The sequence below is a fragment of the Rhinolophus hipposideros genome (assembly GCF_964194185.1).
Source record: "Rhinolophus hipposideros genome assembly, chromosome: 4".
In the NCBI taxonomy this organism is placed as follows: Eukaryota; Metazoa; Chordata; class Mammalia; order Chiroptera; family Rhinolophidae; genus Rhinolophus; species Rhinolophus hipposideros.
The window spans coordinates 40,404,527-40,692,884 of record NC_138050.1 but is presented as its reverse complement, the minus strand read 5'-3'; the positions used below and the strand labels follow the sequence as shown (position 1 = coordinate 40,692,884).

The window sequence follows — 288,358 nt, the reverse complement described above, 5'->3', positions numbered from 1 at the left end:
AATGATTTCTCTCTCTCTCTCGTTCTCTCTCTCTCTCTCTCTCTCTCTCTCGTTCTCTCTCTCTCCCTCACTCCCTCTCTCCCCTTTCCCCCTTCTTTCCTTCCTTCCTTCCTTTGATCTCATCATATCTTTGTTCAAAATCTTCCAATGCCTTCCCATTGTACTAAGAGTAGAAATGTAAATCTTTAAAAAGTCATGCTAGGCCCTGCAAATACCACCTGGCTTACTTTACATACTCTGAGTTTTCCTCTCTATGCTCACCCGCTCCTATGTGCACTCTTGTTCAACTGCTTCAGTCACATGGGTCTCCTTTGTTGCTCACCAGGTGAAAGGTAGCAAAATATGCCACCCCAAAATAGGATTTTAAGAGTTCAGGACATACTTTGGTATATTGATTATTTTGAACTGTAGGCACATACTTTGGTATATTGATTATTTTGAACTGAAAAACAGAAAATGCAGGGAGAAGCTTTCTCTGAATTCCCCTATCTGCCTAAAGTAAGATTTGGCAAATGGAACTCAATTCCCTTCTTTGGAGTTTCATTACAGGACAGAAGACTAGAAATCAAAACCACACCCAAACTCACAAACTTTGTCACAAACTGTCATACCTCCCATCTATTCTTCCAATAGCGAATTTGTCTTTCCTAAAAATCATTTAGACTCTCCTAAGAGGTCTATGTTCCCTCCTTCCCTTTCCTTATTAAGATGATATTTAAGTCTGAATTCTCAAGTCACTTCTTTGGGTTACTCATTTTTCCTGGGTTCTGTTTGTTTTTCTTTTATTAAGCTATGTTTTATTACAAAGGTCTCAGCCAAGAATTCAGAAGGGTAGAGGGAAAAATTATTTTTCCTGCCCACATAGGCATGTTCCTGCCTTGGGACCTTGTACTTGCTATTCCTCTGCCTGGAATGCTTCCCCTAGATACCCTCAAGGCTCCCTCAATCCCTTCAGTCACCTTCTTAGTGAGGTCTACTTTGCCCAACCTATTTAAAATTGGGATGCATTCCCACCCCATACCTCCTAGTCCCCACCATACTTTTCTCCTTAACACTCTCTATCATCAAGCACACTGTAAACTCAAATATTTATCTTCCTAACATTCTATCTTTCTCCCTTTAAGGTCATAGGATTTTGTGACTTTTATTCACTGCTCAATTCTGTGCAACTTAGAGCAGTACCTGGAATGTAATAGGTGCTCAATAAATATATTCTGAATGAACAAGTCATTTTCAACCTATAGAAATTCACTTTCTGCTCCTATTTTCCTCTTCCTCTATGCTTTTCTTGGTGTTTCTTCTCTTTAACAACTTCTGCCCACTCAAACTGAGCATCTAGTTTTAAACTTGTCTAGATCAAAATATTTTACATTGCTTAATTTTATAAATATTTCTTGATTCCTATTATTAAGGGGATGACTCTAGGCTCCATTCTAGGTGCAAGGCTGTAGCTGCCACTATTAATGCCTCAGCCTATCTCCTTCGACCCAGCTGAGTTCATATGCAGGTATGGGTAGACAATTGCTGACCTGCAGACAGCTTCCTGCCTCTGTTTAGCTCCGGGGTCTCTCTTTTCAGCCAGAGGGCTTTCTCTGACACCAAAAGAACTAGCCCTGCTGCACTCAGTTATAACCAGAACTGTGGTGTTTACACCACTGGAGGCAACCTTCACCAAATGGGAGGCAGAAGTCAGTGGATCAATATCTCAGCCTCCCCTTCATGGCACACACAATTTCTTGAGGTCCCACAATGGTAACCACTTACTGATACCCCCTTGTTGGGTTTTCTCCCTTCTCTGTCTCACATTGTCGTTTCCTCACTTGTGTTTCCTGGGTTCATTTCCCAACTCAACTACCTGCACCCAAGTCCTGGTCTTGGGTTCTCAGAGTCGAGAAGGAGGAAAGTAAAACTTGGTACTGTGCTGCCCTCAGTAGGATTGGAAGATCCATCCATCCTAAGAGGTACCCGGACCCCTGTCGCCAATCAGAGAACTCACATTTCCTGCACTGGAAAGCAGCTTGTGACCTAAGAAGTTGAACATCAATACTGGGGAGGTTTCCTGGATAACCCTGCAGCAAATTTGCCAGATATTTGACTCAGCTGTACTCTTAGCTGGAAGGAAAATTCTGGGCCAGAGAGAAGAATGTTAAATGCATATTTGTAGTCATTCTTCTTGAGTACTATGACACCAGAGATGACTGATATTCTACCATAGATTTCTACCCTCTTCTCCTTCGCTTCATCAGCATCTCCTTTCCTCCTTTCTCTTGTCACTATCCCTCCTCCTCTCACTTCCACTCTTCCTCCAGAAAACTGGGGTCAAGAGGGATGAAGAGACTGAGAATATCTCTTAATCTTCCTATGGCTGTGGAGGATGCAGATTCCTAAATGGGTCAGTAACTTGATCATAATGTGTGCCTGAGGTGGAGTACACATCAGCTTAGCAAAGAACAACCAAATCATTCAAAGCACATCTGCGTGGAGTTTGCCAGAAATGACATAATCACTGGTGATGTCAAGCCCAGCACCCATACCTGCAGTTGCTACTATCTACAAAATGCAGTTAAGATTGATTGATCATCGTATCACAGGTCATCAATGGAAACTGCAATTAACATGCAAGAGAAAAGATGCTATCTTATTTGCAACCTCAACGGACAGTTGCTTTTACTAAGGGTTTGTTCTTTTCTCTTTTGTGATCCATTGCCTTTCTGAATAAATGAGAACACAGGTTTGAGTTTTGCTTTTTTGTGCTTGTTTGGGGGTTTTTGACTTTTGCTTTTGCCTCTTTATTTTTCAGTTTCATCCAGTGCAAGTGGAGGGGGGTGGATAAGAAAGGGGAGAGTTAAAAGATTCAATACATCAGAAATCCAAGATTTGATTCAAACCACCATCCTGATTAGTAGTTTTCAAACCATGGTCCAGGAGTCCTGGGGCCCTGTTGAGGCCTGTCCTGGTCACTAGGATTTGGGAAGGGATGATATTAAACAGCAAAATTCTGGACCCCCACACCCGCTTTATCAGAACAATTCTATTTGATGTATATGAGATCTGTAAAGGACTTCGAGAAAAAAATTTCACTTAATCTTAAATTTGAAAAACATTTATCTTATATTGTACCCTTATATTCTCATTGAATGATACTTATCTAAGGCAGAATTTCTCCTCCATTTGCTATGCTAGGAAATCTGTGAATTTCATGTGTATTGTTTGCTAATCGGTGTAAGCATTTGTTGGCAGTTTTTGTTTGCTGGTTAGTTAACATTGCTGTGAAGGCATTTCCTCCTCCCATTTTTAGGAAAGTCTCACACTCCACTATGCACAGAATTGATAAAACACAGTGCCCTGCTTCCCTCCATGAAAGAATTATGCTGCTCATAATCAAGAACCCAGAGTGATGCACTGTGGGTATAAAAATCACGCACGTTTAGTTTTCCCTATCATAAAAACTTGATCTAGACTACAACGTTATATAGCATTTATAATGCATAAGATAACCAACCGATATCTCTATGACTTATGTTTGTTAAATTTAAGTGAACGATAAGTACTAAACCTGTAAGTCATGCTTCATGATCCGTAAACTTTGTTTCTAAAATGTAAGAAGGAGACAAGATTTCCTTATGTAGATTTACTCTTATGTAGACCTTACAGGAAGAAACTAGATGGAGGTTGGACAGCTGCTTAAGTTTTTCAGTGTAACCACCACCATTTGGAATTTAGAATTTGTGCAATTCTTTCAAAGCTTCTAAGTTACTTACACCAAATGTCTCAAAACACTCCTATCTTGATAAAAGTACAATGAATGACAACTGTTTTTTACTAAAGTGACTTGGCCATGGGGTCTTCAATACTTAGCTTATGAGAAAAAATGAATAGCAGAAATAGGAGTGACATATAAGTGATATATGGTGGTCAGAATAGTTTATGCTACACTAATTAACAAACAAAGCCCAAAACCTCAGTGGCCTAACACAACAAAGATTTATTTCTCTCTCATCCTGTTCTGATGTAACCTTCCAACAAAGCTGTGCGTGTCTTTCTGTCTGCCCTTCAAGAAACACCCTGCTCATTACTACTTGTCAGTCCTTGTGGCCAAGTGGCACCATGCAACCCAAAATTCTTGCAAGTCTCCTCAGAATTATTTTTTAAATTCTTTAAATAAGAGTCTGAGCAGCATGAATATCAGCTTCTACAGTGCTATTGTTTTATATTATTCATGATTGCTATTATTAATAACAGAATGTATAGCAATCATTGGCCAACAGCCACACTGATACTCTCAGCCAACAATCTGTCACTCTTCTCCTTGGTTGAAGGGAATGGAAAGGATATGAGCAGTTAACAGAGTACCCAAAGCCCCCGGTAGTCTTGTAGTAAGAATGATGCAATCCTCCTTCCAGAGCTGGTGAGATCTAGAAAGAGAAAGAGAAAGAGAGAGAGAGAAAGAGAGAGAGAGAGAGAGAGAGAGAGAGAGAGAGAGAGAGAGAGACAGAGAGAGAGAGAGAGAGAGACAGACAGACAGACAGACAGACAGATAGACAGACAGACAGAATAGCAAGAAGTAATGAAGGAGATTCGGCATCCTTTCGGATTTCTAGAAGCGAAAGCATCAGAGATTAAAGGGAGATGGTCACAGCAGAGCCAGGGCCCAAGTATTTGAGAGGTTGGTTGCACCCACCTCTATCCATAAAGGGTGCCTCAATTCACAATAAATAGCACAAATAGATATTCCCAAAAGGGTTTTTGTTTTTTAAGGCCAGAAGCAACTAAAGCTCCTTAATCCTGATTTAGTATTCACAGTACAACAGTCATGCTTGCCCTGTGACTCATAAACTAATAAAAGGAAGCCCTCATTTGGTCAAGAACATAACTGCATAAAGTCAAAAGCCATCCATGTCAGACACCGTAATTAACTTCACAGGTTAATTTTAATAATTGTCAATTTATGGGAAACATTCTTTAGGAATACAAATGCTCTGATCTTACCTGAATCACAAACTCTTCACCGAAATGCCAATAATAAAAGACACAGTAAGTTAATTGCCATCCTGAGGTTGTGACAACTGTGATATCAATATTAGTACAGTGTAACATTTGAAAAGCGATTTTTTAAAATCTTTTCCAAAGCACTTCCAAACCATTGTCTCATTTGATTTTTACGAAAACTCTACAATGGAGCATTGTGTTTCATTTCCAGGACCATGAGGAGAAGAAGGTCTTATACAGGCTACAAATCTCCAGCCTTAGTACAGTAGCTGGCAACAAAGGAAGCACTCAAAATTATTTACAGGAAGAATTAACAAATAAATAATTGAAGGTGTGAAAGTTGTTCTTATTTGAATAAGAGAACACTGAAGACCATATAAGGTGTTATTTGCTTAGGATCATGAGGCTATTTGATGGCAGAATTCAGGTATGGTGTCTCCCAGCATTGTGTTCTTTTCACGTATTTAAATATCAGCGTAGAAATACTGCTTTTTATATATAACTTCAAATAAGAAAACATGATCCAAAGTGCACAGAGCAGAGACAAACTAATCTCCTAATGCAATCCACCATTCTGTCTATTTTTTGTCCTGCTTCCCATCAGCTGATGTGGTAGGAGGACTAACTGCAGACCAGCTCTACTTCTCATAGTTGAACCTCATGCTTCAATATCCCCATAGGACAGTGAGAAACAAACTGCCACAGGCAGACTCACAGAAGTATCCTGAGCCTTCTGAAGAAACTGGCTTGGTTAAAAGCATACAGAGGAGTCTGCTTTAAAGAGAGAGAGAGAGGAGAGATGGTGGAGATACGGGGATTAAAGGGGAAAGAAGGAAGGAAGGAGGGAGGGAGGGAGGGGAGAAGAAGGGAAGGAAGGAAGTCAGATTTATCAGATTTCAAAGTGTCTTGGGATCACTGAATACTTTGATATTTAAAAAAAGACTCAAGCTCCTACTGCGTGTGACTATAGGAAGCCCAGACCCATATCAAGTACTTCTGATAATTCCTTAGTGGCAAGGGCTTCCATTACCTGTGTTGCTACCTGTAGTCAATTCTTTGAGTGTCCACTCTAAACTTCCTTTCGACCAGTTCCCTCCTTCCTCACTTCCTGTAATTAGTGTCTTTTCCCTCTAGCTTTCACCTTTCATCCAAACATGGAATCACCCCCTTTTCTTTCACTGTCACCAAACACTGCTAATACTGTTGTGTCTTAATAAACTTTCATTCAAGTCTTAAGTTTTCAAGTATTAGGTTGTTGTATTTATGAATATATTCTCATATGCAAACACCATTACTGCCAATCTCATAATCATTATCTGAAAAATACTCCTTAATGTAACTGACCTTGATACAGCATTTTCACCCAGAGGCTCAACTATAATAGGCTGATTAATTCTCAATGCCTGCTCTGTGGTGTTAGATTGGTACCATTACGTTTTTCCCTTCTATATAGAGGAACAGAGAAATCATAGGACCAAGTAATAAAAGTTCACACTGTAGCAAAAATAATAACCCAATCTATGGGTCCCATCATTAGATGGATTTCAATATAACTGCACTATTATTCATGCAACAAATATTTATTGAGGACCTACTAAGCATTGAGTACTGTGCTAGGTTTTAGGAATAGTGGTAAACAAAGTAGTCCTGATTCCTGTCCCCATAGAGAAGGACGTCCACTGAATATAGACATAGAAAAGTAAAGCTGGAAAGGACCTTGGAAATCACATAACAAATGCCCCCTCATTTTACCAATGAAGCCCACAGAAATGAAATTACTTTCTAAAGGCCACACAAGTTGGTGGCTTACCCCAGATTTCATTACGAAGAATTTAATCTCAGCTTTGATGCTATGTAATTGTGTTTATATGACCTCCAAGTTGCATGAAGTCATCTCTCTAAAACTCTTTCATGCACTACATGGGACATGAGCCAAAAAAGTCTACAGTAGTAGCAATAGTAATTGAAACAACAGATACTGAAGTGTATTGAGAATTTGCTAGGTTCTGAGCACTTTTAATGCATTAACTCATTAAATCACCATGACTCCTCAAGCTAGATATTGTTTTCCCCACATATAGACAAGAAAACTGAGGTTCAGAGAGATAATGTAACTTGCCAGGGTACCTCAAATACAGTAGTTCTCAGAGCTTGCATTCAAACATACTCAGGTCTTTCTTATAACAAAATCAACATTCCAACATTTCAGTAACTTTAAAGTGAATAATCATAATTCGCTATAGGAACCATGACTTAGAAATTTTGGTGGTTAATTGGATTTATTTACAAGTCTGACTCTTCTTAACTGTCATCAAACTTAGATAGAGCCTTTTATACTAAGATAACAAAATACACTTAATTTAATCTTAAGAGATGTTTGCCCTACCTCGCTCTTTATTTACAGTGCCTCTGTGAGCAACAGATTGCAAATCGTTTTTAACATTTCATTCCTTTTTAACTGAGAAAGGTAATTACCCCTTCAGGATTTTGGATTTCACAAAATTCTTACACAATGCATTCTTATATTTCCATAAGTATGGACAGACCAAGAAATCACGACATAAATTCTTCTTTCTACATCTTGAACCTACCCTTTGTCTCCCATATTCACACATTTCCCTGATCCTATTAAATGTCTTCTGTGATGCATGTGTCACTCTTTCACCTCCCCAGTGCAAAACCCATTTTGATGATCTGCAAACAGATCTTCTTTCTCCATTTTATTGTCTCTCCAAATGACGTTACATTCAGTTACTATAGTTCTAACCACATGACTATGTTGTTGATATTTGAAAGTCCTCACATTAACTAATGCCTAGATATCACATTCTTACATAGTTTCAAATCTAGGATCCTCAAATCTCCTGCCTATCTTCTCAATCTTACCTAAATATATGTTGAGCCCAAGAGGACGCGTTCTCGCTTCATGCCTTTAACCATGACTTGCTACTCACCTACAATGTCCTGTGCCACCACTGTTTCTATCTATCAAAGTCCCACTTGTCCTTTGGAGCCCAAGTCAAAAGCTCTGCCTGACATGCGTCTTCCATAAATGTTCTAGCTGGAAGTTATTTCAACTTCTGAAATCCTACAAGATATTCTATCTCATTTCTGGCAGTTCTTAATGTTTTACTTTGTGTTTTAGCTCTCTGTGTCATTTCTGCTTTTGCACACCTGATTTGAATCTCATTACAGCTGACACACCCCAACACCATGCGTGTAGGAAGTGTTCAACAACTGCATGGATAACATGTATTTTTTGGTTACACAGGTGTAGGGGTTCAAAACATGCCAACCCAAGACATGCCAGTTTGGCCTGTGGATTATTTTGAGCTGAGGGCAAGAAGACCATGCCAGCTCAAGAGAAACACTCACCTCTCTCTTAAAGAATTTAAATTAGGGGACTTGCCGATAATAATTTATCACCAGAAATAACTTTTTATGACCTACCTATAGGGCACAGCAAACTACTAATTACTGAACATCTGTTCTTCTTATCATCCTGCAATGACCTTCTTCCCCTCTGAAGCCCCAAGACAGCTTACCTCATCCTTAGCTCAGAATGTCAACTATATCACACTGTAACTTTCTGCCTTTGAACCTCTCGTGTATGTGGGGTATCTGACTCTCTTGTGTATGTGGGGTTCCCATGCATACATATGTAATTAAATTTGTTTATTTTCTCTTGGTAATCTGTCTCATGTAGATTCAATTATTAAACCAGCCAAAAGAATCTTGAGGGTAAAGGAAAGCTTCTTTCTCCCCCACATGGGAAAAAAAATCACCAACAAAAAAAATCACCTCTAATTAGCACTATGGTTTGCTCCAATCAGACTACCAACTCTGCCTAAGAATTTGATCCAGAACATATTTTTATAAAATTCAAGTTTCATAGCTTCTGGCAGTTTTTTAAATCACTAAAGGTATCTCAAGGTTAATAATCAATTTAGTTAAATTTAGCATAGCATATTAGTAGGTTTTTAGATATGCAGATGATAGCTATTACTGAAAGGATTTTTACCTAAGGCTGATTTTTAATGGGTCTCAGGTACTCAAAACATTTCTCTCTTATCTTTTACTATTTTGAAGTCAAGCAGAGCAAAAGTTTTCCAACCCTTTAAAGTCTTTGATTATTGGACTTTCTTCATTCCCTTCAATTCCTCCTTCCAAACCAGCCAATTCTTCCTTGAGCTCCTCTCTTTCTTGCGATATCTTGTTAAAGACAACCAATACACATGCCTAAGATACTGTTTCAATCTCATATCCTGGAGCTAGAGGCTCCTAGGCACAAGATCTGACTTCAAATTTTCTCAGGTTGATGCTTTTACCAAAAACATCACTGCCTAAGATGGAACTCCAGTGTTTCTGACTGTGATATCAGTTTTCCTACTACTTAAGTGCTAAGCCAATGTCACACATTTTAGGTTTTTATTAAAATAGCACACCACTTAAATGATATAGGAATTAGTAACTTGAAATCAATACTAGCTACTCTAACTTATAAGTTCCAAAATCTCACAAGAAAAGCTTATTTCTCACTCACATAAAATGCAATTTTTCCAGGAGAGAACTCCATTTTATGTAGTCACGCAGAGACTCAGACAGTTTCTGCCGTCTCCTACATGGCTTGCATGGTTCCCAAGGTTACTCTGGATGTTGCCATCTCCTGGATGTTGCCATCCCCTGGAATATGGGGGAAGAAAATGTGGAGAACCATACAGAATATTTTATGGACCAGGTTTGGAAATAAATAAATACACACATACAAACACACACACATACAGTGCCAAAAAAAAATGTATGCACATTTTAAGAGACATTATCTATGCTCAAGCAGTACTTTGCCATAATTAGAAATGTCTGGATGCTGATGGTAACCATTTTGAGCACCTCTTGTAATTATAGAAGTCAAACATGACTTGTATTCATCTTTTGTTATTGGTATTTATCAAGTATTACAATTTTAATACAGTTCTTTCCTTTCTTAAAATGTGTATACATTTTTTGGCACCCTCTGTACATATATATATACGTATATATGTATATATTCTCCCTGTATAGTCAATCAGAATTCTATTATCTGGTCATAACTAACTACCTGGCATACTTCAGGTGTCTTCATGTATCATAAAAAAGGATTCATGGCACAAAACTTGCCTGTGACCACATTCGGCCCAGGAATGTCACTGCCTCTTCACACTAAAGAAATAAGCCATCATTTTTTTCCTTCTCATTTTGCTACATTGAATCCAAATTTCTAATTTTGTTAAAAATGTCTCTGAAAAAAATCCAAACTCTGCAAAAGTAGAAAAGATGCTGAAAAGTTCCAAGCAACCAAGTAGCATGTGATATGTATGAGGGGTGTGTGTAAGGAGGGGTAAGGAAAGGACAGTGAGTGAGTTTCCTGGAAAACAAATCCAAATTATTGATTTAAAAGTGAACGAGGAGGCAGCCAGTGGCTCAGTAGTTAGAGCGCGGCGCTCATAACGCCAAGGTCACAGGTTCAATTCCCACATAGGCCAGTGAGCTGCGCCCTCCCCAACTAGATTGAAAAACAATAACTTGACATGGAGTTGATGGATCCTGGAAAACACACACTGTTCCCCAATATTCCTCAAAAAAATTTTTTTAAAAAAATAAACTAGTCTGGTCCCTATGTTTTCTTCTATACAATTTATTGTTTAAGGTCTTGATGAGACCGAAAAAGGTTAATAAAAGTGAACCTGAAGGACGACTGCCCAGGCCTGCATCCTTTCCCCAGGAACCACCCAGGCTCATCCCCTAGAAATAAATCTAAGATGTCTAAAACCTCATAAAAAAAGGAGATAGACCCAACTGATTTTAACTGGTTCTTCACACATGTGCAAACTGCCAAAACCTGCCTGTTAGTTGAAATCTAGCCTAATTATAATGCAATTAGAACGTAATGAACATCAAGGCTTGCCTCCCCCGCCGTGGGTTTTTCTGTGTGCATTCTGGGTTAGTGAATGCGCAGAAAGAAACTAGTTATAAACCAATATATGTCAATCAAATGACCTCAGTCTATACATCACATCTCCTGCCATAACGAAATTTACCTACACTTTCCTATATAAGAAAAAGCTAACCTAAAGTTAGGTACAGCCTTCTGCCCCAGCAACATCTAGGCCAGCTTCTTTCTTCTTGAATAAACTTACTTCCTTGCTCTCCTCATTTCAGGCTGAGTCTATGAATTCTTTTCTCCTTTTGCGAACGACCAGGGGTTAATTCCAATGACACAAAAGGTCTTATATGTAGGTCTTGAATCTATTTTGCCGTGTATAATGCAGACTTTTTTGCCCAAATTTGTGAGGGAAATATACATGAGTAGTACTAATTGTGTATGTATATAAATGTTTTTAATTTGTTTACTTATGCTTATGAGTTAAACGTGTAACTCTAGAAATCAACAATGATATCCATACACAAAATAATACCCTGGAATATGATAATTGGTTTTGTTGAACTTATGACAAACTTGTAATGATGAAGAGTTCTTGGCCTTCTATGATGAGTAAACATCTTAAATTTATTACCGGTACATATAATTTTTTGTACCTTGTATCTGTTCTTGTGTTTTGTAATTATTTGTTACATAAAATTTCTTGTACCATAATATGTTAAAAATAAATGCTAAAATACAAAAAAACAAATACCTAAATGTAAACAACAAAAAATTTGAATTAAAAAATTAAAATGAAAGATTTTTTTCCCTGAAAGTTTAGGCCAAAAACATGGGTGCACATTACACATGGAAGCACACTATACACAGCAAAATATGGTAACTTGGGTGCATGATGACAGATGACAGTCTAGTTTTATTCTTTTGCATGTGGCTTTCCAATTTCCTGGGCACCATTTATTGAAGAGGCTTTCTTTTCTCCATTATATGTGTTGGACACTTTTGTTGAAAATTATTTGCCCACATATTTTGACTTTATTTCTGCATTCTCAGTTCTGTTCTATAGGTCTGTGTGTCTGTTTTCCTGCCAACATCATGTTGTTTTGGTTATTGTTGCTTTGTAATATAATTTGAAGTCAGGGGGTATGATACCTCCAGCCTCATTCTTTTTTTTTTCAGGATTGCTTTGGCTATTTGGGATTTTATGTGATACCACAGAAATCTGATGATTTTTTTGTTCTATTTCTTTAAAAATTGTCACTGGGATTTTAATGGGGATTGTATTAAATCTGTATATTGATTTGGTTAATATGGCCATTTTAACTGTATTGATTCTTCCAATCCATGAACATGGAATATCTTTCCATTTCTTTGTGTCTTCTTCAATTTCTTTTAATAATGTCTTGTAGGGATATTCACGGGAGAGATCCAAGAAAGCAAAGTAGATAAATACTGTGCTTGCCTCTTTCCATAGACACATTAAAATTACAATTAAATTATAGAACAATCTGAAGTCTAGCTAAACAGAATTTTTATAACTAAGGAAATTAAAAAGAAACCATGTCGAGACTGGTAGGAGGGGCAGAGCTGTGGAACAGGCAGCCCCACACCCATGTTCAGTAAGTAGTTGAGAATCAAGAGGGATATCCAGCCACGGAGGTCCCCTCACCCCAGAGGAGCCAGGACCCCAGCTCCACATCAGGCTCCCAAGCTCAGAGTACTGGCACCAGGAAGAGGAGCACCCACAACATCTGGCTGTGAAAAATAGTGAAGATTCCAACCACTAGGGTGGGACAGAAGGCTGCAGGGAAACCCAGATGTCCTCTTAAAGGATCCATACAGTATCACTCACTTGCAGACAATTACACTGGGCTCTGGAAGAGGGTCAGATTTGGGGGAGTCAGAGACATACGGAGAGAGACTGAGTTGTGTGGCTTCAAGGCAAATACTTTGGGAGATAAGCTGATAGAGTGGGTAGGTACAATTAAAACAAAGTTCCTAAGAGAATTTGGTTTCTATTTCAACTTACATTTCTTGTCTCTGTATCTACAATTTGAGGAAGATGCCTACCCATCTCACATTTGATTTAATGTATAAACAAATTGGTAAAGAATCTTCAGGTCCTCAGAGATCAAGATTATAGCTGTCTTGAAAAATTTACCAAGTGGGTCCTTTTTATTGATAAATCATTTCATTATTTATTGATGCCACAAACACTAACCTAATAGAACTCCATCTGCCATATAGAGAATAATTACCTTCCAACAATCAGACACTTTATAAATATTCATCTAATATCAGAAATTTGTTGTAGAAACTAGAAAAATTGTGGAATATCATTTTCCATTCTGCAAAACTCAATGAAACAAAAGTTTGTTTTTATCCTGGAGCAATATTGGAAGAGTTTGCTTCCTTGTTTTTATTGGACCTGCTGCTGAAACAGGCCCTGATTTCACCCTCATGGTTGACCTGCTCCATTCTGGTATTTGGTCAGATATTGCTGAGTAAATTTCATTTTTTTTCCCACGGGCTAGGAGTCTACAATGTATGCAGAGTTGTTATACCACCACCACCCCACTAGCCTAAACAGAGAATATCCAAAATTGTAAATCTTTCATTCTGTTTTAACAAAGAAGAGAAACAGACTCATAGGAATGTGTTACACAGACCTGTAAGTCAGATTTGAAAATTCAGTAATTGTTAACTTTTCCTGTAAAAGAAAGTTAGCTAGTGGAAGATGAGTTGAGAGAAAATTTGGGCTAAAAAAGCTACATGCTCCATGACCAGATTTGAAAAATTTTAGGTACTTACATCCATTTTTTATTGCAAATTTCATGGAAAAATAGGCCATTAAAGTACTTTCCCCATCAAAAATATAAAATCATCTCTGTTAGCGCTCATCTAGCTTTCAGACTAAAGAAAAAAATAGTTGACAAAAATATGAGTTCTGTCTGTTTTGCTATTTTGTCTGTTTTGCTGACCAGTCATCAAAGCCAGAAGCCAGCTGTCTGATGTGAACTGAACGACACTCTGGTTTCATAAGATGTATTCTGGAATCCCTGTGGCCTGATTTTATCAGGGAATGTTGTAGAAGCAGAACTACACTCAGGAAAAGCACTGATAATTTCCTATCAGGTTCTTGACGTGCATTAAGAAAAGGAGTTAATAGGAGATGGAGGGAACCATGTGGAAAAACATAGAATAGTTTTTTAAATTACCACAATTTTGGACTCAGCGGAAACATGAACTTCAAGAACGCAAAGGAGAACCTTTCAAAGGATTGTCTGTTTCTAAATTACTTTTCTCTCCCTTTAAGCTTTAGGAGAATGGCATTCCTATTTCTGGCAAGGTACAAGTAAATTCTATATGGGGTCAGTTTGCAACACTTAGATGACTTCAGGGCTTGCTATGATTGCAATTCTGTTCCCTCAGTAGCACTGCAATAAAATACCTATCCCCTTAAAGTAGTAATTATCAGAGAACCAGGACCTTGCCATCTAGCCTGCACTATGAGAGGATTGTAGCAGTATCTCAGCCCTCTTACACCATTCTCATTAAGACAACATAATCTGGGGTCTTTTGACTCCTAGAAAAGGAAGACATCATTGGGTAGTCGCTTTATCTCATATGCTGAGGCATCCAAGTGGGCTTTGGAGAGGACTTAATCAGGAACTGTGGCCCTCAGCTCCATACGTATCCTGATGACATTCAGATTTATCTTTTCCCTCCCTTAAGACATTAGGGAAGAAGATGAAAAATGAACAGTCCTTGCGAAATGCACAGTCCTTAAGAGTTTTCAGAAAATAACTGTTGTGTTTTCAAAATAAGAATTACCTCTGATAAAAGAAGATAAACTGTTGTTTCCTTCTACTTCCCGTCATCTCACTCTACACACTCTCTCTTTGCTGTTTCAATCATTTAATGTTTTGATATTTGTATGTTGTTTAAATGGGAGACAGTAAAAGGACTGATTTGATATCACCAAAGAGCAGTAAACTTCATACCAAAAAGAGAAGTTGAATCCCAGGTCTAGCACACCAGCAGAATAATCTAAAGTAAAGAAAGAAATAACCCATTGTGTATATTAGGAAAGATTTTAGCTGCAAGTAACAGAAAACTCAATTAAAAGAAACTAAAACAAATAGAGTTGCACTTTGTTTGGGGATTAGCTCACTGCTGGTATAGGATCAGCAGCTCAATACTATCAGGGTTTGGGTCTCTGAGACTTCCTAGGCCTTTCACTCAGTTTCAAGGTGACTGTAGGTACCACATCCATATTTAAAACAGGAAGAAAAGAAGTCAATACTAATAGATTTGTAAACTTTGCCAAAAAGTTCTTATTCACAAAACTGTACATGACTGATCCTAGCTGCAAGTAGGCTGAAAAGTGAGTATGTCACTTTCCTTGACTCTGTAATGGGAGATGATAAAAGAGAAAATGGTTGGGAATGATCATTTTGCCAGCGAGTCAACAGTCTTCCACATCCACTACATTTTCCTCAACAGTTCAGCCATAAGAAGAATGCCATATAATTTATCTTTCAGGATACTTTTGAGAGTAGGAGAAGAGATTATTAATAATTACGCCAGGAAAACTAGAATTAACTGGAACTATGCTGAGAAAATTGGAATATATGATCACTCTAGCCATAGAAAAAATATCCTGAGAAATTAGCCCCTCTACCTTCAACAGTTTGACCAGGAAACTGAAAATCTACTTCTCTAGTGAGTAGAGTCTCTCAGACTGGTCCCAGAGTCTCCCAATGTCATTTTCTGTTTATGCTTCCACCTGCCTTCAATTTTGGAGAAGGCCAGACCACTTTTTTGTGGGAGGCTTTGTTAAGATCAGTTGGCAAATAATGCTTGGAAGCCCTTTCTTTTCTTCTGTGAAGTTGAAGCCTTTTAGAGCACGTACTGTCTCTGCCTCTCTCTTACCTGCCATCCTGCCTGTAGGAATGAAGATGGCATTGCTCCATGAGACAAAATAATTCTCAGAAATTAGATGTTTTTTTCTATTTAGAGAGGGTGGGTGATGTCCCCCACCTGACTGATTTCATAGTGGGTTTTCCTATTGAGATTTTTTTTTAAGTGTACGAATAGTATAAATTGAAATCTCAGAGCTTTTGATTCTTCTATCCTGACTTTACACCTTTATTCATTCATAAGGACAACAAAATAATCTGGGAGTGAAACTTGTGCCTAGCACCATGATTATAAAGTGGTATAAGTTTATTTCTAATCTTATAGCTAGAAATACTTCATAATGCCAAAGCACGTCGCTGGAATACTAATAAATGTATGACTCTTTTATCCTGAATTCTAGTTATTTTTACATGTCTTTTCTTTCTAACTTGATTAATATTTTTACTTTCTTCTAACTTCTACCTTTCCAAATTTTCTACTATAAATGAAATGCAATATTTTATTATTAATTTATAAGTGTCTATTCCTGATTTTGATTTTGCCAACTCTCAGAGAAAACTAGTGTTAATATTTTGTGTGTATGTATTTCTTATTGTACGCATTACTAACATATATATGCATATATCACTAGTGGGCATACATACAACTTAACTTTTCTCCTAAGAATCTATTAATATATTCTCTACCATTCTCTTTAATGACTATATTGTGTGCCATTACCTTTAATAGGGTGAGAAACACATCAGATGTGAAAGTCATTGTGGATTATGGCAGTTCTTTTGGATGGAAAAAATAGGAAAATTTTGTATAGTTATATTGGAAAAAGTATGAGAAAACTACATTTGACTATGGAGCTAAGTATACAAATAGACTTCAGTATTCTTACATAAAATATTATTATGAAATAAGATTTCTCCAAAAATATCTTCTATTTTTCAGAGTGAGGTTAGAGATAACTTTGAATGAATGTCATACTCCATGGATTGGGGAAATTCTAAAAATAAATTTAATTGACTATTTTAATAAGGTAAATGTCATTTCAAGGACCTTATATTTTTAAAAACAAAAAAAATGACCTTTTCTGTAGTCTAGACACAATCACATACATTAAAATAAGTCATTCTTTTAAATAGAATGTTAACATTCTCTGCATATTTGATATTTTTCTCTAATGAATACACTGTTGTACTGGCATTTTCTCATAATGTATTATTTAAAAGACTTTTTTCTTGCCAACATTGTGAATTTAACCAGCATGAGCTAATTAATGACCCTCAGTTAATCTTCCTTTTCCTCCAAATCTTAACTACCCATCCAGATTTTTATAGTTCATTCTTAAGCTTGAAGGCCTCTTAGAATTTAGAGAAATTTTTCCTTCACTGCACTGTGATTATTTACCTATGCAGTCTAATCATTTACTTTTTCTATTAGTACTTCTATAGCACAAAAATCACATTTTCTGTAATTTTCTACCTCTTTTCATCTAATCCCCAAAGCAAAAACTGTATGCATCTGAAATTTATGTATTTATTTCAGGCTAATTCTGTTTCTCTCATTGGGAAATGATCTTCCTCCTAAGTTTATGATGCCATATCCCCTAGTCATGGAATACTTGACATGATGTTGACTTAAAATTACACAGGAGAGTTTAGGAAAGATTGAAACAAAATTCTCCAGGAAGTCTATTTAGCCACTTAGTATCTCTTTTAACTTTTCAATAATGTGCTTCCAAAAAAAGAAAAAAGAAACAGTGTTTGCTTTTAAATTTTTTGCTTTTGCCATACAATCTCCAATAATTGAAAGTGTGATGAAAACACAAAAGCTTAAGGACCAGTGTGCTAAAACCTATACTTACTCCGAGGGCAGCAATTGTCAAAGTGTGGTCCACAGAGCCCTAGAGTTACCGGGAAACTTTCAGAGACTCTGCGGACCCTTGGAATTAATTCATGTTTTTATATCTTTTTCAGCATTTGATGCATAAGGGGTCATCTGCCTCTTACTACACACCACACCATGCACCAGTCTTGCCTCCTGTTGACCCTAAACCAGTCACCTTCATCTACTTTGAATTATACCACTCTTTATCTCTATGTAGAAATAAGCCCATCATTTGCAGTCCTCTTTCCACGATAACTAGGAGAAGGAGAATAAAAAAATACAGGGAATCTCAACTCTCCAAAGCCAGAAGATGCTGAGTTGTACAGAATAAAGCCCAGTAGGTCATTGCAGTTCCTTTCTGTCAGAGGCCTCCCAATCTTCACTTTTCTTCTCCCTCCTTCTCGCTTATCTTCTTTTAAATAATACGGACTCTTCCTCTGGGAGGCTGAACAGCAAACATATGGATCCACTAATAAATCAATATTAGCCACACACACAAAAAAAGAGAGATTAGTTAAGAAGATTGGTAGTTTCCCATTTTTAGGGGAAAAGTAGAACAAATCTTATTGTATCCAAATTATTTCCCAAGAGCTTCAGAGGCACCACTGACTGACAGTGCAGAGAAAGCTAGAGTCAAGGCAAAACTTTTCAAATGTTCTGTGACAGCCCATGCTATTGTGGTTGAGAGGGGCCATTGGAGTCATTGGCTTTTAAGATTCTCCTTCCTTTTCATTCACTCCTTTCTTGAAACATAAAATTGCTTCAGTTTGATGCTAAGGCTTACCAAGGCAAAAGCAGAAACAAAAATAAAATAAAGGTCTTCTGAGGACTTAGAAATGATACCAAAGCTTTCCAATTGCACTTCAGAGTAACACATTAGCCCTGTTGTGATGACAAGTATCTCTCCAGATTCTCACACTTTGTTCTCTCTCTCTGCAACAGAAACCGCTCATGTCAAGTATAAATTCATTCTCAGTCTTTGCAGACTGTACAGGAAAAAGGCATCTCTTCTGCTGACCCGGACCTAGCCCAGTACTTAGCATGTAGTAGATACAACACATATGTGGGGAATGTAAGAATTCAATGTGTCACTCATTCTGATTCACCCTTGATCTTATTTTTGGAAAAGAAACATTGAAGCCGCAATTAAGATGTAATTATAAATAAGAGAAGGTAAAGGAGTATTAAAGATGTTTTTTGTGTGTTTGTATAAAGTAGGTCTCAAAACTGATACAAAACTATCGATTTTTAATTTAAAAATAAATTAATCGGCTAGAGCTCAGCATTCTCCTTGGGTAGGCTACATTTTTGTGTGTATCTTATTTCTTCAGCTAGAACATCAACTTCTCTAAAGCAAGAAATGTTTCAATGCACATAAAAAACCAGGTTTTCTAGTCTGTCCAAATTTCATATTACATTCTTTTCTATTAAGTCAATATACTTAATGCATAACCAAGTGTTATTTAATTTTTATCTTTCTTGGAATTTTATTTCAACTGAAAAATCAAAAAAGCTATCTTTCAGACTGTGCTTTATCCCTTTTCTCTTTATCACTTTATCCCTTTTCTCTTCCAGAGTAACTAGCACAGAGACTTGCGTAAAACAGAAGCTTACCATGTTTATTGATTATTAATCAATTAACCAATTAGTGGATGGATCTGTTATAAAGTGACTTCCCTAACAACTCATTCCTGTCATGGAAAAATAGAAATTCAAATTTTCTTTGCTTTTAAAATATCCTTAAGGAAGATAATGCTGTAAAATGGCTAAGAAGATAAGCTCTGAACTGAGAAATTGAAAGTATTTCTTCTTTATGTTCCATCCTACCTAACTGCCATAAAAAAGCTCAACATTTATTTTTTTATATATAATAAAATTTGGTTCCCTAAGGGCCCAACTTGGAAGGAAGAGGAATAAAAGGTGATTTAAAAATTTTGGCCTAAGTATTCTTATCATTATTCACAAACTTATACTAGGGAGGGGAAAAAGGAGGGAGGGAGGGAGAGGAGAGGGAGAAAGGAAGAAAGGAATGGAAGGAGGAAAAAAGAGAGACAGCTATGGTAGACTTATAAATGGTATTTAACATTCTCCCATTCAGTAATTCCCAAATTTCCACCAAATTCCCAATGAAGACACAGAAAATGATAAAACTTCACAATATCAAATGATGAGACTCACAATCAATATATCACCAACTATAGGAGGGATGTTCACTGTCCAGGAAGCTAACGGTGTTTGAGTTGACCCTGCACCCTCCAAGGCTCCCTTCCTAGTCAGAGGAAGAGTTGCATTGTCCAAAATTGTAGCCACTAGTTACACGTGTTGCTTAAACCTAAGTTACTAAAATTAAATATCATTTAAAATCAAGTTAGTTCCTTAACTTAGTAGTTACAGTGACTGGTGCCTACCATATTGAACAGCAATGGCATCAGCACTTTGGGTTCTATTGGCCAGATATACGTTTAATCCAGGATGATGATGGGCCCTGCCTTTTTAAGATGATCACTCCCTTTTGGCAACTATCTACGCAAAACTTTTTCTTGGCTCTCATTCTTGGTCTCCACTGATTGCCTTGAACTGGACACTTCAGATCTTGCCCTGCTCCTTGATCTGTCCCTGTCAAAAAATCTAGCTCTGATTTTCCTGTGTTCATGCCCTGCTCATTTCCACGCAGAGCTCAAGTTGTCTCTGCCACCACTGTCTGCCCATGCCTTTTGAGTGGAGGAAGAAGGTTAGACAATAATTCATAGAGGACTCAGGGTTTGAGACTTCCACTGGATGTTGCCTTAGTTCCCTGCCCTGCCCAAGTGCGTACCCTGTTATATTGAAAAACATGTGCTTACAAGTTCTAAAGTGGAGTTTCCTGGCCAAATAAGAAGTTGGAACTATTATAGATACCTACAATCCTGGAGTAGAAGATCCCAGAAAGTTGTTGTTAAAAGTGAGAATTATTTTAAATGCATTCAAATTACTCTTGTTCATGCCTTATTACCAGATAAATTTTGAGATATTTTCAGAATTCTATATCATACTAAAATTCAAATGTGACTGGAAGGAAGAATCCTAGTAGGAGCCAAAATGTAAACTAAAAGAAAGACTTATGGACATTTTTACAGTCAACACAGCATGTATAAAAGTCAGTGGCAAAAAAATAAATAAATAAAACAAAAACTTTAAATTATTTTTTTAAAAAGTGAGAATTAAAGATATCAGATGGGCCTCCATAGTCCATGAGCCTATAATGGGTATAAAAAGCTCTGAAGGAAACATCTGAAAGAAAAATACAAGCTGTATAGATGCAAAAAAGTCCATCGCATATTAAGAAAAATTAGTGAGAAAAAGACCCACATCCAGATATTTCATGATTATTGGTTAATAGGAAAAAAAATATTTCAAGCATCTAGATTTTTAGAAAAAGATAATCTGAAAAGAAATAAAAATCAAATTGGCCTCAGATTTCTTTGAAATAAATACTGGATTTCAACAGAGCAATGTCAACATGATTTTGGCAAGAAAATGTTTTAATCTAAGAAATTTTTCCTTAGCCAAGTTATTATTCATGGGTAAAGAAAATGAAAAGAAAGAAAGAAAACTGTCCATGCTCTTGTTTTAAAATAAGTTTAAATAACTAATAGTTATAAAGCTTTTCTGTAAATGAACATTGTAAATAATGTATATTTGTATGTGTGTATATATTGTATATATACAATATGTGTATATATTGTATATATATGTGTATATATATAGTATAAATATATGCAGTACATATTATAGAGGCATGGATATATAAATGTGTACTTTATATAGCCTCTCCTCTGCCTGAAGATTATTTTGTTTCTAAGGAGGGTGCAGCTCACAGTCATCCATGTGGGGATCTAATCGGCAAATCTTGGTGTTATTAGCTCCACGCTCTAACCAACTGAGTTAACCAGTCACCCTATAAATGTATATTTTATATATCATATCTAAAATGTAAGGAAAATAATGATAAAAATAAAATTGACAAAATCCTATTATAAAAATGAATTCCACATTTGGTTTGAAAAAAACAAAAGCAATATAATTTTGTATTGAGTAGAGAGGTCAAAAGGGTAACATTTTATAGTTCATTGACAAAGAATGTAGAGCAAAGTATGCTTCTGAAAAGTTAAAATTACAGTAATCACTAAACTTAATAACTAATGAAAATATAAACTGGGTATATAACATCAAAAACACTGGAAAAAATACAAGCAACAAAATAGGATCCAAATAAAAAGAAAGAAAAAAAGAGAGAGAGAAAAAGAAAGAGAGAGAGAGAAGGCACTAAGAAAAATATATAAGTAAAGTAATAAATAGCTAGATTGCCTAAATATTGTATTGACAAATCCTTCTTTCCTGATGAAATGTCAACTTTATAATAGACCAAATTCCTATACATCGTATGATATACATGTGTGTTCTCACAACAATGCCAAATTATTTGTTATTGTCTTTTTAATATGTATCGAAAAGTCTTTTCTCAACAAAAAATAAGTTTTTAAAAATTTGTATTAAAGAAAATGATCTTGAGACAGAGAAAAAAATTACACATATATGGATGAGAAAATATCACAAAGGAAAAACAGTTTTGACTATGTGAAAATAAAAAACCTACATACAGCAAAAAATACTAACATCAAATTAAAAGACTACTACAAACTGGAAAAAAACAATTGTAATATATCAGTCAATGGAATATTACTGTAAATATAATTTAAAAATAAAATCAGTACTATCTTAATATTTAAAAGGCCAAAGACCATTAAGAGAAAAATTATTCAACCTCATTCTGAACCAAGTAAATATACATTTTTAAATACTACTTTTCACGTGCCAAGTTACCAAATTAAAATTAATAATTATACTTCTGTGCAAGGGGTGGTAGATGGGCTTGCTTATAAATTGTACCTGATAGACATGCACTGATACAACTTTTCTGGAAAGCAATTTGGAAATTCATATTAAGAACCTTAAAATGTTTATACACTTTGACCTGATAATTCAATTCCACTTCTAGGACTCTGTTCTCAGGAAATGATCTCAAATACTGGCAAACATTGAATCTCAGAGATGTTAATTGCAAATAAAAAAGAGAGAAAAGAAAAGAAACATTTCCAAGAGAACAAGAGAATAATTAATACAATGTAGTATATCCATAATGAAATAACTGTAGTTATTAAAATGTATTAAAATAGTTTTAATATAGTAAATATATAGTTTTCCAAGAATTTAAAAAGAAATGAGAAATTTTTCACCATACAATATAAGTTAAAAACAAACAGGATATTAAAAAGCAGGATAATTACAGAATATGTATACATTTTTTAAAAAATAATTGTTATCTCTAGAAATGAGTTTTATAGTTGACTTTGTTTTAAACGTTTCTGTACTGCTCATATTTTCTACAATGTGTCTATATTGCTTTTAAAATCAGAAAAAAATGTAAATACTTTTTATCTGATGTAAAACTAAAATTATGGATTCAGCATCCAAATGGCCGCATCCTGTGACTGACTCCATGTGAAATTCATTACCCCAATGTGACAGCTAATTTTTCATCAGACCCACTTGTGAATAAGCCTTCATGACTTCCTCCATTGTGTTCCACACAATTTAGCACTTGATTATATGCTGTTTTGAGTGCTCTTTGGGGTTCTTTACTATTAATGCGTATGTTTTACCATTACTGAATTCAGTAAACATTTATGAAACATCAGTTCTGTTCCAGACTCTGTGTTATGCTACTATGTTACTTTGTTTCTTTATTTAATTGTAACAACAATTTTAAAATATTCTTAGTAGTAGCCAATTTTTAAAGATGTTAAAAGGAAAAATGACTTATTCAAAGTCAGAGTGGCAGAACTGAAATTTAATCATAGGTCTCCTATTTCCTGTACCACACAGTAGTTCCACTAAATAGCTTTGCCCTCCAAGAGATTAAGCATTATATCTTTTACTTTTTCTTCTCACCTAAGGTGATCAGAACACTTAGCACATACTCTGCAGCTTATTTAATTTCCTAATGGAGGTTACCATGTGAAGTAGTGCCACAGTCCTCTACTTTTCCGTCTGTGTATAGCAATAAACAGTGTTTACCAAATTCTGGATTTGTGCTAGTTTGTTTCTACACCCATCCAGATGTTGGTCCTGCACATTTGTCTGTGTGTTGAGTATACAGCAGATGCACGTGGAAGAGTGACGGGATAGATGGAAGCAAACAGCACAATATTACACAGGGCAGGCGCGAAGCTGACTTTATTAGGGACACTTGCAAGCGGGAGGCGTGGAAGACGAGAGGAGGCACACAGTCCTCCAGGCCGTCAGCATCCCCTGGGGAGTACCTAGAGGCCAGGACAAGCCAGGGCAAGGTTGTGCTCCAGGAGGGCTTCCCTGCCAACCCAAAACTTCGTCATCGTTTATAGGATTAGCAAGAAAGCAGCCTTGCAAATGGACAAATAATCTGAGCTCGCATGTCAGCCATTCATGAGAGTTACTCGTCTGTGCTCATATCACCTGGAGGCCAAGAAAGATGAGGTCGTGTGCAGCCCTGCCCAGGGAGAGGGAGGAGGTGGGGCCACTGGTTCCACCTAGAACTTTGCCAGGCTTTACCTCACCAAGTACCTAGGATTACCTAGAGGATAATGTCTGTACTGAAGAAGACGTAAGCCTTGATGTTTTAGGTAACATAAAAATATTTACTTAATCTTTCTGCTCTTCCACTGTAAAACGAGAAGGTTATACTCACTGAAAGCCCTTCACGCACTCACCCAGCCTAGATTAATTGGGTGCCCTTCCAGTGTGCTCCTATACCCTCCCTGATACTCCCAGCACAACTCCTCAAGTACTTGTGTATTTGTCTGACTCCTTTCTCAAGAATATAAGTCTTCCTTCAACGTGGTCTAATTTTTTCACCAATGTTTCCCTAGCACCCAACACAGGCAAGGAAAGTCAATAAATATTTATTTTAAATGAACATGTAAATGAATGGATCCTTTCCCACTCTTATATTCAGACTTCAATTGATCTCTCTGGTGAAGCAAAGTTCCGGGTAGCTATAGGCAGCCTCTAAAGCAATTTAATAAAACAGCACTTGGGCAACTATGTCCCTAATCCTATTTACCAGCCTGAACCTTCCCTGCTCCTCCAACTTCTCCCACACTGGAAGCTCATCCAGTCCCGGGGTCCAGACAAATGTGAACATGGTGGTCTAATATTCTGTTAGGCTGTAGTACGAATCTACTCACTTTGCACCCTAAGTCTTTATAGCCTCTGATCACATCCAGTGTCAGCAGCACCACTGAAGGTCACCAGACTCTCAAGTGGTCTCTCAGGTTGTCACTTTTCTGCTTCCTTAGGCCCATTTATTTCATGATCAAACTTCTGTTGAGGTACCTGATTCCTTTCTGCTCCTGCTGGTCTTCTTCTGTCTCAAACCCTGCTCTCTTACCCTATGACCAGCCCTCTGGATGTTTAATCGCTGTCCACCTGGCTCAGTCAGTCTTCTCCCAGTATCCATTTCCCCTCCCCCGGCCTCATCCACAGCTACGTGTTGGAACGCAGCTATGGTCTCTTAGAAACTTCGAATCACTGTTGCCTGAATCATTACTAGTCTTGGGATGTGCCTTTGAGAAACCGACAGGCCTGAGACTCTGGTCCATGTGTTCTGCCTCTCAGACCCTCCAGGACACTGATAGTCTGCTCGTCTCGGGCTGCCTGCCCTATGTCAACATGAAGAGTTCTCATGGCCAATCCAGAGACTCTGCTTGGCTTCCTCTGATCACCCAAAATCAAGCATGGGTTTAGTAATCTACTGATAGTTTTCATGTTTATACTCATTTTTAATTCAATTTCAAATATTATTATGATATAAAGTGAAAGTGAATGAATATTGCTTTAACACAATGAAAATATCCATTTATATGTCTATGTTTAAGATTTAGTTCAGAACGCAGTTTTAAAGTTATTTTGCAGTAAAATATCCTCTTAAATGACTCAAGTTGCTCATAGTTTTGAATTTGATTAGCTTTCTGGAGCAAAAGCTTCCACAATGAGAAGAAAAGTTTTCACATATGTGGCAGCCACTTTACTTTCAACAAATCAGCTTCTGGCCAGATTTTAATTCGGCAGTGACTTCAGCTCCTTTTCAACAAATTAGTTGCTAGGTGTACTAGAAACAAACTTTCTGCCATTATTTCTATAGTGAAGAAAAATGTTTTGTAGTTCTGTACTTCCACATGTGGTTTCTTTCTGTGTAATCAAATTTTCCTTCCTCTACAGCTCTTTGGCCACAGAAGTTTGGCCATGAAGTTAATTTATCATAGGTAGAGTGACCAACCTTCCCAATTTTCCCAGAACCAAGGGGTTTCCCAGGACACAGGACTTTCATTTCTAAAACCAGGTCAGCCCCAGGCAAACCAGGGTGGTTACTCACCCAAGTCTACAGGGCATGGGAGGATAGGTACAAGAACAGTCTGCTGGGATGAGCAGAAGGAGGACATAGGACAGCCCCTAACAGGCAAACAGGAAAAGTAGAAATCCCATTTGGAGGAAGAAGAGAGATTTCAGACTGAGGATGAGGATGAGGATGAGGGCTATGACAGTGTCCCTCAAGGATGTGACATCCTCAACCCTTGAGCCTCTGCCCTAAGACCTAAATCAAGGAGACAGTTCAGAATACAGAAGCTCCAAAGAGATTGGAGGCGGTAAAGTAGAGGAACCTGTGCCTCACTTCCCATTTGGTTTCTCGGGAGGAGATCATCTTTTAGGGTGACTCTGGGCCAATGTGGGACAGCTGCATCAGAACAGAAAAGGCAACCTGGCACGGATAGGCAAGGCCTGAAGATGCTGAGTCATTGGTCAAGAGCCTAATTCAGGCGCGGGAGAGAGGACTTGGTTAGGACTCAGAGGCTCTATGCTAACAGGAACCAAGGTGGGCTCCTATCAACAGTTGGGTGCAACAGAGAAGGTTCTCTCTAATCATATGAATAGTACAGACCTCAAGTAACAATAGCCACAGTCATTTCAAAAGGGGATGAAATAAAGACAGAGGCTAAAACCCAGAGACCAGTGGTAATTAGGTATCAGCACGATTCCAGAGAGAAAGACAGCACTTGTACCAAGGAGGCCTACAGGCCGTGAGACTTCTCTACGCACCTGATGCCAAATTGCAAAGAAAAGATCGGGGGGAGATGTTTCTGGAAAAGAGAAACAAATAGCCCCGGAAAGAAATTTGACTACTAAATTGACTTAAAATGGACTGAAGAAGACCTTTCGGGATATGTTTATTATTTTTTTCTACCAGCAGCAAAAATAACAGTTCTGGTCACCTTTGCCCACCATCCCCAATTGTAGACAATAAAAGGCATTACCTTTTATGCATATCTGAGTTGCAATGTAAAAAACTGAACTCTTCCATGTTTCCATGTATTCAATTCTCTCTACCTCTTTTACTATTTACTGTTCTGCATTTTAGTACCAAACATATCCTTCACTTCAAATCAGGAGTGATTTCTATTTCACAACTCTGAATTACGAGACTGGAAAGATGATGCCATAAAAACAGTAACACTGAAGACCTTGAGTATCAGATTCATCATGAAATTGGAAGTCTTCCCCCTTTCAAAAAGAATCTTGGCATCATTCTTATAACTGACATGGCTAATTCATAGCCATGTCATATTTTTATTCCCATTCTTTCTGTGCTAAAACTGGAAATATTTTTCCTATAGCCTTTTTTTCATGCCTTTCTTTTTACTCTATGCCTTTATTTTGTATATTTGACATACAGGGCTTTAAAGATTGATTATCATTTTGGAAATCTCAAGCGTTTTAGTATATTATAGAGAAAGAAATTTTTCAATAGGTGAGCCTACATTGCTCAAATCTTATAACATAGAAGCTTATCTGCTTGGCTTACACTTAGGCCAAAATGTACAACTGTCTTGGCAGGAAACTAGAATTTCCTTCTGACTAGGAATGGATTAAACTTTCCTTGCTAGAAAGTATGCTCACAATGGTACGCTGTTCAGAGTCAGGCCTGTGCAGGTGTGACTTGGCAGGATTTGGGAAGCATAATAATAGGAAATATTGTTATAATTGGAGTCATTTCATTCAGATTGTACAGGATGAGTTTCTAATCTACTCAAGCAATAAAGATGAAATATAAACTACATAAAATATCATTCTCAAGAGGCACTGATTCCTATGAAAAATATTGTACTTTTGAAGCTCAAAAGTTATCACACTGTTAATTTTTTTCATCCTGTTGTTTTCGTTTAAGTCATAGCTTGGGACTTGCATTCCATCTCAAATAGACTTAATTTTATGTTCAATTACCCCAGAAATTTGTTTCCAATGTAACCAGGGTTGGACACATGCATTTCAAGTTGTGCTACCTACATACTTCCCTTGACAAAGCATCAGCTTTTACTCTGATACAGGTTTCTCCCTTTTGCAGCATTTAGTCTTGGGAAAGTACATTGTCCAACAATCTTGGTGAAAGCATGATGGAGTCTATAGTGAGTGAAGCACCTACACAAAGAGTATCTGGAGAAAATATGATGGCATTAGCAGAGAGCTAGGAACTCTGACCAGGTAGGTCTTGGTTAACAATCTATAGAACAGAGGTTAATAACCTACTGCCCATGGGCTAAATCTGGCCTGCTGCCTGTTTTTGTAAATAAAGTTTTATTGGAACAGAGTCACTCTTGACAACACTAATAAATCAAGATGTTTCTTTGCAATGAAATTGATTATGACCTCAGAATTCTTCCCAATATAGGCAGCACCAATATTCACTCCAAGCTGCCATCCTTGGCTTAGAATAAAAAACTCTTAGGGTCATATAGGGCAAAAGAAAGGAAATCCCATTCCTCACAAACTGTATAGCCTGATGATTAAATCCAGTTGTTCTCTGACTATCAATTTTTCTAGATTTCTATAAAGTTAGGTGTACTATCTGGTTTTCTAAACTAAATCACCGGGCTGGTAGAAAGCACAAAGGATCATTTAGTTCTCCGCTTCTGCCTTCGAGATTCTTTAGAACTTGGTAACCATACCATCATAACTAAACTGAACCATCTCTAAAAATTGCTAATTTTTTTTTATCATAAGGGGAAAAAAAATCAGCTTCCATAGCAACCTGAGACTATCTAATGAATCTCTCTATTTATTTATTTTTTTTTTACCTCAAACCAACTTCATTTTTCTCTGTCATTGTAGAAAGGTCATCATCCTCAGTACTTTCCCTCTTAATTAATTGCCTTGCCACAAAGCTTTTTTTGTTTGTTTGTTTTTTAAGAATCAGACATACAAGAAACTTGTCTCACTGGTACTTCCTAGCCAAGGATACAGAATATAATTCCATTTTTTCTTAACACCCCCTTTTTCCCTAAGCATATGCTCAGAAAAGCTACAGGGGAGCAATAATTTATAGCCAGGTCTTAAATGAGGATTCTTCAGCAGCTACTTTAGTCTTCTCTAACTAAATGAGAAAGCACTTAACAAAAGCACTTAACAGTGCCGTGGAATACCCATGATACAGAAAGAATTATTTATCCTCCACTTAAGTACCACATAATGAGATACTATTAATAAATGAAAATTGATCTTCCTTGGAAACTGCAAACCTCAAATCTCTTTTCTACCAATGTTGAGATCTCTTTCTTAATGCCAGCCCACAAAGGAAAAGCAATTTCACTTCAGATAGCCCCAAGATGTAAATCAAAGGTTTTATGGCTTTGCTGCTGGGTTCTCTAGTGATGCACTTTGCTGATATCAAATTATAAGCATCTGAATCAGTAAGCATTGAAGGTTATTAAAAATCCTTGTGGTTCCCAGCATATCTCAACAATAAAGTGATTACTGGGGAATAGATGACACTTCATTAAACTTATTTTCACAAAATAATGTTAATGATAGGTATTAACACAAGTTTTTCTTATTTCTCTATGTCTTTATTCTTTGATCAGGCCTTTCAAACTTCAAGCTGAAGAATGTAAGATGTACTGCTAATATGTAGTAAATGGCACCACAAAATGGCTAATGCTCAAAGACTCTGAGACCTTGAGATATTTAAACTGAAAACACTATGGAAATTAGGCTTTCTTTTTTTGAGAGTTCTAAAGAACCTCTTTCTAAGGTCTCCTATACACATATTCACTGAATAGCCACTCTTCCATAATTGAGATCTCAACTTGAAGATATTTTTCATTTTCCTTAAGAGGAGAGGAACAGAAAAGACAACAGATCCTCCACAGGCATACAAAGATGCTCTTGAAAGCTCTAAGCCTTTTTACCTTATTTGTATCAAATAACCCAAACACAAAACATCCCACACCTAAAATCCTGCCAGGGTTACAAGACAATGGTGTCCTAAGGAGGACAATAAGTACAGCATCACTAATATGAGGAATCAAACAGGAATGTGAAAGCTTGGATGACTCAAGTCTAAGTGTGAACTCGAATAGTTTAGCATGAAGGTTAAATGACTTGTTAAAGATCACAGAAGGGGCTACGGAACAGGAACTGTATTAGAACATTTTCGGCATTTGTTTCCACTCTCATGCATTCTATAGAGTTTCAGTTCTATCTCTGGCTTCTGGTAACTGATAACGGCAGAAATCACCAGCATTGAAGGTGAATTCTACACTACAGCAAATTATTGTTCCACACTTACCCAAAGAAAGTAAACTCTTCCAGGCCCTTCCAAACCTTCCTAGAACATTAAACAAGAAGACAGCCTTCTTATTTCCACGCTTTCTTTCTAAACTTGTGTTGTTAACGGCAAATTCTTTAAAAAGTAGGTGTTCCTGTTTAATCAAACTTTGACTGTTAAAATCTGAACTGCTTCATCCATTATGTGCTGTCAGTTTTCCACAGATTCTTCTTTTTTACATTCTGAATCATTTTTTGCTCTATTATGAACAGAGGTTCTGATTGGTGAAGTTCCAAAGTCTGTGTCAGCCAGATATGCCAAGGAACAAATGCATTCTAAGGAGAAATGGCCTGAGGAAATGAGAGAGTAAAATTCATGGTAGAAAAGGAAATTGAAACAGGCATTGAACACTCTTTCTTTTGCATCATCAATTTTTTTTCTCTATTTGATTATTCTCCTTTGACTGCTCTTATTTTTCTCTTCTTAATAATAATCAAACAAACAAAAACGGGCCCAAAAAACCTTCCACTGCTAGCTACAAGCGTATTTCTTTGCAAAATTCTTCAAGAATTGTCTATCCTGGCTATTTCACTGTCTCCAATTCCTCTCTTCCCACAACTCTTCAACCCACTTCTTTCGAGCTTTCATCATCCATCACACCAATGAAACTGCCATTGTTTATAAAGGTCACCAGAGACCCAAATCCAAAAGCCAATTCTCAGTCGGCTTTGTCCTTGACTTCTCAGCAGCTTTTAATACAATTGAATTCACCCTTCACCTTCGTATACTTCCTTCACTTGGCTAACAGATCCCGCACCTTCTCTGGCCTGCCTCTTTGCCTCTCAGGCTCCATCTCTTTTGCTAGTTGCCCTGATCTTCTAACCCTGGAGTAGTTACTCTGTCACCTTTTTTCTATCCTTAATCACTCCCTTGGCCATCTCAACCAGACTCCCAACTTGGAATCAATATGTGTCTTGTCTCCCATTTATATCTCCAGCCCATACCTATCTCTTCAACTCCATATAAATTTCTAACAGATAGCACAAGTTTGCAATACCCAAAACCAAACTCTTAGTCTTCCCCCACCCCCCAAACTCGCTCTGCATGCAGTCATCACCATTTCTGTCCACGGCAACATTTTCATGCTGCTCAGACTCAAAACTTTGAAGTCATATTTGACTTCTTCCTCTTAAATCCTACATCTAGTCTGTCAGGAAATGCCGTCCATTTTCATCCCTTTCACTGTTAGCCCTTGGCATCTATCAGTATCATGTCTCCTTGGTGACACAATGTCCTAACTGCTCTCTCTTCTTGCTCACTCACTCTCTAGAAGCCTTTTCTCACCATAGCCATCCCTAAGTGGGTTAAATGGGCTTTATTCTAAGTTAAATCTTAAAATAAAAGCTCGTGTTCTGATGATGGCCTACAAAACTCTAATTGCCTGCCCTCCTCCACTCTTGGCTCTTCCTCCATTCCCTGCAGTTCACTCTCAGAATTCATCTCTTATCCTTTCCCCTGTGCCCACTCCTCTCCAGCTACTCTGGCCTCTTTACTGTCCCTCAAGTGTACCAAGCATGCTCCTGCCCTAGGGCCTGTGCACGACTACGGCCTCTGTTTAGAATGTTCCATACAGATATCAGCTTTGCATACTCCCTTGCCTCCTTTAATTTTTGCTCAGATTATCCCTTCCTATGGAAAACTATTCTGAAATCTTTTTCAAGATCATACCGCTCCCTGTCATCAATCCTGTGTCCTGTATCCTGCTCTATTCCTTTTCTCTATAATACATATCAATTTCCAACATTTCATTTAACTTACTTATTCATTATGTTTATTGTTTACTGCTAGTCTTCCCCCATTGGAAAGCAGGATTCTGAAGACAAAGATTTTTATTAGTTTTGTTCACTTGTATAACATAAATACCCAGAGAAGACTTGGCATATAATTGGTGCTCAATAAATGTGTAGTGAATGAATGGTGAATCAGAAAAAGAGCCAGAATACAGAATTTGTGAATGACAGAAATCACATGATATAAAACAAAAAGAAAAATTAGCCTATGTCCAATATTGACTATAAATCATGCATTACGTTTTCCTTTCTTGAACTTCTCCATGACCTCATCGCACTTTCCCCTTGAAAATAATTGACCATTAGTAGTATTGCTCCCAAGCATGTAGGTGACAACATACACCTTTACTCTTGGAACTAATGAATCTCTCTGGGAAGCAGGGGATTTCCTCTGTTTCAAGGCTTCAACCAAAAAAGACCAAGCACTCCAGTGAACTTGAACTCTCTAAGTGAGCAAATATAGACATGTTATTTCTTCTCATAGCTAAGTCAGAATTTTTTTGCCCTTGACAATAAAACTTAAGTGGCTGCCATGGTGTCAGGTTTGTGTCAAAATTTCAAGTGTTTGGGGAAAAGTGAACCGATTATTCACATATAGAAAATGACAAATGGTAGCACAGGAAATTAGTTTCCTGGAATAATAATATAAATGGATGTATTAAAGGCCAGAAGCATGAATCTGTAGACTAAGCCAAATAATTCTCATAACCTAAATCTCTCTTTCTATTGTTAAAAATTCAGATAGCTCAAGATGTGCAGTTATAAATTTGATTTTTAAATAAGGGCAACTGATAGGTTTTCTTTTTTTTCCTCCACTGAACTGACAGGCATGATTCATTCAATTGAGATAAAGGCAAAAATTAGGAAATTGACCCAAAAAGTGTCTTGAAACAGCACTATATCCTAAGAAAGGAAGCAAACCCACCTAAGACTTTCAAAATTACATTTTGCTTACCAGCCTGTCATACTAAGCAGTGGATGATAAAGATGAAGATGGATACTGAAGAATGAAAGGAGGATGATAATGTGGAAGAGGAAAAAAAATAAACTTATATGTAAAAAGAAAGCTAAAGTCTCACATTTTTGCTTTCTCCTGAATTCTAACTATTGGTATAAATATCTCATGAGATTTAAATATTTTCATATGTCTATATTTACTCTTCTGTTAAATGCCTGGAAAGGTATTTTGTACATTTTTCTATCAGACCTTTGTCTTTTCTTACTGAATCATAGATAATATCTCTATATTATGGATTTTAACAAATGTTAAATATTATATGTTTAGCAAATAACTTATTACAATTTATTACTGGTACTTTATTACAAGATACCTTGTATTTAGGTATCTTTCAGTGAACATTCTTTGTTTTAACATTTGTTAATTTTCTACAACAGTCTTAATGTTTGGCATTTTTGCTTATTGCTTTTAAAAAATCCTTTTTTCACTCTGAGATCATAGAGATATTCTCCTATATTTTCTTCTAAACATTTTAAATATTTGTCTTTCAGTTATGTCATTGATTTAGCAAGGATGGATCTGGGTGTATATGGCAGTCTATAGGGATCATGATGGGCAACTCTCCCAGCACTACTTACTGAATAGTTCATCTTTGCTAAAAGATAGTATCAGCTCTGCCATAAATTGGGTTTCCAAATACACAGATTTATTCCTGTACCTTTTATTATACCCTATCAATCTGTTTTATACCCTGTGCCAATAACACACTCTTTTAATCAATAGAGCTTTACATTAATTCTTACTCTCTTTTAGGCCAATCCCCCCCTCCTCCACCACTTTCTTCATCTTCATAAGGAGCATTTTGACTATTCTTCACTCTCTGCTCCTTCACACAAATTTTGGGGGATTTTGATTTAATTTCTTTGAGTCTATAGATCAATTTAGGAAGCACTGAGCTTCATTATGATAGTGACTCTTTCTATCCATGAACATAATACATCTTTCCATTTATTCAGATCTTCTGTAAAACTTCCAACAAATTGTTCCTGAGACTACACATTGTTGTTGCTATTGTAAATGGTACCAGGATTTTAATTGAATTTTCTAACTAGTTTTTAAGATTTCCACCATATTCATTCTGTACTCTATCTCTAAGGGCTAACATATTTCAGTAGCTTCAATATACAAGGTGCCATCAAACAATATGGTGAATGTTTAAATTTTTTTAGAAATGTATTAAAAAAATGTATTAATGGCAAGACACCTTGCCATTAATCCTCAAAATACACCCCCTTGCTTCAAACAGATTTATTCCATTGTTCTTGCCACGTTCTGATGCAGTTCTATAAGTCCTCTTTTTTAAGTGTCTAGTTGTGCTGTCATGGCTGCCTCAATGTCCTGAATCAATTCAAAACATTCACCTTTTATGGGCATTTTGACTTTGGGGAAGAGCCAGAAGTTGCACGGTGCCAGATCCGGTGAACAAGGTGGATGATGACACAGCATAATGTTTTTGTTTGACAGAAATGGCTGTACCAGACGTGATGTGTGACATGGAGCTTTTCTGTTGTGATCACAAAATATGGTGAATACTGCTGCCGAGTGCCATCCAACAAAAAGGCAGGGGAAGTGGTGCTTGGAACCTTAGTAAGAGCATGTGACAAGTTTAAATTTGTTGGGTGCAATCAGTCAGGTGTGAGCCATGGTAGAGAGAAGGTGTGTTTTAAAGAGTGCGGTAAATCATCTTCCATCATGACAATGCTCTGTGTCACACATCACTTCTGGTATACAGCAATTTCTATCAAATAAAACCAATACTGTGTGTTGTCATCCTCCTTATTCACTGGATCTGGCACCGTGCAACTTCTGGCTCTTCCCCAAAGTCAAAATGATTCAGAACATGGAAGCAGTGACGATGGTGCAACTAAAGACACTCACAGAAGACTTCCAGCACTGCTTTAGAAAGAGGCAAGAACAATGGGATAAGTGTGTTTGAAGCAAGGGGGCGTGTTTTGAGGGGATTAATGGCAATGTCTTTTACTATAACACATTTTTTTAAATTTAAACATTCATCGTATGTTTTGATCACACCTCATATATAACTAAACAGCTGGGAGTTTCAAGATTAATAAGTCAAACAAAAGGAGGGCTATAACATTTATAGTTTATAAGCAAATAACAAAGGTATAATTATGTTAAGCAATTATTAAATTTAATTAATTATCTAGTGAATAAATTAGAAAAAATAATTTAAACTATTTTTATTCAACTTAATCAGTTGAAGGTGTCATATATAAAAATCATAGCTCTGCAATATTTAATTACTTGTTCTCTCATACACTCTCCTGATGGCCTCCAAATAAAATGATGACAATTCCAGAGAATCAAATGTACTCTGACATTCTGAATTTTTTTTCAGTTTAGGTAAGGTAAAAATAGCCTACTATATTGGTCAGGATTGGCTAGTTTACAGTATTGTAACAAGTAACTCCAAAATCGCATGGTTCAAAACGATAGAGGTTTATTTCAAAACACCCTCATCATACTCTCTGAAGGACACAGGCTTATAGGGACTCCACCATCTGAAACATTGTCAGTCAGTGGAGTATGGATAAAGGCAGTTGGAAAATCCCAACTTGGTTCTAACAGGCTTCTGCCTAGAAAAGACCCTCATCAGTTCTGCTCTCTATTGGGCAATTAAAATCATACATCTATGTCTAACTTCTGTGCCTGGAAGGTGCCTGGGAAGGTGGTAGAACTACTGGTGAATGTCCTTAAGGACTAGGGCATAATACTCATTTTCCAGTTAAAATTAGCTTTCACATAGTTACGTGTACTGTCTCTGATCTTGCTTTTTTTTCACTTTCAAATAGCTAGTCTTCAGAATCTTAAATTAAGCTGCTCCTCTCTAACACATAAAGAATTTACTTCCTAAACTGCTAACCTCTAGAATGCTTCTGTGCCTATTTAGACACCATAATTTATGTACACAGCATAATGTCGTATACATAAATGCAGACTTCCTATTCAAATAAAATTCAAACAGTGTTGCCATTTGGTTATAAAGCTCCTATCATATTTAGAGAAAGCATTCACTGACAGTTTGACAGATTATCATATTTCACTCCCTAATAGTATCAGCTAAAAATTCCGAGGACTTATAGAGCAAGGGCACAGCCCTGTCGGAAACCAGAATTCAAACTGAGCCAAAATGGACTTTCTGGTATCACAGGGTGAGTCCGCAACACATCCTCCCAATCACTGAGCATTAAAATGAGTTTTACATTTTCTCTTCTAAAGAGAAGGTCAAAGCATTATCCACAGGATGAATATTATAGTTCATCTTGGAAAAGTTACTTCTTAAAATTATACAGAAATAATTAACTTGGGGATGATAGTAGCATAACTGGATTTATTAAACTATGGGATCTACCGTAGTTCCCTGAAAATAAGACCTAGCCGGACCATCAGCTCTAATGTGTCTTTTGGAGCAAAAATTAATATAAGACCTGGTCTTATAGTAAAATAAGGTCGAGTCTAGATAATGTAATATAATATAATATAACATAATATAATTAATATAATACCCAGTCCAATATTAATTTTTGTTCCAAAAGATGCATTAGAGCTGATTGTCTGGCTAGGTCTTATTTTTGGAGAAACAGGGTAGGATCATACAAAAAAAAATGATCACCCTTAGGAAATTTAATGAAAGAATTGGAGAATGACCAAGAATATCGTATGGAATCTTTAAGGAGTTTAAACTCCGTTCTGGACTCTACCTTGCTAGTGATGCTCTTCTGTTATCATCTCTTACAGATTCTGTTTACTTTGCTATTAATGAGAGTTTGTGAGGGCTCTACTCAGGTATATACTGTCATAATTGTGCTATAAAAAACCCAAGCTATAAGGGAAGGTCAATGGCACTAATGGAGCACCACACTTACAACTGATAAAATACTTATTACTTTGCTTCTAATAGTTTTATGTGGAGAGAGGGCGTATACTTTCTTGGAAACTTAAATGAGCCTCACGGAAACATCAGGAACTTCCAACACTGCAGACAAAACAACAAATACACACTCTAAAACTCAAAGCAAATAGGTAATGGGGATAGAGAAACCTGCCAGGAAGTTAGGCATAGATAGGAGTGGAGAAGAATGCTCCAGTCAGAAAGCAGCACATACAAAGCAGCAAAGATCAAAGAATGAGTGAGCATTACATGAGCAAGGATCTGAAAGAAGTTCAAGAAGGTCAAATTGTAGAGGAAGGAGAGAGTGGCATGTGTTGAGATCAGACCTTGCATAGCTTTTTAAGCTCTAGGCAGAATTGAAATTTAATCCAAATGGCAAAAACTTATGAAGGATGTTAAGCAGGACATGACATGATTAATTTTATTATGTTGTTGCTTAATATAAAAACATAAATCTAATATATTCGTACCCTACCAATTATATCCATTTTTGTTAAGAAAAACTAACTACATCTGGAGTTTCATACAAAATCCTACCTCAAACTAAGGGGCATTTTCCCTCCACCTACTAGGAGTTTGAGCTCATGCCATCTCAAGAGAGGAGAGCCATGAAGCAGTTAACTTTTCAATTATACAACTTGTGTTATTTTCAATCCTCCTTTTGAAGTGCTTATGTTTAGTTAATTTTAGCAACACAGTTTAGAACAGTTAAAATTGTATTTATTGTTCCCTCCATTATGTCAATTTGTTTAGTTAATGTGATACTGTTTGCATTATTTTCATTTCTTTGGTATTTACGGTTTTGCTGTAATTTTTAAATAAGTTTAATTACTAAACACCAAATATTACATATGCAGGTAGTGAGCATATTCTTAAATGTAAAAAACATAATAGTTATAAAAGAAATTAATAAGAACAAGTATACAGCTGCATCATAGAGAAATTAATGCAGAGACAATTGCACACTACAGTATTGGTTAGGATAACCAATGTTTTTCTAATGTGAACTATTGAAACAATCATTAATTTTTTGGAATAATTGCGTTTATTTAATGGGATTTGTCATTTTAGTATAAAATGGACTTTCATTTTGGGTTTCAGCAATGCATAGAAATGTCTCTCACTTAAATAATGATAATTATATGTTTACTTTTAGCTTACACAAACTGCTTTGGAGAAATTCTATCATAGGGAAAGGCAGATGATAAGTCGATGTCCCTTTGCCAAGGTTTCTCAACAGCAGTGCTATTGAAAATTTGAACCAGATAATTCTTTGTTGTGTTTGGGGATTGTCCTATGCATTGTAGCATGTTTAGCAGCATCCCAGGTCTCTACCTACTAAATGCCAGTAGCATCCCTGTCCTCCATTGTGACAATCACAACTGTCTCCAGACATTGCAAAATGTCTCCTGGTTTCTGAGAACATTGACCTGAACCAGTACGGTGATGAGTGCGGTAGCTGCAGTAAGTGGCTCGGTCTGATTGAGTGACAGAAGGATGGAGAAGAGTAGAGTAGGCTGAGGAGAAGTATATAGGAGGTAAAATCACCTAGATTCCTTCCTAATAGATAGGATGTGGGAGACACAAAGGAAAAAACGAAATAAGGTTGACAACCCGATTTGTAACATGGTCAACTGCATGGCGCCATCTGTCGGGTTAAAGAGAAAGAGGAGGGTGTCCATGAGAAAATCACGAATTTAATTTTTTCATGTTGATTGTAAATCTGAGGTGCCTAAAACACATCAAAATAAAGAATTTTATTCAGAATAAAAAGTTTGGGATTACAATTTTACTTTTCTTCGTTATTTTTTATACTGTTCATTATTCTAGGCATTTTGAGGGAAAGAAACACAGTAAAGTGTAAATGTATTAAATACTTAGATTATTTTACTCAATTTTTATTTTTTTAATTAAAGTATAATTGACACATAACACAATAATTTGACATTTGTATATATCGTGAAATAATCACCATAATAAGTCTAGTTAACATTGGGATTATGATTTTAATGTCATTTCTTACTAGTATGATTTCTAGAATATTTGCTCTTACTCAGACCCTATCTCTAGTTCTCCCCTATCAACCTTGGAACTGTGGACATCACTGAGAATTTTATTTTCAGACCTTTTCTCTATATACAACATCCAGCCGTAGACTGCAAATATAATTTATGATATTTAACATTATCATCTCTGCAATTTTTTGTGAATCCCTTCAGGTAAATAAATATTTTTCTCAAAAATTATAAAAAATTTAGTTACACTAATATATTAAAATATCACATATAATATGTACTACATTTAGATGCCCAACCTGCAAAACCTAATTACCTAATTTATAACAATTTTTTATTCCCCCCTGCTTGGGGGCCCTTGGTTCAACTTCCAAGCATTTTCTTGGACATAAGCTCATGCATTTAATCTCATAACTGGCCAGAAATTTCTTTTCAACTCTACTTCAGTCAAGCTGGCATCTCTCTTTTCCATCAGTGAGAGAATCTCTTTTCTCTCTACTTGCTGTGATTTCCCATTCACTGTCCTTCAGAACACCACCAACCAGGCAGTACTACGATTTCTCTAGCCTGTCATCTGCATACAGCACTCATATTGTAGGAGCAGGAGCTAGTGCAGAGAAGAGAAATAATCTTTTTGTATTTTTTCTTCTTTCCACCATTGCTTTTGTCTTTTTGTCTGCTTTTGTCTGAACAGTCCCATCTTCAATGATCAATCTTCCAGTTCTTTTTTAGAAGACAATCCTTACTAAATGTTTGTCTCATCACATGGGAGATTACTCTGAAATCCATTTCTGTAGGCTTCACCTCTCTCATGCATTCTAGTCCTAAATTTTCAAATCCCTGCCACATGCCTGAGCCTGGACCACACCATCCCACTGCTAATTTCCATCCTTTAAACAAATGCCACCATCTTTACTCACCCACCACCACCACCATCACGCCACTCCATTAGCAAGTCCAATTGGCTCAACCTTCAAAATGTGTCTAGATTTGTACCCTTCTTACCACCTGTTAACCAGATCCACCACCATCATTTACAAGAGCTTCCTCACTAGCCTCACCACTTCCACTCTTTCATTGAGTCCTTTCTCCTCTCAACAATCCGCGTGGTCATTTTAAAACGTAAATCACACAGTGTGAGGGATGTGAATGATGAACGTCTAAGTTATTACCTTGTCTTGTACACCTGAAACTAATTAAAATAAATAAATAAATAAAAAATAAAACGTAAATCAAAGAAAGTGTTTTCTTTGCTGACCACTCTTCCTGTGTGCTCCTACTGAAACCAAATTTCTTGTGTTACAATACCCACACCACTGGCATCCTGGCTGCTCCATGTGAATTCATCATTTACCTCTGTCTCTGGGTGATTCCTATTTGCTCATCCTTGAACATGCATTGCTGCTTCCTGCCTTGTAGTCTTTCCACTTTGTTCCTTCTGCCTACAGTTCTCTTACTCTAGGAGCTCTTATGACTGGTTTCTCATCACTGGGGTCTCTGTTAGGAAGGATTCTTTCCTGAAGAGAACTTTCCTGACCATTCTAACAGTTCCCCCATCCCAGTCGCTCTTTTTCTAATACCTTCTTTTATTTTCCATTTGGTGCTTACTAGAACAAAATTATTTTTTTCTGCCTGGTTTTTGTTAGTGTGCCCCTACTAGAAAGCATGCTCCATTAGAGCTGGAGGCTTATCTTGTTGTGTTTTTTTTTTTTAACTCTCTATTCCCAGCACCTAGGGTAGGGTATGAGGATAGGGTACGTCATTCATTCATTTGTTAAATAAATTAATATGACACAGACAGTTCAGACCCAACAGTTTCAAATTCATCTCATATTTTGCCTTCACCAAAAGTGTTCTGCAACTTCAATTCCCTATTCTAGTGAAGTGGCATTATCATCTACTTCCTAGCTAAAAACATGACAGTCATCTTTAACTACTCCCTTCTCTCAATTCATTTGCATTTGTTTCTCAAGCCCTTTCCATTCAAACTCTAAACTGTCTGTTGAGTCCATACCTTCCTCTCTTTTCAGAGTCCCAAACATTTAAAGTGGCCTCCCAATGGGTCATTCTTTGCCTGCTGTTATTGATTCTCTACGCTACCCACAAAATTACCCTTCATAAAATATAAATTTTGTAATGTTTTTCTTCTTGAAAGGGTTCCAATGAATCACAGGAAAAAATTTAAAACTCCTTAACACGGCTTTTAAAACTGTTCTCAATCTGGTCCTCTATCTTCTTTTTCAGGTGTGTCTATTTAGTTTTTAAGCTTCTTTTCCATGTACTGATATGCACTGTGTGCTTCTTTAGAATCAACCTCCTACTATTCCTTGAAAACATCATACACTTTTAAATATTTCTTTATCTTGTTCAAGCTATTTCTCTGGACTGGAATTCCCTTTCTTCTTCCTTCCACAGAGTAAAATCCATTTATCTTCTTCAAATCCAATTCAAATGCCATATCCTCCATGGAATTCCCTTATCCTATCTGTCAGAAATTAATAATTCCTTCCACTGTGCTCCCGTAGCCCTGACATAGGCACTTCTATTACAGCACTAAACACCATCTGACCTAGATTAAAGCAACTTCGTGTGTGTCATCCTGGTAAATTATGAGCATCTTGAGGGGTAGACATTAACTTGCTCATCTTCCTAAGTGCCCCATGAAACCTAGCAAATTTTGTGAATATATAGTCCTTTGGTAGATGTTTGCAGAATTAAAATCGACACCTGAAGAAGCAGATAAGCCTTTGGGAGCATCTCAACCAGAGACTTACCGGCATGCTCATTTGCTGAAGAACACATGTAGCTTTCTTGTCATAGGTTGACTCCTCAGCCTTAGTCTCTTGTTCAATATTCACGCCCCACTGTGATGTCCTATCATCTTCCCCCCTCCTCCATCCTCATTACAGTATTTTGACATTCTAATTATATCTTTGGTACTTTTTCATATAAGGTGCATCAAATCCTCTTTCAAAGTAACTTTCTAAAAGTATTTGGCAAGAGAGGTTTATTTCATCTGTAATCTCTGATTAACACTGTTCACACCTCACTTTAGCTGGCAAATGGAAAACAAATGGTGAGGTCCAAAGTTTTCCTAGCTACTTATGGACTCAGACTGGATTTTTAAAGTTTCAAATAGGAAAAGCCAGATATCATGTGCCTACTAATGTGATGCAATCAGAAGCACACATATCCACCTATGTAGTATTCTTGCCCCCAAAATTGAGCTTGAATCTAATCAATCTTCTAAGACTAGCTCCTAATTACAGAAAATATAGGGAACAATAGGTCAAGTTAAATAACATCACAAAGAAAACAAAGGAAAAAACAAAATGGGGTAAATTCTATAGGACAACTGATCTAATTTTTGCAACATCAATGGGAAAATGTGGGGGGGGGGAATTACAGTATAAGAAGTTAGAGAGCAATGTCAAAAAAGGAGAAAAAATTAGAGCCTCTAGAACAGGGGTGTCAAAACTTTTTTCAACGTTTTTTACCAAGGGCCATATGCAATAAAATACACAAATAGCCGGGCCACTCATTCGAGGTGAAGTACGGATTGCCTCAACTGGTTTATTTAAGTAAACTAAATATATTTTTGGAATTTGCTTGTGGGCCAATTAACAATGGATTGCAGACCACAGTTGGCCCATGGGCTGCAGTTTTGAAACCCCTGCTCTAGAAGGACCCACCTATAGTGAAATGGGTCTAACGAGCTCTGAAAACCAAAGAATAGTTGTATAACTCCTTGACTCAGAGACCTTGTTTTCCTGAGCTGTGGCCACTATCAGAGAAAAGCAATGTGATCACAAATTTTCTGACTCTGCCACTATCCTTTGATATTTCGGCCAGACTTGCTATACTTTGGTTTAATTTTCTTCAAAATTGAGGCTGTATCAGTAGCTAATGGAATAAGGGGGAAATGGGCTTTTCAGTGTACCCAACTGATTGAATGAGTTTCCTCAAAACAGGTGGCAACTCTAGAATCAGATTCTTAGAGTAAATAAATAAGTGGCCTAATCCACTGTTTAGAAGCCAAGAACTGTTCTCCTGACTTGCCTCACTGAGTTATAATGTGTGACTAAGAAGTTGAAAAAAGAAACAAAAATAATGACTGCAGAGCACTCCCCAAAAAAGGTTCCCCATTAACTGACCATCCTATTCAAAAATGCAATGTCTCCCTTATTGTTGCTATCTTTCTGGGTCTACCATCATCACAGTTTACCAGCTGTTTGATTTTCTCATGATCTACCTGGAAGCCAATGCATATAGCTACAGGAAAGTAATTACGTTCTTTAAAAAGGTGTCGGGGGGCTTCATTGTTCTTTATTCCTCTGGCTTCATCCATCCTCAAATAATACCGTGGAAAAGGAAAGGTAAAGCATCTCCTCTGTGCTTTCAAGTGGAAAGTAAGCAAAGAAAAAAAATACACTTAGCTAAAATCACTAGATGACATGAGACTATTAAAAGCTGTTTCTTATTTTTAAGTATTGCTGTGATGCGACCAAACGTATAAGCATAGTGGCTTACAAGAAACTGTGATGTGGTAGAAAGAGTGGTCATCTTAGGGTCTTGCCAACAGAGGAACCTGGGGTGAGCAACTTCTCTGAATCACGTGTAAAATGGAAATCATACAACCTGTCTCACATGGAAATGGGTTCATGGGTATGATGGCACTTTGTAGACTCTCAAGCTCTATCTAAACGTGAAGAATGGCGACTACAAGTTTTATTGCCTCCCTGAACATTAAATGGCAATGATAAAGTTGCATTAGTAAAAGAGATTATTTTATATTGACCATGTATTAGATAGAAAGTCAAATCTCTACAAGTCTGTCAAAATTCTTAAAATGAAAAACATTTCTGATATTATGGATTTAATAAATTTGGCAACTATAATTACACTTGACAATTGAATAAAATAACCTATCGTATTGGTGAGTATAATACATTTGCTCCCCTTTTGGGGTCCCTGTGGATTGTTAATTCTCTGATAGATAATAGGTACATACCATTTTCTTAATCAAACGAAGAAAATCAAACCCTATTAAGAATGCCAGCATTTGCATTCTTAACAATAAATTAGGACCCTCAATCTTTTTTATTCTAACAGCATTTGTTGTTAAGTGTTATCAAAGATCAAGTCAAAATGCAAGTCATGTTATCCAGTAAATAGGAAAAAACCCTTTTTCTTATTATTCACAATTGCATTCTCCTCTGAAATAATAATAATGATAATAATAATACCTGGCATATATTAAGCACATATTATGTGTCAGACACTATTTTAGTCTTCCACAAATAAAATCATTTGTATTGTACTTATTAACTGTATACAGTTTTCATATCTATTTCAATTAATTTGGAATAATTTTTCCTTTATCACTTTATATTTTGTTTTATTTATATCACAATTCTGAGACTGAATGAGAGATGTTCTCATCTATCAAAAGGGAGTTCCACCCCAGTACATGAAATGACATATATTTAAATGAACTCCAAAGGACTAAAAGTTTATCTCAAGTTTTCTATAAAAACAAAAAGAATAGTTTATCCCCATCATAGTATGTAAGTTAGTTAATTGAGCTAGAAATATTACATAATTACTGAATCCAAATTTCTGAATCCAAAGTTTAAAAATGGGTATCTTTCTTTATATAGACAAAAATATGTTCTACTTCTATAATGGTTCATATTATAGTTCTTCTTCTAGAAAGCTAAAAATCTATTAAGAAATTCTCTATAGCTTAAGTTCCAAAAAGATAAATATTCTCCATCACATTTTCTAATACACACCTCTACTGAGATTTGTCAGAGATTCAGAGAAATTGAAAAGAGGTGGGCAAATATAGATGGTTTGAATTACCCAACAAAGCCAAGAAGTGGATTCTACATCTAATGAAAAGCAAACAAAAAGCATCTCATTTCAAGATACAAGTTTGAAGAGTTTTGATCAGTGTGTTTAAAGGACTTGTCACACCTGCATGCTTATGACAATCACCTGCCCACTGGTCACCTGGCTCTGACAGACAACCAAGTGGGCAGAAACATACCGCAGCCCCCTACCCTCCCAGCAAGAAGGCTGCTATAAACAGGGAGTTGTATATGTTTCTCCAAAAGCTATGCATTAAGAAAGTCACAAAGCACTTGGTAAATACTGTACTTAGCAGGTTACATGTAATTATCACAATTCTTTCAATCCCACCTATAAAATAGCCACGATTACTTTCTATATTTCACAATGAAGAAACTGAGGCTTAGATGACTCAAGTACTTCACTGAAGTTCACACAGTAAAATGCAAAGAACTAAATCAAATGCAAGTGTGTCTGACCTGGAGCCCACTCTCTTAACCACAATACCATGTTGCCTAAATGTGATGGGCTTCACTATAGAAAATTACAATTTGAGTATTGATTGCCTAATTCAGTTTACTTATGCATCTCACGTGATAGAGAATTACCCAGCTTTTGGGATAATTATTCAAAAAATATAAATCTCTGAAAACTTCTGTTGATTTTGAAATGTACACATCAAGGATAATGTTTACTCCAAGTATCAACTTTGATTACTGTTATAAGCAGTAGTAGCATTAGTTATGTGTTAGGTTATTCACTTATTTAAATTCATGAACAATTTCAGCTCTAATTAACAATTCTAAACAACTTTATAAGAGTCTTGCTAAATATTTCTGCTGTTCTCCCCCATGCTATTTTTAAAAAGATTATCTTAATTTAATGATTTGAGTATTATACTGGAATTTGGGATACTATTAGGTTGGTGCAAATATAATTGCAGTTTAAAATGTTAAAAATAATTGCAAAGACCGCAATTACTTATGCATCAACTTGAGAGCTAGCCCTCTTCACCTTTATTACTAAATGCCCCCTAACATATAAAATAGTTCAGTTTAAATTCCCTGAACACTGAGCAATGTAACTGGCAAAAGAAATGCACTCTGTATGTGTACATGTGTTCAAAGTGAATTCTACATCATTTTCATTGTTAAGAACCTATGGGACTAATAGTTTCTAAGACAAATAAAAGACACTTTTCACATACTTTACTAGTTGCATAGCTTACTCATTATATAACTTATGTTTTCCTCAAATTCTAAAATCCCTGTGATAGCATGATGAAATTCCAGGGGTAGTCTCTGTTGGCCATCAAATTCAATAGCAAGGACATTTTGCAGGTGCAGGAAACCCCAGTCTTGGTGACAGCTGCAATCCCGAGTTTGTCTTTAACTCTAGTTACCAATCCCCACATGAAAATTATGATGGGGGTCAGCCCCTGCCTACCTATTTCCTTGACACTAGCTGTTCACCTCAGCGATGAGTTTCTCTACAAAACCTTTATGTTTAGAATTTCAGAACTGGAAAAATTATAGGGATCATCTCTATATACAAACCTGCTCATTTTATAAAAGAAAAACTGAGATAAGGGGATATAATTTGCCAAAGGTCATTTTGTTTATAAATCTGACTTTCATGCTAAGATTAGTAGAATAACATGAGAACTAAGCTGAGCTAAAAAGGATCAGTGTACCCTTCTGGAGAAGCTCAAATCTGGGAAATTCTATATTAACAAGAGGAACATCAGTGGGTGGGTTTCAAATCTAGTTCCATCAACCTCTAACCTTGGACAATTCATTTAAATTCGTGGATTTCAAGTTTTCTATTCTATTAGATAAGTAATCAAATGATCTTGAAATTTCCAGTAACCTTGAACAAATGAGGAAGGTAAAAATGTGTGTGATTGTTGAATACAGAAGAAAACTTAAAACACCAGATTGGAGGCATGAATTAGACTATAATAATAACAACAACCATTAATTGATCCTTTACTATGTTCCATATACTCAGATAAATGTTCTACACGTGTTTACTTAATCCTCACAACTTTGAAATAGATTCTACTATTACTTTGATGTTGCAGGTGAGGAATCGAGATTTAAAGAAGTAACTCAGCCAAGGTTTCTACCTATTAGGTGGAGCAATAAGGGGTTAAACACAGGTTGTCTAACTCTAAAGCAATGCTTTTAAATACTTCACTGTCCTTTGGATAAATCATTTTGCTATCATTTTTCTTAACTAGTCACTTTTCTAGATTTTTTTTTTTTTTTTTTTTTTAGAACAAATGTGCTTCTCCATGACTCCTGATAAAACCCAATTCCTAGCTCTGTGGGCAGCCATTCACTCCATTTCTGTTCCCGCTGGCATCTGTAAATTAGCCTCTGGTAATTATCAGTGTAAGAAGCAGCAGGCAGTGTACAGAACAATGTAACTGTTGGTCAGATTCCAACATGGGAATGTAGCATTCTTGAGGCATAAATCAACCAACCATGGCCCAACCTGAGGATGGATTTGCTCAAGCTTTAAAAATAGGCTTAACTGCCATAGCTGGAGGCAAAATACAAATCCATATACCTTAAACAGTAAATCTTCAGTCTGCAAGAAAGAACAGGTGTTCACACCTTGTCCTCAGAGACAATTGGTTCCCACTATGTTTGACTAGACGGTGAGTACAATTTTAGGGCATCTGTCCTCCCTTGACGGTGTCTTGCCTTCAGTAACAGAAGTCATATGCAGGGGCTAGAAATGTAGCCCTAAGAATAACTTTAACTCAAAAGTTAAGATTTAGACTCAGTAGCAAGAGAATAACTTCCTAAGATGCCTAAAATCTCATAGAGTTTTGTTTTCTTACATGCCTTGGCTGTGGAACACTCATATATTATAGTGTTTTTCTTTGGGGGAACTGGAGCACATGGGAGAGATGAAACTAAAATGACCCAAGAGAATAGGTTATCTTGGGCTTAAAGCAGGGGTTGGGAAACTACAGCCTGTTGGCCAATCTTCCTGCCACCTGCTTTTGTAATTGAAGTTTTATTGGAACTCTGCCACTCCCACCTGTTTCCATATTGTTTATGACTACTTTCATGCTACCACAGCAGAGTTGAGTAGTTCACGCTACCACAGCAGAGAGCACATGACACCTAAAGCCTAAAATATTTATTACCTGGCCCTTGATAGAAAAAAATTGCTGACCACTGGCTTAAGGCATGGTGAATTTGAAATCTTAATGTACTTAGTTCTATGTAAGTTTCTTATAAGAATATATCTATAAATGAAAAAGTAGAAGTGCTTATCAGTTTACCTATTTTATCTCACTTAAGAAAATGCAACCTAACAATCTAATATCAGCAACACTAACATCAGTTCCATTAGCAGGTGGTAACTGTGCTGGTCCCATAACTTCCTACTCTACAATCAAAATGGTTCAGTACTCCCAGTAGAGATATCTCATGGTAATAAATTGTACTTAATGAGATAAGAAGAGAAAGGGGAAGAAAGGAAGCGTGCCAGGCACAATGGACAATATCCTATTTGTCTTCAGGGCACTGAAGACCTACTTCGTTTATTTCACAGCTATTCCTAGTCCTGGCCTTCTTACTGTCTTACAAAGTGTATCAAAAAATAGAAGACCATGTAAATGAAGTCTCCTGTGGGCCTGAGATCAGGCTCTAAAGGTGCAGAACAGAAAACATGACTGCTGATCCGTTGATCTAAGTAGAGATGGAAGACAGATTCAAAGAAATAGCACTGAACAAAAGTGAATCGAAGTAACAGTCAACATAAGTGAACCAGATCCTCAGACAAACGATGGTTATAATGTTCTACCGAGGATCTGTTTCTTTTGATCTTCTGTATTTCAAAATACCTGTCTCTTCTCTTCCTGAATGATCTTGGGAGTCCACTGAGAAAGTACCAAGATAAATTAGAGTGATAGATAAGGAAAAATCTAATTAATATTTTAATTTCAAGACAGTAGACTGTTGAAATTCTAAACTTTAAAAGTTTACTGAAGCACAAATTGGTATTGCATACTTTGTAAATTTGGTAACCTGAAAGGAGTCATTTACGTAATGAGAGAGCACAGCTGACAGCCCAGCTCTCACGTCTCAAAATAGCTTTATAGTTCTCTGTTCACCTTCCAGGTGAAACAATAGTCATGAAGTGATTACCAAAATGGTACACCAAGGAAAACTACCTGCTAGTGCTCATGATAGAAGAGGAAAAAGGTAAAGAAGGCTAAGAATATTATAGTTCTAAAGCCACAAAAATGGAAGGCTTATGGATACATGCTATATAGTGATATCATAAATGTGAGCTTTTCAAAGTTTTAATAGCTATACCCCCTGTTCATGTCAAAGGAGGGAGCAGGGCAGGATGGGTATAAAAGATAAGAAGAAATCTAGCTGTGGTACTGTGCATTCTGGGATTTGCTGTGTATCATGTACCTATATGTATATTGGTTAAACGTACTGAAGAACTGAGCAGTTGATTATAGGTGCCTTCATGGTAGAGGAGAATATATACATAGATATCTGTTACAAGAGAATTTAACCATAAATCAAGTGTAGAGACTGGAGGCAAGTACAATCTCCGGACACTGTATGTTAACATACAGTGAATTTGAAAGGATTCAGCACATTTGACAGTCAACAAAAAGAAAAAAAATGCATGGAGGTGATACAGGGGAATATGGCAAGGCAGTGAAAGAAATTGTCCTGAAGGATCAAGTGAAGAACAAGTATTTGCAAGTTACTCACTAGAGGATCCAGCAGGAAATTTCAGATAACTATTTGGCATTCCAATAAAATATTTACATTTCCACTATAAAACAAGAAAGTCCTGCTATGTGGAGAGAACTGGTCAGAATTAGAAATAAAAAATGTGATGAAATGTAATGGAATGAGATGGAGGAGATGGATCAGGATTCCACTCTAAGAATTCACTGGGACATGTTATCGGCTCACCAGTTTTCATAATTTTTGTTACTGTTATTTTCATTTTTTTTGATGAAAACATGCATGCATTTTGAGTGTATCTACCAACTTCTGGGTCATCAGGTATGTGCATATTCAATGTTAGTAGGTACTATCAAACAATTTCCAAAGTGGTCATACCAACTTATACTTCCATCAGCAGTGTATGAGAATTCCAATTGCCCTCCACCTGTACCATCCTTGACAACACTTAACCTTTACAGTCTTTTTCAATTTAGCAATTCTACCTGTGTGTATATGTGTATCACATCATGATTGTAATTTGCATTTCCCTGATGGCTGAATTTGACCACCATTTTATGTTTCTTACCATTTGGGTATGCTCTTTTGGGTTCACATCTTTTAGCTATTTTTATTGGTCATTCTGCATTTTTCCTATTCATTTGTAGGCATTCTTACATGTTATATATACAAGTCCCAACTGTGGCTTGCCCTTTCAGTTTCTTAATCATTCATTTGATAAACACATTAATTTTAATATGGTCCAATTTATCAAATTTTCCTTTATGTCCCTTTCTCTGTACTGTGTTGTATGCCAGTAAGAATCTGTCATAGACTCTCTCCTCCCAGATTATGAAAATAGTCTTTTTTCTAAGATATTTATTGTTTTACTTTTCACAGCAAGATCTATGTTTCATCTGGAATTTATAGTTGTGCATCATGTTAGGTAAGGGTCAAGATCCATTTTTCTATACTGATATCCAATTAAACCAACACTATTTATTGGCAATGCAATGGAGAACCTTTGACCATCACAGTGTTCTTACATATGGATCCTAAGTGACAACTTTATAATGGTGAGTCTCCCTATCCACTGGTTCTGACTTAAGGCTAATCCTTGTGGACCCAGAACACACTTCATGCAATCTTCAAATCAGGGTGGGAGTTTATGGAAACCATGTGGCAAATGGAGTTATAACATAAGTCCCCACATGACTGACCAAGTGAAATACTTAACCTATTCCAGAGATATTTTTTTTAAGTTTCTATACATTGGAAGATATATTCAGCAAATGACAGAACATCCTCATTGGCTTCTTAACCCACTGAGTGAGAATTGGTATGCTAAGAAGGGCCAGGTGAAAGCCCTTGGGTCTCCTTTTCCCTACCAAAATAGTAAATCAAAAGTAATCCTTTATCTTTATGGAAAATTCTGAGTTTAATGCTACCAAGAAGAATTTGAAAGATACAGGATTGGTGACTCCTATCATACAGCCATTTGACTCACCATTTAGTCTATGCCAGAAGACAACTGAGTCTTGGAGGATAGCACTGAATTATTGCTAACTAAATTAGGTGATGACGTTCATTGGATCTGCTCTTCCAAATGTGGTCTCTTCGTTGTGATCAATCAACAATCTAGTAGCAGATAGTCTTCTGAGAAATACTTTTTACCTGTCCCTCAAAGTGAAAAATATCAGAAGCATTTTGATTTATTTGGCAGGATCATAAGGATAACTTTTGAAAATTCTGACACAGTGCTGTCCCATCTCTTGAAAACTGATTGCTTTACCATCCCACATGACATTGCATTGGTTTACTACATTGATGATATGAGGCTGATTGGACCTAGTGAGCAGTAAGCAGCAGGTACCAGATATATACATGCCAACGAATGAGAAATAAATCCAACTGAGGGATGATTTCAGTAAAATTTCTGGGAGTTCAGTGATCTGAGCCATACTAGGTTATCTCTTCCAATATGAAAGAGCAATTGCTACAAGTTCATCTCACCAAAACAGCATTAGTCAATTTCTTGTGGCCCACTTGGATTTTATGGAAAACATACCATATTTGGGTGGGTTCCACTGGTCTACTTATTGAGTGATCCAAAAGGCTACCAAACATGAGTGAGCTAGGAACAAAAGAAGGCTCTCCAGTTGTCCAGTTGCAGAGCAAGCAACTCTGCCATTTGAGCTTTGACCCAGCAAGTTCCATAGTTCTCAAATGTGCATAGTCAACCATGATACTAAGTGAAGATTATAGCAAGCCCTAGTGGAACAATGACAGCAAAATCCTATATAGAGTTTTAGCATGTAATTATTCTTATTCAGGCTACTACACCTGGTACAGAATTCATGCTTGACCATGACACATCGAATGAACATGCAACTGGAGTGACCCATCCTGGTTTGGGTATTAGCTGACCTCCAAGCCATAAAGACTAGAGCGCCCAGCAGGACTCTATAATCAAGTGGAAGAGGTATAAATAGGATTGAATTCAAATAGACATTAAGGCACAAAATGCATGAGTTTGCTTTATTTTCCCTGTGTACTTATTCATACTGATCTGCCATATTGCCATCAGCACATTATTTATGACCATATAAGGAGGTCCCTCCATTAAGTTGATAGAGAAGGAAAATATTTTTCCCAGTTTACAGATAGCTTTGGACTATATGAGTAAATAAAAATATTCAATAACATTTTATTGCCCACTTTGTTGAGGGGGAAAGATGGCCTAAACCTTTCCCAACTCCTGGGAAATAGCTGATGGTTTGGTAAGATGGTAAGGGACTTGTGAGCAACTAGATGGGAAAATTGACATAAAAAGGAGGTTTGGAGAGAAGTTTGTAGGCACAAAGTATAAATGATTTGTATCCCATGAAAATGTTAATCAAAAGACCCCTTCTGTGAATGAGTCTCTCAAAGAGGACCCTAAGATAAAATAGTTCCTATGAAAAACTCAATTAAAAAAACAACGTATAGAAAGGGTAAAAGCAAACTGTACATAATTTTTTAAAAAACATTCAGAGACTACATGAAAAATGTATGACAGATAAAAGATTACACACACACACACACACACACACACACACACACACACACACACGAGATCTGACAATTACATTCACAAATCCATCCAAGAAAAAGTTCTACATTCCTCATTGCTGAATATCACTACAGTCACCTTCGAAGTACTCCCCTTGGGAAGCTATGCACCGATGCCACTACTTATTCCACCCTTCAAAGCAAATTTGGAAGTCTTTTTCTGGAATGGCCATCAGAGCTGTTGTCGTATTACCCTTGATGTCCTGAATATTGTCAAAATGTCTTCCTTTCAATATTTCCTTTATCTTCAGGTAAACAAAGAAGTCATTGGTGGCCAGATCAGGTGAGTAGGGAGGGTGTTCCAATACAGTTATTTATTTATTGCTTAAAAACTCCCTCACACACAGACCCATGTGAGCTGGTGCATTGTCATGCTGCAAGAGCCATGAATTGTTGGAGAAAAGTTCGGGTCATTTTAGTCTTTTTCATGCAGCCTTTTCAGCACTTCCAAATAGTAAACTTGGTTAATTTTCCAGTTGGTACAAATTCATAATGAATAATCCCTCTGATATCAAAAAAGTTTAGCAACATCATTGCAACAAGTTCATGAACTTAATTATCATTAGACTTTGGAGAGAGAGAGAGACAGAGAGACAGACAGAGAGAGAGACAGAGAGAGAGAGAAGATAAAAGAAATATAGAAATAGTTTATGTCCCTTAAATCTGCCCTCTCCTTTAAAATCTCTAGAGTTTACGTCTGGCTTCTCAGGTGGGGTAAGAGATGTGGTCAGACTGTATAACATAGAAACTTTCAGGTGACTCTCCCACCTGTTTTTAACCCTATGACTCAATTTCATCCCTATGGTACCTGTTGCTGTCAAGACTGAACAGGTCTAAATTCTCATCAGCAGCACTTGGTTTCCATCTTCCTCTGTTCTGCTTTCGGTCTTCTAAACATATGTGACATCTGTCCATTGTTGCCTCTTCTCTAAAATGTTATGGTTTTATTTATTTTACTATCAATTTATAGAAAATGGGAATGGCAGAAAAATTAATGCCTTTAACCCATCATTTAACAGCACTTCTATCCTTACCTTTTAACCACCTCCTTCAAGCAAAGATACTTTTTCTTCCATACAGTCTTTTCCGAGCTACCCATATTACTACTTGTTCCCTTTCTAGTCCCTGTGGTCAACTCCCACCTCCATTCTTCTGTCATCCTGCCAATCTTGATCTCCTATTACACTTTCTCTGTGGAAGATGGCCTGGACATCAGATTCAGATAAAGAACAGACTAGACAAAGCAAAGTTGAGTATATTTTGAATTTGGTGTCTGTTCTCTGAAAAGCCATATGGCTCCTTCCCTTAGGGAGAGAGAGGCTGCTTCTCAAAGTCGTAGGGAGAAAGTCTGCTTTGGTTGCCAGCCCATCTTTTATACAAGGCTTTCAGGTCACAATGAGGTCCAGTCAGCTTACCATTCCTGGAATGTTGAAGTCTCCATGGTAACTATTTCCAAGGTTTCTCACTTTTCCCATTTCAGCCATTTAGTAGAGTGTTGAAGCCTACAAACATTTCTGTGATTCTCTATGAAATTTCTTTCTGCTTTGGGACATTATATTAATCCCATCATATATCAAACTTGAGTTTCTAAAACATTCTTTGGACATGCGTACTACACCATACGTACATATACATATATATTCTCTACCTACACTCACTCCCCAGGTGCTCTCATCTAGTTTGTGGCTTTATATACCATCTCAATGCTGCTGGATCACACATTTATTTTAAAATTCTGGCTTCAAGATGTGTATATACAACTGTCTAATCTACATCTCTACTTAGTTGCTTAATGGGTATCTTTTAACATGACCAAAACCAAGCCTCCAATTTCAGCACACTTCCTTCAACCTGTTCCTCTCATAAACTTTCCATGTGAGTAAACTGTAACTTCATCTTTCCAGTTGTCCAAGCCAAATATCTTGGAGTCGAATGGATAAAGAAAATGTGAGAGATATAGATAGGGACACGGATAGGGATAAGGATAGAGATGGGATAGGGAGGGAGATAAATAAATAAATATAGATAATGGAATACTATTTGGCCATAAAAAAGGAACTTCTGCCATTTGTGACAACATGAATGAATGCTGAAGGCATTGTGGTATGTGAAATAAGTCAGAGAAAGACAAATATGATATGATCTCACTTATATGTGGAGTCTAAAAACAAAACAAACAAACAAAAAAACATCCCACAGAAACCAAGATCAGATTGGTGGTTGCCAGAGGTGGGGTGGTTGGAGGGTAAGGGGAATGGGTGGGTAAAGGTTGTCAAAAGGTACAAACTTCCATTTACAAAATAAATATGTTCTGGGGATATAATGTATAACATGATGACTACAGTTAAGAATACTGTGTTGTATATTTGAAAGTTGGGGGGTGGAAGATGAAGGTAAGGGGGATCAAATATATGGTGATGGAAGGAGAACTGATTCTGGGTGGTGAACACACAATGGGATTTATAAATGATGTAATACAGAATTGTACACCTGAAATCTATGTAATTTTACTAACAATTGTCACCCCGATAAATTTAAATAAAAAAAAAGATATCCATTCAACAAAATTTTAAAAAATTATTTAAAAAGTTCTCATTACAAGGGAAAAAAATGAAACTATGTGAGGCAATGGATGTTAACTAAACTTGTGGTAATCATTTCACAATATATACACATATAAAATCATTATATTGTACACCTTAAACTTATACAATGTTATATGTCAATTATATGTTAAAACTGGAAAAAAACACTTAAAAATAAAACAAATGTCTTGGAGTCAATCTGTACTCCTGTCTCTCACACACCATAATAAATGTATTAACAAATTCTGTTGGTTCTATACTCAAAATATATCCACTTCTGCCCTCCACCACCACTACCATTTTATTCCAATTCACCATCATCTCTCACTGGAGATAAGTTGAAAGCCCTTTAACTGATCTCCTTGCCTTCTATCCTTGCCTTCATATAGCCTATTGTCAACAGAGTGTCCAGAACAATCCTTCCAAGATTTAAGTCAGATCATGTCACTCCCCTACTCAAAACCTTCCATTGGCTCGCCATCTTACTGAGACTAAAATCCTGCAAGCCAGTTAGCCCTGGCTACCACCTCTTTCCACTCTCCCTCCTTACGTACTCTCCTCCAGCCTGGCCTTCTTGTTTTTCCTTACGCACACCAAGTATAATGCTTCTTCAGAGTGTTTGCACTGCTATTCCCTCTATCTGTAATGCTTTTCCCCAGGATGTAGAACAATTTCTGAGGCTTCCAGTTGGCCTTCCCCATAAAAGCTCTTAACACATAGAACAAGAAACAAGTAGTGTTATCAACTTCCAAGTATGTTCATTCCAACAAAACCTTTCTTGTTTTCTAATAAAAAAATTTCAAGCTGGAAATTTTCCTCTCAGCATTGCTTTACTTGCATCTTATAATTTTGATGTGTTGTGTTTTCATTATTGTTCAATTTGAAATATTTCTGTATCTTCATTGTGATTTTATTTTTGACCCATAGATTAATTAGAAGCGTTTCCATTCTAATCAAATATTTGAGAAATGGAGAAATGACCACTAAGTGGGTTCAGGACCCTCTGTGAGCTGGACTCATCCAGGACTTCATTCAAACCAGGTAAAGCCATTTCCATAGAGTTAATAAAAATAAACTCAGGATATTAGGAACATAGATTCAAAGTCATCATTTAATAGCTTCCAAGGCAAGACACCTTCTCTGGATATATTCTTTAGCTTTATGAAGAACTAGAGTTTTTGGATTGCACATTGGTGGCCTAAATGTCCAAAGTCTGACCACAGATGTATTTTGATTCACACACAAAGTGTTTTCTAAAAATTGAATTAGTTGCAAACAGTTAAAAATCAATAAATCTCACAATAAAATTAGACTGTTGACTTCTCTTGAAAAGGGGTATATGTAGGAACACTTGGGAGTAGGCTGCCCTCTCCCCATTGTAATATTCAATGGTTGGGACCCCAGCTAAACTGGCCACTCTCCTCTGGGAAAAGCATTTCCTATTGCCTGTGGCATAACAGATATAAATTGCCAGAGGTTCAGACTGCAATAAGTTTGCACCACTGAGAAACCAGGAGCCTGGAGTATATTTTTTATTTGTGGAATTTCAGAACATCACTAATAGAATTTGCAAACACTTTGGCCCACCTAATTCTTTAAGACACCCTAATCTCTAAAGGCCAACAAACAGAGTCTGGGACAACTATGCCAAGAGTTAAAAGCAGAACTGATAACTTCTTAGCCAGTCCAGAATATCCACTTTTAAATGTAGTAATGAATAGAATGAACTATAATATATCCCTTAATCCTGGCTTCCAGATTAGATATTTTTTTAAAGTTTCTCCCAAAGTATCTCCCACCCTACCATTCAATATTCAAAGCTGTTTTGTACAAATTGCTCCATTTTAAATGTTCACATCTTTATGTAAAGAATAGCCCATGGCAGAGTAATTTTCCTGTTCACTATCCCCGAAACATACATGGCATCCAGAAAATCATAACTTTCTTGCGTAATTTGTATAATGGTCCAATGAACTTTGTGGGACCGTGTGCCCAAATAGACAGCAAACACTTGACAAAAGGAAACTTAAATGTTAAGAGCAATCACACCTAGATAGCTGGGGAACCAAATAAGGGAAGTAGAGACTCCTGTTTTTCAAGCCAGGGACCGAGAAGCAGCCTCTTTACGTTGACAAGGGGAGATGGTAGTAACTGATTTCTACCAAAGTGTGTAGGATCATTTCCCCCAACATCCAAGAAAGAAACGAAGTCCAAAACTCTGACCGTGGTCTCAACACAAATCTCTTGATATTGACAGTACTCAAAAAACAAACCATCAGGCTCTCTCTATATAAACTCCAAGTGTTCAATAGAAGGCTCTTAATCACTGGGGATCATGTAGGTGTTTTCCAATAACCATTCTTCTTTGGTAATAATGGGGAGAGCTGGAGTAAGCAGAACAAAAGGAAAGATAAGGTGGTGGCAGCCTGGGAAAAACAGGCAAAGGGCTGAGGTAAGAATACAAGGTTGCTAACATTGGATCCCTTCCAGTGAAGATAAGATAAACCCATCTCACTGGAGTCTTGTGGGAATGAGGTAATCAGAATTATGCTAGTGCTCATTATGCATAGAATGATGAACAGATGTTTCCAATATCTGAGGAGCCAACAAGTAGGAAAGGGCACACACTGCAGCATAAAGTACGTCTCAGTGTTTCTGCAGTTTTAATGTGCGTCATCAGCACCTACTGAATCAGAATCTTTTGCAAGGCGGGAGTTGGGGACAAGAATTTGCATTTTAACAAGTGCCACGGGGGACTCAAATAGAGGTGGTCTCTGGACCGTATTAACATAAACCCTGCACAGTAGCGAGCCAGAAGCAAGAACTATCTACAAGTTGGGGGTTAAGTCTCTGGAGAGAGATACTGATGGGAATTACTAGTCTCAGAGGCCATTCAAAGTAAAATAAAGATCCTGCTTTCTTAGTGATCTGGGCAGAGTTCTGAAAAGCAGAAAGAAGGGGATTTTGAGGCAAAAAAAAAAAAAAATTTTTAATAGAATAAAACCTCGTTGGCTACATCAGCAGGAGGTCAAGAAGTAAACGCTAGAGTGGACAGAGGTCTAGACTGAGCATAATGTTGCTGAGTATTTGTCTTTCCGCAACTCTAACTGGCAGAGTAAACTTCAACAAATCACTTTACTCTGTACTTCTTTGGGCATGATTTTTTTCATGAATAAAATGAGATTAGCCTAGAATTTCTAGGTGCCCCTGTCTTAGTTTTCTATTCGTAATAAATTACTGCAAACTTAGCAACTTGAAACAACACAAGTGTATTATCTTAACAGTTTCTGGAGACCAGAAGCCAGGTTTGGCAAGGCTGAATTCTCTGCCCAGAGTCTCACTGAGCTGAAATCAAGGGTTTGTCCACATTGTGTCTACATAAAATTCATAGGTTGAAGCCCTAAACCCCTTCAGTGTGACTGTATTTGTAGACAGAGCCTTTAAGGAGGTAATTAAGGTTAAATTGGGCCATAACGGTAGGGTCCTCATCTGAGAGGACTAGTGTCTTTATAAGAAGAGGAAGAGACAACGGAGCTCTCTCTCCCCTTCTCTCTCTCTCTCTCTCTCTCTCTCTCTCTCTCTCACACACACACACACACACACCACCCCACCACCCCAAGTATATACAGATGGAACAAAGTGATATGTCCAGGTTTGCCATATGAGAACACAGCATCTGTCTGCAAACCAGGAAGAGAATTCTCACCAGAATCTAACCCTGCTAATATCTTGATTTCCAGGACTGTGAGAAAATAAATTTCTGTTGTTTAAGCCACTTAGCCCATTGTATCTTGTTATGGAGGCCCTGGCAGACTAATACATCTTTCAGGTTCACGTGGTTGTAGTAGAATTGAATTTCTTTTCATTGTAAGCCTGAGGTCCCTGTCCTTGTTGGCTGTCAGCCAGGGGCTAGTTTCAGTTCCTAGAGGCCACCTGCATTCCTTTTCGTAGTCCCTTGTACCTTCCTTTCAGTAATGGAGAAATTCTTACACATTGAATCTCTCTCATGTTTCAAATCTTTGACATCCTCTGTCTCTGAGCCCTAGACTGACATTCAAAGACCTCAAGATAATAGGTGAGGTCCACCCAGATAATCTCTCCATTTTAAGGTTAATGATTTAAATCGTAATTACATCCAGAAAAATCTCTGTAAGCAAAACAACATTAGTGACTGAGCAACTAGGAGAAGGTATATCTATACCAGGGTCCAGGAATCTTGGAAGCCATGTTAGAATTCTTCCTATCATAACCCTTCAAAAAAAAATCAGCTAACCTCTGGTCTATACTTTTATGATATAAAAAGAGTTACTCATTATTTTTCTTTCATTTATAATGTTATGTTCCTGGCAAACCTGGACATATCATATTGTTCCATCATAAGGTTTCTAGTTTTAATGTTTTTTGCCTAAAAGTGAAATTTGTGGTCATTGTCTTTTTATTGAAGAGATTAAATAAAGTGGTGATTAAAGTAGGGGTTTTTTGTTCCAAAAATTTAAAACTAAACAGCAACAATCTATTTGGACTATTAACTTACATCTATGACATTTATAAAACAATTAAACTGAAGATGTTTAAAATCATTTAGTCTACTCATTTTTAAATACTTCTTTAGCTGAGGAATCTTTTAACCAAGGGAAATCTTACACAAAACTTCAAACAACAATTAGGCTATTCTGCTGAGGTGAAATGGGGTCCCATTTGGCCCACAATAAATGAAGAGGCATTTTTATATGGGTCATAATCTTACTCCCTCACTTTCTTGAAACTCTCAAGTTTAAAGAAATAATATGCTTTATCCTGGCCCATATATTCACATTAGTGGTAATGACAAGCCTAGAACTCTAGACTTCTCAAGTCTTGATTTAATGTTCTTTGCAGTCAACATGTATAGTAGACTGTAGTTCTCTCCCTGAATCTTTCTACCTACTCAGCATTATATAGCTACCATACAGTAGTTAGAAAATTGGATTAAACCCACTTCCACAGATGGGACCAGGTTATTTTAACCTAATCAGGACAGTCCCCTTACCTTTGTCACAGTTAATTGGTTAAGGTAAATCAGACCTAAGCCACTGTTGTAAATAGCATTCTTTAGGTGAAATGATTCAGAAATGAGCATATGATCATATTCAGGCCAGTTAGTCTTGGGGGCACATTTACTACAAGTGAAGATTCCCTTACTCTTCTGAGTCAGTAGAAGACAGTCTTCACAAAGATTGATGCTAAGCTTTAAAACATCTCAGTATCTGATTGAATTGAGATAATCAGTTCTTGGCCTAACTGCCTTCCAAAAGCAAAAGTTATTCCTCGCTGGAGAAAGATACCATTGTCCAAAACCTCAATTTCTCATTATAATTTTGTATACACTATATAGAGCATGCGATCTGAAATTATCAGGCATCAAAAAGATAAAAATTGTCTGAACATTAAGAGAGAAAACAGAACAGAAACAGACGTATAGGAAATCCAGATATTAAACATGTCAGATACAAAATTTAAAATAATCTTGGCTGATATATTCAACTTAAACAAGATGGAAAATTTCACAATAAAAACTATTTTAAAAATAAAATAGAAATCTGAAACTAAGAAAACAATTATTACTATTAATCAATTTAAGACAGAATTAATGACAAGAAGATAATTCAAAATAAAATATCAAGTAGATAGGAAGACTCAATAGTATTAAGATGTCAGTTCTTCCCAACTATTTCTATAGATTCAGTGTAGTCCCAATCAAAATCCCAGCAAGTTATTTTGTGAATATCAACAAACTGATCTTAAATTTTATATAGAGAAGCAAAACACCCATAATAGTCAATACAATATTGAAGGAAAGGAACAAAATTGGAAGATTGACATTACCCAATGTCAAGACTTACTATAAAGCTACAGTAATCAAGAAAGCGTGGTTTTGGCAAAAAAGTAGACAAATAGATCAACGGAACAGAGTCGAGGGCCCAGAAACTGGACCACATAAATATAATTAACTGATTTTTGACAAAGTAGCAAAAGAAATACAATGGAGAAAAGATTGTCTTTTCAACAAATGATGAAGAAATCAGGCATCCACTGCAAATAAGTGAATCAAAACACAGACTTCATACCTTTCACAAAAATTAACTCAAAATGGATTATAGATGTAAATGTAAAATGCGGCACTGTAAAACTTCTAGAAGGTAACACAGGAGAAAGCCCAGATGACCTTAAGTATGGAGATGACTTCTTAGATACACCAAAAGCATGATCCATGAAAGAAATAATTGATAAGCTTGACTTCATTAAAAGTTAAAACTTCTGCTCTGTGAAAGACAATGTCAAAAATGAGAAGACAAGCCACAGACTGGGAGAAAATACTTGCAAAAAATATATCTGATAAAGGACTGTTATCCAAAAAATACAAAGAATTCTTAAAGCTCAATAATAAGAAAACAACTCAATTTTAAAAATGGACCTACGACCTTCACAGACAGCTCACCAAAGAAGATACGTCGATGGCAAACAGGCATATGAAAAGATACTCCACTACACACGTCATCGGGGAAATGCAAATGAAAACAACAGTGAGATTACACTATGCATCTCTTAGAATGGCCAAAATCTTCAACACTGACAACACCAAATGCCAGCAAGGATGTGGAACAACAGGAACTCTCATTCATTGCTGGTGGGAATGCAAATGGTACAGCCACTTTGGAAGAGAGTTTGGTGGTTTCTCACAAAACATACATATACTTATAAGTCAACTCCTTGGTATTGAACCCAAAGGAGTTGAAAACATGTCTCCATAAAAACCTGTACAAAGATGTTTGTAACAGCTTTATTCATAATTGCCAAAACTTGGAAGCAACCAATATCCTCTAGGAGGCGAATAATAGGTAAACTGTTATATATCCAAAAAATGGAGTTTTATTCAGTGCTGAAAATAAATGAGCTATCAAACCATGAAAAGATATAGAGAAGGTTTAAGTGCATATTACTAAGTGAAAGAAGTCAATCTTAAAAGGCTACATGCTGTATGATTCCAACTATACGACAGTCTGGAAAAGGCAAAACTATAGAGATAGTAAAAATACCAGTGGTTGCCCGTGAATGGCGTAGGAGGAAAGGATGAATAGGTAGAACACAGAGGATTTTTAGGGCAGTGAAAATACTCTGTATTATACTACAATGATAGAAAGTATTAATACACATTTGTCCAAACCCATAGAACGTACACCACCAAGAGTGAATCCTAAGGTGAACTATGGACTTTGATTATGATGTGTTGATGTAGGTTAATCAGTTATAACAATCGTACCACTCTGATGGAGGCTGTTGATAATGGCAGAAGCTATGCATGTATGGAGGCAGGAGTTATATAAGGAATCTCTTTACCTTCCACTCAATTTTGCTGTGAATCTAAAACTCCTTGAAAAAATAAATAAATATATATGTATATATATATAAAAAATGTTTTTTTAAAGAAAATATCCAGAATGAATCAGAGAGAAAAAAATGGAAAATATAAAAAGTTTGAGACCAAAGGAATATGATTAAAAAAAAAATACTTAACACATGTAATTGGGCTCTCAGAAAAAGAGAATGAGATTAGAGCAATATTTTGATATATATTATCTATGAATATATATTAATAAAAAAATTGTATGAATAAAGCTATTAATTTTTCAAAAGAAATGAAAGACATTAATCAAAAGACACTATAAACCCCAAGCCAGATATAAACAAAGAAAATGATATCCAGGTACATCAGAGTAAAATGTATCTAATTTATTTACAGAACTAAAACTGCTGAAAAATAATAGTAAAGAGAAATTTTTTTAAGCAGCCAAAGTGAAAAAATAAGATTACTTTCAAAGGAGAAATAAAAAGACTTGGGATAACTTTTCAAAAGAAATAATGGAAACCAGAAGATGATGAAATAATATCCTCAAAATACTTTAACCTAAAATTCTATACAGTATAAAAATTACTATTTAAAAGTGAAAATTCAAGAAACCCATTTCAAACAAACAAAAATTAAAAACATAAACATTTATCACCAGCAGACCTACAAAAGAGAAAAAGAGAGAGAACGTAGAATGAGTTTGAAAAATATAAAACAAACAGTAATGATAGGTTTAAAAACAAATATTTAAGTAATTACAATAAATTTAGCCTTACTAAATAGTCCAATTAAGAGACAAAACTGGTAGATTTGAAAAACAAAAAGATAAATTAATTCTATATTCCTCATAAGAAACATGCATTAAATCTAAAGAAACCAAAAGACCTAAAGTGAAAACTGGAAAAATATGTACTACACAAACGCTAACCAAAAGATAGTTTGTGTAGGTATCCTAATATCACACAAAGTAGACATTTTGGCAAAAAACTTTATTACAGATGAAGAAGGATATTTTGTCATGATAAAAACACCATTTAAATAGGAAGTTAAAAATTTTTTTAAAGGTGCACACATATAATAATATAACTTTAAAATAAAGGAAACATTGACAGAATTAAAGGAGACATAGAGAAATTCACAATCATACTGGGAGAATTTATCATACCTTTCTGAATAGTTGATAGAACAGACAAAAATATCAGTTAACGATAGAAAAAATTTGAAAACAATTCATTAAATTGATCTATTTATACAGAACTCTCACCCTAGCAATTGAAGAAGACATTCTTTCAACATATATATGGAATGCTTAGCAAAATTAACCATATGTTGGGCCATAGAGCAAGTCTCAATACATTTCAAAGGATCAAAACCATTCAGAATATTTTCTCTGATCATAATGAAATTAAACTAGGATTCAAAAACAGAAATACAACAAGAAATTACCCACATTTTTCCAATTAAACAATACATTTCAAAATTGCCCATGGTTCAAAGAAATGAAAAAGTTAGAAAATACTTTAGTTAAAATGAAGGTGTAAACATCCCGAAAATTGTGCAGTACACCTTAATCTGTACTTAGAAGGAAATTTATAGTACTTAGTGAATATATCTGAAAAGAAAGAAGTCTGAAAATCAATTATCTTATCCTAATAAAGGTACTAGTCATTGGACTTGGGGCCCACCTTGGTCCAATCTGACCTCATTTTAAGTTCTACATCTGCAAAAATCCTATTACACATAAGGTCATATTCATAGGTATCAGGGTTAGGGCTTTATCATAACTTTTTGGGGGGGACACAATTCAACACACAAATATTGAAAATACGTCCTTTCTACATTTGTGTATAGATTTAATGTTATCTCAATCAAAACTGAGGCAGATTTGTTGTGGAAATGGACATGCTGATTCTACAATGAAGATGGAAATAAAAGGGTCAAGAATAGTCAATGCAACTTTGAGAGGAAAAAAACAAAGTCATAGGACTAACACTTAGAATGTTTAAAATAAAAAGACTGATATTGCCAAGTGTTAGCAAGAATGGAAGTAATTGCAAGTCTTCTACACTCCTCTTGGAAGGATAAATTAGAACAATCACTGCGGAAGATAGTTTGGTAGTGAATTAAGAAAGAATCAGATTGTCAAATCAGACTCAAAAATTCAGAGATCTCCCCCATACCAACAAATAATTACAAAGATATAGGTAATTGTGAGACACCGGCAAATGAAAAAGAGATAGGTGATTACCAATGCTGCTCTCCATGTTCTTTCGTGTCATGTTAGGAGGCTGTAATGCATATGGGTGTCACATAGACAAATGGGAGCTCTTTCAGTTGTGAAATGTCTACATTTTACAATCTGATAATTAAATAACTTGGGTGACATTTTCTTGGAAGCCTTAACCCATAAGGACATACATTCCAGGTTTATTTACAAAGAGCCACATAAACTCTAAGTCCATCCTACTAAAAAGCATTCCACAGATAAGGACTCTCATACTAGTAAATACCGTCAGTGTATTTGCCAGCGGGTCTTTCATTAGCATGTTTATAAGAGGGTTTACCTGGGTCATTTTTCTTTCTTTCCCAGGCATCCCAATAAAGGGAGAAAATTTATTGCAGGACTGCTGCCAAATCTTTCCTTCCCAGGCAGTATTTCTGAAAATTGAACCTATGTACATACAACCTAATGTACAGCTTTGCCACTCCTATATTTCTATCCAACAGAAGTGTATTATATGGACATGAAAAGACCATCCTTACATAGCAGCCCTATCTGTGGTAGCCAAAATTGGAAATAATCCAAATGTTAGTCATTAGAAAAGATAAATAAGTTGTGATATATTCATAAGTGAAATACTATATAGCAAAGCAAATTGATGAATTACTTCTATACCCAACAACATGGATGAATCTTGCAAACATAATCAAGTATCAAAGAGTACATACTATATAATTCCAGTAAAACAAAGTAACAAAAAGGGCAAAATTAATCTCTGGCGTTAGAAGTCAGGGTGGTGGTTACTTTAGTTACCAAGCATTAGCTGCTTGGTGGTGGTATGGGAAGGGTTTCTAGGATGCTGTAATGTTCTGTCTTTAAAGGGGTGGTAGCTGCACAGGTGGATTCACATTGTAATAAGTTATTGGTCAGTATTGTTATGATTTGTATAGTTGTCTGTCCGTATGTTATAATTTAATATTAAAGTTATTTTAACTCCACACTCCACAAACCCTGGCCAAACACTCACTATCTCATTACAAGTAGATGACTTTACTTCTCACTTCATGGAGAAAATAGAGGTCATCAGTAAGAATGTTTCTGCTTCCTGTGTTCCCTACCTGATGAACCATTCTCCCTTCCAAATTCATCTGCATCTAAACCTAACCTGGCTTTCCTGAAAAGGACGTGAAAGAGTTAGCCCATCCCTGCCCAGGAAATATTTCCCATCTTTGTTCAGGATTACCTGCTTAAGAACCTCATATCATGAAGTAACCTCCTCTCACTTTTCTCACTATGCTTTGTCCTCCCCAGTAGTATCTACATTTCTCAACTATTTTCCATGAAAAACCATGTTGTGGTCGTAGGTTCCCCTCTCGTTACTGCTCTCTTATTCTCCTTTCCTAGTAAAACTGCTTGAAAGACTTATCTGCGTTTGCTTTATCTACTCATCATCTTACATTTATTATTCACATCATTGTAATCCGATTTTGTCCAAGTCATTCTACCAAATCTACCCTGACCACCTGATTGCTAGGTAATAAAATGGATATTTCTCAATCCTTGGCTCAATTTACTTTTCTGAAGCAGCTTGCTTCTCCCTCCTTTAAACACTGAACATTCCTCTCTCTAGATTTTCTTTTGCTTCCCTGGATGTTTCTTCACTTCATAGGCAGTGTACAATGTGGTTGTTTGCTTCTTTAAGGCCAACAAAATGTCTGCCAGACCCACCCAGGATAATCAAAGTCAACTAATTAGGGAATTTAATTATATCTGCAAAATCCCTTTACTTTTGACATACCAAGTAACTGTCATCATAGGAACAATGTCTAATCATATGCACAGGTTTGCCCACACTCACGGGGAGTGGATCATACAAGAGCATGGGTCATTGGGGGTCATTTTATGGAATTCTGCCTACCACAAAGGCCAGGGTTAGGAAAGGGCTCCTAGAAGAATGGATGTTTGAGGAGGAATTTGTAGGATTAATATGAGACTTCACCATGAAATAAGCAGGGGGATGGATGATACTCACCTAGCGTGGGGTATCATTCCCTTGTCACCCTTACAAGCCACTGGAGGTCCCAAGAACCTTTGCCCAGGTAGAAAGTTCTGCCTTGGGTAACGGCAAGCCTCCCAGGTGAGAGATTTTTCCCCTGAAGGCAATGCCCAGATGGGAGTGGGGCGTGGATAGAAGGGCAGGAAAGTAAAATCTGGAAAGGAATATGAAGGATTTTTTTTTTTTACATTCATCAAAAGGAGTCATGGGTTTTGAAAAATTGAGAAATGTCACATTAGATCTTGATGCATAAACACATGAATGCATCGCATGATCGGAGGTTAGGGGACACTACGAAAGCAAGTGCAGAGGCCTGAGCAGGAGAGAACTACTGCTGCTCCCACCCACTGTTTCTCTCCCAGAGCTAAGTACAGTGTCTGAGCATAAAGGGTGATAGCATCCGCTGCTGGTTATTCATCTCCTATCAGCAGCCCTCCCTACACACAGAACTTGATGCATGTTGTCTTAGCTTCACAATAGGAGGTGAATATGACCTTCAGCTTGCAGATGGAGAAACTTATAAAGCAAATTGTTCCAACAGCCTAGCTAGAAAGTGGCCAAGCTGGATTTGGACCAAATTTTGTGATCCCCAAAGGCCGTACTCTTCACTATGATACTTAACCTCCACTAAAAGCCCTCAAGCACCAACTCTTGCGCCACACAAGCCCAGAGGCTTTGTAGGCATTACCTCGTTTATGTCTCCACACAACTCCATAAGGAGGAATTCGCTGTTTTAGAAATCAGGAGTAAAGATCAGAAAGCACCTTGCCCAAAGGCAGAAGTGTTAGAACTGAACCTCAAATTCTTATCTAAGGTTGAAGTCTGGATTTTTTCCATATTTAAGTGTCTCCCTTTTGTGAGTGACTAAAAAACTACAAAATCTGAAGGCTACTGAATAGATGTCACACGAGGTGTCATGCGGGCTCTCTAGGCCCGCTCTCCACATAAGAACGCAGGACATGGTGAGGCTAAAAAGGAACACCCACGGAGCCATAGATGAGGAAGTCATACCACTACGGTCTCACTGGCGGCTGGGTTGGAGACACAGGAAGCAGGAGGCACACAATCTGCAACCTGCCATCCACTTCTCTCTGCCAACCAACCTCACTTGCTAACTGCAGTCCACCTCTCTGCAATCCTCAATCCACACTCCGCTCTTGCCAGCCACCATCTGCTTGCTAGCCCCCATTTTCTGCTAGAATAGCCACAGCAGTTATATTAGTGCCCAATGGCTCACTGGTTACAGCTGACGGCCAACTAGCCACAGCTGATGGCCATCCAATCACAGCTGATGGCCATTTACTACCTGAGCCAGCACCTTTCCACGTGAGGCCAAGAGCCTGGAAACTGCACTCCTGGCTCTGTCCCCACAACCAGCAACCCCGCTCTATTTCCTTGAAGCATCCACATGTAAAAGAATTCATCTTTCACATCTTAGGATGGATTTAAGACAATACTTTAACTTTCTAGGGATATGCACTTTTAAGTCTCATTCCAAATTGCAGAATCAATGGCCTTGTCCCCAGTTAAGGAGTTTTCGCTAACATAGGGGAAAACTGGCAGGGAAAACTTCAGAAGTTTTGCCACGGATTGTCAACTCACTTTTCTCTGGCTCCATGCAATTGGATATCAGATAACTTCCTAAATAAAAACTATATATATATATATATATATATATATATATATATATATATATATATATATATATATATATATATGTGACATTTTGGTGTGTTTTTGTTTTGTTTAAGACAGTTGGGAATAATGAGGAAAATATTCTATTCTTTTGTTTTAGGACTTCTTCAACTCCCCAGGTCTGACCATTAAAATAATCCTGAAATGCCGAATCTTCTTCTTTGAAGGTCACCAATCATATGGAATTAGTATCCCACCCTTATGACCTCCTGTAACCTTTATTACGTCCTTCCTAACAGCCCTATCTCCAAATACAGTCACATTGCTGGGGGTGGGTGGGGGGGGGGGACACAATTTAATCCATAGGAAGGGCTAAGGGCTATGTTAGACATGTGGGGTCTTGGAATGAAAGTCAGCTTGTCTGATTAAGGAACAACTTGATCATTATGTGATTTTGGCACCTGCTTGTCTAAATTCATCTTTACTGATTGCTTTCTCAAATGAAGTGTCCTGGAGGGTTAGGGAATAAGAAAAGCAATAAGCTTTTGTAAGACACACATCAAGCAGTAAATGCCCAAATTGATTATTCAATAGAAGGGTTATTTTTCTTTTTTAAGTTTCTATCCTCTCAATTCTACATAACAGCCAATCTTGACTCCTATAACCGTGTCTTTTGTTATTAATGTTAGAAAAGGACATTGCTGGTGCGTGGGTATGTGTTTCTGTGAACTGAGCCCGCCATCCAGTGGCCAACATAGAAATTGCAGAGAAAAGCACAGCACATAGTACTTAGGGCAACTAGCTATAGGAGTGCTTTTCCTCCAACAATTGCACACCATCACTGCTAATTACAACTTCCACCTCCAAGTCAAGAAAACACTTCTGGAAAACAGTTTCTTTCATTCTAAAGGTGTTTGCCTTGAACCATCTTAGTTGAGAAGAAGATAGAAAACAGGGGTTTGTGGATAGAATTGTAGATAGGGAGACTCAGCCTTAGCTTCCTTCCCTGTTTTCGCTCTCTCTGCTGGTCTCTGGCCTACCAAGAGTCTCAACAGACACCTGCTGGTCCAAAGCCTACCATCCTTACCAATTTCCACCCCCCATCTCTGCTGCTGGGCATGCCCAGGCTTTTCTCCCTTGACTCATTTCCTATTCCTTTTAAGCAGACAAAACTAAAATTTCTCAAACTCATTTTCTTTTCCCAAAACCTTACTCCTTCACTGGTGTTTGTCCTGTCAGTGAAAGGCACCACTATCTGGTCAGCCCCACGGTCCAGGCACACAAGGCCTTCCCTGTCCTCCACACACATCCAACAGTCACGGAGTCAGGCCCCACGGAGTCAGGCCCAAGCTACCACTCAGCTATGTTTCCAACCTCTCCTTCCACTCTTTTGCTATTACTACAGCTCTAATTGATTTTTCTGTCCCCATTCAAGTCCCATCTGCACCCCTCCAACCCATTCTCCATGTTGCTACCCAATAAACTACAAATTTTTACTCCTTGCACACTTTTTTGGTGAACTATATTAGCCAATGCTTCTAGGCATAATTTAAGGAGGAAAAGAGAATATTCCTTCCAATAAATATAAGATAGAATAAAGAACAAAATGAATATAGATGATAAATGTGACTATGAATGGTATACATGTATGTATATAGGACAACACATATATACACAGACACACATAGATATACCAAAGTAGAAAAGACATTTGTAACCATAATGCAACATTCAGAAGCCATAAGGAAAAGCTTTGATTACAAATATTTTTAATTTTGATAAAGAAAGATAATGTACTAAAAGTGTTTGGCAGACCAATATCTCTGATGAATACAGATGCAAAAATCCTAAACAAAATTCTAGCAAATCGAATACAACAATGCATTAAAAAGATTATTCATGACAAACAAGTGGAGTTCATCCCCGGGGCACAAGGATGGTTCAACATCCACAAATCCATCAATGTGATACATCACATAAACAAAATAAAGGACAAAAATCATATGATTATATCAATTGATGCAGGAAAAGCATTTGACAAGATACAACATCCATTTATGATTAAAACACTTAATAAAATAGGTATAGAAGGAAAATACCTTAACATAATAAAGGCCATATATGACAAACCCTCAGCTAATCTCATAATTAATGGTGAAAAACTGAAGCCTTTTGCTCTACGTTCAGGAACACGACAGGGCTGTCCCCTATCACCTCTGCTTTTCAACATAGCGTTGGAAGTCCTTGCCAGAGCAATCAGGCAAGAGAAAGAAATAAAAGGCATCCAAATTGGGAATGAAGAAGTTAAATTGTCACTCTTTGCAGATGACATGATGCTATATATAGAAAACCCTAAGGACTCTACCAAAAAGCTATTAGAAACAATCAACGAATACAGTAAAGTTGCCAGCTACAAAATCAACGTACAAAAGTCCATTGCATTCCTGTACAAAAGTCCATTGCATTCCTATATACTAACAATGAAACCTCAGAAAAAGAAATACAAAAAACAATTCCTTTTGCGATTGCAGCAAAAAGAATAAAATACCTAGGAATAAACTTAACCAAGGATGTGAAGGAGCTATATGCTGAAAACTATAAGACATTTTTTAAAGAAATGCAAGAAGCCACAAAGAAATGGAAAAACATTCCATGCTCATGGATTGGAAGAATCAACATAGTTAAAATGGCCATATTACCCAAAGCAATATAAGATTTAATGCAATCCCCATCAAAATCCCAATGGCATTTTTTAAAGAAATAGAATAAATCATCACATTTGTTTGGAACCACAAAAGACCCCGAATAGCCAAAGCATCTTAAGAAAAAAGAACAATATTGGAGGTATCACACTCCCTTACTTCAGCTTGTACTATAGGGCTACAATAATCAAACAGCATAGTATTGGCAGAAAAACAGACACGTAGACAAACGGAATAGAATTGAGAACCTAGAGATAAAACCACATAAATATGGACAGATAATTTTTGACAAAGAAGCAAAAATCATACAATGGAGAAAAGACAGCCTCTTCAATAAATGGTGCTGGGGGAATTGGATAGCCACATGCAAAAGAATGAAATTGGACTGCTATCTGTCACCATGTACCAAAATTAATTCAAAATGGATCAAAGGCTTAAGCATAAGACCTGACACAATAAACTGCATAGAAGAAAACATAGGTACTAAACTTATGGACCTTGGGTTCAAAGAGCATTTTATGAATTTGACTCCAAAGGCAATGGAAGTAAAAGCTAAAATAAATGAATGGGACTATATGAAACTTAAAAGCTTCTGCACAGCAAAAGAAACCATCGACCAAATAAAGAGGCAACCAACTGAATGGGAGAAGATTTTTGCAAACAGTGCCTCCGATAAGGGGCTAATATCTAAAATATACAAGGAACTCATGAAACTCAACAACAAAAAAAAACAAACAACCCAATTGAAAAATGGGCAGAGGACCTAAAGAGACATTTCTCCAAAGAGAACATACAAATGGCAAATAGACATGAAAAAATGCTCAACATCACTAATCATCAGAGAAATGCAAATAAAAACCACAATAAGATATCACCTCACCCCAGTTAGAATGGCTATCATCAACAAGACAAATAGTAACAACTGTTGGAGAGGCTGTGGAGAAAAAGGGACCCTCATACACTGTTGGTGGGAATGCAGACTGGTGCAGCCGCTATGGAAGGCAGTGTGGAGGTTCCTCAAGAAATTATGAATAGAATTACCACATGACCCAGCAATCCCTCTCCTGGGTATCTACCCAAAAAATCTGAAAACATTTATCCATAAAGACACGTGTGCTCCAGTGTTCATTGCAGCATTGTTTAAGGTGGCTAAGATATGGAAACAACCAAAATGTCCTTCGATCGATGAATGGATAAAGAAGTTGTGGTATATATACACAATGGAATACTATTTGGCGGTAAGAAAAGATGATATAGGAACATTTGTGATAATATGGATAGATCTTGAGAATATAACGCTAAGCAAAATAAATCAGACAGAAAAAGCAAAGAACCATATGATTTCACTGATATGTGGTATATAAACCAAAACAACAAAAGAACAAGACAAACAAATGAGAAACAAAAACTCATAGACACAGACAATAGTTTAGTGATTACCAGAGGGTAAGGGGTGGGGGAGTGGGAGATGAGGGTAAGGGGGATCAAATATATGGTGATGGAAGGAGAACTGACTCTGGGTGGTGAACATACAATGGGATTTATAGATGATGTAATACAGAATTGTACACCTGAAATCTATGTAATTTTACTAACAATTGTCACCCCAATAAATAAATAAATGTAAAAAAAGTGTTTGGAAACTTTCTTGGCCAAAGATCAGGGAATGTGTCCTTTCCTTGGGTATATTTTAAATAAATATAAATATAAGGCCGTAAGAAACAAAACTCAGAGTTCTAAGAGACAGACATCAGTCAATGTACTACTCAAATGGTTAATATTTACACAAATGTTTATTAATAATCAAACATCATACGCCTGAAACTAATAATAAAAAAATCACATCCAAGAGGGAAAAAAAGCATCAAGAATCACAAGAGCTGCTTTCTCAAACCTCTGATGGTAAAGATTCTTTCTTTTCATCAAATGTTTGAATGGTGGAAACCTCCTTCCACCCCTCTTAGGAAGTTCCAAAAGACAGTTGTGACCACCATCAGGCCCCTCTTAGGATAAGAACTTTTCCCTCTTACCCAAGAGTGAAATAATTTGACTCCTTTTCATGTCCTAGTTGATGAGAGTGACAAGATGAAATTATAACTTTTCTTATTTGGGTCACTTAAAGCTGAGGGTCCTCTATTTTCTCATAGTAATATTATAGAATAACAAGTGTCTCATAGTAATATTATAGAATAACAAGTGTTCTCATAGTAATATTATAGAATACTCAAAGAGCAAAAGACGTAAGAATTCTAGAGTATATTGCATTCTTCTGTTCCTTTCTCTTCTTGTAACTTGCATAAATTAAGTTTTTGGGATGAACCAGCTCTGGTCTTGCTCTGAGAATAAAAGTGACAGCCTATTAAGCCCCACTCTCTCCAGGTGAAAAGGATTGCCAAATGTAACAGGCAAAGTAAGAGTCTTATCCTAGACATGCAGGATTTTTCCAGGCTCTTGACAAGTACCAAATTATCAGCTTTATTAGTCCCCCCCACATACACAACCCCTGATGGCCCCAGCAGAGGTCTGACCTGACTCGACTACCTACTAACTTAACACTGAGAAATTAGAAAACAGGGGTGTCCAGAGAAGGGAAATCTACTATACAAGGCCTGATAGGAAGATCTTACAGAAAGAGGCACAAAAAACCATGTCATGCATGGGAATGACCTCTGGCAGATTTAAACCCCTCCTGACAGAAAAGCAGTATCTAACCAACAGATTAGCGCCACCACCTCTGAAATCAGGAATCATGGAGGAGAAATTCCCTTTTCAACAGTCAACAGTAATAATGGAGATGCCTTCCCTTCACCACTACACTTATAACACCCCCCCCCACACACACACACACCCTTTACTCTTTTACCTCGGTGCTGGAACAACCAAGTTCATAATGAGCTAGGAATGTGACTCTCTCAAGGAAGAAAACCTATAGCAGATCAAGGTAGTTTTGCTTCCACTTTCATGACACCTCTCCTTCTACACCTGTTACTGCTCTTTGTGTATCATATGGGCTCATATGGATGAGATTTCTGTACCTAAAGGCTCTGAAATGGCCAAAACTAAACATTAAAGTAAATTAACTTCAAGGCCAAACTGCATCCTGTTACCTGAGTCAAAATTTACTTCCTACCTTTTTCCCATCTCAAATGATGCCCAGCTTCAGTGTCTTACATAGCTCCCAAAAAATGTGCTAGGAGCACAGAGGACACTGTTAAATCTTCAATCCTTTAGCAGCAATATAATTAAGTATGCACCAAATTTATACAACATGCATCCCTTCAAATAGTAAGTGTCTAGGGAAAAACTGGACTCCAGAAATAAAATCCTCTTGAATATTATAACTGGAAAAAAAAATCACAAAATTTGTACACCTCTGTCACGCGGGGAATCAAGCTGGGTCTCTAGTCTTGCTCCCCACATAAGAACACAGGACATGGTGAGGCCAAAAAGGAACATCCATGGAGCCACAGATAGGGGAGTCATACCACTATAATCTGGCTGGCGGCACTATAGCCACAGCAGTTATATTAGTGGCCAACGGCTCACTGGTTACAGCTGATGGCCATCCAATCACAGTTGATGGCCATTTACTAGCCGAGTGAGCACCTTTCCACGTGAGGCCGAGAGCCTGGAAACTGCATTCCTGGCTCTGTTCCCACACCCTCCCAAATTCTTATTTTGCTTAGTTTTAGAAAAATTTCCCCTTGTTTCCTGGGTAGAGTCAGGTCCCTGCTTCAGTAGCCATCACCTAACTTTCACAAAATGAGCACCTTCATTACCTCCCTAGTTGAATTAATCAAACTCAAATCTCTCCCTTAAACCTCTTCTTCAAAGAGTCAGAGTAAAAAGAAAAAAAGAAGACACAAGCATTAGCCCTCCAGCCCAACATGTAGAAAACAGTTCCTACCATAGTTACTCCAAACAAAAGAATCTTCTCAAAACCCAGTATTTAAAGCAATCCAGAATCACATTAGGAGAAATACACCATCAAAAAGGTCATTGTGATATTATATATCCTCTTTCCTAGGAAAAATAATTCACCTATGCCTACTGCACCCCCTGCCACAATGGCATTTGAGACACTTCCGCCCTGTGGCATGTTGGTTTGCAACCTCATGAGTTTCCCAGATGAAATCTGAAGCTGGTCCCCTCATATAGAGGGCAAAGAGAGACCTAAAAAGGAGACAGACCACTCAGATGGGTGGGTGGCAGGTATAATAAGCAAGGGAACTTACTTATGAGGCTTGTCGTGAGTGCTGCAAAAGGAGTAGATCTCTGCACCTACCCCCTCAGAATCTCAGTTTATATAGAGGCCTTAATGGGATTCAATCACATATACCATCCAGATGTTCTCAGTAACACTTTGCTCTCTCAAGGCTGTGTCCTTGAAAATGGCTCTGGCTGTGGGAACGGACGGCAGAACCTACCCAAGGATCAGGGAGGGGATAGGGAGACTCCAATTACTCAGGGGCAACTTGAGGGTGAACTGGAAACCACATCCTCCCATGACTTCCTCCAACATAGCAAAATAGAAAACTTTGCAAGGTAGTGCCTCCAAGTGTTTGGATTTTACCTGAGATTACTTTTCTCCCCCCAGGATCCATTCCACATATTTTAAAGCCTTTTAATGTCTGGTTTCCCTTTAAGCCTTGTGTTCCTGGCGTCTTCATCCTTAACTGGTAAGAATCGACAGGGAAGGGTAATATTATAAATTGGATGCTCCTTAAACAACTCACCAATCATAAGCTCGCCCTACCCAAGCCCTATCCTGAAAGGAACACAGCTCTGACATATTTCATATCTGTCGGACCTGAACTGTAACATCTCAGTCTTTCTAAGGAAATTCTCTTCTTCGTCCAGCTCAATTAAAAGCCTTGTCTTCATTTTCTCGTTACTTCCTAAGTGCAGGCATACCTCATTTTCTTGTGCTTCAATTCATTGTGCTTCACAGATGTGTTTTTTACAAACTGAAGGCAAGACCCTCCCACCTGCAAAAAGATTACAACTCCCTTCATTGTAATACTCACTTTATTGCAGTGGTCTCAAACAAAACCTGCAATGTTTCGAAGGTATGCCTGTATTATTCTGAAGTCAAGCCTAAAACCTGAGTTTTACCAATTCTCTTCCTCCTTGAGTATCAGGAAAAGCCTGCTTCTTATTCCAGGTACAGTTCCTTCGATTTTCTCCTAAGTCCAGGGTTTACAGTAATTCAAATGAATTCATTCTCAATCTCAGAAGAAAAAGTTAAGGTAACCACACTTTGATGACCCTTGAGTTTACAACATTTCACATTCAATAGTTGTAAAATGCAGAGGTAACAAATTGAGGGAACTATATGGGTTGTGTGAGACCCAAGTTTTCAGGAGGTAGTTCTTTCCTCCCCAACACATCAGTATAGATATATTCCTCAGGGTTGTGATTTTTCTCTTCAGGATATTTGTGCTCTCTCTTCCAAGGCAGGATCAATATCTTCCCTTTTTTATAACCAACTTCACGTGTCCTACTTGTAGAAAGGGCTTGGTGATTTGAGGAGCACCCTTGTGCCTCCAAACAACAACCACGAAATGCCACCCCTGTCTCTACGGTGACTCTGATTCTCACCACACATGATGCAGAGTCAAGAGGTCAGTGTCCAGTTTCTGCCCTGGGACGTTAGGGGACCGTACTTGTCTCAGTTATAAAATGAGAGTATAGGGCTTGACCCATCTTCAACATCAGTTCCAGCTCTGTGTTGCCATAAGAATTACTCTCAAGTCTTTTTAACATGAAGTGTGCATTTTGACCATGTTAGGATATACTTGTGGAAAGAATGTAAATGATTAGGCAATTAACATACTAAAAGAATTAATATGCTGATGCTCCTATCATAGAGCAGTTAGCAGAACTTCAAAATGCATATGTCGCTCAGTGCGACGTTGGAGGTATAGTGGATGGGGGAAGGGGGGTCCACAGTGTGAGGGATATAAATGATGAACGTCTAAGTAGTACCTTGTCTTGTGCACCTGAAACTAATAAAAAGAAAAAAAACAGCATATGTCATTAGACTGATAAATTTTGAGTTTGAAATATTGGAGCATGAATCTTCTCCCAATTGGTACATGTCAATAGAATTCTGAGAAGCCAGTAGGCAGGCTGGAGCTCTCAGTGTGTCAGAAGAGTTCTCCAAAGAGTCAGGAGGCTATCAAAAGAAAGTGACACCAGGACCTGGCTCATCTTCATCCCCATCACAAGGCCACCAAGGGACAGCCTTGGTCCTGCAGAAAGCAGGGAGCTGAACTGATTGTTTTACCTCCAACATAACCCAGGAAGCCACCATTTGCAGATTCTTTTCCATTTTTCTTTAGGTAGGTCAATAATACTTTTGAAGTTATGATTTCTGTCTTAGACATCTGCACATTGTTTGGTCTGACTATTGTCTTTTGTCCATTACTGTCCTCAGCATTTCCTCCCACAGTGGGTACCTTCATGCAGCTGGATTCTCTACGTGTGCCATAAATAGGTGCACTAATTCCATGGGACTCCTCAGATTGTACTCTGTACTCTGTTTCCTTGGACTTTCAAACACCCTTCCTTGGTGAGAATACTCTCTCTTTCAGTATAAGACAAGGGTCACTGCATTTCAAAATATGAGTCCTGAACACATACAGTAACAGTACACTGTCAGTTTAGAACATCAAAGGGACTCTTAGGGAGAAAAGCTATTAGGGGCTGCTAGTGGGCCTGACTCTGTACAACAGCAAGTTTAATGACACATTTATCCAACAGTTAAGATCAGGAATTAAGCCTTTATTCTCTATAAGAATAGCAAATAGAAACTGATTCCTGTTTAAACTGGATCCTAAGTTGTATACCACCACTGAGAAGTGAAAAATAAATCAATTCTTCATTCACATTTACAAAGTTTCCCAGTGATTTTGTGTGTGTGTGTGTGTGTGTGTGTTTTAACCTACAGGCTCAAACTCTACCTACCCTTCCCACCATGCATCACACACACAGACATGCATGCACATATGTACACACATTCACCTACACACATAGATGCAAAATATTTAAATCCCATGAACAATTTCATCAACATCGTTGCACTATGCCAATCAACTTTTTAGCTTCAGATAAATAAATGCACAATGTGTTTTCAAATGTTTTTATTCTATTTCTTCTTACAATACTGAATACACTGAGTGCTTTTCTTAACCTCAGTGAATATTGAAATCATAACTCTCTCTTTTTCATCAATAAATCAGACTATATTTCTTCCACGTAACCAATGGTTCTCAAACTCAGTGTCCTAGATAACTTCTTAGCATAACCCAAAACTTCTCAAGAGAAGATATTTCCATTAGCTTTAGACTTCTTTCAGAGTTTTTCTAGAACTCTAATGGGAACTCCAAGACAAAATAGAGTCTCCCTCCATATGGGAGATGAAGTCATTTCTGAAGGACACCTGTGAGATAAGAGTCTTCAAGTAGAGGTTTGCCCTGTGAGACAGGAAGAAGGGAAAATGTGGAACATACTCTGACAGCCCCTCAGAGCAACAACCTTCTGCACACCAAAAGTCACACAACCGTGTTGAAACAGCCACCACAGGCACAGGAATAGTGCTCTCCCAACTCTTACCAAGTAGCAGATCCATCCACAAACTCAATACCTTCCTTATTTCCCATTTAGTCGCAAAGAAATCACATAAGATGGGGAAGAGAACCATGATCTTTGTTCTGCCTTCTAGTAGCTGGGTTCTTTCTACATGTCCCATGAGTGAATATGTAGATATCCATAGGAGTTTGCCAGCTGTGTGCAGGCAACACCCCCATCACAAATCAGTGCAAATAGACCCAAAACTTTCCTTCACTGTCTTTCTAGTAAGTCTATATACTGAAAGTAATATCTTTAAGCCTGCTTATGAAAAAAATCATCATAGTTTGGTTATTGTCAGAGAAACCTAGGTAATTTCCTTTATAATTTATTAGCTAGCTAACATAAAACTTTTAAAAATCAGAGCATTAGACATAGTATAATACATATAACATTTGAATATTTATGCTCTTACAAACAATAAATGATTAGGCCATTTTTTTGGCTTAGATCTACACACTTTATCTTTTTATAAGATGAGTGTCAAAACTCAAGTATCAAAACTCTTTATATGTTAGATGTATCTGAATATATATGAATCAAATTTTTAAAAATTAAACCATTTTAGGGGTCTCACAAGAGCAACTTAAAAAAAAAAACGAAGACCTATAATTTGTCATATAAATCGCCATGCCCCTGATTTACACCTTTCGTAAATTTCTGTGTTTATTTGTTAAGATATTTTATTAAAGTCAAGCCTGTGTATTACCTGAAAAATAGTGACTTATTATGAACCGGGACTTCTGAGAACAAAGGAAAATCCACCTCTATCATCCTCCATTGCTGGAAGTCATCTCAGAAAATATGTTGATGGATTTGGGGTGTAAGAAAATATAGGAAACTCTACTTTTTACAACTAAAGATACAAAAGAAGTTTCCTCTAGAAAGCTCCATCACTCCATGGAGTAGAAAAGCCCACCATTCCGAGCCACAAAGAAACTGTGAAAGACCTGAAAACTACAAAAGGCTTACAAAAGTAAGGTTATGGGTTCCCTACTCTCTCATCTCTTTCTGTGTCCTCTTAAAAAGAAGGAAGTCTGTCCAATTAAATCTTTTTAATTGTAACTGTTATTTAAAGCTATTTTAAACTTTAAGAACAAAACTAGTTAAAATAGTTTAAGAACAAAACTATTGTTTTCACTGCTCTGGTGCTCTAAAACAACAAACAGGGATAGCTGGAGATGACCTCACACCCCATATTGTTACAGATGACAAACTCTGGTTCTATAAGGCATGGAGTACATTCAACCTTAAAGAAGATAGCCTGAGCAACATCATATCTGGCGAAGGCTTTTCTAGTAAATCAACTCAGAAACCAAAGTGTACATCTAAGGAAACATTAGTCCCAAAGCCCTTTGTAAGTGAATCTTCTGGTGACTGAGTGGATGTTAAAATGGATGTTAAGATGGATTTTCTTCTCATTCCTTTCCTCTTGGCCATTACGCTGAGAGTGTTTGGAAGTTCGGTTGATATGAACAGGCTATCCAACAATCAATCAGTGGGTTTGAAAGTTGTGGAGGTTGGCTATTTACAAAGATCTGAGAAAACTTTAGACTGTGCTCCATAAGAACCATAGCAAATAGGAGAAATCCACACAGAAATCCACAAGAAACAAGCATTAAACAGGCAGAGAACTGCTTCTCCCCAGGAAATGGAAACTAGTCTGAAAGGATTGAGTAATTCAGAAATAAAGATGAATTTCATATTGAGCTCCAAGGAGTTCCCCTGGGGTCCATTTAAGAAAGCTTGAGTTCTTTAAGAGCAGACTGGGAATACAGAGTGAGTCACTCATTTCTCTCACAGATTAAGCACAAGCCTCCTAGAAGCTAGGCACTGGCAGTCACCATTTAAAATGACAAAAGGCAGAAAAGCCTCAGCTAATTACAGCCCTGAGAGAAGGCAGGTGGCCAGTACTTCATTGTCTCAAAACCTGGCTGTCACAGAATGAGTCACACTCTGAATCCAGCTATAAGGCAGCTCATGCCCTTAAAACTGCATTTCTTCAGAAACTAATATCTGGGCCAGTCCAAGACAAAACTGTGAACCACTCAAATGTGCCCCTGGTATTGTCCCAAAGTATACTTTTGCAATCCCTCTTGAATCCTGAACAGAAGTGAAACATTATCTCCCTTCCCGAGACACATGATTTTCCTGGTTTGTCTTATTGCTATGAACTTTCTAGAGAATTAGTGTAATCACTACTCCTATCCATGTCCCTAAAATATCTCCAAGCCCAGGATCCAAATCTGCATCTCCAGCTGGGATCTCCCTCCTCAATTCCTGAAGTCTCTCTACCACTTTGCGGAAGTCAGTCTTCTCTACATTGCTACTGGCACATTTCAGAAGTACCTCTAAATTCTGCAAAGACACAACTGAATATCTTCTCAACCCAGTCCTACAACACCTCCAGTGTTCTCTGTCTTGGTTAAAACACCACCAAACCAACCACTCACCCAAGTGAGAAACTAGGTACCATTCCAGATTCCTCCCCTCAATCCAGTCTCCAAAGCCTAATCATCAGACCATTTTGATAGCTTTAAAATATCTCTTCTCTCCATGCCCATCACCTCCTGAGAAACACCAGGTTACAAAATTAATGCCTTGTAATGCGATTTTTTTTAACATTTGGAAAAATAAAAGTTAATTATTTTTATATTGGAAGTTAATTATTTCTATAATGAACATGAAACAAATGAGGCTTATCTGAAACTATTGAGAAATGGGACCACTACTTTCTTACAGGACTTTCTTCAAGGTACATATATCAACCCTAAACAAAAAATTCCTCATGAAGTTTATATGTGAGGTGTGATCAAACAATATGGTGAATGTTTAAATTTAAAAAATCCATTACAGTAAAAGATACATTGCAATTAATCCTCCTCAAAATATATCCCCTTTCTCCAAACATATATACAATGGACTATTGCTCGGCCTTGGAAGGGAACGGGTTCTTGCAATCTGCAGTGGCATGGATGGACCTGAAATGTATTGTTTGTGCTGAGTTGAGGATATCAGACAGAGAAAGACAGATGCAATGTGATTTCACTTATACGTGGAATCTAAAGAACAAAATAAATAAACAAACAAAACAGAAACAAACTCAGAGATACAGAGAACATTTTGATGGTTGCTAAATGGGAGGGGCTTGAGGGGGTAGGTGAAAAAGGGAAGGAATTAAGAAGTACAAATTGTTTTCAGCATTTTCTGTCTGACTTATTTTGCTCAGCATAATAATCTCAAAATTCATCCATGTTGTCTCAAATGGCACTATTTCATCTTTTCTTATGGCAGAATAGTATTCCATTGTGTATGTATATCACATCTTCTTTATCCAGTTCACTGATATGTGGGATATAAAACTGAAAGCAACAAAGGAACAAGAGAAACAAACAAAGAAACAAAAACTCATAGATATAGACAATAGTTTAGTGGTTACCAGAGGGTAAGGGTGGAGGGGTGGTTGATGAGGGTAAAAGGTATGCAATATATGGTGATGGAAGGAGAACTGACTCTGGGTGGTGAACACACAATGTGATATATAGTTGTATTACAGAATTGTGCACTTGAAACCTATGTAACTTTACTAACCATTGTCACCCCAATAAACTTTAATTAAAAAAAAAGAAGTATAAATTGGTTGTTACAAAGTTGTCATGCGGATATAGGGTATAGCATAAGGAATATAGTCAATAGTATTGCAATAACTATGTATGGTGTCAGGTGGGTACAGGATTTGTTGGGGTGATAGGTGGGAGGGGTTTGGGAGGCACAGTGTAAAAACTGAATGGATTAAGAAGTACAAATTAGTAGTTACTAAATAGTCATGGGGATGTAAAGTAAAGCACAAGGACTATAGCCAATAATATGGTAATGACTATGTATAGTGCCCAGTGCATACTAGACTGGTCAGGGGGATCATTTCTTAAATTATATAAATGTCTAACCACTATGCTGTACACCTGAAACTAATATAAAATAATGTTGAATGTCAAATATAGTTGAAAATTTTAAAAAGAGGGGAAAAGGTGAAGAGGAATGAGATGTCCAAATTTCCAGGTATAAAACAAATAAGTCATGGGGAGGTAATGAACAGCATAGGCAATACAGTCAATAATACTGTGATGGCATGGTACGGTGTCAGAGGGTTGTTGGACTTATCATGGTGATCACTTCTTTAGGTATATAAATGTTGAATAACAGTGGTGTACCCCTGAAACTAATATAATATTGTATGTTAGCTATATCTTTAATAAAAATCTTTAAAAACAAACAAACAAAAAACCCTAAAAACTTCGAGCAAAAATAATAACTCATATAGTTAGAGTATAGCAGAATCAAATCACTTATTCAATTTTACTTTTAATAAAAGCAGAAATTATCCAAATTAAAAAAAAGATTGTGTGGCCAGGTGGCTTCCTCTGATGGTCCTACAGAGCATACACAGAGAAAAGAAGAAACTGGAGTTTATGACCATCTAACTCAAAACAGAAGTGGAAAACCAGAAAGATTCAGTGGCAGAGTTTAAAGAGTCCCTTGTCTTATGCAGTCACAAAGAAGATATGGCTAAGGACCAAGAGCTGGCCTGATTTTAGGAGATATAAAGTTGTGAAGCCTATTAAGTGTTCAGCTCCACCACATCTCTTCTCAATGATAGGGATGTTAACTGGTGGTGAAGGAGTGGGAACCTAAGATATATGAGGGGGGCATTTGAGCAGTCAGAAATGTATCTGAGAACTTTGAACCCCCAAATCTTTCTAAACCTCCCCACTCTCCATCTTAGGGATGTTGCCTTCTGAAGGAGAAAATAATTTCAATGAGTGTATCTGGGATAATTACCTCAAAAAATGGATGCTTATTTTCCTAAGGACCCAGCCCCTCAAACTTTTCTTAAGTTCATAATGGGAGTTCAATACTAACAGAGCCCAGACAGAAATACAGTGTCTGCTGCAGGATTCTGAAAGGCACGCATGCAAGTGGTTTGAAGAGTGTGTCACCAGGAACACTGAAATATAAAGCTTGTTTGGACTGCAATCATTGTTATGGGTACACTTACCCGGGAAATAGAATTTAATGAATTGACTTTAGCACTCAGGGTGGTATTAACAGTCTACTGGATTGGTTAATTGAAGACTGGACTCAACAGTGACAAGCAGTCAATAAGGTTAAAACGCCAAAAATTCTCTGGCTTACTGTAGAAGAACAAATCTGGAAATGTTGGACCAGATGTATTATGACCAACTCTAACCACTCAGCCAACTCTAACCTAACCTTACCCTCTAGAAGGACCTGAGGACACTCCACTCACCAAGACATTTAAAAATCAAGATATTTACTGAGGAAAGGGAATGATATTTTTTGGTGGGGAGGACAAATAACCAGGATCTTTGAAAAAGCTCTATGGTAGCTGTCCTCTATGAACCAACAACAACAGTGAGATATGCCACAATGTTCCTGGTTTCAGCAGAAATAATGGGATCCCCGAATAGTAGAGGACAGGTGATAGCCTTCACCAGCACAGATGAGGTGGACACAGTTACCACAATGAGCCCCAAAAGTTGAGTTGTTATCAGAGGGTTTAGTCTCACAGAACTCTGTAGGATTACAATTGATCATGGAATCCCAAGCAATGAAGTAGATGGGCAGCTAGCAAAGGATGCAGTTTGGCAAACATTCTAGGTCTACTGAGAAGAAACCTAACTTGACTTGCTGTAGTGAGGAACTCACACCCTCTTAATTAGTTCCCACATCTAAATAAGTTCACAGACCCAGAATCCCTTGGCTGAGCAAGAATTTTGAGGGAGGATCCTGCAATGAAACCACAGATGTTTACCATAGCTCATCCCTCAAGTCTTTCCCTAGGTACCTACTGTCATTTAAGAGAATACTGGACATTGGGGAAGGTGAAATACCAGACCTTCTAGAGTTACTTAGTGGCTCTGAAGTGACTCTATTCTCCAGAGATCCAAAATTCCACTGCGGCCCACCAGGCAAGAGTGAAAGCTTAGGATGTCAGGAATAAATGGAGTCTTGGCCCAAATTGATCACCCAGTAGATTCATTAGGACCAGAGACCCATCCTATCCATAGTAATCTTCCTAATCCCAGAATATAAAGTAGAAACAGATGTATTTTGCAACTGGTAGAATCTCCCCTTTGGCTCCTTGGTCTGTAAAGTGATGGCTATTTGGATAGGAAGGGTAGAATGGAAGCCTCTGGAACTGCCTCAACCCTTTCAAGATAGTGAGCCAAATACAATACTACATCCCTGGGGTAATTGCAACAATTACTGCCACCAGATAGTTGAGAAATGCAGAGATAATAATTTTTTAAACTTTTTAAAAATTGTGGTAAAAATCATAACATAATTTACCATCTTACCCATTTTTAAATGTACAGTTCAGTAGTGTGAAGTATATTCATATTGTTGTGTAAGTGATCTCCAGAACTTTGTCATCTGGCAAAACTGAAACTCTATCGCCCATTAAAAACTCCCCATTTAACCCTACTCTCAACCCTTTACAACCACCATTCTACTTGTAGCTTCTATGGATGGTATTCTTTTTTTTTTTTTTAAGATTTTTTTATTGGGGAAGGGGAACCGGACTTTATTGGGGAACAGTGTGTATTTCCAGGCCTTTTTTCCAAGTCAAGTTGTTGTCCTTTCAATCTCAGTTGTGAAGGGTGCTGATCAGCTTCAAGTTGCTGTCCTTTCAGTCTTAGTTGTGGAGGGCGCAGCTCAGCTCCAGGTCCAGTTGTCGTTTCTAGTTGCAGGGGGCACTGCCCACCATCCCTTGTGGGACTCGAGGAGTTGAACCAGCAACCTTGTGGTTGAGAGCCCACTGGCCCATGTGGGAATCAAACTGGCAGCCTTCAGATTAGGAGCATGGAGCTCCAACCACCTGAGCCACCTGGCCGGCCCCAGGGATGGTATTCTTAACACACCATTTAACACTTGCCTTCACCCAATGCAAAAGCAAGATAGGGGACAAAGATGCTACAGATTATCATACGGTAGCAGATAGTGACGCCAATCACTACAGAAATTCAGATGTGGTGTCTTCACTGGGGTAAATTAACATACCCCCTGGCAATTAGTGGGCATGAAGCAATGTTTTTCATTTTTATTAGTAATATAATCAGAGGTAGTTGCCTTCCTGTAGTAGGAAGAACGGTGTATCTATACTGTCTCGCCTCAGGGCTTTACATCAGATACCAACATTCAACAGACAGATTGGGAATTTAAAAAAAAGAAAACATATGGGAAATAAAATCTAGTAAGAAAGTTAAAGGATCAGATCAGGAGATCTATAATAGAAAAATAATATCTCTTTTTTAGAAAAGAAATAGAGAAGAAATTATCTCAGAAATTTTTTTAATGTTCCCAAACTGAAGAATATGAATTTCTCAGTCATTAAGAATAAAATGAGTAAAACAGAAGTAAAACAGAAATAAACTCATAGGAAAAAAAAAGAAAATATTCACCAAGTGCCCAACATAGTGAATGAAAAAAACCACATTGAACCACATCATCATGAAATTTCAGAAGCGTAAAGATAAAGAGAAAATTTTAAAGATCTTCCAGGAAGACAAAACAATTCAATACAAAGGTTTAGTAATGAGGACAGTCAGACTTCTCAACAACTCTGGAAACTAGAAGATAATGGAGAATTGCCTTCAAATTCTAAGGGGGAAAAAAAAAAAAATATATATATATATATATATATATATACACACTATATATATATATATACTATATATAGTAGAAAATATATATAGTAGAAAATATATATAGAAGAAAATATATGTATTATACATACTATATATATAAAATACATTTTATATATATAGTATATATGTATAGTATATGTATATATGTATAGTATATACATATATATACTATATATAGTAGAAAATATATATAGTAGAAAATATATAGTAGAAAATATATGTATTATATATACTATATATATAAAATACCTTTTATATATATATATAGTATATATGTGTATAGTATATACATATAAAATATATAAAATATAAAATATATATATACTATATATAGTAGAAAAACTGTATATATATATATATAGAGAGAGAGAGACATATATATATATAGTTTGTTTATAGTTTGTTATGGCCTGAATGTTTTTGTCCCCCCTCCAAAAAAAAAAAAATATATATATATGTTGAAGCCCTAATCTCCAATGTGACTACATTTAGAGATAGAGCCTCTAATAAAGTAATTAAAGTTAAATGAGGTCATGGGATGGAGCCTGATCCGATAGAATTAATGTCCTCATAAGAAGCGACCCCAGGGAATTCCGTTGCTGGCTCTCTTTCCACATGCACGGAGGAAAAACCATGTGAGGATATAGCAACAAGGTGGCTGTCTGCAAGCCAGGAATAATTCTCACCAGAAACTGAATCAGCGGGAACATTGATCTTGGAGTTCTAGCCTCCCAAACTGTGAGAAAATAAATGTCTGTTGTTTAAGTCACCCAGTCTGTGGAATTTTGTTATGGCATCTTTAGCAGACTAATACATAGTTGAAATCATTCAACTATAAGGGAATGAAAACATGTTCAAGCATGCAAATCAAAAAATTAATCTGACATGTACCCTTTCTTTAGAAGTTCCTGGGTGATGTGCTTGAGCAAGTATGGGAGTAAACTAAGAAATAAGAAGGCATGGAATCCAATTCAGGAAAGAGAAAAAAACAATTTCCAGGATGACAGTAAAAGGAAAACCAGTATTTTGAAACCCTCTTGGAGAGAATTTATCCAAATTAGGGCAGGAGAACTCAGAGCTACAGAAATAAAGTCACCAAGAAAAAAAAGAGAGAGGAGGGAGGAGCTAGAGAGGGAAAAGAGAGGGAAAGAGAAAGGAAGGAAGAAAGGAGGGAGGGAGGGAAGAAGAGAAGGAGGGAAGGAGGAAGGAGGGAGGGAGGGAGGGATGGAGGGATGGAGGGAGGAAGGGAGGGAGGAAGAAAAGGTGGGAAGGAAGAAGGATCGAAGGAAGGTAGAAAAGAAGGAAGAAAGGAAGGAAAGAAAGAAGGAAGGAAAAAAGGAAAGAAGGAGGGAGGGAGGGAGGGAGAAAGGGAGGGAGGGAGGGAAGGAGGGAAAAAAGGAAGGAAGGAAGGAAGGAAGGAAGGAAGGAAGGAAGGAAGGAAGGAAGGAAGGAAGGAAGGAAGGAAAGGAGAAAGGGAGGGAGGGAGAGAAGAAACGAAGGAAGATCAAGAAAGGAGATTACCCTTACATGTATAAATATGTTGAGATAAAATTTATGTTTACAGGTGCAGTTTGGAACTAAATTAAATAGATAGATCAACAGAAAACTCAGAAAATTTAAAGCAAAGATATATTTAATATATGGAAAACAAAAATATCACAGTACACCACATAGTTCAGCTGTGAAAATATTTACATAGTCACAATAACAAATATAAATATATAAATATTTATATATATAATATATAAATATATAATATATATATTTATATATTATATATAATTATATATAATAAATTATACAATAATTATATATAATCATATAATTATATATTATATATAATAATATAATTATAATATATTATTAAGTGCATTGGTATCATATTAATATGATTGTATTAATATAAATAGATTATTTAATATAATTAATTATATTAATTAATATTAATTATATTAATATAATTATAATATATTGTTATAATAGATAAGTATATATAATTATATAATATATATATTATATGTATAATATATATTATATATTATATATTATATATTATATATAATATAAATATATAAATATAAAATTTTATATTTATAACAATATAAATATTTATAAATATAATATTTATAAATATAAAATAAATAAATATGTGTTAGTAGGGTAGAGTGTTATATGTGTGGAGGGGTGGGTGGATTGGTATAAAGGTACTAAATCCTTATCTTCCATAGTGGAAATTAGGGAGGGAGGAATCAAGAAACAGTAATGTAAATAGGTTATTTAGAAATCTGATGGTAAATTTAAAAAGGAATAGCTAAGAGTCAAAAATAGAAGTTAGGGTAGGAAGCAGTAGGGCCTTATCAAATATTTTAGTTTGTATACTCTGTTTTATTGTTCTTTGATAATAATTATTACAGATCATTAAGAAAACAATGCCTTGCTTCAGAAGTGTTAAACAACCATTTTTAATTTGGAATCTAGTCCTTGATATTTGTCTAACTTGCTGCTATCAGGAAGAGTGAGTTGATGGCATTTTTAAAAGAGTAACCCTTTGATTCATGAAGATTCCCTTATTTAAATAAGCATTAAATTCAGGTTTTATGATTTCTTTTGTTTTAGATGTTAAAACATCAACACAAAAACCTGTCTTTTTTAAAAAATGGAAAGAAAAAAAAATACATGCTTCTCCAGTGAGTTGTGTGGCTTTAATGTCACAGACCACGAGTGGCAATAATATACACTGACCCTGCTACTTAATTGCTATCTGAATGTATTACTCAAGATCAACTCTTGAAAAATCAAAATTAGACGTTTGGGTAAATGCCACCTAATACTTAACTGCCTAAAAACCCCATGTTGTGAGTCTGTTTGGTTACTAAGAAGTAGATAATACAACCACTGTATCTTAAAGGATTCACCAAAAATTAACATTAATTTAGATGCCTCTTTTTTCTGTTTATATTGGAAAGCTTAATGATATCATGACCATGCTACATTATATAGAAACTTTGAATTCATTGTCCCATTTTTTTTGTGTTGGAAAAATGCCTGAATTTCTTTTTAATATTTTAAAACGAAAATAATACAATAGAATTAAACTAAAACAAAATAAGATATGCTTCATTCATGAAAAAAAGAAACTTGAAGTAAACATGACATTTTACTACCTCCAACTCTACTATCTAAGAGAACTAGACACCAGGACCACGTCACTTTTAGTCCTCATAGAATGTCTCACCCTGAATTGTTCTGTGACAGTGCCAGCACCTTGCTGACTCACCCCCATTTAACACATCCTTGATCAACACAGGTTTGTTACAACCACCTTGTGATGGTTAATTTTATGTGTCAACTTGACTGGCCTAAGGGATGCCCAGATAGTTAGTGAGACATTATTTCTGGGGATGCCGGGGAGGCTGTTTCTGAAAGAGATTAGCATTTGAATCAGTAGATTGAGTAAAAGAGATCTGTCCTCACCAATGTGAGAGGGTGTCATCCAATCCAGTGAGGGCCCAAATGGAATAAAAAAGCGAAGGAAGGAGAATGCCTTCTTCTCTTCTTGAGCTGGGACATCCATCTTCTTCTGACCTCCAACACTAGAGTTCCTGGTTCTTGGGTCTTCAGACTCAGGCTGAATTAATTACACCACTGACTTTCCTGGTTCTCCAGCTTGCAGATGGCAGAGTGTGGGAACTCTTGGCCACCATAACTGCATGAGCCAATTCCTGTAATTAATATATATTTGTTACTATTGGTCTGTTTCCCTGGAAAACCCTGACTAATACAAACCTGATTCTGAAATATTTTCCTAAAAAAAAAAACAAACAGGACACTATATATAAATAACTTCAGTGTGGAATTTATATACTTTCCCGATGTTCTGCATTCTATAATACATTCCTAGGCATTCTTGATGACTCAGACTCACCTGTTATATTACATAGTCCTTCTGTCTCCAAGTTTGATGTCAGCTGTCACTGGCAGAGTTTCTTTTCTCTTAAAATGTCCCTTCTAATTTGTTACAAAGCGCTTGCCTCCTTAGAGCAGTAGTCAGCTCATTGGTTTCATAATTTGCTACAAAGCTTTCTTTTAAGGAATTAATTCTACAAGCTGATTCTACATGGATGGTTATTCCAACCAGCCTCTCTGAGGAAAGGCTCCCTCCTAAATGGATGGTGGTTCTTAGAGAGACATGGCTGCATCTTGGAGCCTAACCTACTCAATGTCACCCCCACCCCTGGTTCCACAGCTTTCAAGCCAAACTGTCACCTTTTTAAACTCCTTTTAATTACCTCCTGCCACTCCTCTTCCATTAGAAACTTGTTCCCCACACTCACTCTCTTTTGCTTCAACTGTTAAGTGTTCACATATTATTAAAGTTACCTTCTTCATTATCCATTAATCTTCTTCCCATAAAGGGCTGATCTCCCTTTCCTAAGCGGCCACTAGTTGACTACACAGACCAAAGGCCAGGTCCTCAGGCCTTCATTTCAGAGTCTAACCTCTACGCTAACTGGCCTGCTGTAGGTTGCTTATGTAAGAGATCAAATTCTCCTCCAACCAGCATACAACTAAGTCAAGATGGGTTTTTTTGTTTGTTTTTTGTTTTTTGTTTTTACCAAAAATTGAATTGCCAAATCCAAACATAGCCTGGAGCTTATGGGAGCACCATTAAGAACCAAGCTCATTGGCAACAGGCCAGGCTCATTGCAAAAATCTCCTGTTTTCTGATGGGTGGTTTCAGGAAAATAAGCCCACGTGGAGCTCCTTCCCACCGGGGACATGAATCAGCCCTTTGTCCAGTGTCTCCACACTGTCGATGCTCTCGGCCCATTAGTCACTTAGCAGCCCATCCTCAGTGATCGGATTGACTGGCATGGTATGATATCATGGTGCTTGTGTTCAAGTCATCCTTATTTTATTTAATAACGGCCCCAAGGCCCAAGAGTAGTGGTTCTGGCAATTCGGACATGCCAAAGAGAAGCCATGAAGTGCTTTATGTGAAAGGGTGAGTACAGTGCAATACGATATTTTGAGAGAGAGACCACATTCACATACCTTGTATTACAATATATTGTTAAAATTCTTCTACTTTATTATTAGTTATTGTTGTTAATCTCTTACTGTGCCTCATTTATAAATTAAACTTTATTATAGGTATGTATGCATAAGAAAAATCATAGTATATACATAGTTAGGTACTATCTGCAGCTTCAGGCAGCCACGGGGGATCTTAGAACATATCCCTCGCAGAGGGGGGACTACAGTGTATAGAATTTCCTGATGGAATTTTCTTTCAAATAAGGTCAGAAAAGGTAGTATAATTGACGTGTGAATTTGGCAACATAATGCATAAGGGTAGTTTTCTTTGGGGATCCACAAAGTAGTGGAACAAGGGAATAAAACATTCCAAGAATCTTGGACCTAGAGAAATAGCTGGGATCAAAGTGGTCAGTGGGAAAGCTGACAATGTAACACCAGAACTTCTACAGATTGAGAAAACCGTCCTGGAAGCCATCTGGAAGGAAGGAAAGGACACCTAGTATCTGCTATAGAACCTTTTCTAGAATACGTAGGTAGATGTCTCCACTTAAGAACTTCTGAAAATTAAACCACCACTGGAAATAAAAGTGGCTTAGTATAACAAACAAAAGGACACAACTCCAATTAAAATGTATATGAGGAAACTATTAAGGCTGGATGCTATCTCTAAGACATGAACTGCTTTTTACTTATTTTACTTAAACCACGCTTGTTATGTGCCAATCACCATTTCTAAGAGGTTTACAATTGTTAACACATTTCCTCCTTATAACTGTAGAAATAAACGAAGACTGACCCAGAAGAACAAGCAGAGGCTATCTATTCAGAGGTGGCTATCGCAAGGAAGTCAACCACCGTCACTTGCATTTGGCAGAGACTCAAAGTCAGGCAGAGAAATGGGGAAGTTTTAGAGTGGAAAGAAGGGAAGTGTTCGGGTGTGCCTGGTCACAGGCGGTTGGTGTGGAGAAGCTGTAGCAGCACCAGGAGAAGGACATCCTATGTGACAGGCTGGTTGGTCCTAAGTTGGAAACAAAGACAACATTCAGAACAGCTGTTAGTTATTAATCAAATCCTGGCTGTTTGGGGCCAGTTGTTACAGGGGTTATTGTTTGACTTCCTGGATTGTTTGCTGGAAATAATAGTTTGATTTCCCACATGTCTGCCTTGCAGGCAGTAGGCTGCTTCCTGTAGATAATGGGTTGGTTTCCTGGGCCGGTTGCTATGGATTGTAGGTTAGCGTTCTTTTTTTACATATATGGTCTGGCCACTGTTGTTTGTATATTCAGCCTCTCCCAACCCTATGGTATAATTACTATTACACTAATTTTACAAATGAGGGGCGTGTGACACGGAACGTAAACGGCAGAGGAAGAATTCAAACTAAGGCATTCTGTCTAGTCTGTGCCCTCTGTCCTGCAGGCAGCTGCATCCTGTGTCGCCGTCTTGGTGTTGGGTCTGCTCTGGACATTTCTTTTCTATAAAAAAAGTTTAACTCACCGTTTTTCTACCTAGTTGTTCGGGGTCCTACCCACCTATTTTTGTGGCCCACTCCAAGATGAGAGCTAGACTTTGTCATGCTAAAGCACAATGCTGTGTAATGTACTGTTACACTAATAACTTGAGAAATAATTTTTATTTTTATTTTTTTAGTTTTGTTTGTGATTGTCTTCCCTGCTAATACTAGGAAAGGAGCATTTTTACAGTTGGGTTCCCTGAAAGTGGGCTCTGAAACAGAGATTAGTATGCAGTAAGTCTATTAGAGAAAGCTCTTGGACTCAACCCCTGCGGCAGGGAGTGGAGGAAACGGAACTGAGCAGAGAGAAAAGCTGAACTGTGGAGCAGGCTTAACAAAGACCTCAGCCTCCCTCATGGAGCAGTGCAGCGGGGACGGCCCAGCTGAGTTGGCCCACATTACAGCTAAGGCACATGGCCTTATGTTCCCCAGAAATCGGTCTGTACTACAGGCTGACCTCAAGAACAACCCTGGGCAATTTCCAGCGGGAGCTGAAGGCTGCCTTCTGGCAGCACTTCCGGCACCTGTGGGACCAATCCTTCCCCATAAAGAGGGATAGGCATCCCAGCACTGACGACAGAAAGTAAGTGGGGAGCATTTTTATGTACTGAAAATATCATTCTTAGGGAGCAAAAGCTCTAAGAAATTACTCCTCAGAAACTACTAACAAAACAAAAAAAAAATGTGTTTTTAAAGTGCTGGTTCCTGGTGGTATTATATTTGTCTACACTAACATAGTAACAGTTGAGCCAATAAGGAAAACTCTGAGCGCTGATGTGACAGCCTTTGGGGTAAGTGAACCAATACAAATACAGAGGGTGCCAAAAACATGTATACACATTTTAAGAAATGAAAAAAAACTTTATTAAAATTACGCTGACTGTAACCACTTTGAGTACCTGTTGTAATTGCAAAAGTCAAACGTAACTTGTATTCATCTTTTGTTATCGGTATATATTATTACAATTTTTTAAATTAAAGTTTATTGGGGTGACAATGGTTAGTAAAGTTACATAGGCTTCAAGTGTATAATTCTGTAATACATCATCTATATATCACATTGTGTGGTTCACCACCCAGAGTCAGTTCTCCTTTCATTTTAATACAGTTTTTTCCTTTCTTAAAATGTGTATACATTTTTTGGCACCCTCTGTACATACCCAGAAATGTAGCCAGGTGGCTTTTTCCTCACCATGTTCCAAAGATGCCTTGGGTCGCAGCTTGATCTTCATTCATACCACAAACTTTGCGATTTCCTCAAAATAGCAATGCTAAGTGCATGAGACTCAGTTCCTGAACAGGCATTGGACCAGATCATGGGTCAGTCAATAAGTTCTTTTGGATTTAAGACCAGGTTCTCTACTTGCTTTAGGTTTAATTCTTGTGATCCCTCAGCCAGCAGCCTCTCCTTCAACTCTGGTCAACTCTGGAAAGAGTTTGAAAAAGTTCCATGAGGGTATAAGGAGGAAAAAGAGGGAAAGAAGAAGCAAAATGAGACTGGTGCTTCCACAGTACCTGAACATGGGACAGATTAGAATACATTTCAAGATTCTTTCATCCTCATGATTCTAAGATTAAGTTGACTTTGTAAGTAATTTCCTGGTAGAAATCAGATGCTCTTCTCCCCACTTACCAAAGCTGGTTTTATATTGGAGAATAAAACATCATTCGACGTACTAGTATTGTCCTAAAGAATACAGTAAAACTTTATAATGTTTCCTTCCCATCACTTTTAGCAAATACTCTACAGAAAGACACAGATCATGCACTGAAACTGAACCCTCCTCACTTGTAATAGAGAAAATAGGTAAGAGACAAAGTCAGGAAAAGGGACACCCCATAAAAACTAAGTCATGGAAGCAGAAAGCAATCTTTTCAATTCATACTAAAAGTAAGACTATGAGAAAGAATCATCTATTTTTCAAGGGATTTGCTCTTTATAACAAAGTGTTCAATGAAAAAAATAAGGTTTAACAGTTCAGAAAATAACTTTGAAAGTTCCTATACAGGAGCATTTTCTCAAAATGTTTCGAGCAAAAAGAAAAAACAAAAGAAACTGTACACCACTTGTGGGAGAAAACCCGCTATTTTCAGAGGTTGAAGAGCCCAAACAAATGCACCTCTCAGATTTTCTAAATACCCTAACAGAAATCCTTCTCTTTATTGCACTGAAGGATCCCTTCAGAATATCAGGCCTACATTTATTCCAAAAGTGCAATACTTTGAGGTTTTTCTTTTTCTACTTTTTTCCCAGGTCTCTTAGTAAAACATTCAGTCTGTCCTGGTCTCCTCTGACTCAGATAGCTGAAATCTTTATAGGTTAAGGCAGGTTTTGGAAACTTGCTTTTTTTACTAACAATGCAGTAAATCCCATATTAATTTTTTAAAAATCATTCTTACACAAATGTAGCTAAAACTCAGATAACCTGAACCATACTCACATTGGAAGGATGCTAGAAAGTATTATCCTTGTGTTATGCAACAGGATTATTTCTTCCTCTTCGTTTTATTGTTTGGAATTCCACCTATAAAAGCTTAGAAATATATGAAATGATTAAAAGTAACTAAAACATGTCAAAGGTATTTGGCAGCCAATTCAATATTAGTTATGCACACAAAGTTGTTCATTGTGGTCACTTCTAGAGAGGGTTGTTTTGCGTGTGTGTGTGTGTGTGTGTGTGTGTGTGTGTTTCTTTATTTTGGTGTGAAAAGATCCTCCTTCCTTTTTGCAGGGGAACTTCCAAGTTTTTATTAAGCCACTGAAGCTTTTTTCTACATACTTAAACTGGAGATGTCATTGAAGAAATTTACAAGGTTGAATTACTTAGCCACGAATATTCTCTAGGTTTTCACTAGGCCCAGGGGATGTGGGGGGACACACATCATATTCCCTTTCCTTCCTACCAAACTCTAACACCATCACTGAGGCTGCCTCAACTGGGAATGACATCAACATCTCTAAATGTAGCACATCTTATTTCTTTTCATTTAGGGTTAGGTGACAGTGCTGTTGCTATTCTCATAGATATAAAAAACTGGGCTTACTTAGGTAGACATTTCCCGGCCACCATAAAATATTATACAAAGCAAAACCCCAGTTCCATGAACATTCTGGGGCCCTGGGATTTCATGAACATTGTGTCTCTAATTTAGTGACTTCTCCATCTCAACAAGGTCCTAAAATTTTCTGTGACCTGTTTCTATAACTGGTTCCATTTTGTGCCATATTATGTATCCCCAGGTTGGCATCACTTGGCAGGAAGGGGCTCTGAGAATAGAGTGAAATACCATATCCTAGTTCTTCAGAAAATGCAGAAATAAATTGATGCATGTAGTCTGTCACAAGCAGGAAGGGCAGATAAAACATTATCACTTCAGCGGTGCTCCTGTTTCCTAAATGACAGTCTTGGAGAGTGTGGACCCTTGCTGGGATGGTGAAGATGACAGTTTACGATTTCATATGCCCCAGGGTTAAGAATTTAATTTTCTTTTCCATCAAGTTTTGAAGTGATATTGCTCTATTTTTCCCATGAGCACAGAGAAACTGACGTAGATGCAAAAGAGAGAGCTGTTTTGTTTCAGTCTTAGAAAATTACCCTGGTTTTGCTTAGCATAGACTTTGGTGAAATTCTAGGTATGATCTATGTTGTACTACACTACAATGGATTCAGTGCACCTCCCAGTCATTTAATTGCAGTATCTTTATTTTTTAAGTCCTTTATTTTGATTCAACTCTTATTTTTCCAGATTCATTGGCAAAGAAATTTTCATGAGTGTTGCATTTCTCACATGCTTTTGTATTAGGCAATGTGTGCCTAATATAGTTGAAGGACACCTTCATTGGCTAATGTTCTTGGATCAAAATTTCTTTCTCTCAGAATTTTGTGAACACTGTCCATTAATATGGGGGACATGGGAGAGTGGCACGGGACAGTTTGATTTTCTCCTTTGTCAGTGACTTGCTTTTGCTGTTAGGATGCCTAAAGCTGCAAAATAGAAGTAAAGAAACAGAGTTATTACAGGAGCTGGTAAAGACAAGAACATAATACACAACAGCATAACCAAGGAGTACACGTCGGTTCTAGGACATCTCAAGTGTTCTCTGCCTCTGTTTTACTCCCTGTCCCTAAGGAGAGGCAAAGTCTGAGGAATATCTTTTCCCCAGGGAAAGGTGGTGCCTCTCAGATCCCTGTGGTTGGTGGGGACAGCCCAGATATAAGTCTTCACTATAAAGTGAATAAAGGAAATAAAAGGAAAACGTAGAAAGTTTCAACCAAGGCCTATCCAATATCTCTCAGTCAGACTAACCAAGTAGTCAGAGCAATACAGTCTAAACATCTGGGACAAGTATTACTGAAAGTAAAGCAACAGTTTCTTGGTTCAGGCTTGAGTTGAAGAAAAGCATACCTATATACCCACATGAGCCTGAAGTTCACCAAGTACATTTTATTTAAAGGGAAAAAAATGAGATCTAGGCACTAGTAATCTTTAATAAGATTTATAAATTTAAAAATTGTATCAAGTTTCTAATACAGCTCAAAAAACCAATTAAGATTAAAAATTAATTATCTAAAACGACAAATTTAGCTTCAAATATTCTAAATTATTACAGTACAAAGTCTTTTACCAAAAAAGAGCTTTTTTTTCCTTCTTCTGTTTTAACACTTCAAGCTACTGCCTCTCTGAAGTTATCTATAATTCCAAGTCATAGTCATTTGGAATACTTTGCAGAGGACTTGCTATTCACTAACTCTACTCACATGATTATTCTTCTTACCATATCAGCAACTAAATTTTACATATTAAAAATGTTTAGATTTCTGGTTCCTCCAAGAGAAGAATAGCCCCATTCCTCTCAGATCCTCTCCCTTACAATTAAGAAGGCCTGGATACAATACAAAAAACATTGGAAGTCCCTGAAAGGTGGAAAGACGGTGGAATGCCTAGGACCTCAGGACTTGAGAAATGACTCCGTGGTGAGTTCCCAGGGTGTTTTAGTCAGGGTTCTCCAAAGAAACAGAACCAATAGAAAACATGTAGATATACAGAAAGAAGCTTATCATGAGGGCTTTGCCCACATGATAATGGAGGCTGAGAAGTCCCATGATCTGCTGTCTGTAATCTACCTAGAGGCCCAGGAAGTCCAGTGGTGTAGTTCTAATCCAAACTCAAAGGCCTGAGTATAGGAAAAGATAAATGTCTCGGCTCAACAGAGAGCAAATTTGCCCTTTCTTCTCCCTTTTGTCTGTTCAGGTCTTCAATGGATCGAATGGTGGCCCACCCACACTGATGAGAACAATCTATTTTACTCAGTCTGAGTTTCCTTGTGGCCTCCCTTATATTCTGGACATGGTGCTGCAGAAGCTTCCGACAGGCACAGATGGAAAAAGCTCCAAGAAAAGTCTGTCCCTCCCAGCTGGAGGACTGGGGAAATCGTGACCTAGCAATGGAAGATCTTTTTGGTAAAACCTGCCCTAACACCAAAAGAAAAAACCACAGCCACACACATCTCCCTGTGGTCTCAACAGGGTTAGCAGCATATGAATCTGCCATCACACCACCACCTCGCCACTCAGGAGCAGGCACGCACTGGTGTTGGTGTCAGTGGGGATAAGCAAAGAGCAGGTCTTCCCTCACCCTTGAGAGGAAGCATGTGCTGCTCTGATTTCCCCACCAGGATAGTGTCAGCAAGGCCCAATGGAATTGAGCCTCCAGCCCCACCTGGCAATAACAAGATTGAATGAGGCCATGCAAAGCAGGGCCAGCTGGCATTCCTGCCTTTCCACCTCCAGTGTCCGCAGGGCCCAATGGGAACCAGAGCCTTCATCCCACCTAGCAACAACTAGGTGAAATGAAGTGGTATCAGGTGGGTTAGTCAACACTCCATTCCCCCTCCTCCTCTTCCTGGAGGCAGCAGGGCTCAGTAGGGAGCTGATCTTACACCCCCACTTAAAAACAATGCAGTAGTGCAGGCCAGGAAGGTGACAGTGGGGCCAAGGGGGAAAGCTGAACTTCCATGCAACCTGTCTGCACCAAGGCAATTGTGAATCAGTGCCTCGCTTTTTCCAGAGAGGTGTTAGCAGGGCTTAGCAGAAAGCTTAAGTTGTCCATGGGACAACTTAAAAAGTTACCTACCTGCCATACCAAGAACCAAGATAAATTTAAAAAGACAATTAAGGCCAAGATGGTTCAGTGGTGAATTCTATCGTACATTTAAGGAAGAAATTGTACCAATAAAACTAGTTAGTTTCAGTTGTTAATAGTGGAAAAGTAGAAAAGGGTAAAGGAGAGAGAGAGAAAGGGAAGGTAAAGGAGAAAATAAGGAAAAATGAGAAGAAGAAATCCATTAAATTGAACTCACATCTTTTATTTTAACAAGTTGGTTTGGATTAGGGTTTAAGAAATTGTTATGAAGGTGCAATTCGATTCATTGTTCAGGAAATACTTAACCTGGCTTGTTCAAGTTTAGCGCTGATGGTTGGTTCACTTTGTCTCTGTCATGCAGGGAGTCAGGCGGGGTCTCTGGTCCTGCTCCCCACATAAGAACGCAGGACATGGTGAGGCCAAAAAGGAACACCCACGGAGCCATAGATAGGGGAGTCATACCACTATAGTCTCGCTGGAGGCTGGGTTGGAGACACAAGAAGTAGGAGCCACACTATCCACAGTTGCTGTCCACTTCTCTCTGCCAACCCACTTCACTTGCTACCTGCAATCCGCCGTGCTAACTGCAATCCGCTCTTGCTAGCCCCCATTTTCTGCTAGCGTAGCCACAGCAGTTATATTAGTGGCCAATGGCTCACTGGTTACAGCTGACGGCCACCTAGCCACAGCTGATGGCCATCCAATCACAGTTGATGGCCATTTACTATCTGAGCCAGCACCTTTCTATGTGAGGCCGAGAGCCTGGAAACTGCACTCCTGGCTCTGTCCCCACAGTCTCAAAAGTTTGATTTATAGGAATTTGTATAATCATGTAAGTGTACACACACACACACACACACACACACACACACACACACACACACAGTCAGCACTGGATCAGCAAAATGATAAAGGTGACTCAACTTCTGTTTCTAATCCCAGTTACTTATCTGTCTTAAGAAAACGCCCAAACAATAATAAAAACAGCATGGTATTAGCAGAAAAACAGACACACAGACCCATGGAATAGAATTGAGAACCCAGAAATAAAACCACATAAATATGGACAGATAATTTTTGACAAAGAAGCTAAAAACATACAATGCAGGAAAGACAGCCTCTTCAATAAATGGTGCTGGGAGAACTCGAAAGCCACATGCAAAAAATGAAACTGGACTGCTGTCTGTCAACATGTACCAAAATTAATTCAAAATGGATCAAAGACTTAAGCATAAGATCTGACACAATAAACCGCATAGAAGAAAACAAAGGTACTAAACTTATGGACCTTGGGTTCAAAGAGCATTTTATGAATTTGACTCCAAAGACAATGGAAGTACTAAAAGCTAAAATAAACGAACGGGACTATATGAAACTTAAAAGTTTCTGCACAGCAAAAGAAACCATCGACAAAATAAAGAGGCAGCCAACTGAATGGGAGAAGCTTTTTGCAAACAGTGCCTCCGATAAGGGTCTAACATCCAAAATATACAAGGAACTCATGAAACTCAACAACAAAAAAAACAAACAACCCAATTGAAAAGTGGGCAGAGGACCTGATGAGACATTTCTCCAAAGAGGACATACAAATGGCAAATAGACATATGAAAAAATGCTCAACATCACTAATCATCAGAGAAATGCAAATGAAAACCACAATGAGATATCACCTCACCCCAGTCAGAATGGCTTTCATCAACAAGACAAATAGTAACAAGTGTTGGAGAGACTGTGGAGAAAAAGGAACCCTCATACACTGTTGGTGGGAATGCAGACTGGTGCAGCCGCTATGGAAGGCAGTGTGGAGGTTCCTCAAAAAATTAGGAATAGAATTACCATATGACCAAGCAATCCCTCTCCTGGGCATCTACCCAAAGAATTTGAAATCATTTATACATAAAGACACGTGTGCTCCAGTGTTCATTGCAGCTTTGTTTACAGTGGCCAAGACATGGAAACAACCAAAATGTCCTTCGATAGATGAATGGATAAAGAAGTTGTTGTATATATACACAATGGAATACTATTTGGCAGTAAGAAAAGATGATATAGGAACATTTGTGACAACATGGATGGATCTTGAGAGTATAATGCTAAGCGAAATAAGTCAGACAGAGAAAGCAAAGAACCATATGATTTCACTGATATGTGGTATATAAACCAAAAAGAAAAGAAAAAAAAAACCAAAAAGAACAAAAGAATAAGAGATATAAATGAGAAACAAAAACGCACAGACACAGACAATAGTTTAGTGGTTACCAGAGGGGAAAGGGGTGGAGGTGGGAGATGTGGGTAAGGGGGATCAAATATATGGTGATGGAAGGAGAACTGACTCTGGGTGGTGAACACACAATGGCATTTATAGATGATGTATTACAGAATTGTACACCTGAAATCTATGTAACTTTACTGACAATTGTCACCCCGATAAACTTTAATTAAAAAAAAAAAAGAAAATGCCCAAACTAGTAACTTTTGAATATATTTAGGGCACCAATAGATCTGGGTTAGAGCCATCTGAACCTTATAAGGTCTTCCCTATTAGAGGAAATAAACTTTGGGAAGCAGGTTAATTGGTAGGTTCCAGAATCACCTATCTCTAAATGCAAGTCAATTTCCTTTATGATCTTACATTGAATTAGCACACTCTTGAGAAACAGTTACTTTTTTAATATCATCAAAACCAGGCAGCACATTATTTTGTTTATAAATCAGTATCTCAGCTCACTCTGACAGAACTCTGAGCATGCTTATTGATTGGTCAGTAGGGTAGGATCTTGGCATACGAATTATGGGGAGACTTGCCAAAGTAAATAACAGGATTATTAATACAGATATAACAATCTGATCCTACCACTTTTGAAAGGCAGAGTTCATCTGATTAATTAGAAAATTACAGTGGAAACCAAGAGCATTTCTGAGAATTGATGGTCATCTGGGAAAACTAATAACTTCAAATTTCACCTACCCCCATTATGCCCAGTCTTTAATCCTGGATGATTATTAATCCTTCTGAAACTCATTTTGCTGATCTTGCTCTATTGTCGGCATCACTTTCCCCAATCCTTCTCCAGACCTTCCACCACCACCACAACCACCATCATATTGCCATTTGAAATTAATCTAGAGCCTTGAAAGAGAATGGCTGGCTGATACAATTCTTGGTGTTGGGAATAGAGGAAAAATGGAGATGGTTCTGGGCTATGATAAATCCATAAGGAATTAATTTCCCTAAACCTAAGTGATCAGATACAATTATTGCAGATACAATAATGACTACATTCCCCTTTTTAACTAAAGAATAACCTCCACCTCAAAGTACTATATTCATCTTACTACTGTGCACCCACTTTTTCTAATGAACATTTAGAAATTATTGCCAAGTAAATTAAAATACACAAAATCAGTATTTATTGAGCACCATGGAGCATACAAAGATGCTTCTTGTCCTTGAGAAGTTTAAAGTGTAAGAGTAGAAACAAAACTAAAACATGTATTGGGTAAATAACAAAAGAAGGGAAACTATAAAATAGTCCTAGATAAATTGCCAAAGAGTTGTTTAACCAGAAAAAGATAAAGATGTTCAAAAAAGGTCTGAATGATTTTGGAAGATTTTATAGAACAGGAAGAATTGAATTGGCTTGTGAAGAATGCTAGAATTTAGAGAGGTAGAGAAGAAAGAGCAATCTAGCCAATGGAAAGTTGTGTAGAGTGAGCTCCTGGTGACTGAGCTAACGTGTCTAGGTGACAGAGAGTCTGTGGAGAAAAATGGTTGGAGATTAGGCCAAAGAGAGATTTTTGCCTACTTCAAGATGGCATTAGAAGTCCACTTATTTAACTTCCTCTGAATATGAAAATACGGCAGAATTTTTACCAGTTCTGGAACACAGTATGGCATTTACCAGAAGCCAGAAACTTCTAAAAAATTCTACAAGATACAGTACAACTAGAATCAAATTGAAGGAAGGTTCCACCATTCCAACTTCCAACATACAAAAGCAAAGTGGGCAGAGAATAAGGAGTTGGGTTTCCTGAGAGAAAAAAATATATATACACCCCAGCAAACTCTGAGTCACAGGCCCAGAGACAGTGGAGGCTCTGTGGGGGATAGCAGAGGCCAAATGTCACCCTTGGAATGAAGCTGGGAAGGGCAGGAGGCATTGAAGCACCAGAACACGACTTCCCTCCCAGCTAACACTAAACATGGGCAGTGTGCTAAGATTAGAGACAGAGAGGTAAATTTATTCATCAGAAATCCTCTGAAGTGGAGCACTGACTCTCTCCTTGCTACAATGTCAAAAGTCTGGAGGCAGAAGGTGAGTTCCTGCCAAGGACCTCACTAGTGCCTACATCAAAAAAAGGCGAGAAAAGAATGAGGACCCGTTCAGCATAGGGGGGGACATTCTCAGGAGAGATGAGGGTGGAGGAGGAAGAAAAGGAGCCTTAAATCTCAGCACAGCCTGAGGACACATCCCAGTGATGTGATGGCCCCAAGGAGACTTTGGGAAGGACATGAATTTCAAAATGGGTTTACTTGCCCTGGAGTCTGCTGCACAAGCCCCTACACATGAATACACACACCTCCCTACTGAAATCGTCAGGGAAGTCCATGTGGCTCTTAAAGTCTTCTTGTGTGAATAAATTCTTTTAAAGGGGAAGTGCTCCCTTCAAGCTGGTGTGTATGGGGCAGAGGGTAGACAAGATACATTTCTTGACACAAAAGCAAAGTACATCATAACAACCTAGGATTAGTACAAGGCATGGGGTGAGCTCTCAATTTTCCCAGGATGCAGTCGGCAGAGAGTCCAAGCTAATTATGCCACGTTCACTGACAGAGGCAGGAGAGGCGAGTGGGAAGGGGATGGTGACCAACTGACATCTGGGAATAGCGTATGGTGGGAGACATTTAAAAAAAAAAAAAAAAACTCGAAAAACCTTTCCATTTTCAGGAGACTATACAGTAATATAATTTAATCATATTTAATAGTATTTGTTGATAAAACAGACACTAAAATTTGGTGAGGCCCACCTGAATGCTCCGCCACTCATAAAAAGCAAGAAATATACTTTAGCACAATGGTGGAATGATTTTTCCTAAAGGCAGAGCCAGAGTCCTGCTAAAAAAAAAAAAAAAAAAAAAAAAAAAAAAATCTTCTTTTTTTTATCTAGGATGAGACTGTGTTGTTTATTTTAAGAAACTACCTTATAGACAGTTGATTTTTTAGTTGATCACTTAGCAATTCCATCAACATGAATATTACACTAGAATTTAACCATTGTGCACCCCCCTGGACTCCAGCCGGTTCTTCTGCCTAAAAACTTCTGCAGAAGCAAACAGCAACATCTTTTCTGGTAAACTCATAGAGAGGCAAGACAGATCCAGAGAGGAACCAAGAAAGAAGACCTCTTATGACATAAGTATAGTTTTCTTGAGGGAGGATGGGGTTACCCAAAAAAGAATCTTAAAGAAGGGGGTATATAAGATCCAGGGCATGCGTCTGAGGGCACGACAGTCAGAGACACAAAGACCTAATCTTTGTACTGCTCTGTAGGACAGCATAGGCCAGCCCTTGAGACGTGAAAAGGAAGAGGATAGGCAACATCTGGAAAATATTTGACACAGCCTCAAAGTTCCCTGTTTTATATCTGACTTCGGCTATAGCTTCTGCCCTACTTTCAAAAGGCTCGAATCAAGCACAAACAATGTCCTCCAAGTCTGGAGCTGATGGTGACAAAGACCCAAAGCTTGACCCATGAGCAACTTCAGAAAATGCAATATGGGTCAATGTGCAGGGGAGAGAGCCGCAGTGCCCACCTCACGTATCATGTGCCAAATGGGGCTGTTGCCATGGTAGGTTCCTAATGAGGGTGAGTTAGCAAAGAGGCATGGTCTCTGCTGACTCCTGCTGCCACAATAAACATGGAAAAGACATAACCTGGCTCAGTTGTGAAGTTCTGGCCCATTCAACTGCCAAGGGCGATAGCGTTCTTGATGTTTTTCACAGTCAATTAGAAATTAAACTGGCAAAATAAAACCATAGAAAGACAAGTGGTCCTCTTTCCCCCTTTTTCTGGGACTGAAAGATTAAAACAGAGACTCACAGCATCTCTGAATCTCTAATTCTAACACTGGAAATTATAGACAAATTACATGTAAGATTAAACTAAAAAGGGAAATCACCAGCCTCGCGGTTTAAAAGACATGGACCAATCTGTGGAATGGAAGTATATGTTCTTCTATGATAACTTTCCCCCAAGAAACATACACTAAACTTCAAAATACCCTATTGTATTATCGCTACAATTCAAAAGGTTTTTGCCTCTAGAAGGGGTAGGGGGAATCTGAGATCAGGGAAGTCAGTTTTAGATGTAAAAGAAATTACAGGCTACATGAAATAGAATGGAAGCATTAATCTATGAGTTAACTATCACAGGAATAATATAAAAAATGGGAAGTTTAGTTTGAAAAATATTCCCAGAACTCAGAGGAAAAAGATACCATGGTGACGAGTGACAAGAGATGTAGGAGGCTGTACCATAGTGGTTTAGCCGAGCCTAAAAGTCAGTCAGGCCTGAGTTTGAATCCTGGCTCTGATACTTCCCAAACAGGAAACCCAGGGAATTACATCGCCTTTCTATTTTCTTCGTCTCTAAAGTAGGATCAATAACAATAATACCTGAGTCACAAGGGTGTTGTAAGATTTAAATGAGAAAACGTAACGTGAATGTGGTACAGAGCCTGGCAGTTAAAAAACACCTGGTAGATGTTACTGGTGATGCTATTGCTGGTGCTGATGAAAATGTGATGCTAATAACAGTAATAAATCCAGAAACGTAAATATATTCGTAGTAAGAATTGCAGAATGAGAGAATGAAGTACTCGATGGTGCAGCAATACATCAGAGATGATGTTTCGGCTACAAGTAAGAGAACACCTCACCAAAATAGCTTAAGTAAGTCATTGGCTCACACAAAAAAAGAATCCCCAAGGTAAGGCAGCCTCTCAACCATATCAGCAAATCCAAATTCTTTCCATCTCTATATTCTACTGGCTCAGAGGGTCAACTGCTCCCCTCAAGTCTACCAGAAGGCTTCAACAGCTCTAAGCCTCACAACTCCACACACCAAATCTACAGAGAGAGAGAGAGAGAGAGAGAGAGAGAGAGAGAGAGAGAGAGAGAGAGAGAGAGAGAGAGAGAAAGAGAGAGAGAGAGAGACAGACAGACAGAGACAGAGACAGAGACAGAGCAGAGAGACAGAGAGAGATGAGACATGAGATATTTTCCTTGTGATCCTCTTTTTGAAGCAAAGAAATTTTGCCCAGAAGCACCCCCAACCCAAGAGACTTCCCTCATTGTCTCATTGCTCAGAACTAAGGTCCATGCCCACCCCTAAACAAAGAGAATGGGCCATTATGATTTACAATGTGCAGTCTGTACATTATAGCAATTAGCATATCATAGTTAATACACGAAAGTAGACTTTGGCAACTGTATTCTCTGGTTACAGGGTAATGTGTCCATTAGCAATGCATTCAGCTGCAAGTTACAGGAAACAGAACTATCAGTGCCATAGGTCTTCACTTGCCTTATAAGACCAGAAGTCCCAAGCTCGTACATCTATTCAGTAATGCCATCAGGGACCTAGCTTCTTTCTATCTTTCTGCTCTGCCATTCGCACGTTGGGGTTTAATCTTATGCTTGTCTTTTCCTGTACATCCAGACAGCACAACTGTATTTCAGAGAGGAAATATAGTGAGGAGGAAGAGGAAAGGGCAAAGACAACTCTGTCCACAGGAACTGGTGCCTACATCTCATTGTCATAACTGTGTCATATGCCATAATTAGCTGCCAGGGAGACTGGAAAATTGAGTAATTTTAGCTGGATACTTTGCCCTTGACAAAACCTGAGTTCAGTTTCTAGAGAAAAATGGAAGAAATGGATATCAGGAAACTTATTTACCAATGTCTGCTACACTCAATGAAACTGGAAATAAAAATGGAGGCAGAACTTAAAAACGTCAAACCCCTTGGAAATTTAAAATCAGTCTCCCTTGTGATCCTTGGATTAGGAAGAAGTAAGAATTATAACGCCATCTGTACCAATTATAATATAACACTACATACCAAAGTACATGAAACAACCCAAAAAAATCAGAGTAAGATTTGGGGCTTTATTTTTATTATTACTTTTTTTTTAAATGAAAATAAAGGAATTAATTGAAGAAACTAGAAAAGAGCACAAAATTAACCAAATGAAAGCAGGAGATAGGAATTAGTCCTGATAAAATCAGAAATCAATTAATTATAAAATTAAAAAGAAATAAAAATCGAATAAATACCAAGGCTATTTTTTGAAAAGACCAATAAAATACACAAACCATAGTCAAGTCTAACCAAGAGAAAAAGGGGGAAAAAATGAAAATATAAGGACTTGGAAATGGAATATAATCACAGTTGTAGAAAGAAAAGGAAAAATTTTCAATTACCATATCATGTATAACATTTTTAATAGGAAATGTGATAATTTGACCAAATTAATAAACTCTATGCAGATATAAATTACTTCAATTGGTTCAAAAATAAAATTATTTTTGGAAACAACAAAAATAGTAGAAAATTTAAATAAAGAAAAGAAGCATCTCAATTTTTTAATGGAACTAGGACAGCCATATGCTAATACCTGCGGAAGGAAGGAAGGAAGGAAGGAAGGAAGGAAGGAAGGAAGGAAGGAAGGAAGGAAGGAAGGAAGGAAGGAAGGAAAGGGAAGGGAGTAGAAGGAAGGGAGGGAGAGGCAAGGAGGGAAGGACAGAAGGAAAATAAATAAATCATACTTATAAACATAATACAAAGTAAAATATAAATATGTTAAATCTGGCTATGATTTAAATAAATAATTCACCACTACGAGAAAAATATGAACTGATAAATATTAGAAAACATTTCTATATATATTTTGTCATATTTACAAACCAAATATAAAAAAGAAAATATATAAATAATATGGACAGGTGTCAAGGCATTTAATAAATACAACATCCATTCTGAAAAAAATTAAAAACTTACAAATAGAAGGAAATTTTCTGGGTATAGTAAAAAGTATTGCTCAGAAATCACTATTAAATATAATTAATGATAAAATAAAATTATTGCTAGAAACAAGATAAGCATACTTGATTTCATCACAATTATTCAACATTGTTCTCAATGTTCTTCTGCAAATTCAAAAAGAAGTAAGAGATAGGGCGGCCAGATGGCTCAGTTGGTTAGAGTGTGAGCTCTGAACAACAGGATTGCTGGTTCGATTCCCACATGGGCCAGTGAGCTTCGCCCTCCACACCTATATTGAAGACAAGGAGCTGCCACTGAGCTCCCAGAGGGGCAGCCAGATGGCTCAGTTGGTTAGAGGGCAAGCACTCAACAACAAGGTTGCCGGTTGGATTCCCACACGGGATGGAGGGCTGTGCCACCTGCAAATAAGATTGAAAACGGCGACTGGACTTGGAGCTGAGCTGCGCCCTCCACAACTAGATTGCAGGACAACAACCTGGAGCTGAAGCTGATGGGCCCTGGAGAAAACACACTTTTCCCCAATATTCCCCAATAAAAATAAAAAATAAAAAAACTAAGAGATACTCATAATGCACAAGATAAATCATCATCATTTGGGGCACATGAAATGAGAGTCTACTCAGAAAATCATAAATAACCAATTAAAAATGTATATAACTAATAGTTCTTATTCAAAAAGTATTATTAGTCTTATTATAACAATCAGCAGAAAATGTAAAGAGAAAAGTTTCTATTCATAATAGCACTAACAGGAGTGATAAACACTACCTAGAAATAAACTTAAGCTATGTGATATAGATAAGACCTAGATGGTGAAAAGTGCAAAACTTACTGAGTAACAGAGAAATCTGAGAAAACCAAGAAATAATTTGTGTTGCTTATAGGAAAATTTTGATAATACTATATGAGTTATCTCCAAAATTAATCTACAAAATTAAAGCAGTCCCAATCAAAAGTGCAAAATAATTTTTTGGAATTTAAAATTCTGAATTCATTAGGAGAAATGAACTTAGGAGACTAGCCAGGAAATTTTTGAAAATAATGAGGAAGGATTTACCATAGCATATACCACTCACTATACATTATATGGTATGCATAATATAATATACACTACATATGTTATATAACATATATATTATAGAGATGCAATATTTAAAATAGTATAGCACTGGCACAGGAACTGATAGACAGATCAATGGAACATAATAGAAAGACCAAAAAAGGTCCAATTTTTATAAGAATTTAGTAGATAATACCATAAAAGCATCAGTTGTTCAATAACTGGTCCTAAGGCAACTGGCTAATCATTGGAAAACGAGAGTCGTACTTCACTCCCTATTTCAAAATAAATTCTAAACAAAAGAAATTTTAAATGGAGCTTAATACACTTTAATATTTGTATTTTGTTTGTGAAAAACATGAATACAATTAAAAGGTAAATCACAAACGGGGGAAATTTAGAACTAATTATAACACAGCAAAAGTTAAATTCTTAACCCATAAAAAAGTATTTATAATTTTATGTGCTTTTAAAAAGAAGACCCAGGGCTGGCCCAGTGCCTCAGGCAGTTAGAGCCGCATGCTCCTAACTCCGAAGGCTGCCGGGTTGATTCCCACATGGGCCAGTGGGCTCTCAACCACAGGGTTGCTGGTTCAACTCCTCGAGTACCGCAAGGGATGGTGGGTTCCGCCCCCTGCAACTAAGATTGAACACGGCACCTTGAGCTGAGAGGCTGCTGAGCTCCCAGATGGCTCAGTTGGTAGGAGGACAGGCTCTCAACTATAAGGTTGCCGGTTGGTCTCCAGCATGGGATGGTGGGTTGCGTCCCCTGCAACTAGCAATGGCAACTGGACCTGGAGCTGAGCTGTGCCCTCCACAACTAAGATTGAAAGGACAACAACTTGACTTGGAAAAAAAAAGTCCTGGAAGTACACACTGTTCCCCAATAAAGTCCTGTTCCCCTTCCCCAATAAAATCTTTAAAAAAAAGAAAAAAAAGAAGACCCAACTTTTAATAGATAAAGAAAAAAAGAGTTACCAATAAACTCGTGAAATAATGTATGATCCTCAGTAATAAAAAAATTCGAATTATGCACAGTAGTGGGACCAGTTTTTACCTATCAGGTTCGCAAAAATACAAAAGAATGATAATACCCGGTGCTAGCGACGGTGAGGAAATGACCACTTTCAGGAGATAATTTGGTAATACATATCAAAGCCATAAAATGGGAAGTTGTGACCCTATAAGTCTATATCCAGATATTTTTAACAAAAGGATTTTCATTTTTTGGAAGTATTTAAAAGGACTTGCTTTGCAGCATTGCTTATAATAGTGACAAGTAGAAACATTCTAACTATCCAAAAATAGGAGATTAGTTAAATAAAGCATGGTACATCATACAATAGAATGCTGTGTAACCATTAACAATTGTGTTATGGACATGACAAGATGTGAAGACATATTTCAAAGTGAACAAGAAAGCAAACCCCTAATTGGAAACCATAGTTACTTCTGAGTAGGTAGGTTGCAGGAATTTATTTTCCTAATTGTATTTCTTTTTTTTTTTTTTTCTGATAAACATGTATTGTATTTGCAACTTGGAGTCTCAGGGTGTTTTAGTTTGCTGGAGCTGCCATAACAAAGTAGCACAGACTAGGTGACTTAAACAACAGAAATTCATTTTCTCCCTTCTCATAATCTTTTCTCACTTCTCATAATCTTTCTCATTTTGCATAATCTTGGAGGCCAAGATTAAGGTGTCAGAGGTTTGGTTTCTTCTGGGCCTCTCTTTTTGGCCTGTAGATGGCTGTCTTTCCCTGTGTATTTACCTACTTTTTTCTCAGTGTGTCTGTGTCCTAATCTCTTCTAATAAGGACACCAGTCATATTGGATTAGGACCCACCTGATGTCCTCATTTTAACTTAATCACCCCTTTAAGTACCCTATCTCCAAATACAGTCACAGTCTGAGGCATGGGACAGGGTGGGGGTGGGATTAGGACTTGAACGTATGAATATGGGGGCGGGGGACATAATTCAGCTCCTAACACAGGGTTATTGGGGCTATGGCTATCATAGCTGGGGATGGTAGGCCTGAAGGTAGGTGCCATCTAGGATGGTAAGCAGTAAGTTACTTACCCTAAGCTCCGAAGATGCTCTCCACTGGAGTACAAGTCTATCTTCAAGAAACTTAGAATTAGGTTTGGAGACTAGACACATTATCATGAGATTCGTTAATGAGGATTAAGCATTGCTTTCATTCTGTCTACGAGGCTGTGGGTTGAGTTCTCTATGTTGGGGCATTGGGGTAGGTGTGAAGAAAAAGTTTAAGAAGCCACTCTCTGGACTGGGGAGCCACAGAATATTCTCAATACAAGTCACACACACAAAAAAAGATTTCTATTGAGAGAAGTAAATCCTACTAATGCCCAGTACATAGAAACTGATAGACTTAGGTTCAAATTCCTGTTGCTCTGTAAATGAATCAACAGATTTCAGGTTCTCTGCGGCTCACAGAAACTGGCCCAGAGTAAATACCTTTTCCCTTTCCCTCCAAATCTTGACGCATTAGCCACACATCTGAAGACAAAACCAAAACAAGTGGTCTAATTTTCCTGTAGACAATATAACCTGAAATTACCAAAATTGACCAGCAGATGATGCTCTTGAACCAGTGAGATGAATGTTCCTGTAGTTATTTCCAGTATGAAAATGAGACCCCCGCCAAAAAAAAAAGAGGAAAGAACAGAAACTGAGTTCTTGTTGGATGCTTAAAACTGTATAAAATTCAAGTGAACCAATAAAAATAATAAACTGTCCTTATTAGAACTTAAGACAAAGAGGTGTTGGGGTGGGGAGGGGAGCTTGTCAAGTTCCATATCTCTAAGGTGTAGAGTTTCAGCAGATGCCTTTTTTCTCCTTGTTCCTCACTCTCTTGCATGTTCAGCTTAAGTATTAGTACCCTTAATCAGCTACAACGGAGTTTCCCTGAAAATAAGACCTAGCCGGACCATCAGCTGTAGTGTGTCTTTTGGAGCAAAAATTAATATGACTCAGATATTATATTATATTATATTATATTATATTATATTATATTATATTATATTATATTATACTATACCTGGTCTTATATTACATTGTATAAGATTGGGTCTTATATTATATAAGACCCGGCCTTATAGTAAAATAAGACCGGGTCTTATATTAATTTTTGCTCCAAAAGACGCATTAGAACTGATGGTCTGGCTAAGTCTTATTTTCGGGGAAACACGGAAGAAGTCTTTGAGGAAATGAAAAGTAATTTATATTCAGAAATTTTAGGACTGTCTTAACAGATAACCGATTTATGAACTGGAATGTTTCATCAATTTCCAAATATTTTATTATTCCAATTATTTTCTTAAAAGCTTTGGTACATCAAGAAATCTAGCTCAGCGCCCTTAAATACCAAAATTACGTAAATCCCCTTTCTTTGACCAAACCACTAAGAAACCTTCTGATTAAAATGTGGCTGCCCCTGTAGCTTTCCTATAGGCAAAGGATTGAGACAGGTTAGTGTGACATCAGGCAATTAGAGACTCCTTGGTAGACTGAGCAAAAACAGAACAAAAACAGAACACAGGACAACCGTACCAGGACAAAAATATCATCAATCCTACTCTGGAACAAATGGGTTTGTTTTAATGGCCTCCCCCAAGCTGAGCAGTAGAGCGAAACATTATATCCTTAGGCACCAGCATCCCATCATCCCCCTCCCAAGTAGAAATAAAGGAATATAAACAGAAGCTTTTTGCCTTAGCTAGTGGGCATCCCAGCTTCCGGTACCCGCTCCCACTCGGGAGCTGTAACTCTTTGCTTGCTCTAATAAACTATCTTCCTGTTCCACTCTTTGCCTCTCCCTGGTCGGTGTATTCATTCTTTGGCTCCACAAAACTACGAACCCCGGCATTCACTAAGGAACATCCTACATCAGGATGAGAATCGCTAATGTTATTATTCCTACAGTGTGCTAAGAACTATGCCAAATGCTGTACTTCATTTACCCCCAACTACGCTAAGCCTCTGTTTCCTCTTCTAAAAATGGTGTTAATAAATGAGGTATACAGAGGATTGACTTGCTCAAGGTCACAGTTACAAGTTGTCAAACGCAGGCTAATTCCAGAACTCCACTCTCCCCATCTCAGCAAGACCCAGGTTGAGACAATCCCTACTGACTTCCCTGCTTTGTTCTTCCACCACTTACCATCGTCTAAGAAATAACATTTCATTTTCCTTTTTTTGTTCATTGCTGTATGCCCAGCATCTACAACCGTGCCTGGCACGCAGTAGGTGGTCAATAAACACTTGTGGGATATTTACTTCAGTCTCTGTCCACTTGGATAAGAAGAGCCTGAATAGGTCCCGGAAAGAAGGCTCCCCTTCAAGGTGCTGACCCCCTCAGATTTCTGAGCAAGCACAACAAGGGGCACATGCTAGACCACAGCGATTTCACTAAGTAGCACCCAACAATTAATGACTAGAGAGACAGGCTGCCTTCCTCTGGGCACCCAGCCAGACTGCGCCTTTTCTGCTAAAAATTTCTATAACTACCACTGGGTAAATTTACCAGCTATGTGTGCGAACCACTGCTAAATTGTGCATTGTGTTTAATCCCAGCAGTATCTCTTCATGTGACAAGGTGTTGAAATGAGGCTGGGAGTGTCTAATTTGTCCAAAGTTGCACAGCTAGGAAGTGGCAGAGCCAGTACTTTAATGAATGTACAACTAACTACCAAGGACCAGAGGTAGTTATAGATGGAAACCGTGCTGTTAGTGCAGGCAGAATCAGCTCATGGACACAACCTACTCCTGCCCTGACTATTCTGCACCATACAGGGTCTCCTGTGCATACATAGGAACACTAAGACAGACATCCAAGCTGGTCCATAACTCCTCCAACAGCCATTCTTTGGCTAGCCTTCAGGACAAGAAATAAGCACACCAGAGGGGGAACCAAGGCCAGAGGTCCCTGGGGGCTCAGGAATATTTGGGCCAAGCATTCTGGGGTCCTATGTACTGGGAGCATGGTCTAGATAACAGGGGTGACTATGGATTCCAGGCGAACATGTCCCCTTGGTACCAAGGATTCCTCACCTCATGGAAAAGGTGGGGGGGTGTCTTCTCACTACGGCTCAGCTGCTAAGGGGTCTAGTGGGAGGTAGGTCACCAGATGTCTGTCAATGCACCAGGATAAGCAAACCTCCCACCTCATCCCAAATCCCCAAGGTGTCATGGAGTTCTTCCACCTCAGGGACAGAATTTGGTCTGTCTACTTTCCCTCAGTTCTTTGGGGGCCAAGAAGATGCGACATATCCCAGCAAACCTAGACTCATCTTCCCTTTGAGGTCCAGGAATCTCCTTAGAATCCTCCATTTTCCTATCTTTGCCCGGGGTTCCCCAACTTGTCTCCAGGTACTAGTCTCACCCATTCCAGTATTCCAGGCAGCACTCTGAGGTCCTGCTCCTCTGCCAGTCCTGGCCATTGGGGCACGGGCCAAGGGAGGTGGATGGAAGCTGCAACCGGGAATGGAAGGAAGTAAACGTATTCATTAGGCTGTCATCATCCTCGAATGCTCTGCCTCCTTTTTAATTTGAAAAGTGATATGTACTGATTTAATTTAATATGGAGATTATAAAAATTGAAATGGCTGGCCCTTCCACCAATTCCACGCTACTGAAATAACAAATATTAATTAGGAAAGTGTGTCAATCCACAATGTATGCTCCCACAAACATAAAGTGGTGGACATGTTGCACAAAAATAAACTTTTACTCTTCGTTACTGCTACCAAGTGTCAGACCCCCTTTTCCTCATGGGCAGTGGCTCCCTTTATATCTCAGCCCAATTTCAGAATTTTCCATCACTTTGGATGTTAGAACAGTCTCAATTCAGTTTTAAGTCCTCAATCATATACATGATTCAAAGTTCTCGTTCTCAACCCTACCTCTGACAACAGTTTATGCTAGACTGATGGTTCCAGCTGTTTCTTTCATACCTCCTCTCTCTTTTAGGCACTTGCCCTTTGGAAATAAGGTAGGGAAAAGGCAGAGGAAACAACTAAATCACATGGCTGACCAGCAGAATTGCTTATCGGTTCTCTTCTTTTGGTTTTGGTTGCTTCTCTGGCTAATTGACAGTTGGCTGCTCAATCCATTGGCCAATATCCAAATGCTGATTCTCTTTGGGGGTGCCACAGTTGGAGCTTCTAAGGATCTAAGGGGGGGTCACCCCTCTCCACCATCCTGCCAAGTATGTTCTTGCTTCTGGGATGCCTTTACCCAGCAGGTAGCCCTCTTCTGAGGGTACCAGGATAGTCTTTCAACCCAGCTCCTTTAAGGGGTCCACTCACTCCCCAGAAAACTCAAGCATTCCTGCCGTGCCAGGCAGTAGAGGGCAGGCTGTCCCCTTGGCACCTGTACTCTCAGCCCCACTATGTCTCCAAGCCCCAGGAGCAGCCAGGACTCTGCTGGTCCAACAGCTCAGAAGCTTTCAGAAGCAGTAACACTCCTTAATCGAGTGCACTGTTCCAACACCTTCAGTCTTCTAGAAATAAGGATGGGAGGCCTAAGTGAAAAGCCTCCTTTCTCATGGTCAAGAGAGGATGCGAGCTTTGTTGCCCATCATTACCCATGTTCCCTTGCTAAGTCCATCCTCTCACTCACCCAACACTCCTCTTTCGCAGATGAAAAAGCACCAGTTTTGGTAAAGTCCTCTCAACTTACAGTTTGGGTGATTGTATTACCTTTTGTCATTTTTAGTCAAATTAAAAAATACACAAGGAAGGTACCACGTGGCCACTAACCCCACCTCATTACACATTCACTCAGATATTCTTATCTCTTTTCCCACTTTTACGTTCTGTTCACACAAATAGGCAAATACATGACTCTAGCTTTTTAGGCTGTACTGAAGGCTAGCCGCACAGGGTATGACACACAGTGAATGCTTAATACATTGTTAGCTGTAATTATTACGATTCCTTCATGACTTTTTATTTATTCACAGAGGCCATTTTTTCTTACGTCTTATTCAGCATGTGAAGTAAATATTTTATTTAAAATGTTGTTTCCTGTAGGAAAATACTTTTGTGAGATACTCTTCTGTGAGTTCTTCAGAGTAAATCTCCCCCTCTTAAGCTTGAGATACATGTTGTGTTTTAGTCTATTTGTTCCATCTTTTATGAGGCCAGAACATTGTCTTACATACTATACATGCAAATATTTTTTAATGAAGACATAACTAGTACATACTTCTCAATATTTTTAAATTGAGTTAGAAATTAAAGCTGGATATGAAGCTGGTTAATTTTTCTGAAATATAATGAAAGCTCTGGGTTTAATGGATATTAATCTTAGTCTTAATAGTGACCATACCATTAGATCTTTTTTCTCTCTTACAAGTGAAATTTGTTGACGATAGCATTTCTATGCAATAAAACAATTTTTAAATTCTTATTAAATATTTCACTAATGTTTCAAACTTGGTAGAATTTTAACTTGGATGGCTCGTGAGATTATTATGCTGAGCGAAATAAGTCAGACAGAAAAAGTCGAGAACCATGTGATTTCACTGATATGTGGGATATAAAACTGAAAGTAGCAAAGGAACAAGACAAACACACAAACAAAAACTCATAGATATAGACAATAGTTTGTGGTTACCAGAGGATAAGGGGTGGTGGTGGTACATGAGGGTAAATGGGATCAAATATATGGTGATGGAAGGAGAACTGACTCTGGGTGGTGAACACACAATGTGATATATAGATGATGTAATACAGAATTGTACACCTGAAACCTGTGTAACTTTACTAACCATTGTCACCCCAATAACTTTAATTAAAAAAAAAAGTCATAAGCAGATACTAATTTTTTTCAATGATACAATTTAAATTGGAGTTACAACTAATCTGTTACTATGAAATACGTTAAATTATCTCAAGCATTACAAAATCAAATATGTACTTTTTCTTTCTTAACCCTAAAGTATTACTTTAGAGGTTTAATTTAATCTGCTGTCTACTTATTTCTAATTTTTTTCCAAGGTTAAAATACATTTACTCAGTAAGGAAGAAAAGTACGTTATCACCAATTGTTTCTGAATTGCCTTCCCAAGCGAAATTATGAAGATACCTTCACAGATAGCTGAGATTGCTGAAGTTTGCAGCTCACATCAAGATTGTAGCTTTCTTCAATGTTTTTGTCGGTTTTGCATTTCTTTGCTTCCCATTAGATACATGTCTATTTCGCTCTAAAATGATTTTAAGGTCATTCCACCGGATCTTTCATGCTCTTAGTTAATTCTATTGCAGTCACTTTGAATAGGAAGAATCTATTCTTTTCTTGTTCTAACAATCTGGTAAGACCACAGCTTTCTTGAATCCTAAATACTGTCAGGGATTTGCCTGACTCTGTAGTCATAGTTCTGTGGTCCAATGACAACACAGAAGAGAAAGTAATTAATACTTTTTGGAGGAGATATCATAATAATAGTATCCTAAAAGAAACTCCGTATTTTCAAGAATAAACCTGAGAGACTTGAGGCCTGAGACTGCTGAAGAATGATACTACACCGAGGAAATTAAAGTTCAGTTTATCTCTTCTTACAGTAAGTACCCTATACCGTAGAGTGCTGCGATCATTGTGTACCTGGGCATCAGGCAGATAGCAGTTTCCATAACACTCCTTGGTGGTGGTGGTGGAGCAGCAGGGAGAGGGGAGGGTACAAAACCCTGAGGGAACTCATGGAAAATAGAGACTTGAAGCTCTAGGAAGCCTCTACCTAGGAGCATGCTGCTTTGTCTTCCACTTTGTGGAACTATCTCTCTGAGTTTCTATATCCTTTACCACTAAAGAAACTTTGTATCTATGTGTCTTTTGAAGGGTCTTTCTATCAATCACATGACTGTAATGTTGTGACAACTGCACACAATTGGAAGTTAAAAACAAATAAAAAACCCTCATTCAAACAAGTTTAACATAAGTAAAGGGAATTTAAAGTCCCGGGTATCTGAAATATTCAAAGGTATCTGTGATTTCAGGAAAGGCATGAATTAGTAGCCCAGAAATATCACCAGGATGATTCCTCATGGTCCTAAAATTGCTCCAACACACCCAAGGTTCGTGCTTCCCCATGAGTAACAGCAGGGTAAGAGAGAACATACTTGTTTCGGCATTTCATAAAAAGTCCTGAGACTTACTCTGATTGGACAGCTTAGGTCACATACCTACCCCAGATCCAAACACTGCTACCCAAGACTAGCTTAGATGAGGTCGTAGGTGCCAATCCCATATTCAGGTTGGAATTATTCTCCCTGAACCAACCCAAACAGAGGTCAACAACTATGTATGCTGGGAAGGCATAATAAAATCCACTACATAAAAAAGAAAATAATAATTTTCTCTCTCCCTCTGGCTATGTATTTGGCATGAGAATATAACATATTTCATTTCATGAATGTTCAAAGCTGTAGTTAAAATAGCAGAAAAAATGGGAGGAACTTTAATGTCCAACAATATGAAATCAGTTAAATAATTCATAGTAATGTCTGTATAACAAAACACTATACCACCAGTTCTCAGCCTCCTAGATCTCAGGACCCTTTTATATTCTTAAAAATTGTTGAGGACCCAAAAGAGCTTTTGCTAATGTGGGTTATAGATATCACTATTTACTATTTTTAAAATTAAACTGACAAAAATTTTAAAATATTTATTAATTTGTTTATAAATAACAATAGTAATTCTATTACATGGTAACATAAAGACAGTTTAAAAAAAAAAAATCCCCTCGACACAACAGTGAGAAAAGTGGCATCATTGTCTGGTTTAACCGAAGTGGCTGGATTCTCCGATCTGCTTCTTTGTTAAATCTGTTTTGATATGCTGTTTTGGCTGAAATGTATGAAGTAAGTTGGACCTCAAACAGATATGTATTTGGAGAAGGGAGAAGTATTTTAATAGCCTTTCCAGATAATTGTAGACATTTTTCTTTGAAACTATCCCAAAACTGGGCAAATGTTAGTTCCTTAAAGGATTGGTTGCAGTATGTAATCTGAAACCATATAAATACATTTTTTCATATACTGCTATGTTAAAATCCATTGGTCCATTGTGCACTCTGAATGGATCTCTTACTTGTGCATGATTTTATAAGATAATGTATTAATTATCCAGAAAATATTGGTTCACTGAGGCATGCAGATCTTCTAAATGTTGACAAAAATCATTATATAAAAAAATAAATAACCTTACTCATCACATTAGAAAAGTCTGTGTTATAGGAAGCTGTCATATTCCTGTTAGCAAACACAAGTTTTACAAAATTATAAATTTTGCTAGAAATCTCAAATTTTATCATTGGCAACAAATACCCATTATTTTTCCCTGAAGTGAGAAGCTGACGTTCACTTTTGAAGAAATGTCCACCACAGACCCAAGTCTGAATAACCAATCATAGTTTTCTATTACTCATTCTTTTCAGTAGAAATGGTATTGCAAAGGGGAAAAAGCAACTAACTCAGTTCACAAATCAAAGGAGTGCTTTCTCTGGAGACGACCATCATACTTTGGTAGCTAAGTGCTTTCTGTGTACTTGCCGTTTCATCACGTAGAATATTGAAAACATGTGTGCTTAAGGATTAAGAAAATCAATAATTTGGTGCCATTGCCTTGATCTGCACTAAAGTATTAGTGGTTTTACTCACTATTGCTTTATACCCTCATTGCAAATATCAACATAGTGCAAAAGGTAAAAAATATCTTGGTATTAGGAAAATACTGTTTTGCTTTTGCAAATCCCCTGAAAGTCTTAGGGACTCCTAACAATAGTCTGCAGACCACACTCTGAGAATCACTGTACTATATAAAGCCACAAAACAAGATTCTGTGGGAGACTATTTAGTGACAGTAAAAAATGTTCAAAATGGATTCAAATGAAATAAGTAACAAACAATATGTTTGCTTCTCTAATTCTACACTTCTAGAAACAATCTGAAATAGAAAACTGACAAAATCACTAATAGAAAAGTGATTACATCAATTAAAGTATACAATAGAATAGCATGTTGCTGTAAAAAACGAGCTAAACCAATATAAAAAAAGGTCCTCATGCCATATTAAGTAAAAAAGTTTGTTGCAGAAAATTGCATAAAGTGTGATCTCACCTGTGTTGAAAAAATAACATATATGTAGATACATATGCAAAGGCATGTAAACGCAGAAGAAATGACTAGAGAACTATAGTTCTTATATATAATGGGAGTTAACTTTTGGTAAAGGGCTGGTAATGGGTGTGAGGAAAAAGGAATATGGGGACTGCCGAAAGATGTTTTAGCATAGCTTGAACGTTTTACAAAGAAAATTCATTCATGCATTATTCATGTAACAGACTAAGAAGTGAAGATAAGAAGTTTTGGCGGGATACACAAAAGGGGCTAATTGTGTGTCTGGTGAAACTATTGGTAATTTTTATTTTGTTTTTCACTTCTCTGGATTTTCTAGAGAAACATAATCCTTCTGGCAATTGCCAGCTTAACTAAAAAGACCCTTCTTTTTTGTTTTGGCCATTGATTTCTTGCTGGAATCAGCTAAGATCTTATTTCCTTTGTCAAACCACTCAGGTAATTTTCTCTTTGAGGTTTCAGATGAAGTCTATAGAAAAAAAACAGAAAAGGAAATATGTGTTGAAAATGTGTGTCAATTACAAAAACTAACATAGATTACTGAATATACACCCACATCCTTCTCTTGCCAAAAAAAAAAAAAATAGTGAGATCTACAGAATTTATTTCTAGATCAAAAAGTAAATAAAAGAGATACAAAATCACTATGTCATTTCTTTAGACAGTTTACTTACCATCCTGCTACGTATTCTAAGACATTTAAGAGTAGACACTCATTGGGAAGGAAAGAACTAGGTATTATTTCATAACTACGCCCCATGGTGTATTTGCTTAGAGTTGACCAAAACAGTGAATTTAATGTTCTGAAGAAGATGTCCGCCAGGGAATGTGTGTGTCCACACGCGCACACACACCGAGTTATATTAGGCATTTGAAAAAGAATATAACTTCTACATGTACAATGGTAGACAGACTAGAAGAGTGGTTCACTCATCAGCAGTACCTTGCAGAGTTACTGAGACAACAGAAACGAAAAAAAAATTGCTGAATAAATTTAAAAATTGTTTTTTGTTTCATACTCTTTAGAGATTCTGCTAAAAACTAGAGATCTACTTCCGAGAAAACAAGACAAATGTACACAATACTTTGCACAGTTGTAGTGGGCGCATGCACCAAATGATGTCTCAGGACCCTAAGTTAAAAGTCTCTGAAGAAAAATTGTTTTAAGAACCAAAGGCAGTGATTGTGTTCTAAAAAATCTGCACACGAAAAAAATAAAAACAATTTTAAGTAGGTAAGTGTTCCATAAGTCTAAAACGGTATTAATTTGTATTATCTACGTTTGAGCACTAGAAACTCACACTAACATGACAATTATTCTAACACGAGCACACCTTGGAATCCAGCAGAGTTAATTTAGTTATTAGAACTAGTATTTGAAGGACTTTATGATATGGTGGCCTCATCTAAGCTGTAACGTGTGTGTTAGCCTAAGATATAAAAGCATAATTTATTCATTTTAAAAAATGAAGACTGTATCTATGTATTGTTCATTAACTGCTATGTTTTATTATGTTTTCTATGTTTAAAAATGGTTTCAAAATATTTAAGGGTAGGAAAAAAAGTAAAATATCCTTGGCAGAAAACTGTGAAACCTTATATTTAAAAAAAAAAAAGGTAAGAACTGTTAGCTGTTCCAGCTTAATTAAAGAAATCCAGTGTAGAAGAAAGGACTATTCACACTTCAACAAAAGCTGAAAAAAAAGAACTGGCTAAGATAGCAACTTTTGTCCTGGTACCGATTTCCCGATTTCCTCGTAGGGAAGAAAAGACCAGGAGAAGAAATTAGATTTACATTCATTGTACGATACTAGAATGTTTGCCTTAGAAATAATAAATATTAGGGATATAAAGTGGCACCGAAAAAAGGCATTTGGGTAGAGATAAAACTGGCCCAGAAATATTTATTCTTCTCAAAGGATCTTATTAATATCAAAATCCCTTGCAGCCACAGACAGCTACAGTTGCTTACAATCAGAGTTGAAACCCCTGAGTGCATCTGGGGAAGGAAACCAGTTAAGATTATAACAGTCAAAAAGTAAAACAGCATGGAATCTGAACAGTAGGAGAGCAAAGGAAAAAAACCGAAAGTCTTTTGTTGTAGCTGAATACCATGGAGTGAGCAGGGACTTTGAAACCAGACAGAACTATGTATGAATACTCAGTCACTTGCTAAATATATGCCCTTATGAATGTTATTTAAGCCTCAATTTCTTCACACAGAAAATAAGAGTAACAGCACATAATATTACTAGATTATTTGGAGAGTTAAATGAGAATTTATGTAATGAGAATATATGTAAATGAAAATATATGTAAAATATCAAAACACATTCTGATTTATCTGTGACATTCATTAATTGGTAGCTAATATCATTTAAAGTATTTTATCTTCTGTAATATTTCTATAGAATATGATTTTCAACATTTGTCTTATAATTATAATAATGATCTAATTTCATTGAGAAAGGGGGAAATGCTTACTTACATTGAGTTTATCTTTTGAATCTCAACGATAAATATATGGAGAGACTTAAGTTATGAAGTCTAGGTCACCTATCAAAATCAATGCCTAGCAGAGACTAATACCTTATCAGTAGACTAAAATTCCCAGCAATCATAATAACATTTTAAGGGGATATTTACATCTTTTTCATACTCCAAATTCTATTAATAGACATTATCATTGAGGTGAGCACACAAAACATTCATTCGTTTGCTGATTATATGTGCACGTATATATGTAACCAAATAGAGATATATGTATGTTATATTCATATTTAATTTCATCTAAAACAAAGATAAATCTAAACATATTTGTTATCAAGCCTGATGCATTTGTCATGAAAACTATTTTATTAAATCAATTTTTACCTGTAAATTAGAATCTGTAAATAAATGTTCTAGTTCTGGATCGCTGGGAGGCTGATTCCAAGAAGTTAGCGAATTTCCGTGACTCTCATCCTTCAGTGAAAAATTACAGGGATGTTTCCCATCAACCTTTAACATTTTCATAGAATACAAAATAGTTACAGCATGTACTATTTCCTTAGGGAAAAAAAACTACGCCTACAAAAGCAAAGCTTAAGAAAATTCTTATTATTCTGAAGTACTGTATTTTAACAGTGATTATAATAATATTACCCATAAGGCATTTTTTCTGAGTATCTTATAATAGTTTGTAAATAATATTGTATATTTTATTTCATAATGAAACTTAGTGGCAGGGCAAGAAATCTATCTCTCATTCTCTCTCTCTCTCTCTCTCTCTCTCTCTCTCTCTCTCTCTCTCTCTCTCAGGCAATCAAGAAGAAATAGAAGGGAAAAAGTGATACAGGAGGAAAGGGTTCTGGGACGATGGAAGCACCAAAATAGCTTTTTACTTACTCTTAATCCTAGCATTAAAACTAATAGAAATAGGTGGAAAAAGCAAAAATTTATCATCTACATTTACAAAGAAAGTTACCCCAGGAAACCGAAAATATATGTAAGGACAAACCATCAATAGCCATAAGACCTGCTCGGTATAGCATCTGTATGTGGGAAAGCAGAAGCAAGCAGTGAGGTGCCTGAGAACATGAGAACCCCAAAATAGCCCACAGGTATTTTGGAAAGCATGATAGATTAATTTGAGAACAGCATCTAAAAGTGTGAGGGCTTTTGAAGCCCAGGTAAAAGTGACAAAGGAGTGTATCTCATAAACCAAGTTTCTATATTTTGAACATAACACAAAAACAACAGAAGAGAGAGTTCTGTGAACCTGGAAAAACTATGCTGAACCATGTCTTCTTTTGAAACTGCAGGGAAACTAATGTCACATGAAAACATGCAACAAAAAAGTGTCAAGGTGAAATCTAAGTCACCAAAAAGACTTTCTAAGATAGAGAACAAAACTGTAACCTCTGAAAATGAGCTAAAAAACATTATGAAAATGATTCAAAACATGACAGAACTTCATAAATCAAAATCAGAAAAACTCAAAACTGAGTGGAAAAGCTCAAGAAAAAATTAGAAATAAAAAGTAAACTCTAAGAAAAGTTTCCTAACAAAAATTTTAAAACTATTAAAAGAGTTCCAGAAATTAAAAAACAATTGACATATTTAAGGAACGCACTGTGTACTTCTTAATTCAGAACCACCAAATATCAAGACATAATCTTCCTCCATTAAACAGAGGCATGACTGGGCCTCTATCTTAATAGCTATCACAATATTTGTAAACCTCATGATGCGTCAACTAATAAAAAGAAATTGTTCTGACATTATTCTTTATTAGAAGCCTCATAATTATAAGAAGAAATACACTAAGGGATACAACTAGGTTGGTAGAGACGATGAATGTTAACATATAAAAGAAAGATCCGAATACTAGGCCTCTGACAGACTCCACAGTATTGGAGTTTTCTATACCAGGAGGCAGATGAAAGAAAAATACTTTGGCTCACTCACTTCTTAATCTACTTCCCAGTGCCCAAATCCTTGTTCCCTTAAATGGGAGGAAAGGAAGCTAAATCCAGTCCCACCCACCGACCCCCACTTTGTTGCTGGCATCTAATGTTATTTTGATAGAGGAAAAGCAAAACTGTTGATGTGTGGTTAAAATAATATTTTACTACAAATGTGCTTCAGAAAAAATTAAGGAAAAATTAAGTTATACCTTTTCCTGTATTGATAGGTAGAAGTTGGGAAAAAAGATAAGGTCTTAGGCACCTGGTACAGATTTCAGAAATAAAAGGCTGGGAATCGAAGCTAACTATCACTAACACCACCCAACACATTTTTTTTAATGCCCTTTTTGTAGCTAGTTCAACAGTCAAAATAATGTAAAGAATTCCAATTAATCAAACTTCATGAGGTTATCTAGAACAAGACTATATACAAACCTAACGGAAGTACAGAATTAAATAAAATCAGCTCTCTTGTTTACAAGCTATTGAGAAAAGCAGTTTAACTGTTGAAAACCTATAAAGGTTATCATAGAACTGAAATGGAGTTCCTAATTCTTTAATATAAATATTAGCAACCACCTACTACCATGCTGAATTTATCATGTAGAAATGAAATTTTTAAATTAATTATTTGTTTTCACAAATGTTTATCCTGGAGTCATGTAACTTTAGACCTGGAAGATACGGAAGGCCAAATTTTCGATTTTATACAATCATTTCATAGAGTCACACTGTCAAAGAATAGTTATTCTCTGATCACTATTTTTTTTCACACCATGCACAGAAATAATTTTCAAAGCATTTGATTTTAATAAAATGTGCTATCTAAAATAATACTAAATGCATGGTCTTTCTCTGATCTTGCAAAAAGTACACTGCGATATGCTCTGAGTCACAAGCAACGATTATCCTTGTACCTGAGATATTCAGTATACCGTGTTTCTCCGAAAATAAGACCAGCTCTTATATTAATCTTTGCTCCAAAAGATGCATTAGGGTGTATTTTCAGGGGGTGTCTTATTTTTTTATGTACAACAATCTACATTTATTCAAATACAGTCATGTCATCGTCTTCTGGAACATTGTCAAAACGTACTAAATGTGTCCGTCTGGCTGACGATCTTAACTGGGGCTTATTTTCGGGGTAGGTCTTTATTTTCGGAGAAACACAGTAACAGCAACAGAGTATGATAAATGACAGAATAATAGGCAAACCAGTTCCGGAGGTATTTATAATAGAATTTGTTTTCATTTTCATTAATCACCTAAACTGTCATATGCTTAATGCCAGTATTAATTACACCTATAAAAGAAAATTTCCAGGCTATATAATTGAAGATAGAGAAAAAACTTAAGCTGACATTCCACACAGTAAGCTAAAAGGATAAAACATTCACAATTTCTGTCATTTAAAAAAATCACTTTTCTCAGTTCAGATTTATAAAAAGCAAAAGAAATATGGCACACAGATTAAAAAAAGTAGCTTTATATCAGAATTATTCACATTGTGACAGTTGAAAACATACAGCATTCTAGGATTAGAATATGCAAATTAAAGAAACTGACACTTTATGAATATTCTGCATATAATTAACACCTTGGTATTAGGGCCTACTTCTTCCTTGCTTCTCTTAGAACTTGAATAGCTCTCTTCAGAGTCGGGGAAACAGCTCCTTTTGTTGGAATCACATGAAGGTTGGAATAACAGTCTGTTGTCACAATCTTTTTCCAGGATCTCAATCACCATATGGATAAGGTACATGTCAATGTTTTCAGGAACAAGCATTCTAATTAATTTAATTTTATTCAACTCTGTAAAGGATGAAAAAATAAGATTTAAAAATAAATAACAGAGAACATTTTAGAAAACCTATGAGCTGGAAATAGTGAAATATTTTGAAAATATAAAAGAGGAAGGTGGCCAAAGAAAATGTTCCTCTTTCAAATGAGGATATCCCTACAGAAGGGCAATGACTGAAATGTGCCTTTCACTCCTGAACCACCTGCACCCTCTGCCCACAAGATCCACAATCAGGTCAGTGCCATTGACTCTGCATAAATTATGTCTCATAATTTTTGTAGGCAGCACATCAAAGCCACAATTCCCAGGATTGTTTCTAAAGGAAATATGCTTCAAATTCCAAATATCAATTACAAGTTAACGTCTTGAAAATAACTTACTCTTAAAATAGAAGCTAATTATACTTGTAAATAAGAGGCCAATAAAAAGGATCCTTTCAGTGGATACTGTAGCATGACAAAACACATCAATTATTTAAAATGCATATTAACTGAGTTTTAGGGGGAAATATATCTCATTTTCAGAAAAAAGGAATTCTTAATTTTTGCAACTCAACAGAACTGATTCAGACTATGTCAGTCTCTTCACACTTTTTACAAATTATGTAGCAACTCCCCCGCAGACCAGTATTTATGCTCCAAGTACTTCCTTCTAGCATCATTCATCTGCAATTCTCTAAAGTATAGTAAAGCAGCTTAAACCTATTCACTCATCTTCATGTAATATAGACAAGTGGTATCAAACATTAATGATGACACCCAATTCAAATTAACAATCAGAAACCAAGTGTTTTTAAATGACACTCTGAAAAGGTGGTCTTTAGATTTACTAGAGTTTTCAGGTTTGTAGTCTCCTTTCTTCCAAAATTCTTATCTTGCTACTCAGGATGTCCCCCCAAAAACTGCAGTTTAAAAAAAAAAAAGAGAAGGTAACACAGCTAACAGATTATTAGGATAATGGGCTATCCAACTATTTGGCTTGTACTCTTTCTAAATTTAAAGTTTTAAAATGGAAAACTGATGTTAATCAAAACCTTGGAAAAATAAGATTACTTCTAATTGTGATAAAATCAGCAATGTGACTATCACATCTATCAACCAAACTAAAATTTATTTGTCCCTTGGTCATTATACCATCCTGATACCATTGAAATTCTGCCAATTTTACTACTTCAAAAATTTTTAATGGCTGCGGAATCTTCTTTGTATATAACAGAATTTACTTTGAGTTCCCTTTCATTTGTCCTCATTTTTTCTTTGGAAAAAGAAAACGTTCGTTTGAACATTATATTACACATATCTTTCTATATTTCTAGATTCCCAGAAGTGAAGTTGCTGGTTCAAAGGTTAAGCACCTTTTATATTTTGACACATATTGCCAAACTACCTCTGTAATTGTGTTGTCTGACACAATAACCTCTAGCCACATGTCTACAGAGGACCTGAAATGTGGCTAATATGCCTGAGGAACTCAATTCTTAATTTTTAGTAATTCTAATTAATTTTAAATTAAATTTAAAAACTGATACTTGATTCAGTTATCAGAAAATGTTTAAGTATGTTTGGAATAAATTGGGTATCTTCATCTATTTATTCAATTGTAAATTTTGTAAAAGCTAAATACAGATGAAGCATTTCAAATTAAACATTAGAACTGAGATATGCTGTGAATGAAACATACATACCTGGTTTCAAAGGCTTAATACAAAAAAACCCTCATCAATATCTCAGTAATTTTTATATGCATTTATGTTGAAATAACAGCTTTAATATATTGGGTTAATTAAATTATATAAATGAAATTAATTGTATCTGTTTATTTTTACTTTTTAAATGTGGCTATTAGAAAATTTAAAATTGCATACGTGGCTCACATTATATTTCGTTTTGGATAGTGCTGCACCAGAAACACCATACAAATTTTCCCATACTCTAGCCAAATAACACAATTACATTATACTACATTCATGTTCTTCTCTAAGTACTTAAATATTGGATAAACAAACTATACATCCTTAGTTTCACCATACTATAAATGTAAAATTCAGATACTAATTTTTGGGGAAACGTCCACACAGTCTTGTCCTATCATAATATAATTGGCTAAATGAATTATTTTGAAAAGGAAATATTTTATTCCATTTGTAACAACCCATTTCTAGTATTAGAATCTTCTTTTCATAAAATTATGATGTATAAACATTTGCCTATTGTTTTTTAAACCATTAATGATTAATAAATGTAAAGTTGCTATATTGTAATTAGAATATAATTTCAAAAAAAATACAATTTCAAGATATAATTAGCAAATTCATTTATTCACATACACATTTCTATAAGTATCCATTATATTTTTATCTTAAAGTCATTCTATAATATACATGTGCAAATAAAAGTCATCCTATAACATACATGTGCAAGTAAGTGGCATCTAGTTCTAAAGATGCTTATTATTCTGCCCTAACTTTCCATGCAGGTAAGTGCTGAAAATATCTACTGGAGAATGAAATAATGAACACTGGCTACACTCTTTCAGTGCTTTAAAAGAGATCATATTACCCCTACTTTTGTGGCAGGTCCCTTGGAAGGCACCCTTAATTTTCCAGGCACATGGACATAAAGAATGGGAGAATGAAATTATACAAAGTACCATCCAGGCACCTCATTAAATGCCTTGCTTAATTTATTATTAAGCATAGTTAGAATCTCAATTCCATAAAAGAAGCTTAACATTATATAAACATAATAAAACTAAGAATAAAGAGGTACAGAATTCCTTTAAATATTAAGCTACAAGGACAAAAATCTAGTTAGCAAATTAAGACAGTATGAAACTAATCGATATAATTTCTCAATTCACAAATATTCTATTTTTAGGTCTATGATTATACCATAATATAGAAAATCCTCAAGTCAGGATTGTTCAAAATTTAAATACCAATCAAACTTACTCATTAAAACACTGAATTATGTGATATGGCTACAGTTAAATAAAAGATGAAAATAACATACCTGAATCATTAATATAGTATGTATATCTTCATTTCTTATTTTAATTTATAATAGTAACATTTTCTTCAATAAGAGAACAAATAGTTTTATCAAGGAAAGATAAAATTAAAAAAGTAAAATTTCACATCAATAAATTATATCTTATAGACTATAAATGTAAAATCAAAATAAATAAAATTTAGAACTCATGGTTCTCACAATCGTAACTTTCTCAATTTTGGCTTTGGAAGTAAAATACAACAATAAACTTTTCCTTATTATATGTACAGCCTATATATATACAGTATATCAACAGAAAGATGAAATAAGTGTTTAAAAGTATTCTATACTGTTCTTTGGAACTTCAATTTAATATATATCCCTGAATGAAAATTTATTTGCAATAAGTATACAGTGCCAAAGACAAATGTTTTAAATAATGTTTTAGTCACTAACGACTACAAATATTTTTCTCATCTCCCTGATATTTATTGAATCAGGCTATGCAATAATAAATAGGGAGCTTTCCATGTTTATATATTCTGCTTGATTTTAATATTTCTTAATTTAAAAAGTTACATCAGAAATTGAAATTGCTAACTAAAACTCAGAATGTAGAGGGTACCAGATATAGTAGAAAATACTTAAAGATACTAGATATATAAAGATATTACTGAATATACTTAAAAACATTTATTTTACTCATCAATTAGAGGTTTATAAACCCAAATCCTCTATCTGGATTAGAAGGTGTGTATTTCTTTCTTTTAAATAGTTGGCAGTACAACTTTAACGTGGTATAGGAAAAAGAAAAACTTCGTTCTATCATTAACCTTGACATTATATTAAAACAATTTGCAACTCTCTAGGCCTCAGAGTCCTATCTCTGAAACAGGTAGGAGTAGGAAAATGAAAATATAATGATTTCCAATTTCCTACCAAATGTAAAATTCTATAACTTTACAATTATAGGATTTAGGAAGCAAATTAGCAGCATCTCAATGCTTCACCATAGCAAAATTAAATAGATGTTGTCAATACTTGGCTGAACTATACAATCTTAAATCTTCCTCTACCATTTTCCCCTACCAATAATGAATTGAAATTAGAACCTTCATTTTATGTCATTTAAGAATATTTGCCCAAGAACTCTTCAGTACTTGAAAAACAAGAAGACAGATAATTATAACCTGCCTGAATTACTGAAGTTGTTTGTTTCTATAAGATATATTTGAAACCTCCCTTCTGGTGTACTTATTTATTAACTTCATATTTTTCTTAATTAGCTCCTAAAAAGGGTAGAGTATAAAAGTAATCATATTAAGAGGTATATTGAAGAAGCCAGAAGATCATACCATCTACTTCTTCAATCATCATCATCATATTCACTATCATTACCACCACCACCACCACCACCACCGCCATTTATGAAATATAGTTGTTCCTGGTATGAGGTGGATTAATTCCAGGACCCTATGCTCAAGTGCCTTATATAAAATGACATAGAATTTGCATATAACCTACGCACATACTTTATATATAGTTTAAATCTCTAGATTACTTATAGTACCTAATACAATATAAATGCTATGTAAATAGTTGTTATGCTGTATTGTTTAAAGATCAATTTTCTGGAATTTTTTTTCCTAACATTTTTGATCCATGGTTGGTTGAATCTGCAGATGCAAACTCGAGGATCCATAGGACTAACGGTACTTACCAAGTACCAGAGCATTCTGTGCAGTATCTAATTATTTCTCACAATTCTGTAAGGGAGGCAATATTATACCTCTGTGTTCTGGAGAGGAGGAAACTGAGGCTTAGCAAGATTGGGTAATTTGCCCAAGGTAACAGCTCTTCAATGGTAGAGCCAAGATCTGAAACAGATCAGCTGTTACCAGAGCCTTGCTCTTACTGACTAGGCTAACATCCATCTATCATCAGTTTTCAGGAGCTAGAGGCAGCCAAATGATAGCAAACATGACTGTTAATAGGAAAAAAATTGCACAAACTCTTTCAGAGAATATTGCCTACCATCCAACAGCTCATCAAAAATACACATTTCTCTGAGTTCTGAGAGACAATACATATAAAAACAAAAAAACAATAATTCCAGAGGATTAAAATAAAAAAGGCCGCTGAATCTCTGACTACTTAATTTTGCATTGGAGAAAAAGGGATTTTATATAATCACAGTTCTAATTCTACAAAGTAATTTAGTGTTTTCCTTCCTCTTCTGCCTTAATTTCTAGTAAAACGGCTGCTGAAGTAGGAAAACTGGAATGTGACCAGGAGAGCTGGCTAGCTTTCTCAAACCATGACTCATAGCTAATTTACCTTGGATATTTTATCACAGTCCAGGATTGTACCCTCAGATTTCAGATTTAGAGACCTAATTTAACCTTAATAGATCCACATTAACCGAATTCACAAAGTGCTATTTTATTAATTTACAATTATGAATTCACAATTATCACATAGATAAGTACCCAGATTGGCAGACTAGTGAATACTTTCTCCATAGACAGATCCACACTGGAAATCAAATGATAACCAGAAAGCCAAGAAATGACAGAGAAGCAGAATTCATTGTTAAGGTGTTTTCCTCAAATAAGATCTTGACATAACTTAATATACTTGAAGTCTCATTGGCCAGGATCAGAAATTACATATGTCTTTTAAATAGTTGGCAATACAACTTCAGCATGGTATAGTAAAAAGAAAAATTTTAGTTCCCTGGAATTAACTTGGATGACTAATGCCCAAACTCGCCTCCGTGTCTCTCCTTTTCTTGTGATTCCATGAGTGATCAATGGAAGGTACCCTTTCTTTAGACCTTCAGTCAAGTCTTGCCTATAATTAAGGCTGCCTATTAAGGTGACTTGAATATCTTTGATCTGATCAATTCAGTATAGTATTAATTGTGCTTTCAAATGATTTTCTTCCCCTTATTTCAAAATTTTGGGGGAACCATATATCTGTTCCCAAGTGGGAAAGAATTTGAGGTAATAAAAAATTTAATTATTTGCCCTGCAGCTTTGGAGATAAGGCTTTTTCTTTGTCCACTGCGCTGTCCTAACAGTCTGAAAAGATTTATCAGATTTATTGAGTTATATGACACGTCCACTTTATATCTGTACATTTAGGAGTAAAAATCCTCTAAATGTATGTCATGCGAGGCAGCCTGTGAGGTCTCTGGTCCCGCTCCCCGCCTACGAACACAGGACATGGTGAGGCCAAAAAGGAACACCCACGGAGCCATAGATAGGGGAGTCATACCACTATACTCTCGCTGGCGGCTGGGTTGGAGCTACAGAAAGCAGGAGCCACACTATCTGCAACCTGCTGTCCACTTCTCCCTGGCATCCAACCTCACTTGCTAGCTGCAATCCGCCGTGCCAACTGCAATCCGCTCTTGCTAATTCAGCCACCATCTTCTTGCTAGCCCACATTTCCTGGTAGCGTAGCCATGGCAGTTATATTAGTGGTTAATGGCTCACTGGTTACAGCTGACAGCCAACTAGCCACAGCTGATGGCCATCCAATCTCAGTTGATGGCCATTTACTACCCGAGTGAGCACCTTTCCATGTGAGGCCGAGAGCCTGGAAACTGCACTCCTGGCTCTGTCGCCACAATGTACCTCATCTTTACTTCTGTAAAAAATGAATTATAACTTTAAAATAGGCATATTAAAAACATTCTGGAGAAAAAAAATGGCAGCGTGAGGTGAGCCTCTGTAAAGCTTCCCTGGAATTTACAACTAATCGAAAAACAATAACTCCACAAAGGACTCCCTGCACAGCAGACAGGCAAGACAAAGAGGCCCACTACTGAATTCACCTAAAGGTGGGAGAATCGCACCAGCGGGGAAGAGGGAAGGGAGAAGTGCAGAGATGGAGCCGCGCGGGCGCAGGACACAGACCTAGCTCAGTGCTCCGAGCTCGCTGCATCCCGGAACTACCGCAGCTGCGGGAGAGGGAAGAACTCGGACTGCTAGGGCTCCGCTTATGGCCCACAGGGCTGAGGGGGCAGCATATAACACGGCTGAACCCAAAGCTCACGGCAGAGACCTCGGAGAAAAGACTGAGGGAAAGGGCTGAAAACGGTGGTTTAAGCCCTCACTGCCGAGCAGAGAATGGAAGCCTTAGGCACTGAGACTAGCCGCCCCCTCCTTATCCTCCCAGAGCTCGCCCCGCCCCCACCTGACCGGTGCTAGAAGCAGAACAGTAGCAAGTGTCAGATCAAAAGAACAGAATATTTGCTGTTCTGAGAACTGTGGACCACAGACACAGATTCGCAGCCCAACTAGTTCCGGCAAAGGGGAGGGAGCTGTGGAAGAAGGACTGGCTGTGGTGGTGGTCGCTGCCATTGCTCTAAGCCACCTCTCACAACTCACCCTGTCCCTGGCCCCACCTATATGAGCAGATCCCTGCAGGAGTAAACAGAACTGCTGAAACATACGGGCTCTGAATCGGGTGCAGGAAGAGCTTTGGAACTTCAAAACCTCTCCGCATCCCCACACGGACACTGCGCCCTGTGACCCAGGTGAACTGTTAACAGAGGAGGAGCCCGTCTCCCAGGGAATCCCCCCATTGTGTGAGAAGATGGAATAGTGCAGAGAAAACATAGCACTACCGTGTGAGAGAGAGAAAAAAGGCTGCAGTCAGAGAGAACATAAAACATTCTACCAACAAGTACTGTAAAACAAAAGAAACACCTCTTCCTATCAACCTGTTACAGAAGCCACTCCTGTAGATGTCTAGGAAGGGAAATACTAAATCATTAATTGCCATGAATAACCAAGGCAACAAGACAGCTCAGAAAGAAACTGAAAAGTCTCCAGAAAAGGAACTTAAAGATATGGAAATATGTGACTTAAATGACAGAGAATTCAAGATTGAGTTCTGAAAAAACTCAACGAGATGCAAGAAACACAGAAAGGCAGTTTAATGAACTCAGAAAACCAATCAAAGAACAAGATGAGCATTTTACGAAAGAGATTGAAATTTTAAAAAAGAACCAAATAAAATTTCTGGAGATTAAGAACTCAATAGAAGAAATTAAGAATGAAATAACCAGCTTAGGTAGTAGAGTTGACCAGATGGAGGAAAGAATCACTGACATCGAAGATAGAAACCTGGAAATTACACGGATGGAAGAAGAAAGAGATTTGAGACTTAAAAAAAATGAAAGAATTCTACAAGAACTTTCTGACTCTATCAGAAAGAGCAATATAAGAATAATGGGCACACCAGAAGGAGAAGAAAAAGAGAATGGAACAGAGAATACATTCAAAAAATTGTTGATGAGAACTTTCCAAACTTGTGGACAGAACTGGATCCTAGAATCCAAGAAGCAAATAGAACACCTAATTACCTCAATCCCAACAGGTATTCTCCAAGGCACATTGTATTGAAGCTGTCTAAAATCAACGACAAAGAAAGAATCCTCAAGGCAGCCAGGGAAAAGAAGACAGTAACCTACAAAGGAAAGACCATTCGATTATCATCAGATTTTTCAGCAGAAATTCTACAAGCCAGGAGGGAGTGGAACCAAATATTCAAACTATTGAAAGAGAGAAATTATGAGCCAAGAATAATATATCCAGCAAAGATATCCTTCAGATATGAAGGAGGAATACAGACCTTTGCAGACAGAAGCTGAGGGAATTTTCTAATACATGACCTGCACTACAAGAAATGCTAAAGGAGGCTATTCGACCACCATCAACAGGGACAATTTATGGCAACCAAAACATAAAAATGGGGAGAGTAAAGGCCTGATCCGAAACATGGGAATGGAGAAAGTAAGCGTGCTGAAGAAAATGGAATACTCTAAATATCAAACTTTCTTTTACATGAACTAAGGGTAACCACTCAAAAAAAATCCAGAACTGAAATGTATACCGTAATAAAAGAAGAAACAAAGGGAAACATCATAGCATACCACCACGCAGAAATAATAGACAATAACAAAAAGGCAGAGGAACAATGGAGACACAGCCTTACCAGAAAACTAAAGATAGAATGACAGGAAATCCTCACATATCAATAATCACCCTAAATGTAAACGGACTGAACTCACCATTAAAAAGGCACAGAGTAGCAGATTGGATCAAAAAACTAAACCCAACCATATGCTGTCTACAAGAGACACATCTCAGCCACAAGGACAAGCATAGACTCAAAGTGAAAGGGTGGAAATTGACACTCTAAGCAAATGGAACCCAGAGAAAATCAGGTGTAGCCATAATGATTTCCGATGAAACAGACTTCAGGGTGAAAAAGATAACAAGAGACAAAGATGGACATTTCATAATGGTAAAGAGGACTATACAACAAGAAGACATAACAGTCATCAATATTTATGCCCCCAATCAGGGAGCACCAAAATATACCAAGCAACTACTAACAGAACTAAAGGAAGAAATTGACCAAAACACAATTATACTAGGGGACTTAAATACATCATTGACAGCTATGGATAGATCATCCAAATAGAAGATAAATAACGAAATAGCAGTCCTAAATGACACATTAGATGAAATGGACATCATTGACATATATAGAGCACTTCATCCTAAAACATCAGACTGTACATTCTTTTCGAGTGTACATGGAACATTCTCAAGGATAGACCATATATTGGGACATAAAGTCAGCCTCAGCAAATTTAAGAAGATTGAAATCATACCAAGCATATTCTCTGATCACAAGGCTTTGAAATTGGATATCAACTGCAAAAAGAAAGCAGGAAAAAACACAAATACATGGAGATTAAACAACATACTTTTAAAGAACGACTGGGTCAAAGAAGAAATTAGAGGAGAGATCAAAAGATGCATAGAAATAAATGAGAATGAAAATACATCCTATCAAAATTTTTGGGATACAGCGAAAGCAGTTTTAAGAGGGAAATTTATATCATTACAGGCCTTTCTCAAGAAACCTCATGTTACACCTTAAAGAACTAGAAAAAGAAGAACAAGTGAAACCCAAGGTTAGCAGAAGAAAGGAAATAACAAAAATCAGAGCAGAACTAAATGAAATAGAGAACAAAAGGACAACAGAAAAAAATTAATGTGCACCATGTACCAAAATTAATTCAAAATGGATCAAAGACTTAAGCATAAGACCTGACACAATAAACTGCATAGAAGTAAACATAAGTACTAAACTTATGGACCTTGGGTTCAAAGAGCATTTTATGAATTTGACTCCAAAGGCAATGGAAATAAAAGCTAAAATAAACAAAGGGACTATATGAAACTTAAAAGCTTCTGCACAGCAAAAGAAACCATTTTTGCAAACAGTGCCTCCCATAAAGGGCTAATATCAAAAATATACAAGGAACTCATGAAACTCAACAACAAAAAAACAAACAACCCAACTGAAAAATGGGCAGAGGACCTGAAGAGACATTTCTCCAAAGAGGACATACAAATGGCAAATAGACATATGAAAAAATGCTCAACAACACTAATCATCAGAGAAATGCCAATAAAAACCACAATGAGATATCACCTCACCCCAGTCAGAATGGCTATCATCAACAAGATAAATAGTAACAAGTGTTGGAGAGGCTGTGGAGAAAAAGGAACCCTCATACACTGTTGGTGGGAATGCAGACTGGTGCAGCCGTTATGGAAGGCAGTGTGGAGGTTCCTCAAAAAATTACATATAGAATTACCATATGACCCAGCAATCCCTCTCCTGAGTATCTACTCAAAAAATCTGAAAACATTTATACATAAAGACACATGTGCTCCAATATTCATTGCAGTTTTGTTTACGGTGGCCAAGACATAAAAACAACCAAAATGTCCTTCAATAGATGAATGGATAAAGAAGTTGTGGTATATATACACAATGGAATACTATTCGGCAGTCAGAAAAGATGATATAGGAACATTTGTGACAACATGGATGGATCTTGAGAGTATGATGCTAAGCGAAATAAGTCAGACAGAAAAAGCAGAGAACCATGTGATTTCATTGATATGTGGTATATAAACCAAAAACAACAAAAGAACAAGACAAACAAATGAGAAAGAAAAACTCATAGACACAGACAATAGTTTAGTGGTTACCAGTGGGTAAGGGGGATGGGGGTGGGAGATGTGGGTAAGGGGGATCAAATATATGGTGATGGAAGGAGAACTGACTCTGGGTGGTGAACACACAATGGAATTTATAGATGATGTAATACAGAATTGTACACCTGAAATCTATGTAATTTTACTAACAATTGTCACCCCAATAAATTAAAAAACAACTACAACACCAACAAAAAACTTTCTGCAGGGCAAGGAAAGGGGCTTGATCTCCACAAGCACAGCTGAGGTTCTGCAGCAAAGTGATAAGAGGAAACCCTTCTACAAGGGCCTAGAGAACTTGGTCTATCTTCAGTGTCACAATGACAGCTATCACTGGCTGTAACAATTTGAAAGGCTACGTAAGTGAAAGCAGTGACAAGGAATTAGAAAAAGTAGGAGTCAATAATTTAGGGGAATGAATATCAAAAAAACTTGTGTGTTTTTTTCAAGTGATGAAGTAGAAATTAGAAAAGGATGAAAGTAATCTGCTTTAGGATGAGTGTAAATTATAATCTGAAGCTAAAAAAAACCACAAAAATTTCTGACTTAAACTTTCCCCTAAATGATAATGGGAAGAAATATTGTTTTTATCTAAAACAATAAACAGCATTACAAAAGTAAAGGTTTCAAAGTAACATAAAGGGTCGAAGTTGTTAAGTTGAAACATATTAATGAACTGCTTGTTTACTTCATTTGGGTTCAATGACTCAAGTCATTAAGGCTGCAGAGCAGGGTCATGGTGATCACCTGAGTTGATGGGAGGGTTTCGGATGACATCCGTAATAATCTTCTGAACCTCTGGAGTCAGGCCTGCTCGCTCCATATCGAGTGGGTAGCCAGCTTTCACCGCTTGGGATAAGTGCATGCCAACCTCTGTGAGAGGCAGATTCCTGTTCTCAGCTACACTCTCCTAGAGAAATAGCAGTAAAACAACTAGTGAGTTTTTTTAAGTTTCTACTATACAGTATTCAAAGTGTCCGAATCCTTTAGGTAATAAAACATTCACTGAGAAATAAACAATGTATTAAACCTTCACTTAAAATTTTCATTTAAAAAAAAAAAATTTTTCATTTTAACTATGTCTTTAAAACTATCCACATTATAGAACTCTACAGGCTCTACTTGTTATACTGAATAAAAATCATACAGCATTAGCTAAGAAATGAATCCTCATCCCTCTGCAATTTTCACCTTAAAAACCTATCAGGGGCAGACAGTAGTCAGTCATTCTATGTAAGTCTAAAAGCTGCCACAATCGTTTGAAAATATAGTGAACTGTAATCCAGTATTCTATATACTTACAACATGGTATTTTAGTTACATGAATTTCCAAGAAGACAAACCCTAAAATGCTTAGTGATAACACAGGCTCCAGATGCATTCTATAAAAGGTTCTTGAGAAGACTGTAACAGGTGTTTTAAATTGGATCTATTCATAAAATAAAAATAACCACAATTTAACAGGGGCTGTCATCATTTGCCTCGTATTGAATTTAACATGAATTGTGTTAAATTTAGGACAATGTTACATATTTATGTAGCTTTTTAAATAAATGTAGTTCCAAATCCATTTAAGATATGTGTTAGATAAAACATTCTTTAAAACGCTCATAGAATTTAGTCACTCAGATGTAAATTATTTCATGATAGTCTCTTTTTAACACATCTTGAAAGTCTGAATTTGGACTGTATTTATGTGAATGTTGATATTTTCATAGAATAGAGCACTTAAAGCACTATTTTAATCCTTCAAAGGTAGGTTTTAAATTACTTTCATTAAATGTCTACTCTTTTCTACTAGACAGTGTGCACCATGTGTGCATAATATCAGGGTTATTTGATACCAGGCATCAAATTACCTAAAACTAATTGTATTATTGCTCCTGATTAATTAGTCCTTAGGCATGTTTAATTTTGTGGTTAACTGGTAAGACCCTCTCAGACTCCTGGGAGGTAGAGATAATTACACCATGATATTACACAATAATATACAACCAAATATTAGCAAAAGACGTAAATGAAAATATACTACTCTTCACATTTTTAACCATGAATATGTAAGATAACACACGAAACATCATATCATGGCTGAGTAGTAGCATACACTTTACTCAGAAAATTTGGAGGCCATACCAAATTTTCTTAGGAACTATATTTAGTTATACCATATATATATGTGGTTGAATTATATATATATATATATATATGACGTGTTTCCCCAAAAATAAGACCTAGCCAGACAATTAGCTCTAATGTCTTTCAGAGCAAAAATTAATATGAGACCCAGTCTTATTTTACTATAATATAAAACCCAGTCTTTGATGATATCATATGATATGATATATGATATGATATGACATGATACCGGGTCTTACATTAATTTTTGCTCCAAAATATGCATTAGAGCTGATTATCCGGCTAGGTCTTATTTTGGGGGAAACACGGTATGTGTGTATATATATATATATATATATACACACACACACACACACACACACACACACACATATTTAACATGTACATTTAAGTTACTATTTAAAAGACTAAAATTACTATTTATCATGTAATTTGTTTAAAAAATAGTACAACGGTTTCCTGTGTAATGGGTTCTGTACTTTTAAAGACTATCTAATTAGAACATCTATTAAGTAATCAAGACAAGCTATAAACTATTCTTATTGATATTGCACCTTAGCCAAAATAAAAGGTGTGTATGTAATGTGGCCTAGTAGATGGAGATCCAGAATGGGAAAAGCAGACCTTGGACCACATAGCCTGTTACAAATCAATTTAATGTCAGAGAGGACAGGAAATTCAAGTTAGTTGAACTTACCTGGAAGCTTCATTCTGTCTCTATTTCACTAAGATGTACTCTCTACTTTGTATATTTAAAAAAACACTCAACAGCCTTAATGATTTATGCCAGAACAATAAAGAAACATTAAGTATGGCCATTTTTCACAGGAATAAGATTTTTTCCAAAGAGTACCAGACATAGTCAAAAAAACACAATAGTACTAGAGGACACAGACTGAAAAGTAAGTTTGTTGTTTTACTAACTTATTTCTAGCTTCTTCAACATCCTTCCAGAGATATTCTATGCATTTCTGTATACGTACACAAGGGTATGTGACTACACAAGCATGTATATACAAATTTATATGTCTGTTTTTCACACTGTTCTGCATCTTCCTTTTTTCACATACTAAGTTTTTTAACTACTAATCTGATTTTTTTAAATAGTCTTAAAATACAGTACTCTAATAGCCCTAAACTATATATGTGTTTATCAGTACCTCTGATACAATCTGTATAAGATAATCATGGTCAAGCTATTTGCTGTTTTTACTTAATTGACAGAGGTAAGCTTAACAGAAGAAGAAAATGACGTTCTGTTCTAAAATTAAATATAAAATGAAGCAATATAAAGTAGAGCAGGATTTGAAGAAATTTATCCCATGACAACTTTAATATTGAAAAGCTGATAAAACACGTTTAGATAAATTTTACAATTCCCTCTCCATTTGAAAGTAATACTTACCAAAGACATCTTCTTTTCTTGGAATAAAAAATATGTGATGGCTATAGTCTGTGAAAGTGAGTTTGCTGTATTTTTTGCCACCAGACTTTTCTTCTGTTCTTCTTGAGGTTTTGTACTTGAAAAGAGGTCTGTCTACAAAATTTTAAATGTACCACAAAAGATCAATAATAATATCAATATAATCACAGACAGAATATCAATATGATCTTTTGGCATTAGGGGAAAAAAAGTAATACAAATAAAACCTCTAAGGAACAGTCAAAAATTCCTTTTTATGAGCTCAAAAATGATCTTTTTTTTACATATTGATTTAAAAAGGTAAAATAAGGTTAGAGGGAATACATTTTTAATAAAATATGTATAATAAACATGGTTATAGAAATAGAAATTCTTAGTCTTGCCTTTAGCAAATAAGAGGAAATAAAAATGAACTATAATGTGGATCATTCTGCCTCGAAATAAGGCTCCTAATTCCCTGGAAGTAAATATTAAATAAATGAATAAGAAGAATTAATATTCAAATTTAGGTACTATAACCACAAGTTCCGCTAGTATGTCATAAGTAAATATATCATAACTATACATACTGTTTAAAAGGATACATATACACTATGGGTCTAAATGTGAAGCATTATATAAATTGTTAAATATGGTTGCTTAAGAGATGTCTGAAAGAAAATACACAGGGGAAGGATTGAAAAATAAGATTAATGAAGAAATACTGGAATTTTTTTAAAGCCTAAAAAAAAAGGAAAGAACCAGTGATAGTTTATGATAGAATTATATGATGTATGATTCACATAGATATATGAATGGTTTCCCTCCAAAATGCCAACTTTACCTTCCAAAACATAAAAACCAATATTAAATTAAAAGAATTAAATCCAACAGAACTTGGCATATTGCAACCCACACCAGTCCCGTCCAACCCCAGACAAAAAGTGAGCCGGTAGTGAAGTTCAGATATGTGGACAACCACAGATTGGTGAACAGAGAAGCCAGGTAACACCACAGACCTAAGGTCTCCAGGTTGTTTCGAGGCACAACTAGATTTTCAAGGAAGGACATTTTTCAGTAAATCAAAATGCAGTGTTCCCATCTGACACCTTAACATAGTCAAATTTGGCCTTAAGTTTCTAGGAATGCCTAAAATCAGACTCCGTTAGCCAGATTCCTCAGGATTAGAGTGTAATCTATACCTGGAGACAACAATGAGATACCCCTATACCAAGGTCTTGGAAATGTGACCACTGTGAGTTATACGGATTGGCAAATTCATAAAGATTTTAGGATTTATGGGACAAAATCATCATATTGTCTATAAATGTGTGCCTACAGGGTTTTGAAACATCCAAAACACTTAGCAAAGTAATATAAGAGTAATAATCTCAAGAAGGTAGGGCTAGAATATGATTCTAATAAGCAACAATGAAATCATTTATGTAGATAAAAGACTACATGAATAGACAGTGATCAATTATGGCTATAAATAGGAAAGGCAGAAAAACAAAAGTAGGCAATACCTAGTCATCCACTATTCAGATGAGAAGACATCTTGGCTCACTAGATTTGAATATTACAGTTTCTTTGGCAAGTAGTACATGAGAATTCCTCAACCTGCCTTTGCTGCTGAGACTAATTAAGACACTATTGGAATTTCCCTTTGATAGTCCAGACTCACTAAACAACTTTCACATAAGCCAGCTTCCCATATATCTTCTTCTTCTATAGGGAAGAACACACTGATTGGATCAAGTGAAACTCTCCAGTCATATTTATCACTATAAATTAATGAATTTGCATTCTAATATATACACTTATATTTATATATGTACACATACATATACATAAATCCAAGTTTACAGAGAAGGATAATGCAATCTACTCCCCCAAACACAACTACTTTGTGACAAGACACATGAGTTCTTTAGGATTACAAGGATGAGGACTGAACCCCTAGCTAGACCATGACAAATGCCACCATGTGAGTAACCACAGCTAGGCTTCTCCAGAAAATATGGATTCTGTCTTGACGCATGTTTTATAAAAACTGCAATGCACAGCTATTCTGAAGCTTTAAAATAAAAACAGAAATATGTAACACCTGGCTATGTTTTATTTAGGTGTATTATATGCTCAGAACACCAAATTCCCACCCCTAGGGTTATTCGATTGTAATTATGTTTCATGTTAATGTCATAGCATAATGCTGATATTCTTCCATATGCAAACGGAAATGCCGAAAAGGTGTTTTGCCTTGGATCAGATCATTCAAATTCTAAAATTAGCCATGTGATACATGACATAGAAAAAGTAAACATTTCTATTTTTCACCATGCAGTAAACCAATACTCATCTAATATAATCTTTCATTAAAATTCCTGAATTATAGGAGATGAATATAAAAAATAAATTTCTTTCCCAAGTAAAGCTCATATTCTTCCTCATGTGTGTATACATAATGGACCACAATGATTAACAACCTTATCAAAATGATAGCAATATTATTCATCAAAGGACTAGAATTTTCTTTAACTTTTTAAATTAGTTTGTTATAGGTTTTATTATGACTACAGTATGCTGTTTTGATCTATTTTTTATGTGTAGTTAAAAAAACACTTATCCATCTCTTTTGAAGCTTTTCAAAGTAGCTACCTACTATGAATTCATCTTCAAAGGGGGTAAACATTTTAAGAATATTATAATTCCCATAAAATGTCTTTCTATAAAATAATGTTAACGTTTCTCCTAAATTTTTAACATCCACATCTTCATATTTATAACTTTGGATTTGATTATGACAGTATCAAGTTTTACTTCAAAATTTTAAGTAAGTTTAGTAAAAGTTTAATGAAAGTGGTGAATAACAAAGCTGCTTAATACACATTACAGTTTATTAATTTATTTCTTTAATAATTGGTTTCAATTTGCAGACTAGTGCAGGCATAATTCCTAACCACAGAAATTAGCAGTCATTTTCTCTAACCAGAAGGTTCAAAAAAGTTTTATACCTGTCCTTTAGAGCAGGGGTGTCAAAACAGCGGCCCGCGTACCAACTGCAGTCCGCAATCTATTGTTAATTGGCCCACAGCAAAATCCAAAAATATACTTAATTTATTTAAATAAACCAGGTGAGGCAATACGTACTTCACCTCGAGTGAGTGGTCTGGCTGTTTGTGTATTTTACAGCATGTGGCCCTTGGTAAAAAACGTTGACAAAAGTTTGGACACCCCTGCTTTAGAGCATTGATTTTTTTCCCTACTTCAATTTCCTCTGTTGGGAGGGATAATTCTTTTATTATTAAATAATACCACTAATTCATGAAAGAAGATCCTATCATCAAGTATTCGAAGAGAGAAAACTTAATTCAATTACCACTGATAAGTATGGTATTCTTTACCATATTGTTAAAAAATTATAACTTCATTTTCAAAATATCCAATATGAAACATGAGAAATTTTCACATGAGGGCTTGAATGAGAGTATGAAAAGAAAACTTAAAGTTGCCACATATATTCTGTATCAAAAGAGGGAAATGTTACATGTAAAATGCAGAAGTGTTATAGTCAGAGTTAGAGAATGAGTTCTAAAGTGGAACTCAATCACCTTCTGTGCTGAGGCATAGTGGAGTCTGCACGTGGAGTTTAAAGAAACCAAAACAATCCTTATGGAAATAAATGATCATATATGGCACAGCAAGAAGAAATAAAAAGATACAAAGAAAACAATATTAAGACTGAAGATAATACCATGAAATCTAGTTAATATCAAAAGACAGCATACCTGGAAGGGGAGAGTAATTAGGGTATATAACAAAAATGAGAAAAGCAAAGTGGCTGGGCTCCTTACCAACCATAGCAAGTATTACTTTGCAGCTTTAATTTCTATTTCCATTTCCATTAATTTATCAACCTAATACACAGTACTTATTCAAATTTAAAAACAAAACCTCCCAACAAAATACAAACACATGAGTAACTTGGACAACTACCTTAGTATTATCTTTAAAATAAGGTAACTGGGGAGAATAAGACAGAAGTAACAATGTCCTGGTTTTGAGACTAGGCTTCAAGAGCCCTTGCATGATTCCTCTTGCTCTCTTCCATCACAGAAGGGTAAGAGACATATAGAGCTAAGCAGACCCAGCTAAGGTGGCCCACCCATTTCCAGCCAGAAAAACAAAGCTCCCAGTTGACTCACAGCTGCTCAAATGAGCCTTCCCAAGATCACTGAGTCTAGTTCCAGTCAAGATGGCAGAGTAGGTAAATGCCAGACTTGCATCCTCTCATGACTACGTCAAAATTACAGCTAAACTATAGAACCACCATCATTCAGAATTGCCTGAAGTCTAGCTGAACAGAAGTCCTATAACTAAAGACATACAAAAGAAACCAAAGCAAGACTGGTAGGAGGAGTAGAGACACAAAATGGGCTGCTCTCACACCCACATGTGAAGGTTAAAAATCGGGAGGGATATCTCAGTTGCAAAGGAGGCCCCAGGCCAGCATGCCTGGTGGCCAGAATTGGATTAAGCTGGAGTGCCAACAGGTCACCTCCACAGATAACATACCCAAAGGGCAGACTGTGCAGGCACCGGAACTCTGCTAAAGCAAATCCTGCTCCATAGGGTCAGCCTCTGCACCATAGTTCCTCCACTATCCCTCCCACTGACATGCAAACAGCAACCAAGGCTCAACTAGAAGAGGAGGCCAAACACAACTCACACAAGGGACACACCTAGAGTATCTACCTAAAGTGACCATGGAGACTGTGCCACCTACTACATAAGACCATGCTACTAAGACTGGGAGAAATAGCAGCTCTACCTAACACGCAGAAACAAACACAGGGGGGCAGCCAAAATGGGGAGACAAAGAAACATGTCCCAAATGACAGAATAGAACAAAGCTCCACAAAAAGAACTAAACAAAATGGAGACAATCTACCAGATGATTATAAGGATGCTCAATGATCTCAGTGATAACTTCAACAGAGAGATAGAAAACCTAAATAATGGAGAGAGAAAACGTAAAAAAGAACCAGTCAGAAATGAAGAATACAATAACTGAAATAAAGAATATATCAGAGGAAATCAACAGATTAGATGAAGAAGAGGTTCAAATTAGCAATTTGGAACATAAGGTATCAGAAAACACCCAATCAGAACAGCAAAAACAGAACTGAATCCAAAAAGTGAGGAAAGTTTAAGGAACCTCAGCAACAACATCAAGCAACATTTGCATCATGGGGTACGAGAAGAAGAGAATAAGCAAAGAATTGAAAACGTATTTGAAAAAATAATGACGGAAAACTTCCCTAACCTGGTGAAGAAAAGAGACATACGAGCCCAGGAAGCACAGAGAGTCCCAAAAAAGATGAACCCAAAGAGTCCCACACCAAGACACATCGTAATTAAAATGCCAAAGGTTAAAGACAAAGAAAGAATCTTAGAAGCAGCAAGAGAAAAGCAGTTAGTTACCTACAAGGGAGCTCCCATAAGATGTCCACTGATTTCTCAACAGAAACTTTACAGGCCAGAAGGAATTGGCAGAAAATATTCAAAGTGATTGAAAGCAAGGACCTACAACCAAGATTACTCTACCCAGCAAAGCTATCATTTAAAATTGAAGAAGGGATAAAGAGCTTCCCAGACTTCATCACTCCCAACCAGCACTACAAGAAATGTTAAAGGGACTTCTTCGAGAAGAAAAAAATATCAAAAATATGAATAACAAAATGGCCATAACTCCATATCTATCAACATAACTTTCAATGTAAATGAATTAAATGCTCCAATCAAAATACACAGAGTAGCTGAATGGATAAGAAAACAAGACATATGCTGTCAGCAAAAATACCGATTTCGGATCAAAAAATACACAGAGACTGCAAGTAAAGGGATGGAAAAAGGTACTTCATGAAAATGGAAACAAAACAATAAAAAAAAAGCTAGGGTAGCAATACTTATACCCAATAAAATAGACTTTAAAACAAAGGCTTTTAAACAAAGACTTTAAAATAAGAGACAAAGAAGGACTCAGTAATTCCACCCACTTCTGGGTATTTATCAGAAGAAACCCAAAACACTACTTCGAAGAGACAAGTGAATCCATATGTTCACTGAAGCACTGTTTACAATAGCCAGGATACAGAGGCAACCTGGGTGTCCATCAATGGGTGAATGGATAAAGACGATGTGGTACATATATATAATGAATATTACTCAGCCATAAAAATAACTGAAATTTTTTCATGTGCAACAACATAGATGGACCTAGAGGAGATTGTGCTCACTGGAGTAAGTCAGACAAAGAAAGACAAATGCCATATGATTTCATTTATATGTGGAATCTAAAGAACAAAATAAACAAGTAAACAAAACAGAAACAAACTCATAGATCCAGAGAACATTTTGATAGTTGCCAGATGGAAGTAGGGTAGGGGGTTGTGTGAAAAAGGTAAAGGAATTAAGAAGTACAAATTGGTAGTTACAAAATAGTTATAAGGATGTAGTTTAGCATAAGGAATATAATCAATAGTACTGTAATAACTATGTATGGTGTCAGATGGGTACTTAATTTATTGGGGTGATCACTATATAAATTATATACATTTCTTTCAAAAAAATTTTTTTATTAAATATAAATTTCTAATCACTATATTGTACACCTGAAACTAATATAATATTGTACATCAACTGTAATTGAAAAATAAAAAAACTATTTTTAAAAATTAAGTAACTAGGGAGTGGGAAGGTAGAAAAGGGTAAAGGAGTTCAAATATATGGTGACAGAAGAAGATTTGACTCTGGGTGGTGAATACACAATGCCATATATAGATGATGTATTACAGAATTGTACACTTGAAACCTATATAATTTTATTAACCAATGTCACCTCAATATATTTAATAAAGGATATATATACCTGATATTACAGATATTCTCAATTTTATAATGATTTTGCATGTAATGTGAATGATCTTTTTTAATAAAATTAACTGATGATTAAAAAAACTAGGTAATTAGCATGTTCTTATAATTGATTTACTGTAGAAACAATCTGAATTCATTTTCTAAGTACCCAGTGCAGAAAATACAGGGAGAAAATGTTGCTTTTGAAGGGTGTTTTTGAAATTGTCAACAATTTTTTTTTCTCTCATACCTCCACAAACCACAGTATTTTACCTGAACACTATTTATTTGACAGAAATGTTTGATGACTTCCAGCAGAGGGGCCAGCATAGTAGCTTTGCCTTCAGAAACACCATCGATCCTTTTCACATTTTCAACTGTAGTAGGTCTGTCGTTTAAAAAATTTTAAAGTCAAGAAACCACTGAAATATTATCACTCCAGCAACACAGCTGATGTTTAGCTTCATAATGACACTCAATAAACATGTAATTTTTTCAACAACCAACAACAATGTATAATACAAGTAACAGCATTTTATAATGAATGCTTTCTTTGCTTTCCACCACATTTAAAGATTAGCTGTTTTAGCCATTAGTGAATAAAAACACCAATACCAACACCACAAAAACACAGTACCAACTAGTAAACAGATCATTATCATAAAGAAATAGGCTAATGTTCTACTCTATTACTGATCTTATTATTATGATTTTTATAGATATGAAAAGAAAAACTAGTGGGGATGATAGAAGAGGGTAAAGGGGGTCAAATAAATGGTGATGGAAGGAGAACTGACTCTGGGTGGTGAATACACAATGCTATATATACACAATGTATATATAGCATTGAAACCTATGTTGTTTTTTTGACCCAACAAATTTTAATAAAAAAAGAAAAGAAAATCTATGAGGTGCTAACTGAGGATAACTAAGAAACTCAGAAGAAAATTTCATTCAATATATAAAGTGTTTACCTGTGACAATAAACCTAAATACTTCAGTCTTTTAACTAAATATTTCTTATTATGTTCAATACCCAAGAGAACGTCTGATGTCCTTTCTAAAAAATCTGCCAATGTAATGATTACCCCTTTTTCTTTAAATATCCTCACTGAATATTAAAGTATGGTCTGAATATTTATTTTTAATGAAATAATTGTTATTGGATAATAAGCACTATGTAATATTATTAGAAAATTCTACAATAATGAAACATCTCTGGAAGATATTTAGTGACAATTTTTTAAAGAAGTATAAAAGACAAATAAAATTATCAAGCAACTATATACTCTGCAAACAATTTTTTCTAAATATTTATTGCCCACATAGTGTTTATTAGGCATTCTATTAGGTGCTTTGGAAGACACAAAAGGATGGGGAACATATGAGTATTATCATTATTCACAGAGTTTAAAATCTAGAAGATATAACACATGTATGTCAATAATAACAAAAAATAAAGCACTGTGTGATAAGTGCCATAGAAACATCTCCAAAATTTATATTTAAAAGTCCTCTGTGAATTCCAAATAGAGGAATTACTTTGCTGGTAAGAACATGGAAGACTTCATGGAGAAAATAATAATAAAGCTAGGTCTTAAAGAATTTCCTAACAGGAGTTTTGGGGAATCAAGGAAACTACAAAGCAGAAGCAACATTGTAAATAAGTACATGGAAGTTGAAAACAGGTCTTCAACAAATAGTAAAAAACCTAAGTAAGATAAACCATTTAAAATTCTATGGCTTAGATGGAAAGTAGGTTTAAGTCCAAAAATGGAGGGCCTTGAATTGTAAGCTAAAGAAATTAGGATAATGGGAAACTAGTTAAGCAGAAGTACATGATAAAGAAAGATTAATTTGGTACTCATATATCAGGAGAGAGAGAGAGAGAAAGAGAGACAAAGAGAGAGAGAGAGACACTAAGAGCAACTAGTTAAAAGGCATTTGCAGTAGTCCAAGGGTCGGGTTCTGAACTAACGCGGTGCTCCTAAAAAGAGGGAAGAAGGCACAGACAGACACAAAAAAAACATTTAAATAAAAAAGTCTAAAAACTATTTAAACAAAAGGAAGACTATGATATATGTTAGAGGAGTGAAAATAACTTCAGAGGTTTTAAATATGCGTTATTGGGAATGACATGGTATGACTAACAAAAACAAGGAATTCAGAAAGAAGAGTTTTGGTATTTGCCTGAAATGCACATCTGGGGGATTGCTGGGTAACAATTGAGATTTTTTTTTTTTTTATGTACTGGATCTGATGGCTGAAAACAGCTGGTTTTCATTAACACAGGAACAGGGAAATAAAGCTCAGTGAAGATACTGGCAGCAGCATGGGGGATTTGGGAGTCAACAACAGATGTGACAAATGTCATATTCACCAGATTTGACAGTTGGAGCCATAGTCATTATCACTTAAGGTATGTTTTACAAATCTATTACATTAGAAGAAAATTAAGTTAGAATATAAACAAATAGATAGTTTACCTCATTTTGGCCATGTCCAGAAGAATCTTATTTGTTGCCAGAACAGCTGGAGGAACATTCACTTTATTGGCATGTTTCTGCCTAGCTTCTACCAATTTGCTGTATAACACAGTCTGAACAAAGAACAAAAAAAACAACTCAATGTTTTTTAAGATGTACTTAGACAAACCCAGTCCTTTATTTTTAGAGCTTTAGATATCATATTTTCCCTTAGGATGAAAAATCAACTGAACTCTATATCAGACTCTTAACTAAAGAACAATTTTTAAAATACTGGCAACAGAATTTTAAGCATGCACAGAATCATAACTAAACTCTCAAAAACCAACTGCCTTTTAAAAGCCGTACCCGAGTCTCCTGCTCTTGAGCGGAAATAGCAGGTTCTGCAGACGTGTAAGATTTTCCTGGTGACTGCACCATGATGCTAAAAAATTTAAAAGAAAACAAATAATAAAAGCTTTTCTTTCTCCAAGTTCACTTTTTATTTCACCCCAAAATGAGAATATGTTTTCAAGTCTATGCTAACATTATTCTTCCCAACACCAATAAAGCAATTGTTACTCATATGACAGTTTAGATTTTAAACATTTTAGATCAAATACACTCATTACCATGGTAAAGTTAAAATGTAATTCAAGTTCATCCCAAAATTGGTGTACTTAAGAACTGCATTTGCCCCGTCCTCCTCCTCAACCAAATGCTTCGAAGGAAATACTCCTTATTTATATAGATAACATTTTTTTTTAGCCAAGAGGGATACAATCTAAGATTCTTTGCTGTGATATCATTAATTTTTGGTTTGTAAGTAACATTAGCACGGGATTAATCAAATTATTCACAATGTTCTTTAAAATCAAACAAACAAAAGTAAGCCAAAAGGAGTAATTTTGCTTTTGACGTCTAAAAAGGATAAAAACACCTAATTAGTGAACAACTTTATATGAAAGATGCTAGGCAGCAAACTAGATAGAAAACCAATTTCTACAAGGAGCATTTCTCATTGATTAATTATAAAGATAAAAAGTTATAAAAATGAGATGGTATAAAATAGTCTATATAAAAGATGCCAAATTTAAATAAATTCCTTGTTTTTGGGTGGAGGGAAGGGGAGAACATGTTTGATATTTAAGAACTGTTTATAAATTTCTGTTGCAACAATTTGAAATCTACAGAGTAATGTAAGATTTCATTTTCACAGTTATCAAATCCTATCACTAAAATTAAATAGATTTGAACCCAAAGAAAGATAACACTAGTTCAAAGAATTAATAACATCAGGTTACTCAACACAATTACAAATTTGTTGTAAATAATATAATTACATTAACCTTTATCTTAGCATTAATGGAAATCTTTATACCAATGTACTATTTCTAAAAGGCATATTAAATTATTTCACAAGTAATAATTTTATTACCACATATACTGGCAAAATCCTGGCTAACGTGTCCCGGAAGCAGAAATACACATGGAAATGTTTAATAAAAAATGTTTTGCCTATGAATGCTATTACAAATACAAAGAAGAAAAGCTCAATATCATCAAAGAGATAAGTGGAGGTACCATATCCATTAAACAAGAAAAGATTGCTATATATTAAAGAAGAAAGAGAACAAGAAATAGTTCATAGAAACTAAAAATTTGATAACTAAAATTAAACTTTCATTAGATGGGAGACAATATAATCAAGGAACTCAAGAGAATAAATGAACAAAAAGAGATTGAAAATAGGAGAAAAGAAAAAGTAATAATAGGAACACTAAAACACAAGCAAAGAAAACAAAAAAAGGCAGTAACATCAAGGAAAATTAAGGTGATAGTGGCCATCATAACATACTTTGGCTGAGTGGTATATAATATTTGAGTAGATTTAATAATGTAAAAACAAATTATTAATATGACCAAAATTTGAAATATAATCATGTTGGGGGGGTAGGGCGGAATCAAAAAAGGGGAAAGGAGGGAAGGGAATATGGAATATAAGCCCTAACCTACCATTATAGGATGTCAACAGAAAATTTCTAAAACTAGTAAGTCAAAAAATAGTAACCTAAGCATGTCACTTAGAAATATGGTGGCAAATACCAGAGAAATCAGGCAGAAGATTTGAGGGTGATTGCTTCTACAGAACAGAACAAAGCAGGTCTGGCAAGGGTGTGAACTTTGTTATATGCCTTTAGGTGCCAACTGACTTCAAAATCATGTACATGTATTATTTTAATGAAAATTCAAATGAACTTGTTCTGGTAAGGCTTGTAAGCTGAAAATGGTCTTTTACATTTTTAAATGGTTAAGAAAAATCAAAAGAACATTCCTGTGACATGTGGAAATTATATGAAATTCAAATTTCAGTGTCCATAAATAAAGTTTTATTGGAACACAGCCTCACTCATTCGTTTACACAGCATCCACAGCTGCTGTGAGGCTACAACGGTAAAGTTGAGTAGTTGAGACAGACACCACATGGCTCTCAGAGCCTAAAATATTTACTATCTGATCCTTTACAAAGTGTTTGTCAACCCCTGTTCTCTATCATAAATTGTCCCTGTTCTTCAGGTCACTGTTTTTCTTAAAACATTTCCTTAGCTCCAAACGGCCTTCATGGCTCAACTCAAGTGCTTGACATAACCAGAGATATTCTGGGCCCTATTTAATTCTCCAGTCTTAAATGTTACCACTCTCGTTTCCCTTTACCAGGTAATCGCTGGCATACCAGTGAATGCCTCTGTCATGTCCAACCCTCTCTTGCTTTCAGGTTTTAGTATGTGAGCCATTCCTCTGCTTAGACAAGATTCCCTCACTTCACTGGACAAACTTCTACTGAAACCTCAAGTGTCACTTCCAAAAATGTGTCTCCAAAGTATTATAATGCTGGGTGGTAATTTAATGTTCCCTTACCTGTATATCTGGCTAGAGTAGAAACTCTGGTGGGACAAGTGACTATGTGTCTCTATTATTTACCACTGAATCCCAGTGCCTATAATAGTCCCTGGCCCAAAGAAGATGCCTAGTAAGAACACAGTAAATGTTTGAAGGAAGAAATGCTTCAGTATATCAAATGAATATATTGTTTTGTACACTCCTTAAACCTTTTCTTTATATAAAACATAGTAATAGCCAAACAAAAAGAAATTGTTTGTGGTGGGAGAGTGGTATGGTAAATGTTTCTGTCAGATCCAAAGTAGTATTATCTGAGTAAATAAACCGTCAGAAAGTAAGTGTTAAAGCACATTAATTTACTCCCCTCTGATATGTATATAAACATAGTCTATTTTAATCTGCATATAGGTCCTCGGGAGTTTTTCAAATTCTCCATCTTCAGACCTTCTGTCATTCTGTAGATTCTCCACCCTTTGTTAAGTCAGCAAGTCAAATATTAAAATTTAAAGTACAATAGGTACATTACTTTTATTTTCTACCAACTCTAATACCTACCATTTTATGTTGCCATAGAACCTTTTTATTAAAAAGTGGAATGAGAATATATGTTTCATACAAATAAAATTAATTAGTGTTTAGATGCTACAGGTTGACAAATATAGATTTGAAAGTCAGCTCTGCCATTACCTGTATGCTTTTGAATAAATTAGTTGACTCCTTAACTGTTGGTATCTTCAACTATAAAATGGGGATAAATAGTAGCTAACTCATAGGTTGTTGTAAGAATTAAATGAGATATCACATATAAAAAAAAAATGCTTAGCACTTAGCATAGAGCCTGGCAAACAATAATACCCAAGAAGTTTTAGCCAGTAAATTAGTATTAGTACTATCATTTTATAGGTTTGCTTTAATAACTATAACATTGCAGGCTTATACTTTAACTTTAACTTCCTTCTGCCAGTGAAATGGCCCAGCACCTCACAGACTTTTCTCTTTAGGAAAGAAAGAAAAATAGTGTTGATAAAGTAAGTATAGAAAATAAAAATTTTGAACTCTGTACCTTTTTTTAGGAATGTTAGTCCCAGAAGAAATTTTATCATATGCTTTGTAGGAATACATCTTCGCCAAGTTAAACTGCTTTTAAACATAGAGAGGTTCATTTTAAAAAATTAGAAGTTTCAAAAAGCTTTTAAATATGAAGAAAATAAGATACAACATCTATAATGACAACTTTTCCTCTAACAACCAATTTATTAGATAAATCACCTGAAAATAAGCTCTAGAATTATTAACTTCTAAGGTTCTAAAAACAGTTAGAAATGCAACATAATGTCCCATTCCTCCCAAATCTATAGAAAATTTATCATCAAAATAATTATTTGAGACATAACAAGAGCCCAAGTTACAAAAACGATTCAATTACATTCTGCATACTTGAAAAAAAAAACAGAGCAAGTTCACCAGAAGCATTTTTATCTATTACCCGTGTTCTAATTAGCTGAAATCTGCTTGCAGGTAAGTATTTAATCTGTAAAAGTTAAGATCCAAAAACAAAGCAAGAAAGTGTGTGTGTGTGTGTGTGTGTGTGTGCACATGTGTAACTTTAATGAGAACATTTAGGAATCAGGGTCATTTTTCTATCAACTATAAGTATCAAAATATGTAAAAACAAAACAAAACAAAAATCTGCAAGCCAAATGAGTTATAAAATAGACTCAAAAGTTAGAGAGAATCAAAATAAGTTACGTTGTCAAATACTTCTCACTATTCTATTAACCCAGAAATTACATTCCACACATTTTATTCCTTTCATTATCACTTCTCTTTCAAAATTTTACATTTTGTTATACATGGCATGTTCCTTTTCTAATTGGAGGGGAATTAAAATATAAAATTTTTAAATAAGGGTTGCATCAATAAAAAAATAAAACAAGTAAGAACCACCTCTTCAATAAAAACCAACCTTATTCTCTGCAGTTAATTCAAGTGGTACTTGATTAGAGGAATGCTGTCCAGTGCCCGAAGACAAAGTTTTAGAACTGAAAAATAATAAAATCAAATTATCGTAAATGTTAAAATGTAATTATCTAATACATCATACCTCCATTCTTAGGAAGGCAGATGTAATTATATTACTCTTAGAACTGATGATTTAAAAAATTTTCTTTTTCAGAAAAAGCTCTGACAGAGCTTTCAAAGCTCTTTAAACTTTAAGTTTAAAAGAAAAACTGATTATATACATGCACAACATAATAATTATAGTGAACAATACTGTATTATAACTTCAAAGTTGCTAACACTAGATCTTAATTGTTCTCAACACAAAAAAGAATAATTATGTGACCTTATAAAGGTGTTAGCTAAAGCTACTGTAGTAATCTTATTGCAACCTATAAATGTATCAACCAACATGTCGTACACTTCATACTTACACATGCTATATCAATCATATCTCAATTTATTAAAAAACTGATAAATGATTGATAGCATGTAAAGGTATAAAAAGCAGGTAACAAGTGTATTTCCTTCCCACCTTCTACATATGAAAAGAAAATATAGTATATAGATTCTTCCACATTGATCTCAATGCTTCTTCTTTAATCAATGGGAAAGCAGCTTTCTAAATACTATACTCAGCTATTTTCTGTCGACCAAGAAAAGTGTTCTATAATTTATCTTTCTCCCACTGACCTATATCCCAAACTGACTAAAAAAGATATGCAAAAACAGTATCTTTACCCATTTTACCTGTGTGGTACCTGTAAATCGAATATAATTTGAATCATTTAAACAACAAAAAACCCAGAAGTGACAACAAAAGAGAAAACAGAAAAATGAACCTTGGTAGAAGAAACTTTCTTGGACACAACTCTTCATTAGCTTGAAGGATAAGTCTCGGAGGAGATTCTGTATTGGCTTTATAAAGCCAATTTCTACCCTATTGAACGCAAGAAGAAGCTTTTAATGCATGGTTAGAAAAATTGTATCAAACAGATAGACTTCTACATCGCATACCTTTTTAGTAAGTTGGCAAATTTTTACAAATTTGCTACGCCCAGGAGACTCTATCAAGAATCCCTCATTCATGAGGTGATGAGACAAGGCCTTCCACCAACTCTCTGTTTGATCCTTGCCAGTGCCAAAAAGGCTGTGACTGCGATATTTATCTGGAAGACGCTGCGAATTCTGAAATTAGGAATACATCAATATCTAAAAATGCTTATTTAATTAAACAGGAAGTAAACCACAAAACTGTCTATTGAGTCTTTGGATTTAACACCAAGTTTCAGCTTTAAAAACCTACAAAATTTTTATACCCATCCTTCCTGCTCTGAATACTTAAGTCACAAATAAATATGTAATCAAAATAGTGTTCCTGTTGTTTTTTAAAAATAATGGCAGAAAATTTCACATGTAATTCACATTGCATTTCCCCACGTATAGGTCTGGATATGTTTGGACTATTTAACTTTTATTATTTAGACCTTGTATGAACACACATTACTGTTTGAAAACAGTGATCATAATTACAGCTCTAGACTAAGAAGCACGGGTGTTAAAAGGCAGTGTGACCCAACAGCTAGTAACCAGGGAGCGCAATGCAATCACTCGGTTTCCACTGCGTGGCTGTCATTACTGTGCTTTATGTTCAAGATGCACTGCCAAGTTTACTTACTGTATTTCCCCGAAAATAAGACCTACCCCAAAAATAAGCCCCTGTTAAGAGCTCAGCCAGATTGACTCATTTAGTACATTATGACGATGTTCCAGAAGAAGATGACATGACAGTAATTGAATAAATGTAGATTTTGTACATGAAAGAAAATAAGATATCCCCTGAAAATAAGCCCTACTGGAGCAAAAATTAATATAAGACTAGTTCTTATTTTCAGGGAAACACGGTAATCATTTCTGATTTAGCTGCTTCACTCAGCTACACCAGGAAAAGCGGGTATGTGCTAAAGAGCTGCTGCTTTTGAAATATTTTTCCCTAAGTGAAGAGAATATTCTGATGAGACTCTTCGTAGCCATCAAGTTCTAGAAATGTTGGGGAAGCTAGTCTGTCATATGCAATTCTCTTGTTCTCTAACAGAGATGACTCTCCCCACCTTCACTATAAAGTACCTTTCCATTCACTTTGCCCTCTAACTACCGCTTTCATTCATCCTACACAAATGCAAATGGAAAATTGCTCTTATCCAATGTATTTGTGGTGAATATGGCAGATTGTGATTCAGGGGTCATTCCAACCTTCATTCACTGTAACATCTACCAGAGAAGTTACAAACATGATTTCTTAAACTCCCTTTCAGCTAGGGTTCTGAATATAATTTAACTTCCACTAGCCAGAGGCATTTACGTGACATCTATAAGCAGGAAGTGAGGCAAGGCTGCTCTTCTGCTATTTTTGCAGCTGCATTTGTGGAGGCGCTTGCTTTTTACAAGAAAGTGTTAACAAAGAATCCAGCGTACAACTACTACCTTAGCTTCCCAAGTGTCAAAAAGCATCCATCTTATCGATATAGATTATAGCAGGCTCAGGGTGGTCCTCAGAGCATGCAGAAGTAGAACCTTCCTGATCGGTACAGCTCCCTATTCGTGCAGTTCAGGGTCAGGCACTGTTCTGGTTGCTTCCCCATTGACAGATAGCCTCTTGATCACAGAAGAGGCAGCAGCTCTTCTGGTGGACTATTTCTCAATATAATCTTACAGACAATACTATAGAGCTATAAATACTTAGTAATATTAAGTACCTTTATGTTTAAATTACTTCGAGTGATAATGAGCTCTCTAATATAAACACTGGATTTTAGGTTATATTCATGTTTCAAAAACATTCATTCCTTGAATATGTCAAGAGGTTACTCTATTCTAAAGATTTCAATATAACATGCAGGCTAAAATTTTAGAAACAGGCACCGCCTGCCATTCACCATTTTTACATTTCATCTATACTCTAATGTAGGTTTAACAATCAATGCATGTAAAAATCCAGGGGTCAAAATCAAACGTATTTATACAGTGAGTTTCAGCAGACATAACTCAGGCACAGTAAGAGTCTCTCTTATGAATGCATTGGATTTGTTCAACAGATGAGAATGTTACAGTTACAACTTTATTATTTTGGAATGTTAAAAATGTGAATACAAGAGAAATAGCCTAAACGAAGTCGATCCTTCACACAAAGGCAATCTAGGCTGAAATAAGATTAGACTGGGATAAATTCCCATCAGAGACACATGAGGGCCTACATACTGAGCATAAAAACACGTGAGCTTCCAGTAAATCTAGTTAACAAAATCTGTAACATGCATTCTGTTAAATCTTATAAATAAAAATAGAATTCTTTTTGTTAAAATAGCTAAGTAATAAGCATTAGTGTCATGATTTTAGTTACAAAAATTTTATTAAAACAAGATTTACAGAAATAGAAACACCCACCTTATTCTTAATAATCCCAACCTATGTAACTGACTTACATCATATAATTTCAGAGCTGGAAGAAATGCTGGAACTCTTGATCTACTTAGTCATTTTTTACTCATATTACGAACTCAGGGGCTCAAAGATGTTAAATGGTAGACTAAGGTCCTAGAGCTAGGACTAAAACACAGGTTTCCAGACTGCTGGTTCTAATCTTTTATTACTATTCCATACACGCATGTGCATGCACATGCACACACGTACACACACACATACTAATATACATATACATACGTACATGTACACATATACATTTACATATACCTTGAGTGTAGTTAGTACAGCAAGACTACCTGAGGTCAAGTCCTAACTGTGACACTTAACCAGCTTTTTTACTTTGGGCAAATTACTTATCTGTGCTTCTATTTCCTTGGCTGCTATACAAGAATAATTATAGTTTCTATCTCTCAGGGACGTTGTGAAGATTGAGTAACCAAGACAGGGCTTGGTCAACAGCATTGACTTAGTTTTTATTAGCTAACAGCTGATCCTTTAATTGAACCTGAATTTCTAAATCAGGAAAAATCATGACTTGGTGTTTAGTTAGTTTTCCCTGGAATACTTGTAACGGCACACTGCATCTGCTAGGGCATAACTTTGTAGTAGAAGATGCTACTGCTTGCAAACTAACATCAAAGGTATTAAGCTGCCTATCTAGTACTTACTAACAATCTAGACACTAAAAATTATTCCTCTAGCCTTTCCTTTCATAAGCAGGAAAAAAAGTGAAGTGAGTGAACACATTTACTAGTATGAAGTTAGTAAAATAAGGGGCACCAAATCAGTATATCAAGGAATATGGATAGCTAAACATTGATGGATAAGTGTTAGAATAAAGACAGTTGACTGGCTAGAGCACACAACTAAAAGTATCACTTTTTGATAAAAGCAAAATCTTTGTACCACTATCTGACAGAGAAAACAAACAAATTTGCCACTTCTCTGATTAGCTTCTTGATTCCCCACAAAACAATATAGTGCTCTATACAAAAACATATGTTTAGTAACTAGTGGGAAAGAAATTATAAACAGTAATGCAAAATTTTTAAATCCCTATGTTCTTAGAGTACAAAACAAACCCATAGTTGCTATTTATATTTTTATTAATTTTTTCCCTTTTACTTTTTTCCCAGTTCCTACAGGCCAAAGGAGCTCACAGCTGCCACTTCAGGTCTTTAAAAAGTCATTTCTGGAGCTGTAATTCTATGTACATAACGAAACCAAAAATAAAGTAACAATTTTTATCTCTAGGAACACAATTCAATCAGACAAAATAGCTTATACAAAGAATTAAGTATCGGACAGTTTGAAAATCATAAAGGGTGATTAAAACTACCAATAATTTTCCAATGGCTGCCTACGGTCAAAGCATCTTGTATCAAAAGTGTTATCTAATTCTGCCACCATCATAAGGTTTACCCCTTTTATAATGTGATCAGGAAAGAGGTTTAACTTAATCTCCTGGTAATGCAAATTAGTGACAGTGCTTCTATTTTCTGATCTATCATATTAAGATAACTGCACATCTTATCACTTATTCATACAGGGTGTTTGAAGATATTTATGTGGTAAGCTGTTTAGACACTAAAACAAAGTTCCTTAGGCAACATTTCTACTATTTAATTTCTAACTAAACTTGTGCTTTTAAAAAACAGTCTTAAACTCCATTCACAAATACCTGGATGAGCTGCATAATCATTTATACAATTTAGAAAAGTCTTGTGTAAGGAAGGAAAATCATGCGCTGCTGAAATTATATGTGTTGTATATATGTACAAATATTCTCTCTTTAAATAAACTCCAAGAGTTCCCAGTTTAATATATTTATCATCTTACAGATCAAAATTATCTACAGAGATATTAATTTTGCCTAAATTAGTTAAGGTGGACGATTTACTAAATGCCCAAGAGAAATACAGTTATAATTTTTAAAACAATATCCCAGTAGATACCAAGATCACTGATATGGAGGGTGAAAAAACTGCTTTATTTTCACTCTAGTTAATGTCTACAAATTTTTGCCAAGTGGTACTTTTTAAAAGTTTTACACCTTTACCTAGCAAGGGTAGTATAAAATTTCACAAAGAAAAAACTTCTTAATTTGAAGACTCCCAGAAGAGACAGCCAGTATAAGTGGTCTGACTTGGTTTTCAAATAATAGGTGAAATCTGATCCCTCTTGCGACCAGTTCAAATTTGTCTAGGAGCCCACTTACACTTATTTGTTGATACTGGATACCACCGGATTATAGCAAATTAAAACAAGAATAATTTTTCTAAATTATACATTCAGCTGGCATACACAGGTCTTGAAGATGACAGAGATAGAAGAAATTTTCAGAGATACCATTATATTTAATCTATCCCTTCAACTTAAATTCTTTTTATTAAAAAAAAAGAACTCACTGCAGCTAAAATCAAATTCCTTAGTCAACACAATGATTAAATTTCTAATCAAATGTGGTGTGATTTAAAACCAAATTTTGAACTCCATTCAGAATCTAAAAACATCACGACCCAAAAAGTTAACATGTTTTCAACATATTTCATTAAAAATATTTATAACTGATTAATTGAATATGTCCCTTCCTAAGCAAAATAAAAATTCAGAAAATATTCACACAAAGCATTCATGTATTCGACAAATAAATGCTTACTGAAATTACTTTTTTAAATGCAACGTACAAGTGAGAATTTTAATCTCTACTTTAAGTACATTTTTAATCAATATACATATTTGCAAAGGATTCTATCACACTTCTGATTTATTCAGCTAATATTAATATACACTACTTACCTTTGCTTTACTGACTTCTAAATCAGGAATAAAATTATATAAACAAAAGAACTACAGAAAAAGCTCTTTAACTGTAAGGGTCATGACTTATTCATATTCACCTGCCATTGTTAGCATAATGCTGGCACACTAAAAAAAAAAAAAAGTAGCTGAATTGACTATTCATTGGTAAAGCAAAAAACAAAAATAAAAAACTTCCTTGTAATTTTCAATGCTTCTGATAAGAAACAGAACAGGAGAAAAAAATATACTGCCAAATATTGTTTTCACAAATAATCACTGAGATTAAAGTTTCGTTCAAAGAATTTACTACTTTCCAGGGCACTAAATGATACAATTTTGTTCTAACTTGTCCCTTGCCATAATAAAGGTTAACTTTTCTTAATTATCCTAAGAAAAACCAGTCTAGGGATTCATCCACCTGCCATGTAATAAACTTGCTTTTTTACATTTATCTCTGAGTTTCAGAGCTGAATGTCAGCTTGAAATATGAAAACAGCAATAGATGTGATACACACAGGTCAGAAGTAATGAATACAGTGCCTACCTGTAAATTAATATGACTCTCTGTGTTTCTAATAATTCTTCTAAAGCCAAAGCTACAACTGTAATACAGCAAACCTCTGAAGAAAAGTGTAATAGGAGTAAAAAAAACTATGGAGGTGATTCACAGATATACTTACAGAACCTCGGAGAAATAAAATTGAAACCCCAATTCCAAACATTCCTTGGAACACGTTCACAGCAGATAATAGCTTGAATGCTTGTGGACCAAAGTCCTGTGACATATCATCTGAGTCATCAATGGAAAAGCAATGATTCAATCTAAATAAAAACAGTATGTTAGAAAGCTTAGCCAAAGCATATACCTTCAGAAATAAAAAGATTTAATGTAATAATTAGCCAAGTAAAAAATATCTCAAATGTGTCAACTGCTTCAGAAGCTACAAATAAAGTTCATTACAGTCAAGTGCATGTGAAGTATGTAAAACATGAAATATAAACTATAATGTAGTATCACCGTACGTTATGCTGATGGTTCTCAACTCCAATGCCCTAGAACCCAAGTTTCACAGGAGGTACCTCGACCATAATAGACAAAAGAAGAGGAAGAAGTTTAAGCAGAGAGCAGAAGTAGAGCTCTGAGAGTTTGACTGATTATATAAATATTAGACTTGTGTGTTAAATTTTGGAAGAATGTAACTTGGAAGGAAAAGTTGCCAAAACACATTTTTAACTTAAAAACAAATCTCTCATGCAATAAATTGTTAGTTTAAACTGTAATGACTGTAAAATATGACACAAAGATTACAAATTATAATCTGTTATAAACTGTTCATTTAAGTCCTTTTTAGAAGCTAAATTCCTAAACTATCCTTCAGGTAGATTTGAAATTATCATTAACACAAATGAGAATTCTTTAAAGCGGGTTGAGAACAAAAGGACTCCTTTTAGAGAAAATCAACTAATGCAATTCAACTACCTAATTCAACTGCTTTCTTTCCACAAAGTACTCTACGCTACATCTTATAAGTTTTAATGTATATTATTGGAATTACCACTAAGTTTTAAAAATGTTTTAATTTCCAATCTGACTTTTTCCTTTGATTCATGAGCTATTTAAAAGTGTTATTTTTAATATCCAAATGAGTGAGAATTTGTTTATCCTTTTATTTACTTCTAATTCAACTGCATTCTGGAGAAAATGTGATGTGTTTGATTCCAACACACTGAAAACGTTTGAGACATGCTGCAACCTAGCACAGGGATCAGAAAACTTTTTTATAAAGGGCCAGGTAATAAATAATTTAGGTTTTGTGGGAGATATAGTCTCTGTCTGTGTCACAACTACTCAGCTCGACCCTGCAACAACAGCTATAGATACTATAATATATAAACAAAAGGGCACGGCTGTGTTCTAAGAAAACTTGATTCACAAAAACAAACAAGTTTGGTTCATGTGCCATAGTTTGCCAATCACTGCTCTAATAGTCAATTTTTATAAATATTCCACATATATGTAAGAAGTGTAGTCTCTAATTCAGTCCTTCCCAACCAGTGTGCTACAAGTAGTTTATAGGTGTGCTGAAAGGTTAATCCCTTCACACCTTAGGGTTCTGTACAGAATCTAGACTCAACTAGCCTTGTGTACTATACAGATATCATCAACTTTGTGGGCAGGAAGTAAAAATGTTTCAGATACATTGCTCTAATTGTTTGGTACAGGGTTCTACATGAGACATGTCTGATAAATCAGACTTGTTACTATGTTAACCAAATTTTCAATAGCTTACTAATTTTCTGATTGCTAAAAATTTATATCAAACTGTTCTACTTTGATCGTGGATGTGTTGATTTCTTCCAGCTGTCCTGTCAATTTGTACTTTTGTAAATTATCGTTTTTACTTTGATGCGTAGAAGAAGTCTGTCCTCTTGGTGAGGACAGACTACATGAGAACATTCCATCCTTAATAGTACTTCTTTTGTCTAATAGTAACACAGTTACCACACCTAGGTATACGATTAATTCAACTAGGTATACCCTTTGTTTTCACTTTATTTTTTCAATTAATATGTAATGAAACTGATTGTGGTCTGTGTGAGTGTGTGCGTGTGCGTTTGTGTGTATGTAAAGTTTTACAAATTTAAACACATCCATGGATTCACATGCATAGACTCATCTAACCAGCCCCACAATCAGCTACCAGCACCACAACCAGGACACACAACAAATCTATCTCTGCAAAATACTTCCTTGTACTATTCCTTTGTAATCATACTCTCTCCCCTCCCTCGAACCTCTGGAAACCACTAATTTTTTTCTTCATCCCTACAGTATAGTCTAATGTTTGAGAGAATATCACATAAATGGAAACATACTGTAGAAATGGAATTATTTCTTCTTGTAAATGTTTGGTATAATTTGCCGTTAAAATCATTTGGACTAAGGAATTTTATATTCAGAGGTTTGTAAGAAGGATCCCATTTCTTTAACAGTTGTAGGACCATTCAAGTTATCTATTTCAGCGTGGGTGAGTTTTGTTAGCTTGAGGTTCTCAAGGAATAGCTCTATTTCATCTAAATTACTGAATGTACATACACTGTTATTCATAGTGTTTCCTTATTATCCTTTTAATGTCTGATGGAATTCCTTTGAAATTCCTTTCACTCCTGATATTGGAAATCTGTGTGTCCTCTCTATTTTCTTGTTAGAAGTTTCCATCAATTTTATTGACCTTTTCAATGAATGAGCTTTTGAGTTCATTGGTTTTCTCTACTGTTTTTCTATTTTCTATTTCATTGTTTTATGCTCTTATCTTTATTACTTCCTTCTGCATCCTTTTAGCTTACTTTGCTTTTATTTGCTTCTTGAGGTGAAAGCTTAATTACTGACTTGAAACTTTTTTTCTATTATAAGGATTTAATGCTCTAAATTTCTCTTTCAGCATTGCTTTCCTGCCTCCCATACATTTTATATTTTCATTTCATTCAGTTCAAATTATTTTCTGATTTACCCCCAAAATCCCTCTTTGGCTCATGGGTTATTTAGTAGTCTGTTATCTTTCTGTCACTAATTTCTAGTTTCATTCCATTCCAGTCAGAAAACATACAGTGTGTGAATACTACTCTTTTAAATTTAAGTTTTGTTTTATGACCCAGAATATGGTCAATGTTTGTGAATGTTCCCTCTGCATCTGCTGCTGTTTGGGTACAATGTTCTACAAAAGTTAATTACGTAGATCCAGTTTGTTGACACTTCCGTTTATCCTTCTCACTGATTTTCTATGTACTAGTTCTATTACTTACTGAAAGAAGATGAAATTACCAACTGAAACTACCAACTGTAATTATGAATTTCTCTATTTCTCCTTTCAATTCTGTCAGTTCCTTTGTAAAATATATGCACACTTGAGATTACATGTTCTTAGATATGACAGTTAACTTTGTGTCAGCTTGGCTTGGTTATGGGGCCCAATCGTTTGGTCAATCACACTAATCTAGATGTTACTATAAAGGCATTTTGTAGATGGGATTAATATTTACACTCAGTTGCTTTAACAAAATTATCCTTGATAATGTGAGTGAGTCTCATCCAATCCAATGAAGGCCTTAAAGAGCAAAGACTGAGGTTTGCTGGAAAGCAAGGAATTCTAACTCAAGACTATTAACATAGAAATTCTGCCAATTTTCCAGCCTGCCAGTTTGCCCTACAGATTTCAGGCTTGCCAAACCCCACAACTGCATGAACCAATTCCCTAAAATCAATATCTCTATCTCTCTATCCCAGTGTCTCTGTCCGTCTGTCTCTGTCTCTGTCTCTGTCTCTGTCTCTGTCTCTCTGTCTCTCTCTCTTTCTCTCTCTCTCTCCCCCTCTTTGTCTCTTTCTCTCTGTGTATACATATGTTTGTGATACATTGGTAGACTGACCCTTTTATTATCATGTAATGTCTTTCTTTATCTCTGGTAATATTCTTTCTCCAAAGTCTCTATTGTCTGATATTAAAATAACAACGTCAGCTTTCTTTTGATCATTGTTTTCATGGTATTTGTTTTTATCTTTTTATTTTTAACCTACACATGTAATTATACCTATACGGATTTCTTATGGACAGCATATAATTGGGTCATATTTTTAAACCAGTTCTAACAATGTCAACCTTTCAATGGTGTTTTAGACCTATTAAAGTTAATGTAACTACTGATATGTCTAGATTGAGGTCTACCGTTTTATTGGTTTGTCTATTTATGAAGCAAAATAATATTGTCTGTTTTGTCATCTATTTACATATGTAAGTTCATTATTTTGTTTAAAAACAACAATACATACCATTCAACAAAAACTGATTAAAAATTATTTGCAAAGGAAGAGAAACAAAGACTGTTAGAATGCCCATCTAGGAGAAATCTTTACCTGGACTTGCAATTATCACAGCATTTTTCAGTTCCCATAATACCCAAGGAGGCTTTTCGTAGTTGTTTGTCTTCAAAATGAGACAAGATGATTCTACCCAAGAGAAAATTTAAAATTAAATAAAAGAACAAAAACATGTATGTTAAATTCATTGCTGAAAATAATGAGGTGAAATCATCATTAATTGATTCACCTGGGACCTCATTATTTGGCTTCAGCTTACTGAGGCAAAAAGAATGCTGCCTTAAAAATTCAGTACATATGTAACACCAACAAAATATTGTTTCTAAATACTCACAATTATTTTGCAAAACTTCTTTCTTAAAAGAGCACCATGTTATTAATTGATATAAAATAAATAATACATACTGTCGTCTACAACTGCTGGAATAAAGATATTTTTCCATATTTGCCTCCATCTTTAATTTGTATAATCGAAACTTTTCATTTTTTATCTCACTAAGGCGGTACCTGTCAATTAAAAACATCATAGGAATACATAAATCACTTAGCGATTTTGTTACTTTTTATTTACTTTCTATTGTTTATTTTTCATAACCTATAACAATTATACCCCTATGAAGATAGATAACATTTCCATCATCCCAGGGAGTTTTTGTGTCCCTTCCCAGTGAATGTCCCCCACAAGAGGCAAGCACTTTTCTAGTTTTTAGTGAAAATTATTTTTGAAAGAATTCTACTTAGATCCTCTCTCTACACTGAGACTTTGCCAATGGTATGGCTTCTGCAACAAGAAATATATAATTACATATTTATAGTGATGACTAGTCAAGTTTCTTCTCAGTCAGAGGATTCTAACATAGGACAGACTCTAAACATTTTGTGAATTACAGTCATCTTCACAGTTAAGAACCAGCAACTCCATTTATTCTAAAACTTTTTAGTTTTTTCCTAATAGAAGAGGTTTGCCACAAGGATGATAAGATGTGCCCTCAATCCTTGTTAAATTCTTTTTTATCCTAATTAACCCTAGTTTTATTTCCTTTAGGATGGACGCAAAGAACAACCTGTCTATACTAAAGACGCAAGCGTGGGTTTTCTGGCACCACTATTTGATTACTAATCACTGTTACTTCCTGTTAAATCTTAATGAGAAAAACCATTTAAAATATCTTTTGAGACCCAGGAAAACAGGAACTATCTTCATTGACGAACCTGAAAAGCCACAATATAAAACTCAGGCTGTTAAGCCTTCAACAGCTTTAGCATAATGCACAAATAAATAAGAACTGGTAGGAATCAATGTTTGACATAATCCCAAATGTAATAGTAGCATGTAGAGTTGTGTTCTATCCCAATTATTTTAAATCAGTTTATAAAAAATTTTATATAGACACTAGTGTCAAAAGGAAAACAATTGTTCTGTTTAAGGTGATTTTATTGACTCTATGTTAAGAAACAGAAACTACTGACTAGTCTTAAAAGGAAGAGCTTAAAATTTATCGCAAACATTTTTACCTAATTAATCCTTGACCTTCTTTCAGATCTCAACTCACCCTATCACTTCCTGAAGGAAGACTTACCTGAGCTTTGCAACTTGGTAAATTCACACCCATTATATATTCACTGCTCACTGCAACTTCCCTTCAGAGCACTTAACACAATTGTAATTTTACATGTGTTAGCATGATCCCTTTTTAAAAAACTTCTGATTAAAATTTTCAAACACAAAATTAGAATGGTCGAATGAACCCTATGTATCCATAGTTGTGTGATTATGTGATCAAGATCGGCCACTCCCGTTATACTGTAGACACTCTGAAAACCGGTACCACATCTGCTTTTATTTATCATTGTATCCCCAGCGTAAAGCGTGGCGCTTGGAACATAGTGGGCACTAAAGAAAGAAAGAAACAAACAAACAAACAAACAACAACCTGTATTGGACAGGCACTCATCCTTTTAACAAAATGGGCTAATATGTCCATTCAAGAGCTCAATTTATATAGCTACATGAGCGCATTTTGAAAATATTTCAACTTGGCAGGCCCATCAGTTACAACATACAAGTTTTTATCCTGAGTTTTTCCCTCTCTGGATAAGGGAATCTGTTGCTAAATGCTGCCCTTAAAATTTTTGCAAGGTGAAGTTTTCCTTTCCCATATAAATCTCACAGAATGTAAGTGCCAACAAAATGCTTGTTCAGTATTTAAATAGAATGGTTTTCCTGTATTTAAACACTGAATACTTAATATTTCTTTCATGACAGTCAATCAGTACAGTGCAACATGATTATTCACACAGTCAAGGACTGGTATGCTCTCATAAAACTGACAAAGGAAACAAATGGTAAAGACAGCCAAATAAGGATAGACAAACGTCATTTAGAATAAGCACCGTTATAGCATGGGATGAAAAAACACAATAACAAAAATCAATGGCATCTGAAGTAACTGCGGCTGAAGACATATCAAAACTTGAGAGGACCTGAGGAAAAAAAAAAAGCTCATTGATGCACAATACTAGCAAAATATTATATAGGATCTATGTTATATTCCCAGGATAGTCCTGATTTAGTTAATTCTTCATACTAAATAAAGTATAACTGAAATAGGTCACCTCCTCTGGGTGGCAGTACTCATCACAAATGTTCTTAGATGTCCTCATTTGGTTTTAAATGCACTTATACACATTACTTGAAGTTCTGGATGCTGCCTCAAATACTTTCAAAGCTTATATGACAAGAAAAAAGAAATCTGCAAGGGTGAAAGCAATAAATGTTTTTACCTATTTAAGTTAATGTCTGCTGGAGCCCAGAGTATGTGACAAGAACTTTGAAGTCCATCACGGCCAGCTCTACCAATCTCCTGGTAATATGATTCCATTTCCTTAGGAGCACCATAATGAATGACTTTGCGAATGTCAGCTTTATTAATGCCCATTCCAAAAGCTATGGTAGCTATGACACACTGAGAATAAATAACAACATGGTTTGACAAAACACTGAGCAGAACTCAAATTCTACATTTTCACTTTTTATTTTTTAAGATTTTTATTGCAATATCACAGGTGCCAAGAAAGGTACACATTTTAAGAGATGTTATCTATGTATTACTTTTCAAAGTTGAATTGAATTGTGGTAGCAATTTTTTTGCTCAAAATATGGCATTAATCAAATGAATGCTAGCATCACTCATGGTATTACAAATTTAATAGTTTTTTTTCCTTTCTTTAATACATTTTTTGGCACCTTCTGTATAACTAACATATAATATTATATGAGTTTCAGATATACACCATAGTTATTCAACATTTATATACCTAAAAGTGTCATGGTAAGTCCAGCAACCATCTGACACCGCACCATGCTATCACAATAATACTGACTACATTCCCTATGTTGTACATTATATCCCCATCACTTGTTTTATACCTGGAAATTGGAACAATTTTGACCTTCTAATAAGAATAATTAGTTAATTAACTAAAGTCTCTGGCATGAAACTGAATTCAATGTAATTTCAATCAATCACTTGTAGATTGAAAATGCCAAACAAATCAGAGAAAGTATTATAACGGTAAGAGTAAAATAAGTACAGGAATAAAAATATATTAAGAAAAAGCTTAGAGTGAATAAGACTAGGCAATTTCCCTATATTTAAGAGTGAATAAGCAACATAAGTCAAATTTTATTTTTTAATGTTATTTCTTATTCAATTTTTTCCTGCTTTACTGAGATATAATTGCCATATAATATTGTATAAGTTTAAGATGTATAATGTGATGATTTGATATACATACATATTGTGAAATGATTAACACAATAAGGTTACTTAACACATCCATCACCTCACAGTTACCATTTGTGCGCGTGTGTGGTGAGAATTTAATTTTCATCATATGATACTCTTCTTAGATGAGACAAACCTATTCTCCCAGGTACAAATAAAGATATTTTATCAAATAATTCACAACCTAATTCCAGAAACGAAAAGAATTCAAGCCACCTCAAGAAGGCAAATAAAATACAAAAGAACATAAAACTAAAAGTCAAGATTAAAAATAAGAATGAATGGTCACAAACTAAAAATACAAACCTACATCCAAAGGTGCTTAGATTTGTTTATGAATAATTGAAAAGAAAAAAGAATTTTTTCTGAAACTGTAAAATAGAAAATACTACAATTCTAACACTCAATCCAAGACATTAAGAACATTAAGAGCTAGGGAGGTGAGCTAGGGAGATCAGCTCTGCTTTTAGGCTCACAGTAAAGTATGTATCAACTGTAGAAAAACAGGAAAATAAATATCTAGGATTCTGTACATATATATATATATATATATTCAGTAGGCACTAAATAAATAAATGGCAAGTAATACCAAAAGCACCAGACCATTCTATATACATGAGGAAATGTATTTTCATCATTCTGAGAACTCTCAATTCAAATATAAAACTTCTAAATTCTTTATGGTGGCAAACAAGGAGTACACTATACCAGCCAGTTGTAAGACACAACAGAACCCCTGAAGCCAGCCTACAGTGACATAATCAATGTTAATTTATTAATTTTCATAATGTTGATGAAAATTTGTGACACCTGTCTATAGCAGCATATACCTATATATATACCTTCTAGATATTAGGTATGATTAGTGATCACTGTGAGGTTTTTAAAGCCAAATTTCAAAGCATTAATGTTTCAGTAAAGCTATGTATTGGCAGGAAAACCAGATGTTTCCAACAAAGTCTCCCATCACAAAATAATATAGGTAGTTTGTACTCTCCTGTCTTTGGGAGATGTTTCTACCTAAATGAGTAATTAGTAGAACACAACAATAGAGGAAATCCTGTTCAGTTAACAGCTTGAACATCGATTATTAACATTTAGTAAGCAGCAGCTAATAAATTTGATCTGATAATTTTCAAGCTCCTAAGAAAAACAGAATAAAAATATAAGCATTTAAGAATATGTAACATCTCTATTCTGGCAGCTATAATACCCGTTCCTATCTTTGGAAAGAAGAGGAAGAAAGAGAACAGATGCTTTCATGCAGGTATGCATTACAGCATGTCAAGGCATAGTGAATTTTATAGACAGTACATACGAACCCGACCTGAGGTAAGTTGTTTAAACAATTTTGGTTTGGGGTGGTTAACAACTACATTTAATAGGGAGGGCTACATAGAGAGGAAATGGATGACCTATTGGAAGAAAAATGCACAGCAGAAGTTCATTTCTACTGGAGAGGAGGGCTAGTCCACAAGCTTATAGTGACACAGTGTGGATTTGATGTAGACAGTGACGTTGTTGTCTGAAACCTACTAAGATGGCTTAAACTTAAATCTCTCCACATCTTCTGTCTGATACCCACTGAACCAGGTTTGAATCATTACAGATTGGAATTATTTCATGATTTCAATCACTATAGGAATCTCAGCTGCAGCATTTCATAGTACCTTCAATACCCCTCCTTTCTTCCGTTTTTCTCCTTTTCTCCTACTTAGTGCTACCAGTCTAATGCTTGTAAAATATTATTATCATGCGCAAAAACACAGAATAGTCTGTTGTGATGGTTTTCAAACTCCATTCTGGGCGCTCTGAAGATTATGAAAGACACCCACAGATGTCTTAGAAATAGGGAGACTCTTGGACCCCTTTCTCCCTCACATCAACTTCAACAAGAATTATTCTACTTCAATCTGTTTTACCTATTAGATAAAATTTCATTTAAATAAAAAACACGAAGGCTGACAGTAGTCTGAAAAACAATCACTCCAATCCCAGCCTGTCTCTTTGCAAGTTTCACAGGCATCTATAATATAACCTGGCCAACCAACTTTCCTTTTAAAACAAGCTCCCCCCTGCCTTTCTTTATACCTTCCGTTTGAGCCATTTTTACTCCACACTCCCTTTCTCTGCAACTCTTCCAACATACTCACAATTTCCTGAACCCAGTATGCACTCTCATATCATAGTACTTTGCACATATCATAGTACTTTGCACATGCTAGTTTCTTCCTGGTCCTTTTCCCTCTTTACCTTGCATACATGACAAACTTCTGTTTTGTTTGTCAGACTCTATGCAAATTGCTTCTTCCTGGATGGATCATCCCCATTACACAACCAACCTTAACAGATAGCGTTCCCTCCTCTATGCACCTTAGCACTGTGTACAGGCTGCTATTTATATAAGTCTGTAATAGTTTGTTCACGTATCTATCTCCCACGTTACACATGAGTCCTTCCTTCAGAGGAACTATTTTATGCTCAATAAAATATTCAATAAAAATCAGGTATTCAATAAAAATCTGGTAAATAAATATTAGTGATACATCTGTTTCCACTATGGGGAAGGGAGTAATGATGACCAATCTTCACACCTGAATTTCATCTCTCATGAACCTATGATGAACCTCTTTTCTTGAGTTAATATTCATGCCCGCATGGTATGTTCCACAGGCTAACTCCAGTTTCCTAAGTTCAGCTGTAACTTGTTCTGTCATTTTTCTGGAAGGACAATAGATGATAGTTGGACCTTCAAATTCCCAGACAGAACTAAAGAAAAAGAAAAACATAATAACAAATATATATATATATATATATGTGTGTGTGTGTGTGTATATATATATGCTTCAGACTTCTTTGAGTTTTATCTTATTTAATTTTCCATTTCTTTTTAAAATTTTAATGTAATTTCATTTAATTTTCCTTTTAGTAAATGACTAAAAAAATCAGAAAGCACATAGAAAACAATGATATATTTACGTAAAAATCTAAAACATTTTGGCAAGTCAAATGTGGAAATGGATTATGTTAAACACCAAACACCTTTGACTTGATTTTTGTTCAAACTAAAGTTAAAACCAGAAACAAGTTTATTTATTTAAGCAGAAGCCTTGATAAAAACTTATAAACTATTGGAAATGCAATTTCCGTATGTTTACATAAGATAGCAAAGTGAACAATACTAGCATAAAGAGAGGCTGTCACAATGTCACCAAAAAAAAAAAGTAAGCACTTTCAAAAAGGAGAGAGTGTTATTAGGAGAAAATGCCATTGAGATTGAGAATAATATCGACTGAAAAGGACCAAACATAAAGAGAGTAGATAATGATCTGATTGTGGGGACTCTAGCCTAGATTAAACAGCCTCTTTCAAGAGAATGATTTCCCTTTAGGATGGAAGGGAAATGAAGTATGAGTACTAACTTTAGAGAGATCACTAGAATAGCCAGAACACTCAGAATATATTCATTACATTCTTGTCTTACTGTGAATATAGGCCAATGAAGACAATAGCAAATCCTACAACTTAAATTCATCCTAAAGGTCTCTAAGAGTTATACCTGAGTTTCCTTAATCTAACACTGATCTTTTCTTTTTATCCTTTTATGAAAAGGAAAACACTAATGATACTCTTTAAGATTTTTTAGTATTTGCCTAGATTATTTTATGCTTGTAGTGGTAGGACAAACATTATCTCCCTGTATTGTGACCTAAAAACACATGTCATAACATGAAAATTAGAAGCTTTTCACTGCGGAGACAGATCGGGGAATAAGGCTCTGCAAAGCTTCTCAGCATACATATGAAATGCTTTCAAATGAAATAAACAGGAAGATGTACTAGTGATGGTTTCTTCAGGAAAATAAAAATAATATGTAGTTTACTGAGCAGTTATAAGGATTAAACTAGATTGCTTACATAAAGTGCCTAGGACAGTCTTTGGCACAGGACATGGACTTAAAAGGTGTTTATTACTAAGATGACTCTGAAAATTTCCCTAATACTCAACTTAGTCATATAATTAGTGAACTAGATAAAATTAATATAAAAATTCATCTGTTTTTGCTGTTTTCTTGTCAATTAAGAGTGTATGTCCTATTCAGGCAACAGTATGATGTATAAAAATATTAAAAGAATTAGTTTCTGACTTCAAACATAGACTTTTTCCTCAGTCACTGTCTTGATTATATAACAACACACTTGACTTGAAACAATGCTAAGTAGAATTTGAAGTATGTTAAATACAGATTAGAAGGAAAGAATAAAAATAAAGAAATAAAATGAAATATATTTTTTGAAAATAAGGAAATAGTTACCAAAATTTATCAACCATGAAATTCTCACCTTTCCTTTTGGACAAGAAATTGCTTCAGATCCTCAAAGATGTTTCCTGTTTTTCGCCCAACTTCTAAATACAAATTTGGTCGATCAAAACTAGTACAGGTAATCTGAGGGTCCTTGAGGTTTAAGCAACGTATAATGTCTTCCCGGATTGAAGAACTTGCAGTAGCAGTGAGTGCAACTATTGGAACCTGAATGAAGTACAATCGATTTTTTTAAAAGGAGAGAGCGCTCATTAACTCCCAACAATTTTACCACCGTCTTACAAAGAGACTAGGAGACAATTACAGGAGAAACCATTTTTAAAATACAATTTTCAAAATCGTCCCTTTTTAAAGAAGGAAAATAGAGAACTTCCTACTTACGTGTTTCTCAGCCTCTGAATATTTATTTTAAAATCAAAAATCATTTAAATAATATATTAAATCCATTAGATTTATAAATGTAACCTACCTTGTCTTATTAAATTAGCTATCTACCTCTCTATTTATAGTACTAGTACTAGTAAAAGTGGGGGTATTGCTGTGCCTTATTTTTGATTAATCTATAATTCACAAATTATAAACCCTTTCATTCCCTGAAAATCTAACTATACAAAGCAATGGTTCTTCTTTGTTTCCTATTTTAAATATATTGGTTTATGGCTTCTCAGATCTAGAAGCAAAGCTCTCAACGACCAGAATAACCTCTCTGCAGTTTTACTGAGTTAATCATGGCATACTATAAACAAGAAAAATGCATAAAAATGAGACATCTATGATTAATTGATTTCTTGAGCAACCAAGACATGTTCTATTTTCAGTCTAGCATAGACTTCTTGACTGGATTAGCAGCCAAAGCAGGGAGCACAGCTCGTACCAGGAAAAACATGAGTATGTAATCTTTCAGAAATTCTAAAGTAAGATAACAACATATCTACCATGAAACTATATTTAACATTTTTGTTTCTGTTATCATGGGAGTTATAATCAACAATGTTAGTAGTTCATAATCAGAAAAAATGGACTAAGTCTTAAAGTTGTTCCTAAATCATTAACTGTTCTGTACCCAAGAATACAACTTTCTTAAAATACTTTTTGACCCATTACAAACACAGTAAACAATATCCTGATAAAATAGCTCTTCAGATACATTGCAATTACCTCAAAAATCAGTTTAAGCAATTCCCTTGTACGTAAGTGAAAATTTATGTGCAATTTTTTAAAAAGCATATAGAATTTGAAAAACAATTTAACTACTTTACAAAAAAAACTATAAACTACTTTACAATAAATATAGCTTTACCGAATTAAAAATTATCTCATAGCTCATGTAAAAAGTGTCAGTTAACTTTGGGAGTATCAAAACAAACGTGACCAAGTAATTGGCATTTTTTTCTCTAACCTTAAATTCTGTGAAATTGTTTAAAAAGGTAACCCTAAAATTAACTTCATTGATTTCCGGGCTTACCATCGGACCATTCTCTGTGTTTAGCGAGTGCCTGCCTAACAACTTACAGATGAATAGGCCAATTTACAAAAAAGTTATTTCGCTAATCAAGCATACACACACGCACACACACACACACGCGCGCGCGCACGCGATGAAAACATCTATATCTACATCAAACATAAAGCTGAAAAGAAGGGAATTTGTATACTAGAATTTCTTAGGACATGCACAATCTCACTCTCACACCAACAAAAAATTTTCATCAATTTAAGTGCTTTATTCAATTTATAAGTGCACTAATAAAATACTTGTCATTTAACTGCACATGCAAATAAAGGAAGAACTTTTCAGGATAGAAACTGTAAGAGGTTTTACTTTGTTTCTAACCAATATATGAGTAGATGGGCAACATATTTATGAAAATAAGGAAATAAGCATGAAACATGACGCCTCTTAAAGAAGTTAATAGAAAAATCAGGCAAAATAGCAGCACAGTAGTAAAAAAAATCTGGCTTAGAATCAGTTGCCTGAGTTCAAATCTTGCCTTTGCCACTAACTAGATATGAGATTTTGAGCTGTTTATTTCACTCTCCAAACTTCGGTTTCCTCATCTTTAAAATAGCTACAATAACAGCCACAATCTCATTTTAATGAGATAAAACATATTAATGTGCTTAATATAACACACGGTACACAACAAGCACTCAAAAAGGGTCAGCTATTACTGATACTGTTATTACAATAATTGATAAGACTTCTATACAAGAACTCCAGAGACATGGGCACTAATCCCAGGTTTGCCACTGAACTCGGCAAGGGCTAAATTCTCCTGGCCTCAGTTTTTCACCAAATTATGAGACAGAGAGAGTCTCATGATATTAGACACTCTAACAAAAAATTCCCATTTTGCCACTAGAAACTCTCTATTCAAGTGACCTGCTAACAGTGAAAAATCACTATAAATTCAGTCTTTTGTCTCAAACATTCTAGAACGTCAGTTAAGAATGTTGCTTCCATAACTAGAATGTAGAAGAAAATAATAGAATGTATTCAACTTAAAAAAACAATGGTCTTTATTTTCACTCCAAAAGTGAACTGAATCTTTTCTCTTAGAAGCTTGTGGTGCTTTATGAAATTTAAAATGTATAAACTACAGTGAACCTTAAAAATAACATATAGGCTAATTAAAAGAAAGGTGACCACACATTCTGGTTTCCTGGGACACTCCCAGTTTATGCTGTCATCACAGCATAATTACTAATAGCTTACACGCTTTAATTGTCAAAAGTGAACTGATTTGGACAATAAATTATACTGTTACCTAGTTATCTCAAGATCTTAACAAATGAAACTCTTATTCTTTAGGTTGGCAAGTCTTGGTTTCTTTAGTTAATAAGTGCCAGGTTTTGTTAAAACAAGCAACAAAGTGTAATCTTCTGACTATAAATTTCGGAATTATCTAAGTCACATATTTCAATGGAAGAACAACTACACTTTCAGAGAATTAGAACTGTTCCATCTGCTTCTAAATTTGGGTCATGTTGCTAATTCTAACTCTGTACTTCATAATATCATACTTCATTCATTCAGTCATTCTTTCCAAATAGTTACTGTCTGCTATGCAATGATATTTGTGAAAGGACTAGGGAATAGAAAGCACCAACATGTCTGATGGATCTCACAGTTCTTCTTATTTGAATTTTATAGAATTTTAAGACTGACATAAAGTTTTTTACTTGGCTGCTCTTTCCTGAGACTCACTTTGTCTGATTCTCTCCAAAATGGAATCTTTGTGCCAACTGGTTTAGTGATTTCTTTGCAGTTTTTGAACATACTGAAATAATGTGGTATGAAGGACTGCAGATTTACACCAGTTGTCCCAGTGCAATTGCAGTTGGAAGGAAGAAAACAAACAAACAAAAAAACACTGAGAACAGTAAGGAAAATGAGAGCTCCTCAACCACCAGGTGGCATTTCTCACCACTTAGCTAATAAGGAGGATTCATGAAAACACTAGGGGAAAAGGTTTTCTCAGCCATTACTTGACGAACACTCTATGCTATAATATATTGAATCATTCCAAGAAATGAAAATGACCCAATGGAGTCCACAGCCAGACATAATAAAAGACTTAAAATTCAACACTGAAAATTTTTTAAGAACTGCATAGAATATTTAAAACGTTTCTAACACAATCTTTCAGAATCAAAGGCCTAAGAAAGGAATACAGAAAGCAATCTTCCTAGTTTCCAAAAGCTTACTTTAAACCATTCTAAATTAATGGAAAGCAGTCTTCAAGGTACAATGAGCCTAGTGACTTTTACCATATAAATATCTTCTTTCTCTATTACATGTACTATTAATACAATTAATCTTTCTATATTGTTCATATTTTTCCACATACCATTTATTGTTTGGTACTATTGCTTCTATTTTTTATAGGTATGAATCTAAACTTCTTTACTGCACTATGAGCCAGTTTAGGACAGAAACTATGTTTCACACTTCTTTCAAATAATTTGCTTTAGAAGATAGCAATGCCCCACTGTGTAGCTATTGCCAAACTCTACTACTTACTACCTGTGCGAGAAAGTTACACAGAGCTGATTCTCATCTTTTTCATCAGAATTCAATTTTCATTTACCTAATTATTTATAGAGCATCCACTATGTTCTAGATTTGATAAAATAATCCATCAAAAACTCCTCCCCATAAAGAATATTCTAGTAGGGACTCACAGACAATATACAAAATATAATGCAGAAAGTTAAACAGTGATAAATGCTATTAAAAAGTAGTAAAGGAGTATGAGAAACATTGAATGTTGAAAAGAGGGAGTAATTTGAAATTTTTCATATGGTAGCCAAGGTGGCCTAAAATCAGGAAGTAATGTTTCAGCATAGACCTAAGAAAAATAAGAGGTCACACCCTGTGAATTAACTGAGTGAAAAAAGTATTCAGGGACAGGGAAGAGTGGAAACAAAACCCTAACATAAGGGCATGTTTAGCATGTTTGAAGAATATCAAAGAGAACAGGGTGGCTGGGACCAAGCTACTGAGTAGACAAGTAGTACAGGACAAGGTCAAAGACACTGTACTTGGCAAAGCTTACCAACGGGAATGCTGCCTTCAGGGAGCCCAAGGCCCTAAATGAACTTCTAAAATCATGTCCCCACTCAGAAATACAGTGAGCCTCATCCACAGCAATCAGTGTGATACCTACAAAAAAGAAAAATAAATAAATCGGGAAAATAAAGTTCAAAAAGAAATAAATTCATCTAAAACAGTATCACGTTCTTTCCTTAGAATGTATAAACACCGTGTTTCCCCAAAAATAAGACCTAGCCGTACAATCAGTTCTAACGTATCTTTTGGAACAAAAATATTTTATATTATATTTATATTATATTATACCCAGTGTTATGTTATGTTGTGTTGTGTTGTGTTGTGATGTGATGTGATGTGATGTTATATGACCCGGTCTTATATATTAAATTATATAAGACCAGGTCTTATATTAAAATAAGACCAGGTCTTTTATTAATTTTTGCTCCAAAAGACACATTAGAGCTGACTGATTGTCTGGCTAGGTCTTATTTTCAGGGAAGCACAGTATTACAGAATGGAGACTAAATAATCACATAACAGTATTTGGTTCATATGAAAATATAAGCATAAGTAATATCAGGTTAACACCAAAACTCACTATCAAGAATAGAAGAGGGGAAATATATAGATTAAAGGTATATGGATAAAAGAAGGAAACATTTATATATTATTCAAAGAACATGTTCATTGGATTTCAGCTTTCATCATTATTCCTCAGAGAAATTAATTTCTTATTATTACTTGCCCTCAAAACTATCACTCATGAACCATCTGTAATGATACTGCCCTGAAAAAAAAGAGTTGTACTATTTCTCTTTGGTAATACTTTTAATTGTATCTCATGGATTAGCTATCAAGGGACAGAATCAGCAAATTTCTAGTGAGAATAAATGTATCACTATCCATGATTAGCCACATATCATATCACAGATAGTTCCTCTGAAATGACAGTATTGAAAACACAGGATGACATCCACATTTTCTAATGTGCAATGGTAAGGGAAGAACTAAATCTCATTATGTACAAAGTAAGTAAGAAGGAATATAATTTGTTCGTTCTTCCCCTAGTAACCCCTCCACTGTGCCTCCCCACCACACACCCACACTGAAATGGAATCAATAGTGTACAGTAATGCACTTCAGAAAAGGGCTTTATCGTATAACCATCCATGAAAATGTCTTCAGCTATTTCAGAGTAATGACAGTAGGGCTTTTACCCTCAATTACCAAATTAATACCTAAGACAAAAATAATTCTTCTCCTTTAGTTGGGATGATCATTACTTGATACTTATCTGAGTATTAATATTGTCCAACCACTAGTGTAGTGATTAAAAACGTGCTCTGGCGTCATACTACCTAGATGCAGAACTTGGCTATGCCACTTACCATTTGTATTATATAATATTACCTTAAGCAAGTTACTTAAGCTTCCGAGTCTCAGCTTCCCACAAGTAAAATGCAGACAATAAATAGTACCTAACATTTATTAGTTACTCTGAAGGTTAAACTAGATCATTCATATAAAATGCTAAGACAGGCCTGGCATAAAAGTGATCTCAATAAAAAAATTACAACTATTATTATTATGGTTATTAAATGCCCACTATGATCCAAACACTTATCTAGGAACAAAAAGATTAATAAAATGCAATCCATGACCTTGGATTGAACCATCTCATAATTCTAGAAGCTCATAATTCTAAAAGAAGAGATAGACATGCAAATAAACAATTATAATTCATTGAGACTGACAACTATAATAAGAGTTGGCGGGAAAGAAAGCAACAAAGAAACCTACTAAATAAAAGCAAAATGGGTTGATTAGTATCAAAATTCTCTGGTTACCACGGAGTGGCTGGGTAAAATTCAATGTTACCACTATACTACTTACCTTGGCTTTAGAAACTAAATGATCCAGATTTTAAATGAAATAGGTGAAAACAAAGATGGAAGCTCCTCCTTTACTTAAAATTATAGGTTTAACTACCTTTCAGTGGAGTTGAACTTTGTCTCTCACAATCAGTTTAGGCAAGCTTTTGCCAACTTTCACTTTAAATGTGTAAGTCCAACGGTCTGACCAGGTTCTATACATATTTCATTTTGGCATACTTGTCACTCAAGCCTTATTTCCAAGTGTGTTTGGGTTTAAGGAATCTCCATATAAATTACGTCTGTTGATTCTGTTATAAACCCATACTACTTAAATAATATAACATTTATCATAAAAATCACGAATCTGATTAGTTAAATGTCAGACTACTATACAAATAAATTCTGAGTATATTCACCTTTGCAAGTATTTTACAATTTCCTGCAAACAAAAGCCAAAGTAAAATATTTCAAACAGAATTTATCCCCTTTTGTTCAACATTGAGTCAACCAAAAAGATCATTTTTATACATCATATACAGAATACTCTGCTGTAATGATCGTCATGTTCATAACTTAATCCATTACAAAAATTAAAAATAAAGAATTAGGACTACCTTTTCAAGGATCTAAGTACAGACTTAAGCTAATCATTGAATCCATCATAGAAACAAAACAACAAAAAAATAATAAAATGGAACAAAACATATCCAGACCACAGTGGACACAGACCCTAGCTTTTGCAATAAAACCAGGAAATTTATGTATCTAGGGTAGTTGGGCTTCATCTGAAGTAAAATATTCATAAGAACTTCATACAACCTAATAGGAGACACACCAAATTTGTTTTCAATTAAAGGCAAAAATGTAATATGCCAATAAGGGAGTTTAACAGCTGATGGATGCATTCTTTGATAATACATTTAATCAAATGTTAATTTCTTTCCTCATTCTTTTGCTGGTATTTAACACATACTAAAATGATACAAATTTGTTTTCATGATATCCTTAGAAAAATTGTTAAATGCTTTCCCAAAGGTATATCCAAGTAACCATTAAATGAGATGCTGCAACATTGAAACCTTACCTATGTGGATTTATTTTAATGCATAATAATACAATGAGATCATATAATATCACAAAACTAAGATTGGATGCTTCAACTGAATGTTTGAAATATGTGCATTTGCAATAGAAGCCTTGATTGCAATTTTTAGTTAGCTTAGCCTAACAATCAAGATGAAAAAAACAAAGAGATAAAAGTTATTTAAGTCCAAAAAAAACTGTCAGCTTTTGACTAATTCTATATTTATATTTTCTAGGAAATAAGCTCCGACTTACTAATTTTTTTAATTAACCATAATCACTGGGGGCAAATAATCAAAGGTACTATCGTTTCCAACCCTGACTATACATCAAAATCACCTATGAAAAACTAGATGTTAGGGTCCCACCTCAGGCATTAAATCAGATTTTTCAAGGTTGAAGGGTCCTACACTTTTCTAAAAGGTTGAAGGCTGAGTCTCATAAACAAAGGTAGATTTAATTTAGATTCAGAACATGAAAAAAAGAAAATTATAATTTCATAGAATCTAAGATTCAACATTCTTTCAACAATACATTTAAATGCTACTATGTGCCACGCATTGCACTAGGGAAATATAAATAAATAAAAATGGTATTTTTTTCCCCAAAAAGTTTCTAATCTAGCAGAAGAAAACAGATATATAAATAGGTAATTATAATAGAGGAGCCTAATTTCTATGGCAGAAAGAATTACAGGGTACAATGGGATAAGTCAGGAAAGACTCCAAGTTGGAGAGTAAGAGATTTCCAGGAGGAGATAATGTTTGAAATAAACTTTAACAGAAGTGAAATCCAGTATCCACCTATAAGTTTAACTTTAAAACATAACTCAATTCAATAAATACTTACATTGTACCATTTACCAATATAAGGATCCTATTGTATTACTTACCAATAGTAGCCTCAAGTTGCTGGAATAGGTACAAATTGCCTGAGCAGAATTCTGGAGTTAAGTATACAATCCGGTATTTGCCTCTGTAAAGACAAACAAAAACAGAAAACAGGACAGGAAATACATTACAATAAAGAAAACAATCACCCAATGAATTACAACTTAAAACGATTATAAATTATAATTTTTTAAATAATACATTATGCTACTTACTACAAACTAAACATGTTTTATGTATTTATATATATAGTGTGCAAAAAAAATGTATACACATTTTAAGAAAGGAAAAAACTGTATTAAAACTGCAATACAGGTGATGTCATAAAAATGGCAGCATGAGGTGAGCCTCTTGAAATCTGACCTGGAATTTACAACAAAAGCAACTGTAATTCCAGAAAGGACTCCCTGCACAGTAGACAAGTAAGACTAAGAGATACGCAATTGAAATCATCGAAAGGTGAGCAAATTGGGCGAGCAGGGGAGGAGGTAAGGGGCTGGGCAGGCGCAGGACGCAGACCTAGCTCGGTGCTCTGAGCTCCCTGCATTATGGAACTACCACAGCTGCGGGAGAGGGAAGAACTCAGACTACTACGGCTCCACTTATGGCCCACAGGGCTGAGGGGACAGTATATAACACAGCTGAACTCAATTCTTATAGCTAAGACCTCGGAACAAAGACTGAGGGCAGAAGGCTGAAAATGGTGGTTTAAGCCTTCACTACAGAGCAGAGGAGGGAATGCACAGGCAGGGAGCCTAGACGCCTCCTCTTTATGCTCCCAGAGCTCACCCTGCCCCCACGGCCCCAGTGCTAGAAGCTGAACAATTGCAGTGTCAGATCAAAAGAACAGAATATTTGCAGTTCTGAGAACTGTGGCCTTCAGCCATGGATTGTCAGCCCAACTAGTTCTGGCAAAGGGGCGGGAGCCTTGGGTGAAGGACTGGCTGTGGTGGTGGTCACGGCCATTGCTCTGGGCCACCTCTCACAACCCACCCTGCCCCTATCCCCAACTATCTGGGGGGATCCATGCAGGAGTAAACAGAGCCACTGCAACACACAGGCTCTGAAACTTCAGAGGTTCTCCACATCTCCCTCGAAGACAGTGCCCCGTGACCTATGCAACTTCTTCACCGAGTAGAAGCCAACCTTCCAGGGAATCCCCCCATTGTGTGAGAAGCCGGAACGGTGCACAGAAAATATAACACTACAGTGTGAGAGAGAATAAAAGGCTTCAGTCAGAGAGTATATAAAACATTCTACCAACACCTACAGGAAAACCAAAGAAAGAACTCTTCCTATCAACCTGTTGCAGAACCCACTCCTATAGATGTCTAGGAAGAGAAATAATAATTCATTAATTGCCATGAATAACCAAGGCAACAAGGAATCTCAAAAAAGTCTCCAGAAAATGAATTTAAAGACATGGAAATATGTGACTTAAACAACATAGAATTCAAGATTGCAGTCCTTAAAAATCTCAACGAGATGCAAGAAAACATAGAAAGGCAGTTTAATGAACTCAGAAACACAATCAAAGAACAACATGAACATTTTACCAAACAGAATGAAATTTTAAAAAAGAACCAAGTTGAATTCCTGGAGATTAAGAACACAATCAAAGAAATGAAGAATGAAACAGCCAGATTAGTAGTAGAGTTGACCAGATGTAGGAAAGAATCAGTGACATCGAAGATAGAAACCTGGAAATGGAATGGATGGAAGAAGAAAGAGACTTGAGACTTAAAAGAAATGAAAGAACTCTGCAAGAACTTTCTGACTCCATCAGAAAGAGCAATATAAGAATAATGGGCATACCAGAAGGAGAAGAAAGAGAGAAGGGAACAGAGAGTATATTCAAACAAATAGTCGACGAGAACTTCGCAAACTTGTGGAAAGAACTGGATCCTAGAATCCAAGAAGCAAATAGAACACCTAATTACCTCAATCCCAACAGGCCTTCTCCAAAGCACATTGTATTGAAACTGTCAAAAACTAACGACAAAGAAAGAATCCTCAAGGCATCCAGGGAAAAGAAGACGGTAAACTACAAAGGAAAACCCATTAGAATATCATCAGATTTTTTCAGCGGAAACTCTACAAGCCAGGAAGGAGTGGAATCAAACATTCAAACTATTGAAAGAGAGAAATTATGAGCCAAGAATAATATATCCAGCAAAGATATCCTTCAGATATGAAGGAGGAATAAAGACCTTTCCAGACATACAGAAGCTGAGGGAATTTTCTAACACACGACCTGCACTACAAGAAATACTGAAGGAAGCTATTCGACCTGAAACAAAAAAGCAACAGAATACAAAACCATGAGTAGCATTATGAACAGAGAGAAGCAGGAAATGGTAACCCCTACACCAAATAGGATAATATAAATTCAAATGTAATATACACATGGTAAATATACACACAAGTAATATACACACAAGGAAAAAATATATATTTTTTTTAAAAAAGAGGAAAAAGACAACTTCCTACTGCAGCACAGAAATCAACTCCAACATAAATAAGGGTAATTTGTGACAACAAAAACATAAAAGGGAAGAGGGTAAAGGTCTGAACTGAAATAAGGGAATGGAGAAAGTAAGCATGCTGAAGAAAATGGAATACTCTAAATATGAAACTTTCTTTTACACGAACTTAATGGCAACCAATCAAAAAAAATCCAGAACTGAAATATTTAACATTAAAAAAAAAATAGAGGGAAAACTCATAGAACACCACCACAAAGAAATAACAGACAGCAACGAAAAGGCAAAGAAACAATGGAGACACCATCCTACCAGAAAACCAGAGATAGAATGATAGGAAATTCTCACATATCAATAATCACCCTAATTATAAATGGACTAAAAACACCAATAAAAAGGCACAGAGTAGCAGATTGGATCAAAAAACTAAACCGAACGATATGCTGTCTCCAAGAGACACATCTCACCTATAAGGACAAATGTAGACTCAAAGTGAAATGGTGGAAACTGACATTCCAAGCAAATGGTGTTCAGAGAAAAGTGGGTATATACATACTGATATCAGAGGAAACAGACTTCAGGATAAAAATGGAAACAAGAGACAAAGATGGAAATACCATAATGATAAAGGGAACTATACAACAAGAAGACATAACAGTCATCAATATTTATGCCCCCAATCAGGGAGCACAAAAATATACCAAGCACATGCTAACAGAACTAGAAGGAGAAATTGGCCAAAACACAATTACACTAGGGGACCTAAATACATCATTGACAGCTATGGATAGATCATCCAAACAGAAAATAAATAATGAAATAGCACCCATAAATGACACATTAGATGAAATGGACATAATTGACATTTATAGAGCACTTCATCCTAAAACATCAGACTATACATTCTTTTCTAGTGTACATTGAACATTCTCAAGGATAGACTATCTATTGGGACATAAAATCAGCCTCAGCAAATTTAAGAAGATTGAAATCATACCAAGCATATTCTCCAATCACAAGGCTTTGAAATTGTGTTATCAACTGCAAAAAGAGAGCAGGAAAAACCACAAATATGTGGAGATTAAACAACATACTTTTAACCAACTACTGGGTCAAAGGAGAAATTAGAGGAGAGATCAAAAGATACATAGAAACAAATGACAATGAAAATACATCCTACCAAAATTTTGGGGATGCAGCGAAAGCAGTTTTAAGAGGGAAATTTATATCATTACAGGCCTATCTCAAGAAGCAAGAAAAATCCCAGATAAACAACCCCACATTACACCTTAAAGAAATAGAAAAAGAAGAACAAATGAAACCCAAGGTCAGCAGAAGAAAGGAAATAATAAAAATCAGAGCAGAGCTCAATGAAATAGAGAACAAAAAGACAATAGAAAAAATTAATGCGACAAAGAGCTGGTTCTTTGAAAAGAGTAATGAAACTGACAAACCCTTGGCTAGACTCACTGAGATAAAAAGAGAAAAGACACAACAAACAAAATCAGAAATGAAAGAGAGGAAGACACCACAGATGTCACAGAAATACAAAGGATCATACAAGAATACTATGAAGGACTATATGCCACCAAATTCAATAACCTAGAAGAAATGGACAAGTTCTTAGAAACATATAGCTTTCCTAGGCTGAATCAAGAAGAATTAGAAAATCTAACCAGACTGATCAACAGCAAGGAAATTGAACGAGTCACCCAAACCTTCCCAAAAGCAAAAGTCCAGGACTACATGCCTTCACTAGTGGATTCTACCAAACATTCAAAGAAGATCTAATACTTGTCCTAGTCAAAGTCTTCCAAAAAATTGAAGAGACAATACTCAATAACTCATTTTATGAGGCCAACATTACCCTGATACCAAAACCTGGTAAGGAAAACACAAAAAAAGAAAATTACAGACCAATATCTCTGATGAATACAGATGCAAAAATCCTAAACAAAATTCTAGCAAATCGAATGCAACAATGCATTAAAAAGATGTATACATAACATGATGTATGCATCACGACCAAATAGGGTTCATGCCAGGGGCAAAAGTATGTCTCAACATACACAAATTTATCAATGTGATACACCACATAAACAGAATAAAGGACAAAAATCATATGATTATATCACTAGATGCAAAAAAAGCATTTGACAATATACAACATCCATTTATGATTAAAACACTTAAAAATGGATATAGAAGGAAAATACTTCAATATAATGAAGGCTATATATGACAAACTTTCAGCTTATCTCATAATTAACTGTGAAAAACTGAAGTCCTTTGCTCTATGTTCAGAAACATGACAGAGTTGTCCACTATCACCTCTGCTTTTCAACATAGTATTGGAAGTCCTAGCCAGAGCAATCAGGCAAGAGAAAGAAATAAAAAGCATCTGAACTGGGAATGAAGAAGTTAAATTGTCACTTTTTGCAGATGACATGTTGCTATATATATAAAACCCTAAAGCCTCCACCAAAATGTTGTTAGAAACAATTAACAAATACAGTAAAGTTGCCGGCTACAAAATCAATGTACAAAAGTCCATTACATTCCTATATACTAACAATGAAATCACAGAAAAATAAATAAAAAAACTATTTTGCAACAGCAACAACAAAAAAATATCTAGGAATACACTTAACCAAGGATGTGAAAGACTTATATACTGAAAACTATAAGACATTTTTAAAAGAAATTGAAGAAGACACAAAGAAATGGAAAGACATTCCATGTTCATGGATTGGAACAATCAACATAGTTAAAATAGCCATATCACCCAAGGCAATATACAGATTTAATGCAATCCCCATCAAAATCCCAATGTCATTTTTTAAAGAAATAGAACGAAAAACTGTCAGATTTGCATGGTACCAGAAAAGTCCCCGAATAGCCAAAACAATCCTAAGAAGAACAATGCTGGAGGTATCACACTCCCTGACTTCAGCTTCTACTACAGGGCAACAGTATAATCAAAACAGTATGGTATTGGCAGAAAAACAGACACACAGACCAATGGTATAGAATGGAGAATCAAAATAAACCCACATAAATATAGACAGATAATTTTTAACAATGAAGCAAAAAACATACCATGGAGAAAAGACAGCCTCTTCAATAAATGGTGCTGGGAGAATTGGAAAGTCACGTCCAAAAGAATGAAACTGGACTGCTATCTGTCATCATGTACCAAGTAACTCAAAATGGATCAAAGACCAATAAAATGCACTAAAGAAAACATAGGTACTAAACTTATGGACCTTGGGTTCAAAGAGCATTTTATGAATTTGAACCCAAAGGCAAGGAAAGTAAAAGCTAAAATAAAAGAATGGGACTGTATCAAACTAAAAAGCTTCTGCACAGCAAAAGAAACCATCAACAAAATAAAGAGGCAACTAATTGAATGGGAGAAGATTTTTGCAAACAACACCTCCGATAAGGGACTAATATCCAAAATATATAAGAAATTCATACAACTCAACAACAAAAAACTAAATAATCCAATTTAAAAATGGGCAGAAGACCTGAATAGACATTTCTCCAAAGAAGACATACAAATGGCCAATCGACATATGAAAAAATGCTCAGCATCACTACTCATCAAAGAAATGCAAATAAAAACCACAATGAGATATCACCTCACGCCAGTCAGAATGGCTTTCATCAAGACAAATAATAACAAGTGTTGGAGAGGATGTAGGGAAAAACGAACCCTCATACACTGTTGGTGGGAATGCAAACTGGTGTAGCCACTATGGAAGGCAGTGTGGAGGTTCCTCAAAAAATTAACAATAGAATTACCATATGACCCAGCAATCCCTCTCTGGGTATCTACCCAAAAAAAATCTGAAAACATTTATCTATAAAGAAATATGTACCTCGATGTTACCTGCAGCTTTAATTACTGTGGCCAAGGCATGGAAACAACCGAAGTGTCCTTCGATAGATGACTGGATAAAGAAGATGTGGTATATATACATAATGGGATACTACTATTCTGCCATAATAAAAGATGAAATAGTACCATTTGCAACAACATGGATGGATCTTGAGATTATTATGCTTAGCGAAATAAGTCAGACAGAAAAAGTCGAGAACCATATGATTTCACTGATATGTGGTATGTAAAACTGAAAACAACAAAGAACAAGACAAACAAATGAAGAAACAAAAACTCATAGACACAGACGACAATTTAATGGTTACCAGAGGGTAAGGCGGGTGGTGGGTGGTAGATGAGGGTAAAAGGGATCAAATATATGGTGATGGAAGGAGAACTGACTCTGGGTGGTGAACACACAATATGATATAAATGATGTATCACAGAATTGTATACCTGAAATCTACATAACTTTATTAACAATTATCACTCCAATAAACTTTAATTTTAAAAAAATCAAAAAAAAACTTTAATACTCAATATATATCGATAATTAAAGATAAACACAAGTCACGTGTATACATTTTTTGGCACCACACAGTGTATATACGAGTATATATTTATCCACATATATTGTTCTTTGATTTCACTTCAATGTTTCAAAATAAAAACTAGCAATGCCTGTCCAGGAATACTCAGCATTAAGGTGACATTAGAAGCCTGGTTCTGATTTCTAACACTCCAGCCCCAAAACTTGATCCTTGAGTTAAATGATCAAGCCTATATTAAACCTTTTTATGTGTAAGCAATCCACCCATCTTGGAGATTTACAACCCATTATCCTACCCTTGCCCCTTCTCCATGACTAAACCCACAGTACCCTGTTTTGCCTATGTATTGTGCTCTTGCCTAAATCTTCTTGGGCCAGGGTTAGACATTGTATCAAAGTCAAGTCAATCAGTCTCTGTCCTAGAAATTGAGGGTCTGTCTGATCAAGAAACAACCAGTCAGTCTCTGCAGGTGGCAAGACCTGCAACATGTAAAAACAGGAGTTGCAAAGCAATCTTCTCCTATCTTGTGATGAAAAAGGCAGGGAATGCTTATCTCCACAGAGAAAAGAATGAGGAAGACATATAGAGGCTATAGATAAAGAAAGAAACTACTCTCAAAAAGTCTGGAAGTTTCTTATAAAGTTAACATAGAATAATTATCGTATGTCCCAGCAATTCCTCTCCTAGGCATATACACAAAAGCACTGAAAACATGTTCATTTCAAAACTTGTACATAAATGTTCAAAGTACCATTATTCATAACAGCGAAAAAGTGGAAAGAACCTAAATATCTACCACTGATGAATGGATAAATAAAATATGATACATCCATACAATGAAATATTATTTTCATAAAAAGAAATGAAGTACTGATAACATTGTGCTAAAAGAAAGAAGTTAGACACAAAAGACTACAATACTATATGAGTCCATTTATAGGAAATGTCCAGAATAGTCAAATCATGGAGAATGCTTAATGGATATGGAGTTATTTTGGGGTGTGATAAAAATGTTCTGGAATTAGTGGCAATGATTGCACAACATTGTGAATGTATTAAAAGCCACTGAACTGTACACTTTTTAAATGGCTAAAATGATGAACATTAAATTTTGTAAATTGACAACAATTAGAAAAAAAGTTAAAACATTTATCTACCACATGAGTCATTCCACTCCACGGTTTATACCAATAAAATGAAAGCATTTGTCCACACAAAGACTCATAAAAATGTTCATAGCAGCTTTATTCTTAACAGCCCAAAACTGGAAATAATCGAAATGGCTATCAACAGGTGAATAGATAAAACAATTGTGGCATCTTCATATGATGTAATTTATTCAACAATAAAAAGGAATAAACTATCGATACATTTAACAACATGAATGAATTTCAAAATAGTGATGCTCTATGATTTAATACAGACAAAATAGCACATATTGTATGACTGATTTTGTTTAGGTACAATTTTAGGAAACATAAACTAATCTATAGTGACAGAAAGTAGACCAGTGGTGATCTGGTGTGTGGGGTATAGAAGGTAGGGAAAGGTGGGAGGAATGGACTACAACAGGTATGAATAAACTTTGGGGATGACAGGTATTTCCATTATCTGGATTGTGGTGATGATTTCGTGCTGATTTAGATGCCAAAAACTGACTGAATTACATATTTTAAGTATGTAAAATGTATTACATGTCAATTATACCTCAATAAAGGTGATTAAAAATGTTTAGAAAAAATATGTTCAAAAAAATATTTTATAGGAATATTCACAGCAGCTTTATTAGTAACAGCCCAAAACTCTAAATAGCTTAGGCATCTATCTATAAGGAAATGGGAAAACAACGTGTGGTATTTTCATACCATAAAATACCACTCTGGTATTTAAAAAAAAACAAAAAACTAATGGTACATGCAAGAGCATGGAGGATTCTCAAGACATTATGCTGAATGTGAAGTCTTACACAAAAGAGCTCATATTGTATGACTCCATTATACAAAGTTCTAGAACAGACAAAACAAAAAATATGGTAGAAAAAATCAGAACGCTGGTTTGCTATTGGATGGAAGATAAAAGCATAAATTGGGAAAGGACATGTAGAACTTTCTGGGGTGACAGTAATATTCTGTGTCTTGATAGGGGTTTGGGTTACATATTTATATGCATTTATCAAAACTCAGTAAATACATATGTGTATGTTTGTATATGAATATACCAGGAGTGTCAAAAAAATGTATACACCACTTGTCTTCATCTTTTATTATTGGCATATATGGAGTATTACAATTTTAATACAGTTTTTCCTTTCTTAAAATGTGTATACATTTCTTTGGCACTCTGTGTGTGTGTGTGTGTGTGTGTGTGTGCGTGTATGTGTATTAATATACGTATACATGTATTTCTGTATGTATCTGACAATTTTATTCTTGTTAGGAATTATGTCATAATGGGAGATTAGTGGGGCAAGAGATCTAAAATTCAGTCCCTGGTCAGCCATTAATTCATTGAGTGAGTGCCTGGGCAAATTACTTTCTTTGAGCCTCAGTTTCCTGTAAAATGAGGCAAAACTAGAAATTGTCCAAGTTCTCGTCCAAAACCAAAATTTCACAATCCTATGATTACAATGTTCACCTTACAGTCCAAAAACCAAATTTCTTTAAATTTGAAAGATTTTTAGATTAACAGTTCTGCAAATGTACTATAAAAAGAAAGTACATTTTTAAATCATGGACATTTTGTTTATACGTTAAATAAAATTTTTTATGTACAAAATTCTCTCACATACCATAGACATATGACCACATGATTAGAAATAACAAAAGTTACTCACAATTTAATATCCTGTAGGACATTTTTTGACTGTGCTGATCCCAGCAAACAAGCTGAAATGTTGGACATTCTATAAGAAAGAAAACAAATATTCTGGAGCCATGTACACACTACAAATACCAACTTCATTCTTAAGCGAGAAGAAATAAAGAAATATAATGGTGTACATTCCTCTTCTTTGCAATTCTCACTCATTTCGTAACTCATTAATCTGATAAACAAATTCCTTCAAAGGCCATATTAGAAGGCAGGTTGTAAAGGTGGGTTTTTAAAAAAAATTGCAAACTCAAGTTAAAAAAGTTTAAAATTTTTTCATCACTAAAATAAAGACTTCCATGTATACACTTCGTATTGAGCAGAAGAGTGAGAGTAACTAAAAGAGAAAATAATTTTGAGATACCCAATTTAAACTGGCATAAAGTTTGCTTTTAAAAAAGATTTTTTTCAGGGCCACCTGGTGGCATTGAATTACAGAGGTCTCAAAAAGGAAAGTGAGTTCTTCCATTAAAGTGTCATTTATTATTTATAAAGATAAAGCAACACTTACAGAAATGTGTTACTGGGAACTAGATTATAATATACATGATAGATCAGATGTTTCCTTCACAGAAGGATAAAAAAGGGATAATATGGCAATGAAAACATTACTTACTCAAGCTGGAGCACTTGGTCTTCCATCAAAGAAATAAGAGGAGAGATGACAAGGCCAATTCCGCCCATATAAACAGGTGGATACTGAAAGCATAAACTTTTTCCATAACCTTGAAATAAAAATAATACATATTGAAATAAAAATAAAACTGATACTTTGAGTTCTTCTTGCAACATACTAATGGTCATTTACTAACATGCTACCTTCCCAAGAGCAAATTCTTGTATAAATTTAAGCATCTACTCTCAGGTCACTCTCTTTTGTATGTTACACTATTTGTGTTTGTACAGCAGTCCTCCCTTACCCACAGGACATATGTTCCAAGACCTCCAGTGGATGCCTGAAACCATGAATAGTACTGAACCTATAAATACTATGGTTTATTTCTTATACCTACCTACCTGTGATAGTTTAAATCATAAATTAGGCACAGTAAGAGATTAAAAATAACTAATAATAAAATAGAACAATTATAACATTATACTGTAACAAAAGTTATGGGACTGTGGTCTGCCTCCTCTCTGTCAAAATACTTTATTGAACTGTACTCACCTTTTCACTTAAAGGAAGTACTTTACAGCTTCTCTTTGGCATAACAAAATTGCCAGCATCACTACTCTTGCACTTTGGGGCCATTGCTAAGTAAAATTAGGGTGACTTGAACACAAGCACTGCAATACTGTGATAGTTGATCTGATAACTGAAATGGCTACTAAGTGACTGTTGGGCAGGTAGTGTACACAGCATGGATATGCTGGACAAAGGGATGATTCATATCCTGGGCAGGATAGAGTGGGACTGTGTGAGATTTCATCATGCGACTCAGAAAGGTGGGCATTTTGAAACTTATGAATTGTTTATTTCTGAAACTTTCCATGCAATATTTTCAGACAGTGGTTGATTGTAGGTAACTGAAACCACAGAAAGTAAAACCGTGTATAAGGAGGAACTACTTACTTTATTTGTATTTTGAGAGTTTAATGCAAGATTAGGTATTTCCAAATCTTTAAATTTTATTTGTTAAATGGTTAAGCTATTTATTTGCTTAAGTATAACTTACCAGTTGCCATGACAACAACATTATCTCTTCTTTCTTTCAATACAGAATGAATCACTTTCCACTGAACTCTGGAGGGTAAAAAACCAAAAAGCTATTTTGTTTTACTAATAAGAAACGGAAAGGACCAGCTGAAACTCATTTAATTTTTTCATTTCCTCTAATAGCATTTCTTTTATATTTTTGAGCTTCAATATGAAAATGTATCAGCCCTAGAACTTTAAAATGAAGACACCCCTTTGATCAATCTCCCACTTTAGGTTTTATTACAGAGATCATTTGAATATATTAAAATTGAAAAGATTATCACTGTTCTTCAAACTGTTGTCTTATGAATTTCTATTACATCAGCATGGCTTGGACAATAAGATGCACAAAATAGGCACACAGATATTTAACGAAAAACAAGTCTCCATTAAATTAAGATTCATTTATTAATGTATTTAAGCTAGTTTCTACCCCAAACTCTCTATGGTCAGGAAAACCATTTTTTCCTTGCTTAAAAACATAATTTACAGATATGAATTTTATATAACTATTACTTCAAAATAAGTGTGTAGTCACTTATAAGAAATACAGTGTGGTGTGTATAAACTATAAGTTGTGCTGTTACTGTTAAATGGGTGAATTCTTAGCCTTTATTCCCTTGTGAAGAAAACAGTAAATATGCAATTTAATTAATTGAGATTATACTCACGGCTTAAAACTGGAATGGCCAAAGTAGGTCTTGAGGCAAGTAATTTGATTTGCATTAGGTTCTGGTATTGAATGGTCTTAAAATAAAATAAAATGTGCATTTATGTTAAAATAGAAGTACATAGGGTGAGAGGGAATAAAAGCTTTATTTCATTGGTTTCTTGTAAAAACTACAGTGATAGGTACCAAAGGTAACTGTTTTCTGTCTTTTAAATTCAACCAATTTGGTCCTCTGGGTACCAGTCATGCCTCCAGGTAAACACCTTGATAATGACTTAATACTAAGAATCAGAACTTTGTTGTGGTTCATACTTTGCCAGCACTGTAAAAAAAACGATGTTTTAGTATTTGCTATACTTCTAAAAACTAACATTTAGACCCAAGCTATATATAAATCCAAATTTTTGGATTTATATATAGTATTTATATATAGATATATATATATATGGATTTATATACAGTATTTGGATTTATATATACTATATTATATATAGTAATCAGAAATTACACTACAAAATCCACAGATAAAATATAGTCTTCATCTTAGTTACCATTCCACCAAATCTTTGACCAAAATTCTAACTGCATACAGAAGAGGGTTAGTGAATTTTACCAAACTGATTTTCATTTTCTGCTCAGTTTGAAAGATTCACTAGTGGCCAAGAAAGAACACAAAGAATCAAGATAATTCATCTCTGAACAAATGAAAATTCAATATTATACTTCTCAGCTTTAACAATTCAAAATAGAAAACTAAATTGATTTGGAGATATTATGTCTCCATTTAATACAAGAAAACAAAGGGAAAAACATTTTTTAACATCTTCATGTTTTCCACCTACAAAATGTATTTTAAATTTGCACGTTATAACATTGATGAAATAGAGCTCTAGATTTATGAGAAGACTCCAAAGTTTGCCGCAATAAATACTGTTACATTTAAATAATAGGAGATTCACTTAGTGGCTTCTTTACTATAGTTAGGACACACAGTAGGGAAATTAGTCTATTTTGCTATTTGAAATTGTGCCAGTTGTTTTAAGTAATAACCTCCAAAGAAACAGATACTGTGTGTCTGTCATTTATAATAATGTTTAATGTAAGTAATTTATGATTTTTTTATTAACGATTTTTTATAATTTTGATAAACAGAATATAAAATTCAGGATGAAATGTTTTACATCACCACGGTCACCAAATGATACAACCCTTCTATAACTCTATTTTTATAGTTATTGTGCTTTATGAAGACCAAAGCACTAAGGGATTTAATGACAAGTTTTTAAGATCTAATTAACTATATGCCACGAAATCCTTGACCTTCAAAACATTTAAAAACTGGACCGCTAATGAAAGTCATTGACAGGTATCAGAGGTGAGTCATTTCAAACATAGTACAGTGCTTACCTTCATCATCTTCTTCTTCCTTTTCAATAGCTTCATCCTCATCTTCATTTTCTTTAGAAAGAACATCCAGGTTTCTTTCCACTTCTATGCATGTTGAATGAATTGGATCTACTGTGCCACTATTTAGGTCTTCTAAAGACTGAAAGTTTAAAACTAATTTTAAAACCATTGACGGTGTCATGTCTTTTTCACCAAACACAAAAGAAGTATTATTAACAGAACCTACAATTTTGTTAAAAGCTGGCAGATGTACAAGCAATAACACAAAAGAACATGCGTGCTCCAGTTTAAATATGTATGTGCTTAAGAATGGTTTCTAAGGCACAAGGCCAGAGATGGAATACTTTCAGCATAAACAGGGGTCATTAATAGCATATAATGAACTGCACCTGGAGAGAGTTATCATAAATTATGAATTTATATAATTTAAAACATGTTCTTCTTTATCATAATTCAATGTTTTCAATTCCCAAGTGGTAAATGTGGGTTTCAATGTTATTTTTGTAATGACTTCCTCTGTATCACATGTCAGTCACATTGATTTTGAGTTTATGCTATAAGCAAACAATACACGTGTTTCTGGAATTGTCAAAACAGAACAGAAAAGATTCAAATAATTTTAAGACAGAAACATTACAAATGTGACATAAAGTTTTTTAGTTTTATTTTGGCTTGAGTATATCTGATTTCTTCCCCTAAATGAAGGTTATCTATTTAAAGAATATTAGGACAGTTCAAAATTGTTTCATTTGTAAATTTTTTACTGGGAAGTGACAGGAAGAATTATTAAACCACAGTTCTCATTCTTTTTTGTTTATAAAACTTCCATTTAATACATTTGACTTTAAAGGTTTTTTAAAAAGTATGTTCATTTCAGGCCTAGAAAAGGAAAAAAAAAAGTGATTCTGTTTCTTATTTTTTATTCAAGTCAACAAACATACTTAGAAAAGAATTTTGAAAATAAAATTCTCTCAGATGGGCCTCCAGATTAATTTTAAGAGGTTCAATATGTAAGTTTATAGAAGTCCTCAAGTATCCTACAAACGTACTTAAATAGCACTCTTCAAAGAAATGGTTAATCAATAAAGGAACATGATTTAGCATTTTTATGTCTATTATTACTGTTAGCTAATATTTATTAAACACTTACAAAAGACTAGGCTCTGGACTAAGCTCTCACAAGTAATAGCTTAAATAATAATTAGAACTGCTAACTGAGTAACAAACTTGCTCAAAATCACACAGCTAATAAATGGAGAAGCTGGGATTCAAACCTACATCTAAAATCAGAATCCACATTCCTAATCACTACTCATTACTCTGCCTCAAAACTGAAAAGTTAAAAATCTAATCTCATTTCATAAAAGAAACATCACATTGATCTAAAAATGAGGAACAAAAAGTATGCATAATGGTGAACTTCTGTAATTTGATTTTTCACTTAATTAGGCTGAATTTAGGCTTTTTTTCACTATTTATTCATCTTTGGTTCACAACACCTGACAAAGAAACTAGAGGTTAGGCGATAGAGTAGAAAATACATAAATTATAAAATAGTAATTTCAATATTGGTAATGGGAAAACTGAACCATTCAAAATATTAGAAAATTATTTACAAAATACAAAGTATCCATAGTAAATAAAACCAAAAAAAGAAAGAATACTAAATGTATAAAAACAGAACTTCCAAATAAAAGGGGATATATGGGGTCTGACAATTAAGTTCGTGAACTTGTTGCAACGATGTTACTAACCTTTTTTGATATCAGAGGGATTATTCATTATGAATTTATACCAACTGGACAAACAGTTAACCAAGTTTAACTATTTGGAGGTGCTGAAAGGTTGCGTGAAAAAGATGACCTGAACTTTTCGCCAACAATTCATGGCTCTTGCATCACGACAATGCACCAGGCTCACAGGGCACGGTCAGCGAGGGGGATTTTAGCCAGTAAACCAATAACTGTGTTGGTTTGGAACACCCTCCCTACTCACCTGATCTGGCCTCCCAATGACTTCTTTCTTTACTCAAAGAGAAAGGAAATATTGAAAGGAAGACATTTTGATGACATTCAGGACATCTAGGGTAATAGGATGGCAACTCTGATAGCCATTCCAGAAAAAGAGTTCCAAATTGCTTTGAAGGGTGGACTAGGCACTGGTGTCGGTGCATAGCTTCCCAAGGGGAGTATTTCGAAGGTGACATAGTGATATTCAGCAATGAGGTATGTAGCACTTTTTCTAGGATGAGTTTGTGAACTTAATTGTCTGACCTTTGTACATAAATGGGGAGAAAGGGAAACCTATCCTGGAGAGCTGAATCACTACCCACATTTCAGAAAAAGACTAAAAGAAAGTGATGTAATTGTTTTCTAGTATGTAAAAATTGACATATTGCTACTAAAACATTATTCATAGACCATGTAAAGATATAAAGAAATATGAATTAGAAAACAAAATCTAATGTTACATAATTGATAGCAATCTCATCGTGATGGGACCAGTTTAGAACTAACTAATATTTTAATTAATTAAATTTCATTTGGAAGTAATTTTCTATAATTTTAAACATACCTTAAGCATTGCCATTTCTAAATCTTCATCACTTTCAATTACATAAGATGTATCCTCTTCATTATCATTGGAAGATAAATGCTTTAAAAAAAAATAATTCAAAGCTTAATTTCTCGTCTAATTGACTCCATATCCTCTTTTCTACAAAATATAGTTCTCTTGTCTAATAGGTAAATTTGTAATATATATTTTTGTGCTTATATGATAAGAAGAGAAAAAGAAAATAAGGAAGAGAAGGTTGTAGGGAGGAAGAAAGAGGAGGAATAAACATAGAAACAAAGAAACAAAGAACCAAATAAAAAGAGAAAGAAAGAAATGCAGTTGGAAAGATACACAAGATAAACAGACTTGAAATAAAGCCCACACTCTAAATGAGAATACAAAGACAAGTTCAACTATGGTTAAACAATGTCAAATTGTGTTTCCCAAACTTTTTGAGTCCAATAACCTCTTTGAAAGGTTGAAATTTTCTGTACAAAGCCAGGAACAACAGTTGTTCTTTTCTATGCACTGATTTTAAAAAGATCATAAAAAGCTATTATGATTGTAAAACTACTTTTACATAAATCACTATTTTACAGATAGCGTCTACATATATTTGAAAAACAGCATCAGATAAATTATTTATTTAGCCAGGGCTGATGTTTGGATATGAGGAACCTTTATAATAATTTGGCAATACCCAGGAAGTAAGTGTCCTACAGCATGGGAACCTGCGAAGAAGATATCCACAAAAGAAATATAGAAGAGAGGACCCTCACCAAAATGTCTAATCTTTAAACTGTAAGTAGGAAAAGAAAGTATAGTCTTAAATATCCTGCAAAAATTAAGCTTTAAAAGATTTTAAAACAATTTTTATACAAGAAGAGAAAAATTTACTTTTTAAACAGGGTCTTTAATGAATAAAGGGGAAAAATGCTAATAATTATTACACAGTAAAAAATGGCAATAATTGGAGAAATGATGTCAGTCAGACCATAATTCCATATCATTATGTGAAACATCATTTTAAACTGTACACATGTGAAATTTCTAGAAAATTAAAGGGTAATGCAGATGTTAGCATTTAGCATTAGCAAAACACGTTTCCCAAAAAGGAATCTGTTTTACAAATTGTCAGCATGAGAATAGTTTGAAAACAATTTTAAAATAAAGTGTATTTATATGCTGATAGAAATGATTACTAATAATAACAAAAACATAAAGAATTTCTCAAATACTGAGACTTTGATTGCTATCATAACTGACAGAGAAATAACCCTATTAAATGACTTTTAAATCTAATTTTAAAAAGCTTAAAAATGTAGTTATTGTAAAAAAAAGTATAAAATTCTATACTGAATACGGGTATCACAGATAATTTTTAAAACTAATAAAAAACGAATGAGATAACAATATAGTTATATGACATCTCTTTTTATGATCTGTCTTTACAACAAAAGAAACATTCCTCTATACAATTTCATTCTTTGAAAAAAATATACTTAACATGGCCAAGATAAAAACAATACCTCACAAACTAATCGAATCAGAACATAATTAGAAATCAAAACATGAAGTTGAGAGAGAATATAGAATGTTTAACAATAATCTATTAAGAAAAAAACATAGCTCACTGACTCTCCATATGACAGTAAATGTTAGTGTCAAGCAAAAACATCCATTTATGAAGAATCCTCTCATGATAGCAAGTAAAGAAAATCTGTATGAGGAAATAAAAATACTCCCCAAAATTAAGTTCATAAGAGTAAACACTAGTAGATATGTAGGGAATCCAAAAAACAAAAGCAGATATCTATTATGTAAGAAGCAGAAGAGCTAAAATAATATTTTACAACAAATGCGTACTGACACCATGAAATCTTTCCACTATAAGACTATAAGATGTTTCTTATTATACCAAGTCAAGAGAAGCAAATTATGGTTCTCAAGTCAAATCCAGCCTATTTTTTATTTTTGTAAATACTTTTACTGAAATGCAGACAAGCTCAATTGTTTACTTTTGTCTATAGTTGGCAGAATTGAGTCATTACAACAGAGAGTGTGCAATCTACAAAGCCTAAATATTTACTGTCCCTTTACACTAAAAAAAGAAAATCAGCCAACCCCTATTATTGAAATGAGAATTGTTTTCTCTTTATTTAGTTACCTCAGGAAATTTGCAAGTATCATCACTAAGGTCATTTTCCTGAGCCTGCTGTTTCAAAATTTGGAGTTCATATACTGCAGTACCTAAGGACATCAAATAAATTCCTTCTGTATTCTCTTTCAAGTTAATGACTTTTAGTCCATCTTCAAATCCACCTCCTTGTTCCACTCCATTTCCATGCATATTTTCTCCATCATGTGTAATTAAATTATCAAGTGCTGTGTCCCATGTCTCATCTTCAACTGTAGTGAAAATTTCATCTTCTTTATTTTGTTTCTGTTGTACTCTACCAGCAGGTGGATCTTCCAATGGTAATAAGTTAAAATTCCTTCTGGGCCTCAACTCAGTCTCGGTAGAACCAAGTATCATCTTCCTCACTGAATGTAGATTTTCTGAAATATCCTTCAATAATATAGAAACCCTAAAAAAAAATAATAAAGTTAAGAAAAGTTCATTCAACTATTAACAAGCATTAACTATAAGGACAAGTTTTAATGCTTTTGAATAAGTAGCATCTTACTAAACTGACCTTCACTTACATACACATTGGATTAAGGTTGCTCTTCATTCCCTACTGCACACTATACGTGTGCTTATCGCTGGCAGGCTGCTCTCTAATACAGCAACACACTTCTGCATTCAACAGTTGTCTGGTATGCTTATTAAGTACAGCAGTGTTTGGTCCCAAACTAAATGTTTATGTCAGCCATACTTTTTATGGTAGTTAATTTAATTAAATGTAAATCAAATCAGTGTGATACATGACCACCAAAAAAAAACGAATGTTATTTCATTGAATTCTAAGTTGAACATATGGAAAGGCTCAGTAAATGTCTTTTTTAAAAAAAGTTTTGTCTGAGTAACTATAGTTAAAATAACTATAAAAGTTTGGAGGAAAAATATTAGGACTCTGCATTCAGATTGCTTCAAGTGTCTGAAGTTTTCACTCCATTTTAAAGAAACTGAAACTGGAAATTGTAGGTGATACATATTGATGTTTGAAACAAGAAACTGCAAAACTCCAAACAGCAGGCCAATATTTAATGAAAAAGCCATGATGTATGCCAAAAGACTAGGAACACATACATATTAATAAGTTAAGCTAAAAGAAAATGTTTATGATCCCATGTTTTACCTCGTTTTTTCCATTTACTGATCAAACTAGTCCCAAATGCAAGACCTAAGAGTGCTTACGATATTCGAAAATGATGCTGTTTTGCATCTTCAAAAATCTCAAAACTAGAGACATATTCTTTATAATAAAAAAAAATTTCCCTCAGTGGGCAAATGTAAGAAGTAAAAAAATATGTAGAAGATGTATATAAATAAATATGAACTGAGTTTCTTAACTCTTTAATTATAGTTGCTAATATAACTTTTTTTTTTCTAAGTCAAATTGTTGTCCTTTCAATCTTAGTTGTGGAGGGTGCTGTTCAGCTCCAGGTCCAGTTGCCGTTGCTAGTTGCAGGGGGCACAGCCTACCATCCCTTGCGGGAGTCGAACCAGCAACCTTGTGGTTGAGAGGACGTGCTCCAACCAACCAAGCCATCCGGGAGCTCAGCAGCAGCTCAGCTCAAGGTGCCATGTTCAATCTTAGTTGCAGGGGGCGCTGCCCACCATCCCTTGCAGGACTCGAGGAGTTGAACCGGCAACCTTGTGGTTGAGAGCCCACTGGCCCATGTGGGAATCGAACCAGCAGCCCTCGGAGTTAGGAGCACGGAGCTCCGTCTGAGCCACCAGGCCGGCCAGCTAATAAAACATTTTAACTAAGTGACTTTATACAGCTATATTATAACCAATCCTGGTTAACTGGAGAGGAAAACCACTGCTGGAGTGTAAAATGAAGCACACTATCTTGCCTGTTGGTTATGGGCCTTATTCCAGCAATTTTCAGTTACTTCACAAAAGTAGAAATTTGAAGGAGAAAAGGAAATATAAATGAGACATGCTTTACTGTTTAAAGCTTGTGTTTAGCTCTTCTAATTTTTTTTGTATTAAAATCAATACTTAATAAAGTCTAACATGACTTTTAAAGTTTTTATACTGATGATTCAAATAAAGATTTGATCATTCATGGGAATAAACTATTAAAAATGCTAAGTTGTTTCATGAATTATTTCCACACCGAAAAATAGCACTATTAACAATACTCCAAAGTTGGGCTCAAGCTTCAGTTGACCAAGTCTAGGTCAATACAAACACAGGCAAAATTAAATTTAAACCTAAAATCTCAGTAATTCTAACAATCTAAAACTCTTGAAATCTTATAAAGAACATTTAGCATTATACACAGGTATTCAAATATGAGACATATATGCAAACATATTAGTGGGAACAGATAAGAGACACAGTTTAATTGTTACACGCACAAGGAATGTTGTGACATATAAACACATCAACGAGTGACACATAGGCTGGCAAGATGGCAAGGGCTCACTTATCCTGTGCTAACATCAGAGAATAACATGTTTTATGTAAGATAACTATTTACTCTAAATAATACCAAAAGCTGTCTAGCCTTCTTCAGTAAGGTACAGTGTACTTTTCCTTCTTTCTTAGGATTGTTATTATGTGTATTACGTTGTAGCCTGCACCCAGCAGACCGTCAAGTGCATGACAGCAATACAACAGATATGTACTAAATTTAAATCAATGACTAAATATAGTCCAATATCTTCCCAGGTCCACTGGAAGCATAAAGCTATTCCCTTTTGTAACAAATCTCAAACTGCTCTATTTTAAAAGTTCTTATTTCTAATTTTTATAGTTTTGGCCACTCCTTCAGAGACAGCCAACTGTAATCTCCAGATTTATCATGTGCATACCATTCCTTATCCATACCTAGTTTTCATTTTAATTGGATACTTGCAAACTGTATCTGTAAATGAAAAGCAAACATGTTCTGAATGTAACCTCACATACTCCACTACAAATGCAGTTAGGTGAATTCATGCTTAGAGCATGTATTACGGCTATTCAGATGCCTTTTTTGTTCCCTCCTGGTTCTGAGGTATAATCTACATAATTAGGTACTGCTGCACAGTTGTTACAAAGAACCTGAAATAAGAGATTTAACTAGTTCTTCTTTTGGCACTTAAACTTTACAAGATCTATCTTTACTAAAAACGAATCCAGTATTTCCCATTCTCAAGTTTTAAGGAAACCTATTTAGCTTTGGTATTATAAAGCAAAGCATTAAAGCATATGTAATTTACACTCAATAGGTATTTTAATTGCCAGAACAAAAATCTGAAATGTATGTAAACATCATGTAAAAGGTAATTTCTCATCTTTCATGGAGAGAAAAAAATGTGAAAATGAGTAAGAAATGGTTTTACTGATACCCTTCCCATTTGAGAGTTACATCTTTCAGAAATTCTCAAAATCACATTAAAAACTACTAAACAAAATTTGTAGAAGGAAAAAAATGACTTCGAAAAAGAGCTGAATTTCTATATTCTATTTGGAAATCTCTCAATCAAAATATATCACAAATCTCATTCAAAACAGAATATATTAACATTCATTTTGTCAGAGTCAGAATTCTATTTCAACCGCTTCATATTTCTACAAAGCATTTTTGCCTCAAAATTATATTACCACACTGTATTCATTCACTGTTCAAGAGCAATCCTGCTTTTAGAGATTTAACAAGGAAGTCATTCAGCAAGTAAGACTAGGCCAAGACCTGGTTCCAAAAAAGAGCCAGCTACACAGCACCAGTAGACCCATGTCTGTTAACCCAAATAGCTCAAGTTGTCTAGTACATTAGCTCTAAAATGATCTTTAAAATCTGAATGCCTCCTGTTCTAATAGTGTACTGTCTAGGTAGAATTTTTTATATAATAATCAGATAGTAATGGGAAAATTGAAGCTATAAATATAAAAGTTTTTATTTATAGATTTCAAGTGAACAAACTATAATTAAATGAAAGATGCCCATAAAAACAAAGAAAAAGATAACTTTGACTCTTAAATATTTTCCGTCACATGGACTTATGAACTTTATTTTGCTTTGTTTCATTAAACATCCTACAAAGCAGATAGAAAAGCCTTAAACTTTTTTATATGGGGACGGGAAAGGGGCCATGTATTAAACCTGACAAGCTCAGGAGACTGAAAATAACCACACAGATGGTGTCAGCATAAAAAAAATTTCATAATTAAGTGGGCCATGGCAGGAAGTCACATTTTTAGCTTCCTTCATAAAGGTAATCTGTGCCTGTAAGTGGGCCTGTTGTTTTTCTGCGCCTAAAATAACCTCTTTGGAATGTCAGTAATCCCCCCCCACACCAGAGCAGGAAAGTATTGAATCCCTCATTATTATTCTTGTCTTTTGATCAACATGTTTATGAGAACTATTAACTATCCTATACCCACCTCTGTGAAAGAAGTACCTGTCTCTCCAATTTACTTTTATCCAATCCCAGAGATTTCCCCGCTTGCTTTCTCCCACCCCCTTAATCTATCACCAATGGATTTCATGTAACCTTCCTCTTTTGATTTTATGTATAAAATAAGCTGCAAACCGCCATTTCGCACAGCATTTTCTCAATCCGCTGAGATTTTTCTTCCCCGCAATTGTCGTCAGTTTGACTCAAATAAACTCTTATACGCTTTCTCTTAAGCTGGATGTTTTTCGTCAACAGATGCATAATTTAACAATTGGAAAGATAGCTCTCAAATTCATACATCGGTCTGTGTGCATGTATTAAAGCAAATTTATGGGTCTACTTTAATGAACAGTAATTCCTCATAGGTAGAAAAACACAATAGAAACAGACAGAACTGATTTAAAACAAAAAACAAACAAACAAAAAACCAGAAAATATTTAACCTCTGTGGATTTTCCAATTTTCCGAAACTGTCTGGAAGATGCTTAGCCAGATCCATCATCTCCTCAGAGACAGAAGCCAATTGTTTCTTCATATCACTAGGTAGTATTTCTTCCTCTGGAAAAAAAGAATTAATATTAATCTGCAAACCATAAAGCAGAGATATGTTATTTAGACATTTATTTAAACAGTATTAGGGCTCACATTTTCATTTTCTTTCTTTAAGTGAATTCCAACAAAAAGACTTCCTTATCCTATCTTCAAACCATCTTAGTCATTTTATTTCCCTTTAAAATTTTTGCTATTTAAATTTTAGAATAAATTGGAAATGATATGCATTCATACATATTACAACCCACTGGTTATCAACCAAGGCAGAAGGAGAAGATAGAAATGAGAATTGGAACTATTTTAAAATCAGAAATTAATATAACACCATGTGGCTGCTACTTATTAAATACAGTTTGGTAAAACATGACCTTCCCCGACAGCCATTTCTCACTGCCCTCATTATCAGTCATCACCAAAATAAAACATGAAGCCTTTCTAATCAGTGATCATCTTCCAAACTCTGAACTTCATTCTGTCTGGCACATCATTCCCCATCAGTACCACAAAATCGGCTCTCATTTCCCAAACCTTTTCCTGACTTAGAAGTTCTTACTCTTTATTACCACTTATCTTGTCATTCAAAAAGTTCAGCTCCTTGTAAGCATATAACATATATAATCTGCTATTCCTGATTGCTGCAGTTATCTTCTAATCTCAAAATCACATCCTTTCATTCATTGAAGATTTTGGCATCTGGTTCACTACCTTTCCCATCACTACTACTCCTGTGATAATTTCTAATGATTTCCACATTCCCAGAGATGCTCCACCTAAAAGTGTGGCCTTTTCAGTTCTTTGATCCCTCCATTTCCAACAATATTTTCCTCAACTAACCTCAGCCACCCATTCCCAAAGTCATACTCTTGACCTTATAAATGCCAATGAAGTCACCACTTCCAAACTTCAATTGTCAGCATTCCAATTGTCAGCAATACCAACATGTTCTCCTTCTTCCAAACATGCTTTCTCCAACACAATTCTTTCACACTTGCAGAACCAGAACCACTGCCCCTACAGCCTTTTCCTTATCCATTATCCTTCCCACTCCCACTCTACACCACCTCTGACTTTCCCCTTTCTTACCCTTATTATAGTAATCATTCGCTCTTTATGGACTGAACTCATTTGCTCCTTCCTCCCTCCAGGATATTTACCTGGCAAAATCCCTACTCTAATTAAATCCAGCTTTTTTACCTGTTTGATGTCTAGACCCAAACAGTTGAATACAGCTGAAAATAAAACACATCTATGATGACTCACCTCACATCGCTTTAAATTCATGACACAGATCTCAAATGAACCCTCAGTAATGACTGCATTTCCCACTTTCCCACTCTCAAGATGACTGTGTCATACCTCTTTCTTTCTCTCCAGCATCCAATATCAGTTTGTTTCTCCTTTTACTCAGGGAACAACTCACCTCTTATTTCACTAAGAAAATAGAAACAAGAAGAAGAGAACTATCTCATCGTCCTACCTCCAATAGGCTAATTAGTCTGTATTCATAGCACTACTCCCATTTATAGCAAAATATCTTCAAAGAGTTATCTCAAATTTTCTACTCCCATTTTCTCCTAAACGGATTCCAAGTAAGCTTTCACAACACCACCAATACAGCATAGCTGCTTTGGGAAGGGTTACTAAAGGTCTCCACACTGTCAAATCTAATTGTTAATTCTAATTCCTCATCATCTCTCTCAAACTCTCCAAGGTATTTAAAATAGTTGGTAACTTCCTCCATTTTCTACACTTAGCTTCTGAACACCACACCTCCTCTACTTGCTCCATTACCATTGCCCCTTCTCAGTCCTCTTTGCTGTACTCTCCTCATCTTCCTGAATGTGGGTGTGCCTTTGAGGTCAATACTTGAACCTCTTCGGTTCTTCATTCCATTCACTCCCTATTTTATCTGATTCAGTCTCACTGTTTTAACTCTCATCTTCCTACAGATGATTCCCAAAGTTACATCAGCGTCAACCTTTCCCCTAACCACAGAATCACATTTCCAAGATATGTTCTTAGATATTAAAAGGAATTAAAATTTAGCATGTCCAAAACGGAAATCTAGGCTTTTCTCACCAAAACCTGCTTTCCCATAATTTTTCCATTAACAGACCCTTCCATTCAGTCAGCTGATCCAACCAAAATATCTGGATTGTTTTCTCAGTCTCTATATCTCACACCTTACAGAGACTTCATTAGCAAATTTTTCACAATATATACATTCAAAACATACGCAAAATCTACCACTTCTCACCACCTCTGTTGCTACTGGCCTAATCCAAACAATTATCATCTCTTGCCTGGACTATTACAATAGCCTCCTAACTGACTTCTCTGCCTAAACACTTGCCCTCTATAGCAGCCAGAAAAATCCTTTTAAAATAAAATTTTAATCATGTCAGTCTGCTCCAAATCCTGTAACGGTTTCCCATCATTCATTGTATTTATTTTAATTAATAAAATATGAAGTCACAGCCTATAAGGCTCTAAATGATCTGGCCCAAGCTATTTTTCTAGCCTCATTTCCTACTGCTCTCATCCTTACTCATTTGGCTTCAGTTATGCTCAGTGTTCTCGAACAAGGCAAGCAATCACACTCAGAGGCTTTGCCCCTTCTTGCCAGTATGCCTGCTATGTCCTTCCCTCAGATATCCACGTGGCTCGTTCCCTCTCACTTCAGTCAAGTGAAACTAGAACAGTACTTGACCCATAATAAACACTTCACAAATATGTTATATGAATACATTAATACATTAATACAGAATATTCCCTTTCCAAAACAAGCTTCTAAAGAAAAGCTGTTCGCACATGCTTTCTCACATTCCTTAGCTCTAACTTAGTCCTCCATTTATGTTAATGATTTCCACCCACATCATTCCACTACTCCACTCTTGCTAAGGTTATAGCACCTTCATGTACTGAAGCCCGTGGACTCTTTTCTGTTTTACCAGCACATGCCCCAAAAGACCACTCTTTCCTCAAAACCCTCTTTTGTCACCCAGTACACCAAAGCTGCAGTAAATGTTACAAATGATTGCCACATTGCCAAATCTAATGATTAATTCTAAGTCCTCAGTTTCTCAAACTCTCAGAATTTAAAACAGTTGAGTGCATCCTCCTATTTTTTAAAACATGTTCTTAAGTTGGTTTCTGCACCCCACACCTCCTAATTTCCTTGTATGCCCACGGCAACTCCTTTGGTGGTCCCTCCTCCACGCAAGCATTAAATACTAATGATTCCTCAAGCTTCTTAGCCCCAGTTCTTTATGTCTAACTCCCAATTATTTTTAACTCAAACTGTCTTCTGAGTTACAGGCTGTATGTCTGAGTGCCTCTGGCCACCTCCACTTTGCTATCTCAAAGCCTTCCTTCCTTTAACGTACTTAAAATCAACTGCATGACTCCTCATCTCCAAATATGGCTCCTCCTCGTCATTATCTCTGTTGCTCATGCCGACAACTCTCAGAAATGATCCTTGTCACGTGGCTCTCATCAGCTCATCAAATTCTGTTGATCCTACTGCCCTATTAAATGTATTCTGAATCCATCTACTTCTCCCTGTCCCCAGGTCAAGTCACCATCACCTCAGTTGGATTACGCAGTGGAAGAGCCTCCTAACAGGTCTTCCGAATGCAACCCTCGCCCTCCTACAATCCATTTTCTGCTCTACAGTGCAAGTCATTATTTAATGTAATTCACGTCACTCCTGTGTTTAAAACCCTCAGTAACTCTTTGCAGGGAATGTAAACTCCTTCACATGGCTTATCTGCTTTCCTTTTTCTGCTTCTCCTTCACTTCTCACCCTGCCATATTCGATAATTCACCACACTGAGCTACATGCCTATAGATACCACGAATTCTCTTATCTCTGAAACTTTTGCATCTGTTATCTTCTGTAACTATGACACTTTTCTGCTACTCTTCAGCTAGCTAACTACTGCAATTACCTGAGGTCTTGCCTTAAACATCACTTTCTCCAGAAAATATTCTCTAATACCTCCAAATATGCATTGGACGCCTCTCCTATGCGCTAACCATAGCACTTGTTTTCCTACATCATAAGACTCATCTCTCCCCATTGCAATTGCTTTTTTGTTCTTTTGTATTCCTATAAAACTGTAGGTTTTCCTCTCAGGAAACAGATTTATGTCTGTCTTGTTTACTGTATTCCTACATTGTAAAGCACTCAACAATATTTAATAAGTGAATAAATACATACTTAATTACCATGTCATTTAGTGCTTATTATCTACCACCTTGGGAATAAGCTAAAATTTTAACAGTGAGAAATAATGTAAAAATATCCTCTGATTTTCTAATGTTCTAATCTATTTTTATCCTTTAATAAGAAGAAAAAAACAAAATCTTATAACAAGATGAAAATTGGTCATTTGAAAATATCATCCATATGTAGACCAGGGAAAGTCAAGACAGGTGAGGTCAATATTTCTGACTTAATATCAGGAAGGAAGGGAGGGAGGGAGCGGAAAAAAGTAATGATTCTCTTAGTTACAATCCACTGGCATCCTACTCAAGTTACAGCACTTCATATGTCACAAAATACTTAGCTATAAAATGTAATAGAGAATAAAAGTGAGGGTCAAAGAATGTAGCATTGCAATGGCAGGTACACAGATAGCAGGACTTCCAGTATTGACTTATAAATATATGTTACTTTGGTGAAATAGCTTAAACATTCCTCAGAAGCATTTTCATGACAGAAAAAAATGCAAGTGTAACCTAGAAGCAATTCTAGGTTACAAACCACAAAATCAGAAAATCATGAATACCCTCTGTTGAATTTAATTCTATTATGAGTTAAACAAGTTCTTTTATCTTGTTATCTAGCTCAGCTTCAAAAACATATTACCTGACTCAGTAATCAAGATAATTTCTAGCCACAGTAACTTAGCTACAGAAAGTCAGCATGTGCTCATCAGAAGTGGTTTTCCAGGGAGACAAAGAAAGTATAAGAACTCCTCTTATACTTTAACATTTTGTAAAGGAGGGTCTACAACAGAGGGTATGGATCCCTTCTTGTGACAATTATACAGGATATTACGTAATTTTATATGACAAGATCATGCCATATTTTTAAGTTTATTTAGCAAAATCACCTAATTTAATTAACATCTAACAAACACAATTACTTAAAATCTCGAAGAGGAAGCTACAAGACTAGTAATAACAACTACATACAGAGCAATATAGGCGCTTTGAAGAGTGTGTCCCTTTTAGTACCCACAACTATTCTATGAAGTATTTTCTATGCTATCACTCCCGTATCACCCACTCAAACATGGGAAAACTGGTAAATTCCAGATCACATGGCTGGGATTCCACCATTGGTCTATGTGACACAAAAGTCCAGGCCCTTCCAATTTACTACCTAGGTCTGCTATCACTGACCTATCGAGATATCTGAGAAAGGCCCTGAAGTTGAATGAGGCAGCCATTCTTTTTGGAGACAAACAGTAGAGTTATCCCACCCCGGAGAAAATATAGAAATTTAAACCAGGGTACTACAAAGCAGCTTACACACTACAAATATTTATAACAAGGATGTCTGCTCTTCAAACTGGGGGAGAGCTGGTTGTATCACTGATGTTATAAAAGCCACAAAGCCCCAACTCTAGAAGCTTAATAAATAGCGTTAAAGTAGTTAAGTCCTGCTTTGCCACAAGTAATATGTCTGAAATCCTTATCTTTGGCCAAATAGATCTTAACCTAATGTAAACACTGCTCAGACAGTCGAGAAGTTGTAATAACACTAAATACTTTGCGCGCGTATAAATATTGTCTTTTTGGAGATAAACCTAACAAAAAAGCAAATTCAAATGTTATCTTTTATTTTTAGATCATAACATACCTTTATTTATAGCAAACAACTGTGCATCCTCACCCAAATTTTTTAATTTTTGATAAATGATGAGACCAGCCTATAGAAAAACAGAAAAATGAAAAATGCATACTAAAATCACCAAAATAAAACTCTGACCCATCTTTACAAAAACCTAAAACAGTGATTCCTGAAGCACCCAAAAAGCTGAATTCAGCCTACTATGTTTCACAGTGATTTAAATGTCTTCATTTATTCACCATACCAATTGTGAGAATGAAGAAAAAAAGCAGTCTATGTTTTAAAATAAAAGTTTAAGTTTTCATGTTCTAACACTCAATATTATAAGCAGGTATTAGCCAATCTATAAACAGTCCTAAGTACTGTTAATAGGAACAATCAAGTTACACTGATTTCTCATGAAAATGCTATAAAATAAAAATGCTATAAAACGTGAGCTAGTTATCAATTTTTATGATTTTTTTAAACAGAACATAAAGCAAAATTATCAACCGATTTCTGACAAAATTGAATATTTTTCTGTTTGTAAATAAAAGTTTCCATTCCTAAAGTAGATGCGAAAAAAGGGAGGGAAACAACAAGATAGTCATCTACAAATAAAAGTATGAATTAGGGGAGAAAAATTGACTAGAACATAAAATATACTTCTTGAAAAAAAAAAAAACAACCAATAGTGCAATATAGAAAGATAAGCCCAGATTTCATTATGTACGAATATACTATAAATATGAAAATGCATCTAACAGCAGTGGAAAGCTAAGTCTGGAGGCAATTTTTCTAAATTTTTACCCCATTTTAAATAGAAAAAATAAGGCCAGTTTCAATATAGAAACTATCTTGTCATTTTTTTTATTCTGAAGTTGCTTATAAATCAACATCATCAATACCATTTGTGTGTGCTCAGTCTGAGCTTATTAGCCTTGCATGTTTTTAGAGAACTCACATTTTTTACATACAAATTGGACATTATTTTGGCTTCATGACAATAAAAATAACTAGCACTGAACAATCTGTTGATTGGTACTTGTTCATTAATATTGAGAATTAACAGTTTCACTGAAAGTCTTCCTAAGCATTTTTAATGCCAAACTGATTTAAAATGTTTTAGCTGAGTTTGTGCCACTACCACAATAAAATTTTTCAAAAGGAATTTATCATAGGTTTAAAAATGAATCATATCTAAGGATCTTTGGTACATACATAAGCATCAGTGGCTGCATACAGTTTCTGGTCCTCAGTGAGAGGATAATTATTCCAATTGCTACAGCGGATAGACTTGTCTTTCAGAAGCTGTTTACCGAAGAGGTGTTTAACCAAACCATTGAGGCTCCAGGTCTCTCTACATTTCAGCTAGAAGTAATGAACAATCAACATAGCAAAAATTATTTCCTTCTATTTTCAGATATTCGTAAAAACTACCAAATGACCATGCCACAAATAAAGTTGGAAATGTTCTACCAAAATATAAGGCATAGATAGTCCTTAATATATTTCTTATCATTAGAAACCTCATTTGCAGTCCACATTTATAAGAATTTAATTCTGGAAATTCCCCAATGCAGTTATTAAAATTGTTGGATTATAAAAGTATTGTTCATGGAAAAAAAGTTTAATAGATTGGTAGGCTTTCTACTTCCCAGCCAAATGAATACTTGGCTAAACATGAGAATTTAACCTAATGACAATATTAATAAAATATGTAAAATATGGGTGATGGAACTGATGGTCAAACTTCCACTAAGAGCATAATACCACAAGAGATGCATTATGCTCTCAAAAGAAACAAAAAAAAAAATAGGAATTGGGTATTGATATAAATGGATCAAAGAGATAAAATGCAATATTTAAATTTGCAAATATATGAAACAAAGTGAAATAGTACTAATATGGGGGAAGTACTTGCTTAAAGAAACTATTTGCTAAAGCAATAGATTAGAACTGAAGGTTTTCGTTATGGTACACTCATTTGGGACTTCTTTGTTATAAAAACCTACAGCTTAAATTATTTTTCCAAAAAGTCTAACATTCAGATAGAAGAGACTTTCTATGAAACACATACCTTTTCATTGGCAACATCCGTTAGCTCCACAAAACTCTTCAATTTGATATTAAAGTCACGCAGAAGTTTCCACTGATCTCCTTCAATTCCAACACCTGCTTTTTTAATTGCTTCATTTTCAAGCAACATTTTTAATCCCTGAGGAAAAACTATAACATTTCATTATTATTTCCATAGGTTCTATCAAGTATGATGGATTTATTTTCTACTTATTACACATTCCATGTGTACAGTTAAATCTATGTTTATGTTAAGTTTAAATTCAGAAACACATTCACTATGAGTATTTCTTTTCTTACCTAAAGCAAATAGTCCTTGATTGATAAATGACAAGGAAAACAATCAGTTTGAATCTCTACTAGCACTACAAGTATATTCCTGGTCATTTAGCCCCTCTACACTTCAGTTCTCTATTCTCTAAAACAGGAATAACATCAATGATAGAGATGTGAAAATTAAGCAAAACGGGTATGAGTGAATCAGGTGGAACATAAACCCTTAAACATCAGGTGATGAAAGAAGTGTCAGGTAATTCAAGAACTTAATTTTACAGAAATAAAGTTAATATAATTATTTACCATATAAAAAAATGAAACAAAGAAAAGAGATACCAACCTGACATAGAGGAAATATGAAACAAGTAACATTTGCTCTCTGACACACACAACTGAATTAGTGCAACTCTGCTCAGCTTCCCTTTACTGTATACTGGTGGCCATTCCATGTCAAATCCTACCACATCTCCATCAGACAGACTCATGCTTAAACGGGGGAAAATAACATGAATTAATTACATTAAAATTTTAACTTCGGACTAAGTAAAGACATCATTCAAAAAGTTCAAAAACAAGCCACAAATAGTAGAAGATATCTGCCATACATATAACTGCTAATAAATAGCCAGAAAATAGTAAAAATTCCTTGAAAAGTCAGTAAGAAAAAGACAAATAATTCGGTTAAAAAAAAAAAAAAAACAATGGAGAAAAACATGAATAGGCAATTCCCAAAAGGAAATCCAAAGGGCCAATAAATCCAAACAAATATGTGAAGACATAAAATCTCACTAGAAATCAGAGAAATGCAAATTAAATATACACAATTTCATAGATATTTGGTAAAAATCAAAGCCTCACAACATCAAGTGCTGAGAAGGATATCTACTAGTGGGACGGTTCATATACTAGTGAATGTTTAAATTGGTAAAATCCTCTTGGAAAAACTTTGACAATATCTAGCTAAAAATGTAGAAACACTACGTATGACCTGGCAAGTTTTTCTCATAAATACATGAAACTCTCTCGTATGTGCACAACCAGACAGAAACATTTAAGAATGTTCATTACAATACTCTTCCTACTAGCAAAAATGGAAACAAACTGCATTTCCATCAACAAAAGAATGGACAAATTATGGCATATTGAAACAAAAAATGTTATATAAATAGGTAAAATAGAACTATATATACCAAAAAGAAAAATTCTCAAAAACATAAAATGTTGAATGAAAAAGATAAGTGGTTGAATATACATATAGCGTAATAGTATTGTTTCAAGTTTTTAAATGGCAAAATAATAGGACATATTTTGAAATATAAAATTATGACTATTACAGAAAACGTGAGGGAATGCTAAACACTGAACTCATAATAGAAGTTATCTCAGATGGCTGCAGAGGGGAGAATCAGAAAGGACATGCATGGGGCTTCAGCTGTTATTTTATTGTTCCATTTCTTCATAAAGATTTGAAGAAAATGAATATTAAGATTTAATAAAGCTAGGTGGAAGAAATATAAGTGCTTGTTGTATTATCTATTACTGTTTATATTTGATATTACAATTTTTTTTAATTAAAAATGTATTTAAAAAATTTTTTTAAACTCAATTTCTGCTTCGAGACAAGATGGAATAACAGGTATTCCGATATACCTTTCCTCCATGAACATGTAGAACACTGGACAAAACATATAAACAAAAGTTTTCAGGCACTGGACAACAGGCAGTATAGGATTGTGCTTTCTGAGGGAAGAGAAACAAAGGGTGAATCCTACTGTTGGCCCAACTTTCTGCCTGGAATACTTTCCAAACAGAACAGGAAGGAGAATCCAAGGCAGAGCACTGAGTTGGGGAGATGGAATTCTGAGCCAGAAGTTGGGGAGTCAGGATTCTGAGGCAACTGGAGATTGTGAGTGAAATTCTGGAGAGGAGGGAGCTAGGCAAGCACAGAGTGAAAATATGAGGCTGGACAAAGAACAACCAGGGAACTGTAAGCTGAGCAATTCTGATGGCTCACATAGAAGTAAGAGGCATTAAACTTCTGAAAAGCCAGAGTAGAGATTCTTGTTGATCACCTGGCGCAGTCAGCGAAGACTCCAGAAGGATCGCACCTCATTATAGGGCTAAATTATGCCCCGAGTGAAGGATACTTTAGAAAGCTGTCCTAATAAAGCTTAAAAATAAGCCTCAACATGTAAAACTGACACTTCCTGACAGAGCAAATCTCCTTTCTTTGAAGACAACAAAATCTAACATTCAATAGGTAAAATCACAATGTTCAATCAAAAATTGCAAGCGATGAGAAAAAAACAGGAAAATGTGACCCATAACCAAGGTCAAAATCATTTAATAGAAAAAATAACTAGAATAATGGAATTAACAGACAAGGGCATTAAAACAGTTATTATATGTTCAAAGATTTAAAAGAAAACATGACTATTATGAGAACCAAAATAGAAGATGTTTTTTTAAAAAGAAACAAATAGGGCTGGCCCAGTGGATCAGGCGATTGGAGCTCCGTGCTCCTAACTCCGAAGACTGCCAGTTAGATTCCCACATGGGCCAGTGGGCTCTCAACAACAAGGCTGCCAGTTCTACTCCTCGACTGGCAAGGGATGTGGGCTCTGCCCCCTACAACTAAGATTGAACACGGCACCTTGAGCTGTGCTGCCACTGAGCTCCCGGATGGCTCAGTTGGTTGGAGCACGGGCTCTCAACCACAAGGAAACAAGAAGAAGAAAAAAGAAACAAACAGAACTTCTAGAGGTGAAAAATACAATAAAATTAAAAACTCAGAGGATGGGGTAACAGCAAATCAGACACTACAGAAGAAAAAAATAGTAAGTGAACTTGCAGACATAGTAAAAGAAACTATTCAAACCGAAGTAAAGAGAAACAAAAAAGAATGAAAGAAATAAAAAAAAAAAAGACTGAAAGGAAAGACAGCCTCAGGATCAACGGCCCAGTATCAAGCTATCTAACTTCTGTATATAGAGAGTACCAGTAGAAGATAAGAGCAACAGGATAAGAAAAAAAAATATATTGCAAGAAACAATAAACCCACAGATCCTGAAAGCTCAAAATAAACCACCAAGCATGATAAACACAAACCACATTACACAGGGCACATCATAATCAAAATGTTGAAAATCTGTGACAGCAAAAATCTTTAAAGTAGCCAGAGGTGGAAAAAAAAACCTGCCTGCCTTTCATAAAACATATACAACTCATCAAAACTACATTCTTCAAATCACTTATGCTTATTGCCTTCAGATATGACATACTATTGCACTGTCGCAGGTAAAATGGTGGAGTTAATTTATAACCACAAATAACAGATATTACCTTCTCTGTGAGACAAATTTAGTTCTATATAAGACCCAAAAGTGGACAGATAACTGTAGTGGCAGTGAGGACACCTGAATGCTATTTCTAGAATACATCTACCACCAGAAGATCATTAATAACTTACTTACTTTAATAGCTTACATTACTACTTACAGTAATAGCTTAACTTACTTCTGCTTCTTTAAATCCAATATATAACAGTTTAAAAAAAACAGGTACAACAACTTCAAAGATCAAAATAAATTCCCTACTACTTCTTGTAACATGCTTCAAAAGCCTTAGATTGCATTACTGCAGAGTCCTAATATAACAAGATAATTTTTAAAATATAGTTATTTCTAATGTTATTTTAAGGATCATTTCCTATAATTGTTGCTAACTAAATGCAACAAAGCCAATCACAGCCATTATTCAATATTATTTTTAATGAAATATGAAGGGGCATTAGAGTTTGAATAATTCTTGCATTTTTTCCCCTAAATTGGTGAAATAATCACATGTTCAGTACCTTAAGTATTGAAAGTAAAAAATTAGCTAAAGTAATAGAAAGGCTTATGAATGAATAAACAGGTACATTACAAATTTAATTCAGTGATTTTAAATTTTTACTTAAAAAGAATTAAAATTTATCACTGATATTCTACATACAGACATAATCATCTATTAAACATGCCACAATTGTAAAACTCAGTATACTCAGTATACTTACAAATATTACCACAATAGGTAGTTACCTCCCAAGGGTCTAAATTCAAATGAAACTAGGAAATTCAAATCTCTTACCTAATATTTTCTGATAGGAAAGAAGAATCACTAGGTTCAAAACTGTACACAATGGATCCAGTGAATTCTAAGAAAGGGAGGTCATCTTCAAAAACACTCTTCTGAACAGATGCCTTGAGTTAAATAAAATTCCGAAAAGGAGCAAATAAAGTTCACATTAAGTAATAAATATTCATTAAAATACTAAAGTTCACTGAAGCATTCAAATTATAGTTCTAAGTTTTTTTAACTAATGCCTTATAGACTAATAAAGTCATAGGGACAACGTAACAAAGATAAAGCCATCCATTGTAAAATTATTTTTCTAACAAGCTTATTTGCAAGTAATACTATTTTCATATAAATTTATTTTATTAATTTTTCCTGGAATTATGTTAGTATTCCAGATGTAATAATGCTGCCTTAAAATGCTGAAGACTGAAGACTGGTTGGTGGATCTTAAATCTACAAGGACCTAAACTCATTCAACCATAAAAATTCAGCAAAGTAAATACTGTCTGAATTATTATCTGCATTGCAAACAAGTAGTAAGGTCAACCACCCAAACTTGATAAAAAAGGAATGTATAGAGTAAGAATTCTCATTTTGTAAGCCCAATTGAAATTTAATCCCATTCACCCATTCAGTGACTAGATTCGAGTTCATTCCACAACAGTTCCTCTAACTTAAATAATAACCTGAAGTGTAAAAGTGAGGATTGCCTCATTTTACAGGCAAATTTACATAAAGTTTCCCATCTGAAGGAATAATTAATGAACTGCATACCTTTCCTGCTTGTACAGCAGATGTCGTATTCTGCATAGACATCCATGTAGGAAGTTTCCGCTTCTGAGGTGTTTCCCATTTTTCTTCATTCATCTTTAAAAGGGTCTAGTTGCAAAATCAAAAAAACAATGACTTGTGAATAAATACAAACTCAGAGATAGGTCTGATGATATGATTGAAAAACAAACATACATATTTAAAGTCAGTTATGACGTCTAGGCCCGAATACAGGATTTAAGAGCTGGAATCACAAAAGAACAGATAAAATATGCTAAATCTAATGACTATATGTATATTTATTATTTCTCCTTTTCAAAATAAGTGAGCCAGTTTAACTGAGTTCTAAGGTTCTAGCAGTTTCAAATTCCTGCTATTCTATGACTGATTCTTTCAAGGAATAATCTTTATCTCATTAATAATGAGAATACTTAGGGGTAGGGAGGATTATCCCTTTGTGAGGGGTATAAATGTCTAACTATTACATTGCTTTGTACACCTGAAACTAATAAAAATAATAATAATGATGAGAATACTTGGGTGTATAAACTGCTATAAATTTTTGACATCTTTAATTTCCTTATCATCTATCTGAAGATAAAAATAAACTCAGCAAACTGTTAGATTTGTTCACAAGTCTACTTGAAAAGAAATTTTGAGAAAGATAACAGCTTTTCTATCTTAAGGTGTTGTGTTTTGGAGAGGGGGGTTGTTTTGTTTTGTTTTATGTTCTTGGCCTAGCAAGTGAACAAGTTTCCCTAAAAATAAGAGTTTCCTAGAGGATTTTTTTTTAATCTGTTACTAGTTTTGAGGGCTGTCCTCAGTGTAAATCAAAGTTCAAGAATGGTGATAGAAAACACAATGAATAAAGGGATCATGACCTATTCCTTTTGTTAATGGTAAAATGGATCTATATCCATGTGACTTATACTAAATTGAAGTAGCTTTAGTTCTTAATAAAATTCTTCAAACCCCAACTGTACTAACAATTATTTCAAATTTTTAGGAAACGGGCAGAAGTTTGAACACATACCTGTAGATTCTTATGATGAAACATGTTTATGGGAAATAATCAAAACAACTATTTATGATTTAGGGGTAGCCTGTCATCCCTATTAATATTTAGCAATAAAAACTCTGAAGAAATTAAACAATATCCAACAAGTATCCATTTTAATTGCTCATTTTGCCAAGCATAAACCCCTAAAAATGAAAATATTGATAATTTATGGAAGCAAAATTTAAAGATTACTTTAGCAAAATTTTCCACATAGAACAAACTCCACCACTCTTATGTATTAGGAAGGAAAAGGTTAACCGCAGACTAGTAACTCACTCTTCCTTCTGAGGGGGGGAATGAAAGATCTCAATCAGGAATCCTGGAAACACACTAATGATCTCAAACCAGATGATAGCCCTGTAAACCTACCTATGGTATTTAAAACAGAAAAATACCAAAGAGGTATATCAAGACAGTCAAGTAAGCTGTGTAATTAAGAGAATATAAAACAGGAGATCCAAAACCAAAACAACCACCTTTGTGCAATTCTTTTTTGCACACATTGCTCAAAACTACTGTTATTCCAACCCACAACATGTCCTAACATAGAAGAAAAGGTCATTTTGGGGATCTGTGTCTAAGAGTTTGGGGTTCCAAAAAAGAAATATTCCATCTTGGTGCTTGCCTGTACTTTTTTAATCATTAGCAAAGTTTGGAGCTGGGTAAGATCTATGATTCACTAAATCAGAATTTACAACTCAATTCTTGGTGTTAGCACCTGCATTATATGTAATAAGATAAAATGAGTAAAATATACTCATATATGCTTTATTCACTGTAAAGGCATTTTACAAATGTTAGTGGTTATTAATAAGTTTACATTTGCCACAAATGAAAACCTTTGACAGGAGTCGAAAGTTGGTCCCAAAGTGTATATACGTATATGTATATGGTCTGTTCTTAAACATTTCTTTTTTTCAGTTTTAGTTGACATTCAATATTGTTTTATATTAGTTTCAGATGCAGTGATTAGGCATTTATAAAATTTATGAAATGATCCCCCAATAAGTCTATTACCACTTGGCACTATACATAGTGATTACATTACTGACTATAGTTCCTATGCTGTACTTTACATCCCTGTGTGACTTTTTTGTAACTATCAATTTGTACTTCTCAATCCCTTCATCTTTTTCACCCAGCTCCCAACCCCCTCCCATCTGACAACCATCAGTTTATTCTCTGTATCTATGAGTCTCTTTCTGTTTTTTGTTTGTTTGTTTGTCTTGCTCTTTAGATTCCACATATAAGTAAGATCATATGGTATTTGTCTCTCTCTGCCTGGCTTATTTCATTTAGCATAATACCATCTAGGTCCATCCATGTTGAAGGAATGGAAAGATTTCATCCTTCTTATGGAAAAGTAGTATTCCATCGTATATATATGTGCCACATCTTCTTTATCCAATCACCTACTGATGGGCACTTAGGTTGCTTCCATATCTTGGCTATTGTAAATAGCACTGCAGTGAAAACAGGGGTGCATGTATCTTTTCAAATTAGTGTTTTAGATTTCTTCGGATAAATACCCAGAAGTAGAATTGCTAGGTTATAAGGTAGTTCTAATTTTTTGAGGAATGACCATACTGTTTTCCATACTGGCTGCACCAATTTGCAATCTCACCAACAGTGCACGAGGGTTCCCTTTTCTCTCCACCCTCCCCAACACTTGTTTTTTGATTTATTGATGACAGCCATTCTGACAGGTGTGAGGTGGTATCTCATTGTGGTTTTAATTTGCATTTCTCTAATGATTAGTGATGTTGAGCATCTTTTCATATACCTGTTTATCATCTGTATGTCTCTTTGGAGAAATGCCTATTCAGGTCCTCTGCCCATTTTTTTCCTTGAATTGTTTGTATTTGGGGTGTTGAGTTGCATGAATTCTTTACAAATTTTGCATATTAACTCCCTGTCAGATGTATCATTGGTAAATATCTTCTCCCATTCAGAAGGCTGTGTTTTTTTCATTTTGTTGATGGTTTCCTTTGCTGTGCAAAGACTTTTTAGTTTGATATACTCCCATTTATTTTTTTGTTTGTTTCCCTCGCTCAAGGAGACAAATAAGAAAAAAATATTAGTAAGAGAAATATCAGAGAGTTTACTGCCTATGTTCTTCTAGGAATTTTATAGTTAGTTTTGGGTATAGTTATATTTAAGTATTAAGTATAGTAGAGTTACATTTAAGTCTTTAATCCATTTTGGTCACAGATTAAATGACCACAGATGCATGGGTTTATTTATTGTCTCTCTCTTCTGTTCCATTGATCCAAGTGTCTGCTTTTATGCAAGTATCATGCTGTTTTGATTACTACAGCTTTGTAGTATAGTTTGATATCAGATAGCATGATGCTTCCAACTTTGTTCTTTCTCAACAGATTGCCATGGCTATTTGGGGTCTTTTATGGTTCCATATAAATTTTAGGATTATTTGTTCTAGTTTTGTGATAAATGCCTTTGGTATTTTGATAGCAATTGCATTGCTATCTATAATTGCTATCTATATCTACTGCATCTATAAATTGCTTTGGGTAGTATGGACATTTTAACTATGTTAATTCTTCCTTTTCATGAGCACGGTATATGCTTCCATTTATTTGTAAATTCTTCAATTTCTTTCTTCAGTGTTTTATAATTTTCTAAGTACAGGTCTTTAACTTCGTTGGTTTAACTTATTCCTAGGTATTTTCTGTTTTTGATGCAATTTAAATGGAATTGTTTTCTTAATTTCTCTTCCTGATAGTTCACTATTGGTGTATAAAAATGCAACTGATTTCTGAATATTAATTTTGTATCCTGTTACTTAACAGAATTCATTTATCAGTTCTAACAGTTTTTTTGGTGCAATCTTTGGAGTTCTCTATATATAGTATCATGTCATCTGCAAATAATAAGTTTTACTTTTTCCTTTCCGATTTAGATGCCTTTTATTTCTTTTTCTTGTCTGATTGCTGTGGCTAGAACTTCCAGTACTATGTTGATTAAAAGTGGTAAAAATGGACATCCTTGTCTTCGTCTTGATCTTAAGGAAAATGCTTTTAGCTTTTCTCCATTGAGTATGATGTGAGGGTCTGTTCTTAACCTTAAAATATATTTTATAGAGTTGGAAAACAAGATTTTGCTGTACGCAGAGTAGATCATTTGCAAAACTTCCATCAAATTGAGGTTCCTGCAAATAACACATAACTCTATACAAACAACTATAAACTCCTAGAATTTCATAAGAAATTCATTCACACTGCCAAAACAAACATAAACTTCAATAATGCTTTACTACAGCCACCTACAACACTAAAAGCACTTTAATTTGAAGTGTTTAATTTTTAGATGTAAATACTCTCTTTTGAACATAAAATTCTGTCTAGATGCTTCCAATAAAAGAATTTGAAAGTAAACTTGTTTACAAACCTAACATCTTTGTCAAATTTACTTAGATCTTGGGACAGACAAAAAAAACATACAGAAAATTAAACTTGCAGAATAATTTGCAATAGGGTAATTGTTCAACATATATGAGGATTTTAATCATTGATCAAATAAAGGTTATTCTTGGAAAGGACCCAAGTTATTGAACAATAGAATTTTTTCTTTATATATATTTAACTGTTATGCTGTTAAGTACAAACAACTTTGACACATCTTTTTCTAAAACCAAGTCTTTTAGCATTTCATAATGCTTCACTTTATACCATTAAGAAATCTTAAATTCCTCTTTGAAATAAAGAATGTATTTTGATGTGCTTTGGACTTTCCTGGAATCATCTTACCTATCTACCACTACCTGCCACTTTTCAACCTTTATCACTTTTTTAAAGACTGTCTTTAAACAACATCTGGGATTTTTATTGTTGTTTATTTTTGTTTTATGGTTTGAATAGCTAAATTTGAACATGTCTGTCTTTCAATGGGGAAATTCATCTTATTCACAGTTAGTATAAAAACTTGAGATTTCCCTTTCATCTCACTTTGATTAGCACTTATATTCCTTTCTTCAGTTTTCTCTTACTCTTTTTCCTTTTTTTCTGACTGGGTGAAATTATCATTCATACTCTTTTTTCCCCATTGTCAATGTTAAAATTTCACTTTTTTCCATCCTACTATTACTGTACTATCTCAGCAATATAATAAAACTAAATCCCTTCCCCACAAAGATTCTACATTTGTACCATCCCTCTACCTAGCAAGGCAAAACTCTTAGAATGCTTTGACTTTCCCACACTTTTAACTGTTGTTTTTTGATGCTATGGTTTTTATTACAGCAGGTTAATTTTCTTAGTATTGCTCTTCTAATTCAAGAATCCTGACTATTTTCTAAACATTTATGTTATAAATTTCACCATCCACTTTAATATAAATGTATGCATAAATTTAAATATATGTAAATGTATATATTGCTTACTAGTTTCTTCTTCATCTTAACCTGTCTTGAATATCTGACTTTGTTGTTGTTTAGCAGACTTTTTCCAATTATTTTCATCAGGTAGAATACGTAGGTAATAAACTGATACACTGCATATGTGAAAATTTATTTTTTTAAACAGGAGAATGAAAATGTGTTGGCTGAGTGTTAGTCTCTCAGTAGTTTGTAGAAGTTCTCTTACCGTCTTCTACCTTTCAATATCGCAAGTAAGAAATCCATTGTTTTTTATACTTTTTTCAATTGTGAGTAACCTCTTTTCCCTGTGAGGGAACTTGAAAGACTTTCAAGAATTTTTATAATTTCCTATAAATTTAGGATCTATATTTTAAGATCCTAAGTGTACACTCTTTCTTATCCTTGGGATCCATGAGTCCTTGGAAAGGATTCCTATCCAATTATTTTCTTAATATAAGAAAAATTTCCCCTTTATAAGGGTTGAATTATATCCATTCCCCAAAAAAGATATGTTGGAGTTCTAACCCCCAGTACCTCAGAATGTGACTTTAGTTGGAGTTTCACAGAGGTAATTAAATTTTTTTTTTAATTTATTGGGGTGACAATTGTTAGTAAATTTACATAGATTTCAGGTGTACAATTCTGTATTACATCGTCTATAAATCCCATTGTGTGTTCACCACCCAGAGTCAGTTCTCCTTCCATCACCATATATTTGATCCCCTTTACCCTCATCACCCACCACCCACCCCCTTACCCTCTGGTAACCACTAAATTATTGTCTGTGTCTATGAGTTTTTGTTTCTCATTTGTTTGTCTTGTTCTTTTTGGTTTATATACCACATATCAGTGAAATCACAGGGTTCTCTGCTTTTTCTGTCTGACTTATTTCACTTAGCATTATACTCTCAAGATCCATCCATGTTGTCACAAATGCTCCTATATCATCTTTCCTTAACGCCAAATAGTATTCCATTGTGTATATGTACCACAACTTCTTTATCCATTCATCTATCGAAGGACATTTTGGTTGTTTCCATGTCTTGGCCACTGTAAACAAAGCTGCAATGAACATTGGAGTACACGTGTCTCTATAGAGAAATGCTTTTATATTTTTGGGGTAGATACCCAGGAGAGCGATTGCTGGGTCATATGGTAATTCTATTCGTAATTTCTTGAGGAACCTCCACACTGCCTTCCATAGCGGCTGCACCAGTCTGCATTCCCACCAACAGTGTATGAGAGTAGAGGTAATTAAATTTATATCAAGTCATTTGAGTGGTCCCTAATCAAAATGAGTGGTATCCTTATAAAAAGGGGAAATTTTGAAACAAAGACAGACCTGCATAGAGGGAAGATGATATGGAAAAATGTATGGAGAAGACCGTCATCTACAAGCCATGGAGAAAGAAGGTCTGAAACAGATCCTTCCCTCACAGCCCTCAGAAAGAACCAACTCTGCCAACAACTCCAAAACTCTGATACAATAAATTTCTGTTAAGTCATCCAGTTTGTGGTACTGAATTATGGCAGCTGTAGCAAAATAATATACCCCTATTACTTGCTTAGTTATTAATTATCACATCTATTCCTTTTTTTCTTTCTACAGCATTTACTCACATGCTAGTAAATTTCTTCTTGCCTGACTTTCTTCTCCTAGTCTTATTTTTTCCTTCCTACCACCTCTTTAATTTTGTTCTGTACTTTAAGACACTTCTTCCACTTGATTTGCAATATGCTAATTTCACTCTCAACAGTAATAGTTCTCTTTCAGTTTGTCTACCGAATTTTTATAATGTTAAGATCTTGATTGTCAGTTCCGGACAGTTTCTTTGTTCTCTAATTCAGTCTCTCTAAATGTGTTTATTATTTCTTTCTTTTGCAAAAATTATAACCTAACTATTTCAAAGATGTTTCAATAGTTTCCTATTCTATTGTTCTATGGTTCTTTCCACTGATACTGGGTTCCTTAAGCAGAACTGTTATATTATTTGGTCTATACAACTCTATGTACCATCAGCAGTCATCAGCACTTATCGTCCCTCAGGAAGCTACAAAGGGGGAACCAAGAAACAAGTTTTCAACTGAAGCATCAGAAGGCAGTTTCTCTATCCACAGATCTCCAAAGCTGTAATCTCGAGGTCTAGCCCCTCAGCACACTGAGCCCATCAGAATATTTCCTCTGGAAGTCCTCTAAGACAGGAAAGATCAAGCAGACCTCCTAAGATCAATCAGTTGTTCAGTTCACTGAACAAAAACCTATTTAATTTTCAGCCATTATTTGTTCTACCACAGTAATTCTACTGAGCATTTTATTTAGGAAATTACGTTTTAATTCCTTTCCTACCCTCAAATGTTCCTTTTCCAACAGGTTTCAACATTTCCTGTTGAATCCATTGATAATACTTATAGAAACTTTAAGTTCTCTTTTTGATTAGAAATTATTTTTTATCAAGGGTCAACTGTTCAGTTTACAGAACTTGATATATGTTGATTTTTTTCAAGTACACTATAATTTTTGATTGCCTACTTCATTTATAAAGGAAGGTGTATACCAGGAGTTGACAATATTTACAAGTTCATGGCGCATTCAGAAAACGAACATATTTTTATGGTACTCTGGGAAGGGCAACTGGGAATGTGAACATAAAATTTTGTAAGACTTTTATTACATATTCTTTATAAAATTAAAAATTTCAATCTCTTTAAATAAGAAAATTGAAATTGTTTAGATGAACGTATCTTTTGTACAGTAGGTTTTATGCTTCACCAGGCTACATACAACTCCTGATTAAGATCTTTTAACATTTTCTTAATATTTCATGTAGCAACCATCATAAATAAGCTTTGTAAGCACAAATAGTAGTAAATGGCAGGAGGAGGCTTTGCACCAATACACTGAAAATTCCTTTTTCATGATTAACCAGCATTCCAACAATTCAATATCTTTAAATTGTACTTGAAGGATGCTAAAATTCTTTAAATCTAATAGCTTCTCCTTTTCTCCTACTAAAAAATATGTTAATTCTTTCTGATGATGTAAATAAGCTTTGAATACAAATGAATTTTTTATTATCAAGTATTTCGATATAATGTTAAAGCTCTGTTTCAGGCACACACTGATTTTGCAGGATTATTAATTCTTCTTTAATAGTCACATAACACCAATTAAACATCACTTCTAAAACTATTTTTCTACTTCACTCTCCCAAAGTTAAATTTTTACTCTCCATCTATGAACTTTGTCAGTACACATTAATATATTTTCCACACGATCATTGCACTTTGGATTAAGTTAATTCAAAGGCTCAAAATGTCAGTTAAGGATATCATTTTGCGAAGCCAATAACAATTCTTCAAATCTGCAAAGTAAGACTCCTTTACATAGAATAATTTGAAATTTTTCTTTTAGTTTATAAATTGTCCTTTGGACTGCTAATACACTTCCATAATGAAATAGCTAATCACATTTCTTTCCCTAAAGCTGAAAAGGAGTTACTATAGCAGCTTGGATTTCGTTAGGTTTATCATTTTTATAACATGATTTCATGTGGAATTTAGAACTATAGGCAAATTTTAACATACGCATAGAAGAGCTTCTCTGTGAATAAGACAACATAACAGTTTTGTTTTGTTTTTTAATATTGAACTTAACGTAAAGGCTTTAAATCTTCCTGTTACCGTCAGTCCCAAACTTCTGTTTTCATGTTTCAAATTATTCTTTTTTTTTTAACTTTGAATATTTCATCCACATTTGATTTTGCTGGAACTTCTCTGCCAAGGAAATAATGTCTTTCCAGGTGTTTTTCTTCAAAAATTCTATACAGCCTTCTAACTGAGGGCCACTACCAACATTTACAGATTCATATCTTCAATGAACACCTTTTTCATTAAATAATCTTCTGGGTTAGAGTTGACTTCATATATTGGACAAATCTTCAACATATCTTCTAATAAAATAATCGAAAATGGCAACTTTTCCTTTTCCTTTGCCTCACTGGTCTCAAACATAGTGTTCCATACAGGTGGAAACAAAGAGCAGTGATGTATCTGGGCTTTATTAACTGTGCAATCCTGTAACTAGCTTCTTGAGCTCAATCTGATTATTACTTTTATCAATTTCTTAAAAGAACTTTGTTTATATTTTGTACTCAAAGATGCTTTCAAAAGTTTAAATCTTCCGTTTAGTAAAATAGATGTTTTATAAAAAGGTACCAAAGTCCTACTTTGTTTGACATTCAAACTTCATTTGATTTAGGCTGAAAAGTGAAGCATTATGGGAATACCAAATCCAATTCTGAGATAATCCTTTATTGCCTATTTATTAATTAAATATTTACTATTATGTTTGATAAATCAGATAACTTTCCGGCTTTAATCGATATATTAGACACTATAGTGAAAAAGTAAATATCTGTAGAAATTAAATCTATTTGAATATAAAATACTTAAAATACTGTAGATCTTTAATTGTTTAGAAAAAGCTTTTGTCAATTTTTAGCTTGAATTCTTATGAATATTTTTAACACATTCTATACAAAATTTTTTTTAAATTAAGGAGATGAAACAAAAACTGGGTGTATTGAAATATTTATTTTCATTTAGTTTAATATTCAAAAATTTTAAGTAAAATATATTTCTGAATAATCAAAAATATTTTATATGAATTTCTGAAGTTATAAAGGCCTATATTTTCTATATTGAATCAACTGAATTGTATATGTTCAATTATTATTTTTAGATCTAAGCACTAGTTCTTTAAATTCTAAATTCATATGACCCTATCAAACTCAGGGTTTGACATACTGTCACATTAAAAGCCCATAATACGTAACTAAAAATTAAACAACAAGCAAGAAAACTAACAAAATTGTTTTCTATCAGAACACTAAAAATCATACAATAACAATTAGCTAATAATCATGCTCTTTTCTATATTAACAGTAAAATTACAAAAATTAAGACAAATAAAATTTAAAGAATTTTATGTACACAAACACGCATTACTTTCCTGATGATTAAATAATGTACACATGCACAATTAAAGTAATAATTGGATACGAAATCATCTAACAGGAAAGTCAGAAGGATGTACTACATGATATAGGCACAACACAACTCTTTTGACCATGTTTACTATGCATAGCCATACACGTTACTGAACTCAACTAGTTTGTAAAGCACCTACCTAAAGAATGTTCAAATATAATTTTACTTATTATAAATCTTTGAATGTTTGCTTTATAAAATGCTTTTATATGTTTGAAAGCTATAAAAAATTATGCAACCATCAAAATCTTGCATTACCTATAACCCATATCACTATGCTGTAACACAAACTGGAAGCTACTAACGTTGCTCCAGCTAACTCTTGCCAATAGTCAGAGTGGATCCAGTGTTGCCAGACCTTCCAATTTTTCAAAAGACAAAGAACTGGATGTCACTATGCTATCTTCCATTTGATATCAATTTCCAAGACCCCTCTACAAGCCAAAATTTAGCTTCTGAGCCTCTCAATTTATAACCTCTGCTATAGACAGATCAATGCTACCAGCTTATGTGCGTATCCCTAAAAATATTTAAGTCAACACCCCTTGCAAATCATTCTTTGAGTGAAATACTTGGATACATTTTTCTAGGTACAACTACAAAGTGAGTGGTGGGGAAAGAGTTACAAAATGTTAACAATGGAGTTTACTTCAATAGGTACACACAAAAAACAGGATGGTAGGCTGGTATCTACTTAAGTAGGGGAATAGAAAATGAAAGGAGCACATCTCCCTCCCCCCCCACTTCTGACTCTACTGTGTCAACGCATCCTTGCCTGGAGCATTACTCCACTCCATGGCTTTGAAACTCAGGCTAGGAATGCCCACCCAACAAATGATTTACTTTCCCAAGCTGCAGAACTGTGAGTAAGAACTATGAACCCAGTGTACGGCACTGGCCAAGTTATGCCAGCCATCAACTGCCAGTATCAACTATATGCTTTAACAGTCAAATCATTAAAAGGACTGGTTTGAAGGTGTAGTATGAAAATTAATGTATCTAACCAGAGCCCAGGATAACTGGAAGATAAGCCATCTTCTTCATGAAAATACCAAGACGTATTTTCATGCAATACCAAAATTTCCCTCAAAATACTTAAGTCTTTATACCATTTTACCCAAAGTTTCATTTTTCAGAATCTTATAAAAATAACCAGCATTCCCCAAGAAAGATCTATATATAAGAACAGTCATCCATGCTATACAATATTTTTAAAATATATAATGTAATATATATTTATAATAAAAAGTTGAAAACAGACTACATGTCCAACAAGGGAAAAATGGTTATATAATAAATAATTCCATAAAACAGAGCGCTGTGCATTTACAAAAACATGTTTATATAATTTATCAAGTGAAAAAAAGCAAGTGATACTAATTTTATAAAATAAATGTGTATATTTGTGTGTGTGTATGTGTATGATAAATATATACTGGGGTGACAAAAAAATGGTATACAAGTGGACACTTTGGTCAATATTGATCAAACAGGAGCTCGCCATAATCAGAAGTGTCTGGACGCTGATGGTAACCACTTTGAGCACCTCTTGTAATTATAAAAGTCAAATGTGACTTGTATTTATCTTTTGTTATCAGTATATATTGAGTATTATCATTTTAATAGTTTTTTCCTTTCTTAAAACGTGTATACATTTTTTGGCACCCTCTGTATATCATATATATACATATACATATTATATACTTTCAAAGGTCTGGAGCAATGTATACCAAAATATTATTGGTTATCCCACAATTGCAGATGGTTTTTAATTTTCTTCTTTATATTTTTTTGTATGTTCCAAGTTTTCTATAAGAACATCTGTTACTTTTAGCAATGGGGGATGGAAGTATGCCAGTAAAAGATGTAAAGTTTTTTCTAAATGAACAATCAAGGCAACATTTTTTTTTATAGTGTAAAACAAGAGCTAGCAAACTTTTTCTCTAAAAGATCAGATAGTAAATATTCTAGGCTTCACAGGCAAATTGTCTCTGTTGCTACTAGTCACGTCTGCCATTGCAGCACAAAAGCCATTGACTAGGCTTGAATAAGCATGGCTATGGTCCAATAAAACTTTATTTATAGACAGTGAAATCTGAATGTATACAAATTTCATGAAATATTCTTTCAATTTTTTTTTCAGCGACTTAAAAATGTAAAAACCATTTAGCTCATAGTCAGTACAAAAGCAAGTCAAATGTGCCCCACTGGTCAGTTTGCCAACTGCTGCTAGAAAACACAGACAAAATGCTCTAAGACTGGAAAATGTCCAATGCTGTTGTTATTATCAACCCACTATGGCTATTTTTTAATCACCATAATACATTCATAAAATATCTAGTAAGAATACAACTTCCTAGTAAAACATTTTTGAAAAATTAGTTGCCAAATGGACCTTATGATAGCTAAATTAATGAGCTTACTATAAGGTTAGTAATATTAGTCAATTAAATGTTAATGGATTATCTTCCAAAATTATGACTTATGTTTTGAAAGAAATTCATCTTAAGTGATTTTTATTTGACAGCAATTAATTGTAGGGCAAGCTATCTACTGAAGCCATTTCTGGTTAATGTCAATGGAAATCACACCAATAAGATTTAAGTCAGAACAAATTTAGGAAAATTAAGAACAATTACATTCCAAATCAGCTAAAAAGGGACAGTCTTTAATCACCTGGCTTTTAAACCATATTCTATTTCACTCTGGCAGACTGGAAATTCATCTCAAGAGCACACATTTTTCCACTTAGAATAGTGTTATCTTCTAGACAGACTTAACACCAGTCTCCAGAGAAAACTGGGTTTCAGTAGATTAGCTCAGAGATACCTTTGTTCCTAAAACCTCTAACTCAGGCAAGGAGATAAATACCTACCATTACCCCGTTACCACAGTAACTGACTTGCTTGAGGGCTAAACTGAATAAAGTATCCCAAACGTTTTGAAATGTGCCAAAAAAGGAGAAAAAACACCACTGTTAAGTTAAATGGCAGATAACAATTTCAGATACAGATAACAATTTCAAATCCAGGAAAAAATTACCAGTAAATAGTTCAATGCTTAACTCTGATAGGCAATTATATTGTTTAATGTGGATACATTTTCACTTACGACCTAAAATGGTTCAGTTCTATTTTGTTCAAAATGTGTAAGGCTAATCTGATGAAATACACCATTTTATAAAATCTGATTATTTAATCAAAAATGCAAGAATGTTTATAATTGCTCTGAAATTTGCTAACAAAATGTCATAAAAGAGCAGTCATGGTACATAAGCTTTCACTCTGGGCATTTATGTAAGTTTTACAAATATCCATTGACTTTCACAATGTTTCTCAGAGGAAGAAAGCTGCATCACCATCACTGTGCACAAAGAACAACTAATAACAAAGACTAGCTGATATTTCAAAAGTTAGTAGACCAGTCTATTAAAAATTACACTATGAAGAAGCAGGGAAGTAGAGTGGAAAGAAATCTGGACTTGGAGTCAGAAAACCTAGTTAATCTCCAATATCACTCTCTGTCAAGAAAAAGAACCCAAAAGATAGAAGTGTGACAAAAAGACAGTATGTTCTTTCAGTGTCCTATAGGAGCACAAACCCACCCACGGATTATCTCATAAAGAAACATACCTTTATTTGACACATCATTTACTACTGATTAAAAACTCAGACTCTATGAAGTTTCACGTTAATTTGTAAATTTTTGTCTGGTAAAGATGCAAGTGAATTCTATCCAGTAGAAAAGATAATCTCAAAGGCAATGGTTTTATTGCCCTAAGGACATCTTTGCATCTAACCTAGAAATCTTATTGCAAAGTTCTTTCTCCAATGTCTATATGTGACGGTCAATTTTATGTGTCAGCTTGACTGGACTGTGTTACCAGCCCAAAGCAGGTAAAACATTATTTCTGGGTTATGCCTGGGAGGCTGTTTCCAGAGGAGGTTAGCACTGGAACAGGTAGACTGAATAAAGAAGAGTGCCCTCACCAATGAGGATAGGTATCATCCAATTTATTGCACAAAAAGGCCGAGGAGGGCAGATTTGCTCTCTGCTTAAGCTGGGACCTCCATCTTCTGCCCTTGCACATCAGCACTCCTGTTTCTTGGGCTTTTTGGCTGGGAGCAGGACGTACACCATTGGTTCCTCTGGTTCTCAGGCCTTCAGTTTTGGACTGGAACTACACTACTGGCTTTCCTGGGCCTCCAGCTTGCTGATGCCAGATCACGGAAATTCTCAGCCTCCATAGTTGCATGAACCAATTCCTTATAATAAATCTCTTTAAATAGATATAGATATAGATGATAGAGATAGAGATAGAGATAGAGATAGAGATAGAGATAGAGATAGAGATAGAGATAGAGATAGAGATAGAGATAGATCTCCTATTGGTTCTGTTTTTCAGGAGAACCCTGACTAATACAATATATATATAACTTTTGTACCTCCTTGAAACAATTTTATCTCCTGTTGGTTCCCTCTTTACTGAACTGCATAAATGGGACATGTGTTTGTTCTATAGTTGTGTAAGAATCGGTCTTTAATTTTTTGAAAAATTATTCTTTGACATTTGGCGACAGTATCCATGTGACTTTGGACAAGCCACTTTACTTTTCTAAAATTTCATTTTCTCATCTGTAAAACAGGATTAAATTCCCATTATATTACTTGCCTTATTATATTACATTTTTATTATATATTAATTGCCTTACAAACCACAGGTTTGATGTGAAGATAAACAGTGATAAATATGGTGTCACATCTTTAAACTGCAGTTAGTTAAACATGAGCCGGTATACTTAGTTAGTGATAGATCATTTACTACTATTACACCTCGTTCCCTTTAGAGTACTGAGAGTGATCAAGAATCTGTGGGTTCACATAGAGATACCAAATCCCTACAACCTAGACAAAGCATATAAATTTATCCAAAGTTAATTAATTAAGCAATGCAATGCTTCACAGGAAGAATGTTCTTTTAAATATAATAATAAATTATAATACAGAAGAGAAAATGGATTTATTTATTCAAGACTTCCTTCTTACCAATCAGACCTGACCCAAGGAGTACTGAATTTCAACATGCATCTATTTTCTTTCTCTAACAATACTACACAAAATATATTTAGGAGGTTTCAGTCTACAATCTATTAATATATTACAGTAGTAAAATTCATATACTTATCAAACTTCTCATGTATGTAGAAAAGAATATAGAAAAAAGGAAATTTCAATAACTGATAAGTGTAAGATTGGATTAATAAGCATTTTCAATAGCCTAACACAGAAAGCTTATAAAACCAAAGCAGCTTAAATGCTTCGGCAATTCAATTTGGTTAACAATGCCTTAATTTTGATTAGATTCTTTGGGTTTCACCTATACAATTTATTTTCACCAAGAGAGAGAGCTTTCAGTCAAAAAGCCTTTCAAACTTAATTAACAATGCAATGAACTTTAAAAATTCTGGATCTGATTTAATTTATTATATGACATATTTTCTGAAAATGTAACCTTGCCCTTTTAGCTTAACTATACTTAACAATGTATTAGCAACCAGTTTATATACTGGGGTGCCAACAAAATGTATACAAGTGTACACTTTGGTTAATGTTGCTCAAGCAGTAGTCGCAGTAATATGAAGTGTCTCGATGCTGATGGTACCACTTTGAGCACCTCTTGTAATTGTAGAAATCAAACGTGACTTGTATTCATCGTTTGTTATCGGTATATATTGAGTATTGCAATTTTAATAGTGTTTTTCCTTTCTTAAAATGTGTATACATTTTGGGGCACCCTCTGTATATCAGATAAACACCTATGTATGTATATATATATACACACACAGATATATATACAGATATACATACGCATATACAAACATATATACACATTCTATACTTGATTGTAGAAGATGTAATTTATACAGTATTGCCCTGTATTGTTTTTAAGAATATCTTTCTAAACTAAAGATAGAATGACAGGAAATCCTCACATATCAATAATCACCCTAAATGTAAATGGACTGAACTCACCAATAAAGAGACACAGAGTAGCAGATTGGATCAAAAAACTAAACCCAACCATATGCTGTCTACAAGAGACACATCTCAGCTACAAGGACAAGCATAGACTCAAAGTGAAAGGGTGGAAATTGACACTCTAAGCAAATGGTACCCAGAGAAAATCAGGTGTAGCCATAATGATTTCCGATGAAACTGACTTCAGGGTGAAAAAGATAACAAGAGACAAAGATGGACATTTCATAATGGTAAAGAGAATTATACAACAAGAAGACATAACAGTCATCAATATTTATGCCCCCAATCAGGGAGCACCGAAATATACCAAGCAACTACTAACAGAACTAAAGGGAGAAATTGACCAAAACACAATTATACTAGGGGACTTAAATACATCATTGACAGCTATGGATAGATCATCCAAACAGAAGATAAATAACGAAATAGCAGCCCTAAATGACACATTAGATGAAACGGACATCATTGACATATATAGAGCACTTCATCCTAAAACATCAGACTGTACATTCTTTTCGAGTGTACATGGAACATTCTCAAGGATAGACCATATATTGGGACATAAAATCAGCCTCAGCAAATTTAAGAAGATTGAAATCATACCAAGCATATTCTCTGATCACAAGGCTTTGAAATTGGATATCAACTGCAAAAAGAAAGCAGGAAAAAACACAAATACATGGAGATTAAACAACATACTTTTAAAGAACGACTGGGTCAAAGAAGAAATTAGAGGAGAGATCAAAAGATGCATAGAAACAAATGACAATGAAAATACATCCTACCAAAATTTTGGGGATGCCACGAAAGCAGTTTTAAGAGGGAAATTTATATCATTACAGGCCTATCTCAAGAAACAAGAAAAATCCCAAAAAAATAACCTCATGTTTCACCTTAAAGAACTAGAAAAAGAAGAACAAGCGAAACCCAAGGTCAGCAGAAGAAAGGAGATAACAAAAATCAGAGTAGAACTAAATGAAATAGAGAACAAAAAGACAATAGAAAAAATTAATGTGACAAAGAGCTGGTTCTTTGAAAAGATTAACAAAATCGACAAACCCTTGGCTAGACTCACTAAGATAAAAAAAGAGAGAAGACACTAATTAACAAAATCAGAAATGAAAAAGGGGAAGTTATCACGGACACCACAGAAATACAAAGGATCACTCAAGAATACTATGAAGGACTTATGCCACCAAATTCAATAACCTAGAAGAAATGGACAAGTTCTTAGAAACATATAGCCTTCCAAGGCTGAATCATGAAGAACTGGAAAATCTAAACAGTCCGATCACCAGTAACGAAATTGAATCAGTCATCTAAAACCTTCCCAAAATCAAAAGTCCTGGACCAGATGGCTTCACTAGTGAATTCTACCAAACCTTCAAAGAGGATCTAATACCAATCCTGCTCAAACTCTTCCAAAAAATTAAAGAAGAGTCAGTACTCCCTAACTCATTTTATGAGGCCAACATTACCCTGATACCAAAACACACAAAAAACGAAAACTACAGACCAATATCTCTGATGAATACAGATGCTAAAATCCTAAACAAAATTCTAGCAAATCGAATACAACAATGCATTAAAAAGATTATTCATCACGACCAAGTGGGGTTCATCCCCGGGGCACAAGGATGGTTCAACATCCGCAACTCCATCAATGTGATACATCACATAAACAAAATAAAGGACAAAAATCATATGATTATATCAATTGATGCAGAAAAAGCATTTGATAAGATACAACATCCATTTATGATTAAAACACTTAATAAAATTGGTATAGAAGGAAAATACCTCAACATAATAAAGGCCATATACGACAAGCCCTCAGCTAATCTCATAATTAATGGTGAAAAGCTGAAGCCCTTTGCTCTACATTCAGGAACACGACAAGGTTGTCCCCTATCACCTCTGCTTTTCAACATAGTGTTGGAAGTCCTCGCCAGAGCTATCAGGCAAGAGAAAGAAATAAAAGGCATCCAAATTGGGAATGAAGAAGTTAAATTATCACTCTTTGCAGATGACATGATGCTATATATAGAAAACCCTAAAGACTCCACCAAAAAGCTATTAGAAACAATCAATGAATACAGTAAAGTTGCTGGCTACAAAATCAACGTACAAAAGTCCACTGCTTTCCTATATACCAACAATGAAATCTCAGAAAAAGAAATAGAAAAAACAATTCCTTTTGCAATTGCAGCAAAAAGAATAAAATACCTAGGAATAAACTTAACCAAGGATGTGAAGGATTTATATGCTGAAAACTATAAGACATTTTTGAAAGAAATTGAAGAAGACACAAAGAAATGGGAAGACATTCCGTGCTCATGGATTGGAAGAATCAACATAGTTAAAATGGCCATATTACCCAAAGCCATATACAGATTTAATGCAATCCCCATCAAAATCCCAATGGCATTTTTTAAAGAAATAGAACAAAAAATCATCAGATTTGTTTGGAACCACAAAAGACCCCGAATAGCCAAAGCAATATTAAAAAAAAAAGAACAATACTGGAGGTATCACACTCCCGGATTTTTGCTTGTACTACAGGGCTACAATAATCAAAACAGCTTGGTATTGGCGGAAAAACAGACACATAGACCAATGGAATAGAATTGAGAACCCAGAAATAAAACCACATAAATATGGACAGATAATTTTTGACAAAGAAGTTAAAAACATACAATGGAGGAAAGACAGCCTCTTCAATAAATGGTGCTGGCAGAATTGGATAGCTACGTGCAAAAGAATGAAACTGGACTGCTATCTGTCACCATGTACCAAAATTAATTCAAAATGGATCAAAGACTTAAGCATAAGACCTGACACAATAAACTGCATTGAAGAAAACATAGGTACTAAACTTATGGACCTTGGATTCAAAGAGCATTTTATGAATTTGACTCCAAAGGCAATGGAAGTAAAAACTAAAATAAACGAATGGGATTGTATGAAACTGAAAAGCTTCTGCACAGCAAAAGAAACTATTGACAAAATAATGAGGCAGCCAAGTGAATGGGAGATTTTTGCAAACAGTGCCTCTGATAAGGGCCTAATATCCAAAATATATAAGGAACTCATGAAACTCAACAACAAAAAAACAAACAACCCAATTGAAAAATAGACAGAGGACCTGAAGAGACATTTCTCCAAAGAGGATATACAAATGGCAAATAGACATATGAAAAAATGCTCAACATCGCTAATCATCAGAGAAATGCAAATGAAAACCACAATGAGATATCACCTCACCCCAGTCAGAATGGCTTTCATCAACAAGACAAATAGTAACAAGTGTTGGAGAGGCTGTGGAGAAAAAGGAACCCTCATACACTGTTGGTGGGAATGCAGACTGGTGCAGCCACTATGGAAGGCAGTGTGGAGGTTCCTCAAGAAATTACGAATAGAATTACCATACCCAGCAATCGCTCTCCTGGGTATCTACCCAAAAAATCTGAAAACATTTCTCTATAAAGACACGTGTGCACCAATGTTCATTGCATTTTTGTTTATGGTGGCCAAGACATGGAAACAACCAAAATGTCCTTCGATAGATGAATGGATAAAGAAGTTGTGGTATATATACACAATGGAATACTATTAGGCGTTAAGGAAAGATGATATAGGAGCATTTGTGACAACATGGATGGATCTTGAGAGTATAATGCTAAGTGAAATAAGTCAGACAGAAAAAGCAGAGAACCCTATGATTTCACTGATATGTGGTATGTAAACCAAAAACAACAAAAGAACAAGACAAACAAATGAGAAAGAAAAACTCATAGACACAGACAATAATTTAGTGATTACCAGAGGGTAAGGGGGTGGGGGGTGGTTGATGAGGGTAAGGGGGATCAAATATATGGTGATGGAAGGAGAACTGACTCTGGGTGGTGAACACACAATGGGATTTATAGATGATGTAATACAGAATTGGACACCTGAAATCTACGTAAATTTACTAACAATTGTCACCCCAATAAATTTAATTAAAAAAAAGGGAAAGAAACAAAAAGAGTATCTTTCTACTTTTCAGGTACTAACAAAACAGGAGGGGATGGAGAAAAACAAAGAGGAACCAAATAATACATAACTAAGCCCTCATTAAATTCCCTAAAGAAGCTTTCAAGACTTACATTAATGCATTGCGAGATTTCTGCTCATCTTAATTTCCCTCCAAACAAATTTAGAAAAGCTAAGTAAAACTACCTAGTAGCATGTGGTTTGGCAATAGTAAGTCACTGCACTTTTAAAAAGCAACAGGATGTTTTCGTGTTTTTTTTTTAAGACCTATTTGTTTATATTTCTTTGCCTACCAAATTTTCATTACTGTCAAACATTATATAATATATAATTTGCATTAATAAAGTATATATAAAAACTGTTAATAAAGTCAATTGAAATAAAGTATAAATGGAACCAAATTAATACAATAAAGTGCCATTAAAATGCTAGCAACAGGGGGAAAAGATAAAAGCCTCTCTCTATGCTGTGTCATTGTGAAAAGCCTCACTGCCCACAAACCAGAAAATGACTTGACCTGAACTGAATCCATGGCACAGTGAAGTGCTTTATAACTGAATTTCACGATCCAACTGAATAATTCATTATTTTTAATGAATTTCCTCTGTTCTGTAAGTAGCTATAGCCAGTCAGCTGAAATCAACCATTATAAACTGGGAAACTGCAAAGAAAGATTTCAAGTAAGTCCATTTAAAACTTGCTCAGTTTATTTTTCCTTTTATATTGATTACTGGGACTTCAGCTGGTCTGAGATGATATTTTATAGGAATCATTATGAATTGGACATTGATGGTTGCCTATGCTGTGTCCATTCCACCCTGCACCCTGTTTACAGTACCATAAACTTAATTCAGATAATCACCAGTTACCCACAAAACCAATGTGCTTAAGGGAAGCTGCTCCCACTCCCACCTCCCATGATAAACCCAGCTGATCTAAAGGGAGTCCCATTCCCCTTGCCACAATGATGATTCAGAAACTCAGGCCTACCCTCAAGGCATTCCCCTGGATTTAGTATAAGAAGAAAATTAATGACTTAATTCAAGCCATTGACACAAGAGGAGGTGTTTAGGGAGGGTTCTGAGAATGGCACTGTCTTTCTCTGGTAGGAAAGCTACCAGAAGAGATGCCCTCTATTTGAGAAGGTGCCTGGGCCTTCTAAAGCCATTTTGCCACCATCATGGAAGTCAGCTTGGGAACACGCCTACTTAGACACGAAGCCAACACACAGAAGGCAAAGATGAGAAATGGAGTCAGAGTCAATAGACCAAACCAGTCTTCAGGTCAGCCTTATCTCAGCCTTCAAGTTATATTTTAATAATAAATTTCCTTATTTTTTAAGCCTATTTGAATCAAGTTTTCTGTGCTTGCATTCTAACACACAAATATAAGTGAAAATTGTGGGAAACCGTGCCGAAGTGCTCACTGGTATGGTTTTGTGAAATGTTGAACCTTTGATTTCCTTGAGCGGTTTGTGTTCCCAGCAAGGCGAAACTTGCTATCTCGAGAACATGGAACCAGACAAGGTCAGGGAGTGCTCAGCTGGCCAAAACACATGTCCTTGTGTATCCAAACATTGTAACTATCAGATTGCAGACAGTTCTGTTCCTTCCTGATACCCAGTGTATAAAAAACTGCAAAAATAAACTTGGGCTGCTGCAGTCTACCAAGAACTTCCTTGTCTCTCTTTCTCTCAAATCCGATCCCATCTTTGTCTCTCTTCTTTTCTCTCAAATCCTCACTCCCCACTTCAGGGACTGTTCATCTCGTAGGCAGGCACCAACAGAAAATAAAATTATATGGTCAATCCTTGTCTTCCTTTAATCCCTTATCTTAAATAAAAATAACTTATAAGAATAAACAAAATAGCTACACAAAGTTACAATACCATAATTTTCCTAACGTCATAGTTTCAAAACCTTTTTAAATCACAACAAGAACCAAAATAACATTAAGTGGCAATTAAATAGAAAATCATAATTAAATGGGAGTGATATTTCACTTTCAGATGCAAAGCTCTGCATTAAGTTGAAATTCAAGCCTTGCCAGGTAGAAATAAAAATGCATAAATTTTACAATAAAACAATTTAACTACAACTAGACTGAAAAACAATGGCTTAAAAAGCGAGGCGGGGGTTGGGGGGGGAACGGGGCAAAATTAAAAACAAGACCAATTTAAGCGTGGAAAGACTAGTTACGGATAAAAAATGAAGATTGGGTGAAAAATAAATTAGAAAATTAATACAAGATTCCGAAAGCAACCATAAATTTTCCTAATGCAAATCTTTCATGAGAACTCCTAAAATAGTCTCTTCAGACAGGGCAAGTTTATGTAAAATGAATAAAAGGAAAAAATCAGCAATTTTATAACACCTCCTAGAAGGCAAAAATTATCTTCTAATCCAATTATCTTTCTACTGTATTTCATTCAGTGCCTTCATTTTACGAATGAACAGCAAAAGCAGATCTGGTACCAACAGATGATGTCTCATGCCTGTACATCAAAAGTTCCAGGAGAAACAACAAAGCTTTGATATTTTTTCCAGTGGCTTCTATTTTTTCTACCACAGACTAGAAAGATCCCATACCTCTATCTTATTAGTCTAAAAGAGACTTAAATAGAGGTGAATCTCTGCCCTTCCCTGAAAGCTAGCCTATTAGACTAATGGTGGAAGAGATCATAAAAATGCAGAGACAAGAACATGAGTCAAAAAGAAACAAAGGCTTGAAGTAGCCTCAGGAGGGAAGGTCATTGGTTCTATTTATTTTGGGGAATGTGAAATTATTTTAATTTCTTATTTCCCCATGAAGAAATTACTTAAAAACCATCCTCTTTCTTAACCCTTCCATATATTAAGCATTTTATCAACAAAGAAAGAAAATCACCTTTAAAAGAGCCTGACTGCTATTGCTAACCAGCTTTTACAACAGGTAAGCTTAATTTTTATCAAAAAGCTAAAAGTCTCCTAAAATAAATAATTGTTCCCGGTATCTTTTTGAGGGCAGGTAATTTATCTACTTAATTAAAAGGAACAAATACTCCTGAAATGACCAGATTCAAGATAAGCATACCCAAATTAAGTGCTTTTCTATAAATTAAGTGCTTTTCTGTACACAAGAAGGAATTAAAAGTATAATTTATATCTAAACTCAGTTAACAGCAAAAATGACCACCTACTGAGGAATAAACCTAATATAAAATATATAAGACCCATTTTAAAAACAACTAGAGAAGTTTACCAAGACATGGAAAAACGGGCTAGACAAGATACAGTAAGTCTCAAAACTGTAAATATATTAATTAAATCAATACACTCCAGAAGCAATACCAAGAAAAAAATGTCAGCAAGATTTTCATCAAACCACACAAGTTTATATTAAGGTTCACTAGGAAGAAAAAAATGCTCAAGAGCATTAAATACTTTTTTTTGAAAAATAAGACCAATAAGTGGAAACTCACTCTACTAAATATAAAACCGTACAAAACAGCAGCAATCAAAATAGTGTGGGATTGGTATAAAAATTAAGATATAAATCAAAGGAAATAAAACATACCATGTCCAGAAACAGATCCACGTAAATATAGAAATTTGACATATTTGTAAAGGAGGCATTCCTAATATTTAAGAAAAAACAAAGTATTCAATAAATGAGGCCAACAAAACTGTCTATAATTCTGATATACCACTGTCAGCAAAAGTCAAAAAGATTTTCTACAATATTTACAAAAGAATAGACACTGGCTCAGCATTTTCAAAGATAGTTTTTTTTTTTTCCATAAATTTATTTATTTATTAGTTTCAGGTGTACAAAACAAGGTAAAACTTAGACGTTCATCATCCATATCCCTCACACTGTGAACCCCCTTCCCCCCATCCACCATCCCTCCGACCCCACACCGAACCATCACATTATATATATAAAATTATAGTTGGCATTCATTAATGTCCAGCCTCTGGTGTCCAATGCCATGATCAGGTATCCACAGCATCCCTGAGGTGGTCTCCCAAACAGGACGCATGCCCATCGGATACCCAACAAAATCTCCACAACATTATAGAATACCTTCCCCAAATTAATTTTCAAAAAAAAAAAAAAAAAAAAAACCGAGGCCATCTTGTGGTCACCAGCTGCCTCCAAATCCCTTCACCTTTCCCCTTATCCCCAACCCCCTCCCACACACCCATCTAACCACTCTCGGTTTTTTCTCCGCGTCCCCAAAACTGTCTCTGATTAGTTCATTCGCATAGTCTTTTCTTTAGATTCCATATATAAGTGAGATCATATGGTACTTGTCTTTCTCTTTCTGACTTATTTCACTTAACATAATGTTCTCTAGATCCATCCATGTTGCTGCAAATGATAAGATTTCTTTCTTCTTTATGGCTGCGTAATACTCCATTGTATAAATGTACCACAGCTTCTTAATCCAGTCATCTACCGATGGGCATTTCGGTTGTTTCCATATCTTGGCGATTGTGTAAAGTGCTGCAATAAACATAGGAGTGCATACAGATTTTTGAATTGGAGTTTTGGATTTCTCCGGGTAGATGCCTAGGAGTGGAATTACTGGATCATAGGGTAGTTCCATTTTCAGATTCCTGAGATACCTCCATACTGTTTTCCATAGTGGCTGCACTAATCTGCAGTCCCACCAACAATGCACTAGCGTTCCCTTTTCTCCACATCCGCGCCAGCATTTGTTGTTTGTTGATTTATTGATAATAGCCATTTTGACTGGAGTGAGGTGGTATCTCATTGTGGTTTTTATTTGCATTTCTCTGATGGTTAGTGAGGTTGAGCATTTCTTCATATGTCTTCTTGCCTTCTGTATGTCCTTTTTAGAGAAATGTCTCCCCAAGTCCTCTGCCCATTTTTTAATTGGGTTGTTTGTTTTTTTGGAGTTGAGTTGAGTAAGTTTTTTATAGATTTGTGATATTAATCCCTTATCAGATATATCATTGGCAAATATCTTTTCCCATACAGTAGGATCCCTTTTTGTTTTATTGATGGTTTCCTTTGCTGTGAAGAAACTTTTTAGTTTGATGTAATCCCACATGTTTATATTTTCTCTTACTTCGCTCGCGCGAGGGGATATATCAGTGAAAATCTTACTCCGGGTAATGTCCATGAAGTTTCTTCCTATATTTTCTTTTAGATATTTTATGGTTTCAGATCTTACATTTAAGTCTTTAAGCCGTTTTGAATTTGTTTTTGTATATGGTGTAAGGAGGTGGTCCAGCTTCATTTTCTTGCATGTGTCTGTCCAGGTTTCCCAACACCACTTATTGAACAGACTGTCTTTACCCCATCGTACATTCTTGCTTCCATTGTCGTAGATTAGATGGGCATATAGGCATGGATTTACGTCTGGACTCTCTATTCTGTTCCATTGGTCTATGTATCTATTTTTATGCCAGTACCATGTTGTTTTGATTACTGTAGCCTTATAGTATAGTTTGAAATCAGGTATCGTTATACCTCCCACTTTGTTCTTATTTCTCAAGATTGCTGAGGCTATCCGGGGTCTTTTATGGTCCCATATAAATTTTAGGATTATATGTTCTATTTCTGTGAAAAACGTCGTTGGTAGTTTGATAGGAATTGCGTTGAATATGTATATTGCCTTAGGCAGTATGGACATTTTAACTATATTAATTCTTCCTATCCATGAACATGGAATGTGTTTCCATCTATTTATGTCTTCTTTCATTTCTTTCTTCAGTGTTGTATAATTTTCTGAGTACAGATCCTTTACATCAAAGATAGTTTTGATCACTAGTAGAAGTTATCAAAATTTTCAATCTGCATACCCTTCAAACCAACAATTATATCTGTCCTTTGGAAATACATGCACATATGCACAAAGATGTATTGAAAGAATGCTCATTGTATCAGTCTGTAATAGCAAAAATACTAGAAGCATAGGGTAAATTCATAGTTAAACAATAACATATCCATAATACGGCATAATAAACAGTAAGTAAAAGAATAAAATACAACTACATGTATTACGGTGAGAAGTTCTGTAACATATGTGCTAAGTAAAACAAAAAAAAGTGTCAGTAATAGACACCATTTAAATTTTAAATTATGAAATTCTGTGTCTCTGTAAATGCAAAGAACAATTCAGGAGGATACATAATCAGTTACCAGGGGATCCTACAAGTAAAAGAATGGAATTGAGGTCAGGTATGTGAAGGAGAATTAATATTCTATAGTTTGTTTCTCAGCAAGCGTGATAACTACCCCTCTCCTGCTCGCTCTCTTTCTCCCTCGCTCCTTTCCTCTTCCCTGTATACCTCCTTCTGTTCTTGAGCAATCTGACAGTAACAGGAAGGAACTCTGTAAATAATGAAGTGACTTATATTTTTCCATTTTGGGATCCTGAGAATAAACAGTGTCATGGTTTTAGTAAAATCAAGAATAAAGGAGGAACTTCTATTCAACATAGTGCTGGAAGTTCTAGCCACAGCAATCAGACAAGAGAAAGAAATAAAAGGCATCCAAATTGGTAAGGAGGAAGTAAAATTATCATTATATGCAGATGATATGATACTATATATAGAGAACCCTAAAGACTCCACCAAGAAACTATTAGAACTGATAGATGAATTTAGTAAAGTAGCAGGATATAAAATTAATATTCGGAAATCAGTTGCATTTGTATATACCAATGATAAAATAGCAGAAGGAGAAATTAAAAAAACAATTCCATTTACAATTGCTCCAAAGACTATAAAATATCTGGGAATAAATCTAACCAAAGATGTAAAGGATCTGTACTCAGAAAATTATACAACACTGAAGAAAGAAATGAAAGAAGACATAAATAGATGGAAACACATTCCATGTTCATGGATAGGAAGAATTAATATAATTAAAATGTCCATACTGCCTAAGGCAATATACATATTCAACGCAATTCCTATCAAACTACCAACGACGTTTTTCACAGAAATAGAACATATAATCCTAAAATTTATATGGGACCATAAAAGACCCCGGATAGCCTCAGCAATCTTGAGAAATAAGAACAAAGTGGGAGGTATAACGATACCTGATTTCAAACTATACTACAAGGCTACAGTAATCAAAACAACATGGTACTGGCATAAAAATAGATACATAGATCAATGGAACAGAATAGAGAGTCCAGACGTAAATCCACGCCTATATGCCCATCTAATCTACGACAATGGAAGCAAGAATGTACGATGGGGTAAAGATAGTCTGTTCAATAAGTGGTGTTGGGAAACCTGGACAGACACATGCAAGAAAATGAAGCTGGACCACCTCCTTACACCATATACAAAAACAAATTCAAAATGGCTTAAAGACTTAAATGTAAGATCTGAAACCATAAAATATCTAGAAGAAAATATAGGAAGAAACTTCATGGACATTACCCGGAGTAAGATTTTCACTGATATATCCCCTCGCGCGAGCGAAGTAAGAGAAAAAATAAACATGTGGGATTACATCAAACTAAAAAGTTTTTTCACAGCAAAGGAAACCATCAATAAAACAAAAAGGGATCCTACTCTATGGGAAAAGATATTTGCCAATGATATATCTGATAAGGGATTAATATCACAAATCTATAAAAAACTTACTCAACTCAACTCCAAAAAAACAAACAACCCAATTAAAAAATGGGCAGAGGACTTGGGGAGACATTTCTCTAAAAAGGACATGCAGAAGGCAAGAAGACATATGAAGAAATGCTCAACCTCACTAACCATCAGAGAAATGCAAATAAAAACCACAATGAGATACCACCTCACTCCAGTCAAAATGGCTATTATCAATAAATCAACAAACAACAAATGCTGGCGCGGATGTGGAGAAAAGGGAACGCTAGTGCACTGTTGGTGGGACTGCAGATTAGTGCAGCCACTATGGAAAACAGTATGGAGGTATCTCAGGAATCTGAAAATGGAACTACCCTATGATCCAGTAATTCCACTCCTAGGCATCTACCCGGAGAAATCCAAAACTCCAATTCAAAAATCTGTATGCACTCCTATGTTTATTGCAGCACTTTACACAATAGCCAAGATATGGAAACAACCAAAATGCCCATCGGTAGATGACTGGATTAAGAAGCTGTGGTACATTTATACAATGGAGTATTACGCAGCCATAAAGAAGAAAGAAATCTTATCATTTGCAGCAACATGGATGGATCTAGAGAACATTATGTTAAGTGAAATAAGTCAGAAAGAGAAAGACAAGTACCATATGATCTCACTTATATATGGAATCTAAAGAAAAGACTATGTGAATGAACTAATCAGAGTCAGTTTTGGGGACGCAGAGAAAAAACCGAGAGTGGTTAGATGGGTGTGTGGGAGGGGGTTGGGGATAAGGGGAAAGGTGAAGGGATTTGGAAGCAGCTGGTAACCACAAGATGGCCTCAGGGTTTTTCTTTTGAAAATTAATTTGGGGAAGGTATTCTATAATGTTGTAAAGATTTTGTTGGGTATCCGATGGACATGCGTCCTATTTGGGAGACCACCTCAGGGATACTGTGGATACCTGATCATGGCATTGTACATCAGAAGCTAAACATTAATGAATGCCAACTATAATTTTATATATATAATGTGATGGTTCAGTGTGAGGTCGGAGGGATAGTGGATGGGGGGAGGGGGGTTCACAGTATGAGGGATATAAATGATGAACGTCTAAGTATTACCTTGTTTTGTACACCTGAAACTAATAAATAAATTAATTAATAAAAAAAAATAAAAATTAAAATTAAAAAAAATAAATAAATAAATAAAATAAAAAAAAATAAAAAAAAAAAGAATAAAGGAGGAGATGACTGGATTAAGAAGCTGTGGTACATTTATACAATGGAGTATTACGCAGCCATAAAGAAGAAAGAAATCTTATCATTTGCAACAACATGGATGGATCTAGAGAACATTATGTTAAGTGAAATAAGTCAGAAAGAGAAAGACAAGTACCATATGATCTCACTTATATGCGGAATCTAAAGAAAAAAATATGTGAATGAACTAATCAGAGACAGTTTTGAGGACACAAAGAAAAAACCGAGAGTTGTTAGATGGGCGGGGGCAGGGGGGTGTTGGGGATAAGGGGAAAGGTGAAGGGATTAGGAAGCAGCTGGTAACCACAAGATGGCCTCAGGGTTTTCTGAAAATTAATTTGGGGAACGTATTCAATAATGTTGTAAAGATTTTGTTGGGTATCCGATGGACATGCGTCCTATTTGGGAGACCACCTCAGGGATACTGTGGATGCCTGATCATGGCATTGTACACCAGAAGCTAAACATTAATGAATGCCAACTATAATTTTATATATATAATGTGATGGCTCGGTGTGAGGTCGGAGGGATAATGGATGGGGAGAGGGGGGTTCACAGTGTGAGGGATATAAATGATGAACGTCTAAGTATTACCTTGTCTTGTACATCTGAAACTAATAAAAAAATAAAGAATACATTACATTAATACTAAGAAAGCCAACAGTAACACACCCATTTAGCACTCCCCATCTCAGCTCTCAGTGAGTCCCAGGAATGACATCCAATTGTTTTAAGGCCAATAGGGAAATCCCATTCCTCTTGCCACACCATTAATTCACGGATAAGAACGATTACACAGGTCTCAGTTCTCTGGTCTACATCTCCTGTTCATATTACTAGATCCAAAGTGGTCCAATTGTAACAAAGCTCAGGATTCTCCTTCCATGGTATGGAAAACAAGGCTTTGGTTCCGGTTAGATGTAAAGGGGGTAATATATAGTTATGGTTATGGCTATAGAAGAAATCACCCAGAAGATAAAGCACCTTCGTGCCTCATGGAAGAAGCCCAAGCACAGGGCCAGAAAATAGAGCTCTGAATGAGCTTGCCCCAAGGTCACTCTGTCTCAGGATATGTCAATTAAATAGGCTAATAAGTAATCTCTAATGGCTGAAGCCAGTTTGATTTGGCTTTTCCATTATTTGCAACTGAACATATCCCTGTTGATGGAATGTGATAAGTAAAACCTAAGACCACTTCGTGATCTGATTTTTTGAACTGTATAGAATTGCATTTTCTTTATTCCTATTGATATTGATATTCCTATTGAATATTAACTATTCCCTATGGATGACAGTTAGGTTGCTTGAAAATTTTATCATAACTAAGTTCAATGAACATCTGTGTACACCTTTAGGCTTTCATATTATTATTTTCATATTATTATTTCTACAAGTTCATGTTATTATTTTTTATTTTTTCATATTATTATTTTAGGCTTTCATATTATTTCTACAAGACAGATTCCTAGATATGAAATTATAGGTCATAGAATGTTCCTACTTCTCTGCCTGCCTCCTCACCATTAAATTATTCACAACCCTGAGAGATAAGACAAGCCAAAGAAGAAGCCTACAAAAAAAAAAGAAAGAAAGAAAGAAAGAAAGAAAGAAAGAAAGAAAGAAAGAAAGAAAGAAAGAAAGAAAGAATGAAGTCTTTCTTTTTTCTGTAGAAAAGTCACTTTCTACAGAAGCTGCATTATCATTAGCCTTTGGTGAAGGATTTCAAGCCAACAACTCAGAAAAGATGCCTCCCATCTTCTGCCACTCATAAAAAAAAACACTTTGGTCAAAGATCAGAAGTCCATGAGGACTTATGGATTGGCTATGAGTTGCCATGTAACCATATGTAACTCAATACCTAACTTTCCAGTGTTAGATATAGATCAAGTTGATAGTATTCAAGTTGATAGTGTTAATGGACCATGATCACCACCGTCGCCATCAGGACTGTAGCCATTTATATCTACAGCCTACCTTTTTACCCTCTACTTGTCCAGTAGGTCACAATGTTTGGTGCGCAATATTGTCTCTCAGTTTTCCGACTAGCTATCCTCCAATAATCTCACCTACACCTTGCTCCACTGGGTTGTTCACATGAGGACATCATTTCATTACCAATGACTAAAGCCTTCCATAATCTCAATCCCAAGCATCTCACTACCCAAACAACATCTATTTTTCAAGCTCATTCGCTCTAGAAGCACAACTCAAACGATCTTTTGACCCAACTGGAACCAATAATCCAATGATCCTACTACTACCTTTTCACTTGCCTCACCCCCTGGTAGTCTTTACTTCCTCCTTAACCAGTTTAAATTATAAAGTTTTAACTACTTCCTTGCATACTCTCTTAGCTTCATTGCCCACCGCTGGCTTCATTATTCTCTCCTAGCAGAACTCTAACTGAATAAAAAATTATTTGCTTACTCAGTGCCTATAGCTATGCAGCTGAATGAATGCAGCAGGTGAAAACTACAACCAATGTTGACTGGTGTCATTTTAAATTTTGACCACCAACCTCATGTGGGCCCTTAGTTTTCCTAGCAATTCTACAACTTTTCACTAATTATTTATGATCTTCCCCTTCTATTTCATACCTTCTCCTCTCTACTTAAATCTATCATATCTCCTCCCGCCTCCTCACTTTAAACCTATGACCTTGCTTCAGATTTCACTTAAGCAATCAAAAAAGAACTTACACAAGCTCCTATTCTGATGTTTATTTACATAATTGCATCTATGCCCATATACTCTACTGTGATGGTTAATTTTATAGTGTCAACTTGACTGGGCCACGTGGTGCTCAGATATTTGGCTAAACATTATTCTGGGTATGTCTGTGAGGCTGTTTCCGGATGACATTAACACTGAAATCAGTAAACTAAGTAAAGCAGACTGTCCTCCCCTTCTGTTGAAGATGTAAATAGAACAAAAAGGATGAGTAGTAAAGGGAGAATTCCCTCTGACTGACAGTCTTCAAGCTGTATGACAGTATGACATTAGTCTTCTCTTGCCTTCGAACTCAGACTGAAATATATACCATCAGTTCTCCTGGTTCTCAGGCCTTCAGACTTGAACTAGAACTATACCGTTGGCTCTCCTAAGTCTCCCACTTGCCAACTGAGGAATACATACTCATATATATATGAAAGCCCACCCGACTTTCAACTCCCTATATACATAAATAAGGAATTGAGAATTGGCCCATGCTATTATGATGCGAGGTTGAATAAGATAGACAAATATAGAGATATAGGTATATATATTTCCCATAAGCTGACTGTGCTCCTAAATCCAGCACCTCTATGTGTGCACTAGATTCCATACCCTCCTCAATGTTTTCACTTTCTACCAGTCTACCAGAAAAGCCCCAAAGTCCCATCAGTATATAAGCATACTGCAATTTCTGCCATCTTAAAAAAAAAAAATTGATTCTTGGTTAACTGCTCCATTTGTCTCCTTTATAGGAAAACTACTCAAACGAGTCATCCATTGGAGACTAGCATCTCCATTTCCACTTCTTCCATTGTCTCTTAAACCCACTGTATCCACTCCATCCCACCAGAAGGGCTCATATCAAGGTCGCCAATGACCTTCATGTTGCCAAATCCTAGTCAAGTCTCAGTACTCATCTGGCTCAATGTACCAGCAGCATATGCCACAATTAATCATACCCACCTTAGTGAAACACTTTATTGGGCTTCTGTGACAATTCTTGACTCTCCAACTACATCAATAAGAATTCCTTCTCAGTACCATCTGCTGGTACTTCCTTACCTCTCCAAACTCTAAACATCACAGCATTCCAGATTCAGGCCTCAGACTTGTTCATTCTCTTTTCCATCGACATTCACTCCCTTGGAGATCACATCCAGTCTGATGACTTTAAAATTATCTATGGCACACAGATGACTTCCAAATTTATGTAAACAGCCTAGACCACTCTTCTATTCAGTGACATCAAATCTGAACTCTCCTACCCACCCGACTTTCAACTCCCTAAAAGTTAATATACAAAAAAGTACCTTGACTTAAAAGACTGCTAAATTTGCGTCCTAAGGATTTTATTACCCTCTTCCACGGGGAGTAGTATTTTTTACGTACTCAAAGCTATCCAGAAAACAACTCAGATTCAGCCAGAAAACAAAACAAAAAAATTAAGGACTGACTTGAACTCAAGAAATCCAACATAATTTGTTACATTACGCATATCAGGTTATCTCCCTCGACTTTGTTGTGTAAACATGGAGTGGCTCAATTTCTGCCGCAGTAAAGGCCTTACGGAAAGGAAAGAATCCTAAGACCACATGAAAGGCACAAGCTGGGGGCAGGAGGGATGAGAAAACACACTTTTTGACTGACAGCTCTGACAAGGCCTGCAAGCGGTCAGGATTCCTTTTCCTGGGTGCTTCGGAGGTGGAAAGGAGAAGGAAGGTGTCCCTCACACACAGCCCAAGGAACTGAGCACCTCCAGGGTCGGAGAAGGCTAGAGATAACCCAGGGTCTGGAGCTGGCGGAAGCAGGGGTGGGGAGGACACGTTACCCTGAGAAGAGCCAGCTCAACGGATCTTCTCCTTCAGCTGGATGACATGGAGCGCCACAACACCAGGGCCTGGACCCCAGAAATCCAGGATAGACACCAATTCAACAGGCTTTATTCCCGCTCTGCCGAGCGCACGCTGGAGCGTCACGGCGCACACAGTACACATCAGCTAAGGGAGACTACCTCGTCCTACCCCTTCCGTCCCGCCCCATCCTCCGCTCCGCCCCGTTTCAGCCCTCCCAAGACAGCCCACCTGACTGAGCGGTGCGCATGCGCAGGGACTCTCGCTGCTGCTGAGCACCCTGGGAAGTGTAGTCTCTGTGCGGTGGCCGGTGGGCCGAGAGTCCTACTTCCCGGCGGAACCTGGAGAAGTCAGAACACTCTCACCATCGGGGTCCTTATTCCCATCTTCACACCTGTCGGGTCACCTCGCACTCACGCTCCATCCCCACGCGCTGGGCTTGGATCAGGGCGCACCCCGAGAGAGAACGCGATATCCCTTCTTCCATTCAGCGGGTTGTGCTAGAGGAGGCGGGGTCCACTGCCCGCCACCCTCCCCACTCCTCTCCTCCCCTCCCTGACGGGTGTCGGGCTAGTGCCGGAAGAGAGACGGCGGCCCCCGCAGCGGCCGCAGGAGGGGCGGCGGCGGTGGGCGCCGCAGGCAATGCCCCTGCCCGGCTGCTCCGGCGGGAGGTGGTGCGATCGGCGGCGGCGGGGAAGCAGGAGGGGGGCGGCGGCTGCGGCGGCTGCAGCAGAGGGGCCGAGCGCTGGCGGCGGCGGCGGTCGTGAAGGGCATCGGTGGCTGCGGTGATGGCAACGCTGATGTGAGTGTCTGCTGGCTGGGGACCCCGGGGCTGCCGAGCCCGAGGCGGGCGGCCCGGCGGCGAGCGGGAGCGGGAGGCCAGGGGCGGCGAAGGGATGCTGTGTGCGCGGTGCAGAACTGGGTATGCCGCCCGTCGCCGCCGACCGTCCGGTAGGGGCCGGAGCTCTGCGCTGGGGTGGCCGGCGCCGTGGGAGCGGAACCCAGTGTGGGGGTCCCAGGCGGAGGCGGGGGCAGCACAGGCCGAGGGGCGTCTGCGATTGTTCTCAACACCCCTCCCCCACCCCACCCCGTGTGTCTGTTTGTCACTTGCAGCTGAAGATGGAAAGAGCCAGGCGAAGGGGAGGCGGCGGCGGCGGTCGCGGCCGCGGCGGCAAGAATGTAGGGGGCTCTGGCCTAAGCAAGAGTAGACTCTATCCCCAGGCCCAGCACTCCCACTACCCCCACTACGTGGCTTCAGCCACCCCTAATCAGCCTGGGGGCGCAGCCGAAATCCAGGAGCTGGCCTCCAAACGAGTGGACATCCAGAAAAAGAGGTTTTACCTAGACGTGAAGCAAAGCTCCCGGGGCCGGTTCCTAAAGATAGCCGAAGTCTGGATAGGGAGAGGCCGGCAGGACAATATCAGAAAGAGTAAACTGACCCTCTCCCTGTCAGTGGCAGCGGAGCTGAAGGACTGTCTAGGGGACTTCATCGAGCATTACGCCCACCTGGGCCTGAAAGGCCACCGGCAAGAGCACGGCCACTGCAAGGAACAAGGCTCCAGGAGAAGACAGAAGCATTCTGCACCCTCCCCACCAGTGTCGGTGGGGTCCGAGGAGCACCCTCACAGTGTCCTTAAAACCGACTACATAGAGAGGGACAATAGGAAATATTATCTAGACCTAAAGGAAAATCAGCGGGGTCGCTTCCTAAGGATTAGACAAACCATGATGCGGGGGACTGGCATGATAGGTTATTTTGGCCATAGTTTGGGCCAAGAACAGACTATTGTCCTCCCAGCACAAGGAATGATTGAGTTTCGTGATGCCTTGGTTCAGCTAATTGAAGACTATGGCGAAGGGGACATAGAAGAACGAAGAGGTGGAGACGATGACCCACTTGAACTCCCAGAGGGGACTTCTTTCAGAGTGGACAATAAAAGGTTCTACTTTGATGTGGGCTCTAATAAATATGGAATTTTCCTGAAGGTAAGTGAAGTGAGGCCACCTTACCGTAATACTATTACTGTTCCATTCAAAGCTTGGACAAGGTTTGGGGAGAATTTTATCAAGTATGAAGAAGAGATGAGGAAAATTTGCAACAGCCATAAAGAAAAGAGAATGGATGGCAGAAGGGCCAGTGGTGAAGAACAAGAATGCCTCGACTAGAGTGAAATTGAACTCCATCAGGCAAAATTTAAAATCATAAATTGGCTAAAGTACTGATCCATAGTCATTTGAAGAAGTTTTTCCTCTTTTTTGGCCCTTTGTTATTAGTGATACCTCTAGTAGTTTATACTTCAAGGAGTCTGATTCTCATGTTATGTTACTGCATAAAACACAATAATTCTTATGGGAATTCCAACCTTCCCAGAGCTAAATAGTTTAGCTGCTTCATCTGCTCCAGACTACTGAAGTATGCAAATCAGCACAAAATGTGATATTCTGACCTTCTAAATACCATAACTAAGATTGCACTATGACATAATCCTGAAAAAAAGATACATATACCTAATGTGGAAGTGTGAATTACTATTTAACGATTTCCAAAAAAAAGTATTCCATCCCTACTTCATTAAAAGCTGCTAAGCTTACCTGTAGGACAGTTACCACAGAAACAGAAATTGACCTCAAAAATAGTATAAATATATTTATAAAAGTACAAGTAGAAATATATTGATTGTCCATTGGATAACTGAATATTAAAAGGTACCATTTAAGAATCAAACCTTAGAGTTACTATAGAATTCTATAATTTCAAATTTTGTGGTAACCCTACAGTTTATAGTTGCCATATCAAAGCCATGGGAAAGTTTTAATTGGTTATTCTAAACTAATACAATCCCATCTTTACCTCTGTTTATTGTATCATATATTTTATTCACTCCAAAGTTTCAGGAATTACTTTTATGTCACTATTGAGTGGGAGGCTTCATCCTATGGCTTTGCTATGGAAATCTTGATGTTTTCGCTTTTCTTGCTAATCTGAAGGTTGTGAGAGGTTTTTTTCCCAAAATATATCATGGACTGAAGGTGTTATATTTTATGCTTCTTTTTTAACACTATTTCAGAGGGGTTGGTGCACTAATTAACTGATATAAAAATACATCTGTAATAATATATTTTAGTAGCACTTTTGCAATTTCTACCCTTAAAACTGTGTCAACACTTCCAGTATAAACCTGACTTTTACAGGTGTTTTAATTCCAGGAAAAAAAGGTTTTCTCAAAAAAAGCATTCAGAATATAAATTTTCAGTCTGGGAAAAATATATTTGAAGATTGGTTACAAACGTATTTAAAAGGAAAATTCAGGCATTTTCCATGGTGCTCTTTATAATACTTAAAAAGGTTTACTTTACACAAGATTCACCCATTTACCTGTATTAAAAATTACTTTCCAGGAAGTGCCACAGCAATTTTTCAACACCTAAGCAATTTTTTAAACAAGTGGATATAGTGTATATGTGTACCAACCCTCCCTGTATTAACTAACTGAATTTTTATCTGTTGAGCTACATTTTATTCTGAATGAAATTACTGTCTTTTATCTTGGCTTTATTCCCCTCCCACACAATAAGTCCATATAATCATGTTTAAGAGCCAGACACTGATTTCAATCCCCAAATATAGCTCTCATTGATGAGAGCTGGCTGCATGGATTGAGATCAGAATATAGCTCTTCTTTTATATGCTGTAGGTAATTCAAAACTATTTTAACAGTTTTTTTCCTCCAGAAGTTTGTCCCCAAATACATTTAAGTAAAGTCACTAAGAAAACTTTATGATATGAATTAAGAAAATTAATTTCACTGGTTTATGTTACTTAAAAACAAACAATCAGTAACCCAGACATATATACTGGTGCTGGTTTGCAGATTGTATTTCACGTTTCCTCGAGTAGTATGAAGGAATGTCATTAGATCATTATAATTGTGGACCATCTGGATCACTATGGAACAATTAAAGGTTAGAAGATAATATTAGTAACTAGAGTTAATAGCACATGGTGGGTGTTGAGACTCTAAAAGTAGCAAGGATTTTTAAACCGTCCTAACTGTAAAATAACTATCATAGGCTTGATAAGAGTAGTTTTTGGTATATGAAGGAGTGGTGTGCACTTGAATTACTGTACTACTGATTGTTATTGCTGCCCATCATAGTGCCTATTAATAATAATCAACCTGTCAGATTTTGGCAAACTGGAGCTGTGAATATTCCAGTATTTGAGTGTTCCTATCACTATTGCTGTGACTATATACGCTCTCTTAAATCCTTCCCTTCTAAAATATTTATATCCGTTAAGTCTAAATGATTTTTTGGTTTTTAGTCTGATAAGATTTGAGTGTGTGTGTCTATATATATATATATATATATATATATATATATATATGTATGTATATATGTATATATAAATGTGTATGTATATATGTGTGTTATATATATACATATACATGCAATACTATGTCAGACTTCAATATCTTTAATTCATTGTATATAAATATTATTAGTTTAATTTTGCATTAATTAAAGTAAAGAATTAGTTAAGCAGCCAAATTTTCCACATTGTATGTGTGCTTCCAAGTTTTTACCATCTCAAAGCTATAGATTGGATAGATACATATATACCGGCAATTGACTATACTTTAGAATCATTAAGCCTTCTACCAGTCCTTTTGTTTCATGTTTTCATAGTTAATGTATTCCTTGAAAAGTGAAATGATGCTATGATTTTTTGATACTTAAATTCCCAATCATTCATTAGCCATAATCAAATAAGATCCGGTTAAAAACTCTGGTATTAGGACACGTATTGCCATGTATCTTATAAAATAAGCTACTATTCCTATCTGTGCAATATACATTTTATTTATTGTCATTTGTGACATAAGTGAAGCTGCAAGTGTACATGGTATTCTTCAAAATAATAGGGTCCCTGCCTTGAAGACATTAAACTCTTAAGGCATCTGGATGTTAGCAGTCAGAAATGAGCATTGACGTTAGTAACCAAAATTACTAGTTCACTGTATAATTCTAAAACACTGATGATGTTTGCACATAATAATCCAAGCATAATGTGGTACAGACTCAAACTGTAATAATGTAAGCTAATAGTATGAAATTTGGAAACGGGTTCCTCATAATAGTTGGCAGTGTGCTCCTAGCAATTGAAAGCAGCACTAATCTGTTGCTTATATGCAAAAGACGCAATGTATTATAAAAGTATTAACGTTCTGCCACATTTTATAATTTTTCTTGTTAAAGCCCCAAATTGCCATGTCCCTTAAACTTGAGTCAAACACAAGCTTATTTGCACTAAAGAGCATGGCCAAAAAATAAATGACAGGGTGGAAAAGCTAGTTGGAACCTCTTGAAGTAATTGGTTCTAATAGGAGAATTTCACATTTGTCTATTTGAAAGCTATATGGTCCAGGCAGACAATCTGTCAGTTCACTAATTTAATAATGCACTTTACCTTTTGTATATAAAAGATGTACATTTATGCCACTTGACAGGTGGGATGTGTTTCAATAACTACGTAGTTAGAATCTATAGGGTGATCTCTTGCATGCATATGTTTGTGTTGGAACTGCTGTAGTAAAACGTTTCCATTAAATCAGTGTAATGGAGCAGGGTAGACGATGCTTTTGAAACAATTCCCAATACATTTAACAAATAATTTTTAAGTAGAGTTCATATTTGTATTTTGAAGGACTAAAATCAATAAAAAAAGTCTAGCCCCGATTAATATTAAACTTGAGACTGTATCTAATTGAGACGCCCCATAATACCCTGAATGTTAATTTTGAGAATTTGTGCTGACAAAAAATTTTTTAATGATTCTGTTTCATTGTTGATATGTGTTTAATGAAAAGACAGTACATGATACTGTATTAGAATTAAAAGTATGATTGGCTGATATAGTGTCATTAAGAAAATACCCAGAGTAAAGAAATAAAGCTTCAAATTGAGGAAATGCAAAGAGCCTAAGAATAGTTGGTAAGATAAATATGATATTATTTCAAAATTTTACGAAGAACTAACTTTCACCGACCAAAAAGGGTATATTGGGGGATTTAGTGTATCCTTCCATCCTAAAAACTTCCGAGGATGTACATTTCAAAACTAGATAATGTTGTTTAATAATAGGTTGTATGTACTTTACTAAGAAACACTGTGTACTAATAATTCATGGAGAGTATGCTATATTTACTGCATTCATTTTATACCTATGGATACGAATACATTATAAATAGTCATCTTAATATAATCATGTATTTATATTGTAATTTTGCACATATTTTCAGTAAAATAAACATTTATCTGAGCTGCATAATTTGAAGAGGATGAAATTGGAATATGCCCTCAGACGCTCATTTTTAATAAGCAGCTACCATTGATGTATGTACTACCATTTTGTTTTATGGTTTATTTTAATAATTAAGTGAGTAGGACTTATTTTGAATTTTTAAGTGGTGTCCTGAAAATATTTTTGGAAGTGTAATATTTCTTTTCTTGCTTATTCCCAAATGTCTTTCATTGGAACTATTTATAAAAATTCGATTCCAAACTTTATATAAGGGCTTTGCTTGGTCACCACATAGTTTGAAGTCTGTCTTTACCAAAAAACCAAACATCTTTGGCAGGATAAAATCCAAAGTAAACCACAAAGAGAAGTTAAAATTGATTCTATGCCAACAGAATAATACAGGTATAATACTTATCACTGCCAAATAAGATTCTTAAAATCTTTCTGAAGTTTCCTTAAAGATTTCTTGAGTTTCATAGAGAAATAGTATCTAATTGCTAGCCCGTCAGAGAAAGAGAGTAAGGATATTAGCATGCTGTTGAGACAATCCATAGTCCACAATGTTGTAGCAGTGAGGTACAGGGAAACTGTGTTTTTCACTATTTAATGTCATGTGAAAATTGAGTCTTCAGATTACAGTTACTCTGTCATAAAGTAAATGTACCCAAATTTATGTGGATCTTAGGAAAACAATATATGTGCTAGTATATTTTTTGTATGATGTAAAAAGAGTCTTTTTTCTTAATTTGACATAACTTTTTAAGTGATTTAAATTTATTTTAGTAGTGAGTTTTTAATCAATATTTTTGAATGGGGAAAACAAAATATACATGCAACAGATGGGTAGAAAGTAAAAGCATTGACCAATGTTACCAATTTCTTGTGTATCTTTCAGAGTTTCTATGCATATACAAGCATATGTGTATGTATATATATTCCTTTCAAGCATACAAATTAAAACATACCATATACACTATCCTATCCCAGTAATATCAGTTTTACATCTGTTATTCTAAGTGAATTTTTTTCCCTTTTACTTAGATACCATACTTGATCTAGTTAACATAGCTTTTAATTTAAACTATATAATTACACCGAGGGAACCTCAAGGAAATTTTGAATGAATTCCATTGATATTTACTTAAAAATACAAATATTGTATGTATATATTTTAATATCTATAAATATTTAATTTACCTTCCCTATCCCTAACCACCTCATCTTCCTATCTTCCCCTCTTTGTTCCCTCAAAAAAAAAGTATTGGTCTTTTTCCTGAATAATACAGTTCAGGACTGACAGAATATTAAATTACTTAGCCAAGTGTTATTTTAGATTAACTCTGTTCTCTAATAAAAAAACACCCATATTTAAAAACTTTAGTAAATTATTCTAGTCAATTTTTATTGATTCTGTTACTGTTATCTTATTTTTTAAGAAAAAAGCAAACAAGTTATAAGAGCAATGAAGTACTAGAACTATAGCAAAAGTTATGACTTGAAATATTTTGATTTATTAACATGAGATTTTATTTTTATGATGAGAAGGGTATAGGTTATTAATAACCTATTCATTTTTATGATGAGAAGGGAGAAGTTTATTAATGAATAATTAGTTTAACAAATTAGTCAAATCCAAGATTAAACAAAGGAATAAAACTAGTCCTGATTTTTTAAAGCATTGATTCCCCATTGAAGGACCCAGAGTCTGTGAGATGTCCTTGGGACCGGAAAATACAATGATTTGCAGAAAAAGTAAAAACTTTAGGGCTATGAGGTTACAAGTACAACTAAACCATCTCCATTCTAGCAAATATAATTGTTTAAAAATGAAGTTAGCAAAATTACTATTCCTGAAAATGTAAACAAAGCTGCTTTAATAGTTCCCCAGCCTTCTCCCCAGACCCCCCCCCAAAATTCTCTTTTTATTCACATCAAGGGGGCATTTAAGTTCACTTTTCTAATGACCACCAAGAAGAATTATCTGAAAAATTGAAGTTCCCATACTTGAACCCAGAAGGATACTATCTAGTTAGAAATTAAATCAACCAGAGTAAAAGATCCAATACTATTAAGAATATCTTAAAGCATATGTGGGTTAAGAAAGAATTTTTTAATGGATTGGTATCTGTAAATTTTATGAAAATACTAAAAGGTTTAAAAATGAAAGCATTGGTTTAAACTTTAGAATCATATCTACATAATTGGTGGCTTGATTTTCTGTTTGTAAAATGAGGTGTTGTTAGAAGACAGGATGCTCTTTAACATGTTTTTAAAGCATAAGAGTTGACTTATTTTAATGACAAGTAATTATCCTTTGCAGAATATACAACATTGTGAAAGATCTCCAGGTATTTTACTTGTATAAGCTTAAAATGGTTTATATGTGTTGTTCCTTATTTAAAGAGAAGGGTCAAAAGGAAGGTAAATTCACCTTCAAGAATGAATTTTTCTTAAATCTGGTCTAAAAAAATAATGATTACCCGTACTTACTCAAGGAGTGTCCCGTGTCGCTGCTCTGTGGTAAATTGTTCTCCAAACTTTACCTTCTTTTGAATATCCCTTGTGAGGAGTTGCTTATTCTTACTGGGGCCAATGGCATATACCTAAGTAAATAAAAACTTAATGAATTATGCTGCTATGGCGAATTTAGTTTGTGATGTGAATATGAAGAAAATACTGACTTAAATGGAATATACGGTTTCTTGAATGTTGTTGACTTTTCTAAGATTGAATAGGAGTTCTCTGTCCTCCCATTCTAGCCCCTTATACTTGGTTTCTGTAAGTTATTCTATTCAAAGTTTTCGTTGTTTTCATATTACCCCCTAGGAAGTATCAGGGGTAAAGAAAAGGGGAAGTAATCCCTAAGAAAAGTGTTCATAATATTTGAAAGTTAGAGTTGCTGAAAAGGTATGATGGGGGGGGGGCAAGAGTTGTTGGGTTTTGTTATTATCAAAATAATGGTATAAATCTGATTACCATATTTGATCTGATTAAAGTCAGAATTTCTTTTATCTGAAAGTACTATATTCAGAAATATTTAGTATTTTATTTTTCTTAGAGAAAATGGTTCTGTAGGATAATGCTCTTTTTCAGGATATTATTTGTTATTTGTTGTGGATTTGATGAAGTTATTGCCTAGAGGTAGGTTATATAAAAGAAGAAAGAGAGAAGAAAATGGTAGTGGCTGATTATTTTGCTTGCCTGTAACAAAAATCAATCTAAAGGAAATGAGAGAACTAAGTCATTCTCAAAACTAAATCCCTGTTTATTTAACCTTTAAAAGAGCATTTGAGAAAGAATAAGACCTAATTCTGCCAAGGTATAGCCTGACCCTGAGCAAATCATTTAACTTCTGTTGTATGGCTTCCTTATATGAAAAATGAACAAGATTGTGCCAGAAGCTAAGGTTGCCTCCTATTCTGAACTTTTTAAATTCTCTATCAATGGAGTGTGTAAGGAAAAGAAAAAAAAGAAAATACCAGAATTGGAAAATGTGAGTAAGAGATTCTCTCTTTATATTAAAAACAACTATAATAATGCAGCAACCTGTGAAAATACCCAAAGAAACATACAGAAGTGTCAGTTTTATAACATGTATGTATCTCTTTAGCCACACACAAAATAAAATTTTGTTCCTAGTTCTTTTTAAGACCAAATTGTTGTATACTAATCACCTAACTATCCTATGGTTTAATTTTTTTAAAGAAATATTTTTATTATCTATATGAGGTCTCATTCTCTGGAAGCATCCCTTGTTTCTAGACATTCTGTAATCATTTTTATATTCTGCATGGCAAAAGAGTTTAAAAATTAACATCCCTTCTTGAAATGCCATTGTTCCTGAAATAACCCTAAGTCACATTGCTAAATAACACAATAACACACTGCAACTATCATTGCAGTGGTCCCTGACAATCAAGTTCTGCTTTTGACCTCTATTTCCTTGTGAAAGATCTCCAGGTATTTTACTTGTATAATTGTTTACGTCCTATTGAACGTCCTATGTAACAAATAATGACATCTAACAAAGAAAATCGGGAAGGACACTTACCTGTGAACAGTATGGTTCTGCTTCAGAGGATCTATAAGTAGTAGGATGTGCAAAGATAAAACATCATAATGGGTTTATTTGTTTTTAGCCTTGAGAAACTGCAGAGGTTGATGATTGGAGGGTAAGAGAAGAAGCACACACAAGGTTTTTATCTTAGTGGCATTTATTTAGGCACCCCAGTCCGCCACCACCACTGTCAATAGAGAGGATTAAAAATGTGACACCTTTCTCCTTACATGTCTCTTTTTAGTGCCTATTTGTTTATCAAAGATAATGTTTAAAAGTAACCAAAGTGTCTTTTGAAGTGCATATACACATATCTTTTGTTCATTTCTTCTCTTCTTTTCCTCCCTTCCGTACTGTTGGAATTGGGTAAGAACACTATAATTTCTCCCACTATGACCATGGCCCCACTCCATCCTATTTATTTGTTCAGATGACAGTTAAAACACAATAAAGACTAAAGGTGCTCTTTTGAAAATTTAGAAATTGCCCTATGAAGTAGGTCGATAGACTCTAAGAAAGAAAGGCTATCATTTCACTCAACTAATCTCCACATTTACACCATATTTCTGTATAACATTCTAGGATGAATAGGAGACATTTCACTTGGGATGATATGGACTGAAAGGACAGTTACTCCAACTTTTCAATATACAATGGATCTTCAGAAAATATTTTGACTAACATGATTGATAGGTAATTTCAGAAATGAATTAAGCCTTTAGGAAAATTGCACCATGACCATTTTTAAAGAGAAGGTGGTAACAAAAGGAAGAGTCAGTGTATTAGTGCTAATAACCATTACATATTGAATACCTACCAATACTAGCCATATACTAGAACCGTTATATCTATTATTTCTAATCCTCATAACAGCCCTATTATCATCTCTGTTTTAATATAATTTTCCAGAGATTTATACACTGGTTTGATATTTCAGAACTAATATATTTGAACCCTGACTGACAAGCCAAAGATTGTGCTCATTCAGACTACACTGCCTTTAAGACTTACTCTGAAAATTAGTCCCCTAACTAATAAAGCACAATCTACCTCCAAACACCACTATAAATAAATCTGTGTCAAATGACTGGGAATTATTTTATCCAAAACTGCTCCCTATATATGAGGCTAGTTCCAAGAGACCTTTGCTTTTATATCAGACTTCATCTAGGTGGTTAAAGTGTAGTGCTAATAATACAATTTATTTGATCTTTAGTATAGTTTACAGGTTGAACCTCTATTTCAAATAAATGTCAATAATTTTTAAAAGACATCAGATGAAAATGTAGATGGGTCATCCCAATTCTACCCTTAAGATCAGAGAGGAGACAAATTACTCCTCACTTTGTGTCTGCAATCTCATTTTCATAAACCAAAAATAACTGGTTAAATCAGTTGGAAATCATTTTTATCGATATCAGTGAGTTATGTTGACTTTTTTGCCACTTTTTCCTGCCACCTTACTTTTCCTACATCATTCATTTTCATATTTAATTGCTAAGTGTCCTCTTCTTTAACTCCAGCAGGATAAACTGAGATGACTGTCCTATTTACAGGTAGACATTTTTCTCCATTGCTCTAAGCTAATGGTTTTCAAACATTAGAGTGATTAAAATTACCAAGATGCTTTGTTAAACCACAGATTGCTGGCCCCCACCTCCAGAGTTTTTGTTCCTTAGGTCTGGGGGGAGGGGATTGAGGAGAGGACTAAAAATTTGCATTTCTGACAGGTTCCCAGGTGAACTGATCTGGGGACCATACTTTGAGAACCAGTGTTATATGTAAGTTGATGTGATTTTACCTTAGCTATAAAAGACAGTGAAGGAGAAACTTGGTCAAAACAATCGTAGCATCTTGGTAGAAAGAAAGACTTGGGGCTACTCATTCTGCCTTGAGAAGTTTACAAATCTTAAAACAAGCAACATTTTTTATAAATTGACTAGAGTTTGGGTAAAAATTATTCCCTTTTTGTCCTTTCACTACATTTAGTAACTTTTCTTAGTTCCCTCTAATTTTTTGACAGCTATCTTGAGATAATTCCGATAGAAATGAACAATTATGAATGCATGTATGAAAAGCTTAGCTTTCAAATTCCCTGTTTCCCCGAAAATAAGACCTAGCCAGATCATCAGCTCTAATGCGTCTTTTGGAGCAAAAATTAATGTAAGACCCGGTCTCATAAGACCAGGTCTTATATTATAGTAAAATAAGACCAGGTCTTATATTATGGTAAAATAAGACCGGGCCTTATGTTAATTTTTGCTCCAAAAGATGCATTAGCGCTGATGATCCGGCTAGGTCTTATTTTCGGGGAAACATGGTTTATGGAGACTGAAGCATATTTTAATTTATTAAATAACTCTGATGTATAAATCTTAGTAAAAGAAAGTGAATAATTTGTACTCAAGAATTATTAATACAAGTTTTAGTGAATATTAAATATTAGGACATAAGGAGAAGTTAGAATTGGTTTAGTTACATAGTTTTGTATATGTCAAGTAGCTCAAATGGTTCATAATTACTAAAATAGGCAAAGTAAACAAAATAAAGGCTAAAGCTTAAAATGTTGATTATGTCTTAAGATATATGTGGTAAGAAATATACTAATCTCTTTTAAAAGCTATATTTTTACCACCTTCCTGTGTCCTAGCTATATGTGGAGGATAGAAGAACCATATATATACTATAGTGTATTTATGGTACTTTTAAAAAATTAACAATTGGACCCATTGATTTAAATTTAGAAATACTTCACCTGGGACACATATTGAGCATATTACTTGAAAATGTAACTAACATTTAAAAATAATTCATGTTTACCAGCCTATACACATTCTATAATTAATGTGTTAATCAAAATTAAGAAAACTGTACTTTATATATACATCTACACAGTTAATACATATGACTATACATAACCTCTTAATAGCTGTCATTCTAGTAAGTCACATCCTATCAGAAATACTAAATTAGTTATTTATAGATATTTGGCAGTTCTGTGAGTTCATGAACTTCTTTTTGTAATCACTACCCCTTCGATGATTAGTGTTCCAAAACAGTGAATGAATTCCTAATTGTAAAAAAATTAACTGCTGACATGAAAAAATCAGGATCATTATAGGTAGTGTAACTTTTTTTAATTCTCTGTCCTGTCTGTGTTATAGCTACAGTTTAAATTTTAGATTTTAAAAACATTTAAGTCTTAGAATTATAACCTGAGTAGGCTTCAGACAGAATAGAAATTTAAAGATTTCAACTCAACATGAAGGCACACTTCAAGAAGTAGTGTTACCTCCCTGTTACTGGAATTACTGAAGGCAGAGACAAAAACATGCTCTTAAAGTAGGATTCATACAGCAAATTAGTAAATCAGAAAAAAGATTGATTTTTATTACCTTGAGGATTTTTTTCGACTCCGAGAGACAGAATTTTGGGGAATAACAGTTGGAACTTTTGATTTCAGGGCCTCTGTTAATTTACAGGATTGAATAAAGAAGTGTGATTTCAATTTTTCTAGTATTATTCTGAAAACATATTAAGAAAAAAACTTATTTCCTCCCAACCCTTGTTATTGCAAAACAATATAAGAAACAGTTTTCAAAATTTCGTGAGCTTTACTAATTAAATAGTTAAGATAGGTTTTATGAAATTTGCCCTGCAAAATTAAGTGTAGCTTTTATAATTTTTATAAGAAAATGTTCGCTTTTAATCATTTTTTTCAGAATCAATTATATGAAAGAATAAATTTAGTATTTATATTGCTATTTCAAAAGTACCTGCTACGGGTTTATTTGGAAAGATATAAGTGATAGTACAGTAAATCGGAAAACCAAATTATTGGGTATTATCAAAGTTTGTCTTTATAAAAATCCAGATTAAATTCTAGTTAAAGATTGAAGCAATAAAATATTTTCATTCTCCATTTTTTTACCCTACTAATTTAACTTATGATAAAAAAAGTTTGCTAATTTCATCTTAAATTTTTTGAGTAAGAGAGTAAGTTTCCAATTAAGTTGATTATTGCTGCAAATAATATGCATGATTCTCTCCTGGAGAGTTTCAGTGCGTAATGAAGGGCAGAAGCGTAATAATAAATAAATCCAGGGGTCTAGTATGAACCAATATGAAACTCAGTTCTCATTTGCAGGGTCCATTTTTTCTTATTACTTCTTCCAGTCATCTGTGCTTTCTGGTGATGCTGTAACATTTCCAAATTTCAAGTGAACAAATAATAATATCTTTTGGAGAGCTAAATTGAAATGTATTACACCAAAGTCTATAAACTATATCTGTGTTACACATTTCTAAATATTTAGCTAAGTAAATTTTACTGTGCACAAATATTACGTGTGTGTATGTGTGTGTGAGTGTGTGTGTGTGTGTGTGTGTGTGTGTGTGTGTAAAATTATAAAGAGGGCCCAGTCCTTCCCCGACCCCTTCCCTGCTCTTGGAGAAGTAATGACAAATTGGTTTTATCTTGTTACTACAATTAGTGGCTACCCTAAGGTGCTATGTTGAGAATTTGACATCTGCACCTAGAAGCAAAGACCAGCATTTATGTCAAATATTGGCTATTTGTTATCCCTGCTTTAGAGCTATGAAAGTTCTCAGTGTAGCCCTAAAAAATTCAGGCTTAGCCAGACAGCTGACTCTTGCAGCAAAAACTACCATTTGACTCACCTAAGAATGTGTCTCTTCTAATATTACTTCAAACGGATTGCTTTAATCCAGTAGTCCCTCCTTTAAAACAGCAAAGAATCTTCAGTGTGCCTCCGAGGAACTCAAAGGATCTTGGCCATGAGGATGTCTTTAAGAATACCCTTAGGCATTAACTCTATATTTGCCTGTATGATGAGTTCTAACCTCCATTAAAATGACAACGGTTTCCCCATTTAAAATGTAGTTCAGTCATTCTCAAACAGTAGTGTACATTAGATACTACAAATGTAGGTTCTGGTCCCCATCACTGGAAATTCTGATTTGGTTGGTCCAAAGTGGGGTTCAGAAATTGCCATTTTTGTCTTGCTCTTTCTGATAAAAGTGGTCTGGAGGCCATTCTTTGTCATGGATTTAGACTTGCTTCCTTTCTTCCGTATCATTTTTCCAGCTAGACTGTTCTTAGTTTTAATACTGTCAGCCATAACACCCTGGGGTAATGAGTTTTTGGTTATGCTATTAACAAATAATATCTAGGGCTCACTGTAAACACAGAGGCTAAATACATAAATCCAAATATTTAATCCAAGGTTTTATACTATCATTTTGGCTAGCTTTCTGGGCAATGATTACCGGAATGCTAGTTTCTCCCCCACCTCCTAAGCTCAAATTCAAACTACTTGACATGTAACCACTGATTGTATGCTCTCCAGATTTCATCACCAAAGCATGCTGAGCCTTTCCAGCCTGAGTCAAGTTCATAGGTGATTTGTCTTTTGCCTTCTCACAGGTTGACCCTCTAAATCTCAAATGACTTTTCTCAATCGTTTTTTTTAGATATAAACTTAGTTTATTAGGAGCAGAAAAAGAATCCTTAATCAATCTGAATACCTCACTCTTCTGCTCTTGCTCAGCTTTTTTAAATTGTGGTAAAAGCAAAAATAACAGCATAATTTACCATCTTAACCATTTCTCATTGTATTAACCATTCTTACCCATTTCTAACTATATTGTTAAGTATATTCACCTTGTTGTACAACCAATCTCCAGAACTTCTTTATCTTACAAAACTGAAAGTGCCCACTGAACAATTCGCCATCCCCCTGCATCATCCCCTGGCAACCACCATTCTACTTCTCAACTGCTTTTAAATAAGAAAGATCTTTGCTTAACCTTTCCCCCATCAGTAATGGGTTTATAGTTATTGCCACTGAGGTATCCAGGTATAATCCTTATAGTTATCCTGTACTGTTGTAGTTCTCACCTGTAGAAAGATTTACAATTACAAAGCAATTGTGTTTATATTAAGAGATCCTTAGAGTCTTTGGGTGACTGCAAATGAAGGATATTTTATCCTGGAAGCTTTCCACTGATTTACAGGGAAAGCTAACCCTTTATTCCCCATGAAACCTAGGGGACTCCAGAGGGATACTTTGTGCTTGTTTGTGTTTGTTGAAGGTTTGAGGGTAGTTACCAGGGCAATTAGGTGTAAATCCTGGAATTTCTGTAGATTTTTCCTACATATTATACAATCTAGGATTGTTTTTGCATTATTTATGAAGTAGATTGGAAATTTTTCTGGACTTTGACAATGTTATTGTTCGATAAATGATTTCAAAATCATTGCTTAGTACAATGTGAAACTGTTTACCTTTAAGCACTTTAATTAGAAGCATAATTTGGGAGGAAATAGGCATAAATAAAAGTGCATTTTCTGCAAATGGAGTGTTTTCAAATGTTATTTTCAAAATCATTGGCAGTAAGAAAATCCTCAACCCAGGAAACATTTGTAAAACTCTTAGATTTTTCAAAAGTTTTTCTTCAAAAATTTGTCTTCCTCTGTCATTAAAATTTTTTTAAGAAGTCAATAAAGTCTGAAATCCAGCAAGCAATATCCATCTAAATAACCAGCAATGATAAGTATAATGCTTATGATTTTGACGTAAAAGAAATCTACCTTTTCTTAGCCTAATGTATCTTGGAACTAACACAAAAACTCATTGATTGTGATTCTTGGATAATGATAACTGAATCTTTATTCATTTTATGAATTTAACAATTTGTAATATCAGCGGTCTTATGATTTTTTTTCAGACAAATGCAATTTATTGGGAACAATTTAAAATAATTACATACTTTCTGTAGTGCCCAGATTTTTCTTTAATGATCTGCTGCAACATATTGACAATATTTACTTCAAAGAGAACTCTTTAAAATTAAATCTCATTATTCCTTTGATTTCCATTATAAAATTAGAAATTCTCAGTAAGAAGAAACTTTTGAGTTGGAAAGATTTAGTGAAAGAGTTGTGATGAATTTAGTTCACTAAGATACTAACCAGTTACTTTTTTTTTCTTTGCAATGCTCCCTTCACTGTTTAAGATCTTTCTTCATTGCTCACCATTATCATACCTAAATCACAGAAATTCACTTAGTGCCACGCACTCCTCAGGGCACATGCTGTCTTGATCGTAACGTCTCCTCTGTATTCTCAAACACAAGCTAGCACTAATATTTTGCCAGTAGGAATTCTTATCAAATATAGTGAACGCCAACCTGAAAATTCCCCAATTTCTGAGCCTTTTTTGGACAATTATTTACCTACTTTATCGATTATAATATTAAATTTACTTAGAGTAAAGGATGTCTGTTTGACTTATAATAACTAAAGTTAGTTTGCATTATTGTTCTTCAAGCATTATTAAACTGTATTCCTAGTATTTAAAGGATCCTTTGGGTCATTAGGTAACTAGGTGCGATTTGATTTGTTATTTACCATTTATTGTTTGACTCTTTTTTAAAAAAAAAGACCCAACGATTACATTTAACAACATACCAAGCTGGGATTCAAGCAATACCTTCCTTTAAGGTGATTTGCTTCACTTGAGACATGCTACATAAAATCTGTTTTATTTGATGGAATTTTTTATATTACTTGGAAAAAATTAATCTTAGGTAAACATAGAACTTGATTCTCAAATTAGATTTTCAATAATTCAATTCTAAATAACAAGTTAGTTTTAATAATTTTGTTACAAAATAACGACAAAGTGAATATGAATGTTATATTTGTGCTACAATTAATAAAGCCAAATCAATTTTAGTTGTGTATTATTTGGACTATTATTTCGAGTATTCATGACATTGAAAGTATCCTAAGGTATCACCTTTGTCACTTTATTTCAAAGACTGACTCACAAATTAAGGTGTGGTAGAATATGGGAGCTTTCTTTTCCTGCACATCCTGAATTTTATTTTAGAAATATTCTTTCCCTTGCTTAATAGATAAATGATCTTCTTCCATTCACTCAATGGATGTTGAGTGGCTACTCTGTGCCAGGACATATGCTGGGGAATAGAGATACAATAAAATATTTCACTACCATTAGCTTTAAGTGTGCCATGTACAAATTATTTGATTCAAAGCAGCTTTTGGAGCTTAATCACACTCATTTTTCATTCAACAGATATTAATCTGATTATCTGCCTTGTGTCACTGTGTTGGTATATATTGGAAGTATGTTTGAAACTGTCTATCATAAAATGCTGTGTGTTATTTTCCCTTTAACAATTTATCCTGTAAATATAATTTTCTATATTATCTTATAGTGCTCAAAATGTATCTCATTGATGCCAATTTAGGGAGCTATAGTGATACTATTTAAAACAATAATTGTCTTCCCCATGCCAAATCTCTTTTGATGTCCTAGGAAGAAAATAATAATTCTCTTTCATCTCATGTGCCTATTATATTCCAGTGGTAATGACTTCGTGAGCTCTAGGTTGGAGATGACCGTGAAGCCCCATGCAGGCTCATCATAAAAGACTGCTGTGATTTCTGTGTGTGCATGGAGGTTTGACTTGGGGAAAGGATGAGGAAGGCAAGGAGTAGTGACATTCATATCACATATGGGCCCTCCCTGTCTCAGGCTTTTGTACTCATTCTCACTTTAAATTTATTTCACTTTCATCACATACAGTATCTTCACAAACTCCTTTTCTCTCCACATGTCTAATTTACAAAAATCCATCCATCCATGTTCTCAACTATGACCATCTCACCAATGTCTCAGCCAAAAAAATAAGCCTGCTTCTACCATGACTGTGTTAGTAAATCAGAAGTTGTAATAATTTTTACTGTAGGCACATTGCAATGAAGAGCCAAAAATGCATAAATTCAATTAGTCACTGGAACAAAATGTTCATTAGTCCTGAAGGTCTTTCCATAACTGGCCATTCTGAAATATTTTCCAGTTAAATGTAAAAAGAATATGGAATTTTAAATATAATTTACATCTAATTTCACATATTTTCAATGTTCTTTCACATAGTATTATATCTCATTTCATCCTGGTAAAAATACTGATTTAGATTAGATTAGTTTGATATCACTAGCCTCACTTAACAGATGGAGAAAACTGGCCCTGGTAGGTTAAATGACTTGGTATAGATTACTTTGCAGTCTAATAAAATACCAAAGCTTATAAGGAGCCCACTGTACATTGAAGCCTTCTTAATAACACTATAGAAATTTTAAATGGTAAACTTGATATCAAAATTCAGTAAAATGAAACATGTTTTTATAGCTAATTTAAATGGGTTTTTGAAAGATATCCTACGTGTTTTCCTGTTTTGGTCACATCTTTAGGCTCAATTCTGCACTCAATCTACTGTTTTGGCCCTTGCAGAAGGCATATCAAGTCATTATATTGGTCCTCAATATACACAAACCTAGATTCAGCCTCTTTGTCTGTAATTATTGAGTCTTTGACCCTCTCTATTATTTTGTCTTACTCCCTAAGCTTTGCACCTTAGTGAATCTTCCAGAACTTAATCCTAAAGTCTACAATATAGACGGATCCCTTCCTGTCCAGTGAACACAAGTCTTTTCATGGCACCTGCATTGCCTTCAAAAAACAAAAAATACCCTTCAAAAACTGTTATTTACAGAATTTAAGAGAATTTAAGAGTACTTCATTTGCATAGTAAGTTCAGTTAAAAATCAACTAGAGAATTTTTTTGCCTACACTGTTATGAACAAGAGGCAAATGACCACATAATAAGTTGGAAGCAGGCTTTTTCAAAATCCTGTTTGAAAAGGATGCTCTGAGTTTTTATCAAATTAACCCAAGAACTCACATCTTCATTGACATCATTATAAGGGAATTATAGCTGTTAACCATGAAGATTCTAAAGCACCACAAAATTTAACAGTGCTCACTATATTATATGTATTCAAGATTCAATTGGATTCAATTTCAATAGAATTAAAGCATTACTGTTAAAGCTTTGTTGACTAGGAAATTCCAGTATATAAACAACTTTGCTCCTGGCTTCCCAGTTAACCATGGTTTTGTAGCATCATGACTGAGGAATTAGCAGGATGAACTCTAATTTCTTACATGCACATTGAATTTTTCTGTCCCTCCATTTCTATGGCCATAAAAGTTTCATAATGGCTCAATCTGCACAAATGACCACAGTTATAAAATAATCGATATGCCTAGGATTATCAAGAAGGAGCTTACAGAAGTTCCACATTTGCTTTTTGCTATGAGAGGAATAAAACAACAATTTTAACTCATTGCCTTTACTTTCTTAAGCAATAGCGGTAATTTCTGCTGTATTTTTGGGTGCTGAGTCCCTCCAGAGTTATCAGGAAGTCTCAGTGGCCTTAGTACCGTGTTTTCTCGAAAATAAGACCTAGCTGGACCATCAGCTCTAATGCGTCTTTTGGAGCAAAAATTAATATAAGACCCGATATTATATTATATTGTATTACATTATAAGACCGGGTCTTATATTAAAATAAGACCGGGTCTTATGTTAATTTTTGCTCCAAAAGATGCATTAGAGCTGATGGTCTGGCTCGGTCTTATGTTCAAGGAAACACACAGTACTGGATAGTAAAGACCAGAGACTTTGCTGCCAGGCAGTCCTGGGTTCAAGTCCAAATTCTGTCACTTACTGTATAATCTTGGGCAAATTATATAACTTTATAGAGTTATTGTGGGAATTTATTCAATCAGCATTTAGTTTATACTTATTAATGAATCACTGTGTACTGGGCCATCATCTAGGGCCAGAGAATGTATCAGTAACAAAACAGATACTGTTCCTTCCCCTCACAGAACCTAGAGTCAACAAGAATTCTCAAAGAAAATTAAATGTCTTAGGATGCATGAAGCTGTTAACAGTTTCTGTCACATAATAAGCATTTAATAAATATTAATAACACCATTATTTTTCCCAACCCATAAAATATATCATTGCCTAGAAGGTATAACCAAATTACGCAAAATTGAAAAGGAGCCTTCTTTTACCACAGAAACTCTCAGGTATAGCAAGGGAGTTGAGTTAGTTATAATCCTTTGAAACTGTTTTCTGTTAAATATGAAACAACACAACTGCTTAAGCAGAAATTTCTTGGACAGGAAACAAAAACACCAACTTTTATAAACGGAAAAAATATTATAAATTAGCCTTCATCAAAACTAAAAATCTCTGCTCATCAAAAGTCACCATTAAGAAAATAAATAAGGGGGTGGCCAGTTAGCTCAGTTGGTTAGAGCGAGGTGCTCTTAACACCAAGGTATCAGGTTCGATCCCCGCACGGGCCACTGTAAGCTGCGCCCTCCTTAAAAAAAAAAAAAAAGAAAAAAAGAAATAAGCTGTGCACAGACTCGGAAATAGTAAAGCATACTTTCATTGCTGGAGAAAACCTGAACTGCTTTGTTTCTTTTTTTAAAAAAGATGATCATTAGGCATTTTGCATGATTTAAAGACCAATTTCCCCACTACTAAAAGGATTACATTCACCTGTTTCCTAATATTGGTGTAGGTCTTTATAATGACTTGACAACTTAAGATTTTCTTGTCTAAATCTGCCATCAACTTTGCTGATTTTTTGTTGTTGTTTTTTCCCTGAAGGAGCCGTTGGAGTGATGTAACACTCTCATTTTATAACATGAGAAAATATTAAAGATGTCATGTGACTTGTTCAAAATCATTTAACTAGTCATTTCAGAGCCTGAACTGGACTTTATTAAATGGTCTTTCCACAATTCAATGTCTACTTCTCTATTACTTTGCTTGAAAATGAGTGGGAGATAGTACTTGGGATTCATTCAGAATATTTGTTTTCTCTTAGCTAGAAGAGTTTTCTCATCTGTTTATTTTAAAGTTGAAAACATTATTACAAGATTATGTTTGTAGGTCATTTTGACTCTGAAAAAAATAGCTTTCTCATAGTTGATACACACCTTACCCCTTGGTTTCACGATGGTAAAGAACCATTAAAATTTAGGGCCCAGTTACTGTCATAGAGGCTCCTACAGATCATCTTGATACTGAGCTTTTCCTCATTTCATATAATCTTGAACTATATTTTTTTCTAGCACTTGGTATTCTGTTTTCCTTGGGTACTTACAAATCTTTTAAACCTCTCACTATCTCAGATATGTTTACATGAAACATCTCACAACAATCCTTTCTATTAATTACGTAAGTTTTTATTGTTCACTCTGGAGAAGGAAACAATGTCCTTTAATGTCACTGAGGTTTTTTTAATAATGTATAGCTAAAAGTATAGGTTATCTTGTGTCAGTTCATTGTTATTTTACAATTGTGTTGATTTACATTTATGTGATTTTTATGTCATAATAGCAGTAGCAACAGTAATGATATGTGGCTTAATACTTTCAGAGCATTGCTTTTTTTGCTAATTAAGGATGTGCCTATGCTTTTCCTTTTCAATCATACTGAATTTTTAATGTGCAGTAAGAAGCCAATATTTGAGGTAGGAAACGGCAATTTGAGGGAAATGAAAGCATTCATTTATTTATTCAACAAATACTTATGAGTTTCTTCCCACAGGCCAGGCATTGTGCTAGGGAAATTGCTTACTTTTACTTTTTTTTTCCCCCCTCTAATTTCAGGTGGAGGTGATGAAGAATAGTAAAATTATATGTCATTTAAGATGTCTTTGTATGAAATGTGCATTTACAACAGCATAAACCATTGGTGGGTGTGAATTAGAATTACAAACAGAAATACATTGGAGAAATAATTACCTGACTTTTTATTACAGTTTTAATGTTGCCCATGAATACTTGTCATTATTTGGAGATAAGCTCTGTTCAGGATATTACTATTTTCTTCCCAGAACCAGTAGTATTGTTTTTCACTTATGTATTTTTAGAATTCTCAGATAGTATAATAAAGTTATTTTAGTAGGAAATTGGGAATTCACTGGATATTTTGACTCTGAATGTAACCCCTTTAAAACTCATGAGCACATGGCCCCTTAGATTTGAAATGGAAAGGTAGCCATTATAAAATAGGACCCAATTACTAGCATTCAAAATGGTTTAAAAATGTGATATACCATATATACAGTTGATGATGCACCAAGTAAGTAGCATAAGGTAAAACTTTATTTCCTTCCACCTAAATGTTTTAAGTTAATCAGTCTCCTTCCAATACTAGTGGTGTATTACTTACTCCACGGTATCTACCCATCCTTGGAGAACCCCAAAAAAAGTAAAGGACATTTGCCATGATCACTTTTAAATAGCATTTGAGCCAAGTTTTTAATTAATTTTATGGTTTTATAAACTAATATTTTCACAAAGATAAATCAGACTTGGGAAACTAGTGTACTTTTTAAACATAAGATGTTTTACAGCGTTTCTTAGAATGGATACATTTAACATGGTCCAAAAAAGAATTTGTCTTCTTTTTTTTCAGTGATAAAAAACCTGTTTTGGTTCAGTGCCCTTATATAAAATCCATGTGCTCTGTACATAGAAGCCATGGATCCTATTCTAGGATCGATCTGTTACTCTCTATGGGACAGTATGAAGAGAGAAGTTTTGACATGAAAAAAAGAAAAATGCCACCCAACCTCTAATGCTTGAGCAAGAATATTGTGTTTAGTAGTAATGCTTTTTAACATTTTAATTAAGATATAATTTACATAAAGTGAAATACTCAGATCTTAATATACCATTCAATCAGTTTTGATGAATATCAAGACACAGAACATTTTTCCCACCCCAGAAAATTCCCATGTCCCTTTCCCAGTAAATATTCCCACCCTCCCCCATCCCAACTTCCAAAAGCAATCACTCATCTGATTAATTTCTGTCACCACAGGTTAGTTTTTTCTATTCTGAAATTTCATTGAAATGAACATGAATTTTTTTGTTTTTGGCTTCTTTCACTCAGCCTGTTTTAAGATCACGTTGTTGAGTTTATCAGTAGATAGTTCCTTTTTATTGCTGATGGTACTTTTTTAAAAACAGGCAAGAAATAAGCAAATCTTCACTGAGTATCTTAATTGACACATACTACTACTAAATCATAGCAGCAAACCTATAGGTACTAATAATTGAGGGGACGAAATAACCTCTAATATTAATATTCAATACAGTACTCCTAGCATTCAAACAACTCTTCCCACCTTAATTAATGTTATATGTATCAAGAGGTACTCTTTTGGGAGACTAAATTATTCTATTAAAAACAGAGGTCCTGGGCAAGTGCACTTCAGCAACTGCAATGGCCACAGACTTGTTATTGCTTCTTTCACTTTATATTTCTGCTTTGACCTTGGAAAGTAAATGTGAAAATAATTTCAGGTGAGGATATACTTCTTATGATGGTGATAACTTCAGTAGCATTTATGTACTCTTAAAATTATATAACAGACCTTATTAAGTTAGTGGATCCAGACATTCACTCTGATCCATAATTTATATAAATGAAAGGAGAGTAGATACAATGAATGCAACATCCAGATTGTATTTTTGCTAAATTTTTGCTTAAATTTTGCGATTTTAAGCAAAGATTCATTGAGATTCTGGAGAGTGGCAATAAATTTAAGCAAAGATTATACCATGATTCTGTGAGCCATAGTAAAATATGTACCAATAAATAAATCAAAGGGTGAATTCTTACTAGCTGCTGTTGCCTTTTGCAAGATAATTCTGTCCTTACCAAAAAGGAACCTGAATTTTGACATAACTAATCACGGGAGAGGATTGAGCTGGCCTTTGGCTAGTCCATCCCAATTTTTACCATCTCCACCTTTTAAGATTCTAAAATAAGAAGCTGCTGAACCACCAAGAGATCCCAGAACACTATGTTATATACTATAGGCATACCCAACTGGCACTTTCTTAACTTTATGGAAAGTTGCAGGTCATTTCAATGTTTATATAACTATTCAGCAAAGGAAAGAATAACCGTATGGGACTACAGAGCGTGTATCAGTTTTATGGAAATGAAATAAATTTGCCAGATTACTGAGAGAATATTAATACATTTTCAGATTATTCCCATTCTTTGAATCCCTCATCCGCTTACTTTCTCATTTCTTTTGACTTTCTGAGTACCACTAAAAACACATACTTCCTTCTTCCTTCTCAGACTTATTTTTCTCCATAGTTCCTAAATTATTTTACCATGTTCATATTTCATTCTGATAATTCAAAAACTTCTGAAACTTCCCTTTAATATGACCTACTTTAGTGTAGAATTTGGCTTAAGTCTTATTTCTTCTAAATAGGAAGTTACGTTTAAACTACCAAGAGAATCTCTTTAGTATAATTTAACCCATAAAGAGGACTGGCAGTGCTACCATACTAAGCTTCAAGGATGTGTGTTCTATTATAAAGATATTTAACCACTTTTGAGCAGTATACAGGAATTCTTTAAGCAGTTTATCATTTTAGTGTAATTAATTTCAATTAATTGTTGATAATGTTTGTTGCCATGTGGAAAAATGAGACTATGGCCATTGTTCCTAGTTGAGTATGAGTAATGATACCAGTTTAATATTAGAAGGGTATAAGTTTGATTGCCAGTTGATACACACTGCTTGAAGGATTTTGAAAAGTAATAGCTTAGCAGAAATTAAGGCTGATAGTAAATCATCTTTCCTCGTCCCATGTATTTATGGTTCTGGCTAATAAAAATTAGATTTTTGCTTCCTAGTTTGGGAATTGATAATGTTTTTGTTGCTTCTCAGTCAAAATGTTCTAATTAATAGTTCTGTTTTTTACTAACGTATAACAGTTTAAATTAAAATTTAATGTGATGATCATTTGTTTTTCCACTGATGTATTTAACATCAGAACTCTAATTTTTACCAGAAATAATTTCACCTTCTTCCCTTTGAAATTGGAAATAAGGTCCTGAATGTAAGACCTGTGCTTTAAGGGACACGTTCATGTAAAGTAGTAGGACAATATGCTGACAATATGAAGTTTTATAACATCCACATTATTTTGAAATAATTTAAGTAGATTTATTCAGGATTTGAAAGGCTTTACATGGTATTGTTGCAAAAGAAGTAATGGTGTTTTAAAGAAAACTTTAATATTCACCATTGTTCAAAAGTTCCAAAACATCAAACATTTTGAGTTTAACTATCCTTGTTTCTTAAAAATAAAATATGCTTTGTGGGTGGCCAGGTAGCTCAGTTGGTTAGAGCGTGGTGCTGACGGTGCCAGGGTTGCCAGTTCAATCCCCTCATGGGCCGCTGTGAGCTGCACCCTCCTAAAAACACAAAAATTAAAATTAAAAAAAAAAGTCTGAAAAAAATATACTTTGAATATTGTGCAGATACCCATCTTATCAGAAGAGGAAGCAGTTAGCACAATATAGAATTTTAGAGCTGGAGGAGACTTTGACATAATCTAGTTTAACCTCAGCATTCACATAGTTCACTAAAATCACTTTTTCAAGGCTCTTCACTTTTCTGCACTAATTTCCAAAAATATTTAAGATCCACTAGTCCCCAATTCCTTTTGCTTTATATGTATAAGTGTCTTCATTCCCTTCTGATAGTTTCCATAATCATGCTAATGATTATACCTATGAGGATTATTTCCTTTGTTCTTTATGCCTGAATTAATTTAAGAAAAGAATAGTGTATCATATGCTGAAGCACAACCTTTAAATACTTGGCAAAAGGAAAGGTGAGTATTTCAAAATTTTAGAAGTAGTTGTAGTAACAGTCCATCAAGTCACTGGCAGTCTGGAGGACACATACCATGTGGGCTTTGCCATCATGATTTAAGAGTCAGTAATACTACCCTATTATATAGGAGAAGTAATGTCACCTACCCTACTCTAGTGGAGAAGTAAAAGCAGGCAAGCACAGCTTTTCCGTTGGGGGGGCTGTTTTCTCAATCCCATTTCTCATTAAATCAACAGATTTTATTTTGCATACAGCATAAGCTAAACACTCTGCTATGTCTGGATATACAGCAGACAATAAGATCTAGTCTTTGGCTCCAAGAAGCATGTGGTATACCGTGTTTCCCTGAAAAGAAGCCCTAGCATGATTTTTCAGGATGACATCCCCTGAACATAAGCCCTAATGCATCCTTTGGAGCAAACCTTAATATAAGACCCGGTCTTATTTTCAGGGAAACACGGTAGATACTTAGCATACGGCAATGCTAGATAACTGCCTACAGAGCAGAAAAGATATACAAGATCTTTTAAAACCCTTTGTAGCTCCACCACTGCAGAAGCAATTTATTATCTTTGCCTTCCTCATGGAGAGACAATGAGAAATATTTATCATAACTAATTGTGGGGCATTCTGGAAATGAAAAGTGCTATAAAAGAGCTGAATAATAGCATACAACATTAAATTATACAGTAGAAACAGTTCTCAGAGGTATGTGCTGTATTTATGTCATCACTATAGGACTGTTACCAAGGAAAAGCTAAATTAGGTAAACAGAATTGCCCGCCTTTTGCAAAATCAAGAAAATATCTATTAGCAAGAGAGATTGTAAAATCATATTTTGGGATATTATATGAGCTAAATATAGATGGAATATCAAATATAATGTGTAGTTTCCACATGTCTGCAGCTTCTATTAACAATCTGCCTGTCAATGTTTGTTTACCGTATTTATCTCTAACAATTTTTAAACGCTGCCACTATCCAAGACTATATTACTCACCAACAAGGGATTATACTTTCATACTTAGAAACTGTAAGAAGGTTCATCAATGATTTATCATGCCTGATCCTTTCTGATTTTACTTATGTTTTTAAAGTTTGTTGATTCTCTCAGAGAACTAGGATGCCAATTTGTATCCCATTCTACATGCTCAGAAGATGAAGAATTTATAGAATTGGGCATTTCTTTCGTGTGCTTTTATATAGTCATACATTATACCCAAGATTGAGATTCTCAAACTATTGGAAAAAGAAGGGGTTCCTTTTTTATAGTCATTTAATGTTACATGACTATGAACTAATCCTAGTTTTAACATTAGCTCTTTTATGTTTTTCGCCCTAATTAAATGAGGTAATAATGTTTAGCCTGTGGCATAATAGAGGACAGATGATATGATTTACATTCTCTTTCCTCTGAACAATATGATTTTTTGGGGGGGTCTCAGTTTATAATGAGACATGTCTCTAGTTTAACCTCATCACACCCAACAAAAATATTTAAAATTTAACCTTATGTGCATGTCATTTATTTTTAAAATGTACATTAATATAATTTTTACTTAGTAAAGAGATCTTCATTTTTTATTGTCTTCCCCTGATTTAACAAATTGATTAATATGGAGAACTTCCACACAGCTGCTTATTATTTTATTTGTTCTATGTATTGGTGCTTTTGTCTCTAATATCCTTTTGTCCTTATTATTTTATCTCTATACATTTCCATTTAGTATTTCTACTTAGAATAAAGAGATAGAAGCATGAAAATTAATAACCCATACGTGAAATATTTTTGATGTGCTTAATAGGAATGAGCAATTAAGGCTGGAACCCTCAGTTCTACTACTGTTTTCAAAACTCGGTTATTACATATATTGTTGCTCCAGTGATTAAAGAGAGTAAGTAAGGATAATTCGTAGTCAGATTAAAACAGGATAACTAAACCTATGGTTTTAAAAAAAAAAGCATATGATGTCTGTGCACTGCATAGCAAAGTATTACTAAAGCTCACCCAAATAAATTCTGATATCTTCAGATTTTATGGGAATGCTCTAGCTAGACTTGGATTTAAATCTTCATAATGACAAAGGTTCTAACATTTTGTAAAAACACATTATACTGTATTTAGAAAATTAAAAATTCATCTTCCTCGTTATACTTCTGCTACATCTGTGAAACTATACTATACTATTATGAAAAAGGTAAAACTTTATATAGACATAAATTATGAAAAGTAGCATCATGTGCACTTAAAAAAAATTTTGGTAACTTGTGGCACTTTGGTAAAGGAATGTGCAATTATAAAAGTTTATACCATTTTATTTGTTTTTTTAATTCCCAGGAATTACCAGGCTTTAGATTCAAAACCAAAACCAATTTTAAGACTAGCACTTTTTACCTACTGGTAGTTCCTGTGTTTCTATGTATGTGGAACATTTAATTTAAACCGTTGTTTGTAATGAGCTTTAGCTTCCCTCCTCCATCCTAACCTCAAAAACCTCTAATTTAAGGAACACTTTAAATTAACCCAGTGGTAATTAGAAAAGCATTTTGGGTACCATGGCTATTTAATCTGGTGCCTGACTTTAGTAATTTTCTGACAACAATAATTCCTGAAAGATAATATTCAAAAACTTTAATTAGTTTTTATTGATTATAATCAATTGAGTAAATTGGTGTTCATATAGTCACAATTTATCTTAAAATCTGAAGCTGCCAACAGAACTAAGTATACAGCTTAAAATACCCTCATATCCTCCAAAGTGAAATGATAAGAAGAAATAGAATTCTGTATGATTATGGCTACTATACATATTTCTATTAGGTTACCAGTATTTTACTGTGACACACTCATGGGTATTAGAAACAAAATGAAAACAAATATAAATGCTTTAACATTAGATGTTGGCATCAATACAGATTATACATAAGCTGTTGCAATAAAATATTTATGTGCCTGTATGTAAAGAATTTATCTTAGGTTTTTTTGAGGCTGCACAATCATTTTAAATATAAAGACAACAGAATATATGAATGATGTCCTTGTTTGCCATGCATTAAATATCCTGTTGAATTTTTGAGGGACATTAGCTGCCGTATATTATGACAAAAACTAGATTGTTCAGAAGCAAAATGTGAGTCTTATGTACAAACCACATTTAGAAATTATACTTCTTTCTCTTTCCTCACAAAATGAATTTAGAATTTATAATTCAAATTTTATCAATTTAAGCTGCTAATTATTAAACTTACCTAATATGCATTAAAAGAGTAAATGAAACAGACTACAAAAGAATGCTAATTAATAGTATAACCCCATATACTATCAAACTTCTGATAATGTTAAGTTTCTTATAAAGCCTTAAAATATTTTAGTGAAAAATTAATTACTTGGAAATGAAGGCACTTTATTACTTTGAACTAGCTATCTGTATAGAATTTGTCTAAAATTCCATAAAATATTCTTTATGCTTTTATAAATTTATCCTATTTATGTGTTTTTCTAAAGCTTCTTATAATTCAAACTATTTTAACTTAACAGAAAATTGCATTACATAATATAAACAATGAACAATACAGAAACAAAACTCAAGAGTAACAAAAGTGATGTGATAATGGCAAAATTGTTAGTCTAAGTTTGTCTACAGTCATTTGAGGTTAAAATGTAAAATTTAAAGGCTAATTTTGACAGTTTTTATTTTTTTAAATCTTATTTTTAATTGGTACTACCTGTGTTGAAATGTTGGTCCAATATAAGGGTAATCAAAACTATTAAGCCAGCCTGTCATAACTCAATTTTGTTTAGTTGAGTTTTTTATTTATGTAAACCTAAAATATTAAGAAATCAGTTCTGTTTCTTCTATGCTCAAATTAGCCATGCCTAGTGAATTATCAAGTTTAAACTGGTAACATGGATGTGCTTCTGTGTATAGCTGTTTCCTCTTCAAAAAAATTACTAGTTGATTTATACAATGGATTTCATTCAGCAAAAAAAGCATTGGATAATTTTTTTCAAAAGTTAAATTTTTTTGAAGTGTAACCTTACATCTTTTTGATATTTATAAAGATAGGCTAACTTTTATCCAAGAAGAATATTTCAACAGAAGAATATTTCAAAGTGAACAAACTTTGCTTTCTTTTTTGTTTGGAAGCAGTTCACTTAAAAAAAAAAACACAAAAACATTTGTCTACAATTTTATTTACCTTTAATTCTTTCTCTGTGGTGGCCATATTTCTATCACTAGTTTTCAATGTTTTACTAGATGTAAATGCGGCTTCATAGACACAGTTATCATTACATAGAACGGAAAGGAGTCAAGTTTATTAGAGGTCTTCTCTTACCAAGGAGAGACTAAAGATAAATTCCATGTCAATTCTTGGGTTTGTCTCTTTGTTTCTTTTAAAAATAAGATATATTAACCCAAAGGTATGTTAATGTCATGGCATGAGCAATCTTAAATGTAGATCTATTGAGTATTTTGTGATGCTGCGAACAGACTTTTCTTAAATTTCTGTGATGCTAAATATTTTCCTTAGAAGGTTTTGTTTAATGTTAGATTGTTGTTCTGAAAGATGTTGGTCCTAGTGGGATTTTTAAAAACTGGGAAAACAAATAAACGCATGTATTACAAGTATAGAAATGGTGAAATGTAAACTTAATCGTATAGTACTGAATCTATTTTCAAAAATGTTTTGCTGTTAAATACATACAACGTAAAATTGCTGCCGTACTGTAATTGAGTACTTTTTCCTAAACGACCCTGTTATCACTATTCCAGAATTAGAAGTTGGGCAGACACATGATTGATTCATGTGTCTGCATAGATGCTTCAAGGTATATTCTTCTCTTGGTGAGTAAAAATATATTTTCCTTGACATCAATGCATTGAGATCTGAATATACCTGTATCTATTCTTATTGCACATTTCTTATACAGTAATCCTCTAATATGCCAAAATTGGCCTAGACACAACTTAAAATTGAGGGTTTGTTACATGCTTTCTAACAGAAAGGTTTTCAATGATATTCATTATGGGTTTGTACTGTAAAAATAGTAAAACTCCCTTTAAAATTTCATCTATGCTAAATTTAAATTAATATTTTTTCTTTAGCTCACAAATTACCCTAAATCCAGAGAGAATATCAACCTTTTCACTGTTGTCAAATCCAGCATAAGGAACAGCCCTATGACACTACAAAAACAGTTGAGGAATAAGGAATAAGTCTCTTATGTTACACTTCAGAATAAAGGCACTGGGTGAAAGAAATGAACCGAAGTTCATCGCGAATGCAAGGCTTCTGTACTTGACATTCCTCCACGGAAGGGAAGACAAGTGTCTACACCATTGACATCATTTTCAAACTGATCTTATGTGGGATATCTTCCACCACACTGGAGTGCTTCTTAACTCTAACAGGTTTTTTATTTTGGTTTTTTGATTCATCAAGCCTTTCAGTTTTCAAAAGACCATTTGTCAGCATTGAGGTAGAGAGACATAAATTTGAAAATACTTTCTTAAGAGATCATGTAACTATATAACTCAATTGAAAAATTGAGGAGGCGGGATAATTTCAATTCACTGCCTCTCACAAGAAACATGTTTTTAAATCTGTAACTGCTTTAGTGTTAACAGGGTACAAAGTGTTTTTTGTCCTGTATTGTACTTAAAAGGTTCTCATTGATTGGTGATTGTATTGTACTGTATGAAAACAAATCATAAATTGCCTTGTATTGCTTATAACAGACCATACCATGTACTACTTCCATTTCCATGTTCCAAGTTTTTCAGTGATGCATGTTAACAGTTAGGTCCTAAAATTCTGTGGTGCTAATTTTTCCATATCCAATGGTGCTTCTGTGGATGCTAACTGCACACATGCTGAACAAAGCTTGAAATTTAAAACTTTCTTCCCTTCCTCTGTTTATATGAAGTAAAATAAAATAACTTGAATACGTCTCAAAGTATCACTGACAATCTAATAAACTGGTTTATATGTGTCATTAGTTTGGATTTAATTTTTTTTAGAAAGCAGATTAGTTCTACTGGGCCCTCAGGTCAACCCAGAATTGATCTTATCATGTGTTTATTTTGTTATTTCATTTGTGCCTACAAAATTGTAGTAATTTTGGGAATTTAAATTCAGTTGGCCTGGCTTCTAAAATCAAGTTTAGATCAGATCTGTAAAAACTAGACCTATCAAACCCGGAAATAAGTAAGTTGAGAAGACCAAAAATGTGCCATTAGAGTGCCTTTGTTTATCTTAATACTTTATTAATAAAGTTTTATCATCTAGCTGAGCCATGAGATAGCATTTGCGTGGAAGCAGGGATGCCTCAAAACCTTTATTGCAATTCCAATGACAATGAAAAGGCTGCCCCTGTATGCTGACGTTTAAAGTAAAAGTTCTACTACACACATAGGAAAATAAGGATGGAAAAATGAAATTGGAACTTCCCAGGAAAAACTGTTATCCTATGCCATAATGACCCCTGCAGTCATCTTACTGCGTGTTTAATTTTAGCATCTGCACTAAGAATCACAGCATTAGGAAAAGTGAAGTTACTATCCTCATGAGGGTTGTTTCTCTTAAACCAGAGCTAAATTCAATATTAAGGCAGTGTGCAAATTTACATTCTGACCTTGGTATTTTGCCTACCCCATAGATAATCTTAAATTTAAAAAGAAAAGATCAAAACACAGCTATTAACGTTCTGCAAGCAGCAATCATTGATCTCAAATAGAAGATGATCAAACCTATCAATCTAATCTAGTGTGTCCTATGACTGAAATGACACTCCCATACTACAATGGTTCTTTATTATATAAAGAAAGTAAGGTACAGTAATTTTGCCTCAAATAGTTAATTAATCATGCCTAACTTCTAATATCAGAAAATGAAGCTTAGAACATAGAGTCAATATGGATAGTAGGCTGACATCTCCAGGACTTGAACAAATGCAATATTTACTAAATCACAGCCCAGATATTTCTACTGTATAGCTTTGTAAGTGCCTTTACAGCATTTCATTTTATGAAAACTGGCAAATAATGTGCTACAAAATAAATAAAAAAGAGAGAGAAAGTAGGTAAAATAGCCCATGGCTATTTTAGAATATCTTACTTCTGTGGTAATATTTTTGCCTGTTAATTGAAAGAAAAATTAATTCTAAGTTATGAAAGGATGAGAGAATAAATTGCTTTTGAAAAAAATGTACGTTTTAATCTACATGAAAAGATCTCTAATTGTGTCCCCACACTCACTAGATTTATGTATTATTGTTCATCCTGTTTGTCCCACCTAAAAAATTTATTCTCACAAAATTTTTTATCAGTTTTTTTCTGTATGAAATTATTTTTAAAACTCATCAACCTCAAATAAAATGAGTACACTTTGTAAGTTTGATTCATTTATGAAAATTATGTAGTCCCTCCCTCTTTAAGTAATAC

The 288,358-nt window shown here is 35.4% G+C and overlaps 2 protein-coding genes across 8 annotated transcripts; one reads left to right on the top strand and one right to left on the bottom strand.

Moving 5' to 3' along the window:
• Nucleotides 1-119,312: 119,312 nt before the first annotated feature.
• WRN (WRN RecQ like helicase) lies at nt 119,313-254,264 on the bottom strand. 7 transcript variants are annotated; one of them, XM_081046237.1, is made up of 35 exons: nt 254,142-254,264; nt 219,952-220,056; nt 219,187-219,299; nt 215,399-215,544; nt 214,784-214,932; nt 213,925-214,074; nt 212,734-212,803; nt 206,753-206,867; nt 201,916-202,336; nt 199,767-199,847; nt 197,193-197,331; nt 195,787-195,862; nt 195,093-195,160; nt 194,033-194,141; nt 193,382-193,450; nt 183,631-183,713; nt 179,786-179,892; nt 175,246-175,433; nt 173,497-173,671; nt 169,899-170,080; nt 167,520-167,621; nt 167,151-167,243; nt 162,922-163,063; nt 156,974-157,144; nt 156,799-156,896; nt 155,922-155,997; nt 155,019-155,095; nt 151,424-151,499; nt 151,076-151,188; nt 148,863-148,977; nt 141,675-141,806; nt 138,881-139,043; nt 126,844-127,058; nt 123,673-123,798; nt 119,313-121,267 (listed from the first exon to the last, which is right to left on the bottom strand). In XM_081046237.1, exons 2-35 carry the CDS (start codon nt 220,042-220,044, stop codon nt 121,148-121,150), a joined length of 4,353 nt encoding a protein of 1,450 aa, XP_080902363.1. In that variant the 5' UTR covers nt 220,045-220,056; nt 254,142-254,264; the 3' UTR covers nt 119,313-121,147. The 7 variants fall into 7 exon arrangements, 6 of the variants coding, with proteins under 6 accessions (XP_080902363.1, XP_080902362.1, XP_080902365.1 ...); XM_081046236.1 differs by lacking the exon at nt 254,142-254,264 and adding an exon at nt 253,889-254,120; XM_081046239.1 differs by lacking the exon at nt 254,142-254,264 and adding an exon at nt 253,889-254,120 and having other exon boundaries at nt 126,862-127,058.
• Nucleotides 254,265-254,530: 266 nt separating this feature from the next.
• Nucleotides 254,531-286,271, top strand: PURG (purine rich element binding protein G). Its single transcript, XM_081047114.1, is given in 4 exon segments — nt 254,531-254,712; nt 255,024-255,896; nt 286,022-286,055; nt 286,058-286,271. Coding segments are annotated over 3 exon segments (969 nt in total). The 5' UTR covers nt 254,531-254,712; nt 255,024-255,029; the 3' UTR covers nt 286,126-286,271.
• Nucleotides 286,272-288,358: the final 2,087 nt, after the last annotated feature.

What these genes read in the sequence shown, in the direction of transcription:
- WRN (XM_081046237.1), bottom strand. Translation starts at nt 220,044, where the DNA reads ATGAATGAAGAAAAATGGGAAACACCTCAGAAGCGGAAACTTCCTACA. An exon ending in GGCCATTCCAGTTTTAAGCC is followed by an intron (nt 195,161 to 195,786) that starts GTGAGTATAATC and finishes TTTACCCTCCAG; the next exon opens with AGTTCAGTGGAAAGTGATTC. An exon ending in AAGTAGGCCCTAATACCAAG is followed by an intron (nt 123,799 to 126,843) that starts GTGTTAATTATA and finishes AAAATGTTAAAG; the next exon opens with GTTGATGGGAAACATCCCTG.